The 288,358-nt window shown below is 42.3% G+C and overlaps 1 protein-coding gene across 2 annotated transcripts; it reads left to right on the top strand.

The window, feature by feature from the left end:
- The first annotated feature begins 95,457 nt into the window (after nt 1–95,457).
- On the top strand, nt 95,458–247,939 carry LOC126234448 (sialin-like). 2 transcript variants are annotated; one of them, XM_049943143.1, is made up of 9 exons: nt 95,458–95,501; nt 128,949–129,172; nt 148,264–148,497; nt 160,963–161,050; nt 169,462–169,682; nt 175,363–175,515; nt 189,158–189,290; nt 191,279–191,520; nt 247,710–247,939. In XM_049943143.1, exons 1-9 carry the CDS (start codon nt 95,495–95,497, stop codon nt 247,872–247,874), a joined length of 1,467 nt encoding a protein of 488 aa, XP_049799100.1. In that variant the 5' UTR covers nt 95,458–95,494; the 3' UTR covers nt 247,875–247,939. The 2 variants fall into 2 exon arrangements, with proteins under 2 accessions (XP_049799100.1, XP_049799101.1); XM_049943144.1 differs by lacking the exon at nt 148,264–148,497.
- Nucleotides 247,940–288,358: the final 40,419 nt, after the last annotated feature.

Genomic DNA, 288,358 nt, shown 5'->3' with positions numbered 1-288,358 from the left:
ATTTTAATTACTTGTAATTAGCTGTATATTCACTGGTAGATATTTCCAGTTAGTAAGATAATTTAATTATTGTTTGTTACTCCTATTCTGTCTGTATCTCTTATATGTATTCTGCTTTGTGCAGTACACACCACTGTCATCTCTCATCACACACCACCTTTTTTATATTTTGTCTATATATCCTGTATGTATTCTGCTATGTGAGTTATGTACCACTACTGTCATCTCTCATCATATACCATCTTAACATAATTTTCAAATTGACTTTTCCTGTATCATGATGTGCTTTGCTGTACAAATTGTATGATCTACAGGATCATAAATCAAATCAAATCAAATTATCTAAAAAGCTAAAACAGGCCATACAAATCACACCACCTTGGATAGTAATAAATTATATATTAACTATTTATTTGTGACATTTAATTTTTAAAATACTATAACTATGTCTAATACTACAAAACTACAATAAACCCTTAATCAGTTATCCAACTACTAATACTACTGTAAGCACTACAGAATTTGTTCTATGTTTGTTCATTTATTTTGGTGCATTTAACTTGTAGCTGGTTGTTTCCACTACTGGTTCCATCCTCATACTTCAGTGGTCAACAGTCATTGTCTGCTCGATTTCCTGGGCATTGGGCAGCATGTCAGTAGCATTTCCACTATAACAAGTAATTTCACCCATCACTGTTATGCCTTAAAGTCCACACTTCCATGATCATTTGCATCAATGCAAAGTAGATTCTTGGGACACTATATCATTCAGTGGTCTCTGATTTCAGTTACCTTCTCTCCAACTGCAGAGTATGTTTTTTATCCTGGAGAGCAGCATGCTGACTTATTGCTGCATGCCTCATGAAGTCATCCTTGGCTTTCCTGGATACTGGATGTGCCATGTTGACTTGCTCCTCAGTGCTATTTTCAAAGTCAACATCCTTAATGGCTGACATCCATTACCCACTGTATCTTCCTAGAGCATGCAGTCCCACAATGTGTGCCCACATTGCCATAGGTGGAGCTATCTCTCATCTGTTTCTGATTCTGTACAGATATCCTGATGTTAAGGAGAAATTCATATGTATTTGGGTTGAAGTGTCTCATTCATTTTGCCACAGTTGCAATATGTGATCCTTAATTGCCTTTTCCGAATAGGCCTCAGTTCCTATTGCCTTTCTTTAACATGTAAAATTTTCCTAATTTCCAAAATTTACTAACAAACCATCATTCAGGGTAGTGCAGTAGGCAGCTGTTAATCTTAATAGCACTCAACACTGAAATCTTCGCACTTACAAGGGTGGCTTCACTTGCTGAAATCTATGAATGCAAACACTTGCACCATATTGGTAATATGTATTGTTGATATACTCTGATTGTTTTCAAGGAAAGCCGAAATTGCCTATTTGCAGTAGTTATAATTTTATTCATCACATTTGTACCTTTTCTGCCTGCTTACTCTGTGTGATGTGCAAAGCATAATGGGAATAGCTTAAAAAGCATCTTCAAGTTTTTATGTGCCTACAGGATGCTGATGTCATGGTGAACAAAGATACGTGTGTTTACAGCCAGGTCATAGTGAAATTCCTAGGCTTTGAGGTGTGGGAGGAATGACTCACACTGACTGCGGAACGATTTACAGCCATTCAGAATGTTCCCAGACTGAAAACATTCAAAAACCTTTGAAGATTCCTCAGGTTGCTAATTATTGTTGCTGGCACTTAACCATGGCTGCAAAATTGCTGCCACCATTAACAAAGCCACTCAAAGGTAAACACATAGCAAGATCAAAAAAGGTACCTTGAAATCCATAACAGGTTACAGTGCTTCAGAAAATGAAGGGATGTGCTGCATATGTGTCCTGCTGGCTGCTGCCACACCTGCAGTTTCAGGTGCCATTGGCTCTCACAAATGACACAAGTCAGCTGGCTGTGGGCACGGTACTCTAGCAATTTACTGAGGGCACCTGGCAACCTTTAGTCTTTTTTCCCAGCCATAATCTTCACAAGGATTTAAAGTCACTTAGTCTTGTACAAAAAGGTGTGCATTATTCAGGAACACACATTTTCAATAACTTGCCAGCAGCCATAAAAAGCTTAACAACCAATGAAATTCAGTTTAAGAGAAGCCTAAAGGATTTATTGGTGGCCAACTCCTTCTACTCCATTGATGAATTTCTTAGTAAAACCAACTGATTTGTATATAAGTACAACATAACTTCTGCACAATTTCAGTGCAGTAATGTGTTCATTGAAAATTTGTGTGTGTGTGTTAGTATAATCTAACTTCTGCACCATTTCAGTGCAGTAATGTGTTCATTGTAAATAAGTATTACAGTAGTTGTATTACCTTATAAATAAATAAAAAACTTTTTTATTTTAAATTCAGTGCATTAGTATTTGTAAAATGACTCTTAGTGTTCATTAAAAAATGACGATCATTCCACTTGGGACCTGTGGAATGGTACATTAGCTTATTTGTTTTAGTTGTAAATATTTGTCATGTATTGTTGTTTTTCTGACATGTTCCACATCCTGGAGACCTCCTCACTACAGATCAATTGGAATGAAATTAAATCTAATCTAAAAACCCACAGATGCGTAGAGGTCTTGGAGTACTACTGTCATGGAGTTTTACGCAGCATACGCAGCAGTCCAACACTTCAGGGATTCAATCGTAGGAAGAGCCTTCACAATTTAATTTACATTGACCACAAGCCAATCACTGCTCTAGTCAAGAAAGATCACCTAATGGCTTGGTCATCTTGATTAGACATGCAGATTTCATATCACACACACCTAAGCATCTGGTTTGAACCTGAAGCAAGTAAAGACACATCAGGTAGTTTAAGCTTGTGGTGCGATGTCACATAGGCATGACACGAGTTTTCATACCCAAGCTTTCTTAGCACATCAATTTTGAAGCATTCCTCAGCCTTGCGTATCAGGGGCTCTGCTGCTGGCTTAAGAGATGGCATGGCCTGGAATCAATAAAGATGCCATAAATTGGCACAGCAGTGTAACCACTGCCAGAGATGTAAAATGGGCAGGCTTATGTCTGAATCAACAAGACCAATTGTGACTCCAACAGCATGTTTTGGAAACATTCATGTTGTTTTGGTTGGGGCGCTATCCTCCAATATCTGATTCATTATTTAATCTGAATTTTGGATTATTATCTCGTCCACTGTAGACTTCAACAGTGGTGAGCACACTATTCAGTGGGTGGATTGCAAGGTTCAGCACACCCCAAACAATAACAAACAATAACTATTGACAGGGCTGACAATCTGAAGCCACAATACCGGTATTCCAGGTGGCTGCAACCACACTCTCCCATCCAGCAATGGGATAGTGGAAAGATTCCACTGCATCCTGAAGGTGACACTCATGGGTAATGAGGTTACATGGGCAGAGGTTTGACCAGTGGTGGTGTTATGATAGTGGTCAGCCTTCATGGAAGACATAGAATGTACGATGGCACAATTGGTTTATGGTGAAGCTTTATGACTTCCTGCCAAAGTGATCTCAGACAAGATGGCAAATATCCATCAACGAAGTTGAGTTCGGAATTTGGCAGACAGTTCTGTGAGACGGGCCTTCTTTGATCAACTGTTCCCAAGCCTCATGGAGAATCCATCTTTGTCCACAGGAAGCTGTCCATCTCATCACACATGTGGCTTCAGGATAAGTCTGTTCTGTCCCCATTATAGCCTCCTTACACAGGACCATTCGAAGTGGTGCATTGGGGGCCACACACATTTAAGGTTTGCTCAGACGGACAAGAGGTGGTGGTGTCTATCGAATGGCTTAAACCATCTCATCTGAACATGAAGGTAGGGGACACACTGGCTGCTGCCTCCATGCCTCAGGTACGAGTTTTTCTGGCAGTCTGCACACAACCGAAGTTGATGCGGGCAACAGCAGCTTGAACATCAGGCCCAGAACTCCACGGCGAGATACACAGGAATTTCCACTGATGAAGATGTGAGCTACGTGCATAATCAAACAGCAGCACCCATACATTTCTGGAGCTCCATGTCTTTTTGTTTTTTATACAAAAAAAAAAGGGAGGAGGGAAGTAGTGTATTGGCTAGTACTCAACAAATGACAAGTGACTGCAACAGTGAAGTGTGATATATCTTTTATATAGTTTTCTGCGTATTGTTTTATGGCACCTTTTGTACTGCAGAACAAAATCATATTGTATGTGTTTGTGATTATTAAAGGAGTGTTCGTTATAACTGCTCGTGCCCACTTACTGCATCCATTTATCCAAGGAGCATTCACACAAGATCACAATAAATTTACAAAATTAGGTCTATAATTTATCATCTGAATAAAAAATATCTTTCAATTGCAATGAGTGAGCACTTGATAACTGATAACCAAATTTGTGCAAACAAAGCATGCATCACATGAAGATGTGGCTGGCTGGCTCTGAGCACTATGGGACTTAACAGCTATGGTCATCAGTCCCCTAGAACTTAGAACTAATTAAACCTACCTAACCTAAGGACAGCACACAACACCCAGCCATCACGAGGCAGAGAAAATCCCTGACCCCGCCGGGAATCGAACCCGGGAACCCGGGCGTGGGAAGCGAGAACGCTACCGCACGACCACGGGATGCGGGCGAAGATGTATATGAAAGACAAACAACATAAATGGGCATATACACTTTTCATTTTATGTGGAGAAATGGGGTTTGCACATAAAATTGAAATCTACAGTGGACAAGATAATAATCCAAAATTCAGATTAAATAATGAATCAGATATTGGAGGATCTGGAAATGTTGTGATGTGCCTCATAATGAAAATATCAACAGACAAGAACTACAGGATCTACTCTGGCTGGTATTATATCTCTGTAGATTTAGCTGCCTACCTGTTCAAGCTCGAGATTCAGTGTGTAGGAATGATTCAAAAGAATAGATGGATGAATCCTTATGATACTCTGTTGGACGCTACTTTACCCAATCTGAAGGAAATGTTCAGAATTATGTAAGTCATATTCTGGATGTATCCAACAAACTGCAGAACACGGGCAAACCGGTTGATGATGGACTAATTGCACTTATTGTCCTAGGAGGTTTACCAAAAGTTTGCCTGCCATTCTGAATGGGTATACATTCTCATACAACGGACGAAAATTTCCCTTCAAGGAACATCAAAGCAAAGCTCCTAAATGGAAGTGTGGAAGAGTACCTCAGATTGGACAAAGGTGGTTGTGATACTGCTTTACTCACAAAATGTTGTAAGAAATCACAGCAGGGTTCCTCAAAAGACAAATAAAAAAAAATAAAATGTACCAATTTCTGGAATTATGATCATTTCAAGTCTGACCCAGATGCAAGAATTATCAATCAGATGCAATTATCTTTTCTGATGAAGTTTTAATACCTTTTGTGACCCAAGTATTCTGTTTATTGTTAGTGATAGTCTTTGTTTTCTCTGGGAAATGGCAATCAAAGTAATATTCAAAAATCTGAAGAAAATTGTTTTATTTTTCTTTTGTGGTTGCAGAAGTAAATACAGTTTGCCAGTCTTCTTTCTTTAAGTTGAATACAAAGTAATTTATGTTACTGTCACTATAACTTCTACACTTAATAACAGTTTTCCTGTTGGGAGTACATTGAGTGGTGGATTAAAATGTATTGTTAGTGCACTGTGATCTGAAAAACCAAGATCTACAATTTTTACAGTGCAGTGTTAGTAGGAACCTTATCAAGACAACTGTTTAATCTCGTTGGACATATAACTTTAATATCTAAGTTGAATGACACCATTAAATTTACTAATTGTGACTTTTGAGCAGATTTTTCAGGGAAATCAATGTTGAGATATTCACATAATATTATAATTTTTTAGTTATTGTGGCATGTTTTTTCTAGCAGTAGTGAAAAGTTTCTGAGAAAGACAGAAAAGTTACCACTAGGTGATCTATATACACACATTATATACATATTTAGGTTGGCATGTACTACCCCAGCTGTTTCAATGTCTTTGTCTAAGGAATACACTTCACAGGGATGGAAAGGTTCAAGAGATCGAGGCAGCGGCGGCGGAAGCGGACCCAGAAAACCACTACACAGAACCCTGGCAGGAGAAGGGCCCTAGACGCAAACCAAGAAAAATGACACAGACAAGCGAGCAACCAAAATCGCTAATCAACGGAAAGGTGCTGTTGCCTATACCAAGTAGCACATCTCAGGCTAGCAACAATAACACGAAACAAAACACAAACACGGCTGTGGCGAATAACAACAATGTACACAAAGCCGCAGCTGTGCCCACACAACACAAGACTGGTTTCCCCCCAGTCGTTATACAAAACTACGGGAACCTTAGTGCCCTTAACACTGCATTCGCGGAAAGGAACATTAACAGCACATTACACGCAAAGTACTCGGGGGATAGGGCCTCACTGTACGTTGCCACAGACAACGAATACAAAGATCTTCTGACCTTCCTCAAAGATCGGAGGATCGAACACTATACGTACAGAACGCTGGACGAAAGAACCCAGCAGTACGCGATCAATGGAGTGGATCCCAGTACCCCTAACGAGACAGTACAGGCGGCGCTCTGTTATCTGGGATTCGATTGCAAAAGTGCCTACCGGATGACAGGGTTCAGCACACACGCACCGCTACCACACTACATGGCTGAGTTAGCCGACACGGCTGATTCCCGCGCCATCCTGCAGATAAAGAGGTTTCTGCGGATGGGCGTACGTGTAGAACACTACGAACCACCCAACGTCCCCCAACAATGTAACAACTGCCAGCAGTTCGGCCACTCGGCCCTCCGCTGCGGCCTGCAACTCGTTGCCGTGGATGTGCTGGCAATCATAAATCCAACACATGTACACAAACACAGCCAAACCAACGACGCTGTGCCAACTGCAGTGGGCCCCATGCGGTCAATTTCAGGCAGTGCAGTCCATACAAACAGGTGCTGAAGCGTAAGCAAGACAAGCACAGGGTACAGCACGATATCCCACGTCCAAGGCCAGCGCCGAACCCAGTTAGGAACGGCGTAACGTTTGCCACGGTTGCACGCCCTGGCGGAACGGCACAGGCCGCGCAACCTCAGCGCCCTTCACACGCACGCGAAACAACCGCTGCAACAGCTACACAACAGCCACAGACAACACCAGAAAAACAACAAGCATCAGTGCCTACGCCTATGCCCCCAAACAACACAACCCCACTCCCAGAAGTCACGTGCTGCGAAGAAACGCACACTATACAGGAAAACGCACCCACACAAGAACCCCCAGAACCCCAAGCGCAGAGGAAGAATAGACGCACACGTAAGCACAGGGAGGGGAACACCAAATCACCACAACGGGTCATCCAGCAACAACAGACCAATAAAACACAGGTAAACAGGTAACACAGGCGCCACAAAGCATAAACACAAATGCCACTCCTAACAACACACCAATACCCGCACAAGCGGCCGCTAACTCTACAACAGCACCTCAGGCTGCCACACCCAACACCAACACATCACCTGGAGGAATATTGGAAACACTATTCCCTCGACACACGACCGTTCAAATCCTTACCAAGGTGCTGACGGCCGTCACTACACTCATCACCCAGCTCATGAGTGCCGAACCCGGGCAATACAGGGCTGTCATACACACTGCCATCACGACACTTTTTCACACTCTTACATGAATAACATAACACACCCAGCCCGTAACGCAAACCCACACACGCTATCACAGATCCTGCTCTGGAATGCAAACTCGATCTACAACAAAACGGCAGAATTTGATGCGTTTATGGAGCGCAAGGGAATCCTTGTCGCACTACTGAGCGAGACTAAGCTTAAACGGCACAAACAATTAAGCTTTCCTGGCTACTGCGTCTATCGTACCGACCGACCGTGCGACGCCGTGGCAGGTGGAACTGCAATCGCCATACACAAAGACATTGAGCACACAAACATAGAGCTCCCTGAAGTGGAAAAAAATCGAAGCCACGGCCGTCAGGGTCAAGTTCAACGGAGCCTACACTACACTGATGATCTGCCCTCAAACCACCCCTGTAATACTATACATTGAGGAAACACTGCAGCACATGGAACAACGCAGGATGTTGGACTACGGGCGTGCGAATTGGACATTGTTCAAGGAAACGCTCGATAGCCACATCCCACCCGTACACGAAATTAACGAAACAGCACAAATTGACGAGGCAGTAGAAACCCTCACTAACGCCGTCCAGGACGCAATGGTGGGCACCATACCTGATCGCACCTCACAACAACGCAGTGCGGCCCTGCCCCAGGAAATCCTGGGCCTAATCTCAATGAGGAATTGCCTCAGGAGACAATGGCAGCGTACCAGGCGTCAGTACTTCAAACGGCGCATTAACAGGCTACAGGGCATCATACACGACAAAATAAAAAACATGGAACACAACAGTGGAACCAAAAACTCGAAGGGCTGGACACCGCGCGACATGGCGTGTGGCAACTAGCCAGACATTTCACCAGGGAGAAAATGTACACCCCGACGCTCCAAGGGCCTGACGGACCTGCATTCTCAGCGGAGGAGAAAGCAGAACTAATGGCCCGCACACTTGCAGCGTCATTCACACCGAACCTGGCACCATCAGATCTAGTGTTCACACTTGCTACTGACCAGGAGGTTGCACGCATTTTAGCCCAACCACCGTGCGACGACATTCAACATGCTAGTACAGCCAAAGTCTCCTAGGCTATAATCCATTCCGCTGCTAGGAAAGCCCCTGGTCATGATGACATTCAAAACCGTGTCCTCCAGGAGTTCACGGATAAAGCCACTGAATACCTAACACACATAACGAATATGCCTCGTGATGACTGGGTGTTGTGTGATGTCCTTAGGTTAGTTAGGTTTAAGTAGTTCTAAGTTCTAGGGGACTGATGACCATAGATGTTAAGTCCCATAGTGCTCAGAACCATTTGAACCATTTTTTTTGAACATAACGAATACCATACTAAAACTCCAACACTTCCCCTCCTTTCGGAAGACGGCCAAGGTCCTGATGTTCAGGAAGCCGGGGAAAGACCACAGCCTCCCACAAAATTACCAACCCATCAGTATTCTGAGCTCGCTCAGCAAGTTTGTTGAGAAGGTCATTCTCAAACGCATCACTAGGCACTGCATAACAAATGACATCCTGAGACCGGAGCAATTCGGCTTCAGGAAGCACCACTCCACAACACAACAACTCTTACAGGTCGTTGAACGTATAACACATGGCTTCAACACAAACAAACCAACAAGGGCGGTGTTCCTGGACATCGAAAAGGCTTTCGACCGTCTATGGCACAACGGCCTCATTCGCAAACTCAGCGACGCGGGGTTCCCCGACGGGCTGGTGCGTCTCATACACTCATACCTCACAGACAGGAGTTTCAACTCTGATGTGCAGGGAAAACAATCAACACGACACGGTATACACGCGGGAGTACCCCAGGGAAGCATCCTAGGGCCCCTACTGTTTAACCTCTACATAAACGATCTCCCAACCACACACAACATAACGATGGCAATCTACGCGGATGACACAGCCATCCTCGCGCAAGATTGGAAACCATCAACATTACGTCACGCTTACAGACCGCACTCAGAGTGGCTGAGCCTTGGTTAGAGAAATGACGTGTTAGAGTAAACGTCGACAAGTGCGAAGCCGTTCTGTTCACTAGAAGACCGAAGCAACTGCGCCAACACCGATACTGTAGGCCAACAATTCTACATGCACGCCCAATACGTTTCCGCGAGAAAGTCAAATACCTCAGTGTCTGGCTGGACCGGAAATTACTCTGGGGGGACCACATACAACACATGACCAACCGAGCAAGCGCGAAGCTCAAACAGCTCTACCCTATGCTCAACAGGCGTAGCACACTGAACAGAAGGGTGCTGAGGTCCATGTACATGACACTTATTCGACCCCTGATGACGTACTCAGCCCCTGTCTGGGGATACGCTGCGCCCACACGCCTGAGCCGTCTGCAGATCATACAAAACAAAGTACTCAAAATCATAAGCAATGCTCCACGATACACACGCATCGCGGACCTTCACCGGGAATACCGACTTGAGACTCTCACGGAGGTAATCCACAAACTCACCATAAGATTATACAAAAACCCCAGACATTCGCAGAACCTGTTTATTCTGAATCTGGGGACTACGGCCACAACCATAGATAGAAATATAAAAGACCAAAAGACATACTTGTAAGGACCTTTCTATGGTCAAATACACACAAACACAACGGTACAGATGAGCCACCATTACTGGATATCCAGTTGGAACACACTTGCCGAATAACTGGCACTACGCAGGGAAGCCGTACCGTACACTACATGCAAACAAGCTCCACACACTCCCCCCACAGTGAGATGATCTATGGCCGATCTCCCACTAATATATAATGATCCTGATTGTTCCAGGAATGATGGACCGTGTTATGCGTAGTCTAACCCAGACGAGACATCACAGCCCAGCATCCTGTGATCCACCTATTAGATAACCAACATGTTGACGGAGGTGACAGTATAACTTTTGGTTTGGTTGCCACGTTGGTGCGGGCGTGGAGGGGCCCCATCTCTATAAATCCCAGTCATGTCGCGTGGCATTTTGCGCGGTACCATTTGAACCTGTGAAGTTACAAAAAAGCGCGCTGCGCTGCGCTGCGCCGCGCCACACGCGCTATACGCGTCTCAATTTGCGCCTAGCGTGATTTCTCTACGCCTTGACTCATGGCTACGGCGCGATCTCACCATATACTGCAGGTGACGGTTCATGTTGCTGTAGAATCGGTCACTGGACAAATCAACGACCCTTCCCAGCAACTAAGTCCAAATTTCCCCGAAATGTTAATTGCCCAGTGCGTCAGCTGAGCGTCGACATAGGTAGAATTAGGCTCTGGAGCTTGATCTTGATATGTGTTGAGATTTCCCATCTGATTTCCAATCGAATATGGAGTAAGAGGAAACCTCGAATTACTGCGTTTTCCGTCTCTCACAGTTTTTGAGTGCCCGGCTCCTAAACTTCCGCGCAGATATCGATCACACTGCTCATCACGAAAAACTTGTTTCCTTTCCCTGACTGTTTAACCAATGGCTTGAGTCCTACCATACTCTGCCGGCCGCTGTGGCCGAGCGGTTCTAGGCGCTTCAGTCCAGAACCGCGCTGCTGCTACGGTCGCAGGTTCGAATTCTGCCTCGGGCTGGATGTGTGTGATGACCTTAGGTTAGTTAGGTTTAAGTAGTTATAAGTCTAGGGGACTGATGGCCTCAGATGTTAAGTCCCAAAGTGGTTAGATCCATTTGAACCTACCATACTCTACCGAAAAAACTCGCGTCACTCTCTTTGTCTCTTTCTTTGGTCAATGGTGTGCCCTGTGTCGTCACCGTCTGTTGTGTCTTTCTGACGTAATAGCGGCAGTTTCCACATTAATAAACATCATTTTTTTTTTAAAAGAGTGCTTGGTGGTCTCCCACAATTTCAGAGGCCCAGTAACAAGCACTGCTTCCCATCACAGAGATATTTATCTTTAGTTTTCTGCGATTGTCTGGGGAAATGGCCAGCTTTTGACATTTCGCATCCAAAGGTGTGTTCCAGACAAAGAGGGCTAGTTCTCACTTCATTTCCTGGTCGTACCCGTTTTTTAGCCAGGTATATCTCTAAGGGAGATGTTATCTGCACTTCTAGGCAATGACCTGAGTTCCTAGGGCGCCTCTGCTCCGCAACAGCCACTGACCTCTCAGACCATACCCAGCGCCCTTTCCAAGAACTTATCCGTGGAGTGCGACTTTCTTAGGCTTCCGACGGTGCACGCCGCTACTCATCGCTTCGTGGCGCTGCTACATTGTATGCAAATGTGAAGAAAGTGAACAGCAAGACTGCATCGGTTACCTAGTGTCAATCATTAGTCCCGTGATGAATCAATTTTATTGATATAAATTTAATACTTCAATTAAATGGGAATTTCATTACTAATTTACATACATGGAAATACTGTTTCCGAAAAACTGTCCTATCAGCCTCTCCTAAGCAATGCAAACTTTGATTTACGTAGGATGAATCAAGAATCATACACTTCCCAGTCACGATAAACAATATGCCAGCGACTGAAATGAGGAGAGCAAGACGAACTTCTGTTCACTGCAATAGTTTTCTAAGTGTTAAAAGTAATGTAATATTACAATGGAGATATTGTGAAGTTTGTTCTGTAACTAGCTAGCTGAAACATTATTTGTTTTTGCTGTGAGAAAAAAAAAATATATGAAAGAAATTGACATGAAGATGTTTATTTAAATATATTTTTGCATCGATATTTTAAAAATGGGCTGGTATTTGATTTACGTATCGTTGAAATAAATCTCAGACTCTTATATCCATATTCGAAGTACTAGTGCATCCAGAAGTTATTTCTCCAATGAGTTGCACAAGCGAACATTACTAAGTTTTTATTCTTTTGTGCATTCCGAAAAATTTGCATTTTTGAGTATCTATACATTTTCTGTTCAGCTATTAACGCCATTAAAATGAAATGTGATATGTGCACTTAAGATATGAAGCAAAACTGGTCTTCATACAGCCCTGAGTTATCTAATGATATCTACTTCATTGCAGTTCCGTGAAATGTATGAATGGAAGAATGAATTACATGAAGTAAGCAATATGCGCCAAACGGAAACCCGAAACCATCTGAAGCAAAAAATGTTAGAAAGATTTAGAACTGCTCGTGAGAGGGTATACGACTGGGCCCTCCAAATTGCATCTGACATGAACATTGTTCATTTCCAGGCTACGTCGACCTGGCTACCCGGCTTCGAGAAATTGTACAGAATAGGAAGTCGCAAAATCACCAAATATACGTCACGTAAACGTGTAGAAAAAATTGTTCAAATGGCTCTAAGCACTATGGGACTTACCGTCTGAGGTCATCAGTCCCCTAGACTTAGAACTACTTAAACCTAACTAACCTAAGGACAGCACACACATCCATGCCCGAGGCAGGATTCGAACCTGCGACCGTAGCAGAAGCGCGGTTCCGGACTGAAGCGCCTAGAACCGCTCGGCCACAGAAGCCGGAGTAAACGTCTAGAGCAGCTGCCAGTGATAGACGATGCTATAGAGAAATTCATAGCTGGCGTAATGATGAAACTTGCTGTTATCCCCGCAACTGCTGTTTATAACGCTGATCAGTCAGGTTCCGTGAAAGAACTGCGCGCACACAGCACTTTTTCGGGGTGAGAAAAAGACGGTATCGGTTGCCCTATCATGAATGCAATGACACATTCGTATACGACTCGTATACGATGCCAGTGATGAGTGGTTTACTGTTTCCGCAGCCGTATATCTATCTTCAAGAACCGCAAGGCACATTAGGACCAAAAACAAAAAATGGACTGTTTATTTGCAAAAATCTTCTAATCTACGAATCAAAATCTGAAAAAATGGGAAAGACAATTTTCAACATTTCGTTCGAAACGTATTCCTACCAGCTGCGAAAACTAATTCATTGCTTCGATTGGATTCAACGTTTGGATATAGCGACGCCTCTGTTTTCGTGGAGGACGACGAAAAATCTGTAGATGTAATGTGGATTCCGCCTGGAACTACTAGTGCGATTCAACGTCTCGATAAAGAATTTTTTGGACAGTGGAAAGCATTTTTCAGGTAATTATCAGCCAACATAATTTCCGATACCTCTCTCTCATTTCAGGTTTATCAGCGGAACAGTAAAATTCTTAAGCTCCAACCAGTCATATGTGCAGTACCACTTTTTTTCGCCACGCTTTACGAATTTGGTCAAGCATGCCTGGTATGTAGCGCAATACGCAGAACAACGGCCGGGACCATTTCTAACTCCATCCAAGTTCTGACTAAATAAAACTAGTTGCTACTGCGAAGTGCCTGACTGCATCAATTTTTCCTTTGTCCGGTGTGCCTGGTGTAAGAATAATGTTTGTTTTTGTCATTCAATAGACACTTCACATTTTTGTCACGACTACAGGCAATAAACAAAGAACTATTTCACTGATAGTCAAATGTACAGCATTCAAACGCTATTATAAGGAATAGCCTACAGGAATTGTTATAAATTGTAGTACAGCAAGACACACTTTGTTTCAACAAATTAAGTCCTCATTGATGGAAGTCGTCTACGACATCAAACACTGCCATGATTTTATTTTCTCTGCTAGCCACTTTTATCAGAAGTACATGTGCAACACTTGATCTGTCGATATGAAGTTATTCAAAAAATGTTTGTATAGTTTGGCCAGGTTTTCACCGGAGCAAATAAGCAAGAGCAAAAGAGAATTCTGTCCGGTGTACCCTGTACTGGACGCCACTGCAGCTACTTAACGTGTCCCTAACCTTCCCCAGTTACCTAATCGGAAAATGGAGACCTGCAGTTAAACGTGGAATCCGAATCATATGTCTTTCGTGGCTACACCAACATCTGGGAGAAGCGAATGCTTGGTTAAAAACCATAGTGCAAAAGTTGTGGTCTGAACGGAATTTGATCCCGCGGTCTCTGGATCATGAAGTGTGCGCTTTGCCAGAAGACAATTTTTGTTTTAGAAAAAAAAAATCAAAAAAGAATATGACCACTAGACCTTACACGCGTAGTGGAAACGCTAGCTGTGTCACCTCTTGAGATGATCCTTGATGTCGGTAATTAACGTTCTGTTTATAAATTTCTCCTGAATGGTAATGAGAATCCAGTGAAAAATCGTAGCCGACATACAAGGAAAATTTTGGACCACTGCTAAGGAGACATGGAGATGCAATTCCGTGTAAAGTGGGCGATCTCCACGCATGTCCCGCTTCCATACAGATTGAGACACTTAAATTCTTCCTTCCCTGGGCCATTTTGCATACTCCGTCAAGAACAGTGTGCTCGCTATGCAAAATAATCCCCACTGAGTTGCAAAGTTTCTCATTGTGGCTCTAACAAGAGAGAGTTGTATCCTGTATGCCGAACATTATCTCCAAAAACTAAAAACTAATAACACAGTGGTCATAGGCAATGTTCGCTACCCATTTCTCTTCCTTTCCCTCTGTATAAACTATTCTACCCATATACAAGCGAATGGTAGTGAATTTTCTGCAAATGCTTATTCACACGTGTTCGCTTTCATTCGCTCCATTTCAAACCAGGCTTCAGTTGCTTAAAATTGGTGACCGTGAACTCCGGGTAATTCCGCTACGCGGTGCTGTGTGAGTGATTCGCCGAGTCGCGCGCTAGGCGGGCAGGGCTGTACAGACCGCTGTTCTACGTTGTTCTTCGTGGGGCAAAAATACGTAACTTCAATATTTTTTACAAAATACTTGCAGTGCCTCTCAGCAGCTAAAATTTTGGCAGTGCATTTTTCTTTACCTTCTTCCTGTGTAAAAAGTTTCAGGGTAGGTTTCTACATGTCTTATTGGACTATTCCCTTGCTAGAGAAGTCCGTAATTATACATCAGCAGCTGCTAACAATAGTTTGTGGTTCCAACTTTACGGCAAAAAAATACTTGACAGAGGAGAAATTAGAGCGGACGCTTTTAAAGGTGCTTGCGGAAGAAGACGACAAAATGGTTCAAATGGCTCTGAGCACTATGCGACTTAACTTCTGAGGTCATTAGTCACCTAGAACTTAGAACTAATTAAACCTAACTAACCCAAGGACATCACACACATCCATGCACGAGGCAGGACCCGAACCTGCGACCGCAGCGGTCACGCGGTTCCAGACTGAAGCGCCTTCAACCGCACGGCCACACCGGCCGGCGAAGAAGAAGACGACAGCGGAGATATTGTTTATTTGTTTTCTGAGGAGATGAAGTAATATTATCCAGTGTTCATGATAGTGACTTTATCTAGTGTTCTTGAGAGTGGCTCTGAAATTAAGTGTGATTGAAAGATTAACTTTCTTTGATACCGAAAATGATATATTTGTTGGTAGGTACAAACAAACAAAATGGATAAAAACTTATATGCGTAAAAAGACATTCCCTGTACCCGCAAAAGATATCGTCAACGTTTTTCCAGGCCTTTAAATGATTGCACGAGGCATTGTAGAGGAAACTGGTATGATGTATGAAACATTTTACAAATGTATACATTCACAGAAAAAGACAAGAAGGAAATTATTCTGAAGGTAGGGATGTTAAGTTGACAGATCGAAATGAAATTTGTGCGGTATTAGGCACTTTTCATTTGACTGGCCTCAGAGCTGGAAATCAAATACATTGGAACTTTGGTCAGATGACGGAGCATGAATGATTGTTTTGCGATCCTGTCTGAATTACGATAGATCTTTGTTGTTTCTTAGATGTATTAGTTTTGGTCATAAAGAAACTAGGGACATGAGACGTGTAACAGTCAGATTAGCAGCAATTGGGAGCTTTCTGGATGCGTTTGTCAAAACACTGCATGAGTAGTTACAGTCTTAGAGAATTTGTTACTACTGACGAGAAGCTAGAAGCATTCAGAGGTCGCTGTAGTTTCATATGCTACAGTCTCAACAATACAATTCAGTCCCAACAAACCAGCTAAATACGGCATCACAGTATTTGCTCTGTGTGGTGCCATTCTACACTGGTCTGTAGGAGGTATATTGTAGCAAAGAGCCAGAAGGACCATTTTGTGTTTCTAATAGGTCATTTGACATTGTCTTTAGACTAATCGAGCGATAAAAGACACAAACAGAAATCTGACAGTGGATAATGGGTATAATAACTATCCGCTGGTTATCTCTCTGCTGAAAAACGAAATCACTTATTTAGGAACCTTAAGAAAGGATAAAAAAGAAATCCGCCTGTGTTTTTATCCAATAGAACGGTTCTGCAGTTTTTGGATACCAGAAATACATTATTATGGTATCGTATGTGCTTAAACGTAACAAACCTGTTGAACTCATTTCCACAATGAACAATGAAGAAGCAGCAGATGAGGCCACTAAGAAATCTCACATTATTCTAGATTATAATTAGACAAAGGGGGGGGTTGCAACTGTCGACCAAATGTGCAATATGAATTCAGTAACACGAATGACAGGAACATTATCAATGGACATAGAGTACGCATTGTTGAACATTGCTGGTATAAATGCGCAGGTGCTTTTTCAAGCAAATGAGAAGAACGAGAAACATCCACGTCGAATTTTTATAAAGAACCTTTCTTTTCAAATCGTGAAACTACATCTTATCGAAAGTTCAAGAGACGTATATACGAGAGCAACCAACGTAGAAAAAAGATAGATGTGAGATTTGTGGAAGGGCAAAGAATAAAATGTAGCTCTTGTAATGATTTTGTTTTTTCTCAAAAATTATTCTCAAACAATAGTTCTCTGCGAAACTGCAAGGTCAAAAACAATTAATTTGCAATCAAAGTAACCCAGTGTAACAAGTTATCTTTTATAACATGTACGAAACCATGGTCAAGCATAAGCTTATATGCTACTTGTAACCACTGTATGATGTTATACAAATTTCTGTCATAATTGATAAAGCAGTAGCAATAAACAGCCAATCATCCACAAAAATACAGTTCCCATCGGCTGAGGGAAGGAAATCGGCCGTGCCGTTTCAAAGGAACCGTCCCGACATCTGCCTGAAGCGATTTTAAGGAAATGAGGTAAAACCTAAATCAGGGTGGCCGGACGCGTGTTTTCACAGTTGTCCTCCCAAGTGCGAGTCCAATGTGCTAACCACTACGCCACCTCGTTCGTTACGGGGTATGGGCGCCCTTTAGCGAACGTAATATACCTCGCACTTGCTCTTGTAAAATTAAAGAACATGCCCGCACTAGGGTTAATGCAACTACTACCCCATGATCATATTCGTCTGCGCATCGGTGTGATCCACAAACAGGGTGTCACCAACCCTTCAGGGTCGAAACTAGACAAATGCTACAAGACCTGAAACAGACTGCTTGAGATATGGAACTAAAAAGTGAACATCTCGTTTTTAATTGACACAACCAGCTTACACTTTAAAACAACAGCGTGAACTCAAGAGAATTATTCGGGATGACCATTTTCCACGTGGGCGGCTGTTTATTGCTAAATATGCTCCCATACGTTCGAAAATCGCGTGTTAAATTTCTGTTGCGCGTGCAGTTCTTTCGTCTCTCTTTACTAGTTCTCTGCGTTTCGAATTACACAGTTTGTCGTGAATTTCTATGAACGGCGGTAAATTTCTTCCAATTAAGATGGCGCCTGTTGCGACAGTTTTCTCTGAAGATTTGTTCGACTATCTAGTTACTGCATCTTACTGCACCGTACATTAAGTGCACGGTTCCTGGTCAACCAGCGAGTAATACTCCATCTTCACCAAGTCCTCAAACATTTACTAAACGTGGAAACAGACGACTAGGTGCAGTCTGTTCAGGGAGTGCAGCCAACGTAGATTAAACAGCTGTTTTGAAAAACTAGTGACCCACCCTGGCTAGTACTAAAGCCGTCCTCACACAGGACGAGGCAGCTAACGTTGACGTGGCCGCGGAAGGGACATCCGACCTCACGAGAGACAGCGACTTTGCACTGACCACCAACACTCTGAAATAACGTACTTCATCGCTTAGGATTAAACATCGAGATTCGTTTCGTAATTTCATTTGAATGGAAGAGGAGATCTGCTCGTCATCACTGAAAAAGATATCGACCGGCAAGATGCTAACATGAGCCAGTCCATTTTACAGAGAGTTTCATAGCAAAAGCTTCCTGTGTATAACCTGTTTACTTTCAGACATAGACTGGCAGTCACGGTAAGATATCTGACCTCAGGGGAAACATTTCAGTTGTTGCCTTTTGCAACAAGAATCCCAGCGAATAAATTATTTATAATAAATAACATCGACCTTTGACATAATACTTCTATTAGATGAATTAGAAAGACCCACAGTGTTTCAGAAAACAACACGTTATCGAGAGATCCTCAATCTGCTGATGCTTTGAAAGCTTATATTCATACCACATACTCTGTGAGACAAAAATCTACCAAATACGCAAGCAAAGCAAATATTTGTGTAACGGAAAATCGTCTGTTTGCTAGCGGTGTTTTTCACAGCAAGCCTGAGCAACGCCAGTATGTGGTGGAATGTCCCATTTTCCACACGCAGGCTTGAATCAGTCGCAGCAAACCATCGATGATATCATTACGCCGAGCCTGCTCCGAATTGTCCCACTTCTTCAACAGTGATTCTGCGTAAGACGTGCAGAGTACATGGTCGTAGTCCAAACATAGCACGTTTCAGTCGAAACCACGCATGTTCGACTGGCTTCAAGACTGGAGAACGGGCAGGATATTCCATTCTGTTGATCCTAGCTTTCTGAAAGAACATGTTCATGAGAACAGCATGACCAACACACGAGTTATTATTCATCAACATGAAACTGTCACCTAAATGTTGGCGACAGAGTCCCATTTTTGGTGGTAGAATCTCGTCCGTGTACCGTAGAGCAGTCAGACCCTAAACAACTACGAACCGCATAAATCACTTCACCACGATTTTGTTGCACATGCGGGAAAAATACTGGAGGCACTCGATATTACCGTGTTGCTTCCAAACACGTTGTTTGTTGTTATCAGGCTACGAACAAATCCGGGTTTCGTCGATAAACAACACCCGACCCCGATCCTGGGGCGCCTAGTCGGCATGATTTTTTGTCCATCTGTACCGGAGTCCATGGTGTCGCAGTATAAGACGTGGTCGTTGCCATGGTCGTCGGGAATGGAGATTCGCACAATGCAATCGTTTCCTAACAGTTTGATGGGGTACATGACGTCTCATAGCTTCTTCGATCGTTAAGTTCAGTGAGCCGACGGTTCATTTGACTCAAAACATCCACATCTACGTGATTACTCTGCTATTCACAATAAAGTGCCTGGCAGAGGGTTCAATGAACCACCTTCGTGCTGTCTCTCTACCGTTCCACTCTCGAACGGCACGCGGGAAAAACGAGCACTTAAATTTTTCCGTGCGAGCCCTGATTTCTCTTATTTTATCGTGATGATCATTTCTGCCTATATAGGTAGGTGCCAACAGAATGTTTTCGCAATCGGAGGAGAAAACTGGTGATTGAAATTTCATGAGAAGATCCCGTCGCAACGAAAAACGCCTTTGTTTTAATGATTGCCACTCCACATATCATGTTTGTGACACTATCTCTCCTATTTCGCGATAATACAAAACGAGCTGCCGTATATATCGATCATTCTGTGGAGCTGACGAACTCTCTGTCAATGCAACCGATTCCATGTCCGACTACATCACTTTGATTCCATTGCACACTTCGAGCGACTTCTGTGCATAGCGTGGTGATGCGGATCAGATCATTGGTTACTATTGTCCTTCGGATTATGATGGATAATCACTCTTCTGTTACGCATACGTCTATAATGCATCCTCACTACTGATTTACTTTCAACTGAAATGCTACAGGGTGATTCAAAAAGAATACCACAACTTTAGGAATTTATAACTCTGCAACGACAAAAGGCAGAGCTAAGCACTATCTGTCGGCGAATTAAGGGAGCTATAAAGTTTCATTTAGTTGTACATTTGTTCGCTTGAGGCGCTGGTGACTAGGCGTCAGCGTCAGTTGATGCTAAGATGGCGACCGCTCAACAGAAAGCTTTTTGTGTTATTGAGTACGGCAGAAATGAATCGACGACAGTTGTTCAGCGTGCATTTCGAACGAAGTATGGTGTTAAACCTCCTGATAGGTGGTGTATTAAACGTTGGTATAAACAGTTTACAGAGAGTGGGTTTTTGTGCAAAGGGAAAAGTTCTGGACGGCCGAGAACGAGTGATGAAAATGTAGCACGCATCCAGCAAGCATTTGTTCGCAGCCCAGGAAAACCGACTCGCAGAGCTAGCAGAGAGCTGCAAATTCCACAATCAACTGTATGGAGAGTCCTACGAAAAAGGTTAGTTATGAAACCTTATCGTCTGAAATTGGTTCAAGCACTGTCTGCAGCTGATAAGATTAAAAGAATCGATTTCTGTGATTTTATCCTTGCTCAAATGGAAACAGATGAATCTTTCGTTTCAAAGATTGTGTTTAGTGATGAAGCAACTTTCCACACTAACGGGAAAGTCAACTACCCGAGGCGATGGATCGGCCACCAGGCAGCCCGTGACAGAGCACTTCATCACTGGCCTCCAAGAAGCCCTGATCTTACCCCCTGCGATTTTTTCTTATTGGGTATGTTAAGGATATGGTGTTTCGGCCACCTCTCCCAGCCACCATTGATGATTTGAAACGAGAAATAACAGCAGCTATCCAAACTGTTACGCTTGATATGCTACAGAGAGTGTGGAACGAGTTGGAGTATCGGGTTGATATTGCTCGAGTGTCTGGAGAGGGCCATATTGAACATCTCTGAACTTGTTTTTGAGTGAAAAAAAAAACCTTTTTAAATACTCTTTGTAATGATGTATAACAGAAGGTTATATTATGTTTCTTTCATTAAATACACATTTTTAAAGTTGTGGTATTCTTTTTGAATCACCCTGTATAATCCATTGTAGTGCGGCGGCCTATCCGTAGATAGAACTCGTGGAGTCAGTAAGGATGATTTGTCTAATAATTACCAAATGATTTCGTTCAGTGGTGTTGCATTGCTTAGTGTTGTTAAGAGATTTGCTAAAAGTATCTTCTACATTTTCCCTTAATGTAGTGTACTTTAACTGGAATACTTCAACAACTGAAAATGTAAATATCACTTTACTGGATATTAATAACTGGTTCTCTAGAAATTGGCGATTAATGAATCTGCATAAACACAATACGTGCAGTTGTGTACCCTAATTGTCCTGACCACACCATTAGTAATAATGCATGAGAGTCTATCAACAAATGAAACAGAATAGTCTCAGTTCTTACATGTCACATGTTATGGATCTAAAACTAACTTCTGCGTAACGGATAATATCACTTGTGGAGATGAAAATGTTGAAAATTTTACTTAATTTTCTTGTTTTCATTCACTAACGTCTTATGCCATCCTACTCCAGGGCTACTCGAGTTGAGGGAAAAAAGATGTTTATTGCACACAGGCGTGTAAAAATATATGGCGCCCATTCCTGAACCTCTTGTAGACAGCTCTTTAAACAATTGTGCACACTGACAATAGCATCACAGTACATTTACACCCTAGTGAAGTACGTCGTCAGCAACCAGCCATAGTTCGAAAGCAGCAGGATAAATCATGCCGAGTACACTAACACTCAGTCTTGGTGTAGTACAGAAAGGAGTGAGGTATTCAGCCATAAAAATATTCCACAACCGACCATGTAATGTAAAGAATTTAACAGACTCTAAAATTAACTTCAAACTCAAATTGAAATCATATTTGATTGACAACTTCTATTCCACAAAAGAAATTTTGAGTATTAATTTTGGGAGAGCGAAGGAGAGTAGATAGTTGAAAATACTTCTCTTTTTCAGAAACAATAGGTGATAGGAAAACATTTAAAATTTAGCGCTAAAAATAAATATGAAGGGAATCAGTTTATAAGGTAAGTGTGTACATAATGAACAATATCGAGAAAACAATAAAAAATATTACACCAGCGTTGTGTGTGTTTTCATTCATAATAATAAACAAGACACTGAAAGCACTAGCATGAATGTGGGTTAGAGGATGATCATAACAGTTTTAGGCTAGGTAGTCGCTATGTGAATAAATACTGCAATACAAATTCGAAAAACAACAGCTAATAAATTAAAGAATAACATAACTTCACAAATGACAAAAAATATTTTAGAGAATTTAATGATGTGTTATCTGTGGGCCATAATGACAACAAATGGGTATCCAGAAAAATCACCGAAACAGAATCTACGGAACAAACCAAAAATTGCTATAAATGAAGAGGCAAAAAGAACAAAAAGAAATGCGATAATGGTGCCCATTACCATCCACTTTTCTAAAAACGGATCAGCATCCAGAAATGATAGAAAATAATAAAAGATGGCATTTACATCAACAGACAGGCTATTTTACTACAACATGCTGAAAACTTCAGGATACTGCAGGAGACTGATGATGACTTTCAAAGATCAATTCAGCATTAAATCTACTATTTTAGACTTGCAGAATGAAATCTCTAGAACTAAAGTAAGTTCACCACTTTCCATACTAGTGGCTCCCGACCTTTCTGAGACCATTACTTCTGAGTCCAATCAGATATTAATATTGCCTACTAGCCATCCGTCCCTCCCCCTGGTCCACCATCATCAACATTAGTAGTGCCCAACTTAACTTTAGAATGAAAAAGAAATTTCTTTGCAGGAAACGACGAAAGATGACTGATACTTATTTTTTGTAGATGTTTCACTAAACCACGAAGTAACGAGTTAATGAGACAATTGGTACTGCTTATTTCTAACGTCTTTTATTTATAAAATGATGAAGCAATCTCAGTGCGTCGCGAATGCTACCACAATTTCTTCTCAGAAAAGAAAGCTAACAACCCACAATGAAAGTGGAGACTTGCTACAAAACATGTTTCCTCTGCTCCACTCCTCTCCATAGTGACACGTGTTTCCTGCACCAATATTTAAAACCAACCAACTCTAAATGTGTGCACTATACTTACTTCTGAACTGGCAGAAATTGGAAAACTTCAGGCTACTAATGCTTTGTGCCTGAGCACGGTCAATAATAATAATAATAATACCATGTAGGCCCTACAGCAATGTAGTAGCGATTGCATGGTTACTACCGTGTTCTGCTGACAGTTCGTTTCTCTGTTGCGAAATGAATAATGAAGCCATTTCTGATCCATTAGAGGAAATACCGAAAACTCGGAGAAACATATTCATGAGGTATTTGAGCACTGTGAAGTATGTGTCTCACTTTCAATGTCACAGTTGCATGCTACAAAGTTCAAAGTGTGAGGAAGATGTTGTTCATACATTTCGTTTCACAACATGTAACGTCCACCTCATTGTGTCTCGCATTAAAGCCAGTATCCGAAAAATAATTTAATTATTAGTAACTGATGTAATCAGTGTTGCAGTCTTTCGAAATAGTGATAATTGTAATGATCTGCTAAAAACAGTTTAGCTTTGTGACTGAAACACAGTCGAATCCTTTTGCTTTTACCCCTCAGAAAATTTCATTTTATCACTGATGTGACAATTACCCACAGCTTGGGAACCATTGTTCTATAGGGAAACATTGTTATGAATTGTGTGAATTACATATAAAATATATGCATGGGGCACAGTACATTCAGTTTGAAAAAAGACCGGATATAAGAGTGAACTTTCGCAAAACAATAGCTGTCTCAAAGATACTATATAATAGTGAGAGTTAAGAAGATGAGTACTATCTTACAAAATTGAGACAAGACATTTTAAGAGTGAGTAGGATATACAGTAGAGATGAGAGGGAAATAACGAATAGATTTGGAGGCGGTAGAGTGCGTTGCGTATGCAGTGTTGAGAAATGAATGAACAACGTAGCTCACGTTTTTTTTACCTTCTGCAATAAATTATTTGCATCAGTGTATAAACAAGACAGTATTGAACACTAAATATTAACACACTGGCCTTGTATTTGGTAGGATCAGAGCTCTTATCACAATCCGGCCATCCTTATTTAAGTTTTTCGTGGCTTTCTCAAACGACTGCAGAAAATGCTGGAATGGTTCTTACTACAAAGCTACTGCTAACTACTTGTCCCGTACTTGTCAGGTTCGAGCTATAAATATTTAAATGCCTCTATATATGAATTATTTTTTGATTTTAAACTGTACATGTCCAACATCCTTGTAAAAGTAATTCGCGGATGATTAAAACTTCCTGCTACCACTACTATTACCGCAGTTACTACTATATAATATTCGTAAATACCAAGATCGAGGAATACTACAGAAACACCTTCATCGCATGGAAAAAGTGGAAGAATCCATATCCCCGTAAATGTCTTAAGATAATTTACAAGGTGGAACAAGCGATCTGGGACGCCCAACGAAGAGGTGGCGCGAAACGTCGACGTAAATTTCGAGCTGTTCTTTTTGTTGTAAGCAATTCTAAGGCATTGTGGATGTTGTCAGTAATGCATCTAGTCTTCTCTTTTAGTTCCTTGTCGCACACGCGTGGACTTACTCTTTGCAGACGTTTGCAAGCGAATATAATTTCCGCTGGTCATAAAATACAATTTTCGTATTTGCTATACTTGTAATTTGTAATGACTGTGGTAAGTTTAAAAAAAATATTGAATAAGTTACTCTCGATAAGTGATGCATTTATCTCATCCTTTCATAATTTCTGCCTTATTTTTACCCTGTAAGCAGAGTGAGTCATGTGAAAGTAATAGTACTAATAGCAAATGAATTTACGCTTTGGGAGTACTCACCTGTTTCACTGAAGGATTTCACGAGATGTTTCATACTGTTTTTTTGTAAAGCGATTTACGTTATGATCAAATTTGCACTACTTTAACACTAGCAGGTTTGGATACTGCATTTCAGTATCGTTATTGATAAATTACTTTTAAATTACGTCTAATGACGTAGCAACTATTGTTGGATTTATCAGTTTCGTGAATCGGCACCGTAGCTTTACATTTTGTAGTCATGGACGTTACTCTAGAATATTTCGGCGCATCTTTATTTTCTCTTGTACTCCAGACTGCGCAGAACGTCGATATTTCATCGCAGCTCTCATGGTCCGTGAAGGCTGTGTGATTTCTTGAGTGGTGTTGTTATCGCTTAATTACTTTTGCGTAGTGAGTGACTTGCAGGTGAAAGTGTTTTGAGTGGGCGCAAACAGTGCAAGGTTTACCTGCTGTTGGCTGGCATTCTCACTAGCACAACAATAAGGAAACTGATGCGGTGCAAGTCTGCAAGAGAATGGGCTTTCGAAATGCAGTACAAAAGACGCTGCGGATGTTACAAATGCTAAATATGCCTTTGCTGATTATGTTACGGACTTGTGTTCGGAACTGCTAAAACAAGCGGAAACAAGCGCTAAGAGCGACATATTTCCATCGTGTAATATGTCTTATAGTAGTAGCGTCAGTGATAGCACACCACGTGCAACAGAAGAAAGAACGTTTCAACAACCGTAAGATTTATAGAATCAGCATAGAGACTTCCAAAACGCGTTTATTACGTAAGCAGAGTGCTGACCAGTGTACATTTAGAGATCAAGCTGTTTGTAATGTTTCAGATAAAGCCAGTTCACACATTTTCGTAACGCCATTACAGGGGGGAAATGCTTGTCTGGAAAACATGTGTATAAAATTGCGAGCACGTAAAGAAGATCCTCGAAGTCAGTTGTCATCTGACAAAATGTACTGGTGTCTTACTGCGCAAATGACAGAAACGCGTTTGCTTCTGCGTTGCGCTTTTTTTTCCCGCGGAGACTTACCAACAATCGCTGTTCCCCGAGCCATTTGCGCCTGGAACAGGAAAATGCGAAGGTGACGGTGGTACACAAAAAACCAGTTTTCTGTACACGTGTTTGCTGGCAGCCTAAGTTACAGTATCCTCCATTATAAGCTTGCGATTTGTCATAGATTTTCGCATTCCCTTTTAAAGAATATTGTCATTTTTTTAAAACTAAGAACCTTATTTTTATGAACTACTTGCATCCGTTAACGTCGAGGCTGGTAAGTTATGGTCTTGTTCACAGTACATCAGTTCCAGCTTTCTATAGGATATTTTACGATCCAAAAAATAAGATAATGCACCTCGTCTCAGCTGCTTTTATCATTTCTTCTTTTGACAGTTCCTGTGAAAAATCTGGAAATAGCACTGATGTTCTTAAATTCTAGAAAGAACTCCTAATGGTCGGGGAATGAGAAGAGGTGACAAAGCCCTTCGTTGCCTGTAATTGTTTTTCGCATGTTGTTTGAAAATTCTTTTTTGGTTCTTCATTGCGCCTCGGGAACACAGTCGCAAGTAGTCAAAAATGTGGAAACACGTATCAAGAGGTTGCAACATTCACAAACAACGGCTACAGAAGCAGCTCGTCTGCCACAGACCTTCTCACCTCTCCCTTTGTCAAACGGTGACGTAACGACAGAACGAGCGTACGAATACATACATAAAAAAAGTAACTTCGTGCTATTCAGTCCGGTAACAAACTTCTTATACAGAGGGAGACCAAACAATATCTCAGAATCGTTTAAGTACAAGCAGTATTGTGTTTGCTTTGAGTAGCGCAATGCGTGCTGTAAGTTGAAAATAATTATTGTGATAAATTATTTTGTAAGGAAATGTGATACAGCTCGGCATACTGTTGTATGCCTTTTCTGATTCCACTTGACGCAAATCAACATCGTTCAACATTGATGCAGTAAGTCGGATCGGCCGGGATAGTTTGTTACTTAGGCTTTCACAACAGTTTTTGCAGAATAAATTTTGGCTCAAGGTGATCATCTTACCGATTGTTAGTGTTGTGGTCTTCAGGCCGAAGACTGATTTCCTGCTGTGCTCCACGCTAGTCTACCGTGCGCAAGTCTCTTCAGAACTGTATTCATGTCTAGGTCTCCTTGTTTAATGGTTATGAACTGTAATTTCCGTCGTTCGCTGCAAAAGTGAAAGTGAAGATAACCTCATGATACGCCTTCTTTGTGAAACCTGTGATATGGCATTAGTAAGTCCAACCAATGATATTTAATACTACCGTCATTCAACTTGTTACAATATCAGTGTACTAATTTTATGTTACTAACAGGAGATCAAAAACAGGAGTAAATGCAGTCGTCATACTGTAATCACAACAATGTTTGCACACCGCTAAAATAGTTTCTCGCTAATAGTATAAAACAGTACAGCTAAATTGCAGAAGGTAAAAAACGTGAGCTACATTGTTCATTCATTTCTCAACTCTGCATACGCAACGCACTCTACCATCTCCAGATCTATTCGTTATTTCCCTGTCATCTCTACTGTATCCCCTACTCGCTCTTAAAATGTCTTGTCTCAATTTTATCACTGATTTGGTAATTACCCAGAGCCTGGGAACCATTGTTCTATAGGGAAACATTGTTATGAAATGTGTTGTGCGAATTACATATAAAATATATGCATGGGGTGGAATACTGCAGAATGATGTCTTTTCAAACCATCGGTTCACTTCTACCGCTGTTTGCCGCCTTTGACGATGCAGTTATACAAGATTGAAATGTATCAAGATTTTTATGTCTTAGTGTTTCGAAATGTATGTAGACAAAAAATTGTTGTTAGAGCCACAACGACTCATCGAAAATACATCTCGCGGAGGCCGGAGTAGATTTACAAAGCTTGGTGGTTATTGACTTCCACGACGAATATTTCATCCGGAAAAACAGAAGTTGCTTGCCTGCCTGAAATGAAAGTAATTTTGTTTTCTGGACGGCTCTCGTTATTCTCATTCCACCTCGGTAACACGATCGCAAGTACCTGTAAGTGTGGAAACACGTATCAGCGATTGCAACATACACAGTCAATGGCATACAAAAGCAGTTCGGTAACACTCATCTCACAAGATATTTTCAAAAACTGATGTTATTTTGACGTTACACGCAACATCGACAACTGTAAGAATTGCTATCGACTTTATGACAAGCATGACAAGAAAGAATATAAATAGTATTGCTCGTCGTTTCAGTCGTAGCAATTATTAATGCTGCCGTCTTACGACCATGCCTAACCACACACTCGGAAACGCCACATATTCGGAAATAAAAAGCCAAATATTGGTGAGAAGGGAGAATATGAATTTTATTCATGCTCATTTCAGTCGCAGCAATTAAAGCTGTTCTCTTAGGTTCATGGCTAACCACACACTCACAAATAGCCAAACATTTATTTCATTCTCCGATCTATAATCAATAGGAAATGTAAATAACATCGAATACCACGGAACACACTTGTATTATATTCAAAAGAGAATCCCAGAACGCGTTAACATAGCTAAGACGAGAAAACTGTAACATGTAGTGGGATATGAACCTAACCCCACAATAATTCATAGTTATATACATTATCTGTCTACATGTACTTCTACATGGATACCCCGAAAATCACACGTAAGTGCCTGGCAGAGGGTTCATCGAATCACCTTTACAATAATTCTGTGTTATTTCACTCTCGAGCAGCGCGAGGAAAAAACGAACACTTATATCTTTCCGTGCTACCTCTGATTTCCCGTATTTTATTACGATGATCTTTTCTCCCAATTCAGGTCGGCGGAAAAAAAAAATCGCATTCGGAGGAGAAAGTGGGCGACTGAAATTTAGTGAAATGTTCCCTCGGCAACGAAAAACGCCTTTGTTTTAATGAGTGCCGCTCCAATTCACGTATCATGTCTGTGACTATCTCCCCTATATCGCAATAATACAAAACGTGCTACTCTTCTTTGAACTTTCTCGATGTACTCCGTTAATACTACACTCCTGGAAATGGAAAAAAGAACACATTGACACCGGTGTGTCAGACCCACCATACTTGCTCCGGACACTGCGAGAGGGCTGTACAAGCAATGATCACACGCACGGCACAGCGGACACACCAGGAACCGCGGTGTTGGCCGTCGAATGGCGCTAGCTGCGCAGCATTTGTGCACCGCCGCCGTCAGTGTCAGCCAGTTTGCCGTGGCATACGGAGCTCCATCGCAGTCTTTAACACTGGTAGCATGCCGCGACAGCGTGGACGTGAACCGTATGTGCAGTTGACGGACTTTGAGCGAGGGCGTATAGTGGGCATGCGGGAGGCCGGGTGGACGTACCGCCGAATTGCTCAACACGTGGGGCGTGAGGTCTCCACAGTACATCGATGTTGTCGCCAGTGGTCGGCGGAAGGTGCACGTGCCCGTCGACCTGGGACCGGACCGCAGCGACGCACGGATGCACGCCAAGACCGTAGGATCCTACGCAGTGCCATAAGGGACCGCACCGCCACTTCCCAGCAAATTAGGGACACTGTTGCTCCTGGGGTATCGGCGAGGACCATTCGCAACCGTCTCCATGAAGCTGGGCTACGGTCCCGCACACCGTTAGGCCGTCTTCCGCTCACGCCCCAACATCGTGCAGCCCGCCTCCAGTGGTGTCGCGACAGGCGTGAATGGAGGGACGAATGGAGACGTGTCGTCTTCAGCGATGAGAGTCGCTTCTGCCTTGGTGCCAATGATGGTCGTATGCGTGTTTGGCGCCGTGCAGGTGAGCGCCACAATCAGGACAGGGCCGTACACCACTGGTGATCGTCGAGGGGACACTGAATAGTGCACGGTACATCCAAACCGTCATCGAACCCATCGTTCTACCATTCCTAGACCGGCAAGGGAACTTGCGGTTCCAACAGGACAATTCACGTCCGCATGTATCCTGTGCCACCCAACGTGCTGTAGAAGGTGTAAGTCAACTACCCTGGCCAGCAAGATCTCCGGATCTGTCCCCCATTGAGCATGTTTGGGACTGGATGAAGCGTCGTCTCACGCGGTCTGCACGTCCAGCACGAACGCTGGTCCAACTGAGGCGCCAGGTGGAAATGGCATGGCAAGCCGTTCCACAGGACTACATCCAGCATCTCTACGATCGTCTCCATGGGAGAATAGCAGCCTGCATTGCTGCGAAAGGTGGATATACACTGTACTAGTGCCGACATTGTGCATGCTCTGTTGCCTGTGTCTATGTGCCTGTGGTTCTGTCAGTGTGATCATGTGATGTATCTGACCCCAGGAATGTGTCAATAAAGTTTCCCCTTCCTGGGACAATGAATTCACGGTGTTCTTATTTCAATTTCCAGGAGTGTATATGGTAAGAATCCCAGATTGCGCAGCAATACTCCAAAAGAGGACGGACAAGCGTAGTCTATGCAGTCTCTTTAGTAGATCTGTTACATTTTCCAAGTATTCTACCAATAAAACGCAGTCTTTGGTTTGCTTTCCCCATATTTTCTGTGTGTTCTTTCAGTTTAAGTTATTCGTAATTGTAATTCCTAGGTATTTAGTCGAATTAGCGGCCTTTAAATTTGACTGGTTTATCGTGTAACCGAAGTTTAAAGAATTCCTTTTAGCACTCATGTGGATGACCTCACACTTTTCGTTATTTAGGGTCAACTGCCAATTTTCGCACCATTCAGATATTTTTCTAAATCGTTCTGCAATTTGTTTTAATCAACTGATAAACGATAGACGATAAACGGCAGCATCATTTACAAACAACCTAGGACGGCTGTTCAGATTGCCTCCTAAATCGTTTATATGGATAAGGAGCAGCAAAGAGCCTGGGAACGTAAGAAATCACTTCTGTTTTAATCGATGAGTTTCCGTCAGTTACTACGAACTGTGACCTCTCTGACAGGAAATCACGAATCCAGTAACGTAACTGAGACGATATTCCACAAGCACTCAATTTGACCACAAGCCGCTTGTGTGGTGTAGTGTCAAAGGCCTCTTGGAAATCTAGAAATACGTAATAACATGAAATCCCTTGTCAGTAGCATTCAACATTTCGTGTGCATAAAGAGCTAGATATGATTCACAAAAACGATGTTTTCTAAATCAGTGCTGAGTGTGTGTCCATAGCCCGTTCTCTTCGAGGTAATTCATAATGTACGAACACAATAATGTTTCAAAATCCTGCTGCATATCGACGTTATTAATATGGGCCCGTAATTTAGTGCATTACTCCTACTACATTTACTGAATATTGGTGTGACCTGTGCAACTTTTCAGTCTTTTGGTACGGATCCTTCGTCGAGGGAGCGGCTGTATATGATGGCTAAGTACGAAGGTATTGAAAAAAAAGAAGAAGAAGAAGATGGTTCAAATGCCTCTAAGCACTATCGGACTTAACATCTGAGGTCATCAGTCCCCTAGACTTAGAACTACTTAACCAAACAAACCTAAGGACATCACACATATCCATGCCCGAGGCAGGATTTGAACCTACGACCGTAGCAGCTGCGCGGTTCCGGACTGAAAGAGCTATTGCATCAGAATACTCTGAAAGGAGTATGCCTGAAAGAAATTTACTTGTTCTAAGACAACTTGTTGCAAGAAAACAATATCACTATCATTTGTTTTAAGAAATTTCCCCAAAATGTTCATCATCTTTTCGTTTCTAATCCTACAAATATTTAACGCCATAAAAGTGAGTTCTCTTCTGTTTTCCATGCAGCTGGATAGTTAATATTTTCTAACTTCTTCACGCGTTTTTTTTTCTTTTTTTTTTGTTAGGATTCGGGTTGTTCGCTTTCCGTATCAATCTTTCCTGTGGTTTTGTGTTGTGCTTTCTCCTCTTCATTCGTCATTTTATGGCCTATCACGGTAAGGTTTGGTCTGACCTTCACCTTTGACGATTTTACTGACTATGGTGTTTCAGTGACTTACGGTAGCCGGTGTTTTTCTCTGCATCGCTAGCAGGGTGCTCAGCTGGTTCGTCAGTGACAGTGAGAATACTTTTCAAAGCGTGTTTCGCTTTGCTTTCTTGCTTATTGTTTTCATTTTTACTTACAGCTGTTGAAATCCTGTCAGACGTTGCTGCATTGTAGCCTGTTGAGTTCCGTCGTCTGTCAATTGTTGTTTACTTTCTTGTGGGGGTAGGGAGTTGGGGGATGTCACGTTTTATGAACATCTGCACTGATCTTAAGGCATTATAACACTGAATGTTGTACCTACTGGACCATCTTTCTTATTCGGTGTTTAACCCGGCCGTATTATGAAAAAAAAAGAACTGTGCTAAATCATTATTTCCTAGTTCCGGGAGAAGATTCAGAATTGTAACAGTTTTCAGTTCATGTTTGCATTAGATATGTCAGTGATTCTAACGGAATCATCACGTTTGCAGAGTTCAACCTCTACCTGAGTTTTCATTAAAATATTGTCCAGCAAAACAACATTAAACAACTTAACAAACACTATCAATCTGCGTGAAATCAGAGTAATTTGCAAGAATAATTGCGTATAGTTCGGACGGGCCCCTAACGATATATATCGAACGTCGACTAAACGACTCACGAATTATGGTGAACGTTTAGTGCGTTGCCGGGGGACATAGTTTATCGTTTGCGGTTGTGAATAACGATGAATGAAAGCGTTACAGTTTCGAGTGCGTATAGTCTCACACGCAAAGTCTAGTCTCTCTGTTATGTAATGTGGAAAATTGTGTGAAATTTTGTTAGGACTTCGGGTTGCTTCCAAATGAGAATGGCAGGAATAGTATAGGATGTCATGGCCTTAACTCCGTGAAATTTCGCAAAAAAGGTGCGGCCGCTGATTTTCTTTTACAATTGTACTGTGCCCAGTGCACAAGAGAACATCTTTAAGAACACATGGTTTGACAGTTCCAAGTTACCGTTGAGAGGAGCGTAATTTTAATTTCTTGTTGAATGAGAGATTACACGTTAGAAGCGGCAGCTTCTGAAACACAATTGTCGACGAACAAGGTGTGCGACTACAGCAATTTTCTGAGAAGTCTGTTACGACACAGTCACGAACGAGATTGTTCCAGTGGGTGGAAACAGATGAATTGCATATAGCTACTAGGAAATACCAGAGAGGACGACCGTTGAAAAATGTAGTTGAACGTTATTTTGTCGAAAGACGACATGTTGAGAAACGTGGCTGTTGTACTTAAGGTTTATAATTTATATAAAAAACAGCTACCAGCCACATGTATGGTTTAAAAAGGTTTATTATCTTCAGACCATGACCGGTTTCGGATTTTCCTTTACAAATCCATCTTCAGATGGCAGATTACAAGCATTCTTAGTTGGACCTAGTTTTGTTTGTGTTATTCGTTTGCTGCACTGGGAAAGAAAAGAAATATTTTGTTGTCATATCGGTAATGGTATTTTTACGAAAGATTTACTTCTTTTACAAGATCTAATTGCTCATGAGATGGTTTTTATAAACATTAGTAAACTTGCAGGTTAGTGTACTTACGAGCTGTGTAGTTCTGCCTGACGAAATATTCGTGCGTTTATGTTTTCGAACGCAAGCTTCATACACTTTTCAATATGCACTATGTGAGTGCTATTCCAGTCAATGGGCGTCATTTTTAACCTCATCATTTTAATTAAGGTTTATAATTTATATAAAAAACAGCTACCAGCCACATGTATGGTTTAAAAAGGTTTATTATCTTCAGACATGATGAGGTTAAAAGTGACGCCCATTGACTGGAATAGCACTCACATTGTGCATATTGAAAAGTGTATGAAGCTTGCGTTCGAAAACATAAACGCACGAATATTTCGTCAGGCAGAACTACACAGCTCGTAAGTACACTAACCTGCAAGTTTACTAATGTTTATAAAAACCATCTCATGAGCAATTAGATCTTGTAAAAGAAGTAAATCTTTCGTAAAAATACCATTACCGATATGACAACAAAATATTTCTTTTCTTTCCCAGTGCAGCAAACGAATAACACAAACAAAACTAGGTCCAACTAAGAATGCTTGTAATCTGCCATCTGAAGATGGATTTGTAAAGGAAAATCCGAAACCGGTCATGGTCTGAAGATAATAAACCTTTTTAAACCATACATGTGGCTGGTAGCTGTTTTTTATATAAATTATAAACCTTGTAGTTGAACGTGTTTGGGTATTTGGCGGCACTGAAAGAGAATATCGCAAGTTCATGTTTATTCAAGGGGAAAATAAAGCTTAAGCCCTCTGATAAAGCACTTTATGGAGCCAGACACGAAAGTGATAGCAGATGGCTTTGTGTTACACAACACATTAAAGAAAATAGGATTTCAAGATGAATTAGTGAATCATTTTGTTGAGTTTGTGTCATCGGACGATTCGTCTTTCCATACACAGAATGCCGAACGCTTGTGGAAACACGTGAAATCGTCGATAAAAAGAGAGGGGTAAAAATTGACCCTCCAGATGCTCTCCCGATATTTCTGACTAATATAGCAAGAGTGCATCCGGGATATGGGGAAAAAAGAGGAATAGTACGAGGGTAATCCCAAAAGTAAGGTCTCCATAAGTACAGAACTCTGTTTGTGTGGCAGTTGGTCACACTGATATAAAGAGTGCTTCACGCGCTGTGTGTAAACATGCGCACACCGCGCTGAGGAGCTCAGTCTTGGCTTGGCAGCCGTTGAGAAGTGAGCTCCCGTTGGATGTTACCGCCAAGTGCGAATTGCGCGCAGTTATTCGATTTTTGAACGCAAAGGGCACTGCGCGGATTGAAATCCATCGCCAATTGACGGAAGTGTATGGTGAGTCGTGCATGGATGTCAAAAATGTTCGTAAGTAATGTAGAGAGTTTGCAGCTGGTCGGACCGAGATTCACGACGAACAAGGGAGCGGGAGACCATCAATTTCTGAGGAGACAGTGTTGAAGGTTGAGCAAAGTATGCGTGAAGATCGGCGGATCACCTTGGATGATCTCTGGATGTCGGTTCCTGATGTTTCCCGAAGCACCGCTCACAGAATTTTAACGGAAACATTGAACTACCGGAAGGTGTGCGCAAGGCGGGTGCCACGCATGCTGACTGAGGAACACATGCGACAACGAGTTGATGCTTCCCGCGCATTTCTGCACTGCCTTGCAGCCGAACAGGACAACTTTGTGGACTCAATTGTCACGGGTGACGAAACCTGGGCATACCACTTTACACCTGAGATCAAGCAACAATCACGCCAGTAGCGGCATCCTTCTTCGCCAAAGCCACGGTGCTGGCGGCGAGTTGGTATGACATGAGCATACAAAAACAGCTACAGCGTCTACAAAAATGCATCGACAGAAATGGTGATAATGTCGAAAAATAGCTAAATGTTCAAGCTCTAAACTGATGTAAACCATTGTAGAAATAAACAGGTCTATGTACTTATAAAAAAATAGGGGACCTTACTTTTGGGTTACCCTCGTACATGAAGAAGACGTGGCTGACGAGTAAAGTAATGTTACTACTTCCATTTGAAATTAATTGTAACTTGGTAAACGTCCGTCTTTTGTTGATGCTCTAGTGAACGCTGTAAACAGGATCCATAACTCCCGCCACCAGAGTCGTGTAGTCGAGACAGAATCGCATGTTCGATATATGAGGGTCGTTCAATAAGTAATGTCCCACGTTTTTTTCTTTAGTGCATATTTATTGTTAAGAGTCAGAATTTGGTGACAATATACATCAACATGTCTTGTCCATGTCCTATGTTTCTACGTAGACTCCACCACGTTCTATGGCCGTACGCCAACGTTGTGGAAGAGCATGTATTCCCTGCTGGTGAAAGCTCTTTCCCTATAGGCGTTGCCATGTTTTCACTGCATGACTGACATTCCCGTCATCTTTAAAGTGTGTTCCCCGTAGAGAATCTTTAAGCGGCTCAAAGAGATGGAAGTCCGAGGGTGACAGGTCTAGACTGTAGGGTGGATGAAGCAATGATGTCCAACCCAATTTGGCGATGTGTTTCCGGGTTCTCAGACGTGTGTGTGGGCGTGCATTATCGTGTTGGAGAAAGATTTCTGCTGGATTCTTGTCCTATTGAACACGTCGGAAACGTTTCTTGAGTTTATTCAGTGCCTTCACGTATGCCGCTGAATCGATGGTTGACCCTCGTGGGATCACATCCACGAGAATGACGTCATCACAATCCCAGAAGACTGTCACCATGACTACTCCAGCAGAGGGCGTTGTCTTGAATTTCTTCGCCGGCCGGAGTGGTCGAGCGGTTCTTGGTGCTACAGTCTGGAACCGCGCGACCGCTACGGTCGTAGGTTCGAATCCTGCCTCGGGCATGGATGTGTGTGATGTCCTTAGGTCAGTTTCTTCTTTTGAGGTGAATGAGGATGATGCCACTCCATGAACTGCCTTTTTATTTTCGGCGCAAAGTGGTGCATCCAGCATTCGTCCCTATTAACGATCCGTGACAGAAAGACCTCTTTGTCGGCTCAAAACGCTCAAACAGTTCAGATAAAATTGCCTTTCTTTGAACCTTGTGGTCCGCTGTGAGCATTCGTGGAACCCATCGTGAGCACCTCTTTGAATATCCGAGAGTCTCGATCATTGCAGGCGCACTTTCAATGCTGACCGACAAGTAGAGCCAATTGTCAAGTTGTGATGCGCCGGTCGGCACGAATAATGGCATCCGCACGATTCAGCATGTTTGGAGCAGTGGCTGTGACAGGACGTCCCGAGCGTGGCTGATCACGGAGCTCTGTTTCAGCATTTCCTGAGGCTGTATGTAACTTTCTTTATCCATCGCCCAACTGTACTCCTTTCAACTGCAGCATCGCCATACACTGCACACAAACGTTTATGGATGTTCACCACGGAATCTTTTTCTATACACAAGAATTCAATAACAGCACGCTGCTTGTAACTTGAGTCGTACGTAGACGCCATTTTGACGCTGAACTACGGCTCTGCCATCTACCAGAACGGTTCGAATTTTCACCGGCGTACAGAATAAACTTCAAACGTGAAGCACCGTCAAGGACGTTTGTCTATGTATATTAATGGCTTTTTTTTTTAAAAAAAAGGTGTGGGGCATTACTTGTTGAACGACCATCGTATATCGTTAGGGGCCAGCGTGTTTGATTGGCAGTCATTCTTGGAAATTACCAAATTCAGTGTTATCTCCTGAAATATCAAAGTTATCATATAACAAATCATGGATTTCCCAAGCGGGAGGTTGAACATGACGAGCACTCTTGTTAAACGAAGACCTTAATGCATTTTTTCTGAGGGATTCAGAAGACATGGTGAACGTGTAGGAAGCGGAAAACCCGCTTCTTCGGCGAACTCAAAGGAAACTTGATTAGTAAGATGTAACACCTACAAGACCGGAAATTTTACCAGATCCACTATGAATGCTCGATGACAGGTCCACAAAGTCCCACCACGAAGCACCTGATGGATGCAAAGACGGCCACCATTCGCAGCACAAACGGCCGCTAAGCACGACGTATAAATGGAAGTCTTCGATGCGACTCTGTTTTAGCGAGTGACGGCTGCCGCAACAACACGGAAATTATTTGTCGTCTGCTGCTTTGTCCAGACGTGTTTCACGTCAGACAACACTGTTTAGAGCCGAACTGTTAATAACTAATCTATATTCCTTAATATTTTCGAGAGCAATCGAGAAATAAAGTTATTATAGATGCTATCCAGAGATGACAGCAGTTACGCTAACGCTTAGTCATGTGGTTTAAAAGTCCTGCCTTTGCTTTTATAGTATTCTGAAGGCTTATATCGTTGATGCATTATTAACAGACATTTTACGATATTGGTGACGTGTTTATGATAAATTTTGAATGCGTCGTTGCTTTGAAATGGCATAATACAAAGCGTCTAAATATGTCAAAACCAATATGGCGCCTGTCGCATCGATTGTCGATATTGCATGTGACATCAAATTTACGGCACGTTTGCAGGAACTCTTTTGAGATTATTGTAACGCAAATACCTCCTCTGCCACAGACCACTACAGCTCTCCCTATGTCAAACGATGACGTAAAGCCCGGTCCACACGCAACGATCTGTCTGCGCAGATGTCTGTACATGCAAAAGATCGCTGCAAATGTGGCGTGTTCACACGACACAATCCCCAATCTACTACCCGCCCGCCATCTGTCGGTGTAGAAAAGAAATATCAGTGGCAAGCGACTATGCTCCCCGTAAACGTCAAAAATGTAATTCAGTTATTTTGAAATATAGAAATGAAGGAAGTTCTGTTGTGGTCTGTGTTCGCAACTTGTGTTGCAAAAAACATTCAGACCAATCGCAGGAAACAGAGAAAGCGCTCAAAATGGTGTAGACAGTGGCTGCTAAAGCGAAAGCAGTTTAATGGCTGTAGCTAATGCAAATTATGAATTTGTGTACTGTGATGTGGGAACAAATGGGAGAGTTTCAAATGGAGGGGTTCTGCAGAACACTAAATTTTACGAACTTCTTGTTAATAATAGTTTAAAAATTCCTCAACCTCAACGTACTGCAAATTCACAGGAAACAGGCCTAATGGAGTATGTTTTTGTTGGTGATGATGCCTTCGCAATTCGCAAAGATTTAATGAAGCCATATCGTCAAGAAAAATTATCAGAGGAAGAAAGAATCTTTAATTACCGCCTCTCTAGGGCACGCAGAGTTGTTGAAAGTACGTTTGGAATATTGGCATCAATGTTCTGTATTTTCCATACAACCATAAACTTGAAGCTAGAGAATATTGACACTGTGGTATTAACTTGCTGCGTTTTACACACCTTTTTGCGCAGAAGAAACCCGCAATTTTACACACCATATGAGTCACTGGATCGCGAAAATATCAACGAATGTTCTCTTGAACTGGTCGAAAGATGTGACGAAGAAATTATGCACGCCCTGCAAAGTGGAAGGAGTGAACAAATTTTTGAAAGCGCAAAAACTGTTAGAAATAGATATAAACATTATTTCAGTACTACTGGAGCTATTCCATGGCAGGATGGATTTGTATCGTAATAAACTTTGTTTTGTAAAACATGGACAAGTATATTCATGTTTCTTTTTATAACAGCAGTTAATTTTCTATTATGTTTGCACACAAATATATTCTTTTCAATAAACTTTTGATAAACGTATGTGAAATATATTGGTTTACATTACCTCGTGTTCTATTTCCTCGCACATTGACACTCCAATTTCATCTTCAATTGCACTCCTGCTTGGCCTTTGCATTTCTTGATCAGCAAGAAAGCCAAGCAGTTCAAAATACCATAACGTTGGCTGGTATACTTGATCTACTCCTACACCAGATCTTCTAGATTTCTGAACTTTGGATAACTCTTTTCGGTAAACAGTTCGCAACGAATTTATTTTTTATTACTGTTTCTCTGTTTGCCGAGGCGTCAATTAGAGCAATGTATGCTGCTGTCTTTTTGTCTCGGTCACTATATTCGGCCGGCCGGTGTGTCCGTGCGGTCTGGCGCTTCAGTCTGGAACCGCGTGACCGCTCCGGTCGCAGGTTCGAATCCTGCCTCGGATGTGTGTGCTGTCCTTAGGTTAGTTAGGTTTAAGTAGTTCTAAGTTCTAGGGGACTGATGACCACAGCAGTTAAGTCCCATAGTGCTCAGAGCCATTTGAACCATTTGCACCACTATATTCTTTACTTTTAATCTTCCACAAACATGGGTGGTTTCTATATATTTCAATGAATTCACTTACAAACTCTCGAGAACACTGACGAGTATCAGCCATTTTAATGCCCTGTGCGCACAAATACAAACACTAGACTGAGCAAACAGCTGTTTCGCGCCAGATTTGCGGCGATCTCCTGTCCACACGCTCCAACTTGTCTGCGCAGATGTGGTTTGAACCCACAGATTTGAGAGGTTTCGCTCAAACCTCCAACTCCAACTTCCAGGTTTGCTCACACCTCAGGTTGGTGCAAATCTTCTGTCCACACGCAACGATCTGTCTGCGCAGATGTGATGTGCGCAGACATTTGCGCAGACAGATCGTTGTGTGCGGACGGGCCTTAACGACAGAGCAACCACCTGACCACATATACAAAAATATCAAATCTTTAAAATAAAAGAAAATAACGCGAAAAGACGTTTCGTGCAATTCAGGCCACTCACAAACTTTTAATACAAAGGAAAAATAAACAATATTTCAGTATCTTAGGAATAAGCGGTATTATTTTTGCTTTCGCTAATGTAATGCGTGTGGTACAGATGATCATGTATGCATCAAACTTTGAGACTAACCACTACTGCTTTGCTACAAGCAGTTTCAATTACTTTACTGTCATGTTTAAATACATAGCCATACAGGAATGGCGATTGTTTTATTTTTTTACGAAATAATAACACGTATATATTAGAAGGGCTGCTTTGATGTTACTTTTCAAATCCACGTACCGTTAGAGTAGGTAGGTAACTGCATTTGCCGCACGCAGCCGGGTAAAAACGTGGCGACCGTTCAAGGAATTGCCAGTCTGTTATGTTGGACCAATCTGAGTGTGACAGATTTTTATTGCTCCAGTTACTGGGCACAATCCACAAGTTGTTAACAGAGAGCAATTTTTTAAAAATCTGGATTGAATTCACACATAAATCACGTTAATACTGTTAGGAGGTACCAAATTAAATGGAAGATTGCATGGAGAAAACGGAGCAAGGTATATTTATCTGAACATCTCCCGTATTCAAAGTTAATGATACAAAATCACAAATTATAATCAAACGGGAAATTAAAGTAAGTAGCAAGATGCTCAGAGTATGGAGCAGACTAACGCAAACTGTGGAACTTACATTTCCAGAAAATCAGTAAAGCGTACACCTATCAGCAACAGACTGAGGCTGGGAGATGAACTGTGTAGTGACCAGAAGTAAGAAACTTAGTTCTCTTCCTTCAGCTGTCTACTTCCAAAAAACTGTACATGGAGAGGGCGGCACAGTGCTGTTGCCAATGTGATGGACGAGAATATCCCTTAATTCATGGGAAAACGGGGAAACGGCAGAAACTTCCCACTGTTACCATACAAAATGCTTTTTAACAGACACGAGGGTGGTACTGGCCTATAGCAGTGCCTACACGGTTCGTCAGTTTCTTCGCACCAAGCGTGGTGTTGGTGACTCAATTCAATTGGGCGACCAACATTTTGGAGCAAAAATAATCGTGCTTCCCATGCTGGCGGGGTGGCGTCGTGGGCTCTTAGCCTTTGATGTTTATTCAGAAACGGTAAAAATCTCATAATTATTCACTAGGGACAGCAGTGACACCACAGCATCCTCTGCCCTCAGCTAGGCCATGTGCCACCTCTGCCCACAGAAGCATGAAGCAGGCCACAGACTCACTTCCACAAAAACTGCCCGTCTCCCTGTTGAACTCGCCTCCCTTAATGATATTCTCTGACTGCCTTCCTTCAACGAGAACCTAAGACAACACTGGGTGTGCACCTTCCAAGCATGAAAAATGTAGAGCCTTCCTCCAAAGCCCACACGTACAGCACTGTGTTCTCAGCAGAGAAACAGTAAGAGTAAAATTCGTTGATCAGCAGAGCTCAGGGACTTCGAAGGTGAACTAGTCATTGAACGTCACCTGAGTATAAATCCATCAGCCTTCTAAAGCTGCCTAAGTCGACAGTTGGTGATGTGATTGTGAATTGGAAATGTGAAGGAACAACGATAACTAAACGAAGACCTTATGTACTGACTAACAGGGACTGTTGAGCGCTGCGGAGGGGTGTTGTAGAAACTCACATGAAATCAGCAGAAAGAATCACTCGTGAGTTTCACAGTGCTACCAACAGTCCAGCTAACATAATGACTATATGTGGTTGGTTCAAATGGCTCTGAGCACTATGGGACTCAACTGCTAAGGTCATTAGTCCCCTAGAACTTAGAACTAGTTAAACCTAACTAACCTAAGGACATCACAAACATCCATGCCCGAGGCAGGATTCGAACCTGCGACCGTAGCGGTCTTGCGGTTCCAGACTGCAGCGCCTTTAACCGCACGGCCACTTCGGCCGGCTGACTATATGTGAAGAGTTAGAAAGAATGGTCATGTAGTTCCTCATAAGGCACACATTTTTATAGTCAGCGCTAAGCAGTGCTTGAGATGGTGTAAAGAGAGACGACACTGGGCAGTGAATGACTAGAAATGCATGATTTGGAGCGATGTGTCACGCTACACCCTGTGACATTCCGATGGAAGGGCTTGGCTTTGGCGAATGCTTGGAGAACGTTACCTGCCATCATTGTAGTGCCAACAGTGAAGTATGGAGGAGGTGGTGTTATGGTATTGGAGTCTTTTTCATGGTTAGGGTGTGCTCCCCCATAGCGCTCAAGAAAACGCTAATTGCGGAAGGATATAGACACATGTTACAGCATTGTTCAGAGATGATGATTGTATCAGCTTGACAATGCACCCTGCCGTGAAGCAGCATATATGAGCCAATGGTCTGCGGATAATAACATTCCTGGAATGGACTGGCCTTCCCAGAGCCCCGATCTGAACGCAATGAACCACCTTTGAGATGAATAAGAACGTTGACTACGCTCCAGACCCCAGCTCTCATTTCGGCAGTTGAGCAAGTGTGGGCTGCGATTACTCCACATACATTCAGACAGCTCATTGAAAGTGTCCCCAGCAAAGCCGTCATAGATGCAAAGTGTGGACCCCTGCTGTGTTAATGTCCGTTAATTGGTGTCCGGATACTTTTGATGAGATATTCTCATTTGCTAATATTCATGTTATTTTCCCGTAGGATCTTACTTTCAAACTACAGTAAATTCGTTCGAGGAGAGCCACTACCTCAGAGTGGGAAGCACAGGAAGAAGAGACATCTGAAATCTTGTCGAAGATCTCACTCCATCATTTAGCTAGAGCGGTTCACGGATACAAGAGGGAAACAAAATTAACACATTCGAAGTGGGATTTGAGTGTGTCTACTCACGTGCTGAACGCTTTGTCACGTTTCATAATTTGTCGATTGTCAATCAGATACGCAACCGATGATAAAGAGGGTGTTACGATAATCTCACAATCAGACAACCGCTTCAAAGATTACACGATTATATCTTTAATTCGCTGCCGACAATAAGAAGATATGTCGCTTATCAAAAGGAGCTACCAGTGTACAGAGTAATCTGTCCATCTGCGTCAGAGATGTCACAAGTCTTTATCGATTTCTCACTCTAAGGTTAAGAATGCAGGATGTGATTTGCACATGGAAACAGCAACGGTTTGGATAACTTTTCGGATCTTTTATTCACAATAATGAGCTAATATCCGAAAGTCTCCTTTGTCTTCAGCGACTCTCGAATCCTTTTCTTTTCATGTAATCCACGAACCTAAAACTCGATTATTGACGTATTGACTGTTGCCTTTTGTATCAAGATCTTCAGCCGACGTTTATTTAATGATTTTTCTAACGTTTTCCCAGCACGAGTGGCTGTAATTCTGAATGATTCGCCGACATTGCTGGTGGCGGACTGCAGTCGAGCCCGAGGTCAGAGTTTATGTGTATTCTCCCTGATAACGTCTGTGGGAGGTGTTTCCATGGTCAATATCGCTGTAGCTCCTCTACTGTTTCCTGCAACGGTCGTTCGTTGCTACATGGGGTACCGCGATCTATTTATACTGAGGCTTTCTTCTTTCTTGTTTAATCTATACTTACGGATTTCAAATGGTTCTCTGAAGAAACGGGCATGGTAGCTCCTCTCCACAAGGAGAACTAGCGTTCTCCTCGGTTCTTCGCGTGATACCACGATCGTACTCAGTGTATCACGTGAAGAAACTAGGAGCCACCAGCGCCAGTCATGTGAGAACTAAAAAATCTGAGGATGGCTTTAACATAAGCCGAGACCGGTAATATTAAACAAATGTCACTTGAATTTCATCTGCTGTCTTAATCAAAGTTAGCATAAGATCGCTGCACTCCACAGACAATGTTCTGTAACTTTATGAGAACTTGCGAGTCGGCGAATTTTAGTGATTGGTCTCACACCGCGTGTTCCACCTCTCTACTTCAGCCACACATGGGAACGACTCGCGGCATTTCACTGAGAAGCTGAAGAAACTAAAACTTACTACGATATCCGGAAGGCGTCCTCATGGATAGTCTGCTTAGTAGTTAATTGCCAATTTTTTTAAATGGGGTATTTCGAAAGACAGGCGCTGGTCTTGGCACCCTACAGACCTAAACGCAGGTACAGGTACGTCGACGAAACTTCCGTCATGTGGAGCCATAGTGAGGAACAGCTCTGTGATTTCCTCAGGCACCTGAACAGTCTCCACGCCAATATTAAATTTTTGCTATGGAGGTAGAGGGATGATGAGAATCTGGGCCGTCTATCATGGTACTCGACCGCTATCTGCCACAAACATACTTCTGCTTCTAAGGCAATGGAGAGAGCCGTGTTCTACGATGGCGGTAACTTTCAAGTTGCGGCTGCTCACGGAGAGACACGTCCTACATCTTCAGACAACTGGATACTACCGACAGCCGGAGATCCGATCTCCGTGCTTTTATTATTTCAGGCGACACAGCACAGTATGTTTCCGCGAGAGGCGAAGAGGTGCCACGATGCCAACACTACATGGTGAGGAGACACGAACGGTGCCTGTTGCCTTAGAACGACGAAGCGATCTTGATCATTTGAAGTTAAGGTTGTCGGGTCTGTTTGGGCGCCAATTCTTTGGATTTGTGGCCCCTCTGGTCACATTTCAGAGCAACGGCGCCCCAGCTTTTAAGAAAACTCTCCATCTTGAGAGATTTTAATATAAACTTAATTGCGAACATGAAAAATGTTTAGCCCCTCCACCCGATACTCAGCCATGGAGGCATGAGTTGGTGGCGTTTATTAGCCGCATAAAATTAGATTTGATACTCAATTGACTAGTTTACTTAGTGAGCTTTTTAATTGCGCAACTAATAGGTCCGTGCTCAGTAACAATGAACTCGTCATCATCTCAGCGTGATGAATCTATAATCGATTTTCTAGATTAATTGTACGTCGCTGTCTCTCTCTCTTTCTGTTTTCTGGTACTATAAGGGCATTCGGGTAGCTTCGCTACATACTGTGTCTTTACAAAAAAAGTCTTTGGTTTTTATCCTTACAGTTTAACACTGTGTGTGCTTACTGGGACAAGAACCTAAGGTATGCTCTTACCGTCAGAAATGATCAGATACAAATTCATAACTTGTGTTCACAACTTCAGTTCTAGCAATGCCTCTTTTTTTTTCAAATAGTATAGAGCTCTGCTTTATACACTGAAGCGCCAAAGAAACTGGTGCAGGCATGTGCATACAAATACAGAGATATGTAAAGAGGCAGAATACGGCGCTGCGGTCGGAAACACCTATATAAGACAACAAGTGTCTGGCGCAGTTCCTTGATCAGTTACTGCTGCTACAATGGCAGGTTAACAAGATTTAAGTGTTTGAACGTGGTGTTATATCGGGGTACGAGCGATGGGACACAGCTTCTCCGAGGTAACGATGAAGTGGGGATTTTCCCGTACAACCATTCTACGAGTGTACCGTGAGTACCAGGAATCAGGTAAAACATCAAATCTCCGACATCAATGCAGCCGGAAAAAGGTACTGCAAGAACGGGACCAACGACGACTGAAGAGAATCATTCAACGTGTCAGAAGTGCAACTCTTCTGCAGATTGCTGCAGATTTAAATACTGGGCCATCAACAAGTGTCAGCGTGCGAAACATTCTAGGAAACATCATCGATATGGGCTTTCGGAACAGAAGGCCCATTCGTGTACCCTTCATGACTGCATGACACAAAGCTTTACGCCTCGCCTGGGCCGTCAACACCGACAGTGCACTGTTGATAACTCGAAACAAATTGCTTGGTCGGACGAGTCTCGTTTCAAATTGTATCGAGCGGATGGACGTGCACGGGTATGGAGACAACATCATGAATCCATGGACCCTGCATGTCAGCAGGGGACTGTTCAAGCTAGTGCAGGCTCTGTAATGGTGTGGGGTGTGTGTAGTTGGAGTGATATGGGACTCCTGATACGTCTAGATACATCTCTGACAGCTGACACTTACGTAAGCATCCTGGCTGATCACCTGCATCCATTCATGTCCATTGTGCAGTCCGGCGGACTTGGGCAATTCCAGCAGGACAATGCGACACCCTACACATTCAGAATTGCTACAGAGTGGCTCCAAGAAGACTCTTCTGAGTTTAAACACCTCCGCTGACCAGCAAACTCCCCAGACATGAACATTATTGAGCATATCTGGGATGCCTTGAAACGTGCTGTTCAAGGGAGGTCTCCACCCCCTCGTACTGTTACGGATTTACGGACAGACATGCAGGATTCATCGTGTCAGTTTCCTGCAGCACTGCTTTAGACGTTAGTCGAGTCCATGACAAGTCGTGTCGCGGCACTTCTGCGTGCTCACCGGGGCCCTACGCGATATTAGGCACGTGTACCAGTTTATTTGGCCCTCCAGCACTTCTGTGGTACACACATTTTTAGCCCTTCAGAAAGTTTCCCGATGGCATTCACACAGCTGATGGACGTTTCCGTGCGAGATTGCTGATTCAGGGGGGCGACTCGATAGTCCAGTCGATAATGGCATTATTATTTGCCAAGGGCTGAGGTTTGGGTTCGAGTCCAAGTCTGATACCTGGTTTTAATCTATCGGGAAATTTATTTTCGCTACGTGTCACTAAATGATGATATGTGGAACTGTTCATAGTGATCCATCAGTCGATGAATACGTTAAGTAGGCCCTTGATTCTAACGTGCTTCTTATCAGCACCGGTGTTTAGAATCACTATTACATTCGTTTCGCCCACTTTGTATAACAATTTTCGACTGCATAAATGTTCATCACAGTTACTTATACGATACACAACACTTGATATTTCACTGACAGGTCGGCGATGGACACCGCTATTCCTCCAACAATAACACCATGCTAGGGAAGCAGTGCGGATGTCCTCCCTATCATGCAGCTCAACACTGAATTTAATGTTAGCACTAAGAATTTAAAATCTTTTATTGTTTCTAGTGCTTCAAGGCCATAGGAAGGGTAGCTGTGACACATACAGTTCTTCTTACAAAGAAATACAGAAGTAATAAGTACACCAGACCAGTAAAAATCTGCAGTAGGGATACAGTTTGATACGTCGTGCTTGCATTGTGTCGCGGTGTAATGATCCAGGAAAATAGTATGTACTCTGAAACTCTTCAAGCTCAACAACCTTCTTGAAGAGAATAATGGCCAATGTCAGTAAGTTGACTAGTTCAGCTCACTTTGTGTGTGTTCAGGTGATTTAAGCCTACCCTACATTTCTGAAATTACAGTTTGTACAAAGTAATGATGTGCCCACCGAAATATATTTAATGAACAGCTCTTTAATGAACAGATAATCTCAGAAATTTCTGACTGGAGAAGCTGGAATGTACATTGTCATGGCGAATTTTTCTTTCCTGGTGATTAATTTTCTTTTCAAGTCTTATTTTACAAGGCAGTACATGAACTTTGTTTCCCTGCCTTCTTTAGAACTGGGATTATTCCATTCCTCATGGACTCTGAGAGTATTTCGCCCGTCTCATTTATCTTACACATCAGGTGAAATAGTTTTCTCACGTCTGGCGTATCCAAAGCTCTCAATAATTCTGTGGGAATGTCGTCTATTCGAGAGGCCTTGTTGCTACTTAGATGTTTCACTGCTCTGTGTAATTCTTTTCTTAGTATCGTATCTTCTGACTCATCTCCTTTTTACATATTCCTTCGATCTTTGAGGTTTCCTCTCTTTGCTTAGTACTCGTTTGTTACCCAAGCTCTTGATATTCATACAACTGCTTCTCTTTCCTCCAAAGCTTTCCTTATTTTTTCTGTAGGCGTTATCTATCTTTCCCCTGGTTATGCGTGTCCTTTTATTCTTGCATTTATTCTTTGCCATTCCTGCTCAGCCATTTTGCATCTCCTGGCAATCCCATTTTTTGGACGTGTGTATTCCCTTTTGCCCAGGGTCTCAATGTTAACCTTAAGCTTCACCTACAAAAATTCTGTCTATCCAATGAGAAACGTTATACTTTTCGTGGTGGGGCAATGTTTTTAACGTTTGCAATGTAACAGACGCGAAAAAGTCTCATGCTAAAACTTGCAGCTGGTGTGGCACTTTTAGTGTTATTGTTCTGGAGGGCTCTATCTTTTAACATGGGCTGGGGGGTGGTCCTGGCGGTTGGATGGCGACGTGGGTGTCCGTCCCTTATTGTCAGGCCTATTAGTTTAACACTGTTCTGCTCTCGGCTTCTGTTCTCGTTTCTCCCCTCGGAACTGCGTCTGTTTCACGGTGGGAAGGTATGACATGCATTTAGGCATTCTTGTGTTAGTCTGTGGTATTCCATTTGCTCACTCGTTAATCGTATTACTTTAGTTAATTTAATGTCACGATTTATTCGGAGCTATGTGACATACTGCTGGATTTGCTTATCATTTCAGGGTTTTCATGGAAGGTGTTGGATTTGCCTGACACCTTACATATCACCATCCGTCGAACTTAATTTTTGCAGTGAAGTTAGGCAATGATTGAATCGTTGTCTAAGTCAGTCAAAAATTATTCCTTTATCTAAATTTTGTTGCCTACTGTTCAGCCATGTTATTCTGGTTCTATGCTAGTTTGTATTACTAATTTATATTTTTATATTCTTCCACATTATTCTCAAAAATATGTTTATATTGACAAGAGAAGAATATTTTTATGCTTTTATTATTATTAATTTTTAATTATTTTCTTTCTTTATTTAAGTGTGAGGTTTGTTTTTTAAGAAGTTTGTTTTTTAAGAAGTTTGTTATCGAAAGTGAGGAGTCTTTCACATCGATTTTCTTAGAAATATATTTTTATAAATGTAGTAATTAAGTAAAATATATTCCTAACACATTTTCTAAATATCATGTACAAGTAAAATGTTTTTGTTTCTAGACACTCATTTCAACATTGTTACACTAACAAATATTTATTTCCAAGAGTTGCTTTGACAAAGAAATATACATACACAAGTATTGAGATATTATCCTAACAAATGGTACAAATGTTTAAAAAAAGGAAAAACATCCAACAAGATAATTTTTTATTCTTTGTTTTTATAAGGAGAAAATAAGTAAAATATAGTTATTCTTTTAGTTTTATGAGGAGAATATAAGTGGCATATAGTTTTAGTGTTTATTATGCCTTACTTTTGTTCTTTATATACTGTCCATTTCAGAACTAAGGACTTATTTTTATCGATAGTCTATTTTTTACTTAAGTCCATAGTCAATGACTTATTTTGTAGTTTATTAGCTGTCTGTTGTGCTTAACTTATTTAGTTTTTCACACGTCTCTTTTGTACAATTCCTTCATCACATTCTTTGATTTCACACATTCACACAATACTATGAATGTTGAAGCATGAGGTTGGCGAATGTTTTTGCACGAAGGTGATGGACTTGAGCGAGATGGCTGTGGGCAAGTATTTGATGTATAGCTTTGTTCGTCGTTCCTTGTTGGCTTTGCAACTGTGTTGTGTAGGTCCCATAATGGAATGGAGCTGTGAGTGCAGAATTTCGTAGTTTACTGGCTTTGTATGGGTGAAAGTCATCGTTATGTGTCGCTGAAAGCGGTCTTTTTCGTTGTAATACTTTGCAGACGACTAGTTTACAATAGGATAGGGATTTGGGAAGGTATGTCGTCTGTTCTTCACCCATCTTCTTTCTTGGTCTCAATCTTGCGAATCTTCAACTTCTGTTCTTCCTGCTTTTTCTTTGCTTCTTACTTGATTCTTGGTTCTTCTCTGGGCAGGATATGGGAATATTTATTGATAACTAGTCGCTTTGAAGTTCTCCTCTTAGTAACAGTTTGATAAATTGTTTGGATATGTCATTTCTACTTTGTGGACGTTTTCTTCAGTTTCGTGCATCAGCGTGCTGTTTAATAGCAGTAGTGTGACTTTTACACATATTTTTTGCCAGTGGTGGCTTGCCCAAGCAGTCTTCTCGTCAGGCCGTTTTTTGCTCGCTCTGTTGAGTCGGGGCATTCCGGGGCCCTCTTGACCTTCCGTGTTCTGTCCCAGCAGGGTTCCGCCACTCTGTGGTTCCACTTAACAGCAGATTTACTGCCCACTTCGGCTACAAGGGCCCTCTGTTGGTCTCGCTGTCCTTTCCCTTCTCTCGACGCTTCTGCCTTGTAGGAATTGTGTCTTGCTAATTGCGTCCTTTTCTTTCTTGATACTTTTCGCGTTGCAACTTGTGGGTCGTTGCATCTGGTCCTTGCTGGAGTTTTTACAATGGTTCTTACAAAAAGTTTTACTTATAATCATCTAACATATGTCTAGTACCTACATTGTTTTACACCTTCTTAAAAAGCTTTACAAATTTCGGCACCCTTTCCATGTTACAATTCTAAGATATTTTGAGTCTTAACTTCTACAAGAATCCTCAAATTCGTTTTTCATTTTTGTGTAGTGTCATGGTGTATAGCATTTTAGTATTTCATGCTGTTAGTCTATCTACGCTTTATCCCTTCACCTTAATCTATGGTACTATTGGTGTTATTTTTGTTTTTGTTTTTATTGAAACTACTTTCTTTTCCCCACCTTCCTCTCTCTTCATTCTTCTTTCTCCTGACGATCTTATCTGCAACATAAACTTGAAATATTGTGCTAATTATTTACCAGTAATAAATTTAATCTTCAAACTATTTGATATGGCTCACATGGTGAAGTCCTAAGGTTTTGCCTGTTTTACTTCAAACTTGTACTGAAAGTGTTTAATACTGCCAGTCTTAGGTAAAAATACCTCTGCTTTATCTCGTAAAATACCCTCTAATTCTCTTTTACTGTGTTCCAAAATACCTTGAACTTCTTTCAGTTTTTCGTCGATTTCTTTATGGACTTCTAACATGAGTTGAGGCGATTCCCCCTTTTGTGCATACCATTCTAATTCTTCATCCTCTTTATCTTGCATCATTCTTAATTGTTTGTTTATAACTGGTATTTCTTCTAATTTTAGCTTTTACTCAAAGAGAAGTGTGACATTCCCAAATGTTATGCTACCTTTCCCCATATCTATTATCGCTCGTCTCTCACTTCAAAAATCTGCACCTATAATCAAATCTACAGTTAGTTTAGGTATAGTCACGAAGTTGGCTTCGATCTTTTGACCTTGGCACGAAAGAGTTAACCTTGTTTGTCTCGTAACTTCCGCAGCATTGTTTCTAATAGGACCTCTTACTTTAATCTTGCGTGTTTTCAGAACTGGCAATTCCTCATTGGCATTACACTGCATGAATAAATTTTCTGAGATCGCGGTCAGTTCACTTCCGCTATCAATTACAATATTGACTAGGATATGCTTTACCATGGCCATCACAATTGGTTAAATTTGAAAGGGTTGGTTCTGTTCTTCTTCTTCTTCTTGCATCAACGAAGCCTCCACTGAATCATACATGAGTCTTTTCAGGAATTTCCCTTGTGAATTCGAACTTTCTGTAGGATAAGCTTCGACTGCTACTTCTCTCTTTTTTATTTCCTCTTCTCTATTTCTTCCTTCATTTACGCTTTCTTTAACATCCTCTACTTTTTCCTCATCCTCGTCTATCTTCTCCTTCTTCGACGCTACTTCCACATAATCGCATTTAAATGCTCTAATTATCGCTTCATAACTTCCTTCATTATACACGTAGGGTTGTGTGCCCATTAGAAACTTATTTTCAACTTCTGTCGACTGCGCATTATCTTCATTGAATTCGCATTCCCTGGTTTCCATCTCAAATAGCTCTGCAGTACTCATTACTTCGTGCTTTCCTCCTACATTCGTTGTGCATGCCTCTGGTAATTCATCTTCCTCGTCCGTATTCTCCCAATTAATTTCGTCCCAACATGATATTGTTATTTTCCTGTCTTCGTTTTCATCTGGTCCCTGCAGTTTTGTTTCTTCCTTCTTCTCTTCTCGTGATAAGGTATTTACTTCTCTGTTCAAGGTGCTGCAATTATCCTGGGTCGGTGCGTCATTCTCTTTGGCATGGCTGCTTAGCTGTCAATTCGAACGTTTTTCGGGGTTTGGTGGTCTTACCTCCACCTCTTCTATCTGTATTCTCTTTTCTTGTTCAGCTTGTTGATAGTGGTTTCTTTGTTGATAATTTGTCGGTCTATTGGTTCTCCAGTACCCGTTCCGGTTGCCGTTATTCCCTCTGTAATAGTTGTTGCCGTTCTTGGGTGAATTATATTTATTGCCGTATTCTCTTCTAAATCCATAACCGTTTTTTTGTTGAAATCTGTTGTCGTTTCTTGGTGCGAAGTTATCACGTGGTTCGTAATTATTGTTTCTCCCTACTGTGTCTTGTGGATTCCACTGCTTTTTGCTTTCGTTTTCACGTGCGCTTCGTCTTTTTCTTGCGTCATCTTCCGAAAATATAAACTCTAGTTCCCTTAGAATTCCTTTAAATGCTTCGACATCAGTGCCTCCGCGACCTATTAATGATTGCTGGTATTTCAATGGTAACTTCATCGTGCATAATTTAGTCAACTCTCCGTCACTGTATGGTACATCTAAGCATTGATTTTTCTTTGCCATTACTTGGAAAAATTTCACGGGACTCTTCTCTCCTGAATTCTCAAAATATGGGTTCTGTAATAATTCGTACTTCACTCTGTTCTGTGCTTCGCTGGATCAATATCGCGAGACAAACTTCTCTCTGAAATCTTCGTACGATCGGCATGTTGCTGCAACATTCTGCATGGTTTCTGCGACTGTTCCTGACATGTGTGCACATATAAAGTCTAATTGGTGTGCTAGCGTCCAGTGTTCTGGTAATCCTACTCGAAATTGATGAATAAAAGTTCGTGGATGTAATGAGTTTCCTTCTCGAAAGTGTTGAAATTTTCTGACTGTGAGGAAATGATCGTCGTCGTACTTCGTCGTGGTTCCATATGAAATTCGCGATTCTTCGCCACTTTTGTTTCTGATCATTTCTCCCGTCTTTCTTTCCGGTTGTGGTAGATCCATTGGATATTGTCCACTGTAACTTTCGCCTACCCTTGCGTGGTATCGTTGGAGTGGTACGCAATAATTTTCTTCCATCGCTTGTGAACGTGTAGCTGAATGCATTGCACTGTACTCTTCACGACCTGGCTTTCCATTGTCACATATTGGTTTGGTATCTTGTCTGGCTAACCTTGCCACTTCATTGCACGATCCAGACTGTCTTGAAACATACATTTGTGGTTCTGCATGTGTTTGTGGTGCCGTTTGTTCATCAAGAATTTCGAAACGTGTTTGTTGCTGTGCAGGCTGTTTGATTTCACGTATGTTACTTTCCGCCTGTGATTGGAATCGGAAATGCGTAATATCTTCGTTAATTGCTTGTTTTTCCGGTGCTCTTACAGACTCAGTGCTTGTTCGATCTTGTTCACTACACTCTTCAATAGTTTGCAACAACTCTGTTCGCAATTTCTGAAATTGTTGCTTCGTTTGCACTTCTATTTTGACTATGCGATTATCATATCTTTTCAGCGCTGCTTTTGTGATACGTTTGTGTAACACACTGTTTTCAACAATTTCACACGCTGTACCTGCTGCGTTACGTTTATCTGTTTCTCTAGTTTCTTGACTTCTATCTGGGTGATGTTACGTGATGTCTTGATCTCGTCCTGAGTGTCATTACGCAATGCTTGTACGTCCACTTGTACCTTGTCAATGTCTGTTCTCAATTGATTGTGACCTGTTATTAAGTTTCCTATCACTTCTCGAGATTCTTTTGCCTCGTCTTCAATATGACTTAGGTGTAACTGAATTTTTTTGTTTCGTTCTTTAATCTCACGCATTTGTCTCGTGGTTTCTGCATTCTGAATTAGAATTTGGATCGCTATTTCTTTATTTTGCCTTGTCATGATTTCCGTAATTTGTTGTAATAATTCTGCCAGATTGATGGGTCCTATTGCGTTTTCTTCCGATGTCCTACGCTCTGTGTTTTCGCCCAAGTGTTGGTTTGCAACCGATTGCATTGAACTGTGCGGTGACACGTTTCTGCTCGAATTCCTTGTACTCTGTGGTGAGAGAGCTCTGATTACTTGTACTATGGGTCCTACGTATTCAAGACGCAAGTTAGAATCCTCATCGACTGTCTCTCTACTTTTCTGCTCCTCTGTCGTATGCTGACTTACGTTTTCTATGCCTTGACGTACATTATCCTCGTTTTGGTGCGTTATATGTCCTATTTCGAGATACTGCATCGTCTGTCCTCTATTATCTGTCCATCTTCATGCTGGGTCTCTACCTCAATTCGGTCAAGGTCTCGATCAGCCATTGCTAATCTTTCCGAGTACCTTATTTTCTGTTTTAAAAGCAATTCACGCGCCCTACTTCGAGTCAACATGCGCTCATACGATCTCACGCGTTTCATAAACTTTTTGCACACACGACTTGACAATCCATTCACTTACTTGTTGGGTCCGAACCAACTTGTTAACGATGTATCCGCCACCTGTGCGCTTGCATTGGAGAGAAAACTTAATTCTAACATTATTAAAATTCATAACTTAATTATGCTATTGTCTCTGCTAGAATGTCTCACTTTCTATTGAATACTTTCTTACTATCTATCGCTGCAGCTACTGTTCTCAACTATTTCTGCCTTTCAAAAAAAATTTAATTACAAAAAATTTTTAACAGGATATTTTTCTGACCTAGTTGGGCATGTGGTCGACCTTCAATCATGGTATTTTACCATCCTGGCAGGGACGCCATTCTCTAACATTCTGCGTAGTGTCTGTTTGTTCTAAGTCGTGTCTCCCTACCACTTTCGCGCAACGACGCTCTGAGCGTGTTTTTTAGGGAATTGACTAGTTTGAACCTGGGACCTGTTGCTGGTAAGGAGACGCCAGACCACACATGACATGTAGAGTTCAGAAGAGTTCAGTGAGACTAGCGATGATATAACCAAATACTTAATGATTTCAGCGTCAGCTCGACTGCACTCCCTGTAAAAGAATCTTAATACTAACTAAATTTAGTGGAAGGGGTTCAAGGCTTTCCTATTTTTAGTTAGCTGGTAAAATAACGTCGAAAAAGCAGTTAAGTTTACCACTAGAAATTTTATTCTACTCACAAAACATTGTTTATAAATTGCACTATTGATAAAAGGAAATGTTTTAATACAGGATGATAAAAACCAACTGCGTTCAACAAAAATGTGAACGAATATTCCCTGAATGGGTTTCCAAGTTCTACAATGGATCGAAGGATGACCTATGCCATATCACATCTATAATCTAGGTTTAAATTAAGTTTCACAAAAGAGAAAACTATCAAAATGGTCTACAGTGACCCTCAATTATCTTTAATTACTTATCTAACTTGTCGTAAATTACAGTGGCTTATGTGGCTTCTCAATAATTATATTACAGAAAAATCATTGCATTTCAGATTTTTACTTCAAGTAGCAAATGTGAACACCATGAGATTTAATTGACGATCGACACTAGTATTACGTAAAAAGGGGGTGTAACAGATGAGACTTCTGCAGTTCTGAGTGAAGCTTTATGCGCTGTTATGCTGCATCGCGTGCATTCATTACCTTGTTGTTGGTTAGGCAGCGTCAGGGGGCAGCGGGTGGCACAGTTCCATACAGCTCGCCATCTCGGAAGCAACTCTCCTAACTTCTCCTTACTACAATTTACCGAAGTTGGTTTAAAAAAAGCTATGTGGCTTTGTTTTCAACTGACCAATCTGGGTCTCAATGTTAACCTTAAGCGCCTACAAAAATTCTGTCTATCCAATGAGAAACGTTATACTTTTTGTGGTGGGGCAATGTTTTTAACGTTTGCAACGTAACAGACGCGAAAAAGTCTCACGCTAAAACTTGCAGCTGGTGTGGCCCTTTTAGTGTTATTGTAAGATCTATACTGTTCTTCTGGAGGGCTCTATCTTTTAACATGGGCTGGGGGGTGGTCCTGGCGGTTGGATGGCGACGTGGGTGTCCGTCCCTTATCATAGGGCCTTCTAGCTTAACACTGTTCTGCTCTCGGCTTCTGTTCTCGTTTCTCCCCTCGGAACAGCATCTGTTTCACGGTGGGAAGGTATGACATGCATTTAGGCATTCTTGTGTTAATCTGGGGTATTCCATTTACTCACTCGTTAATCGTATTACTTTAGTTAATTTAATGCCACGATTTATTCGGAGCTATGTGACATACTGCTGGATTTGCTTATCATTTCAGGGTTTTCATGGAATGTGTTGGATTTACCTGACAACTTACACTGCAAACAGCTGAAAGCAAGGGGAAACTACAGCCGTAATTTTTCCGGAGGGCATGCAGCTTTACTGTATGGTTAAATGATGATGGCGTCCTCTTGGGTAAAATATTCCGGAGGTAAAATAGTCCCCCATTTCGATCTCCGGGTGGGGACTACTCAAGGGGACGTCGTTATCAGGAGAAAGAAAACTGGCGTTCTACGGATCGGAGCGTGGAATGTCAGAACCCCTAAATCGGGCAGGTAGGTTAGAAAATTTGAAAAGGGAAATGGATTGGTTAAAGTTAGATATAGTAGGAATTAGTGAAGTTCGGTGTCAGGAGGAAAAAGACTTCTGGTTAGGTGAACACAGGGTTATAAATACATAATCAAATAGGGGTAATACAGAAGTAGGTTTAATAATGAATAAAAAAATAGGAATGTGAGTAAGCTACTATAAACAGCATAGTGAACGTATTATTGTGGCCAAGACAGACACGAAGCCCATGCCTACTACAGTAGTACAAGTTTATATGCCAACTAGCTCTGCAGATGACGAAGAAATTGAAGAAATGTATGATGAGATAAAAGAAATTATTCAGGTAGTGAAGGGAGACGAAAATTTAATAGTCATGGGTGACTGGAATTCGAGAGTAGGAAAAAGCAGAGAAAGAAACATAGTAGGGGAATATGGATTGGGGGTAAGAAATGAAAGAGGAAGCCGTCTGGTAGAATTTTGCCCAGAGCATAACTTAATCATAGCTAACACTTGGTTCAAAAATCATAAAAGAAGGTTGTATACATGGAAGAATCCTGGACATACTAAAAGGTATCAGATAGATTATATAATTGTAAGACAGAAATTTAGGAACCAGGTTTTAAACTGTAAGACATTTCCAGGGGCAGATGTTGACTCTGACCACAATCTATTGGTTATGAACTGTAGATTAAAACTGAAGAAATTGCAATAAGGTGGGAATTTAAGGAGATGGGATCTGGATAAACTGACTAAATCAGAGGTTGTACTGAGTTTCAGGCAGAGTATAAGGGAACAATTGACAGGAATGGGGGAAAGAAATACAGTAGAAGAAGAATGCGTAGCTCTGAGGGATGAAGTAGTGAAGGCACCAGAGGATCAAGTAGGTAAAAAGGCGAGGTCTAGTAGAAATCCTTGGGTAACAGTAGAAATATTGAATTTAATTGATGAAAGGAGAAAATATAAAAATGCAGTAAATGAAGCAGGCAAAAAGAACTACAAACGTCTCAAAAATGAGATTGACAGGAAGTGCAAAATGGCTAAGCAGGCATGGCTAGAGGACAAATGTAAGGATGTAGAGGCTTATCTCACTAGTGGTAAGATAGATACTGCCTACAGGAAAATTAGAGAGACCTTTGGAGAAAAGAGAACCACTTGTATGAATATCAAGAGCTCAGGTGGAAACACAGTCCTAAGCAAAGAAGGGAAAGCAGAAAGGTGGAAGGAGTATATAGAGGGTCTATACAAGGGCGATGTACTTGTGGACAATATTATGGAAATGGAAGAGGATGTAGATGAAGATGAAATGGGAGATACGATAGTGCATGAAGAGTTTGACAGAGCACTGAAGGCCCCGGGAGTAGATAACATTCCATTAGAACTACTGACGGCCTTGGGAGAGCCTGTCCTGACAAAACTGTACCATCTGGTGAGCAAGATGTACGAGACAGGCGAAATACCCTCAGACTTCAAGAAGAATATAATAATTCCAATCCCAAAGAAAGCAGGTGTTGACAGATGTGAAAATTACCGAACTATCAGTTTAATAAGTCACAGCTGCAAAATACTAATGCGAATTCTTTACAGACGAATGGAAAAACTGGTAGAAGCCGACCTTGGGGAAGATCAGTTTGGATTCCGTTGAAATGTTGGAACACGTGAGGCAATACTGACCCTACGACTTATCTTAGAAGAAAGATTAAGGAAAGGCAAACCTACGTTTCTAGCATTTGTAGACTTAGAGAAAGCTTTTGACAATGTTGACTGAAATACTCTCTTTCAAATTCTAAAGGTGGCAGGGGTAAAATACAGGGAGCGAAAGGCTATTTACAATTTGTACAGAAACCAGATGGCAGTTATAAGAGTCGAGGGGTATGAAAGGGAAGCAGTGGTTGGGAAGGGAGTGAGACAGGGTTGTAGCCTCTCCACGATGTTATTCATTCTGTATATTGAGCAAGCAGTAAAGGGAGCAAAAGAAAAATTCGGAGTAGGTATTAAAATCTAGGGAGAAGAAGTAAAAACTTTGAGGTTCGCCGATGACATTCTAATTCTGTCAGAGACAGCAAAGGACTTGGAAGAGCAGTTGAACGGAATGGACAGTGTCTTGAAACGAGGATATAAGATGAACATCAACCAAATCAAAACGAGGATAATGGAATGTAGCCGAATTAAGTCGGGTGATGCTGAGGGAATTAGATTAGGAAATGAGACACTTTTAGTAGTAAAGGAGTTTTGCTATTTGGGGAGCAAAATAACTGATGATGGTCGAAGCAGAGAAGATATAAAATGTAGACTGGCAATGGCAAAGAATGCGGTTCTGAAGAAGAGAAATTTGTTAACATCGAGTATAGATTTAAGTGTCAGGAAGTCGTTTCTGAAAGTATTTGTATGGAGTGTAGCCATGTATGGAAGTGAAACATGGACGATAAATAGTTTGGACAAGAAGAGAATAGAAGCTTTCGAAATGTGGTGCTACAGAAGAATGTTGAAAATTAGGTGGGTATATCACGTAACTAATGAGGAGGTATTGAATAGGATTGGGGAGAAGAGAAGTTTGTGGCACAACTTCACTAGAAGAAAGGATCGGTTGGTAGGACATGTTCTGAGGCATCAAGGGATCACAATTTTAGCATTGGAGGGCAGCGTGGAGGGTAAAAATCGTAGAGGGAAACCAAGAGATGATTACACTAAGCAGATTAGAAGGATGTAGGTTGCAGTAGGTACTGGGAGATGAAGAAGCTTGCACAGGATAGAGTAGCATGGAGAGCTGCATCAAACCAGTCCCAGGACTGAAGACCACAACAACAACAACATGGACCGAAGATCTTTCCTTGTGCTATGTCACAGAAGAGATTTACATTCCTTTTTCAAAATTTGAGATACGGTGATAAAATTACCAGGGATTCGAGATAGGCTAATGGTAAATCTGTGCTGCGTTTTGGAAAATATGGGATGCTTTTGTGTGTCATTGTTTCCAGTATTATAGTCCTTCAGAGTGTTTGACGGTGGATGAATTGTTACCGAGTTTCCGTGGTTGGTGTTCCTTCAGAATGTTAATACCATCAAAACCTGATAAGTATGGTCTAAAAATAGTTTCATTGTGTGACGCCAGAGCGTTCTGTTTCATTTCAGGCATCCCATGTATTGGGAAAGAGCAAACGAACGAGAAGGATGATTTATCCATGCCGACTCAATATGTTCTTAGACTTACTGACGCAGTGACAGGGAGCAATCGAAATGTGATATCTGATAACTGGTTCACTTCATATGAGTTGGCAGAGAGAACTTAACGCTAGTCAGTACACTATGTAAAAGCAAGCGTGAGATACTACTATCCATGTTGTCAACGGTCCCAGCTGGCACTGCAAAGTCCTATAAAGACAACAAAATGTTAGTTTCTTTCACCCCTAAAAAAAAAAAGTTATCCTCATGCCAACAGTGCACCACAGTCGAACAATAAGTGGTGAGTCAAGCAAGCCAGAGATTGTTGAATTCTGTAACCTAACAAAAGGTGGAGTAGACTTGTTGGACCAACTTTGCGAAGACGAGACTACCAAACGGAAAACCGGAAGGTGGTCATTGAGATACTTCTTCGGACTGTTAGGCACCACAGCTGTGAACAATTTCGTTTTATTCAAATGTAATACTAACCAAGATTCATTACCAGTTCGTGCACGGGCCACGTTCCTAAGAAATCTCGAGCTGGATTTGACCAAACCCGTGATGGAAAAAAGGATGCCCAACCAAGTACGAATTTCGGGTGCTCTTGGTTCGACAATTGCCAAGATGCTAGAAAAAAAATAGGAACAATACACTGTCACACACAACCAGAATTTGTAGAGAGAACGAAGAAGATGTAACGTGTGTGATCCTTCGAAAGACAGAAAGGGAAATGAATTTTGTGTCAAATGCAATTCACGCGTATGGTGTGAGCGTGAAACAGTATTGTGTGTTAGGTGTGTGACTGATGATTCTATTAACGAAACAGATATATGATATTTCTTTTTGTTTCTCGAAACATTTATTTTTTTTCTATATTATTTCGAGTTCTGTCAAAAAAGACAGGAACTGTGTTTCATTTTGTGTAGGTGCTTTGATTTGGATTTGACGGCCACCAAAGGCTAGCGGTTATATGTTATGTCTACAAAAAGGGTTTTATCAATTTAACATACTATCAGTAAACTTTATTATTCAATAGCAATGCTTATCATGTACCTACGCCCACACAAACCTCACTGCACAGGGAGCGGGTCGGATCTGACCCGACCGTTCCGTCTGTTTCGTCTCCAACCACCACATGGTTTGACGATTAAGAATTTATCGGCAGAGGAACGTGACTTCTCCTACCCTAGTGTTACCATCTGCTTTCCTGCGGCTGTAAACACAAGGTGTCATCTCTCCACTGTCTTATAGTCCACGTAACATATTTAATGGGTGGGGGAATCAATGAACACCATGGAGAGAAGGAAGAGCCGTTCTTTTAGCGGTCATAATGGAAATGGCTCTCCTCCAAGGGCGTTATATATTCCTGACATTGCGCCAGAATGGCGGCGATCTGCGGTATAATAAACTTAGAAGAAAAACTTCAAAAATCCAAGACCGCTAGAAAAGTACTATTTTATTTGGTTTCAGTAATACTACATTACCACATTCGGCTCTGCAGTGGATAGAACTAAGCTGACAGGGTAATAGGTTTACAAATCAAGTATAACAATTATCAAAATTAATTGCCCATACACTCGAAAAACTAACATAACTTATGTTTATGCATTTAACTTGATCTGTTTAGGGCAGTCAGGTCGTCTCCTACATCGGAGCTGGGTCGCACACATATAGTACCTTTTTTACATCTCAGTTACCTAAGAAATAACAATTTCAGAATGTCATCTAGTATTAAAATGATTTGAGTGTCTGAAGTGGGAATGAGAGTAAAAACAAAATTCAATACAAATTCACACTATCTCCTCCATCTGTGCCATGTTCCTGTCACATCATGAATATGCATGTGAAGATCATGAAAATCTCTAGATATCGGCATGTCAAATTTAAAATAAGCAATATGTACTAACATAAGGGTAGTGCGCCGAATGCAAGTGCTCACACGACAGTTGACTACAATCTGAGATTCAGAGTAAACACAACTATTCCATATGCTTTGCATATAAATAATGGTTTCTCGAAAGCTCTTTTTTAGTTAGAATATTACCAAGTACTTGGTATTGTATATTCACTCCTTTGATCCAAACAAAGCAATTCCAGATTGTATTACCACAGGGCCACCTGGAGGGCTTATGGAATAGTCGTTGCGTTTACTCTGAGTTTCAGACTGTATTCTGCATTGCGTGAGCAAGAGCATTTGTATTCGGCTCACTGTCCTTATATTTGTACAAACTGTTTATTTTGAATTTCACATACCGATACCCAGTGATTTTCATGGTCTTCACATGCATGCTCATGATGAGACACGATACATGGATCAGATCATATGAATTTGCAGAGCATAAGGTATATTTCTTTTTCAAGTGTATGGTACATGTCCCTTTCTATCAAAATGCTCGTCGATACACAGAAAGTAAATATCCTACTTTGAACTAAGTATTATAGTGTTGTCTACATTTATATAATTCCGTAAGGGCAGAAACATATTAGCAGCTAAATGTTACGTATCTTGTTATGGATGTTTCATTGTATAAGTTATCTGTTACTGTTTATGGTTCCCAATTAAAAGGTCCAAAGTTTTTTGTTTCACTAAAAGCCGATGGAATATTATTGGTTGTCGACATCATCAGTATTTATTCAAGAATTCTTGACACTTTCTACACCACCACTTGTTAAGCTAATGCATTGAGCAACATTTCAACACAATATAAAGAACTTGACAGTTAAGAGTGACCAGTCTCGAATACAATTGAGAGTATTATGGTGCTTTGGCGCCTAAAATTTCTGTAAGTATTATGTACATAGCTTCCAGATCCTTCTAGAACAGTATGTAGTTCAAATGAATTTAGATTGTCTTAACTGAAATTACTTTTCAGGTATAGTGTTGTTTGGAAATAATTATTTCTGTAAATATTTATGCTTCTCACAAATAATAACTGAGATCGAAAATATTGACAACGTAAAAAGTATCAGCTTCCTGTTTTTCTATAATTGTCGACCGAATTATGGATAATAAAATTAGAAATATTAAAAATGGAAACAGAAATTTTGTTTATTTGAAGAGTAAAGTATAATAATATGGGTTTCACTATAACGTGGTTTTTGACTCATTTAAGTTAACATTGTGATTACTAATTTTCATAGTTAAGACCTGTATTGCTAAATGCATCGATATGATAAAAATATATTACGAAAAAAATAGTGTTTTAGTGATCAAATATGTGCAAAATTATTTTTAGATGTGGATTATACGATGTAAGTATAAAATTTAACCTAAATTACGCCGGAATTTATACGAAATCGAACATTTCGAAGAACGAAAGTTCTTAGGAGGTAAAATCGTTACAGTGGACAATTAATTTTGTACACTGTTATAGATGACTTGGCTGTCACATTGGTTCTATCCATTGCAGATCATGAGATGGTTACGTAGTCTTACTGAAAACGGAGATCGAAATAAACGCTTTACTAGTGATCTTGGCGCTGTGTGTAAATAAGGCTCCCGTGACTGGTTGTCTGACAACGAAGGAATGCAGCGCTGGTTGACGCATTGCTGTGTCACGGCTTGTTACGAGAGCGTTGCCGCACGTTGACGTAACGTGTGGCGCTTTCTGCATGTGGGCCATGTTTTCAGTTGCGTGCCCTCGGTACGGTAATTGGAATACCGTGTCCCGAATGTCCTTGAGGTCGCGGCTGTGCACTAACAGGTAATAAAGAAGCAACTCCTACCCTACAGACTTCTATCGGTGACATGGTTTATGTGGCTTTAAGTACGCTTGAATCACACAGCTGTCATCTACACAGTTCGCTCAAGCTCAACAGTGCCGTTCCTAATGGTACTTCACTGCGGTATTGTAGGGATTGAAAGGTAAAAGAGCGGGTGCTGAAGTAAATATGCTATTTGAACGAAGGCTTCCGGTCTTTACCGATTTCTGCCGTAAGAGGGCTGGAGTGAGTCGCAACGGTGCAGACAGCAAGCAAAAAAGGTGAAGGGGATATATGTTCCTTTGAACTATGTAATTCTCTTCATTTCTACCTGCATCCAGTACTTTTGCTGCTCCCATGTTTCGACTGGCACAATCTGCTGTGTAAGTAAAAAAAAAATCCAAAATTAAGTTTTCTGTGGTGAGTAACAGTACTGCAGGAGTTGTGCTTATAGACGGCCATAATCTGTTAATCTAAGTCAGTGGGCGCAAATTCTTTTGCTCCAGAGCCAATACTGACGTCATGAGGCGGCACCTCGGGCCACATATATACCGATGTTGTTATTAATTGGTGACCTACATAAACTGGTATGTTATGAGTTCCCAACAGACTAGCTGTAGAAGGGAGCGAAAAGTTAGGCAACGGCCCCCAAGTACTGAACGTTAAAAGCTGGCACCATTCAGAACAGTTCGTGTCGACTGTTCCTTGTTTCAGTCCGCAGCCACCTTAGGCTATACAGTTGTGACACTCTATTTGCCTGACGAAGCAGTGCTGTGTGGTCTGTGTGAATGGATCATTGATTAATAACATAATTGTACTCATACTTATCAAAATTTACACCATAGCAGCTGATCGGTACAATTCGTGCAAACCTTTGAGTTGTCCCCGCTGGAAGAGCAATAATAAAACATTCCCCCTCTCACATCCTCTAACCAGCCGTGCGGCGATACTTACCCCTCTTCCCCTTTTGGTAAGCTGCCATCTGTAGGTAGCTCACGGCTGAATTCATCAACGTGAATTAAAATTAAGCTCATCTTAAAATATTACTTCCTCTGTATTTTCTTTATTACTGAGTAGGAAAACTATGTCTTAAGAGCCTCTTAATATTAGTTGTCGTTTCAAAGTTAGGCTGTTAGTTGCTAGATGCATACTATTTCGGTGCAAGATCATAGAAAATTAAGAACACAAGATTTACAAACAAAATACCTTTACTGGCATTCAGAATAACCGCCTTTAGCTGGAGCACATTTATGACGCCGGTTGTAAAGCTACTGGAAACTGTCAGCAAACGCTTCTTGTGGCGTCCCTTGAAGCACATTTGTCACTCGTAGCTGGATATCCGCAGCACCTGTGTGCTCAGCTTTCTCGCTGAACGCAATGCGACTGTCCATAACACCGCCCTTATTCTGCAGACTTCTTTTTCTTTCTGCTCTTAAAGGCTTATGCTTCGCTGAAATTTCGATTGACTTCGGTGTTTCGAGCGATTCCACAAGAAGCGTTTGCCGAGAGTTTCCAAGAGTTTAATACGCGGTGCTGGAAGGGTGATGTAGCTAATGGTGATTACTTTGAAGGCCAGTAAAAGTATTTTGTTTGTAACTCTTGTTTCCTTGATTTTGCGAGACCATTCACCAAGCTTTTCAGACGCACCTGATAAAATACCCCTGACAACCGTGGGCAGCGCGAATAATTGAATCAGGCCGCATGCAGATTGGCGGCGACCACTGATTTAAGATGAATCCTCGAAAACACAAACGTATGCTCTACCATTGTTCTTCAGCTTCACTGCTCATGCGTTTTCTGTCGAAAGGCCACTTCGGGCAGGCCTTGCTTATGCGTTATGTATTTTGTTGTTCTAGCGCGATTGAAATTGTGACAAGCGCTAAGCATCAAATTTTCTTCGCTAAACGCCGTGATACACGTTTAAGCCATGTTGTTTTGCATAGGATCTGATAGGACACTCTGTTTCGTTTTGCTTTCTCGCCAGAGGATGGGGCCTGCACAGAGAACCAGCTCCTTGGAGTTAAAGAACTCGTGTTCACAAGACACGGCTGTTAAATTCTGCGATGCCGCGTTCTTGGATCCGGCGCTCTTTCCAGAATTACTTCACATTTTCTGATTAGGCCTACGCAATGCAAACATAATGATTATTAATATGACCATCTGTCAAAAGCCTGAATAACCACTTTTTGCAGCACGGACGTGCAGGAAGAGAGTCACTGAGGTTGTGTCAGGCACCAACAGGGATGTGGAGCCACGCCGACTTCAATGGCGTGGTCAGCTGCGCTAGGCTGAGGATGCATCGCATAAGCAGCCCGATCGAGGTGGCCCCATAGATCTCTAGACTGGATTTAAATCCGGGAGTTTGGTGGTCAGGGATGTACTGTAAACTCATCCTAGTGCTCTTCGAACTAGGCATGTACCCTGAAAGGTGTGTGACACTTTGCATTGTACTGCTACTAGGTGCCATCGTCCCAAGGAAAAACAAACTACATGTAGGGGTGGACATAGTCCCCAAGGATAGATGCATACTTGCGTTCGCCCACTATGCTTTCCAGAACGACGAGATCACACTGGGAATGCCAAAAGTAGTTCCCCAAACTACAGGGTGTCCCACTCAAACTTCCCTGATTTCAAAGACCCAGGATAAAAAAAACCACAGTAGATACGACAATGAAAAATGCACCACATTGTAGAGCATCTCAAAGAATTCATTTATTTATCATCAATACACCTCTACACGTGAACCATTTGTGACACGAAGAGTATCGAGTCTATATTCAATTTATTGCCAAGTTCTTTGTAGCATTTCCTCTGATATTGTTGCAATCGCATTAGTGATACTATGTAGCAACGTAGTATTATCGTCCACTTCGGTCGCATACACGCTGTTCTTCACGATTCCCCACATGAAGAAATGAACCGGTGTAATGTCGGGTGAACATGGTGGCCAGCAATGGGTCCTCCGCGTCCGATCCAACGAAGTCTTGTATCTGAGGGTACACAAACTGCTGCAACATGTCCAGATACTCTGACTGATTCATTGTTTGTTCTGCAAAGAAGAATGGTCCAACAATCCTGTCGTGCTTTAGCCCGCACCAAACGTTTAGTTTAGGGCTATCACGAACATACTGGCATCCATATCAGCACACTGCAGCATATCTGCAGCAAATTGTTGTCAGCGTGGTTTGTCGTTCGGCGTCAGATGTTTCAGAATTTGCACTTTGTAAGCACACATACGAAGACTCTGGTTAACTACAAGATGCAATGTTGATCGAGGTACATCAAGTTGTCTCGATGCTTGACGAGTTGACTTACGTTGGCTTCTGAGAAACGTTTGTCTGATGTCCTCCACTCTCTCTTCTGAAAATCCGTAACGTGCACCGCCAGAATGTTTCAGAACACTTCCTGTTGCCAGAAACTTCTATACCATACCTTAGTTGTTTTCACATCAGCTCGATCACATTCATACACACGACGATAATTTCTTTGCACAGTAATCGTCGATTTCGTTTCTGCCAACCACACTACTGCTTACGCGCGCTGCTGTGGAGTCGCCATTTTCACTTCATGCGACCATGTTGCACTCTGGCGATGATACTTGGCACTTGTCCGCAGCTCGTGGTCGTGCGGTAGCGTTCTCGCTTCCCGCGCCCGGGTTCGATTCCCGGCGGGGTCAGGGATTTTCTCTGCCTCGTGATGACTGGGTGTTGTGTGCTGTCCTTAGGTTAGTTAGGTTTAAGTAGTTCTAAGCTCTAGGGGACTGATGACCATAGATGTTAAGTCCCATAGTGCTCAGAGCCATTTGAACTTGGCACTTCTAACGCGGGAATATAAATTCTTTGAGATACTCTACAATGTGGTGCATTTTTCACTGTCGTATCTACTGTGGTTTTTCTCTCCTGGGTCCTTGAAATCAGGAAGGTTTGAGTGGGACACCCTGTATAGCGTTCCCTCCTCCCACCTGGACCATTCCGACGATTGTTGCAGGGGCGTACACGCTAATGGTCTTCTGTCCGTTGAAGTATAAAACGTGATTCATGTGAGAACGCAACCTCTCACCACTCAGTTGTCGTCCAGTTTCGTTACTGGTGTATACATACCAGCCTTCGTCGTCGATGGACAGCAGTCAGCATGTGTGCATGAACAAGGTGCCCGCTGTGGAGGCCCCTATGCAGCAACGTTAGTTGAACGTTCGTTGAGGAGACACTGTTGGTTCATCTGGGTGGTCAGTTGCTCAACGGTTGCACGTCTGTTCTCCCGTAGACAACTCTGCAACCGTCGTTCATCTGTATTGAGTCTGGCTTCAGCCGCCGGAGACTGTGGTCATATGTGTATGAGTTGCCATTGCGTGCGCGTGTGTGTTTGTGTATCTGTTGTCTATTTTTGACAAAGGCCTTGTTGGCCGAAAGCTTACTTTATGACAGTCTTTTTGTTGTGCCTATCTGCAACTCAGCATCTGCGCTATATGCTGAGTAGCAACCATCCTTTTTATAATATTGTTACTTTCCATTCATTTATACATAATTAAATGGAATTATTTACGAATAGTTTTTGTATATCATTTTTTTTCTCTTAATCATAAGGAAGGTGACAAAAATGTCTCTTCTCTTCATGCAAAATTCCAGAAAACTTTTGCGGAATTACCTTGCGACGATGATGATTAAGATGATGTGTGATGTTTCTCTGAGCTTGAACGTGATACGATTGAAGGAAGTGAATAGGATACAGTACTTTTTCAGATATTACTGTCACTTTTGGTGTAGAAACGGTTACTGTGAATAATGGCTACCGTTTCCTGATCTCTACCATAAAACCAAATGAAACAAGTAGCCGTTTAGCCAAAGGACCCTGCTAAAAATACATAAATAAATAAAAACAGTATTATTATCACATTATTTCGTGGAAACCCAGTGCTCAGATTTGAAAAGTTGGGCCCAACTGTAAAACAAGTCTAGCACAAAACTACATCTCTTTGTTTTTTCGCCGTAGCTGCCAGTTTTGTACGTTATATTGTATACTAGCTTAGCGCCCGCTGCTTCGCTCGCGTAGACTGAATAGACCGCACCCGTTTTTTTTTTCTTTTTCTTTAATCGCATTTTTACGTTGTTCACAAACTGCAACACTTTCTAAATTTTTCACGCTAATTAAGGCCCTAGAAGCATGGTCTTTTACGAATGCACTTCTAACCGGAATGTGATTCTCATAGCTGGACTCCAAGGTTTTTGTTACACTTTAGCTTTCTTGTGGTCGTATGTTCTTAGAAACTTTCGTCCCCTAACACATATTTATTTATATATAATTGAGAAGTGATATATAAATTTTCATAGATTTAGCTTCAAAAATGTTTTAATCACGAAATAATTTCATAAAACTTTTCATTCCTTATCTCACTGCCTTAGGGGATTGAAGTTCCAAAAGCACCGAAACACGTATTTTTTATTTCTAACCTAGAAGACATACCAATTTTCAGAGATGTAGCTTTAAAAATGTTTTAGTAGTTCTTTAATAATGATTTATTTTCAAAAAACTTTCACCCACTATTTTACCCCCTTAATGGTCGAATTTCCAAAACTGCTGGAACACGTGTGTGTTTATTTCTGATCGAGAAACCAAATACCATTTTCCTAGTTCTAGCTTTAAACTACCATAATAGCGACATATATCCAAAAGGCTTTCATCCCCTATTTCATCCCCTGAGGAGTGGAATTTCGAAAAATCCTCTCTTGAACTACGCCTATAGTATAAGATCAACACCTTCTCCATATTTAAAGTTTCTGTTAGCGGTTTGGGCTGGGCGATGATGAGGCAGTGAATCAGTCTGGTCCTATTTCACCCCCTGAGGAGTTGAATTTCCAAGAACGGTGAAACGCGATTTTTTTTAAATTTCTAACCGAGAGACCAAATACGAATTTCCAAGGATTTAGCTGTAAAAATGCTTGCCTAATGAAATATTTCCATAAAAATTTTCATCAACTATATCACACCCATAGGAGTCGAATTTCCGAAAACAGTGGAGCACGTATTATTTTGTTTGTAACCAAGAAGTGAAACACTAGTTTTCATAGTGTTGGTTTTAAAAATGCTTCAGTAGTTCTTTAATAATGATTTACTTTCAAAAAAACTTTAACCCTTTATTTTACCCCCACTGGTTAAATTTTAAATTCTCAAAAATGGTGAAACATGTATTTATTTTTGACTGAGAAATCATATGCCAGTTTCCTTAGGTCTAGTTTCAAAATTGCCTTAATAGTGACACATTCTCAATAAAAACTTTTCATCCCCTATTTCACCCCCTTAGACATGGAATTTCAAAACATCCGTTCATAAACGGCACCTGCAGTATAAGATGAACACCCTCGATAAATTTCAAGTTTCTGTGCTTAACGGATTCGGCTGGACTATGAAGAGTCAGTCAGTCAGTCAGAGCATCGCCTTTTATGTACGTAGACTGTAAAAATCAGACATTGAAATTACAAGGAAATAGAATATGTGTTGATCATTTATTGTAGTTGTAACGTCAGATAGCGGTGTCATATTAAGTACGTGAATATAAGATGAATTTCTGATCATAATAGGAAAAACGTACATGAAGGAATATCCGCTACAGAAAATTTGGCGATTGATGAGTAATGCATTAAATTTTAGGCACGTTACTCATTTAAGCAGTATTTGCCTAAATATCCAAAGAAATTTTGAATAAGAGGGGGTTGCTACAGTAGAATACAGAAATTTCTATTTGCAAATATTTAAGGTATATACAGGAGTGCATTTGATGGTTAATTTAGGCAGTCAGTTCGTCTTTCAAGTGTCCTTAAACATTCAGTTAATCGTGTAAAAGACTCGGGAAGCGAAATTTTTAAACGTCCGCGCGTTAAACTCCCGTGTCATTTATAATATGAACGCCAGAAAAAAGACACAAGGAAGAGTTTGGTAATAGCCATACATTCCATATTATTAGAGAGAACGAAGTTGTTTCAGATGAGGAAAGTCATCAACTCTGCAGCTGTAGGAAGACCAACAAAAACATGAGGAGAAAAGAACCGGTCTAACTGTTAACGGCGTAACGACAAGCGCCGGCACGACTGTCAGGAACGGAAGAGCAGAGAGGGCTGTGAGACAATAGTACGCTGACTAGGATGACACCAAGACAGGAGCGGCCTCTATACGAAGAGAATACAAGCGCCGCACTACCTAGCCGCGGGACATCTCCGGCGGTACTCCGCAAGGATACCGCCCTTCAGCAGCAGCGGTCCAGCCGGCAGCAGCGGTCAAGCCAGCAGCAGCGGTCCAGCCAGCCAGCCCTCCAGCAGCAGCAGCAGTCCAGCCAGCCAGCCCTCCAGCAGCAGTAGCAGCAGCAGCTGCGGCATTGCTGCCAGCCATCGCCAGCGCCAGCACCAGCAGCGTGGGACTCTGGTCTTCATCCGTCTTTGTCTTCGTCTTCATCTTCATCCGTCTTCGTCTGTCCCCAGTTTTTTCCTTTCCTTTTCGTCCTGTGAATTTTTGTTTATCCCTGTCGTCATGTCAGCCCCCACCACCACCACTACCACCACAGCCATAGTTTATACTTCCCCCTCCGCCGCCACAACCACCATTACATGGTGCGCCCAGTCACACCCCCCCTCTTTCCATCCCTCCTCTTCTCCCTCTCCCTCCGCCCTCGCTCTTTGTCGCCCCCTCTCCAGCTTCTTCCTCCCACTCCTCTCCCTCTGATACTTTCCCCCCACTCCCCCAGCCTGTCACTGCAGCTCCAGCTAGGGTGGTGGCCCGTCGGGCCACTGCCCATGCCCAACTCTCCCCATCGCCTTCGCCATCACCGCCACCACCGCCGCCGTCGCCGTCGCCTTCCCCGTCACCATCTCTGGCGCCGACTGCTGCGTCCACGCCGGGACCTGCCCCTTCCCGCCACCTCCCTATAGCTCCCGTCCCTCATGTCACCACCCACCCTTCTGCCGCTGTTAAACGCCCTAGTGGCACCACCACCACCTCTGATCCCAAAAAGGCCCCGCCCCGTCCTCCTTCCCCCCCAGGATGCCATGGATGTCTCCCCACCTGGCCCTGCTCCCTCCGCCTCCTCCTCCTCCTCCCCTCTTTATACAAATACCTCCTCTCCCATCCCGATCCTTCCCTTCTCGAGGTCTGGAATCTCTCCCTCCTCCTCCGCCGACACGTCCCTGGTGCCCCCATCTCTCTCCTCACTTCCAGATGGGATTCTGTTCTCATCTCCTCCCCCAGCCCAACCCTCCATACTGACATCCTCTCCCGCCTCCCCATCACCCATTTTGGCCCCAACGCCTCCCTCATCCCTGCTCCTTCTCCATCTCCTACCCGCCATCCCAAACCCCTGTGTCGCCTGCCAACCCTCACCGCCGTGATCACTCAGCTCAGTCTGTCGATCACGGAGGAGGAGGTGTTGGCGGAGCTCAAGGCGCATCCCATGCTGGAGGTGCGGGCGGTCCGCCGCATTTTCAACTCGGCCAGCCCCACTCGCCTTATGCGGGTTTTCTCTGAGGACACCCCCTCCATTGACCGTCTCCTGAAGGAGGGTGCCCTCCTCTTCAACCAGCGCTATAAGGTCGACCCCTCCCATTCCCCTCCTCAATCCCTGCACTGCCAGAGGTGTCTGCGCTATAACGCACACCCAACAGCCAAGTGCCGTGAGGCCCCCACCTGCCCGCATTGTAGGCAAGTGCACTTCCTCCGGCAGTGTCCTAACCTTCAATCCCCTCCCTCCTGTAATACCTGCAATCTCCCCCTTCCCACCTACTCCCAAACGTGTAAAGCCCGACCCCCTCCGACCACTCTTGAACTCACCGTCCCTGTCCGTCCTCTGGACGCCCCCACCCCTCCTGGCAATTCCCTTCGTCCCCCCCCCACCGCTGAGGACATCATCAAGTTCCTCACCATTGTCCTACAAAACGTCCACCCTTTCCAGTGCCCTCACACCCTCCAACAGGTCTCCCTCGTCGCCTGTTCCATTTTCCTCTTAAAAATGTATGCCATCTACTCCAACAACCAGGCCCATTTTACCATCTCCCGTCTTGACACCCTTGTCTAAATCCCTGTCATGGCACGACAGCTCCGTATCCTTTTCAACAACATCCGCTCCCTTCCCACTAACAAGAACCTCTTCCTGCACACCCTTGCCACCCACTGCGTGGATGCCTTCCTCCTCAATGAAACTTTCCTCCAACCCCACCACACCATCCACACGTCGCCCTACCTCCTTCACCGCTCCAATAATCCCCTCCCGATTGCGCGTGGTGGAGTTGTCAATGGTCACCACCGCCAGATCCCAGTTCGGCTCCAACCTCTCCTTCCCAACCCCACCGAACACCTGATCCTTCGTCTCTTCTTCCCCGGCCTTACCATCACCTGCGCCACCATCTATGTCCGCCCTAACGTCCCTATTCCCTTCGACTTCCTCTCCCACATTGACCGTACCTTCTCCTCCTACGTGATCGCCGCTGACCTCAACATCCATATTTGTTCTGCCGCCAAGTTACGGCGGTGGCATCGGTTCCTCTCCTCCCTTCAAGGTGACCTCATCCCCGTCCCCCAGCACACCCGTCCCGAATCCAACTCCACTCCCGATTTTATCCCTTCCTCCCCTAACCTCCTTGGCCACATAACGGTGGATGTCCTGGAGCCTATTGGTAGCGACCATCTCCCTGTCCTCCTCACCGTTTTAGACAGTCGTCGCCCCCGCCCCGACCCTTGTAATGACCCTCCCCCAAAGTACATCCATGACTATTCCCGTGCCAACTGGAATGCCTACCGGGATACCCTCTCCACCCAGGTCGATAGCCACCCCTTCACCTACCACCACCCTGATGATGTAACCCATGCCACCTCCTTTCTCCAGCAGACCTTGTCTGAGGCCGTGAAGGCCCACATCCCTACTGTCGCCATCCACCCCCACCGTCCTACCTTACCCCCACAGGCCGTCCTCCTCATCCATGAATCCCGCCGTCTCTACCATGCCTTCCTCCACACGTGTGACCCGGACACACTCCGACGCAACCGGCAACTCCAGCGACACATTCGAAATTTGCTCGCGGCTAAGAAATGCCAGGACTGGCGACAGACATGCACCTGTTTAAATGCTACCCTACCTATAAACCTCGTTCAAGTTCTGGTCAGCCTTCCGTCGCCTTACTGGAACTAAACCCTCCCCATACTATCCTCTTCTCCATGCTGATCACCCCTTCCCTGACACCCTTAGTAAGGCCAATCACTTTGCCTCTTACCTCTCCGATGTCTTTTCCATCCCTGATGATCCCCAGTTCGATTACTCCCTCTTCCTGGATGTCCGCGATCGTACTGACACCTCTGTCCCTCCCCTCGCACCTGGTTTCCAGTATTTGGACAACATTGCACACATGGAACTCAATGCCCCTATCACTCCACAGGATCTCATTGCTACACTCTGCACGAAATGCAACACCACTCCTGGTCACGATCGTGTCACCTACCGTCACCTTCGTGAAGCTCCTTCTCTTTCCTCTCCACCTTGGCCAGGCTCTACAATGTAGTCCTGTCCACTGGTTACTACCCCGACCTGTGGAAAACCTCCCGTATCCTGATGTTCCTTAAACCTGGTAAACCTCCGTCTGCCATCTCCTCCTACCGTCCCATCGGCCTTACCTCGGTCTTCAGCAAGGTCCTGGAATCTATCCTCACCCGCCGCATCCACCAGCATCTCCGCCAGCACCGCCTCCTTCCCATTACCCAGTGTGGCTTTCGGCCATCCTTCTCTTCCGACGACCTTCTCCTTCACCTCACTCAACTCCTTTCCGAACAGCTTAATTCCCGTCGCTCCGCAATCTTACTCTCCCTGGACCTTGAACATGCTTATGACCGCGTATGGCATTCTGGTCTCCTCTTCAAACTCCAAACCTTCGCCCTTCCCATTAACTACGTCCGTCTGATCAGCTCCTTTCTCTCCCACCGTCCTTCCTACATCACCATCCATAACACGGATTCCTACACCTTTTTTCCCTCCACCGGTGTGCCCCAAGGCTCCGTCCTCTCTCCCCTTCTGTACCTTTTATATACGGCGGACATGCCGCCGCCGTCACCCCGCCCCCCCCCGTCCACCTCCTCCAGTTTGCCGATGACACCGCCTTCCTTGCCTTTGCCTCCACCCTGCAGCGCTCCCAACACCTTCTCCAATCCCATCTTGACCGGTTCACCGCTTGGTGCAGCCAGTGGTTGCTCAAGGTCAATCCCACCAAAACCCAGGCGATCATTGTAGGCAAAACCACCACTTCCTTCCGCCTCCTTGATTTCTATCTCACCATCTATGGCCGTCCTATCGCCCTCACCCCCACCCTTAAGTACCTTGGCGTCACCCTCGACCGTCAACTCTCCTGGACCCCCCATCTCCGGACAATCCAAGCCAAGGCACGCTCCCGACTCCGTCTCCTCAAGCTCCTTTCCGGCTGTACGTGGGGTCTGGACCCCTCCACCATACTCCACACCTATAAATCCCTCATCTGCCCTATCCTTTGTTACGCCCATCCAGCCTGGATCTCCGCCCCCCCTACCTTTTATAAATCCCTTCAAATCCTTGAATGCCATGCTCTCCGCCTCGCCTACCGCATCTGTCTCCCCTCCCCCACGCGGATCCTCTACGATCTCATTCCGTTCCCCCACCTCCTCCTTTTCCTTGAAAGGATACGGATCCTGTACACCTCCCGCAAACTCAGTCCTCCTCACCCACTTGTCTCGCCCATCCTCTCCCGCCCCCACCCGCTGCCACGCCTGTATTCCCACGTCCCACCCGGTCTCCTTCTCTCCACCCTCCTTACCCTCTCCCAAGGTGGCTTCCGCCAGCTCCCCCTCCCTGATGATGTCCTCCTCACCTCCATCTACCCCTCCTATCAACTTTGATCCTCCCCCCCCCCACTTCCTGTGTCCTTTCCTTTAGGCACCCTCCCTCCCTTCCCCTCCCTTCTCTTTCCTTTTCCCCCCATCCCCCCTCCTCCACCCCTCTTCCCCCGGGCTTCCCCTCCCCCTTCCTCCCTTCCCCCTATCTCCCCTATCCATGGCATCTCTGCTCTCCCCTCTCCCTCTCCCACCCCCCACCCCCCCTCCTTTTCTCTCTTGGCAGGTCCCCGGACTCGTACACGCTCAGTGGACTTTCGCGCGCCGGAGATCATCGCCATCAGTGTCTCATGTGTGTGCCTTCGTTTTGTGTTTAGTGTTCTTTCGTCGTCACGCCTCCACTGTTCACGTGTGCCGTCGCAGTCGTCTGTGTTATGTGCACCGTGTCAACAAGTGTTAGTGTTTTTTCTCGTCCAGCGTGAACGGCTTCATGTTTATTGTTTTTTGTATCTACATTTTTTGCCCGCCGTTTTTATTGTATTGTCTGTGTCACCTACAGGTCATATTATTGTACCACTTAAGGCTGAAGAGCAGCGTAATATGCTGCTGACAGCCCGCCTGTATGAGGTGATTAAAATTACAATTAAAAAAAAAAGAAATAGCCGCGGGAGGAGTAGAAGACAAGCCTTCATACAAACGCTACAGAAGTGACTTATGAACTGTATTGTTCTGCTTGCCTTGAATTTTTATATACCGATGGACATTGATTAACTGCATGACGCCATCTGCTTGTTACACACCTTTGTGAATATGCAAAGTATTGTCAATTTAACTTACTGTAATAAACTCCGTTAATATGATTTGATTGAATTGTTGTCTACCAATCCAAGAAAACAGTTTCCTAGGCACCCTATATTAGACAATAGGCAGGATACAAAAATTGAGGACAAGGATTCAAAAAAAAAAAAAAAAAAAAGAACCGCGCCTCGTGGCCACGGAATTTTCTTTTGTGTTTTTCTTCCGCCTTAATTCTCTCTTGTCTCTGTTTTGTAGGGGTGTAGGGGTGTTTACTTGCTTTAACAGTCTCTTATCATGTTTTTGCTAATCAGTGCATTTGGGTGGGCGTTGCAGAAATTTTCTTTGCTTTGGTACTTATTTTTCTTGCTTGCCTTTTCTGTTTCTTGCATTTGTCTCTTCCAAAATGCCCACCCCACCTATCCCACCCCCTGCTCAGGCGCTACAACTGCCAGCGTTAGATGCAACACAGCTAATGCAGATGTTTCAGTTTCAGAACCACCAAATATCCTCGCTGCTAATCACAGAACAGCAGCTCCTGGTGAACCAAACTACTAATGCAGCACAAGCAACACCTACTGCAGCTCCAAGTGCTATACCGCCTTTTCGCCAGTTTCCTGAACAAGAAGAGAAATGGCTCAAGTGATTGCAACAGTTCGAAGCCCACGTAATTGCTTACAACATACCAAGTAGTGCGAAACTTCCCTATCTATTGTCCACGGTAGGCAGTGCAGTGTTTAGACTCATCCAAAAACAATTCCCTAATGCCACTCCGAGTGAACTTTCGTGGATCAGGTTGTACATTCGCTAACTATTGTGACCAACAAGAAAATGTGTAACAGATTTGCAGGGTATGGCGAGGAAATGCATATTCAGATGTGCTTGTGGTGCTTTATATTCAGATGCTATGTTGTGTGATGCAATCATGTACAATGTAACTGATGTCAAACTCAGAGAACAGATTTTGAAACAGTATGATCCATCATTTCAGCAAATAGTGCAAATACTAGATCAGTACGCCGGCCGGAGTGGCCGTGCGGTTCTAGCCGCTACAGTCTGGAACCGAGCGACCGCTACGGTCGCAGGTTCGAATCCTGCCTCGGGCATGGATGTGTGTGATGTCCTTAGGTTAGTTAGGTTTAATTAGTTCTAAGTTCTAGGCGACTGATGACCTCAGAAGTTAAGTCGCATAGTGCTCAGAGCCATTTGAACCATTTTCTAGATCAGTACAATTCAGGTGCCCTGTCGGCCGATAAATGTGAGCAGCCAGCAATTTGTTGGGCTGAGTTCCTTGTTTGCGACTGGCTCATTCGGCTGCGGCAGCTTGTGCTCGCCACGCCACATAAACAACTCTCCATGCCACGTAAGCAGCTCGCTAAACAGGCGGCTACACAGATGAACAGAATTAAGTCATGCCCTCGGTGTTATTCATGGCACAATCGCCAAGACTGCCCCTCCCAACATGAACATAGGTATTCTTGTGGCAAGAAAGCACATGTTCAATCCGTATGTTTACAACGGAACAAACATAAGAATTCGGCCCACTCCTAAAAATCTAGTTATAAGGCCCATGACACTAATGCAGTATATTCGAAGTCTGCAACAGGCATTAGCAAAACTAACAAGCAAGCAGTTTCTTCAGTGCTACGCCAGTCCAACAAACTTTTTGTTCATTTACTTCTTTGTGGGAAACATGTGAAATTTCAGTTGGACACGGGTGCCTCTATTACAGTGTCATACATATGAAATGTTAGGCTCCCCATGCCTGTCTAAAACTAGCATGCACCTGATGGCTTATAATTGACAAGACATTCCCATTCTCGGAAAATGTGTCTCTCGCATATGCGAACAGTGACTTTTATGATGCTACAATCATGGGATTGTGAGAACATATTTGGTCTTGATTCATTTGATTTGTTTGGCTTTGAAATTCAAGACAACGTGTTGTCAGTGACTGCATTCAATGCAAAAGACAGTGTAGCTTGCTGAAAGAATTCCTGGAACTCTTTTCTGAAGATTTAGGCAAGACTAACAATTTTGTTGCACATGTTACTCTAAATGGCAATGCTCAGCCAAAATTTTTCCATGCCAGAACTGTCCCACTACATTAGGGGACAAAGTCACTGCTGAACTTGAAAACTATTTCGACGATACTGTAGCAGCAGGTTGAACACCTGAAGATCATATTGCAGATTTGCGTGCTTTGTTTTGTGTGTTATCTGATGCAGGACTAAAGTGTAGACTGGACAAGTGTGATTTTTTTTAAAAACCTGAGGCGCAGTATCTTCGTCATGTCATAAATAGTCAAGGTGTACATCCTCGTCAGTCGCATTTGTTAGCCATACGAGAATTGCCAGTTCCTCGCAATGTCACAGCATTGCAGTCACTTTTAGGGAAAATGAACTATTATATTCGGTTCAGACCGAATGCTGCACAAATCGCAGCTCCATTGCATCACTTGCGTCGCAAGAATATCCCCTTTGTTTGGACAGATGAGCGCCAAGTAGCTTTTCAAAAACTTAAAGATGCATTGTCCAATGATCGATGTTTAGTTCACTTTGATCCTGACAAACCAGTTGTATTGCAAGTTGACTCTTCCTCTTACGGAATCGGTGCAGTACTTTCACACAGAATTTGTGATAAAGACAGGGCTATTGCTTTCGCATCAAAAGTGTTGTCCAAAGACCTGTGTAACTGTTCACAAAATGAGAAAGAGGCTTTGGCTATTGTGTATGGTGTCACCAAATTCCAACACTATTTGTATGGCAGAAAATTGTACTTAGTAACGGATCACAAGCCTTTGCAGTCCTTGTTTCATACGACGAAACCGGTTCCTGTACGAACTGCGCAAAAATTGTAAATATGGGCTTTGTTGTTGTCTCAATATCAGTTCGAGATTGTGTAATGCGGCCCAGTTTCACGTCTTCCAATTGGCCGTGATACAGACTTTGAAGCTTCTGCTGCATCTTGTTGTCACACCAATACTCAGGATTCTGAATTGCTTCGATCTTTTCCACTGAACTATAGAAAAATTGCAAAGGCCACGGAAGCTATTCAGAATTGAACGTTTCGCTAACATACATTCGCACATCTTGGCCTCATTCCTTGCACAGCATAATGAACTCTGTTGTGCGCCGATACTTTGCATGTCAGCATAGCCGCGTTATACAGAAAGGTGTGATTCTGATTCAGAATGACAGTAGACAGTCACATGTGTTCATCCCTAAAGCTTTGCAAAAGGAAGTGCTGCAGTTACCAAGGACACTGGAGGATTGTTCGTACGAAACAGTTAGAGCGTCGACGCTGTACTTCACAGGGTATGGACTAGAGATAGCCCGCATCTCGTGGTCGTGCGGTAGCGTTCTCGCTTCCCACGCCCGGGTTCCCGGGTTCGATTCCCGGCGGGGTTAGGGATTTTCTCTGCCTCGTGATGGCTGGGTGTTGTGTGATGTCCTTAGGTTAGTTAGGTTTAAGTAGTTCTAAGTTCTAGGGGACTGATGACCATAGATGTTAAGTCCCATAGTGCTCAGAGCCATTTGAACCATTTTTGGACTAGAGATGGGCCGTACGCGAACTAACGGGTCCAAAGGATCGGTTCATCAAGATGAACGGAACGAGTGATGAACGAATTCTAAGGAACGGTCTTTCATAGTTCACTTCGGTCGCGGCTTTCTACTTGTAGTTCCCGGGAAAGGGAAACGGTCGGTCTCGTTCCCGCAACGGCACGTCGGCCGGTCTCGTTCCTGCCTCGGTCCCGTTGGCATCTGTCTCGGTCTTGCTCGGCCGGACTCGTCCTTCTCCGCGTGGTCATTCGTTGCAGTTCCACTGCCGACTGCTCATAGTTCAGCATAGAGTTGTTTGTTTCGTTCGCTGCGAACGCCCATTCTAGATCTGTTTCAAACCTTTTTTGAACTCTGAACTTCTGGTTCTTTTCGTATTCAATTCAACGTCCATGACCGGTAATTAAAATGTATTTTATAATTATGTAAATTTCATAAAATTACGTGGTATGTAATACATACATCTTTTCAGATAACAAGATGGCATATCAGCTTACTTCACTATTTCGATAAACAGCAGAAGAAATATTTGTAAAAAGGCAAGATTTTTTTGTCATTACACATGCAAAGGAAACCGGCACGCACGACTGGCCATTTTCCGTCTTTTTTTGATCCAAGGTAAAAGAGCATGTTCATTGTTATGGAAATGGCTCTGAGCACTATGGGACTCAACTGCTGAGGTCATAAGTCCCCTAGAACTTAGAACTACTTAAACCTAACTAACGTAAGGACAACACACACATCCATGCCCGAGGCAGGATTTGAACCTGCGACCGTAGCGGTCGTGCGGTTCCAGACTGTAGCGCCAGAACCGCTCGGCCACCAGCGGCCGGCATTGTTATCGAAAGCATACCGACTTAAACCAAATGCAGTCCGCATGATAACTTCTATAATATTATTTCAGTGGTACAGGGTGGCGCACAAAAAATCGGCCCAGGGAACTAGACTGCTCATTGTCGCTTGCCAATCGCCATCTATTGTTTCGAAGTTGTTTGCATGAGCTTATTTGTCATTTCTTCACTGCCTAATTATTACATGTTTATTTATTCTGCTCGTAGCGGTCAACAAATCCTGCGTAATTGGTGAGCAATCTGTACTCGGGGCCGGATTTTCGTGCGCCACCTTATATTATTTCACTGCGATCAGCCACATAACGCTGTAGTTGGCTACACGAGATGTTTTGCAGAATCACGAAAATTACAAGTGTGTGAGTATTCTGTTATGAATAGAAGCTCTGTACTCCAGAGGAGAGGCAAGTGCCCCCTCTTAGCGCCTTCCATCTTCAGTCACCTATGCTACTAATTTTCAACTTTTCCTAAGGACCATATACCAAGCACAATGAACGATGAACGAGCAAAAATGAACGGTTCCCAAAAAAGAGCGATCACAAATGAACTAGTCCCAAGGATGAACGACTTTGCCCATCTCTAGTACGGTGACGTCAAGTTGTCGCTGCATTCTGTTGACAAGTTGTTTGAAGATCCTTCCAGAGGTTAGGAAGGCCGTGTCATCAGCCTACATACTGGCGGTGACGTATTGAATGGTGGGAATGTCGTTAATATACAAATTAAACGGGCATGGTGGTATCACCGCTCCCTGTGAGATGCCAGCTGGGACAGTTTTCAGTGATGACTTCTTCCCATCTATTTGTACAAACTGACGCCCGTCCTGCAGAAAGCTATCAATCAGCTTGATGTAACAATTGGGGAGACGGGTTTGGTCGATACGTTTGAACATAAGCTTGTCAGGTATGCCTTTTCGATATCTAGGAAAACTCCAACTGTGGAGCTTCGTCTGTTCAGGTTGAATTGTATGGCTTCTGTGATCCGAAGCAGCTGAAGTTCCGCCGATAACTGTGGATGGAAGCCAAACTGTTCTTGGCAGATGATGTTATTTTCTTCCAGATAGTCTTTGAGACGCTGTAGCAGCACTTTTTCCAATATTTTGCCGAGTGTGTAGCTTTCTGGCAACGTGGGATTTTTTCATCTTTTGGAAATAGGAATCGTCTTCACCATCTTCCAGTCTGCAGGGAAGTAGCGCTTGAGTAAGCAGCTGATGAGTTAAAAGAACGAAGGCCTTAAGATCGGCGTTGATCAGAGTCCTTGTCAGGCGCCGAGTTGTTCGCCTTCCTGATGAGTTTTTCATCTTCAGCCGGAGTGCTAAGAACAGGACTCTGTTGTGTGCGGAGTTGGCGAAAGTTGGCGATTGGCTGTCAGATACGGTCCTCTTCCCTTGCGTCCTCTGCATCCTGTGGAGGCGGAGCTGTCATGTGGTGTTCATATACATCGGCATAGACAAGGGTTATTCAGAAAGTAAGGAACGATCGGTCGCGAAACGGAAACCACAGTGAGAATCCGATGAAGTTTTGCACAGGTGTGTTGGGCAGTGTCTTTAGTATGCCCGTCGACCGCGTTACGTCGTTCTTTTTAGTTCTGAGCACACAGGGAGTACATAAAGATACCTATAACAATAGTGCCTCCCGCCAAGTACGAGGGGCTAGTGAGAAATTTCGCCTGAAGCTATGCAGCCAATATTACATAACTGTAGTGGGTTTTCTTCTTCAAAACAATCCTCAGCTGCATTCTGCAGGGGCAATGAAGATGCTCCTGCATCTTTTTCAATTGGAAATGTTTGATTACCCACAATACAGACCATAATTGTCTCCCTCTGAGTTTCATCTCTGCTCACATGAACCGCTGTCTATGGAAACAAGATTTTGGCACAGACAGTGAGCTGTAGGCCAGCGTAGAGAATTGGTGGAAAGCACTGGCGACTGCCTTCTATAACGAGGGTGTTGGAAAGTTGGTACAATACTACGACAAAACGTCGAAGTCGGATCGGCGACTATGGAGATAAGTAGCTGGAAGTTATAGCTAACTGTTGCAAATAAGTTTTGATTTTGACTGTGGTTTCCATTTCACGGCCTATCGTTCCTTACTTCCGAATAGCCCTCGTAATTCAGCTTGGCCAAGCGAGTCGTATGAGAGACGGCCAGGTCCGCGTATTGATGGTCTCGAATGGCGTAGTGCCCTGACAAGTTGCAACTCTTTTCTAGTCTGGAGGAACATTTCGTCTGTGTTTGTTTCTCAGGTGTCTTGACGCCATTCTTCAGCTTAGCAACGTAGCTTCCGGGACAAACGATGCATCAGCCATCTATTTTCATGATGTCTGTATCGTTACCATCGTTTTCTGTGCTTATTCCGGCGATGCTTGATTTCGTTGAGATGAAGGAATGTTTTAAATTGACGCTCTCGACGAAAGATATCAGTTGCTGCATTTCTTGTTGCCCGTTGGATTTTAGCTGTCATGGTTGCCTCAGCGATGTCAATTTCTGGAACTGTAGAGACTGCTTGGGTCGGTCGGACGTTATTGTTAAGATATGTCGAAAAGAGATCACAGTTAACAGCTTTGGAGCTTGGAGGTGGTATTGGGAGTATGCCATTCTCGAGATGTCTGAGAACTGGTAGATGATCAGATGACAGGTCCTGGATGTTCTTGAGCTGTAGATTTGCAGCGATATTTTTAACAATCGCTATATCGAGAAAGTCAGCCTCCTGGACGGCCAAATCAGGGATACGTGTCAGCTCCCGTAGCCCATAGATGGTGACTTGGTCATTCTCTACATCGTAGAGCAGCTGTCCCTTTCGGATGGCCCTCCTTGAATGCCAAGCCCCCATGTTTGGAGTTAAGGTCTCCTCACAGCAAGACCTTACTGAATCGGCCAAAGACGGCATGGAGATCTCTGGCCACCAACTGTTTCTTGGGGCTAATATATGCCACCACCAGAGTTATGTATTCTATCGCCGTGAAGATTGTAGCCGTTGTGGCTCCCAGTGATTCCTGTGACGGTAGATCCTCCTGATGACGTCGTATGGTGTTTTTGACGAATATTGCAGTTCTGCCACCTCGTTGTCCAATCCGGTCGATCCTATAACCATGCATGATACGTAATTTGAAACTAGCCATCTCTCGCACTGGTTAGCACACTGGACTCGCATTCGGGAGGACGACGGTTCAATCCCGTCTCCGGCCATCCTGATTTAGGTTTTCCGTGATTTCCCTAAATCGTTTCAGGCAAATGCCGGGATGGTTCCTTTGAAAGGGCACGGCCGATTTCCTTTCCAATCCTTCCCTAACCCGAGCTTGCGCTCCGTCTCTAATGACCTCGTTGTCGACGGGACGTTAAACACTAACCACCACCACCATCTCTGTCAGGTGCGTTTCCGATATCAGAACTATACACAACCTGTGCCGAGTAACAAATTAGTTCCGTTCAGTTTGTTTACATCTTTTCCGTTGTCATTCCAAATGCAGTTTCGAAGGTTTCTTGTTCTGCTGCCATTCCTTAAGGAGCAGTGAACGCTTTGATTATTCCCTCCACCAGCATGAGGATTGCTGCCAGTTTTTGTTGAAGTTACATAAGTAGGACTGCGAGGTCTGTCAAGGTGCGTAGGGTGGCTGTAGAGCTGGAAACAGATGTTGCAAGTTTGTCTCCTAGGCGACAGTATGTCTGCATAGGATCGTGAAATCCGATCATCTCGGAGTCCTCTGTAAGGTAAGCTGACATTTGGGGCTGTCCGGATGGCTGTTTTGCTGGTGCCTGACAGCCCATCCTGCTGGTCGTCGCTGGCGTTGTCGATTGGTGGACGATCTTCACCGTCGGTTTGTTGGCCTGCTGTTGCGGCTGAACTTTTTATTTCCGTAGGAGTGCCTGGTATTTTTCGCAGCCGCGCCATGAGGCGCAGTGGTCTTTATCACAGTTAGCACATTTTGCTTTGGAGGTGCAGCGCAGGCTGCAGTCCTTGGTTCGATGGTCTCCACCGCATTTTACGCAGTGGGGTGGCAGCCAGCAATAATTTGCCATATGCTCGAAGCGTTGACAGTTTTTGCACTGTGTTGGCCCATTCTTGGACCGATAATCTTCAATGCGCAGTCTCGTGAAGATAAGATAACGGATTTCGTAGTTTTTATGGTTGTTTTTTGCCTTAGGAAGGCTGACACAGTAGGTGGACAGCCTAAGTCACCATGATTTGATCTCTTTTCTCCTTTTATACTGATGTACCCTGGCGTGGGGGAATCCTTTTTCACTTAATGTTCATGGAGTTGACGTTCTGTGACCTGTGATCACCACCTTAAGTTGTAAGGTGGCATCATTTTGAGCGACATCACAACTACCACTCCAGAAGTATAAACATCGAGACAGGAAACCATTAACGATACTGACATCGACTAGGGATCTTAATTTGTAGCAGAATATCTGCACGTTGGGCGATAGTGAAGCGGACGGAGACGGGAGGCTGGCAGGAGAACGGGAAAGACACAAGCGTGAGGCTGGCAGGAGAACGGGAAAGACACAAGCGTGGCAGGTAGGCCTGAGAGCTGAAGACAACAGCGCCCGTAAGCTACTCTGGAAACCCCAGGCGGGTGGACCGCGGCTTAGCGGGAGCCACGTGGCCGAGGACAAGGAGAAGACACGGGGGCTCGCTCACAAAACGCGTGGCGACGTGTAGGTGGTTTTCCCAACGGCCGGAGCGGAAGGTTCTGGAACAGTCTGGAAGCTTCTAGAAGCTTCAGCGGGTGCAAAAATGAGATTGGTCGGCGCTCGGAAACGAAAGCCTTCCAGCAACATGATTGGCCACACACATTAAAAGGGGGAACAAAAAAGAACAGGAGCTACGAAAAAGCGTAGCGACTGAGAAAGACTTGTTCCTGGAGCGTCGAGGAGAGAGGTTGGTCCTGGCGAGGTGTGCGACCTCGTTACTGGGACAGAGTACTTGTAGCGAGAGCCTGAGGATCGTCTGGTGTTCCACAGCAGCCGTGGAGGTGCCCACGGAAGCTTTTGGTGAAGTAGAATTTATGTTATCTCTCTGAGCCGAGAACCTTTGCAGCGATAAGCGTCAGATCACTGTAGTGGTCGTGTGAGGGAAGTAAAGTAAATTGCTGATCATGTGTCTTTTTCGTTCTATGCTGAGGCTTCACGTTGCTAGTGGCGAGTGGAGTTCTAAATATAATTGCAATTGCCATAGCTGATATCAGTATTCCGCGCTTGAATTAACGACCGCGATTATATATCACAGGACAGTGTGTGGGGCGGCTGGTGGAAATGAAGGTTGCTGTTATTTAATGTTTGGTTTGTAATGTAGAAACACTGCGGTTCCCGGCCGTTTAACCATATGTGGGGCGGCGGGTGGAATTAATTGTTATATAAATGTTCCTATTAATTATGCTGTCTTTTGCCGTTCTCAACACTGGCTCTCTAACTACAATTTTGGCAACCAGAAAGTGATTAGCAAATCGTGAAGCCTGTAATTAGAATTCCTAGTGCCCACTTCATCTGAGAAATACACTTATAGCTACAGCTTATAGCTCTGAGGAATTAGGAGATTGTCTGGGATTCATAATCAAAAACGATCGTGAAAAAACGTTCGCTATATTCTGAAAGTCACAGATTGAAAAAAAAAGAATCCACACAATCTGGCTAACAGAGCAGTTTAGAGTCTAATGCGCTAATGCAACTATAACTGTCCAAATTAAATGTTTAAGTGAATGCTCGCCATAATTTGATGGTAATGTTCATCAAACGCCACGCTAAATAATGGTAGAATGTCTGTCCCGCGGCGGCACGTGAAAATACGACATACGCAAACTGAAGATAGATCATTAAAGTCATCCCAGAATTAACACTTCACTCGAAAATGATTTCATGGTTACGCGTAACCCGAGTAACTTAATACGGCATCCGAGGCTGTTTATAGCAATGATACCGACGCGACGCGACTCCCGACACAGATGGTGTGCTATTCAGCGTCTGGAGAGAACTGGGGCCTTGCTTCCTTGCGCAGCGTTCTTATATATAAAGCCGCGGTGTGGACGGTAAGGGAACGCCTGATCAAATCGGCTCTCCCAACTAGCCGCTGGGCTAGTAATGCACCACTTTAAGTTATTGAATAAATCATCGCTTCCTTTGCTGATGGCCGATGAAGCTCTCAATTTAAATGTGCAATCAGCACGCAGGTAAGTAATCATAATAAAAGTCTGACGTGGCTAAGTAAAATATTTTGGGCGAGAGAATTAATTTAATTACACTACACGCAGTAGACGAGCTCTGAACTTGCCCTTTGGAGATACGCTATCGTTATAGTTTTATAGTTATTCAATTGAAACTTCTCACATGTTTATGATTATAGCGGATCTCCCTTCTACTTAAATTTAAACATCCTAGCCTTATTTATTAGCCTACCTAATCTATCTTCCTTCCTTAATTTTTAAGACAAAAAAACCAGAAAATGATGAATTTCAACTAAAATCTTAATTTGTGAGATCCAAAGTACTGTTTCTATTAAATTATTATGAAAAAGGAATCTAAATATAAATTTTTAAGTCTCTAGCTCTTTTCTGTTGCGCCAATGATTTTTACAGAAAAACGTCCAAATTTCGAAAATGGTTAAAGTTATTGAACTGATATTCAACACATATTGATTTAGTATTACTCCTGATATGCTAGAAACGTTTCAGGTAATTTACTTGATTTTTAAAGTATTGCGCAACATTTATGACGTCAAAGCTAGTTACAGCGGACTAGGCTGGCACACAGTGGAAAGACTGATGAGAATTTTATACGGCGTGAGTAGGCTGCTTCCCTACATCACCCTCTACTTAAATTTTTTTTGAATGTTAATGAACGTGAAAAAAAATTAATTACAAAAAGGGAAGCAAGAGTACAGCTTAACTCCCTATGAAAATTAAAATTGAAATGGAAACATAGAAATATTAAAAGAAAACTGATTACCTACTTTAATTATTTAAAATTGCTGGCATGTTCACTGCCTTAAGCAGCATTATCCCTCAAAATTTAAGCAAAATCAATGAAACACTTTGGCATACATATTGCCTTAGACAAAAAAACACATAAAAATATGTAAAATTATGAAAATCTTAAATCCATTAAATACATTTTTACATACACAAATTCAAAGAAAATAATACAGTTATTCATAATACATAAACAGATGATTATATCTTAGCAGTCTTGACAATTTCAGTTTTACACACATAGTTGTAGCCGCTTTGGCTGGCGTTCTACACTTCCATTCACAAGGGTAGAGGAGGGGAAGTTGCTATGGTGTGCGTCCTTCACGTTCACTCTAATTTACACGGGGAAAGGGGAGGGGTCACTGTGAGTTGTGTCCAAGTCACTCCACGCTTTCACGCAGCTACCAGGCTGCCATTATCTGGTTTGTCCTGTAGAACAAACAAAAAGAGTGCCTCAGACTCTGTTCACTTAATATCTAAGGGTGGGTCACAATGAAATGGGGATATATATACATTTTATCTTTCAATATGTTACTGGAACAAAGTTAACAGAACTTTTTCAATTTTACTCTCGCAGTTCCTTAACTGTCATAAAATCGGTAAACAAATGGCTCAAAACGCCGTTAGTCACGTACTAGAGAAAATTTATGCTCAACGCATACAATCATAAATCCTATTTAATCTCAATTTATTATTTCTGGGCTGGAACACTGACCATTCCTGTTGTAGGCTGTCCAAGAAAGACGACAGCAACGACAGTGTTAAACGTTAATTTTTGTACACTCAGCTGACAGTGTCAGGGGATTAGTGCTTTAATGTGAAGAGGCTTTCTCACTGTGACGTGACGTGTTTTCATTAGGCATATTGCGGATGTTATAAACTCTTACAATGTCTCGTGGCAGAAAAAAGTGCCTCGAAGGCAGTCAGTATAGGAAAAAGGTGAGCTTTAATAGAAAATGTAAAAACGAAACTGAAATTTTCATTAGACACATTATTTCAACTTGAAGAAAATTTTGATCAAGATGAGCCATGCGAATACAAAACTGTTCCAGTTCAGTCTATTGGCTGCACATGTCACACTCAAATAATCAGTTATGTAGTTGATTCTGATCCCGCAAAATGGCTCGACAAAATAGACTATTTTCTTGGGACAACTTAGTCGCAGAGATCTCCCAGAAAAAAATAATTGAATTTTAGAGGAATCCTAAGGATCATTACAATGTCGCTTCTAAAAATTACAATTACAATTTTTTTATTCAAAAAGTGCAGGACTGGTTTTCTGTTTATGCTACTTTCGAACATTAAAATAATACTTACTTGAGATGGTTACATTAACTGGCGTTACATTTCCGAGACATTGGCTAGCCACGGTAGGTTCCAAGTGCACTTATAATAAATAGCACAAAAAGTGGCTGGAGCTCTTCAGAAGATTATATGGCAATAATGTCGATGCAGGAACTCTGCAGATATTAAATGCGGAAATCCAGCATTGGAAAAGTGCATTCTGTTGCCTTACAGCAATTATGAACTATTTGGAAGGCAATGTCTTCCTTAAGAAGATTTCCGACAAACTTTTTACTCTCAACAGTGTGTATTTCTTAAAGCTGGTTTAATTATTTTAAAAATTTGATTGAGTTTTAGGTGGACAAATAAGGAGAATATCTCGTGGTGAAAATATGTTCGTCACTGTCCGGAAAAAAATTCAAAAGAAACAATTTACATTCTCTATCAAGAAATTATAAATAAAATATTGTCTTTATTGAAAGCTGCTAAAAACTATAGTATAGTTTTTGACTGTATACCACATATTTCTGGTGTTGAGCTGATGGCAGTAACACAGTATTCCGTTAATATGAATTCTACTGATGTTGATACGTGTGATATAAATACAGGGTGTCCATAAGTAAAGTTCCAGTTTCAAAACATTGTAGAACGAGAACACTGCCCAGAATGACGTCAAATTTGAACAGCACATTATTCACACAGGGGGAAACGGCATGGAACAAAAAACAATCAACTAAAATTTGACCAATAGCTGGCACTGTAAGCGTCACAATATGCACACCAAACAGACGCACGGCAGACGGCTGTTCCTGAGTTTGCGTCTGAGACGCCCAACGTGACTGTCTCCACGAAGGATCGTGCGCTGCTGGAAAGCTCTTTTTCAAGAACGTGACTGTGCGCCAGTAGCCCTGCAGAAGTTGCGGACAGGCAAGGCTCAAGGGTATGAAAAGCATTGTTCCGGTGTCTGCTAAGAGCCTGGAGAAAATGGTTAAAAATTCTAAAAGACACGTTCTTTTTAAGTGCAGTGTGTCAGATGGAGGAAAGCAGTCGGAGATGTGGCCACAGCATTCCAGGAGGAGTTGAGCGGTGATGTGCTAACCTGCAGTGCTGGGGGAATTGCTCGAATGTTGGATACAGCTGCGAGCACGGTGCATAAAATCGTACGAAACATCCTGCATTCTATCCATACAAAGTCATTCATTTTCAGGAGTTGCTCCTGCTGACCTGCCAGCAAGACAAACGTTCGCACTGTAATTTCGTGCTCTCATGGAAGTCGACAATGAATGGCCATGGAACATTTCTTGGCCAAACGAGACTCATTTCCATCTCTAAGGGACATGTCAGTACGTAGATATGCAGAATACGGACAACGGAAAACCCGCACGCACATCAAACGGTGCCACTTTATTCTGCAAAGGTGACTGGCTGTGTGATGCGGATTGACGGCATTGTTTATCGCAGGACAACATTTTTTCGAAGAGTTCTGTTACATGTACGTCACTGGTAAACGCTATGACAGTTTTTCCGTACCGGCGTCATTCCAATCCTTCAACGGCGTGGATCGGTAGGCAGGATCATTTTTATGCAAGATGGCAGTCCTGCTCACATTGCACAGCCAGTGAAGCGGGTGCTGCATTTCGGAAAATGCTAGCATTATCAGCCGTCATTTCCCTACAGCCTGGACATCCGGACCACCTGATTCTAATCGGTGTGACTTCTGGCTGTGGGGTTATCTGAATGATGCTGTATTCAGCTACGAACCTAGCCAAACTGAAGGCATGCATTGCCAACGCAATCTGAACGTGACCCCTGAGACACTCTGATCTGTTGTGGAACGTGCTTCTCGATTTAAACTTGTGGGAGAAAACGGCAGACAACACGTTGAACATGTCTAGAGCCAGTCTCACGACAATTAGAAACCGATGTCATTTTGCTTTTCTTGCCGTTTTTCGTCGCAGTACAATTAAAAACTGATTTTTACCCATCCGATGTGGTACGACATTGCCGTGGTGGATGGGTTAACCAAACTAACAGTACCACAACCGTTGGCTGCCGAACAGCCACAGCCGTCGTATTACAACTAATCTATCAGTTGTAGCAGACCACATTTACGCTGAGACGCTTACAGTGCCACCTATTGGTAAAAGCTCGTTAAATGTTTTTGTTTCCTATGACGTTCCCCTCTGCGTCAATAATGTGCTTTTCAAATTTGATGCATCAAACTGGTTATTTAATTATGGACACACTGTATTAATAAACACTTTCTTGGCTTTGTATCTGTAAGAGATACATCTGCCCCCGGGCTTACAGAGGTAGTCTTAAAACAGCTAGAGGAAATGACAGTACCTATGGAGGACACGAGGGGGCCAAGGGCATGATAACGGTTCATGAAAGGCAAGAACTTACGAAAGCAAAAATGGAGTTTAGGTTTACTTCCTAAGCCATTTTATGTTCCCTCCAGTAATCATTCCCTAAATCTAGTTGTAAATGATGCTGCAAACGTATCAAGATGAACCGTTTTATTCTTTTGTTTGGTGAGAAAAATTTGTTTCTGTTTTAGCACGTACTCCAAGCTGGGCAGTCGTGAATGGTCGGTGAAGCTGCTGAGCATAAGAAGATGGGACAGTAGGACTGCCGCAGTCGCCTCTCTTAAATATCACACAGGTCTATGATCCATTGGTTGAAATAACCGACGACGAAAATAACGGACAGAATGGCTACACATGAGGCTGGCATTTTTACAAACCTTATCCGTGATTTTACGTTTCTTTGTTCAGTGGTGACATCGTACGATGTTTCAGTATTACCAGAGATATATCGAAAGCTACTGACTTAGTCTGAAAAACAACAGAGAATTTCACAAACTGCAGTGAGGACCTCAAATTCCAAGATTGCCTACTACACGGTAAGGAACTGGCAACTCGACTCGATACAGGAAACCCAACTGTAGGTAGCAGAACGTAGATACGAAAGAGACTGAACAAGAGGCTGAGAGAATTGAAAATTCAGAAATGCAGCGCAAAATGTATTTTTCTTTAAAGTACTGGCTGTTTAAATAAAGTGCTCTCAATGCGAGATTTCAACAGCTTAGAAGGCACATGGAGCTTTTCGATTTTTTAGCTACATTAGTCGTAAGTGACGTTCTAAGTGACAGTTTCCAAACTGCGCGACTGTTTTAGTCATTGACACGCTAAGGGCATAGCGTTATCGATTTTGAAGATGGACTTAAAATAGTCTCAGTGTTGGTAAAACTTGGTAGTACAACACCTGAAGCTTTGAAACTCATAACTTGGTTTTGCAACCAACGTAAGTTACCCTTAAGTATTTTGCTAATATAGCCGGTGACAGTGGTAAGTGAAGAAAGAGGTTTAAACTGATTAAAACGTATCTGAAATCAACAATGGGCCAGGCTCGGCTGTGTGTCAACTGAGCATGAACTAACTGTATAGATTTCAAAGAAGTCATATAGGAGTCTTTTGATGCCAAAGCAAGAAAAATATCTGCAATATAAGGCAAACATATGCTTGTCATTAATTTTAGTTTTGGGTTATTTAAGTAGGTCGTGCTGTTTGTTTTATGAAAATGGAAGGAGTTGATGAGAAGAGAGGGAAGGGAGGGGGCGGGGGTTGCGCTTAAATTTTTCACATGGGGCGGCAAAATTACTGAAACAGGAACTGACAGTTCCATCATATGTGACTTTTTTGAGAGCCTTAGAATGTTTGTGCGTGTTTTATTCAGCTTTTAACCATAGTTGGTCGATCCTTCTGAAAAACATTGGAGTTAAAGTTACAAGACTTTCAGATATACGATGGACTGCTGTAAAGTCTGTGTTTCAGTGTTTTAAAAAGATTATCGATGCCACTGAGGAACTTTCTGATACTTCGGAAACACAGAAATTACAGGCAGAGTCTACAGGGCCGTGACTGAGCTTCCGAATTCGATATAATCTGATCAAGAATGCAAATTTTCCTTAGGGTAGTTATGATTTTTGTGGCGACTGTGATGGACCACTTCTGTAGATGTTGGCACCGAAGGTCGGGGGTTGTCGTGAAGCAAATACAGCGTATGGTGTTTAGATCTGGCATAAAATTGATTTTTTTGTTCTCTTATTTGATTTGGTTGTACACACCATGGATGCAATACCGATTTTGCAGACACTGAGTTACATCTCACAATTCTTTTTAAAAAATCAAGATAAAGAGAGACAGAGAGAGGTTGTATACTGACATGCAGGGCATGAATCAGCTGATAACAGATTATAGTAACATATCATAGCATTTGGCAAGAATATAATACTTGCAGACTACAGAGGGAATAAGGTAAAGACTGGTACAAATACTCCAATTTGTTCTGGAATGAAATTGCAACTTAATGTTCTGGTTATACGATGCCTTCCATACACCGAATGAGTGTTAAACGATACATTGTTATGTTAACCTTACCTGATAGTGTGTAAATTTGTACAGAATCATTCCCTGAAACACAATCCCAGTCTGATACTCAAGCCACAAAGAAAGAAATGTGATTCAAACGATGTCCACAAAGTGACTTTCTACTCCGCACTGTATGTACGAGCGGCGTTCTATATGATGCAACACATTTTGTTCCTCGGTCGATTTCGATTGAAAAATGCAGAATGTACTGTGGGACATCGTGGAATATTCCTGCTTCTGCCCCTATAGTTTCCATAGGTGGCCGCGCTGTACGTAGTCTTCAAAATGGCGTCTGTAACGAAGGTGGGTTCCAAGCAGAGAACTGCCGTTTAATTTCTTTTGGTGGAAAATCAGAGCATTGGAGATATTCATAGGCGCTTGCAGAAATCTACGGAGATCTGGCACTAAACAAAAGCACGGTGAGTCGTTGGGCGAGGCGTCCGTCGTCATCATCATCATCATCAAGGTCACGCAAACCTGTCCGATCTTCCGCGTCCCCCACCACACACTTGTGACTCTTACAATGTTGTAACGTGTGGACACTCTCAGTCGAGGTGATCGACGGATCACAATCAAACGCCTCGCTGCTCAACTAGACGTCTCTGTTATTAGTGCTGACACTCTCATCCACCAGTTGTGCCTCATCCACCCTACAGCCCAGATGTCGCACCTTCCGACTTCCATCTGTATGACCCAATGAAGGATGCACTCCACGAGAAGCACGACATGGATGACAGGAAGATTACTGATGCAGCAAGACGTTGGCTCCGATGTCTACTAGTAGCGTGGCACCATGCGGGCATACAGGCCCTCCTAGTAAAGTGGCGTAAGGGCGTCGGATTGAAGTGAGATTGTGTTGAAAAATAGGGGTTTTTGGCCAAAAGAGCGGGGAGTAATATGGTGTACTGGAATCCTGAAAAAAAAACCAACCTGCTTTCAGAAAATAAGTGTTACATTACTTATTGAATGCTCCTCGTAGTAATGAAAGACACGGAAAGAAACAATACAGGATTGAGGTAATTACAGCCACGCCAGTAACAGAAGATGCGATCTCACTGGCATACATCACGGGTGAGAAATCCACGTAAGAACGCGATTTGTATTATATAGGCAGGGTGCAGCATTTATATGAGCGAATGGGGTGGCGCAATGGGTAGCACACTGAACCCGCATTCAGGAGGACGGTAGTTCAAGTCTCCGTCCAGCCTTTCAGTTTTAGGTCTGCCGTGATATCGCTAAATCACTCCATGCAAATTCCGCCGTGGTTCCTATGAAAGGACACAGCCGATTCCCTTCCACATCCTTGAAAACAATTCGGCGGCGCGGGATTAGCCGAGCGGTCTAGGGGCGCTTCAGTCATGGACTGTGCGGCTGGTCCCGGAGGTGGTCCCTCGGGCATGGGTGTGTGTGTTTTTCCTTAGGATAATTTAGGTTAAGTAGTGTGTAAGCTTAGGGACTGATGACCTTAGCAGTTAAGCCTGTAAGATTTCTTACACATTTGAACATTTTTTGAAAACAATTCGTGCTTGTGCTCCGCACCTACTGCCATAATTGTCTTCATTCTTTTTTCTCTCTCTTTTGGAATTTGCTTGGGGATCACAGTCTACTGTCAGTACGCAAAAGACCTTCAAATTAATTAATGATGAAACGCTATTACTAGGTTACATCATGTATTAAAATGTGTCCTCTCTAAGTTGTGTCACTGAAAAAAGGTCGGGGACACCATTAAAAGAGCTGGCGAAAAATCTGGATTCTACCGTTCATAGAATCCAAGTGGTTAAAGGAACCTTTTACATTTCTATGCGATCCATTTGTGATAGCTACGTGGCGTTACTGTTTCTCTACAAAAATCCGCTATAGTCTAAGCTATTGTCGCCTTGTTGAGCTTATTAGCGGCTTAGAGTCACCTTGACAACACAGCCTTATTAAGCGATAAGATAGCCGACGGGTTGTCAGGCAGTCTTAAGACGGGAAAGTGGCGTGCGGTGCGCTGTGGCAGCTATGAAGCGTGAGTATAACCTAACAAAATAGGTTACTAGTTAAGTAGAAGCGCATGCTGTAAATAGTGATCATGATGGATGCTGTCAGCTTTTAGAATTACAGAATATTCAGTACACTATTATCCTTTCATTATTTTCCAATAACAGCCTTCACCAATTTAATACAGTGCTGTGAATGACTGCTGGAGCGATAATAACGTCTTCGGATAGATAACAGCCAGATGTGTTATATTTCTCGTCAAAACTTTTCAGCGATACACATCAATGCTCTTTGTGCCCATCTACTTACCTTCCTCAACAGGGTACTTAAAAAGTCGAAAACCATTAGCTGTGGAGAATCTTGAAACTGGCGAAGTTTGCAGGTGAAATGATGGGTGATCTGTCCGTCGGATGTAGACATTAAGATTGGATGCTCTAGATGCTATACGAGAGAAGTAGTTTACTTGTGGCATCGAGTTTCCTCCTCTTCTTCTTCCCTTTCTTTGTGTACTTATCCAAAATAACAAATACATAACACTACAGATCAAAAAAACTCATTACCGTTATCCATACTATGGAGATATCCCCTTGGGGGTTTTAACGGACAGCGGGGGAAGTAACGGAAGTGCAGGACAGAATTGTCGGATTTGCAGCGCGTATTGTATAAATTCGAAGTCAAAATAGTCCAACACTCAGGGAATGAGCGTAGAGAAGTGATGCAGAAATCCTGCAATGGGCCATGTACATGACTCTGTTGCGTGCTGGTAGAGTGTGACATTGGGTTTGCCTTGTTATGGATGAAGGGAAGGGAGATGATAGAACACGGGTGCACATAGCCTAAACAGCACTTCAAATGGTTCAAATGGCTCTGAGCACTATGGGACTTAATATCTGAGGTCATCAGTCCCCTAGAACTTAGAACTACTTAAACCTAACTAACCTAAGGACATCACACACATCCATGCCCGAGGCAGGATTCGAACCTGCGACCGTAGCGGTCGCGTGGTTCCAGCCTGAAGCGCCTAGAACCGCTCGGCCACACCTGCCGGCACTAAACAGCACTAAGAGGATCGCTGAGCTTAACGTTCATATCCGACGGGCGGATCACATCAATAACGTCAAACCACCTCACTTTATGAGACATTACGCAGATGTTTGGAGTTTAATCCAGAACATTGGCGGTAAGACTGGTGATCAGGAACTTCGCATAAACACCTCTCCGTCCCTCACCGGCTCTACGCTGGCAGTGACAATTTTCCGCCACGTGGATTCGAAGAGGCTTACGTCCGCGTCGAGTGCCATGGCGCAGGCGTATGCTAGCGACGTCGGCTACGGAGGCGGATGCGAATTATATGGGACTTACAATAAGGAGGACCTAATTCTCCTACAGGACTTTTCGGGAGTAGACAGATGTGCGTCAGTCGACAATGATATGGACCATTCTGAAGTAAAACTTCATACAAACACATGCACTGTCCTCAATGGCATTCGACACTTAATACAATTGTTTCAAACTGTCGGCGTTCGCTACGTTGGCACCTGAATGTACACACAACTGGCGCATCCGCACACTGCCACCACAAAAGCGTGGACTGATACGTCTTATCGCTCTGGATTGGATGAGTTAGAATAGTTGGAACAACGTAACAGCGTAGCTTCGTAAACTTTCCCGGCGTAGTAACTGATGACATTAGTGTTGGGTCTTCAGCCGGAAGATAACCTCATTTGACACAATATTTCGGCGGTCCAGCCGGTCGACATCTTCAGGTGAGTAAGCCGTCGTAGCAACTCGCCGGAACCGAAATCAAACACACCGCCGCGGCTCCGTTATACACGACCTGTAGGCCCACGGCGCGTGCGTGAAGGTAACAGCCTTCTAGAGCAAGGCACAACCGCGCATCGGCGGTGAAAACTCGTGCAAACAATAAATCGAAATCAAACACTATTGACAGTTTTTGATGACCGAAACAGAGACCGTTGTTTTTTTAATGTCAAACAAAACAGGGTTTCAACTCTTACTTAAAGGATACTCCTTATCTTTGTTTATAATATTTTGTCAGGTAGTCGGATTTCAATAGCCTCTTTCAGTACATAGTCCTAATAATGCGACTCAGGGCCAACCGCTTGTCTCATAACACTTTATGTCCTTCAGTAAGACAATGTTCGCCAACTGTAGATTTTTCTGGCTGAAATAAACGTGTGTGGCGATTTTGCTCCAGGTATCGATCCTGGACCGCACAAATCGTTTGTGTAATATAGGCTTTCTGCAATGCCAGAGAATTTTGTAAACATTGGGCTTCCTCAAACCCAAATCATCCTTCACTGAGCCCAGCAGAGCTCTAGTTTTAGCTGGCGAACGGAATACACTTTTGATAACAAATATCTTTAAAATTCTTCCTATTTTTGAAGGTACACTTCCCGTGAAAGGTAGGACTGCCACCAAATTGCTTGTGTCTTCTGTTGGTTACTGCAATGATCCAATCTGCAGAGCACGACGGATCTGATTTTCGGTATAACCATTCTGCTTGAACACAGCTTTTAGGTGATCCAGTTCTTGTATCAAACTATCTGGTTCTGAGATTGCATAAGCTCTTTTTACCAATAAACATAGGATCCCATTGCGTTGTCTCCATCACATAAAAGCGCTTGTATGTGATGCTCGAGACACTTAACGTTTATAATGTCATCTCTTTTGGGCGCCTATGTGCTACTTACGATAATTTTGTAAGGCCTGCGTGTTATAGGTAACTATTAATATCACCATTGTTTGCCTTGACGTTGTAACCTGTATGTGTCCTAAGATCCGATGATGGCGGCTTTAGTTTCGCCGAAACGTAATCATGGAATAAAAAGAATTCCTGCGATCTTGGCTACCAGTTTATTGTTTTATTACATTTGTTTTCGAGACTATTTGCCGTTCCAGTTAAAAGCACTCCTGTGCATGTGCTGACTGGCCTGCTAAGTACATTTCCGTTTTAAAGACAAATCATTATCCGTGAAATCTGTGATTTCCTCAAGCCGAGTTTCCACGTCTCCAAAATGAGGTTGCAAAAGTGCTACAATATTTCTATCAACATATGTCTGCTACAGACAATTTTTCGATTATGAAACTAAATAATTCATGATTAAGTGACTGCGCAAATGAGTGAAATTGTCTGCATCTGACCATATGTTGACTATTTGTATCACATAAAAATTATCTTATTGTTTCAGTGTCAAAAATAATCAAATAACAATGAAAATTTGTTTTGTTTGTGATATATACTGTTAATAAATGTGAAATATAAAACCAAGTCGCACGCAGTGCAACTGCACTGCCATTTAAATGTGGCGTGTTCACTGTTTCCCCATTTTCCCCCTCCTGGCGCTCCGAGGGCGTGCGGTGGCAGTAAGGGATATGTGCATTGAGGTCAAGCACTATGGCACTCGTGCCAGGACTTGGATAGCGAGCCGAATTCTTGGCCGCCCTAATATGATAGGATATCTGTGCGATTACACAAAGATCAAGTGAAACAATTTGTTCTCCTTCTAGCAGCAGTTCACCATAGGTAGCTGCAGCAGCCAACGCTACCAAGACATTGGGAGAAATGCAAGTCGTTACCATTTTTTCAAGAAGGGTCATGCAGTAGATGCAATCACAGAACTATGCCGATGACGTCAGTATGTTGTCGAATTATGGAAAATATTTAATGCTCCTGCATTACGAAGTTTTTTGGGGACCAAAAACCACCAATATGTAAATCAATGAGGAGCTTGCAAACTCAAGTTAACACAATGTTCCTTGACTTCCGCAGGACAGTCAATACAGTTCTACTCTTTCAGCTAGGAAAAAATATGTTACCAACTAGCAGACTAGATTTTTGGCTAGGTTCAGGACTTCCAGGCAGACAGAGCTCAACACATGCTTCTTAATGGGCCGAAATCGACAGGAGCCAGAGTAATCATTCTGCCACCGAAACAAGTCACAAATGGGGAAATCCACTGGCATAAGAGACTTTGAGAGAGGGAAGATTGTTATGGCCCTGTGCTTGGCATCCAGAAAACTACGAAACTGGTTCGAGTGATATTGTCATGAGCTACAAGAAAAGTTGCTGAACAACAGTGAAACCATGAGTAGGTGACAAGATGTTGGACGTCCACACTTCGTCACAGAACATATTATGGAGGACGTTAATCTAGCGTTCCATGGGACCTGTGGTGGTAATCGGCGGCCCCATGACAGCCCTGGACAGTATGAACATTATTAGGGACCACCTGCATCCCTTCACGTCTGATACCTTCCCAGACGGCGGTGGCACCATCCGGCAGGATAACCGTCCATGTCACAAGGCGAGAATCAGGAAAGGCCACTTCCATCAGCAAGAGCATTGCTCGCTCATGAGTTTACCAACAGATAGTAGTTTGAGAAGCACGGTAGTGAACTCGTGTTGATGTGTTGCCACCAAATTCCCCTGAAATTAACCTGATGAGACACATCTGGAACACTTTCAGGCTCCAGCTTCTCGCCCACAAATCAGAGGCCCGTAATTCACTGAAATTACGTGACCTGCGCAAAGTCATCTGTGCCACATACTTCTAGAAGCCTACCAAGTATTTTTCGAATCCATGCCTCTGCTGTATTGCGTACCAAACGTGCTTATTAAGCAAGAGTATGTAGTGGAACAAAGTTAAGAACAATTAGAATTTTGAGACACTATTATATTTCTGAATTAAGCATACTGGAAACAATGAACGACGATACTACAGCCTGTTCACAAATGGTGAACTACATCTACATCTACTCTGGAAGCCACCTTTCTGTCTGTTGCAGAGATCACCTATGATAACAGTATCATTTTCCCCTCACCCATGTTATATTTGCGAACGAGCTTTCATTTCTCATCTTCTCGTTGTTGTCTTCTTTCGAGTCGTGTGTGGGAGGGAGTAATACATCACCCGACATTTAGTCACATAGACTCTTGGAATTTTAATGGTAAACCTGTCTAATGTACAACGCCTCTCTTGTAGCGACTGCCTCTAGTATTTGTTGGGTATATCCTTAAGGCTCTCGTGGTTTTTGAACGTATCCGTCACGAAACACGCCGCTCTTCATTGGAACTTCTCCATTGCTTATGTTAATATAAACTGGTAACGGTTCCAGACTGACGAGCAAAAATCAAGAATAGACCTAACGACTGTTTCAAAGCCAGTTCTTTTAAATCTTCTTGAATTCTTAATCCCTCGTTTTTCTTTCCTTTTCTTCCAGTATTCCTTCACTGTTTCACTGTTTTTCTTCTGCTCTGTCTTCTGGCCATTTAGTGCCACTTTTCTTTTCCCTCCTATCTTGGAATCCTTCCAATTTTAAATATTTTTCCATAAAAATCTCTCTGTCCACTACTTCTTCTCCTCTTATGCTATTGTTTTCCAAGTCTCTCCTAACATAAGAAATCCAGGATTCTGTTAATTTCTCTTCTCTAAAATATTTGAAGCTTTTCTTGGAGTGTCTATTGTCATCCATTCTGCATATACACCCAAAAATAGTAACCTCCTCTTCTGTATTGTTCGTGGTGTAATGGTGCGCCCCAAAATCGCCAATAAGGATTTTAATGGAAGGACTGGACCCCAGGGTTTTGGATCGTCATTCACCATTTGTTGCACACGAAATGATTTATTCATAAAAAGTTTCAGAATTACTTTAACAACAACCCCTTTGTGAGCAAGAGATCAGTAAGCAACACTTCATATGACATGAAACAATTAACTACAACTTTTACAATTAACGAAGGATCGAACGAATAATGAATTCCCAAAATTTATTTACAGTAGTTAACAAGCCTCAAAGAGCGGCAACCATACTATTATCTTCTAATAACTTTCGGGTGTGCCACCGGATCCCGTCGACATTCTGTGACATTTCGGACCAAAGACGTCCGGCCATTTTCAGATGAGTAGAAAACAGAAAACTACCAGTTGCATTCACGGTATTTATACCGAATCTCGTCCATGCGAAATGTGTTGGTGTCTTTCGGCAGCTACGTCAGGTGGTGTTATGCGCGGGACAGCCGACTTATGTGTGCTGTCCTCGGTGGTGGAACTGAGAAATGATGTGATCATTGAGTATCGAACAACCTCGTCGATTCAGCTGTGACTGGACAGTTAAAATTATCCAGTCACAGCGGAATTGAGGGGGAGTCACTGTGAAATCGACGGGGTCTTTCGATACTCAATGATGAGATCATCTCTCGGTTCTACTACCGAGGGCAGCACACACAGCTCGGCTGTCCCGCGCATGTCATCACCTGCCGCATACGCCGAAAAGACGCCAGCACATTTCGCATGCGCAAGATGCGGCAAAAATACCGTGAAAACAACTGGGCTCTTCAGTAGTTGTCTTTTCACCTGAAGATGGCCAGACGTCTCTGGGCCGAAACAGCGTGACAATGTCGACGGCATCTGGCTGCACACCCGAAAATTATTAGAAGAAGAAATACGCAAGGAAAACTTCTGAAGTTACGTACTCATAATAATTTACCCGCAGAAAGATCAAGATTACTTAAATAAAGGGCGAGACCTCTCTCCAGGAAAATTAGGGGATCACAACTACTGTTTATTAAAATAATTTTAACAATACGTGATAATTGCTATTAGCGGGGAAAAGAGACCATCATATTCTTAGTGAATACCGCAGGTGAATTCTTTATGCTCACCAACATTTTCAGGAAAGAGTTTACATATGAACATTTTTTCTTTTAGAACTGTAAAAATACAAAAGCAGTAAAAAATTACCAGTCTCAATATACAACCCGAAGAGAAAGTCATATGCAGAATTAAAACCCTGTTAATGACTGCTTGGAGGGCACAAGCTTTTACAGCAAACACTCCAGAATTGTGTCAAACACTTCGGGGAGCAGTACGAGACGAATACAACTTATATGGTATACGAATTCCGTGCACGAAGTCGGCTCCGATAACACCATCGCTCACAACGGTAGACAAGTGCCTCGCTAAGCACAACCGCTCGTCGGCCGCCGGAGGGACAAACTGTGTACCGATAGTCTACGGGCGTGCGAAATAATTATCACAAGCCCCAAACATGCTCGAACACTAACGCCCGCGCACAGCAGTAAAAGGCCCACAACCAGTCGAGTTTAGCATAAATATAGAACACGCATCAGTAAATATTAAATTACGAATTCCACAACAGCGTGCACGCCAAATCAAATTAACAGAACTAAGCTCAAAACACCGCAAGGAACCCCTGTGCGGCGACACAATTTCAACCGAGTGAACAAAATATAAATTAAGAACACATGTGGAGCGGCAGCCAAATCAAGTGTATAAAAAATATATATCTTAAAATGTTCAGTTAAAACCATATCTAAATTGTCATAAAACTAGTTCATCAAATATCCAGTTATAAATCTTTGCCGGCCGCGATGGTCTAGCGGTTCTGGCGCTGCAGTCCGGAACCGCGGGACTGCTACGGTCGCAGGTTCGAATCCTGCCTCGGGCATGGGTGTGTGTCATGTCCTTAGGTTAGTTAGGTTTAAGTATTTCTAAGTTCTAGGGGACTTATGACCTAAGATGTTGAGTCCCATAGTGCTCAGAGCCATTTGAACCATTTTATAAATCTTTCTTGCAGTCATTCCTTATCCGGTGGAGAGGCAACACTCAAAACTCTCCAGAAAATATCTGACGGAATAACAAGGCTGTCGAATACGACCTCTGCTATGCAATACACAGTGCTGCCTGGAACAGACCAAACGCCAGTACCGATAGAGGACAAAATAACAAATACCTTCAATGTTCACAGGTTCTCAAGGGAACAGTGTCAGTGAAACTATCATATTCTGTTACGGAAAACTTGAAATACCGATCCGCGAAATAAATTATGAATTCAGAGTTCAGGATCAAACAGCAAATTGCACTTAAAACAACTTCAGGGTAAACACACCTGCAGATATAGACGCCAGAAAACATGCTCAAATAAAACAACGTAAGCATAGTAAAATCACCTTAAAGGCTTAAAACATTTCCAGGGCCCACGTTTGACAGCACAATTTCTCCAACTGGTAAATAAATGAACCAGGTTCAGACAGCAACAACCGTCACCGACCCCCAAGCGCCTGCGCTCCTCGGCTTGTCCACAACACGCCGCAAGAACTGCTGACGCTGGCCTCATCCACGACCACTTTGCGAGGCACTGGCTAAGCTCGTTCCGTCCTCACCTCTCTCCAGTGACCCTTTTTGTTCCCGCCATAGCGCCACCTCGCACTCGAGTCGCAACCTACGATCAAAGACAAAACAGTGGACAAGGGTCCATTCCCAGAGAGCCACCACGTCCCATCTGGTACGTTCTTTATGTTCTGATAAATTTCATCGTTACTTCTTAATATTCAAGATGCTGCATTTTTCTGAAGATCTGACATTTTCCGCATAATTCTTCTCTCTAATGCTGATAATAATTTATCAAGCTTAAAATTAATGGTAGACATTCACTAGAATACAAGCACTCTGGTTTTATTACTGTGTTCTAATGCTTTAAGTCTTTTTGGTAAGCAATTTTTGTTGTAAGCGTTCTTTGTTACACCATACGCTTTTTCCATCTTGTGTATGCACTGCTGCATCTCTCCTGCTTTCAGCAAACGTGACAAAATGATCCCCAAGTGCTAGGCAGATTATTGCAAAACCTTTGTTTCTTCTCCCTAGCACGAGTGGCGATACTTCGGATAGTTTCAGTTTTTCATTCTAAATTCTTACAGTTTTCTCCATGAAAAGCCACTTCTTTCATAGACAAGTTACATTTCCTTAAGACTCTTCTAATTAATGTCGCCCTGGAATCTACTTTTCCCAGATCAGCAGTGTAATCGAATGAAAAAGGATCTCTTTTTCCCGTTTATGGGCAATACGTTAATTTGCTCTAAGGGTGAACTCCCAGCGCGTGTGCTTATCGTCGATCCTCTGCAGGTATCCCTGTATTTCACTACAGTCTTACATTCTATATCTATATCTAAATCTAGATAGACATATTCCGCAAGTCACTGCACAGTGCATCTTACACGACAGGCGAAGTATCAAAGTTTTGACAACGCTGTGCTGTTGACTATTTGCAGCAACATGGAGACTGTACCATAGGAGAAATCATTTTCTATGTTGGTATTTCAGCCAGGTCAATTCATTGTTCAAGTGCAAGTGCGTTCCGTCGTCGATTCATCAAGAAGCCGCCTCTGCACAAGCAGATTTATGACCGGCATTCAAAATTTTTGGAAGTTGGTTGCATATACAAGGAACGAGCACTGGTCGGCCACGCACGTCTGATGTAAGTGTCGAGTGTATCTGAGACGCGTTCTGGTCGAGCGGTTCTAGGCGCGCTGCTGCTACGGTCGCAGGTTCGAATCCTGCCTCGGGCATGGATGTGTGTGATGTCCTTAGATTAGTTAGGTTTAAGCAGTTCTAAGTCTAGGGGACTGATGACCTCAGATGTTAAGTCTCATAGTGCTTAGAGCCATTTGAATTTTGAGAACTTCAGCTTCCTGAAACAACAGTGTGACGAGTCCTGAAACGACGCCCAAATATGAAGCCTTACAAGTTGCAGCTACTGCAGGAGTAACGTCCCGGCAAAGATAAAAGGAGGAATGAATTTTGCATTTCATTTTTTCAGGATTTTTTTTCCAATGACTTATCTTTTCTGACGAATGGACGTTTCATCTGTCGGTTGAAGTAAACCACCATAAAGTAAGAATTTGGTGGTTATAATATCCTGGTGTCGTAGTCGAACATAACACAGACTCACAGAAACTTAATGTTTTTTGTACCGTTTCTATTCACAAAGTTTATGGACCTTTCTTTTTTGCGGAGGAAACTGTGACACGAATGTCATACCTGGACATGCCGCAAAATTGGTTATGTTCTCAACTTCACGAAGATTCCAGTGGTTTCATTTTTATGCGTGGCGTCTCCCCGCCTCACTTTCACCTTGAGGTGCGGCGTTATCTTAACACAACCATTGCACAAAGTTGGATTGGAAGAGGTGGACCACAAGATTATGTTCTTTGCTTTTGGCCTCCCAGGTCACCAGACCTCACATCATGCGATTTTTTTCTGTGAGGGTACATAAAAGATGCAGTTTTTGTCCCACCTATCGCAGCTACTCTTCAAGAGCTAAAACATCGATTTGTTGAAACTGTCGATTCAATAAAGATGGATACGTTGATTCGCGTGTAGAATGAAATGGACTACCGTTTCAACATTTCTCGAACAACTCATGGTGCTCATCTTGAGAGCATGGTATAGTGCCTGTGCGAACATAAAACCTTGAATCTCCCTCTATCCGGTTCTATACTGCAGTGTCTGTGTTATTCTGAATTACGATGCGAAGTTCCTTAGGACATGTGCGCATGCATGCGTGATATTTATCCGTCGGCACCGGGCAAACGACTTTCAAGTAAAATGTCTCACCTGTACGGGAATATACATAATGGATGTACGAGTACAAGTTGTAGACGCATGGTTGACGACATTTGTGGCAGGCTGTGACTCGTGCACGTATAGCCAAATGGTAAGACGACCGCTCGCGATAAAATGGAAATTCGGGTTCGAGTCCCGGTCCGGCACAAATTTCCATTGTCGTCATTCCGTTCTGCAGCTGATGGTTGTCCATATTCGCAATTGCGAGTACATATGATGTACTTCCTCTGTCCAGTGACATGCGCAACGTGTTTTTATGTCACAGATTGTCTGTAATGATCAACTGAAATGTGTTTCAAAATGGCTCTGAGCACTATGGGACTTAACTGCTGAGGTCATCAGTCCCCTAGAACTTAGAACTACTTAAACATAACTAACCTAAGGACATCACACACATCCATGCTCGAGGCAGGATTCGAACCTGCGACCTTAGCGGTCGCGCGGTTCCAGACTGTAGCGCCTAGAAACGCTCGGCCACTCCGGCCGGCCTTCCTGTTTCAATCACCCTGTACTGTGGTACCAGCATAACAGCGGCACATTCTTCTTAAAGAAAGTGCTTCCTTATCTACCACATAGGGTTTCGCGACATTAACGTCGTTTTACTTTCAACGATACCCTCTTAAGTTCCCTGAGAATTTCCATTATGTTTTCATATGGGCCGCCCTGACCTCAGGATCTTAGTCATCCGGTTCTGAATTAGACTGCCACATAACATTGTAAATTTAATAAAAGTTCATCCGATTACACGTATTTTTCCCATTACATCAATTGTAATATAAATAGTAAAGAAAATGACTGTGTTAAAAATAAAAAAAACTGACGAACGGGATTCGATCCAGCGATTACGTGGCTTGAACGCTACCCACTCGGCTGCCGCCGCTTCCTGGTAAAAACGGCCACGCACAGGTATATATTTGACGACCGAAATTATCTTGCGATTTTCTCAATAACGATTGAGAAGTACGCGCTACTGCTTACACATTTTGTTGTCCTAATGGAGTACTAAGAGTATACGAAGTTTGAAGTAAATCTGCGTTCCAAACGTCGTGGCCTCCCCTTGTTAGCTGTTGTTGCCTTCGTTGTAGATGTCCACAATTACTGAGCGTGCAGTCCAGTAATTGTCGTAATCCTACTGATCCTCTTGATCGTAGCCGCCCGTTCGTGGATGCTACAGGAATGCACGATGTTCGTAAAATCCTCTCAATTAGCGTGTCTACGTGCGGCGACGCAGGTAAAATATGCTTCATTCAATTAACACGTGATACACCATCCAGTCACATTAATGTGACCACCTGTCAAAAGCCTGAATACCCACCTTCTGCAGCGCGGACCGCTGCAAGATGTGCAAGAAGAGAGGAGGTGAGGTTCTGGAAGGGACGTGGAGTCACACTGACTCCAGTACCATGGCCAACTACGCTGTTTCTCGGTTGAGGATACACGGAGCGAACATCCCAACCGAGGTGGTCCCACAGATTCCCGATTGGGTTTAGATCTGGGAAGTTTGGTGGTCGAGGGGGTATGGTAAACTTATTCTGGAGCTCTTTGACGACGCACGTGCACTGTGAGCTGTGTGACACGTTGCACCGTCCCACTTGCAGATGCCACGTGGCAGGCAGAAACAAATCTCATGTTCGGGTGGATATGTTCCCCAGAGATAGATGCGTATTTGTATTGGCTCATCGTGCCTTCAAGAACCATGACATCACCCAGGGAATGACACGAAAACATTCCCCAGACCATAGCGCTCCCTCCCCCGGCCTATACTCGTTGAAATGCTGTGTGTATTTGTTCTTGCAATAACAACTGAGGTTTTTGGCTGACAAGTAAACTGTCTCTTGCCTGCTAATGTCACATATTGGAGAAAAAGCTAAGCGATGCACAGAAAATCACAGTTAGGATAACGACACATTCCCTCAGTCACTAACCAAACACAAAGTTATACCTAATCTGAGAACAGTGCGCACTAATTGTTTTATCCCTGGCACTTGCAAAAATATTACAAAGTATGAAAATGTACAGTCTTTTTACATGGCACAGAAGTATATCCACAAAAAAGATTTACATAAAAATATATAAGAAATTACATAAAACATGCCATACACACGAATGCAATTTGTAGATAATCACGAAAATTCAAACAGTCGGAATGAACTGTTCATAATAAAGTAAAGGATATGACGTACTGAACGAGGAAAGAAATCACATAACATACAAATAAGAAACCTAAAAATTAAGAAGCAGAGCAGTGTAATAAAAACAAATTCATGTGTGTTTTCAAGAAGTCGAAAACATATTAGAAATTGGCATCTTTACATTTAAGCCATGAAAACCAAAAAAATATAACTATCACTAGAGACATATATTCTTTGTACCAAAATTATCATTACTTTAAAATTTCAGATGTCTGCTTTGGATTTATGCTCGTGTGATTAGGGAAGTGAAAAGGGAGCTGTCATAGTCATATGTCAACAAGTCATGTTCACCCAAAATTGTTAAACATCCCCACGCATGCATCAAATACGCATTTCATCATCCCTACTTCAAAAACTCCTCAAATAGTTTCCATTCTTCAACTAATTCTCGAGAACTAACATCCAAAATTTCTTATTCATCACTTGCATTTTTCTAAAGTTTTATCTTTCAATCACATAACTCCACAGTACTCTAATTATACCTCAAATATTGCTCAAACTACATATCTAAACTTCAGGATACCCACATTATTAAAACCATAAACTCAAACCCTTCTTTCTCAACTGTGCACTTCTCAAATCATCACCTAATGTAAAACCATATTCTTTTATACACTCCTGGAAATGGAAAAAAGAACACATTGACACCGGTGTGTCAGACCCACCATACTTGCTCCGGACACTGCGAGAGGGCTGTACAAGCAATGATCACACGCACGGCACAGCGGACACACCAGGACCCGCGGTGTTGGCCGTCGAATGGCGCTAGCTGCGCAGCATTTGTGCACCGCCGCCGTCAGTGTCAGCCAGTTTGCCGTGGCATACGGAGCTCCATCGCAGTCTTTAACACTGGTAGCATGCCGCGACAGCGTGGACGTGAACCGTATGTGCAGTTGACGGACTTTGAGCGAGGGCGTATAGTGGGCATGCGGGAGGCCGGGTGGACGTACCGCCGAATTGCTCAACACGTGGGGCGTGAGGTCTCCACAGTACATCGATGTTGTCGCCAGTGGTCGGCGGAAGGTTCACGTGCCCGTCGACCTGGGACCGGACCGCAGCGACGCACGGATGCACGCCAAGACCGTAGGATCCTACGCAGTGCCGTAGGGGACCGCACCGCCACTTCCCAGCAAATTAGGGACACTGTTGCTCCTGGGGTATCGGCGAGGACCATTCGCAACCGTCTCCATGAAGCTGGGCTACGGTCCCGCACACCGTTAGGCCGTCTTCCGCTCACGCCCCAACATCGTGCAGCCCGCCTCCAGTGGTGTCGCGACAGGCGTGAATGGAGGGACGAATGGAGACGTGTCGTCTTCAGCGATGAGAGTCGCTTCTGCCTTGGTGCCAATGATGGTCGTATGCGTGTTTGGCGCCGTGCAGGTGAGCGCCACAATCAGGACTGCATACGACCGAGGCACACAGGGCCAACACCCGGCATCATGGTGTGGGGAGCGATCTCCTACACTGGCCGTACACCACTGGTGATCGTCGAGGGGACACTGAATAGTGCACGGTACATCCAAACCGTCATCGAACCCATCGTTCTACCATTCCTAGACCGGCAAGGGAACGCGCTGTTCCAACAGGACAATGCACGTCCGCATGTATCCCGTGCCACCCAACGTGTTCTAGAAGGTGTAAGTCAACTAACCTTGCCAGCAAGATCTCCGGATCTGTCCCCCATTGAGCATGTTTGGGACTGGATGAAGCGTCGTCTCACGCGGTCTGCACGTCCAGCACGAACGCTGGTCCAACTGAGGCGCCAGGTGGAAATGGCATGGCAAGCCGTTCCACAGGACTACATCCAGCATCTCTACGATCGTCTCCATGGGAGAATAGCAGCCTGCATTGCTGCGAAAGGTGGATATACACTGTACTAGTGCCGACATTGTGCATGCTCTGTTGCCTGTGTCTATGTGCCTGTGGTTCTGTCAGTGTGATCATGTGATGTATCTGACCCCAGGAATGTGTCAATAAAGTTTCCCCTTCCTGGGGCAATGAATTCACGGTGTTCTTATTTCAATTTCCAGGAGTGTAAAACCTTTCATCTCACAACATTACTTCAGATCATTTCTTTAACTCTTATTTTCTCAACCATGATTAACCATCATCTTAATATATACCTCTGGTAACGTATTGCTAACTCATGAGTTTCTACCTTATATCTATTACTTAAAGTATGGGGATCACGCTAAATTCAGAGTAGATAAAAAAGAAAAAATGCAAAGCATTTAACTACAAGCAAAAGAAGCGCCAAGCAAACTACAGGGTGCTTATGATTCAAATTTCCTTATTTAACATGTTATAACACAGAAACTAATTACTGTACAAGTACCAAACTTGGTAGTATTAATATCCAGAGTATGGGGTGCATGATTTCCATGAGTCACAGCACCACTCTCCAGTTCCACCCATGACCACGCCGTGATCAATCATCGTGATTCATAGTCTCACAAGTCCGGCCAGTTGCAGTGCACTTGTTGAAGTGTCAACATGAGCTTGGACAAAAAGAGCAGCGTATTATGGGTGAAACTCTATTATCAAAACAACAGAAATGCTGCAGCTGCACCTCGAGAATAGCGCCGGTTGAAAGGATTACAGAATGGTCCTCTTTCTCCATCAGTTATATTGTGCAAGATGAAGAAGTTCGAATAAAGTGGAGAACTGGGCGTCGCTCTGGGAAGAGGCCGACAGCGGGTCGCACCACAGGTGGTTGATGAATTCGATGTTGCTATGGCAGACAACGTTGCGCGCAATACCCAATCGTCAGGCAGTGTGCGTGCTATGTCACGACAGTTGAACATCCCATGGTCGACTGTATGGAAGGCGCTTCAAACCATTCTCAAATGGTATCTGTACAAAATCCATACTGTACAGCAGCTTGCATCACAGGATGCACAACGACTCTCCACTTTCTCTTAAGGATCAAAGTTGATGAGGGCTGGCCCTGGACCATCCTATTGGCAGATGAAGCTCATTTTTCTCTGACAGGTGAGGTGAACACACAAAATGGCCAAGTGTGGGGATCTTCACTTCCAGTTATTGTGCTTGAATCTCCGCTGTATGGTGAACGTGTCACTGTATGATGTGGCTTCACGGCTACGTTCAACATTGGCCCATTCTTTTCTGAACTGGTTGGCGATCAAAGACCAAAGACGTGCAGTGTGACTGGCCAGCGTGAAGGTACGTTTACACTGGGATACATGTATCGCGACATGTATGAGCGACATGTCAATTTGACATGTCGCGATACATCACCTCATACAAAAATTCACGGAACTTGTATGCGGACCCTCGAGCTCATACATCTCGCGTATACATTTTGTATATCGCTTTCTGGCCATATACGCGACATGTATGAGCGACATTTGAAGAACTCGCGCATGCGCAGTACTATCATTTCCTGTCGTCTTGTCGACTGCCGCTTATTTCGACGATTAGTGCATGCGTAGTACCAGGCTCTTTGGCGGCTGTTTGAGTTTTGAAGGTGCCGACTGTCGTTTCGACGTTAATGTATCTGCATAGAATACCAAAAAGTGCCATATGCAACATTATTCTTCGTGTTTGCGAGGCCTTTGTGCAAGTTTTATCCTAAGAAGTGAAGGTAAAAGTTTTATATATATATCAGAGTATGTAATACATTATATAATTTTTTCATGCATCTGGCTCGTATATCAATGTTTTGCTATTATTCCGGCGGCCTCGCGTGATAATGTTGACAACGGATGCCGACAATCGTGTGTGAGACGTTGGCATTAGCAATCGCGCGACAATGCAAATGTTTTGTCATGAAATCTTCGTTTTACGAGGAATCCCCAGTGGCTCTCTGGTGGAATCGCTTCCCGAAAGTTTGTGTTGGTTTTGGACACAAGAGGAGCCACAAGTGATAACAAACCGCGGAAATCCACCATACTCATTCCAACATAATTTCTAAAATATGCGCCATCCTCTAGCGTTAATTCGCGAGAAACACTCTGTGCCACCATCTACGCTTCCTCCGCCTTTCTTCCTATCATCTTCCAAAAGAGCAAGTGTATCAGCACACAAAAATGTGAAATCTTCCAAATCGTCGTCGGAAGCTATCGCACAGTGATACATATCAACCAGTGTAAACGCACGCTCATACATGTATGAGGTTGATACTTGTCAACTCATACAAGTCGCGATACATGTCGCAAAGTCGCATATACATGTATCTCATACATGTGCCGATACAAATCGCAGTGTAAACGCACCTTTACTGCGATATGCTTCACCAGCATGTGATACCCACCCTATAGGATGATACCCACCCTATAGGAGAGAGACGCACTGAACTCTACAGTTTTCATGCAAGATGGGACGCCACCCCACATCGCTCGTCAAGTAAATCTGCTTCTCCGAAACACAGTTGGAAACAATCGAATCATTAGTCGATAGTTTCTAAATGCTTGGCCTGCACAGTCACCTGATGTCACTTCCTGTGATTTCTGGTTGAGGGTTTACCTGAAGGACAAGGTTTACGAGGTGAACATTCACACATGTTCTGATCTGATGCGCACCATATCAAGAGCGATGGTCAGCATACCTACAGACATGCTACGTTCTACTGTGCAGAAACCAATCCTGCGCTTCCAGACTCTTGTGGACACTTATGGGCGCCATACTGAGCCCCTTTCGTAGCACTTATGGCACCGGTATGTACTAGTATGAATGTAATGGTATGATGTACCGTAGCAGTCGCACATTAAAAGCGTTTCAGTTGAATTGATTCTGCATTACTTCTCTTCCCCAAGCCCTTGTCATTAATGATACCAAGTTTGGTAGTAATACATTAATTAGTTTCCGTGCCACCACGTTTTAAATAGGGAAAGTTTAATTACAACCACCTTCTATACAACATAACATCTTAAAGAAATTTCATCACTAATGCAATTACACACAAATAAGGATCGAAAACACAAAATCATAGAAAAGTAAGTTGTTATAGCACATACAGCAGTATATCACATCCAAGCAAAAATTGGTTTAACCAGTGCAGAATGTATTGCATACCAACATGAATCAATCTGCCTGTAAGGTGAAGAAAGATGACATTGAAACCTAAAAAAAACATAACTATAGGGTTATCTACACTAGCTTAGCTGTGGAGATGGGTGTACTGTGGTACTGCTTATACTAAAAATGTATTATTTAGTAAGTTAAAAATGTTTGCTGAAAAGGACTGTTAGTAGTTATAAGAATTTTGCTCTTTTCTTTTCTTTGTGATAATTTCCATTCTCAAGGTTTTCGAGTAAGTGTCTCCCAATGATCTTTCAGAATGTAAACATTATTCAGTAAAATTCCTCATCATGAACTTCCAAGACGTCTGGTGAACAGAAAAGGTTAAAGTTTTTTAAGTTTACAAAAGTATCTAAGGAATATTTGCTGCTGTCATGCACACAGGATATTTATAAGAAATGTGGTACTGCTGGTCAGTAAAAACAACTAAGTGCCAAACCGTATTCAATCTAACATTTCACTAACTCATATATCAAGTCTTTCAGGTGTTCAAGCAAAAATTTTCATGCAGAGTGAGTACATCAAACGGTTCAAATGGCTCTGAGTACTATGGGACTTAACTTCTGAGGTCATCAGTCCCCTAGAACTTAGAACTACTTAAACCTAACTAACCTAAGGACATCACACACATCCATGCCCGAGGCAGGATTCGAACCTGCGACCGTAGCGGTCGCGCGGTTCCAGACTGTAGCGCCTAGAACCGCTCGGCCACTCTGGCCAGCAGTGAGTAAATCATTTCATATTATTCAAGTATAGCTAGCAGTTCATATGACATCAACACTTACTCATTCCCTAGCTTGCAACCTACTAAATGTACCACACTTCCTTCCACATGTGTCAACAGAAAACAGAATCCCCAACCAATCCGTATTCACATTACCTCAAATACCACCAACATACATCATCAGGCTACATATCATAAACTTCATCACAGTGTCATCAAAACATAGAACCAAAGGCTTTAATGCACAAGTAACCTCATATCTCATGAAACTTCATTACTGTTCCGATACAGTGCTTATTCTCTGCTTAGTTTTCATAAATTGGCAGATAAGAAAAGCTACATTGTTAGCTGCTTACGAAGAAAATCATTTACAGTACCACTTCCACTCTTCTCAAAACTAAGAAACTTGAACAATGTTTACTGTTGTTACCTTACATATTTTATAGAATTGTATGCAACACTTTCAATATACTTGTTTACCACATACCAACTTAGTAGAAAACAAAATTTCATTGCATGCCTAATGAGGTACATAACATTCCATACGTATCACTGTCTACAGCATTATGTATCACCAACATAATATTTACTCAACAAATCGCTTTATGTGAGATACATGGCGCATTCGTTTGGATTTTCGTGTGTGTAGTGTTTCAACTTTGATTACATTCTTGTGCACAATTCTTTTGATTCTGTAGGGTCTATTGTAGAGAAGGAAGAATTTCTGGCTGAGAGTCTTACCTTTACAAGATATCGGAAGAGATCTGATCAACACTTTTTGTCCGACATGGGATTTTATGACTTGTGGCTTCATAATATGAGATTTCCTGCGTTTTTCAGCCGTATTTGCAATACTTGTTAAGGATAGTTGTATGATATCTTTGACCCATAATTTTCTGTATGAATTCTTTAATTTTGTCTGGTGGCTACTGGTTCTGTAACACTAAGATTGGTGGCAAAGAAGATGAGTCTGCACAACTTGTTAATCTCTTTCATTATAAGTTCTGATGCGTCTGAATGTGGAGAATGTAATTAAATAAATATTGGCCCCATCTTTTATAACATTAATTTACATAGCCAGACATTGTGTTGAAACTGAGGACTGTTATCTGACATGTTCTTGTCAACATATCTTACATGGTGTAAAAGTTCTTAATGAAAGCTTTGGGCACTGTTTTAGCTGTAGCCTTACGAAAACGGGTGATACAAATTCAGACGTCAACTCCACTGCGACGAAAATGTAAGAAAAAACGTTTCTGGATCTGACTAGCGGTCCCAGTAAATCTAAGCCTGGTAATTGTTTTAGCTTGGATGGTATGATTGGAAACAGTGGGGAACTGTGTGAGATGTTAGAAGGTTTGGCTTTCTGACAGAGTTTACACTTTGCAGGCGCTATTCATAGTCTTTTCTCAATGTTTTTAAAATAGCATGTGGTCCATAATTTATGGAACACTTCCATAATCCGAAATGCGTGTATCTTAAGTGCGAGTACCATATCAACTTCTTGACAAATTCCTCTGGAATACACATCACCCAGAGTGGACCATTTACAGTGCTACATTTAAAGAGTATACTGTTTCTGACCAAATAAACTGTCTGATAGCTGCATTTCTCGTGGCTTCCCATTTTTCTTTAACATCATTCCAAATGGAATCTTTATTTTGTTCCTCTGCTATGTCGAGTAATGAATTTGAGATAAAATTTTCGAAAGCTACTTTTTGTAGAGAATGCAAGCTAAAATTAGAGTCCTGTAAAGTATCTGTGTTGTTATCAGCTAAACCAATTGGGGTGCAAGATAAAACATGAACAATGATGTTGTCTTTTCCTGGAATGTAAAACATAGCGAGATTATTTTCTTACAAGGACAATGATTCCATTCTCAATGTGCTCTTGGAAAAGATGAGCTCTGAGTCCTATTTTGGAAGAATCTGTAGATAACCAGAAATCTTTTGAGAGGTCAAGATGACCTAAGATAGGTGTAGTGAGCAGTGCCTCTTTCAGTGTACTGAACTCTAATTGTGCTTGATCATTTCAGTGTCCAAAGGTGTTTTTTGCCTATAAAACAGCATGATGTTGGTGTAGTCAAAATTTTCAATTTAAAAATCTATGGTAAAAATTTACTACCCCTAAAAAGTGTCTGACATTTCTTTTAGTTGTAGGTTATCGGATTGCTCTGATTGCTTCTAGTTTTTCAGGGTCACGTGCAATATCATCTGGTGAAATGATATGGCCTAAAAATTTTACACTTGTCTTAATGAAATGTGATTTTTCTAAGTTTACCGTCAAACCAGAATCTTAAAAAAATGTCCAACAGGTTTTCTAAGATTTTGTTATCTGTTGACCAACTTGGTTCTGCTATCAAAATATCATCGATGTATGTGGTGATGTCCCTTTAGATGGTCTAGAAGAATAATGTTTAGTCCATGAATAAATGCTGCTGATGAAATATTTAAACCAAAAGACAATTTACGGAACTAGTAAAATGTTGCAAAGCATACAAAGGCTGTGTATTTCCTGCAGTCAGGATGTAACTCTATTTGCCAAAAACTGGAGTATAAATCTGCAGAAGACAATACTTTTATGCCATAGAAATTTTGTAACAATTCATCAAGTGTATGGGGTCTATCTGTTTCCAAAAGAATGATACAACTGACCTGACATGAGTCCAGGACCAATCTAATTTAACCAACTCTTTTTTTAACAATTGCAATCAACAGATGGCTCAATAACACAGTTTTCTAACATCGACTGTAACTCAGCCTACGCCTTTTCTCGGTAATGAACCGGTATCACATAAGATCTTACACAGAATTTCTTGTGCTCTCTATCCTGAAACTGGTATTGAAATCCCCTGATGGAGCCGCATCTATGTGTAGTCGCTACTACACATACTCGTAAAATTTCGCTAAGTTCTTTACTGATTTGTTCATCACAATTCTCTGTTTACTCGATCTTCCGCTTGATTGGTGTACATAAATTGATTACCCGATCGTAACTGTCGTTGTTTATACAACGATAAGCTGTATTACTGTCAACAGAATCGGATGAGCATCATTATACAGGAAACATAGGCGGATGATCTCTTCTTCTTGTGAACTTAACCAATATTCAAATTTTAAAACGACATGTTGACCCAAAATTGTTAGATTAATTTCTGCATCATTAAAGTTCATTATCGCTTTTTATTGATTAAAGAAACTGACACCTAAAGTTATTTGAGTAGAGAGCAACGGCACAGTGAGAAAGTTCATACAAAATTATACCCCTGATAAGTAGATTCCAGAAAGGTCTCCTGTTCAACATCAGCAGTTTTTCTCGAAATGGCACCTTGAATGTAATTTCCTCTAGAGGTAGTGTTGGGAAAAGTGTTGTTTTTGTGCATTTATAATACGAGGTGCATTCAAGTTCTAAGGTCTCCGATTTTTTTTCTAATTAACTACTCACCCGAAATCGATGAAACTGACGTTACTTCTCGACGTAATCGCCCTGCAGACGTACACATTTTTCACAACGCTGACGCCATGATTCCATGACAGCGGCGAAGGCTTCTTTAGGAGTCTGTTTTGACCACTGGAAAATCGCTGAGGCAATAGCAGCATGGCTGCTGAATATGCGGCCACGGAGAGTGTCTTTCATTGTTGGAAAAAGCCAAAAGTCACTAGGAGCCAGGTCAGGTGAGTAGGGAGCATGAGGAATCACTTCAAAGTTGTTATCACGAAGAAACTGTTGCGTAACGTTAGCTCGATGTGCGGGTGCGTTGTCGTGGTAAAACAGCACATGCGCAGCCCTTCCCGGACGTTTTTGTTGCAGTGCAGAAAGGAATTTGTTCTTCAAAACATTTTCGTAGGATGCACCTGTTACCATAGTGCCCTTTGGAACGCAATGGGTAAGGATTACGCCCTCGCTCTCCCAGAACATGGACACCATCATTTTTTCAGCACTGGCGGTTACCCGAAATTTTTTTGGTGGCAGTGAATCTGTGTGCATCCATTGAGCTGACTGGTGCTTTGTTTCTGGATTGAAAAATGGCATCCACGTCTCATCCATTGTCACAACCGACGAAAAGAAAGTCCCATTCATGCTGTCGTTGCGCATCAACATTGCTTGGCAACATGCCACACGGGCAGCCATGTGGTCGTCCGTCAGCATTCGTGGCACCCACCTGGATGACACTTTTCGCATTTTCAGGTCGTCATGCAGGATTGTGTGCACAGAACCCACAGAAATGCCAACTCTGGAGGCGATCTGTTCAACAGTCATTCGGCGATCCCCCAAAACAATTCTCTCCACTTTCTCGATCATGTCGTCAGACCGGCTTGTGCGAGCCCGAGGTTGTTTCGGTTTGTTGTCACACGATGTTCTGCCTTCTTTAAACTGTTGCACCCACGAACGCACTTTCGACACATCCATAACTCCATCACAACATGTCTCCTTCAACTGTCGATGAATTTCAATTGGTTTCACACCACGCAAATTCAGAAAACGAATGATTGCACGCTGTTCAAGTAAGGAAATCGTCGCCATTTTAAGTATTTAAAACAGTTCTCATTCTCGCCGCTGGCGGTAAAATTCCATCTGCCGTACGGTGCTGCCATCTCTGGGACGTATTGACAATGAACGCGGCCTCATTTTAAAACCTTGCGCATGTTTCTATCTCTTTCCAGTCTGGAGAAAAAAAATCGGAGGCCTTAGAACTTGAATGCACCTCGTATGCTGACTCTCTGATAACTGATATTGCGTTACCTGAGTCCTTGCGGTAAAATTATTATTAGCAATGCAAATGTTAATTACAGGCTGTGCAGTTTGTTTTGGTCCAATTTCGTTTTCCTGGAGCAGAATGCGCTAATATCGTCGAACAGTTATGGCAGCAGAGTCTTCTGTTTACTGTCTTCTGTTGCCAGGACCTGAAGTCATTGTTTATTCTCTTTACCCTGTCGCTGACTGTCATTGGGTGTCGGTGATCTAACTTCGACTATCTCTACCTGCCGTTGTGGTGACGATCTCTCAGATTTCTACTACATAGACTTGGTTTGCTGACTGTTATTTCTTGTTGCCTGTACTTTCATGGTTATGCCATGTGTTGTTTTGACCCGCCTGATTACACTGTTGATTGAATGAATGTCTGTCATTATTATTGTGGTTGTTACTATATTTATGACTGTTTCCAAAACGATGTTTACTTCTGGAATAATAATTCGAATCGTGGCTTCCGAAATTGCGCCTGTTTTTGTAGTTGTTTTGGTGCCAGACCTGCGTGTCTTAAGGATGATATCTGTGATCACGTCTGTGATTTTTTTTACCATGAAATTAATTATATGATCTACCGTTGTTCCTGTTTTCAAGTAGTGATTATGAGCAATCGTAATTATCAACCTTGTGATCAGCTGATTTTCCTGTTAGAGCACGAGCACTGTCTAATTACAACTCTTGCAAATGGTTCAAATATTTTTCTAATTTGTCCTTACACCTGCTTGCCAAGACTATTTGACGTAAATGGGTAGGTATTTTCGTGAGGCAAATTCTAATTAACTCAGGTGGGCCGAGCAGATGGCACAGATGTTGGTTTCGCCGTACCAAGTCCTCCAAATAGTGTACTGAACTTGAGAATTCTGATTGTTCAAAGTTGTTCAACATGATTATACTGTGTCTGATTCTACCCTGCTTTGATGTAGACCAGTATGAAGTTAAAAATGCCTTCTGATTGACAATCTCTTATAAGCATTCTGACTGATGATTCATTTTCTAGGTATCCACACATAAATTCTAGCTTGTGTTCAAGGGCCAATCTGTTGGTAATGCATAGATAAATTGATCAAGCCGCGCCCCAGGATGAACTCTTGTACAGTGAGGATGTGTTTATAATCGAATGTATCTTTGCGCCTTGGCGCATCGTTTTCACGGTTGCGCAAAGTCAACTCAACTCTCTGTCAAGTCTTGACATGTGAAACTGTTCACGTTGGCAATCTCCCAAACGCCGTAAGTTACTATTGTTGTCTAGGTTTTCATAGCATGGACCTGTGTCTGCGAATAACTCTTGTCTACGGTATTGTTCAGTTTTTCTTCAGTACGCGAAAGTTATGACTGTATTGTTGCAATGTCATTCTTTTGTTGTTTATTGATTTTTATCTGATTTTCCTTGAAATGTTTCAAACATTGGTATTCGACTGTGTTCGCGAATTGCACAGGCACTGTGTCATCGGTTAGCAGACATATTTGTCAATTTTGGGCGTAGTTAATCTATTTGTTCGGAGATGTTACTTATTTGTTCTTTCTATACTTCTGATCGTAAGTGTAAGGTTTTTAATTTTTTAGTAGTTTATTTGACATTTTCTTGTAATAATGCGGTGTGCTCTTAGACCTCGGTAACTATTTCGTTGGGATCTCAGTAATTTTAGCCATATTTCTCCGTGGTCAGTTATTTGTGTGTTTTTAGTTTGTTCAATGTCGGTTTCTAAAACTTGTTATTGGTAAGTAATACTGTCAAACATTGGTTGAAAATCTTTCCTTATTTATTCCCTGAGTTCGCCTGACAAGCTTTGCATCTTTTCTTGTGTCTGTTTACACTGCTCATTGTCCTTGTCACTGTTTGATCTGTTCTCTTGTTCATTCTTGTCGCAGACAACCTGCGACTGTTTCAGCTGCGCCAGAAGCATTTGAAACATCAATGTCACGTTTTGAACTGAATTCGTATTGTCCGACATCGTGACATAGTCCGATCTACGAAACTAACGATGCAAAACTTGAATCTGTGTTATTCAACTGCATATCCGTATCTGTGTTCTTCACTGTTTGCGTATCGGTTTGCATACCATAGATTGCCGACCTATCGCCTAGCGATTCTTGTTCAGTCTGACAATTATCGTTCCGGAATTTTATTCTATTTTAGGTGTACTTGGCGTAATCAGATCACGTTCCGTGTCGGTTACTATATAGATGCTAAACAGTAACTGTTCGTTATTAAATGGGTTAAATGACATGCTTTCGCTGTGTTGCGTCGGGTTCTGTTGTAGTACGTGACTGCGCTAAGCGCGTCTGGCAGTCATTGTTGTAACAAATTGAGATGGACACCCGTTACCAAAAAATTGTAATACGATTTATCGCTCAGAATAAATTTCTAAAAAACGCAGCAACTGAAAACGTGACGTAACTATTGCCTAACAGTAGTCAAATTGAAACTTCCTGGCAGCAACACTATGAAGCACACATTGCTCACTGACCCATTAAAAATGTATTCCAGTAGTCAAATTTTTACACGTAATGGAACTTCGTTGCACGTACCGAATATCTGTCACACGTAATGAATATTCGATACACGCCAATAACATGAAAATATAGAAAATTTCATACGTAAAAATTACACAAAACATAGCTGTAGGGAAATAAACATGAAATTATTAGTACATAAAACATGCGCTGAGCTTTGAGCCGTAGCAAAAAGGAGAAAAAAAATTATCTGTGTGCTTTCCAAAAGAGCCAGTCGACAGCCCGAAGCAGTGTCAGACAACTGGACGTTATTTGCTCTGACCCGATCGTTCGTTCGTTCATGAGCATTAAAATGTTGCCTGCTTTCTACTCAAATTTGAATGTACTGTCCTATGTTATAAAAAGGTTGAACTGATATTAGCCTACTACTGCAAACAGCGTGTCTCAGTGCACACATTTACATAAAGACAAAACTAACTGGCGTTCACTGTGCTGGAAATTAAATCAAAACTGTTACTAAAAAACCACTACCAAAATCAAACTTTGCGCTGCCCAGATAAACTGCAACACTGAAATTACATAGCAACACTATGAAGCACACACTGCTCACTGACCCATTAAAAATCTGTATTACAAAAGAAATGCTTAGAATTTGCGCAATATAAACGTGAGGTGACAAACGAAAGAACCAACAAAATTACAGCAGAATCAGCATTAACAGCACAGTATGAAGAAATCGTGCCAGCTAAAATATGCTAAGTAAAGTTAAACTACTGGGAGAAAGATTGGGATGATTTTTCCACAAAAAATTTCTTACTTGAAATGAAAATACTAGTCCATTCATTATAATGACACATTAAACTTATTTCACAAGAACATGAAACTCACAGAAAACCAAAATCTTTACTTTCTTTATAAAAGTCTTGCAAGGCAACGATTTAACGATTATGCAAATTGAAATGAATTAAACTGAAATGACCTAAACGGAGGTGGGAACGTGGACTGTTCTGTTCCAAGAATTGCTAACATTATCAGTACGCACCAACAAAAAAATTATTACCTTAAAACATATCCATAATGCAAATCCATTTTTTAGGTTCCATAAATGTTGCGTCTGCAAGTCCTTCCATTAGATTAATAATTCCTAACCACGTTTTTCAGCAAAATTCCTCCTCCAATAACCATTACGCTACAAGTTCTGCCAGCGTACTCTATGCTTGACGCTCTACAAATGAGCCAAAGATACACTAAGTTCAGAGATACTACGGTCACAGTCGTAAATCGACTATTTCAAAGATGTCACACGCGACTGCTTCGCTCTCGTAACATGAAATTTCCACTTTCTCCGCTCGGGAACTGGGTGTTGTTTTGTCCTTATCATGATTTCATCCTCATAACCGGCGCCCAAGTGGCCCAATGTGGCGTCGACTGCAATAAGACTTGCACTTCGCGGCCAAGCTTCCCCAGATGGGGCCTCCTGGCCAACGATGCAATACGCTCATTTCATTTCCACTCATTCTGAAACTATCCGCAAATAAAAGTCCAGTCCACCAATATATGTCCACCTTTCACGCGCTACTCAACGGCATTTGAATATACAATGCCACATAGGACACCGCCTCTATGCTACGAGGGTAGGACAGGCCAGCATTTCATAACTTCTAATTGGAAACCCCATTCGCAACGTTGTATTCCTCCGACATATCGAACAGGGGACTACTCTACACGTCACCGTGGGTGTATAACGAACTACGACGTATCAGGCAGTGCACTGCGACCCGCGCTCAGGTACCATCCAAACGTAGAACAGGTAAGGGCTCTAAACATAACAATACTTGCGCAGTGTTTATTGCCTGCACACCTATCTGTCATTTAAAGAACGGACGTGCAAGTGGACAATGAATTGCAACCACAGAAGAAAAACTTGAAATGACATTGATTTAAAGAAAATGCTGGAGAAATGTTGAGGCTGCTGTTGCCTTGTATGTCGGGCATTTTCCATACATAGCACGCTATCGTTCCTTTTTTTACAAGGTTGTGAACGCCTTTTTGTCTGATGGCAGCGATTCCGGTATGTCCGTAGATAGTACTGCCACAATCCTGCATCGTCATAAGTATCATCCATACCAAGAGTCACTGTATCAAGAACTTCATGGCGCCAATCTCCATAACCACAGGCGAAACGAAGAATATGCTTCAGACAAAACGTTTGTAGATTTTGCGGTGGAATCGTAATCTACATTAAAAAGGGAGGTTCCCCTTAGAGATTTCAAAGTTGTCGCGCGCTACCCACACACGCGGTGGCGTGGCGGGTCGAGTGTGGTATCATTGGAAGTCCCCCCTCCGAGACAAACTAATTGAAATTATAACTTTTTTGATCCGATGTGCATTTTTCGCGACATATCAGTGTCTTCAATTACAATTAGCACCCTAGCGCTGCCACCTGCCGTATGTGAGTGGCTATTGCACGTTTACGCTGAACATAGGCGGTGCTCACATTAATGTGACTGTGCCGTGTATATCCAACGTCATAACATTTGTTAGCCGCTAATAGCCATAGTTCTGAACTTACGGTTTGCCGTTCGTTCACCACTCCGTACCACATCCCATAATAAGAAAGTACATTAATATATTTGTAGTTTGTTTTGACAATACGCCATACACACAAACAGTAAGTACTGTGCACAGTTATCACCGTACATTCACATTAATTATACAGTGATTAAATATTAATACGTTGAATAACATTTTACGATGGGAAATGGCATTACTATATTTTCGGTTTAATATTCACGATACCCACTAAACATTCCGTGCTATCTACAATAAAAAGTACATCCGTATAGTATTTACACGGCTTGGTGATCTGCCATCATAGTGCCGAGTGGTAGTTGCGTATGAGAAAAGGAAGTAACGCGTATGATCATTAGTTTCTTGTCCACGGTACAGGACGAAAATCATAAAAACGTACCATCGATCAAACGATTATTTATCATCTGCCATGAACACAGTATGATTGTACTCAAGCACACAACAATCACCTTCTGTCTTCGCTCCAGACTACTTGGTGTTTTTCTCTGTCGACCTATCGGTATATTTCTTCAACTCAACACATCCCTCTCAGAACTACATTTCCAAAATTCCGTGTATATCGATTTAAAATTTTATTCAAAATTAGCATTTCACGGGCTTCTGTTCACGGAAAATAATTTTGGATAACATGTTAATATACGCGGGAACACACAGCATCAGAAAAAATAAAAATAACAGTTTCGTTAGTAGCAAAATTATGACGTAAACGGAAACAAAATTACCTAAAGAAATAAACTTCCAAAACTCATCTTAAAATAAATCTTCCATTGTACCTATAACAGTAAGCAGAAAACAAGGGTAAAAGGAAGTACAGGAAAAATGAAAAAATCTATATCGTACTGTGGTATGTGTTATGGACAGTCAACAAACACCAGACTGGTTATTAAAAATCCATAATCTCTGCAACAATTTCAATGGGAAAAGATAACCTAAAACTTTGCAAATAATGGGTAGAGTTGTTGCCGTAAACTCTGTCGCAACACATGAACTAAATGTAAACGGAAAAGCGCTATAAATCTAGGACAGCAGTCACTGTGAACAACACCAGTGTCATTCCTTGACGAGCGCTGATGGCTACGATACCTCACTCGACTCGAAAGCGAGGTCAGCGTCGTTAACGTCGTTATAGACAGATCAGTGGACATCTTAGGCAAAAGTTCGGAAAAGGCAACGTCCATAGCATGACGGAGGAAACATCCCGGTGGTCGTCTGAAACAATTTACGGGAACAGCGTAAGACATGCATCAGTACGACCAGACAGGGCTATGTTCCCCGTTATTTGTAATGATACGAATGTATCGTGTGGTAGCAAGACAGTGTTATTTATTTGTGGATATAGCTTTATGTTAGTCAACAATGTGAGCGAGAGAGATAGCAGAAACAGTATGGTGCACGTTTGGCGACTCGTGGCTTATGAATTGCGTATCGGGACGGTTTCCTTCTTGGAATAGGAAGTAGGAGCGAGCTCGTTACGTTGAAACTCGGCGGAGAAGAGAATGGTCGCCAAGCCTTGTGTAAAATCAGCCTTACCAGGAAACTTTCAGACACAAATTCATCTGTCACTCCTGAGGAAGAAGCTTGTTACAATACCAGTTGGTTTGACAGCACGGAAAAAGCTGCTACAGGTTATGCTCTGAAGCTAACTGCCAAAAAAAGGCCTACGCTTTTGGTGTTGGAACAAGAGGGAGCTTATATAGACGGGCAGTATTAATGAGGAGACGTGTCATACAAAGACTGGACAAAAATATGGAAATACCAAAAACTCGTTGCTATGGTTAATATGATGTAGAAACTCGCTGGTAAAGCATCCTCCAGTCGTCTCGGAATGGATAAATACAGGTCCTGTATGGTTATCAAGGCAATCTTATACCGTTATCCCTGCAAAACAGTGGAAATTTCAGATAACGAGGATGGAGGTGGATGATGATCACACACTCTTCTCTCAAAAGTGGGCCACAAAGGCTCAATAATATCGTGATATGATGATCGTGGTATCGAGAGGAGATGTGACATCTCATATTCGTGCTCACAAAACCAGTCCTGGACGATGAACGGGGGCCTGGTCTTCTTCAGACACAGCATCACCATTTTACCATGGAGGGACCTGATCGTTCAAAACAGTCACATAATTCTTGGCAGCAATGCGACGCCGCAGAGTAATAATGGGGCCCATGGAATATCACTATATGGCTACCCATATCATCAGCCAGAAGTTGTAAACAGTCTGAAACGCAACTCATCCGACCAAATGACGTTCTTCTATTGCTCCATCGTCCAGGTTTTATGGCTTCTGCCTCACATTTTCTGGTTGTGGGCAATTGTTTCATCGATTAGTGGTTTTTGAATTACAGCTCGCTCTGCAATCGCCTGTTTATCGAGGTCCCTTCGCGTTGGTTGGGTGCTGACAGTGTTCACGAGTGCGACATTCAGTTCTGCAGCGAATTTTGCGGTTGTCGTCCTCTTATTTTTTTCATAAACCTGATAAATGAACGTCTGTCACAGTCGCTCAAAGGACACTTTAGTTCTCGTTGTGACTTAGTGAAAGGTCTTCTTCCGCTTTTCCTGCATGCGGTATAAATCTTCGATACGGTACATCTTGAAACATCAGCCGGACGATGTGACCGAGCGGTTCTAGGTGCTTCAGTCCGGAACCGCGCTGCTACTACAGTCGCAGGTTCGAATCCTGCCTCGGGCATGGATGTGTGTGATGTCCTTAGGTTGGTTAGGTTTAAGTAGTTCTAAGTCTAGGGGACTGATGACCTCAGATGTCAAGTCCCATAGTGCTTAGAGCCATTTTTTTTTTTTTAACATCAAACACATCGGCGACCGTGGTTACGTAAGCAGCGACCATACGAAGAGCAACAACTTAACCACATTCGAATTCACTTGGCTCCGAATAATGCTCCCATAGCACCACAGACATTGCTCTGTCGACGACTGACACAACGTATTGAGGACATCTCACAGGTGCCGTTCGTGGTCATTTACAACAGCCCACCTGCAGGCGTGGATAGCGGCTGAATTTATGTTCAAGCGTGCACTTCTACCGGTCGTCCACTCCCTGCACATCCTTCTCCTAAAAGGATGAGCCTCTGCTTCCGACGCCTTGTCCGTTGTCCACGCACTATGACGTAATTGTCGCCGTAGCAGACCATGTGTCAGCATCAAGGTACACTCCCCGCGCCTAGCAAGAATCTGGCACAGTTGTTTCTTTTATTTCTCCCACGCTCGACGGCATGCGGTGAGCTCCTCTCATCACAGCTTGTGCTCTGAAAGCTGTAGTATGTTAAGTTACGTAGCGTTCACATACTTCGTTCCATGGAAAATATTTAAAAAAATGTTGACCATGTACAGCTACGTGTTCACCACAAAATTGTTATGTTCTTCAGTTTGCAGGTTCCTCTCCTTCAGAGAACATAAAGGCGCTAGCGTATTAAGACTTCTTGTTAGAAATACGCATGAAAGTTGTAATTCAACTGTTGATTATCGCGTTGCCTAGACAATTAGCGATTTTGCATAATAGAGGGCTCACCTCGACACACTGGATATTTGCGCAGCCAATCAAATTGAAATTAAATGATTTTAAATTTGTAAGTATTTTCAGTTATGAGTAGATGAATTGTTTTCATTTGCTTTTCAGCAGAGTTAACACTATTCTTTAAAAGCACTCACATCAGATGAAACCATATTCCGTCGAGTATTTCAGCGATCAGAGATGCTGGTACCACTGGTAGTATTGTGATGATATTCATCATTACAGTCATTTCCCTCTTCAAAGTCAGCAATCGTCGTATCAAATAACTATGACGCTATAATGACAATGTTTCTCATATCTATTTACTTTCAGAAATATTGATAGCTCCTGTAATATTTTATCTTCACAGCTACTTCAAGTTGATTTATTTACCACCAGATTGTACAGACAATGCCGTATTTAAGAATAACTAACGTGAATACGTAGATGTGTACTGTAGGGTGACGAAATATAAACCGATAACAGCATTAACCTCAACAAAGCATTTGTTCGAATTTATTTTATTATCGCTAATAGAAGTCGCAGAAGATGTGACGTGGCTTCGGGCTTTTAGATGCGGCAGATGGCCGTCACCAGGTGAAGATTTAATCCGATGACGTGAAATTCTCGTGCCAAGCGAAGAACAACCGTCGGCTCAAGCACGATGTCTGCGTCACTCATTTGTTAGAAGATCCAACTGGTCTACTAAAGGGACTACCTTGACTATGCTTGTCTGCCCTCTTCTGGAACATTAATGCTCTGTACGGGATCTGCATCAGAAAGTATTGACGGAGGACATCAAGAAATTTCAGGAAGGGCAGTTAGTTTTTATTGCTGGAAAATAGAGGAGATAGTATCACATATATGATACGCAAGTTGGGGTAGCAATCGTTAGAGCAAAGACTTTTTCGTTATGGCAGGATATTTTCACGAAATTTCAATCACTAACTTACTCCGAATGCGAAAATATTTTGATGGTGCCCACCTACATAGAAATAAATAGAGTAAAAAACAAGAGAAATCAGAGTTCACGCGGAAAAAGTGTTCGTTTTTTCGCGAGCGCTCATGGAGAATGGAACGGTAGAGAAGTAGCTTGAAGGTGGTTCGATGAACTCTCTACCAGGTATTTCATTGTGAATTACAGCCGAAAAAATCCACATTGGTTCAACCTAAATTCTGTGTCAATACAAATTCATTGAGAATGTGTATGATTTTTGCACGCTTCTTGTGTTCTTAAATTCCTTAGTATGAACAACCAAAATAATTGCTTGTTGCACCCCATCTTACATATCTGGAATTAATTCACGGTCTCAGGACCGCTGTTCATCCTGCAACAAGGATCGAACCAATGCCTTCTCATCAAGGAGCATTTAGTGAGTACTGTTGCGATTAATGTGAGCGCTTACGCTTTCAGAGGGCTCATCGAGTAACATTAATCTGACAGCCGCATTACATTCATTTATTTAAACTAGCCACATAGGCACATTTAGTCGGAGTACACAACCAGCCATTAGGCACCCCACTACCGTCGTATCCAGGTCAAATACCTCAGACGGTATTATTCTTTAATAGCTTTAAAAACTGACGCTACCATCTAGAACTTTACTCGTTCACCACAGAAGCGACAAACTATCACGTATTTGATAATTTTTATAAAACCTGCAAAATCGTTTATGATAAAGTTCATCCGTCTTGTTATTCACAATAATTGATTACTCATACTGCCCTATATACTGAACTGAATTGTATTCATCTTTGTTTACAGAAATTTTTCAATGTGTCCCTGCAAGATATATTCTTGCCATAATGGGATTCTGCGCCATTTCTCTCCAGTTCACCATGAAAGCCAATCTTTCTGTAGCCATTGTTGCAATGGTGAAAACGGACGAAAATGCCAATGAAGAGAAGTTTTTGCTAATGGAAAGTAACTCCACTGCCCTGGAAGGAACATGTCCAGGAGGTGGGGATACGGAAGACTCACAAAGTCAAGTAGGTAACACGTTAAGACTATGTTGGTACGTTTTATATTAGCTTACTGTCGATGTTTTTGCTCTGGAATTAATTCGCCAGGAAATTATCACTGACGAAATGATTCATATGGAGTAACCATGTTTTAGCTTAAAACTGTCTTTTTCAGTTGATGGTTGAAAGGTAAACATGTTTCAAAAAAAACTGGAAAATCCAAACCAAGACATCCCTGTAGCTCTTCCGTAGGTGCTGCCCTGAGTCGCAAACCAACTGTACCTCGTCTTTCACGTTCTCCAATTATTTCTTATTGTTAGATTTAATTGCTTTTTCCTAATGGAAACGCACAGATTGACCTGATTCCCCTATTCACAATAGCTTCCCGTAATGAAACAGCTGTTTGTATCGAGTACTTGCTATATTCCTGTGATAGCGTCATTTCAGCGTTATCAGATCTTGATATTCTTACCCAAAATTAAACCTGATGTACAGGCTGTGTCCAAAACAAGTGAATTTATTTAGCTGTTTTACATTGAAAATACTGGATTTAATTTCCATTATGAGTGAAAGTCTGTGTCTGCGCGTCGCACACTAAGAGTTTTCTTAAGCATCAAGTGTTATACCTCTATGTAAGTGGAACCTGACTTCGTACACTTAACAATAACGTTTGGGCTGCCAGCTTTTACTGAGTGCCGTGATATCTTTCGTATACGGGAAATAATGCAACTTAGATAACAATGATAACGATATTTGTTTACACTAGAGGATATCTTATTGCATACGGAATGTCATGAGATGTCAGATATCAAAAGTGTCCCTCGAAATCGCAGCGCTTCACATTGTCCTTTGATGAACTGTTGTTGGTTACGTAGTCGAAAAGTCTCCAGAAGAAAGAAACACACTTCCACTTGTTAGATCACTTTAGTATTTGAAGTTTTCATTCCTTTTCTACAGAAGAAACAGCCACAAGGCAGTTTATGTATCCAGTTACCTATTGCCATTTCTAGACTCCAGCAAAGGGGCCTAAGTTCCAGGCGTTTTTTAACGACAAACTTCAGCAACTTTAACTGCTGTTTATATAGATGTGCAAGATCTTCAGGCTGCTGTCAATCCGAGTAAACTCTTCTGTGTTGTTGGATTACTTCATTTTGATATTTTTCGCCATCTGAATTCCATATGACAAAGATTTCAGCAATTACGTTGGAACAGAGTTTGCTGAGAAGGAGCAGAAAAACAAAATCATGCGGTCTAATGACATATAATAGTGGGTCGAGTAAACAGCGTGAGAAAGCGGTGGCGGGGGAGGATTAATATCTTCCATGTGGAAAGAGGTCTTTCACATAATTCAAAATTACTGCGATCCCTCATGTATGAAAAACTGTAACATTTGAAACGAGACTTTTTCATGGAAAATACGATAATTCCTACCAATTTTGTGTAGACCTTGATTTATAAAACGTACTGTCACATAAAAGAAAGTTACTCTCTGCTCTTTCGGTACAATTAACTCTCGACTACACTGTTCACATAATGACTTCAGGGAACAAACTGAAAATCATTTGCATCCCAACTGTGGTGTGTAGTTGTAGTGTTATCAGTGACTGTGAGAAAGCTGTTGATTGCTGGATTTCTAACTAAAATAGAGTTTTTTATGTTCTCCAAAAAAAATTTATATAATGGGTGGTCTTGTTTTTGCGAATAATGTTTCTTGAAATGTGAACCTCAAATACACTAACAGTCATTATATGTGTTAATGGAAGCTTGTAATAGAAACAGAAGGAGGTCCCATGACTTTTCACTAAGTAATTAATGAACTTATTTTCATACCTTAGGACGATTATTCCATTGTCACAGTTTCATGGAACATTAGCTAATCATAATAATATGAATTGAATAATAACAACCCTGCGTAAGATGATAATTTCAAATTACTAAAACTGAACATGGAAAGTACTCGACGAAGGCAACACGTACGGTCTGTTGTTAAAAAGCTTGCCGATATTTCTCCAAAACGATTTGAGAAAACCACATAGAACACGTATCTAAATGAAACGCAAAGAGGACGTCAGTTAATGGCTCCAGACGTTTGTGAACGGAACTTGAAACAGTTATTCTAACATCCTGAGACTTTTACTTAACATTATCTGTTACTAATTTTTCAACCAACAGAGGAAATTGATGTTCATTCCATAATGAGTTACATTCTGCGTAGATTGATTACATTCAGAAATATTTAAATTTTTCCCGTCCTTACATTGTTCCCTGTGCAAGGACCGCGGTATACGTAAAAACGTTTGCTCGTCTCGAATCTGGCCTTTATTTTTATACACAGATGCGCTTTATGACTCAGCATGGACGATAATATCCTGAACGCTGTTTGAGTATTGAATAATTTCTTTGGTACGTGTTTTCGTATTATATTGTTTGTATATTCTTTTCAGCCGCCTCAGGAATTCTTGACGAACTTTTCAAATCCGTGGAAGAAGAAAACGAATGATGATTGAATGTAAATTAAACGTACTTGAACCACCCTCGTTGTGGTGATGGTATTCTACTGTTGTGTCTAGTGGAGATAAACTTCAATAATGATTGGACTTAATAGAATAAGTTCGAAAGTAGGACTGAAACAAAGTCACAGCGAAATGAAAATATTGCTACTATGTGCAATACTTCACACTGAGCTCGCAAATCAGTATGAAAATGGAATTGAAATAGGCGGGACATGTGAGTAGACAGATGAATGAAACCAAGGAATTCTTTGCTAGATTTCAAGAGAAAACAAACAATCCGGAATGACGATTTATTGGAAAGCAAGTAGGCGACATTCGAAATCATTGAGGATCAACGTGGTCGCGTATAGCGGATAGGCTGGAAAAACCTAAAGTAGGCCTTTATCCGGTCGCAACTGCCAGATAGATTATGATCACAAGGTTTATATCACTGACTCACACTCATCATCAAGTCAGACCACAGTGGCATATTCAATATTGTGGTTGCGGTATTGTAATATGAACATGAATCGTGAAGAGAATGAATGATAAGTTATATTATCCAGAACAAATTGAAAAAATGGTTGTGTGGTAAACGCGAAATTATGGCCGAGGGATATCATGAAAAAAGAAAGAACATCGTTACAAATCTTCACAGCAGATCTAGTCACAAGATATGATACTATTACAAAATCGTAGAGGAATATTATCGATTCTTCTGTGGTACAGTGGTCCATAAAGGTTGGCTTATTTGTGAAATGAGATGAATATTCGTATTACAGGTTTGGATTGCGCTCTCTCAAATAGAATTTCGGTTTTAGTATTAATGACTTTTATGGTGACTTTCTTTTTAGTCATTTTTGCAAAGCCCCCAAGGAATAATGGCTCTCGGAATTAAAACGATTAAAATGTTATTACGTAACTTACGGTCGCCGGACAAGGAAACATCAGACTTCAGTATCTGAAAGATGCAAATTGCTGGTCTGAAAGGGCACATATTATAATACGAGACCGCTAATAAAATGTTAGTTAACGGCTATTACCCTTCATCAATTATTTTCGTGCTGATTCCTGCGAAATATTACTGTACAAATTGTTTATGCCATAAGCAATTAGGTTCGGTATACTGTCATGTTAAATAAAACACCGATATTTTTGATGACTTACTTTGTCAACTAAATAACTACATAGCGTCTGGTAGATTACGCTAAGACGTTCCTCTCAAAACTCTAACACACAGAATAGAAGAAAAATAATTGAAAGTTTTTGTCTTTTGTTTTAGAAATAAAAATTATTTGAAATATTACCTCTCACACCTATCACATGTATATTTAGTAATTCTTTGCCGCTACTCGGCATATTTTTTCCATACAGAATTTTTCGCTAAAAGATCTATTACATCCAGGACTTATCTTCGAGTTCTGTTCCTACAGATCCCCGTCGTGCCGGAGACTTTGTAGATCGAGGACATGTTTGCATGATCTTTGATTCTGAATCTGGTGGGGCGTGCGTGGGACAATCTCGGAGGACGTTTTGTACAGAGGATTGTACGGGATTTTCACGCCGGATAAAGAGAGGAATAATACAGCATACCGACAGCCTCAAGAAAAGAGTGCAAACGAAAATCTTGCACTGCAGTTCACGATGGGCATATTCTTTATTGATCAATGAACACTAGGGTGGCCCTTTTTTGAAACTTTTAAAAGTTTATCTCCTACACCTTTATCAATAAAACAGCTGCTAGACAAACCACGGTGACCATAAAGAACTGAAAGTTTCATACAGAAAGTAATTTTTTAGTCATTTGATTTGCGATCGGCTGCAGACACTAGTAACCAAAAGTAATTCCATTTTTTTGTCATTTAACTGTCATATCATTTTTATTTCCAGCGGCATGTGAATTTGCTATTGCTAGGTTAATATGATAAAATACGGAATGCCTTTCATGTGGATTATGTTACACAGATTTCATAAACATTATTAGACAAAGCAATACTGTTCTTATTAGACTTACACTATTATTAGTATTGTTTGAAACATTTATTTGACTGTGTCTGTATTTTTATAACTTTATGAGTTTAAATTGTTTGTCTTGTAACCAAATGTGAAGTTGTGTTCGATTCATGATTTTTTAGTTATTGTCTCAAACAAATCGTATTGATGAAGCGAAAGGACTTTTGTGAAGTGTTCTTCTTAGCCTTATAAAATACCATCTACTTTTCTGTTGGTCCATCACACAGACCATGGAAACATTTTTGTGTATTTCTTGTTGGCTGCGTTACCAACCGAATTATTTAGCACGCAACTTTCGGAATTCGGGGAGCTACACTGGTCCCGGATCGAATCGATCCTGCGGCTTAACGACGAGGGCCGTTGTGCTGGCTTTGACGGATTACTTAGCAGGCCATTCGAATCTCCCCAGAACGAAGCACAATCATAGGTTTCGATCACTGGTTTGTTCTTCATATCACAATTTCGAAACATGCCACTCAGCATAGTGAATAAAGCGGCAGCAGTTGTAGCTTGGCTAACATTATGAAAACAAGGAAAATGTTCTTGAATGTCGCAGTTGGAATCAACTAATCTCACAATAAAAGAGCATGGTGACTTAAAGAGTTTTAAATGGCTGTGACATTTCCGTGATTGATGGAATTTTCTTTCTCGTCATTAACTCTGAAAGCTACCTCTTGCTTGCGCAAAAGACTTGTGACGTCAGGTAGAATTTTCATGGTGTCCTGTTAGCTTTCACGGTGTTGTGTCTGATTTTCATCAGTTTATGATGTTGATTATGTAGATTTGAAATACCAAACACTTGTGTGTGTACACAAAATAAAAATGATATGTATAAGAAGCATGGCGCCCTAAACCTCTAAACAGATTCTTCAGATCGATAAAATCCTCAGCATACCATACAGTTTTTCTTGTGCTTAAGAGCAAACATTGCCAGTAGAATAATTTGTCTTTTGCAGGGCTAGCACATAACCACTTGTGCTGCTCATACCATGAAGTTTGGAATAGATGTGTTTTGAACTTATCTTTCTGAAGAAGGTGTTATTACGATGGCTGAATGCCCTTTCTTAAAAATTCCATGTCGTTCAGTTTCACATCTCCTTGAAAATGAAAGATCCTACAAGGAAGTAATGACATCCTCACTCAGAAGCGACACATCAGGATGGGCTTCATCCATATTCATTGCACACGGGACAACTAACGTAAGACAAACCTAGAGAGATAGCACCACGGCCAGCTGGCCTCGTATGGCAAGGAGGCGCATGACAACACAATTTAGGCAGCCTGTACATCGTCTACTGTTTCTAGAAATGACGTAACGGTTACCATAGCAACCGAGCGTTTACAGGTTCGTGTCCAGCCTTCTCGCCACATGCTCCGCGCCTACGTCTGTCTTAGATTAGGGCTAAGTTTTTGCACTTTCACTTGCTCCCTGGTGCTGGTGGTTTAGCAGAAAAAACACAAGCACTCGCTGAGAAAACTACATAAAGGAGGCTCTGAGCACTATGGGACTTAACTTCTGAGGTCATCAGTCCCCTAGATCTTAGAACTACTTAAACCTAACTAATCTAAGGACATCACACACATCCATGCCCGAGGCAGGATTCGAACCTGCGACCGTAGCAGCCGCGTGGTTCCGGACTGAAGCGCCTAGCACCGCTCGGCCACAACGGCCGGCAAGATGCACTACAGATACCATCTAAAAGAAAGTATTGAAATGACTCCATTCTTAAATACTGTGAACGGATGTTAACCCACGAAAGAAGAACTTTTTGCAGAAGCGTAATTAGAAACAGTGATCAAAAACTTTCCAGGAAACAGAAGTCCAGGTACGGAGGGGATCCCATCCAAATTTTACTAGTAATATTGGCATACAATAATTCTTCGAAATCACAGAAGGTAAGATCGAAAACAGAAAGCTATATACGGCTACATATCCAGGAATAATACGACTTGCGCTGTAACACCCAATAACGAGCGGAATATTCGATTTATGTCCAGTCACGTTACTTTGCACAAATTACAAGATAATACGTAACAAACATTCACCCAGTGAAACCGAAGTTATTGGATCATGCCAGACATGTAGCGCTCCAGGTATAAATGTCCATAATGGAATAGGCGCACTGCGAGACTGCGTTTTACTCGCCCACAGAAGTCAGGTAATACTGGCTTCCTCTATGTTGATTTAGACTGTGCGTTTGACAAAGTGCACCAGTGGTTCTTGAGAGAAGTGATTCTTCGCTTTCGTTTATCGGAATCAATAATACACACAACCTTATCAGTGTGTGCAGAAATGATTTAAAAGATTATTATGGACGGTTACGTGCCGAAAGGACTTCTAGTGCAAAGATCTGCCAGAGACGGGAGTCCGTCGCCCATGATCAGTTAATAACATCCTTAGAGCCATTAATACGTACGCTGCATAGCCATACTGAAAGTAAAAAGTTTCGTAACGTCAACTTTACAGTCAATGCATACCCAGAGGTCTTAACCGTAATAATGAAATATAACACTGATACGGTGCAAACCATATTTTGAAAACTTACCGGTTGCACGTGGAGCAGCTATCAACGTGAGGAAAAGCATATTACTATGGTTAAGAATAACATACACGTAGGCACTAAGGCCCTCGAGGTCTGGGATGAAATGAAAATACTTGGAATTCGATTTAGAAAACGAATCGATGAGTTCCTGAACGAGAATACAAAACAAATGGCGCAGATAATAAGAGGAACCTTGATACACTGCTAGTAAAAGCAACGAAACATAAAAATTACATAATGAATGCTGTTATCCTACGCGCTGTCCAAAGCATGGTACATAACTTACATACTTGCACTGAAAAATGACGTTATTACCGGAACAAAAATGTAGGTAGGGTGTTTACTATGGAGAGGGATGCTCTTCCGTCTGTCCAAAGAACAGTTAACGCTCCCAATGAATGAAGGGCGGGGTGAGGGGGGGATGGGAATCGGTAGACTTCCTAGTACAAATCAAGAGCACTCCTTGTGAAAAACATATTTCGTATACTCACAGGCCCTGAGGACAGAACTAAACTTTTCAAGGAAGCATGGAGCATCTCTGGAGAAACTGAGCCACTCACGCCGATACCAAGGGATATTTCCACCTGCATTAAATATGTTCAGTAGGTTGTAGAGAAAACGATAACAGGAAGTAATCAAAGTACAAAGTGTATTAGCGAAATTTTATCGTCGGGTAAGCGAGTCAAAGCGCACATTCAATTTACACACTGCGCATTCAATTTAAACTACTAGAAGACCAGACAGAATAATGTCTATAACCGGTGCATACATCGGACGTACGTTCAGACACATGCACCTTTTTAACGATCTTTTACCCATCGCAAAGAGACGGCACAGGTTCCACCTAGAGCAAAACCAGTACTGTCAACATACTGCCCTAAGAGAGACACCGCCAGACACAAATTAGGTGGATGCTCGAAAACTAGGGATGTTTCCAAATGGACAAAGCAGTAATGCGCAAATACGCTACAAGCCCAGCCACTGGACCTATCGAACAACAACCTGAGGTATACTTAGATATTCGACCCCGTCCGTGCGCGAAAGTGAGAACATTATGATGGTTAATTTGTAATTACATATCGTATGTAATAAGACGAAGTGAAACAATATCATCTACGAAAAGAAAGATGGGAAATACAAATGCGAAACTGTGAGCGAAATGTAAACCATCCACGTACGTCGTCAAATAGACCCAAGAAAAATGACAAATATCGGCTGTACTCGTAATATTCTAAGAAAACCTTTATTCAGCTAATTTGTAAAATGAGAGAGTTTCATCTTTAATACATATGTAAAGCTCATTTGACCACAAAAGGCATTTTAAGTTAACAACCTAAAACATAATAACCGGGATTATACAGGCACTAGATAAGTGAGGTATCATTTAGAGTTTCCATTCTAAGTAATGTTTTCATCAGTTTCACTAATTCTTCCAACAACAAGTGTAGCTATAAACCTCAACTTGTCAAGAGAATGTTAATTTTACACTGTCTTTTCTTTGACTTTATTCCTGCTTTAGAAGGAGGGGAGAGAAAAATATTTTAATTTATTCGCTGAGGCGAAGGGATATTTTAGTTCAGTTTAAGAGACAGTTATATAACTAATAAGAAGGATTTTAATTTTATCAGTATGAAAAGAATGAGGTCTAGGGGGAGCGTCCTTGGGTATCAATAAAACATTCTGGGTTCCGGGTTCGATTCAAAAACAAAAAAAAGCAGCTAAGCGTTTTTGTAGGCATGACTTTGGTTTGTAGCTGTCTCAGAAAGACATTACATCTGCAGTCCTTGAAAGGATTCGAATGACGACGAAGCATAAATGTTTATGATCAAGGTGTGCTGGACCTTGTCCTTAAAATGTGATCAGTCTGCTCAATAACTACTTTACTGAAAGAAAAAAAGGAGAATTTAAATAGGCGTGGTATGTTGGCATTTCCATCTCTTTCAGTTGTATATGGCTATTTCTGTGAGTAGTATACGTAAGAGCCAAATGGCTTGTCGTCTATGTGTTTCCTTCATTCTGAACTGATGTGTACCGTACACGAGTTGACAAATCGTTATCAGAAATTGGAATCTAATGCCGTGTACGTGGTTCATAAGTGTGAACCATGTTACAAAGAATCTGTTACTAATAAACAGTTATAAAAACTAAATTGGTCAGCGCGTCAGGCTGCCATGCGCGGGCACGGATTCAGCTCTCGGCACTGTCAGGTACTATTCCTTGGTGGGAGGACTGGAATGGGATCCACCCAATCTCGTTATGCTGAGGAACCACGTGGATGAGAAGCAGCTGTTTCAAGATCTGGAAAGTCGACATCGGCCGGTTAACAGTTTTGCAGACTCCAAGACGCCACGTACTGCTCCCAAATGAGCGCATATGGCGTAAGATGGCAAGCATCGCACAGTCCCGGGCATTGATCGCGACGTTAAATTTTCTTCTTTTCCTCTTCGAGGTGTTTACTGGGCACTTAGTAGTTGCCCTATTGAGCAAAAATTTTGCATGGGCTGCTTTTTGTTAACTGGAATAGGATTAAGGGGCGTCACCAACAAAATCATACCTTCAAACAATTATCTTTATCTGAGGGTCATTCTAGTGAATAGGCGCAGAACAGACACAATTTTCCACGACTTACATCAGCGCTCCGATAGTTCAGACTCTCTGATGGAGGACGTAGAAATAGGCATAATGTGTTCTCAGTGTGAGTCATCCATGTTTCTTTGCAAGTGTTCACCCAGTCACATTTCTCTGTGTAATTCTTTCAACTTTCCTCTAATATTAATTCAGTTGTTATTGTCAGTCTCAGAATACCTGCCTACTTTTTCGCTGTCTTAAAGGATGTGAGCTAGCTTAAATGTGCGGATGAGCGTCACTGAGGTTGGGAGAAAGTTTGTGTATTTTTCGTAAGATTTACTCTTCCTAGTATTATGACATTCTAACCACATTCGTCCCTATTTGTGAGGACACTGATAACCTCGCCGCTGAGCACCCGTAAACTAGGAACATAAACCTAGTAACCCCAGTTCGGTACTATAGACAGTACTCTTTCGCAATGATCCCTTACCTAGCTTGCATTAATCGCGAATCTGTCGCCCAGCGCAAAGTAGCAAGTGTCTGTTAAACAGCAAAGGTGACTCCTGCGCACATGAAGGGTAAAAGAACGGTTCCGAAAAATTACAGGCAATTAGTAACATCGGTTTACTGCAGAATTCTTGGGCGTATTCTAACGAATATCATGAATTTCCTTGAAACAGAAAAGCTTCTGTCCGCAATCTTCTCGAATTTAGAAAGCATCGTTCGAGCGAAACACAGCTTGCCCTTTTCTCGCACGATATCCTGCGGACCATTGATGAAGGAGAATATGTAGATTCCATGTTTTTACATACCCACAAAGTATTCCACACGGTGCCCAGTTGCAGACTGCTAACGGAGGTTCTCAGATATGTGACTGGCTCTAAGACTCCTCAGTCCTCCTAGTGCCACTGGGGTCAATATGACCCCATAAGCACAGTGGGAATATACAGGAGTGTTTAAAAATTAGTTACACAAAAATAGCCTTATTTGGAAAAAGGTAAGTAAATTAAAGAAATCTTTGATACAGCACTGAGCACAGTATATCTTCAAGTTTTATTCACAAACATTCAACGTGGCTACCTTCTACAACAGTGTCGAAGCTGTTCAATTGCTGCGTCAGAGACTGCTGGCTGCCCCTGACAGGGTGTCCTGTGTGACACTTACGTCAGTTTCGGTGAAACGATTTAATAGTCAAAAACCATCTGCCTTTGCGGTGGTGGCTTGGGATATTTAGTTTTGAATTGTCTCTGAACTGTAGTAACGGATTTGGATTCATGAAACCACAAGCAACACTGTGCAATTACTTCGCCGTTATACGACTCCATCGTGACTATTGGAATAACTCATTCGCAAATGCCACCTAGCGGGAACTTCAGGAACTAAAAGCGTTGCTTGGGAATAAAACTTGAAGGAATACTGCATTCAGTGCTTTATTAAACATTTCTGTAAGTTAAGTACCCTTTACACAATTAAAAGTTATTTTTATGTAACTCATTCATAAACTCTCTGTTTATCACCCTTGTTTTCGAAACTATTATTTTCACATTTACATTTATTCATGTTTTTTTTTTTCACTGGATACCAATGGAGTCAATATAACCCCAACTTAAATTGCTTGTTTCTTGAATGTAACATCTATGAAAATCGAATGATAATTATTTTGTAGAACAGGTGTTATACGAAAGACCTGCAACAAGGAAAATATTATTTACAGCTTATTGTTGTACCTATTCTTAAGGTTTCTTGCATCAGCTGTTGTACCCTTCCTAGTATGGCTGGGGTCAATATTAACTCATAAGTACATTGGAAAATCGTATCCCACTTGTTTTCAAGGCTATTTTTTCTATAACATAAGACTTTCTCTCTCTGACTCAATTGTATCAAATGATGTTTTGCTCAGTTTTATACCTACAACACATTTATTCATAGATTTTTTCACCGAGTGCCACTGGGGTTAATATGACCCCAGCCGAAATTATTTTTGAAAATAGAATCATTTTTGCTACACAGAAAGCTGGAATGCATGTTTTAATGTTGCTTCATTAAAATACTGCCAAGATTTCCTTTGTAAATTACATGGGATCAATGAGTCAAAAAAAATCCTGGTAGTAGTGGCGTTAAATAATAGAAGCCATCGTCAGAAGTGCCTGAGGAAAGTGTGATAGGTCCGTATTTGTTCTCTTACACATAAACGATAACGGATGGACTGAACAGAACTCTGTGACTGCTTATTGATGAAGATTTGATGTACAGGGTCAGTGCCATCATTGGGTGTCTGTAGGAGAGTACTGGGTGACAGACAGAATATTTATTTGGTGTGATGGCAGTTTACACTCAATAGCAGTTCACTTTAAATGTTGACAAATGTAAGGTAATACTGATGAGTAGAAAAACAGTCCTGTAACGTTCGAATACTATATTAGTGGTATGCTGCCTGATACAATCACGCCGATTAAATATCTAGGCGTAGCCTTGCAAAGTAATATCAAATGGAACGAGCATATAGGGTCGTCAGCAGGGAAGGCGAATGGTCGATTTACGCCTGTTGGCAGAATTCTTGGGAAATGTGGTTTATATTAAAAGGAGATCGGGTATGAAATACTATTGCGACCCTATCTTGAGTAGTGTTTGAGTGTTTGGGATCCCCAACAGTTCGGATTAAAGGAAGACATCGAGCAGTTCAGAGGTGTTCTGTTCGTTTTGTTCCAACAGACGAGTATTACGGAGATGCATTGTGAAATCAAATGGGAACCACCGAAAGGAAGGCGAGAGCACCAGCATTTACAGTTGACTGCAAAATGAATCTACTGTCACCGACGTACATTTCACATAAGGGCCACGAAGAGAAGAAAAGAGAAATTAGGGCTTGTGCGGAGGCTTATAGGCAGTAATCCTCTCTCGCTGCATTTGTGAGTGGTACTGGAAAGGAAATGACTGGTATTGGTAGAAGATACCCTCCATCATGCACCGTGTGGTGGTGTCTTTTGGAGCATGTATGTAAATGTACGAGGTCTGGAGCTTTAAAAGGGCAACTATTTGTTTACAACTTATTCGAAACAGGTACTGTTTCAAAGTTTTACCCTCCATCAAAATAGTGACGAGCATTACGTATAACTCGTTATCAGCGACGCGGAAGTCGTGCGAGCAGCGTCAGTCGTGTTGATATTTCAAATAGAGCGGTCTATCGCCCGACAAATCTCTGTAATAGTTCTGAAGCGAATGCAATGAAATCCTTCCTTCAAGAATCAAGTTCAAGTCACAAGGGCTTAAGTCCGGGGTGTGTAGTGGGTGATATAGCACTTGTCCGTGCCATCGAAAGTACATTATTTCGGACTACAGACTGCGACCAGCGTGAGAAAAAAGCGGCGATACTTTCTGCTGGACGCGCCTATTATTTTGCAGAACAATGCTCGGGTGCGGATGGCGCAATTGGTACTGACTTGTTCGATCGGTGGGGCCGTACCTCACATCGCACACGCCAGACTGAAGTCCTTGTGACTTTAACTTTCTTTCGAAGTTTCTCGCATTCGCTTCAGAACTGTCTCAGAGATCCGTTGAGCAATAGGCAACTTCACTCGAACTATCAACACAACTGACGATGCCAAGGGTATCCTGCGAGTTCCACGTTGCTGGCGACAGATTATACATCGTATTGGTGACTGTTCTGTAGGAAAGTAAAACTTTGAAACACATATCAGTTTTTTAAAAGTTGTAAATAAATAGTTGCCATTATCAAAGTTCCAACCCTCGTACATACCGGTATCTCTCCGTTTCTTGTTGCCCCATGTCCACTGATGTTGCGAAATAGCACTTGCATTCTGCTAACGAAATCATTCTAGATGATCATATTCTTTTTATGTTTAAGTGACCTCGTTAGGAAGAACAGTAGCATAATATGTCGTAGTGTTGCTTCCAACTGTCGATCGTTTTACCGGGTGGCTTTGAAATTGAAGTTCAGCTATTCATAGTTGTCCAGCGTGAGCTGCAATTATCGCATGGCAGCGAAACTTAGTAGATATGCTAATGCCTTTGTTTAGGCGGAACTGATTTGCGCTGAAAAAAAATAGTTCGAAATTTGGGCACAAGGTGCAAATCTGGCGATGCGAATGTAAGAAAGACCTATATAAATGTTTCTATAGGTAATGGATAAGGAACAGGACATGAGCAGAAAAAGGTCAAAAAAAAAAATGAGGAAGGCATAAAGTTGATTTTTTTTTTTTTACTAACCACTGCTCACACAATTTGTGCAATATGAGCACCGGCAGTGTCGACGAGATGATGCATCAATTCAACGGCGTGACCAACAGTTGCTCGTTGCTGTTCCAATGGAATCTGAACAACGTGTCCCTGTGTACTGTCCTTCAGATCAGAAAGAGACCGAACATGTCCCTGGTAAACACGTTCTTTTAGATATCCCCAGAGCCAAAAGTCACATGGATACAGGTCAGATGATCTTGCAGGCCATGCATCTGGAAAACCTCTGGAGATAGCACGCTCATGGAAGGTTGCATTAAGCATTTCTTTCACTGGGCTAGCAACTTGAGGCGTTGCCCCATCTTGTATGAAACAGTAGTTTCTACACAGCTTCATTCTTCCAAAGCTGGAATCACATGCCGTACAAGGAGGTCTCGATAACTTGTCAACGTCATGTTACACCTGACAGACCCTTTGAATGTGTTTTCTTAAGAGAAGAACAGACCGAGAATAAAGTTGCATGTGAATCCACACCACACAGTCACATACGGTGAGTGCAGTGGCTTTTAGTGCACATCACGCGATTTAACAGTACCTCCAAATTCTGTGTATTCACTGCAGTCTGTGTTGTGAAAGATGCCTCGTCGCTCCACAGAATATTGTTAGTTAGTTAGTTACGTGTTCCATTGATCAATCTCACGGAACCGTTACGATGTGGAACCTGTCAAATGCATAAGAAATGCACACATGAATCAAGGTCGTTTTTTTAAAAGCTTAAAATTTTTAATACCTACTCCATTTCATTAAATGGCGCAAAACTCAAATATTACACTTATAGATTTATTTACTCCTATTCAAGAATTCATCTATGGTTTAGAAGGAGTGGTCAAGGACATACGATTTCAGTATGTTTTTGAAACTATTACTTCTGAGCAGAATATTTTAAACCCCTTCTGTGCTAAAGATTGATTAAGTTGAGGATAGTGCAAGTCTTCCCATCTTCTGATATTATAATCATTGTTTTTGAACTATTCCATGTCGTTGAGAACAAATATAATTACGGAGTAAATGTACTGTGAGGCTGTTGTAGGAATGCCTAACCTTTTAAAAAGATGCCTACAAGATGTGCGACTATGAGCTCCACACATTATTCTAACCACTTCCTTTTGAGCAGTGAATACTTTTTGCCTAAGTATTGAGTTACCCCAAAATATTATTCTGTATGACATCAGAGGCTGAAAGTATGCAAAGTATGTTAGCTTGCTAATTTCTATATCCTCAAAATTAGCAATTACTCTGATTGCAAAAGTTGTTGAATCTAGTCGCTTTAGTTTAGGAGATCCAAAATAGGAATTTCCAATTCAGACTCTCATCTATATGTACACCCAAAAACTTAGTATGCTCTACCCTGGGTACTGACTTCTGTTGATGCGTTATATTTATTGAAGGAACTATACTTCTTGCAGTAGAAAATTGGATGTAATGTGTTTTTTCAAAGATCAGAGCAAGCCCATTTGCAGAAAACCAATCAATAACTTTGACAAAGATATTATTTGTATCATTATCTATTGGAGTTTCTTTTACTGGATTAATAATGATAATAATAATCATCAGCAAACATTGCCAGTTTAGCTTCTTGTTTCAGATAAGAAGGGAGGTCATTCACATATATCACGAACAGAAGGGAACCCATGGTCAAACCCTGCGGAACACCTAATGTAATTTCACCCCTGTTAGATGAAGTGATAAACTTCCTTAAACCACATAAAGAAACTTTTTGCTTCCTGTTCTGTAGATATGACTTAAACCACTCATATGCTGTTCCATTTATACTGTAGAATTGTAATTTCTGTAACATAATCAAATGCTTTGGATATGTGACAGAAAATTCCTAGTGGTGACATTTTTCTGTTTGAAGACTCTGTTATGTGGGCAGTGAAATTGTATATTGTTGTTCCACTAGAACAACATTTCTAAAATTCAAACTGTGGTTTACTATATTACTCATAACTGTTGAGATGGGTAACCACTCTTGAGTACACTACTTTCTCGATGATTTTTGAAGATGCGGTAAGCAAGGATACTAGCTGGAAATTATTGACATCTGTGGTGTCCCCTTTTTTATAGAGAGGCTCGACAATAGCATATTTAAACCTGTCTGGGGAAATATCTTGAGTTAGCAATGTATCACAGATGTGACACAGAACATCAGCTGTAACAAGTACATGTTGTTTTAATATCTTGTTAGAGATGTCATCTACTCCAATAGAACATTTATTTTTCTAAGATTTAATGGCTTTCCTTATTTCACAAGAGGTTGTTAGGTGAAAATTAATCTGACAAGGATTTCTCAAAACTGACTCCTCCAGGTACTGCTTGGCTCTTTCTTTTGGACTGTTCTCACCAATTTTTTCACCTACACTTAAGAAATGGTTGTTAAATACATTAGCTACTTGTTTACTTTTGGTTAAGATGGTATCATTCTCTTTAATAATCATACTACCTACTTCAATGGCTATTTTTCCTGTCTCTCTTCTAACACCATTCCATACCGATTAGATTTTGTTGCCAGAGTTGTTAAGTTCATCTCTAAGATACATATTTTTTGATTTTTCAGTATGTTAGAATAATTTTTATAGTCTGGTTCTTCACTAATTCTTGCTGTCTCATACAATTTTCTTTTTCTTTCTGAAGACACTTTAATACATGGAGTAATCCAAGGTGTCTTCGAAAACTGTTTGGTCTTACATTTAGTAATTTTTTTGGGGCAACAATGTTCAAAAAGGGATATAAATTTATCAAGTAATATGTTGCATTTAACATTAGCATTTGGCTCATTATATACATGTCCTCAATTAAAATTCCTTAAACATTTGTTCCGAAGTGCGCTATAGATACTGGGTTGACCAGCCTTACACTTTTACTTACTGGTTTCTGAACTGTATACCCTGCTATGTTTTTTAAGTTAATCAATTGTGCATCGTGGTCTGATAATCAATATATTACAGAGAAAGCATATGTTGGTTTTACATCCTCTTACTGTACAAAAACATTACCCATTAGAGTGCTACTGTCTTGAGCTATATGTGTAGGGAAGTTGATCATTGATTCTAAGTTATATGTCATTAATAACACTTCTGGTTCACTTTTATTATCATAATTGCTTGGAAAGTTTATTAATAACTTCTTCTTTTTGCCTGACAGCCAGCATAGTAGGGAGTCAAACTTTTTTGTGAATAGCTCCCAATCTCCTAATGGGGATGTGTACCCTGTTGCTGATATCAACACTACATTATCGAGCTGCAGTTTACAAGCACAAACTTCAAAGTGCAGATCTACACAAAATTTGGTTACTTCTATAGTTTTGTACTTATACCCTTGTTTTGTGTAAATGGCGACTCTTCCTGTATCGATGCTAGATCTGCAAGTGTAAGATGCTAGATTATACCAATTTATACTGACACTTTCCATCCCCACAGTTACATGGTGTTCAGACAGACAAAGTATATCAATTTCATTCTTATTTTTGAGATCATCTAAACACACTAACAGCTCATTCACTTTATTTTTTATTTCCCTGATATTTTGATGAAGTAAATTCATACTATCCTTTGCTTTACCCCTATTTATTGTACATGAAGCTTCTTTTATTCTATTTTTATTGATTTTTGTCTGTCTGGAGTTTGGTTTTAATCTAAAAAACCTGTCTGCCTGGTCCCATTAACCACAAGGATCATCCTTTGTGTAACTGTAGCCCACCTTACAGTATCTGTTAGTAGAGAAGGCTAACTCTTCTTTCCCCTTCCTATCCCGTAAGTGCAGGCCATGTGAAGTGTATCCCAATCTACGAATAGCAACAACTGGAACAACACTTATGTGAGATTTTGCCGGTATCTGGAGCATCCTGTTCAGCTCAGTGTAAACGTGCCTTACAGTAGTGTTTACTCAGGGCTGATCATGGCGCTGTAAGACCTCTACAAACCCCACATTTGTGTGCCCGGTTTCTGCTCCTATTTTGTCCAGGTTACTCCTAATAGTATATCTTGGATTCATAGCTAGACTGTTTCCTGCTTCCTCAACTATAATTACCTGATCTGCCTTTTCAAAGTCCCTGCATAGCTGACCTAAGTTCCCTGTCACCTGGCTAGTTTCACAAAACTAGTGGCCTGGTACCCTGCACCTAATTTCTCCTGAAACTGCTGGCCTACATCACTCCAATGGATGCTACCTAGAAGCAGAATTCTTCTTTTCCTACTCTTATTTGATCCCGACCTGTCTTTTTTCTTTAAGCTAATATTTTGCTTCGACCTACATTCAGCTACATCGGGATGAGGCCTTTCTTCCATTACTTCAGAGAGCATGCCAAACTGATTTACTAACTGAATTTGTAAAGTTTCTTTAACAGTTTCCCTTTTTCGCCCTTTGCTTGCTCCCTTTTCCTGGCACCCCGTCTCTTTTTCCTCCCGTAGCCTACGTAATTCCAAATTCACGTTTTCTAATTCAGCCTTAAGGGCACAAATTTTTGACTCCTGTTCAACAATTTTTCTGTTCTTTATACATAATCTACATTGCCATGGAAGAGCCTCATTAACTACCCACGTTTCCTCGTCGCTACATTCGCCTCAATGAGACCATAACCTACAGTCTTCACAGAACCCCCCCCCCCTCCCCTTTCAGATTTCTACAGTAACCACCACATTTGTCACACATTATTTATAGAAAAATTTATGCAAAAATATACGCAAAATTTACAAGAAAGCAGAGAATAACTTGGTAGAAGAGCTCTGAAGTTTCGTAGCCTGTACTAATACGTAACTAAACGCTAATGTAAACGAACTTTTTATCTTACTTTCGAAAGTTTTAACTAACTACCTAAACTCTATATGTCAGACACGAATTAATTAGACTTTGAACCGCTAAGTCGTGTCAAAATAATAAAGATCTGCACTCGCTCGAAATTTACGCCTAATATGTTAACAAAACTAACGATTATTGGCCTTTAAAAAATACTTTCTTTTCGACCTAAATGCTCACATAAAAGCGAAATCCTCAATAGGTAGCCAAGCGAAGAAGTAAATGCACTAGTCTAAAATGTAATATTAACAAAATTAATTGAATACCAATCACTCAACTGAACGAGAGCTTCGTGGACGTGCGTCTGCCAGAGATATTAGACCCACTGCACGGCCACATGCCATTAACTTCGCTGTCACACGATAATTACAGCCGACAGTAGCTGCACTTTGATTACAACTACCTGGTACTTTGCGGATTTCCTTTGGAGCTGCCTCTGATTCCTGTGACGCAGGAGGGCGAGTTCGCGTGGGACGAGACGATGCAGGGCTACGTGCTGTCGTCGTACTACTACGGCTACGTGGCGATGCAGCTGCCGGGCGGCTACCTGGCGGAGCGGTACGGCGGCCGCTACGTGTGCGGGCCCGGCGTCTTCCTCAGCGGCGTCCTCACGCTGCTCAGCCCGCTGGCCGCGCGCGCAGACGCCTACCTCTTCATGGCCGTGAGGGTGCTCGCCGGCGCCGCCTCGGTCAGCACACTCCTCTCCTCTCACTCTATAAGTCACACAAAACGCGAGCACACCGGACAGCAAATTATTCACTCCCAGGAGACATCACTTTATTACCGTGTATCTCACCTCATCTAGAATTGAAAACAGCCTCCGTAAGTTTCTCCACAACTTTCTCCAGGTATGCTTCGCTTGCCTGACAAAAAACTTAAAGGAGAAAACTAAAGGGCAGGAGCAAACGAAATGCAACTTCAACTGTTGAGAGGGTATGCGCTGTAATTTTTGTGATTACAATATAGAGTCAGATTTAGAAAAACTTAGATAGTATGAGCCTACTTACCAACGTGACGTTGCACTCCCTCTGTCCTGGACGCACGCACTGACTCGCTTCGGAAGGGTGTCATAAGGCCGTTGTATCCTCTCCTGGAGCAAGCTGGCCAACAACTGTTGTAACTGGTCCTTCATTCCCTTGGTACTGACATTGGGACAGAGGTGTCGTTCGAGCTGGTCCCATACTCGTTCTATTGACCATACACCTAAAGATACTACTAGCCACAGTAGTACCTCAACTCCACGCAGTCATTTCTTAGAGACAAGTCCCACGTATGGATTACCGTTGTCGTGCTGGAAAATGGCACCACCATATTGTCACATTAGAAATGACACATGACGATGGAGGATGTCCGTGACGTACCGTTGTGTCGTCAGAGTTCCCTCAATCATTACCATCTGTCATCTGAACTTATATCCAATGGCTTCTCACACCATGACGTCAGAAGTAACATCTCTCTGCCACTCCGGAACATTGGAAGAATGGCGCCTCACCCCATGTCGCCAACTTTGGTCACCTGCGGTCGTTCTGAACTGGACACAATGCGACTTCATTCATTAGCACGCCATGCTCCTCAGTCTCGGCTCCACTACCAACGCAGCCGGTTGTGTTACGGTGTTGACAGCAGCCTGCGGATGGAATAGGAACTCCCTAGCGCAGCTGTTTCTAGTCTCTGAGCAATGATGTGGGCTGACACAGAAAGCTGCAAACGATCGATTACTTTTTATATAAACTATAGGAGGTGGAGGGGGGGGGAGAAAGGAAAGGGAAATACTATTAATATTAGCTGAATGAGGACTTAGTGCAGCATCAGCGGCAACAAGCGAAAATGTGTCCCGGAACGGGATTCGAACATGGAATCTCCTGCTTACTAGGCACTTGCGTTAACCACTGCGCCATCCACACACAGTGTTTATCGCAAATGCGCGTCCGCAGCTCAAGTGACGAGCGTTGCTGCCTCTGGATCACGGGGTCCCGGGTTCGATTCTCGGCCGGGTTGGGGATTTTTCTCTGCCCGGAGACTGGGTGTTTGTGTTGCCCTCATCGTTTCACCATCATCACCATCATTCGTGACAGTGGCTAGATTGGATTGGGTAAAAAAATTGGACTGTGTAAAAACTGGGACTTTGCACTGGCGCTGATGACCGCCCAGTTGAGCGCCCCACAAACCAAACGTCATCGTCGCAAAATGCGCGGACTATCTCGGCACCTTCCGGCCGCTGTGGCCGAGCGGTTCTAGGCGTTTCAGTCAGTCCCATAGTGCTCAGAGCCATTCGAACCATTTGAACTTACGTCACCGACGGAGGCTCACATAACCGGTTAGTACCAATCCTAAGCCATATATAGCGCCCCAAAGAGTTGTAAACGTTTTCATCTGTTTCCAAAACTGAAAGAGCGCCTTCCTGCACTTCGCTTTGGTAGTGATGAAGGGGTGGAAGCTGAGATGAGGCTGTGGTTCCGTCAACAAATTCAGACATTCTACAGCGACGGTATCAACAAACTGGTTGCTTGTTGGCAGAAATGTGTTCGTCGCAAGGATGGCAATGTGCAGAAATAAATATGTGAACATGAATAATAAATATGTAGAATGTTAAAAACGTTTCTTTTAACCAAAAACCTTTAGAGTTTTCACATAAAATATTCGGAGGCATTACTTTTCAGCATGTCCTCCTACATTTCATACTGTAGCTTAATTGCTTAAGGAATAACACGAAATTTGTTTTTCTGTCGGCAGCTGCATTATATACAGATTATAGATGGAAATATCGGTTTAACTGAGCCATCAAGTATGACAAGGCAAATTAGTTCAGTAACGCATTTATTTATTACGTATAGTAAGGCTAATCTGTCACTGCTGCAGTTATTTTAGAATCGGTAGGTTAACAGTAACGGGTACTTCGCACCTAGGACAGGTAGAGCAGATGAAAGCGTTATAACAGCGAATGAATTAGATGCTGTAACATAATTATAATGTAACGAAGTGAAATGATTAGCAGTTATGATTACGTTAATGCAGGAAATGTGACGCAGCAGTACGATCTATTTTCGGTAGGATCTGGGTTTAGATACTAGTGAAGCGTTACCACTGTTTCCATAAATAACTTTAGGTAAATCCAACAATTGTTACTACGATTACAACCTACTATCATACATTATGATTGGACATTTACAGCCAAAGATATCCCAACAGAATTTGGAGAGCATAAGTGCGGATAAACATCGTTTGTTTATGTTATGCAAGAACATAATGAAACACGTAACCCAAAAAGAAACTGTTTTTTTACAATGGCATGTTCGACACATCCGTTCTCTTATTTTAGAGCGATACGTTCAGAATCTGCCGCTTTCTGTTCTGATTCCAATGGAAAAAATACTTTTAAATGGTGAAAGATCACTGACATGCATTACTAGCCGTCTTGTGTTTTCATTTGACTTCACAGACACCAAAGAATCACTCTTGCTACGAACGTTTCGCTATATTTTGATACTACTATAAGAACTGACGGACAAAAATTTTGTCACCCTTTTTCTCTGATGGGAGAAGTCGTAATCGAATGCCATATCTCAGCTGAGAAACATAAAAAATTCGCATTTTGAATGCAAACTGGGATTCTACTCTCGTCTGTTTTTAGTAATAGAGGAAATTATTCCATCGTCTTTCTTAGGTAGTAATTACTAAAAGTGTGCATTATTTTAAAATCTCTATCGTGACACCATAATCATGTCAATGCAATGTCTAGTAAGTGCAATTTGGGCATCCAGCCAGATTAGATTCAGTGACTGATTTTCGACTCATGATGTTTCGACGACTACCCTCGTCGTTTTTATTGCTGATTTGAACACTAACTTCAGATGTTGTCTGTCTGGTTGTCAACCATACAGAGACATCTGTTTGCCTTAAGCTTCACTGGAACCCACAAATTCTAGTTTTTGGAGAAGTTCGTGGATATTTTTATGACAAAAATAAAGTTCTGACAGCAATAACGTAGATCAAGAACCTGAGATACAGCTTCAGTTTATTTTTCTGCTAGCAGAATGCGTTCTAGAATGGTACCGAAATGCCCGCCCGATTGGCCATGCGGTCATACGCACGGCTTTCCGGGCGGGAAGGAGCGCCTGGTCCCCGGCACGAATCCGCCCGGTGGATTTGTGTCGAGGTCCGGTGAACCGGCCAGTCTGTGGATGGTTTTTAGGCGGTTTTCCATCTGCCTCGGCGAATGCGGGCTGGTTCCTCTTATTCCGCCTCAGTTACACTACGTCGGCGACTGCTGTGCAAACAAGTTCTCCACGTACGCGTACACCACCATTACTCTACCACGCAAACTTAGGGGTTACACTCGTCTGGTGTGAGACGTTCCCTGGGGGGTCTACCGGGGGCCGAACCGCACAGTAACTCTGGGTTCGGTGTGGGGCGGCGAAGGGGTGAAGTGGACTGCGGTAGTCGTCGTGGGGTTGTGGACCACTGCGGCTGCGGCGGGGACGTAGCCTCTCCGTCGTTTCTAGGTCCCCGGTTAACGTACAATACAATACAAAACATACAATGATACCGAGATAATACGTTAGTTATAAAACCCCCATCTTCTTTCTTCATCATCATCATCATCTTCTTCTTATTCTTCTTCTGCCAATCCAGGCTTAAGCTTTACGGCCTGTACCGGCCACACCATGTCTTGCTAGAGTTTCTCACAGTCCCTTTTCCAAAGGCATTATATTCCATCGCTTGTCGAGGAATTCTGTGAAGTGAAATATGCAGTACCTACTCTTTCCAGTCCTTCGTTGGATTACTTTTCCATTTAATGCCTTTACTCCCAGGTCTTTTCTTATGTCTTCTCTCGTGCAGCTTTTCACAGACCTAAGAAACTTAATTTCTGATGTTCCAAACTGTCGTAAATCTTTTAATCTTAATGTTCAACTTTCTGCTCCATACAACACTATGAGTAGTGCCATAACTTACAGAATTTCATTTGGGTTTCTCTCGTGTTTTACCTCTTCTTGTTCCTTTTATCACGCCACATATATATTAATAGGCGTTAATTTTCTTATTTTTGTCTTCCTCTTCATCAAAAGTTATCCTATCCCAGATACTGGAAATGGGACATCTTTCCTAAAAAGATAGTTTTTGTTTTTGTTGTTGATATCTTCAGATTATAATTTAAACTTAGACTATGTAATCTGTTTATCTCTCTGCGCTGCTTCTTCACAAGTATCACCAGTTTCTCTGCTAACTCCCACGACAACAGACTCGTAAGTTCATGTAGCACGAGTTACTTTCTTAAATTGTGGGCGAGTTGCTATACTACATCATTTATTTTACTGTAATGTTTTGCTGATGTTTGTGGACGAGTTATTATACGTTATTTACTTTTCTATGCTTTTTTGATGTTTCTTGTTATTTTCTTTTAATGTCGTTTATTCTATTGTACCTTGTCGGGGATTTTCTCCGCTCAGGGACTGGGTGTTGTGTTGTCTTCATCATCATTTCTTCCCCATCCGGCGCGCATGTCGCCCAATGTGGCGTCGAATGTAGTGAGACCAGCACCACGGCGGCCGGACCTGCCCCGCAAGGGGCCTCCCGGCCAATGACGCCAAACACTCATTTCCATTACCACTCAGCACACACAGATTCACTGGAGCTGCATGTTGGACACGTCCTTGGCGTCCCTCATAGATAGGTACTGCACGACAGGCAGATACATTTTTGCAAACGGTTCATATTTTAGTAAATCAATCTTAACTTGACGAATTCCGTTGGAAATAGGCAAGAGAAATTCTTTATCCCATCTCTCTTCTTAAACAGAAATTACTCGTCCATATTCCCTTAAAACTGCCTTGCATGATCACAAGGGATTTCAAATGGGAGCTTAAATACTTTAACAGTGAACAAACCTAGGCCAAAAAGTTACCTGAATCTTACCTATACTTCCATTAACATGCATAAATTTCATAATATCTCCTGTCTCGTCAATAACATGGTAGCAAGTTTCACATAAGCAACAGTAGCGAATAGCGAAAAGTTGTGACTATCATAACAGGCTGGAAAGGACCTCGATTGGCTGTTCGTTTTCTTTTTTGAGGATGATGGTATCTTTCCCTGGTTACTTTGTACGCTGTTTTTTTTAAATTGCCTCTTATGCATTAATCAGATGACAAAATAATTTCTAGGCTAAACAGTTTACTGTCCGTAAATCCATACACTAATAAGGTCCAAATGAACTTGACACGCTCTTCTGAACTACCATCAGTAATAAATAGAGTGCTGGATGCTGCAGAAAAACTCTGTAATCCCAGTGAATTCAAGTGAAATATTACAAAGTGTCGTGACAGACGACGCGAAAAAATTTGTCACCGAAAACGATCGCGACCTGATCACCACTCAAACCACCATAGATGTTGCTTCAACCTCGTTGCAAACTGTGAGAGCGAACAAAATGGCCGCCACACTGTTAAGGATTAGAATACCGTTATCCCCACCGCAGAAACACCCAGCGTCTACGTCACTTCGTGACTTCGTACTGTCACCAGCCTGATACACAATTTTTTACTCATAAACGTTACTAAAAATCTGAATGTGCCATTGGCTGCTTGCTAAAATTCACTTAGCTTTACGTGCAGTAGTTCGGCAAAAGTACTTCAAAGTGCCTCTTCTTGAAATAAACGAAATCTTCAAATAACGAACATTAAAAAAACAATGTGAACAACGTCAATTTACAGTCCACAATATAAACTCAGCGAAACAACTGTGCAATAGCCCAATACTCAACTACAAATTCGGCAAACTTTCCTTGCTTCCTGTAGTGTACAGTTCATTGTCAACAAGACCGCTGGTAATTAGGTTTCAATCGAAACAAAATTTCCACTGAGCTACCGAACAACTGCAGCAGACATGGCTCCCTCATTGCCATACTGATGGCTAAGACAGACAATTCGCAACATAAAAGAAGAGATAAGTTGCAATATCTGCTTGGAAGGAACTTCCGGACTCGAAATTATAAATTTCAAAAATGGTTCAAATAGTTCTGAGCACTATGGGACTTAACTTCTGAGGTCATCAGTCCCCTAGAACTTAGAACTACTTAAACCTAACTAACCTAAGGACATCACACACATCCATTCCCGAGGCAGGAGTCGAACCTGCGACCGTAGCGGTCGCGCGGTTCCAGACTGAAGCGCCTAGAACCGCTCGGTCACTGCGGCCGGCCTATAAATTTCAAAACTCGAAGTCGCCCATTAGATCAAAATTATTCAGATCACTTAATCGCAAAAAAAGAAAACATCAGATGAGTCTTAATCACTACAGGAAATAAAAAGAGATCACACAGTTGCCAAAAATATTACAGGATGTTGCCACGTCCCAGGGTAGTGTCAAGGAGAATGCGGAGCTGTTCCTTGAGTATCTCGTACTTGCATTTCGAAGACACGCACCAGGTAGGCACCGAATTGTCTATAAATAGGGGTCAGAGCTAGAAAGTATATACGAATAATATGCAGATTTACCCATCACAACATGAACAACATAAATCAAGAACAGAGGGAGTAATTTGGGTGGCCTTCCTCTGCAGCAGCTGTCATAATTATTCTTGTTTTCTGTCTTGAGCATGTTGTTATTGTGGTCTTCAGTCCGAAGACTGGTTTGATGCAGCTGTCCATGCTACTCCATCCTGTGCAAGCCTCTTCGTCTCCGAATAACAACTGCAACCTACATACTTCTGAATCTGCTAACGGTATTCATCTCGTGGTCTTCCTTTACCCCGCACACTTCCCTCCAATACTAAACTGGTGGTCCCTTGATGTCTCAGAATGTGTCATTTCAACCGATCCCTTCTTTTGGTCAAACTGAGTCACGAACTTCTTTTCTCCCCAGCTCTGTTCAGCAGCTCAATATTAGTTACTCTCTCTACTCTTTTAATCTTCAGCTTTATTTTTTAGAGCAAAATCTCAAAAGCTTCTATTCTTTTCCTGTCTGAATTGTTTATCGTCAAAGTTTCATTTCCTTACGTGGCTAAACTCTACCTTCAGAAAGGACCCCCGAACACTTAAATGCCGAGCCCAGTGGCGCAGTGGTTAGCACACTGGACTCGCATTCGGCCATCCTGATCAAAGTTTTCTGTGACTTCCATAAATCACTTCAGGCAAATGCCAGGATGGTTCCTTTGAAGGGCATGGCCGACTTCCTTCCCGACCCCTAAACCAACCAACCAACCAACACTTAAAATATATTTACGGTGTTAGCAAATTTCTCTTCTTGAGAAAGCTTTTCTTGTCATCGCCAGCCTATATTTTATACCCTCGCTACTTCGGCCATCACCAGTTATTTTGCTGCCCAAACAGCCAAACTCATCTGTAACTATAAGTGTCTCGTTTTCTAATCTGATTGCCTCAACATCACCTGTTTTAATTCTACTACATTCAGTTATCATTGTTTGGCTTTTGTTCTGTTCAACTGCTCTTCCAAGTCCTTTTCTGTCTGACAGAATTACGATGTCATCGGTAAACTTCAGCGGCTTTTCTTCTGCCTGAGCTTTAATTCCTACTCCATATTTTTCTTTGGTTTCCTTTACTGTTTGCTCAGTGTACAGATTGAATAATCTTGGGATAGGCTACAACCCTATCTCATTCCCTTCTCAACCACTTCTTCCATTTCATGCCCCGCGACTCTTATAACTACTGTCTGGTTTCTGAACAAATTGTAAACAGCATTTCGACCCCTGCTACCATCAAAATTTCCAAGAGTATATTCTCGTCGCATTGTCGAAAGCTTTACACAAAGTCTAAAAATGCTATGAACGTAGGTTTGCCTTTCCTTAACCTCTCTTCCAAGAGAAATCGTAGGGTCATTATCGCCTCGTGTGTTCCTACATTTCTCCGGAATCCAAATTGATCTTCCCTGAGTTTACCTTCTACCAGTTTTGCCATTCTTCTTCAAAAAATTCGTGTCAGTATTTTGCAGTAATACCTCATTAATACGATAGTTCGGTAATATTCACACCAGTCACAACCCACTTTCTTTGGAACTGGAATTATTACGTTTTTCTTGAAGTCTGAGGGTATTTCGCCTGTCGTCTTATTCACACCACAAACAATTTTAAGATGTCCTTCTCGTCCAGCGAAGCCAAGTGAAGAACGATGGCCGTCGCCGTTGTTCAGAAGCTCATTTAAACATGTTCTCTCACTACAAACTGGAATGAGGTTGGATTAGATTAGACCATGACAAAAACGGATGCTGCAGCAAATACAAACTTATACTCGATATTTGGTTTTCGTGTAATTATTGAAAAATAAGGGATAAAATACTCATTATCGGTTTGCAAACCGATGGCTTCTAGAGATTCCTTTGTTACTATACAGTTCTCTGTTTGTTTTCCTGCTGTACATGTTTATAAAAGTAACGGGACAAAACTATGCTAGTTTTAGGTGTAAAACTTGAATCTCATTACAAATAAGTACCCCACTCATACAGTTATAATTGGTGGAGACTTCAATCTACCCTCGATTTGTTGGCGAAAATACATGTTCAAAGCCGGTGGTAGACAGAAAACATCTTCCGAAATTGTACTAAATGCTTTCTCTGAGAATTACTTTGAACAATTAGTTCATGAGCCAACACGAATTGTAAATGATTGCGAAAACACACTTGCCCTCTTAGCAACAAATAATTCTGATCTAATAGAGAGCGTCATGACGGATACAAGGATTAGTGAACACAAGGTCATTCTAGCGAGGCTCAAAACCATATCGACCAAAACCAATGAAAATAATCGCAAAATATATATATTTAAAACAGCAGCATCTCAAGTGTTATTGCTGTTTCCATTCACTGAAACTATGATGACATGGATGTAGAGAAGAATGTGTCAGCAATGACGAGCTAAAAACGCTGTGTGAAAAATAAAATCGCGGAACAGTTAGTTAATCCGTTTACACTGTGCACGTCATTGCATACCAGGCGCACATCACGAAGAATGTTGTTGTTCCTGGTTGTGATGCTCATGCATGACTATTTTCTTTCCTCGTTTTATGGTGGGATAAGTGCCCCTTTTGTGAAACCGTCTTTGAATAAAATTCATCTTTTGTTAACTTCTAAACACGGTCCAGTTGGCATTTCACTTGTTGTTTCCTTGAAGGTGCAGTAGCGAAACCTGGGAGTCGGCAGTATGTTGGTAGTACTGTTTCTATTTGCTTGTTATGCTATGTAACAGACAGTAAACCTTTGCAATTCAGTATAAGAAAAGAGAGCGGATCACGCGAATTCTATCCCTGACTGCACATCCTTTATTGTCTCCGACTGGGGAAAACGATGCTCGATATTTCCTGGTTCCTGGTGTATTTTGTAACCTTATCATTGTGTTACCAGAATGTCTCTTAGAACTATTACTGCGCCTCAAATCGTTTTGTTGATCTCTTATGAAAAAGTATACGTTCGCGTTTCACTCATTATCAGGAACAGAAAGCTTATTTTTGGAATGAGCAGAGTTTCACACCTGTTTTTTCCATTAAAAAGACACCAAGGCCAATCGCAAGCAGTGAGATAGAAATATGTGATTGTCCGTGAAAGTAAACCAGTCGAATCTCTTGCAAACTATTATTTCGAAGAGGATTGGAACATAATAACAGACAGAAATAAAGCAGCGGGGACAATCACTACAATAGATCTACGTGTTGTGTTGTGAAGTTTTCATGTCCTGTCATGAAATGAAATAGCCTACGCGGCAGAAAGAAAACCGCCAGTAGCCTTAACCGAGAAGAAAATGTAGATTCCATCTGAAATAACAACAATGAGAAATTAAATCAACATAGTAATATAAATCGAAGCAGAGTTCGTGATTAAAGGCCTACCATCTTTGTAGCTTTATCGTTTCACGCATCGATGGTCAAGTAATGTTAGAATAGATAATAACAACGTGAGTACTGATAATCTTCCTCGTCCTTCAATATCAGCTTATCGATCTCATGATGAATAAAAGCACTCCATCGCAAGAGCTTTGCTAGTATCGGCATGACAACATACAATCACGTGATGAGCTGTTCTTTCCTTGAGGTAACCATTAGATGCACTTTTTCGCATTAACGCCTCATAAATTGGAAGCTCCAGTTCAAGTATGACGTTAAATGCCTCCAAGTGTTGAGAGACAACTGGGACACTACCGTAAAAAAATTCAACTAAGATGAAGTTTTTCACACTTCCCGCTAATGACACAGACAAAATTTATTAAAATCTATTGGAAGATTTCATAACTTTAAATTTTAAGCATACGGAATATAAATAAATAACAGTATAACATACTTAAAGAGGGAACTTCGAGAGTTTTACAAAAAACTTCAATGCGTTCTATAGAAACTGGACGTGTAGTATAACAGATATATAGGTGCAAGTTACATGACCCAGAAGACTTCTCAAACAATTCTTGTGGAGTGTTCTCAGTATCTTTCGAAATTCGGCGTGTCATTTCTGACAGCGTCACTGAAAGTTGATGGGTGTTCGCCTCACCCCAGGCAGAATTCCACAGTATCCACGCACTGAGAGATTCGATGAATGGAGAGGTCATTCACAGAAAATGTTATCTGCGGACGATGGATGACCATTCCTGGCAGTGGCCGAGCGGTTCTAGACGCTTCAGTCTGGAACCGCGCGACCGCTACGGTCGCAGGTTCGAATCCTGCCTCGGGCATGGATGTGTGTGATGTCATTAAATTAGTTAGGTTTAAGTAGTTCTAAGTTCTAGGAGACTGATGACCTCAGATGTTAAGTCCCATAGTGCTCAGATGCAGAAATGTCTACACCTGCACAACATGTAATTTAGCTCATCAAAGAGTGGAAAAAGGCACAGACTGTGCTAGACACGTTGCAGGAGAGCTAAGCCGCGCGGGGTAGCCGCGCGGTCTGGGGCGTCTTGTCATGGTCCGAGCGGCTCCCCCGTCGGAGGTCCGAGTCCTCCCTCAGGCATGGGTATGTGTGTCGTCCTTAGCATAAGTTAGTTTAAGTTAGGTTAAGTAGTGTGTAAGCTTAGGGACCGATCACCTCAGCAGTTTGGTCCCATAAGCCCTTACCACAAATTTCCAAAATTTCCAGATAAGCGGCCACTATTTCGCTCCTACAGATTTGGCAACCACCCAAATGACCTGTTTTCTCCACCTCTCTATAGGCTGCGGTATCATGCTGCCGAAGTTAAAACAGTTTCTTTACGACAAGGCAATTAATGTCCTTATGAAGCCTTCCAATAACAGTCGTCATCATTACCTGCAGTTGTGCAGTTGCGCCTTGAGAATGGCAGAGAATGGCAGGGTGTGCTCCTCTCGAAATATCGGCGGTGGTCGACGACGTCACCCGGCAGCAAACCCGCAAGTTATTTGTTACTGATTTGTTTGACTGATGGGGCTGCTAAGTGCTATACCATCTACTGCACTTCCCTGACTTAAGCCCTCGTAACTTCAACTCGATTTCTAAACTGAAGGAAGCACTTCACGGCATTCGCTTCAGAACTGCTACAAATTCGTCTGGCAGTAGACCGCGCCGCCCGAACTGTCAACACAACAGGCACTGCTACGAATGTCCTACGACTTCCACATCGCTTTTAACGGGTTTTACACAATGCTGGTTCTAGGCGCTTCAGTCCGGAGCCGCGCGACTGCTACGGTCGCAGGTTCGAATCCTGCCTCGGGCATGGATGTGTGTGATGTCCTTAGGTTAGTTAGGTTTCGTAGTTCTACGTTCTAGAGGACTGATGGCCTCAGATGTTAAGTCCCATAGTGCTCAGAGCCATTTGAACCATTTTGAATAATTCCAGTGACTACTTTGAAAGGTAGTAAAACTTTGAAACATGCACCGGTATCTATTTTGTACGAGCTGAAAATAATTAGTTGGCCACTATTAAAGTTCCAACCCTGGTAATTAAGCGAAACACTGAATAATGTCAAATAGAGAGGAAAAATACCATACATGTTTTTTCAGACGGTTCAGTAATGACGTAAGGGTTGAATAAGATTATTAGACGACATATTTTGGAACTGGTTTACAATTACGGTAAGCTTTCATCTATTATTGGTACGTACACATTTATTTACATTAGTGCTGAGAGTACATTATACCTCGAAGTTTTGAAAAAGTTATTCGTTAAAAACAATCGAGCAAGCATTTGAATTCTGTTTCCTTTTTTCAGGGTGTTGTTATTCCGTCTCTCCAGGCTATGGTATCCAAGTGGTTTCATCCCAAGGAGAGGTCGAAATTCTCAGGATTTTTATTTTCAGGTATTAATATTAAGCTAAGATATTTATATAGCGATAGTTTCCACTCGCTTTTTCAAGCTGTAGCACTCCTCACGTTTCCTATGACTATAATTTCTTTTGTAATTTATGACAAGTTTTCTGCAGTTCAAATAGTAGTTACTTGTAAATACGGTTCTATACATTTCCAGTTCTAACAACTTTCAGTCCTACTCGCGATATTGACAAATGGCAACGCCACTGTTTATCTTTCACAGTGACGCATATTTCGCGGATAATGTCTAATTATCACGAAGTTATCTAGATAAACTCTTCGCTGTAACGAGCTCCTGGCGCCTGCGTTACGGACGCGCGTCACTGTTGGACGACATCAAGGTCGCAACCCATTTCTTCCGGCAGAAGACAAGAGAGGGTGGCGGGCAGGGGGAGGGGCGGAAGAACGTTCCTGGAGGAAAAAAAAAAAAAAAAACGTCCATAAGTGTTCGAGTCAATGTGCAGCGCTCTCTCATCAATACCACAACCCATACAAAAGGAAAGATAATTGAAATCCCTGATTAAAAAAAAAGTGGAGCGTGCAGAGCGGGAGGAAGAAATGAAATTAAACATCATAGGTTGAGAGGAAACATTATGTTATTTCAGGGACTACAAAATGAAACCAGATTTGCAAACAACTTTGTAATGTGGGCTCACTTATCGGTATGAACCTGGACCCCTCTGACATGGATGTATGCAATGATAAGGTTGGAAAGGATACCACAAAGCCGTTGTATCCTTTCCTGAGGCAAGCTGGCCCACAACTGTTGTAGCTGGTCCTTGATATCTTTGGACACTGGCACTGGATCAGAGTAAACGTCCGAGCTGGTCCCGTACATGTTCTGTGGGGGGTAGATAGCACCTTGGAAGTGCCACAACAGTTCATTGAAATACGTGTCATGAAAAATGGCATCACGGTACTAGCACAGGAGCGAAACGTACGAGGGCACAGGATGTCAGTGACGTACCGTTGTGCCGTCAGATTTCCCTCAATCACTACTAACCGTGTTAACTGGAATACTCTCTTTCAAATTCTGAAGGTGGCAGGGATAAAGTACAGGGAGCGAAAGGCTATTTACAATTTGTACAGAAACCAGATGGCAGTTATAAGAGTCGAGGGGCATGAAAGGGAAGCAGTGGTTGGGAAAGGAGTGAGACAGGGTTGTAGCCTCTCCCCGATGTTATTCAATCTGTATATTGAGCAAGCAGTAAAGGAAACAAAAGATAAATTCGGAGTAGGTATTAAAATTCATGGAGAATAAGCAAAAACTTTGAGGTTTGCCGACGACATTGTAATTCTGTCAGAGACAGCAAAGGACTTGGAAGAGCAATTGAACGGAATGGACAGTGCCTTGAAAGGAGGATATAATATGAACATCAACAAAAGCAAAACGAGGATAATGGAATGTAGTCAAATTAAATTGGGTGATGCTGAGGGAATTAGATTAGGAAATGAGACACTTAAAGTAGTAAAGGAGTTTTGCTATTTAGGGAGTAAAATAACTGATGATGGTCGAAGTAGAGAGGATGTAAAATGTAGACTGGCAATGGCAAGGAAATCGTTTCTGAAGAAGAGAAAGTTGTTAACATCGGGTATAGATTTAAGTGTCAGGAAGTCGTTTCTGAAAGTATTTGTATGGAGTGTAGCCATGTATGGAAGTGAAACATGGACGATAACTAGTTTGGACAAGAAGAGAATAGAAGCTTTCGAAATGTGGTGCTACAGAAGAATGCTGAAGATAAGGTGGGTAGATCACGTAACTAATGAGGAGGTATTGAATAGGATTGGGGAGAAGAGAAGTTTGTGGCACAACTTGACTAGAAGAAGGGATCGGTTGGTAGGACATGTTTTGAGGCATCAAGGGATCACAAATTTAGCATTGGAGGGCACTGTGGAGGGTAAAAATCGTAGAGGGAGACCAAGAGATGAATACACTAAGCAGATTCAGAAGGATGTAGGTTGCAGTAGGTACTGGGAGATGAAGAAGATTGCACAGGATAGAGTAGCATGGAGAGCTGCATCAAACCAGTCTCAGGACTGAAGACCACAACAACAACAACTACTAACCGTGACCTGAAGTCATACTCTATGGCTCCCTGTACCACGAGGCCAGAAGTAACATTACTGTGCCACCCGAAAACACTGGAAGAATGGGATCTCTCCTTCCTGTGACGACTCCATCCCATATGCAGCCGTTTGTGTCGTGATGTTAACGGCAGCCTACGTACGGGGCGATAATTTCCTAATACGGCTACTGTTAGTCTCCGTCCAACGGTGCGGGATGGCAGAAGACTTTGCAGAGGGTACTTTACTTGTTGGAGATGACATTCGGATATGTGAAGGGGTTACGACGTGCTTGGCGCACAATACAGCGATCCTCCCTTGTGGTGGTCAGACTTGGTCGATCGGAAGCCTGACGACCAATATGAGCGCCCTCACGTTCCCATGTAATCCACCGTTGGGCTGTGTCACACCAGAATGCTTCACAATTCCGAATATTGCACGATTCACCCAGCCGGCCAAATGGAGACCCTCAATAAGATCCCTGTCAAACTCCATCAGGTACTAATAACGCTGTCTCGCACGAGCACACGGTTTATGCGTGTGATCACTCAATATCTGACGCTGTTCACGACCTTATATAACCTATCAGGCCCGGTAAGAACACTAAATATGAACAACACTAATTCACTCTTGCGGGCGTTCTAAGTGTCACAGAGAATTGCAACTCTAATCATTTACATACCCGCCGATGGTGTGTACGTGTACGAAGTTACATTCACAACCGGCCGTACGCAGTAGTTAGACAATGGACTCGCATTCGGGAGGACGACGGTTCAATCCCGCGTCCGGCCATCCTGATTTAGGTTTTCCGTGATTTCCCTAAGTCGCTCCAGGCAAATGCCGGGATGGTTCCTTTCAAAGGGCACGGCCGACTTCCTTCCCCGTCCTTCCCCAATCCGATGAGACCGATGACCTCGCTGTCTGGTCTCCTTCCCCGAAACAACCAACCAACAACCGGCCGTGTGTTCTGGGTGCTTGACATTTTTTCAGACACTGTACCAAATCTCATATTCAGTATAATTGTCCCATAGGAACGCTTTGAGCTTGTTAATTGTGAAGTTCACACCTGTATTAAAGTAGGCCCATAGCGAAAGCTGCAAAACCTATAAAAATGAGGGATTTTTGACGGCAACTTCATGCATCTAATGAGAGAAGTGAGAGCGATATAAATGTCAATAAGGAAAAGTGAAGCACAAATAGACACGAGAGGAATGGGAGTGACACCTAAAGGAAAGAAAATGTTATCATAATGAGCACTTCTTTCCTTCATAGTAACATACACGCTGGTGACAAAAGTCAAAGGATACCTCGGGATATCGTGTCGGACCTACTTTTGCCCGGCGTAGTGCAGCAGCTCGTCGTGGCACGGACTCGTTAAGTCGTTGGAAGTCCCCTTCAGAAATATTGAGCCATGCTGCCTCTACAGCCATACATAATTGCGACAGTGTTAGCGGTGCACGAATTGATCTCTCTATTATGTCTCATAAATGCTCCATGGAATTCATGCCGGGCGATGTGGGTGGCCAGAACCAGTCGCTCGAATAGTGCAGAATGTTCTTCAAACTAATCGCAAACAATTGTGCCCCGTAACATGGCGCATTTCTGTCCATAAAAAATCCATCATTGTTTCGAAAAATGAATCATATGACTGCAGATAGTCTCATAGGATCATATGGACGAGAGGGTTCAGTCTATTCCATGTAGACACAGTCCACATCATTATGGAGCCACCATCAGCTTGCACTGTGCCTTCTTGACAAGTTGGGTCCATGGCTTCGTAGGGTCTACGCCACACTCGAAACCTATCATCAGCTCTTACCAACTCATCTGACCAGGCCGCGGGCTTCCAATGGTCTAGGGTTACGAGCTGAGGAGGTGCGTCGCAGGCAGTTTCGTGCTGTCGGCAGAGGCACTCGTGTCGGTCGTCTGCTGCCATAGCCCATTACAGTAAAATTTCGCCGCACTGTCTTAACGAAAAAAGTCTGTAGTACACTTTTGTAGAAATGGTGAAAACATTGAGGGACCCACCTTAGTAGCTTTTGTGAATCTTTATGCGCTTCTGCAGGCTGTGACTCCGACACTTTTTCGCACAGCACAAAATTCTTCAGGCCAGGCTGCCCCTCTTTTTCGCCGCTGTACGAGGTGCGGCTAGAAAAAAACCGGACTGATGCTGGAAAAAACATTTATTTACAATTATTTACAATTTCATGTTATCTCCTTCAATGTACTCTCCTCCTCGGTCTCTACACCGCTCCATACGAATTTTCCACTGTTCATAGCAATGCTGCAGATCATTTTCGGTAAGTCCATACATTACTTCCGTCGCTTTTTCTTTTACTGCTTCAACAGTCTCAAATCTAGTTCCTTTCAAAGCTGACTTGACTTTAGGGAAAAGAAAAAAGTCACAGGGGGCCAAATCAGGTGAGTAGGGTGGATGATCTAAGATGGGAATGTTGTGTTTTGCCAAAAACGTCTTCACTGACAACGCACTGTGAGCTGGGGCATTGTCTTGGTGAAGGATCCATGACTTTTTTCTCCACAAATCGTTCCGTTTTCTCCGTACTCGCTCACGTAGGGTAGCCAGGACGCTAATGTAGTAATGCTGATTCACTGTTTGTCCCTTTGGTACCCAATCAATGTGCACAATCCCTTTGATGTCAAAAAAAAAAAAAAAAAAAAAAAAAACAATCATCATTGCCTTGAATTTCGATTTTGACATTCGTGCTTTTTTTTGTCGTGGAGAACCAGGAGTTTTCCAATGCATCGATTGGCGTTTAGTTTCGGGATCGTAAGTAAAAAATCACGATTCATCGCAAGTAATAACATTTTCTAAGAAGGTGGGATCACTTTCAATGTTTTCCAGGATGTCAGAACAAATCATTCTTCGGCGTTCCTTCTGTTCAATTGTGAGACACTTTGGAACCATTTTTGAACACACTTTGTTCATGTTGAAACTTTCATGAAGAATCTGCCTAACACTTTCCTTGTCAACTCCTGTTAACTCAGACACTGCTCTGATTGTTAAACGGCGATCTTGTCGAACAAGTTTACCGATTTTTTCAATGTTTGCATCAGTTTTTGCTGACAATGGTCTGCCAGTGCGAGTGTCATCACTGGTGTCTTCGCGGCCATCTTTAAATCGTTTAAACCACTCAAACACTTGTGTTCGCGATAAACAATCTTCGCCGTACACTTGTTGTAACATTACAAACGTTTCACTTGCAGATTTTCCTAGTTTGAAACAAAATTTGATGTTAACACGCTGTTCTTTCTGTACACTCAACATTTTCCGACGCACAGACAAAACGTCAACTACTTAAAACAGACGCCACGGGCAGACTGAGTGCAGGAGGCAGATGAAACTCGAGCAGTAGGCGGAGCGAGAGTCACGTGACAGGCCACGCGACTTTCAGCCTTATTGCATTCGTTTTATTGTTTCACCAGTACTAGTCCGGTTTTTTTCTAGCCACACCTCGTACATCAGTATCTTGAAGCGCACGATCGGATGTTTTTTAATGGAACACAGAACTTCAATTCTCTGCTCGAACTTGTAAATGCACAATTTGCCTAACCACAAAGTTTTCTGGTAATACACTTTTGGTTGGCCGTCTAACTAAAGGCGATGGCTTGAAAAGATTTGCAAAGTCTTTGAAATCTGCCATTTGCATATCATATACTTCGATCAGTTCCTTGAAGCGGCATTGGCGTACAAACTGTTACCAGTCCCAAGGTGTCGCAGTTAAGGTATTTGAGCTCAGTGTACTTCTGACTCGTTCAAGAACAGCATGGACACCAACTACGATAAAAATTTATGACTGATCACTTTAAGATTAGGAACAGACTTCATAGCCGGCCGGGATGGCCAAGCGGTTAAAGGCGCTACAGTCTGGAACCGCGCGACCGCTACGGTCGCAGGTTCGAATCCTGCCTCGGGCATGGATGTGTGTGATGTCCTTAGGTTAGTTAGGTTTAAGTCGTTCTAAGTTCTAGGGGACTGATGACCTTAGAAGTTAAGTCCCATAGTGCTCGGAGCCATTTGAACCATTTTGAACAGACTTCATAATCCAAAAATATGACACAATGGGGAAGTTACGATTCGGACCTCCACAGCTGTCAGTTCGTATAGTAAGTTCCTCAGTTTGAATTTCAGACACGTTAGCCAGGACTCACTTCAGCAAACAAGATGGCACTTCTTTGGGTCCACAGCCTGCAGCTATTTCATCCACATGCAACAATGGGATTTCTACTCTGACACATGAAGGATTCTCACATTATATGTCCAGAGATTTCTTAGATAAAACACACTATATGTAGTAAGGTGTGGTGTCGGCAAACATTTCTGAAGATCGAACATGACAACCTTTCCTTTAATCCAGATTATTTAGATCGATTTTTGTCAAAGGTCTTGTTCTTGTGTGTTATTTTACTGAGAAGTGGGCATCATAATCTTATTTAATATGGATTGCTTCATCTCTTATATCATTCTTTAGGTTCATCTGAAATTTGTCACTGTCATCACAGGTATCTCTAGCATTTTCCTTGACACCTAAGTTAAACTTGGTCTTAAAATATCATGGTAAAGCCACTGCTTTGTAGTAAACTCTTGCTTCACTTGTTTTCCCTTGCAGTTCTCTAAGTAAAAAGAATACATTTTTGATATATTGAGATGGCTACGAAGATACCTGATTTCTCTCGGCTGTAGGGACTAACGCTATTGGGGAACCTTGTGATGTGCATTCTGACACCGTTCCTTATTTCTTCGGCTAACTTATTTGGTGGAACCTTCTTTTCTCTCCGATCTGGTTCAACAATTCCATCAGTAGAGTTTCTGACCAAACTGTGGTGACATACACTTCCGAAATACTCGAAGTATTTAACAAAAATGTTTTGCAAACTTGAAGTCTTTGGCCTTGAAAGGGAACTTCACCACCGGAATCGTTTGACTCACTACGACTGCATTCGATCTCCTCATCGTGTATTTCATAGTTGCGTGTCTTACCAATGTCGTCATCATCTGAGCTGACCATATGGTAGGACCCTATACACCTATACTCGGCTACCACCTATGAAAAAGGCGGAGACTTCAAAACATAAGGAAGCAACCAAATTAATACGACTTAAAATGATTAAAATCATCATTAGTACAATTGAAATGGCATTAAGTGTGTTAGCAACATATGGATTCCATCAATAATGTTGTCATAAGAAACCACAACATCCAGTCCATTTGCTGTGTCATTTTCCTAAGTAAATAAGTAAAATAGCATTATTATAGGAAACGTAATCAATTTTGCTGAATGCAAATGTCACACTATGAGTAATAGAGGCGTAACTTTGATTGATCGTATGATGTGTCAGTTCCGCATATTCCAGCCAGTCATTTTCGTCAGAAGGAAGAGCAGCTTCTGTAATTGTGTTACGATATTAATATGGTCTACTGACGGTAAAGCATCCAGATCATTGGTCTCCTAAATCGGGGAACGTGCCACAAAATGGTTCAAATGGCTCTGAGCCCTATGGGACTTAACATCTGAGATCATCAGTCCCCTAGAACTTAGAACTATTTAAACCTAACTAACCTAAGGACATCACACACATCCATGCCCGAGGCAGGATTCGAACCTGCTACCGTAGTGGTCGCGCGGTTCCAGCCTGAAGCGCCTAGAACCGCTCGGCCACAGCGGCCTCCGAGTATGCCACAAGGGCTTGTTACTTTCCATTATAACGAATAATAGCCTACAATCTGCAATAGTTACGCATACTGACTGAAAGTTCTCGGTTTATGATGGAGATTGTAGAATAGAATATTAATTCTCGAGGTACCGGAAGTACTTATACATTTGCTTACATGTACTAATTTCAGCGCTAGTTCCACGATGCTTTCACTTCTGCCAGTAACAGAATCCATTTTATTCTTCTAGTCGGTCACGCCGGCCAATGTGGCCGAGCGGTTCTAGGCGCTTCAGTCTGGAACTGCGTTACCGCTACTGTCACAGGTTCGAATCCTGCCTCGGGCATGGATGTGTCCTTAGGTTAGTTAGGTTTAAGTAGTTCTAAGTTCTAGGGGACTGATGACCTCAGGTGTTAAGTCCCATAGTGCTCAGAGCCATCTGAACCAAACGTACACACACAACAGTTCACCCCAAAGAAGATACAACATAAACAAGCCACATGCTATGAAAACCTCAAAATCGTCATTCTTGCACTTGCGATAGTTTACCTCAGGCGTCAAGAGTTATTGTCCTACTGTCACCTTAGATCCGCATCACAGTTCATGCTGTTGATCAAAAGCCCAGGTATATCTCGAGATTTCCAGTATGCGTGTTCTCTTGTTCAGGGATTTACGCCGGCAGTCTGATAGCTATGGCAGTTTCCGGCGTGCTGGTGGAAGCAGGAGGGTGGCCGATGGCGTTCTACTTCTTCGGCGCCGTCGCTGTCGCTTGGTTCGTGCCATGGCTGTACCTCATTTATAGCACCCCAGACGACCACCCACGCATATCGTTGCAGGAGAAAGAGTACATAAAGGCCGGTTTTGGGCAGCAGGTTAACGACAAGCAGGTGAGTGAACTTATGATTGTTTTGTTATTCCTTTAGCATTGTGGAGGTACACGCCTTTAACTTGTTTCGAAGTGAGGTAGGTCTGTGCGCCCAGGGAAAGAAATAGGGAAAGACTGAATTACATTTTATTTCGATACGCTGTGACATTTAATCGTCATTAATTCCATACCTTCCACTTATCAAGGGTTATCTCTTGAAGCGTTCACGTGTATGCTACCTATCTTATCATCTAGGAGAATCCAATACATTTTCAGTTTAGCGGCTACAACAAAGAAAACTGATAGTTGTTATTGAAACTCGTGCGCAAATTGGTATAATGGATGAGGAAACGTTTGAAAGATCATTGTGGCTCATTGACTGATATAATGAAATATATATCTATACTGCCGACAGGCTCTCAACGTATATTATGCGTGCTGTTAATGGAGACTATACGTAGTGATGGTAATGGCGGTGATGATGGAGATGATGAAGAGACTAATATTTAATAATAACGTATATATGGAAATTGGTATACAAAACCTAACGCGATAGTTGGACCGTTCTTTACTTTGTGACATAGGTAATTGTGGAGAAGGGGCCACTGGCCCATCTAAAGTAGATATCCGTCTATAAACCACTCAACTTTTTTGTTGAACCCATATTTACGATGTTCGTGATTTCGAGTCATTCTCTTAATAAGTAGAAGGGGAAGAACCCTACGTCGAGGTTGAAACGAAAAAGAAAGCTAGAGTTCTTGCAATAAATACGTGTAGCGAAATACTACAAAGCACACCCAGCGCAAAAAGTTTCTTTGGCTACAGTTTGCTTAAAAAAGGATAAGACGTATACGCTTCGAGAACCCAACACATTAGCGAGTGGCCAGGAACAAGACAGTTCTAAAGATGGTGACGTCGGCAGAGGAGTCGTACAATAGCGGACAGTGACAGTAAATATATGAGTGGAAAGGAACACAGAGGCAGCTCTCAGAAATAGCACAGAATAAAGAAAACGGAGAACAAGAGATGTTATTAGAGGAAGAACACCAAAGAAGAAAAGCTGAGACGTTTGGCGTAGTGTACAGCATGAATGGGATCGAAAGGACTCTTAGGACTCTGGGGCCCAGTTGATTTAAAGGCTTCGCGTCGAACATACTGGCTCGATATTTAAAAACCTATAAAATTTTACACTTTACATGAAAGAAAATATATTGACTGCCCGCAAAGATCTGTCCGCAGGTAATGTTTATCCGGTTTAATTTTGCACTATCGTTGCAAATGGGCGTTATCTTCGGAGAAAGGAGAGCTGCAATGAAGAATTTAATCCACTAGGACTTGGTGTATTATTGTACCCGAGGCACGTTAGGGTCTCGCATCACTAGGCACTTCCTTCTTCCTCCCCCACATTCCGTATCTTCTGTTCTGGTAACATGTAAGCTTACTATAAATGTCAGTGAGTATGAGAACATATTATCGTGTATAAGTTCATTGCCTGCTACAGAAGGGATACGGTTTATGAAGATGAGCGACGTATGACCAAACCGGCCACTTTTGAACACCTATTACGGTGATAGTGTCCATGTCACTTTTATTCACAGACAGAAACTCGTTTTTCGCTATGTCCACCGAAACTATGCCCCAACTAGTATCTTTTAGTCGCTTTCTCACATTTTATTTGATTTATGGTTTCACTGCAACACGTCCATATGATGTCAGGTTATTCAGTACTAGCAGAACAGACTGTAGGCTAGCCTTTGCCTCCTTGAGGAACAGAATATTTGTTGTTTATGTTAGAATGGATAAATATCTCTGTAGTCAAAAGGATTTGTTAACATTAGTGGACGCAAGGTGTGTGACGGCAGTTTATACACCATAATCTGTTTAAGAGCAGCTTTAATGTGTTTACCTAACGTATGTGTCAAGATGGGGCAAAGGAATTATTTTTGTGAATTCCAAGGCGGCTTAACTGTAAGGCTCCAGACCTTTCATCGTTCCTGCAGAGAACTTCCGTACGAGTTATATATTTCTGGGGCCCCTGCAGGTCACGTAATTGTTAAATCGAGACGTAAGGAAAGCACTACACCCGATCACTGGATCACGTCGCCCTTAGATGGGCCTGGAGAGGACGCTGAGGGTGCTTGACGGAGAATATTTTTTGTATATGTTGTAACATCATTGGAATTGCATGGAGGCTCTGTAATTATATGTAGTTGTTTTTCTTCTCTGCGATCGGACCAACATTTACAGCCAATGCTACAACGAATAAGTATGGTCATGAAAACGCTTTGAACAGTAATTCGCTTCCCAAAATGTGTCGACAGTTTGAAATGAGACCCTAAGGGTATTAGTCATGTATTTAGCGTTATAACTGCCCTGTCTATAGAGTAAAGGAAGTTTCGTCATGGGTGGAAGAAAGTGGGTTTGGTGGACTGGCTCGCTCAAAGATGCAGCGCGAACCTCAACTTTAGGATAACTGAAGTAACGGCTACTGCCAAACCAATACGCCTGAACACAGACGACAACTAGGGAAAAAAAATCTTTCCATTGTTAAAAACAGTTTATAAATTCACTTATAGGGATGTTCTTTATTACGTCCAGCGATTTTTGTTTTACCTCCTCCACAGTGGCAAAACGCTTTCCTTTCATCTCTCTATTGAGTCTGGGAAACAAAAAGAAACCACAGGGGGCTGGACCCGGTCAGTGGGGGGTTGGGGCGGAAAATCGGTGTCATGCTGTTTTTGGTCAAAAACTGCTTTACAGAGAGGGCAGTGTGGGCCGGCGTGTTGTCATGATGGAAGAACCAGTGGCCTGTGCGCCAGAGATCTGCCCTTTTCTTCAGGATACTCTTCCTCAGTCTTTTCAAAACCTCCAAGTGGAGCTCCTGGTTGACAGTTTACCCGGGGGAACGAACTCTGAATGCACACCAACTCTGAAATTAAAAAAAAAAAACAAAGGAGCTTTATGTTGACGTTTGACTTGACTTGCCGAGCTTTTTGGGACGAGGAGAGCCACTTGTCTTCCACTGGCTTGATTGCTGCTTTATCTCGGAGTCGTATCCATAGCACCACGATTCACCAACAGTAATCACCTTGGAAAAAAATTCAGGTCCTCTTTGAGCTGATTTTGAAACTCAAAACATGCCTGGAGTCGATGCTCCCTTTGCTCGTCTGTGGGAAGGCGAGGGACAACTTTGGCTGCAGCCCTTCTCATGTGCAAATCTTCAGATAAAATCGTCTGAATTTAACTCCATGATATTCCACACACCTCATAGAGTTGATCAACGTTTCGGCGACGGTCTTTACGAACGAGGGCAATGATTTCGTCGACGTTTTCGTCACTTCTTGACGTTGAGGGGCGTCCTGAACGGGGTAGGTCTTCAATTGACATTTCTCCATTTTTTTAAACGTGAAAACCACTGGTAGACTTTGGTTTTTCTTAAGGCAGCATTCCCATAAGCAGTCTTAAGCATTGCAGTAGTTTCCGCGGCCGATTTCCCCGACAGGGAACTTCTTTGTTGCTGAACAGCTGTTTATCAAACGTCCCCGAAGTTATGCCACTAGAAGCATACGCTGGACAGACATCAAGAGGAAGGCGACACTAATGCCTGATTGCCTACTGTCGTTTATCATTCCTGGATCTTACGAAAGTGCAGCTGGTCACTAACGTCTTATTTTCTCCTCGTCTTTCAGGCCAGCCTCCAAAATGATAAATCAGACTTTGTATTTGAATCCTCTGAGCGCATCAAAAGAAGTGACCTGTTCTGTTTATAGCTCGGATTGGAGTAAACCATAGAAAATAAACCTTCAGCTATCTACAACCAAGGTGTTTTACTATATACAGCGCGAAGTAACTCTTCCAAATATTTTAGCTAAATAGTTATTGGGTGACCTGCAACTTTACACAGAGCATGAACTGTGATGCCACCAGGCATCTTGGCATACGATGAAAGAATGAAACAAATGGATATAACTTGAAGCCGTAATAAATGTATGAGCGTAGCAAAATTTTAATCAAAAATACGATATTGCAGTGCCTGTGTTATTCCGAATCACGATGCAAAATTCCTTCACACATGCCTGCATGGTCGAAGGAACAGTCACTGCGGCGACTACAGCTGTTAAGAAATACGTGAAACGCATTCGCAGGTGCGAATACGTTTCATGTACAGTCAAATGCGCTGCAGTTTCTCTTGGCTGAATTAGCAGATGTCATTGACCTAGAGTAGGGACCCCGTAAAAACGTAGGTCGCTTCAAGCAAAAAAGTGGGAAGAGGCGACGTGAAAATTAAAAGAAAACAAAATGTGTTCTGAACTATCAGAGGACAATGTCGGAACTGCCATTCTTACTTTTTGTTACAAAAGATATCAGACGACAATTTTTGCGACAGTGGGAGAGATCAGAAACTGACGAAGCAATCAAAGTTGTCTTCTGCTGTTACAGGTTTGGGTCACTGCGAATCATCAACACCGCATCGATGGTGCGCTCTTACTCATGAGTTCCTGTAGAATATTTTGCAATTTCTCAAGAAGAGCAATCTTGTCTTGAAAAGTCACGAGAGATCCTGCCATGTGAATCTCAAACGTCTATAGTAAACTTCCAGTGAACAGAGCATGTTAGCCGTAAAATTAGGTCTACGTCGATCTCAGTAGCGACGTCTAGAATTCGAGTGACACTCTCATTTTGTTGTATGTATGTACGTATGAGAGCAAGAACTGAAATCCATTACAATTATGGATCTGAGAAGAACACTCTGCATTCTACAGAACAAAAGTTGGTGTTTAACGTCCAATCGGCATCGAGGTACAAAAGTTCGGAGGACATCATCAATAAGTCTTCAATCCTCCGATGAAACGTTCCGGGAATGGTGGAAGTGTCTATGTGTGCTAGCGCTGATTCCTGCCTACATCATCGCTATATTTGAATATGTCTCGCAAAAATGTTGGCTACCACGCTTTCCCCAGAAGTAAAAGTTGTGTTTATTTGGCCGAACACGAGACCGTGATTCGTCAGAAAATGAAGCACGAGTCTGCGACCCATTCGACGTGCTCCAGTTTTACAATTACATATGTTACTGCATAGCGGGGTCACGTTGTTATTAGCATTACAAACAGTGTCCTAATTGTAGGTGTACATGTCACCTTTGAGAAAACGATTGGGAACAGTACAGGCTAATGTTATCGGTCCTGTCGAGGTTTTTAGTATGTGTTATAGCTGGGATGCCTGCCTTTCATTCGGCACTCCTGGAAGAATTCGCTGTTGGAAAGGAATTTCGCCGTCTTCATTTGCTCTCTGGAACACTCAAGCGAAATTCGCCATCTCTCACTTGTATCAATATTTGCTAATATCAGAGTGAACACTATAAATGACCGCCAACTACTCTTGCTAGTTTAATACTTGTCCACGTCTCACTTACCAGTAACGTTTATGAGTGATGTGTATACTGTCTTTTTGCTGTTATCATAGGACTTCACGCTCAGCGTCTCTCACGGTGCTATCCAGGGCGAGCAGGCTGCCGACATCGTGTTTCCGTATATTCCTTGATATTTGGTACCCCAAAGTACTCTAGACATTCCATTCGAACCAAGAATTATCATGATATACTGACTGGTATCCTTTTCAACCAGTGTATATGTAATGATGCTTATGGAAACTGGAATCTTGGAATATTTTCCTGTGCATAATGCCAAGTTGATGTTTTTCAGGAAAAGTTGCCCGTCCCGTGGGTGAAGATTCTGACTTCTGCACCAGTGTGGGCAGGAATAGTGTTCCACTCTGGGACTGCATGGGTACTGTACACTATGCTTTCTGATCTTCCGACTTACCTCAAGTTCATACTTCACTTCGGCGTTCAAGACGTAAGTGTGGAATACTATTATATCAGTCTTACTTTACAAACGTATTAGTCGAAGAGTTTGTTACTGCGAATATAGCTTACTGTTGCATTTTTTCACTGGTGAAGAAAAATGGTTTACATTGTTTTTTACAGTTGCGTCGATGCAATCATTTCTCTCATAGCACATGGACTGCGGAAAGTACATCACAGCCCCGACGTATGCACTAATTAAAACGCGATGCACTTAATCGCTCAAGTCACCGAAAGAAGAACAATAATCTGAACTGTGTAACATACAAATGATACAAGTTCGCTTTACCTCTCATCTACTATCGATTTTTGAGATTTCTGTAATATTACCATCCTGTACAATGTGGTCATAAACAGTCTGAATAGCTTGTAAGGATATTGCAGGGGACATTTTGCTGAGAACCAATTGTTAAGACAGAATTCAATTTGTCGCACCGTTTTCGAGTTACCATTGCAGTTAGCCAACGAGGTCGTCTTGCGAGTAAATTCAAGCAGTTGCTCAAATGGCTCTGAGCATTATGGGAGTTAACATCTGAGGTCATCAGTCTCCTAGAACTTAGAACTACTTAAACCTAACTAACCTAAGGACATCACACACATCCATGCCCGAGGCAGGATTCGAACCTGCGACCGTAATGGTCGCGCGGTTCCAGATTGAAGCGCCTAGAACAGCTCGGCCATAGCTGCCGGCCAAGCACTTGCACGCGCTAAAATGCTGTAATGCACAGACATCTGTGGATCTGTGACTCTTTCAGATGCTCATTACTACTTAAAATGGGTCTGTTCGAAAGTGATAAATCTAAGCTAGGAGAGCAAAAACTACGTGTGTTCGGTCTGAGGAAACCACACGAAGAACACGGATGACGACACTGTCTGTGTCAGGTTGCTTGAATTTGCTCTCGCAACCGCCTCATTAGCTAATTTCAATGCTAAATATCTCGGAAACGCTGCAACGTGTCAAATTTTGTTCTTAACAATCATTTCTCAGAACAACCTCCTCTGCAACACCCTTACATGATTTTCAGATTGTTTCTAACCGTTCTGTACAGAAAAGTGATACAATGAAACGTCAAACGAACACGTTCTAACTAGGAAGGCAATGAGAATTTTTGAATACTGCCCACCCAGATAACACGCAAGAGCAATCTCATTGGTTGCCTACATTCAGAGGCAGTGATGTCACAGCCCAGTTCCTCCCTATTAGTGACGTCATCACTTTCATCAGTAATTTCATCATCTTTATCAATGACATCATCAACCAATGCCACATTTCCCCCTGCCCTCCCCTCTCCTCTCCAACCAATCGAAATCCAAGATGACAGAAGTAGCTCAATTGTGCATTGTACTCGTCCCCTTCTCCAGCCAACCGCATCCTAGCATTAAAATGAAATAGTCAATAAAAATCCAAGAGGGAGGATTTAACCCAGTTGTCTTGACAAGAAAAAAAAATCCAAGATGATGGGATAGGCACAGATTGGTTTGTTGCCCCTCAAGTCAGAGCCTAGTATTTTAGCCTCTATTAAAATCAAACAGCTAGTTACTATGTAGTATTATAGCAGCCATTGAAATGAAACAGCCCATCACAGGATAGCCATCTTGGCTGTGCTCATAAGTATCTGAATGACCTGACTTATTTGTGCAAAAAATACGTTTGCAATATTTTCCCATCTAAAATACATTAGCAAAACACACACACACACACACACACACACACACACACACACACTTTATAAATACACAGCCTCCACCTAAACTGCGCGGAACAGAGTACAAAAAAGTTTTTTATGGTGTGTCTTGTCGGTCACATCCGTAGGTTTTACTGGAAATTATATGGCACTCACTATTGAATATAAGAACAATTATAAAGCATACGAATCATAAATAGTTCAAAACCATTTTTCACTGATGCAATGTAATCAACAAATGAGAAATTTGTAGTTGCTGAAGATGAGTTTTACTTTGAATATTATTCCACAGAACTTAAAAATGCGAAATGATATAAACTGTTGCTTTATGCCTCTTTTGCTTGTTGTCAAAAACAGAGGACAACACTTGTGAACATCCAGTGAGCGATTATTGTACCAAGCATGGGTTAAGACACAACAAGATCTCAAATCGTATTTTTCGTCATGTATGAAGCTTATCATGTGTCACAATGTTCGTTACAAATCTAAAATACCTACAAAAATACCTCAGAAATGCAAAAAAGTGGTACATATTCGTCAAATTTGTTCTGAAACGTGATTCTGAACTGCGCCCCAATGATATTTCCATGCGTTAATACAAACAACAAAGTGACAGTCTGCATTACTGGAAAAATGTAATTACCTAGGCCTATTCTTAGTGTACGCCACAATGCACCATAAAATTATAAACAGTTCCACTTCTATGAATGTCACGGTGGTATCTAATTATTGAAAGCGTGTTAAGGTTTCAATATGATGCCGTGTACTGTCCTCACGTAATGTGTTTCAGTAATGTTTCACCACTCATTTACGAGGGTTGATGACGAAGTATCACTGGAAAAATATAATTGATGATATTGAATGGCAATTATTGATTTTTGATAATTATGATTGGGCCTAGTCGAAGTTAAGTACAAAACGAACTGTTGCAATACCTACAAATTGGAACGATAGAGCTAAGTCTCTCTAAAACATTTACCAATCGTAACTGTGACTCTCTAAAATTGTAATCAACTAATGAATGATACCAACATTTAATAACAATATGCAGTGTAAAAACCACATTCAGGCATCCACCCACCCTCCCACACACACAAACACACACATACACACAAACACACACACACACATATCATAGCCAAACACCATATTAGAAAGTAATTAAGGTGTTTTTCTTACTATGTATCACTTAAACTACAAAACGCGAGGACAGCAACTGCTTGGTTTACACACAGGAAATGATCAAAGACTGTGCCAGAGTTATATCACCTGCAAAGAAGATAACAGAATCGATGTGCCCAAAGTAAAATGTGTGACAAAACTGTATATCATTTACCGAACACAGAAAAAAAACTTGTAAGTTACTTATCGTAATATGCAAGTACAATTATAGAGCTGTTAAATGCGCGTTTTGCACCGAAATAAAATTCTAAAATTCTAAAATTCCAGGCACGAAACAAAATTTGCAATCACAATGGGTCATCAAGTTAAATACTTTCACATCTAAATTGTCTGTATTATTTGTTGAAACAGATACAGCTTGAATATTTGCACTACTATCAAAAACGAAATTAAATGTGCGAATGACATTTGTGACCAGAATCCTCTGCCTGATGCAGGTCTTTTTAGTTGACGCTACTTCGGCGGCTTGCACATCGAGCATGATGAGGACAACACACACACAAACACACACACACACGCACACACCCAGTCCCGAGCAGAGAAAATCCCCAACTGAGCCGGGAATCGAACCCGGGGTCCTGAGATTGAGTCATCAACGCTAACCACAAGCTGCTGACACTACTGATTAGAGCTGTTAGATCAAGCAGGACTTATTAACGATAAAAGTTTGAGTGCTGTACCACACTCTGCAAGCACAATGGACCTCTAAATCATAGTTTTACACATCTAAATCGTCTATATTACTTATTAAAATAAACAGAGCTCGCTTAATCACGTTACTGAATTATAGATTAATAGATGCCATGGTTCGATGTATGTACCACACATTAAATTCATCTAAATGCGTAAAAATCGGGTGCAAAACACGCACACGAGGACGAACAGCCTCAATGACAACTTCCTATGCTCCCAAAAAGCAGTTCATCCACACATCTGGTGGTGCATAGCAACACTATTAGAACGCGTTTTTTTGCTTCGACAGAAACCTCTAGGGAAGGTGGAACTGTTTTCCTCATAATCTCACTCAGTCTTGGATCAATGACTGAATAAAGTAAGTTCACCGTTATTTATTTAAGCACTTCATGACTCTAGCTAACATTTAATGTTCTCGTATGCAAATTACCATTGAGTTTTTCACTTTGTTTTACACAACTGTAAGCAGTAATTACTGGTTATTGAAGTTCCTTTATTTCAATGTAATATGAATTACTGCCTACTGTCATTAAAGTCAGCAAGAAAACTAACTGCTCTGCCACATCATTCAGATCGATATCTGCTGGCGAATTGTTGGAGACCATCTTCCAGTCAAGAAATTCATCATCTTTCTCATTGTAAGCATTCTTTCCTTCTTCTCCATCTTCTGCTTTTACAGAGACATTGTGTTTAACATCTTCGTGTTGCTCTGTCTTATAGAATCTCCATAGCAGCTGAGAAACGGTTTGATACGTATGCTTCTTGGATTTCATCCTCCCCTCTGACGAAATCGGCTAGATTTTTTTGCCTCCGACATTAGGCCCTGTTGGATTAGGGTCTGAAATTGCGTCCCTTCCCTTATCTGTAGGAGAGATACCTTAGCTTATAAGCATTGATTGCCTTCAGAATTTTACCACAGTTTTCAAGATCTCGTGTGTCTCTGTTTAGGAGATTTAATTTTAAATAATAGATTATATAATCCTCTCGTTCCTGGATAGCTTGTATTGTTAATTATTAAATCATCTCCATCAATATCGACCAGTGAATTACCAACTATCCACACTTTTGGTATAGGTTGAAATCCGATGCCTTACACTGTATCACACATTTCGGTTGTTGGTTCAACGAAAAGTGATGTTGCAAGTTTACCCCCTCCCTTTCGTGACTTTTCTTCATCTCCATCGGCATCGTCCATCCTGTATTCTTCTTCTTCCTCTTCTCCACTTCCAAAATCTCGACCTCCTGCTTTCATAAGCACATTATTTTCTTTGGCTCCATTATTTTTGTCTTCGTCCATCTACTTTTGGAACTGCTGTCCCAATATCTGTAGCGTTTCAGTAATAGGACTAAATACATTTTAAAGTACAGAGTTAGCTTCGGATTGCCTTTTGTGCAGTAATGCCAATTTCCTGCGGATATTTCGTCGAGATTTCAACGTTTGACTTTTAAAGGTAATCTTTTGTCGAATGTATTTGAGTGGCATGTTGACTGCAGTGGTAAATCAACAACTGAACCGATTACAAGTAATCACTGCTGACGATTAATGGATGATGTAAAACACAAATATTGTTATCAAAAATGGAATGGCGTAATTCACATAGTCTATTTAACGGATTGGAACGGAATGAATCAGAATAAAACAAGTAGAAACATACCGGATTAGATCACCAATAATAAAACGTAACGAGGCAGAACACACGGGGCGCTTAAGATTGTCGCCAACAATAAATGGAATGGGCCACTGTTTAAGAAAAATGAAATGAGTGACCATTTAAAAAAAATAAAACAGGTAACCATTTAAGGAAAAGGAACTGGTCGCTAGAATGGTCGAAACACACAGACAATTTAAAGAAATGGAACGGATTACCATTTAAAAAATAGCCAAGCTAGTTACCATTTAAAAAATGAAACAAGTGGGAACACAAAGGCCATTTATAAAATGGAATGGACTGCCATTTAAAAAACGGACTGGGTCATTGTTGAAAAAAACAGAATGGGCCAGAATATACAGATCATTTGAAAAAAAAAACTGTATTGTCTCTTTAACTTTCACCTGTGTGCACATATCATCGAAAGAGAATGATGTACAATACATCCACATCTGTCTCATCATCCTAATCAGTAAACTTGCTCGCTGATTTATACGCCTCAGTAAATTTTATCTCTCTCTGTGTAAAGTGGCAGCAACATTATAATAGACTCCAAGACAACGGCACACCAAGGAGGGAGCCGCCCGCTGTGGCCGAGCGGTTCTAGATGCTTCAGTCCGGAACCACGCGGCTGCTACGGTCGCAGGTTCGAATCCTGCCTCGGGCATGGATGTGTGCGATGTCCTTAGGTTAGTTAGGTTTAAGTAGTTCTAAGTCCAGGGGACTGATGACCTCATATGTTAAGTCCCATAGTGCTCAGAGCCATTTCAAGCATTTGGACCAAGGAGGGATTATCCATACGGGTCGGAAATCGGTAGATATAATGCCCATGTATAGACCAACAAATAATTATAGTTTCTGAAAAGTTTATGGTTTATTCAAGAGAAAGACGTTCACAAATTGAGCGAGTCAGTAATGTATTGGTCCACCTCTTCCCCTTATGCAAACAGTTATTTGACATGACACGGACTGATAGAGCTATTGGATGTCCTCCTGAGGGATATCGTGCCAAATTCTGTCCAATTGGCACGTTATATCGTCAAATCCAGAGATGGCTGGAGGGCCTGCCCCTAATGCTTCAAACATTCTCAATTAGGGAGAGTTCTGGCGACCTTGCTGGAGGAGGCAGCGTTTGGCAAGCACGAAAACAAGCAGGAGAAACTCTCGCAGTATATGGGCGGACATTATCTTGCTGAAATATAAGCCCAGGATGGCTTGCCATCAAGGGCAACAAAACAGGGCGTAGAATATCGTCGATGAACCACTGTGCTGTAAGGGAGCCCTGGATGGCAACTAAAGGAGCCCTGCTATGAAAAGAAGTGGTACCCCAGATCACCATTCATGGTTGTCGGGCCGTATGTCGGGCGACAGTCATATTGGTATACCACCGCTGTCTGTGGCGTCTCCAGATACGTATTCGGCTGGGATTCATATTGAGTAGAGTTGTCTTCATTGCTGAGTCCTACTTCGAACTGAGTACCGATGACCAGCAAAGACGTATCTGGAGATGTCCTGGACAGCCGTGTAATAGTAACCTGACTGTCGCCCGCCATCGGCTCGATAACCAGGACTGATAGTATGGGAAGCCAGTTTATTTCATAGTAGGACCCCTTTGGTTGTCATCCGCGGCAACCATACAGCACAATGGCACGTCGACAATATTCTACATCACGTTTTGTTACCCTTCATGGCAAGTCATCCTAGTCTTACATTTCAGCAAGTTAATGCCCATCCGCATATAGCGAGTGTTTCTACTGCTTGTCTTCGTGCTTACCAAATCCTACATAGGCCAGCAACGTCGCTGGATCTCCCCCCACCCATTAAGAACGTTTGGAGCATTGTGGGCAGTGCCGTCGGACCATCTCGGGATTTTCAGAATCTAACGCGCCAATTGGATACAAAACAAAATTTGGCACGAAATCCCTCACGAGACAACCAACAACTCTACCAATAAGTGCCAAGCCGAATAACGGCTTGCATAAGGGCCGGAGGTGGACCAATAGATTACCGACTTGCTCATTTAGTGAACCTCTTTCACCTGAACAAATCATCAAATTTTTTTGAAGCTGTAATTATTTGTTTGTTTATACATGTAAATTACATCTACCAATTTCCGTCCCATTCGGGTAATTCCTTCGTGGCGCGTCTTTTTTTGCCTTAGAGTATGTACTATACACTGAAGAGCCAAGGAAAATGGTAACCTGCCTATTATCGTGTAGGGCCCCCGCGAGCTCTCAGAAGTGCCGCAACACGACTTGGTATGGTCTCAATTAATGTCTGAAGTAGTTCTGGAGCGAACTGACACCACGAATCCTGCAGAGCCGTCCATAAACCCGTAAGAGGGGATGGAGATTTCTTCCGTACAGCGAGTTGCAAGGCATCCCAAATATGCTCAATAATGTTAATGTCTGGGGAGTTGGATGGCCAGCGGAAGTGTTTAATCTCGGATGAGTGTTCCTGGAGCCACTCTCTAGCAATTATGGACGTGTGGGGTGTCGCATTGTCCTGCTGGAATTGCCTAAGTCCGTCCGAACGCACAATGGAAATGAACGACTACAGATGGCCAGACAGGATGCTTACGTAAGTGTCATCTGTCAGAGTCTTATCCAGACGTATCAGGGGTTCTATATCGCTCCAACTGCACACGCCCACACCGTTACAGAGCCTCTACCAGCTTGAACAGTCTCCTGCTGACATGCAGGGTCCATGGATTCATGAGGTTGTCTCCATATCCATACACGTCCATCCGGTTGATACAATTTGAAACGAGACTCGTCCGACCAGACAACATGCTTCCAGTTATCAACAGTGCAATGCCGGTATTGACGGTCTCAGACGAGACGTAAAGCTTTGTGTCGTGCAGTCATCAAGGGTATACAAGTGGGCCTTCGGCTCCGAAAGCCCATATTGATGATGTTTCGCTGAATAGTTCGCACGCTGACATTTGTTGATGGCCCAGCACTGAAATCTGTAGTAATTTGCGGTAGGGTTGCACTTCTGTCACGTTGAACGATTCTCTTCGGTCGTTGTTGGTCCCGTTCTTGCAGGATCTTTTTCGGGCGCGGCGATGCCGGAGATTTGAAGTTTTACCTTATTCCTGATATTCACGATACACTCGTGAAATGGTCGTACAGGAAAATCCCCTCTTCATCGCTACCTCGAAGATGCTGTGTCCCATCGCTCGTGTGTCAATTATAACACTACGTTCAAACTCATTTAATCTTGATAACCTGCAATTGTAGCAGCAGTAACCGATCTAACAACAGCGTCAGACACTTGTTGTCTTATGTACGTGTTGCCGACCGCAGTGCCGTGTTATGCCTGTTCACATATATCTGTATTTGAATACACATGCCTATACCAGTTTCTTTGGTGCTTCACTTTAGATGGAATGGAACGAATACAGTTTTCCGTCAGTAGCTGACACCAATTACACTGTGGGCATAAATCTTGGGTTCGTAAGTCTCAGCTTGCTTTTGTCTGTTGTAAAAATTTTCAGCTTGCCAGATCACGTCTTAATTTGCTTAGTCAGCATCATAATTAGACTTGCAAACATCTGAGGATGCTTATTGCCGCAATCTCCTAGCATTTGATATTTTGCCTAGTCGTGATTTAGTCATCTGGAGTATAACGACAGTCAGCTTCTCAATTGACCCCATCCTCAGTGGTATCTGTGAGGGGGGGGGGGGGGCGATTAATGGCAGTCATCCACATCACTGCTATAACGTGACCATGTGACTTGTCGGAAACAGTCACTTAGGACATCCTAAGTGATGTAAGGGAGGCCAAGCTAAGATGTCTACATAATCTTATCCAGGGTAATTGTAGTCACTATATGGAGCTGTATCAACTATTGCTTCTTTGCCTGCTTAGCACTGTCTCTGTAATAAGACAGACGTTTTCTACTGGAAGATAAAACACCCCATCAAGAAGACTCTATAATGTTTGCCTGACTCTGAGAGCATAGTAACCTTCGTTTCTTAACTATGTGAATGTGTGGTACTACTTTCCAGTATGCTATTTCATCAATCAAATATTTCCACCATCTTGGATTTTTTAAATTTTCTGCTAGAACAGCTATGGTAGATTCACCATCTTGGATTTTGGTTGACTGTTTCATTTTAATATTAGGCTGTGAGTGGTTGGAGAGGGAAGGTGCTACAAAGCCCAACTGGGCTAGTTTGGCCATCTCGATAATTTTCCATTAACACAATTAGGTTAATTCTGCCATTTTGGATGTCGATTGATTGGAGAGGAGAGGAAAGGGAAAAATGCAAAGTGGCTTGATGATGTCGTTGACAAAGATGATGTCACTGGTAAAATTTATTACATCACTGATAAGGAGGGTCTGACTCATGATATCATTGCCCTGTATTTAGGCAAGCGGTGAAGCTCTTCTCAGGTGTTAGTCATATGGTTAATGGTCCAGACTCTTCACTGCCTTTCTACTGATGTATAATGTTCTTCTCAGTATACTAGAGTTCTGGAATGAAATTTGAGCTTCAACCGGTAAAGTTTAGTATCTAGCTCTAATAAGTGAAGCCAAAGGCCTTTCTGCAGAGGTAACACCAGTTCCCGTCATATCACCTAGGTTAAGCGCTGTTGGGCTTGTCTAGCACTTGGATGGGTCACCGTCCCCGTCTGCCGGGTGCTGTTGGCGAGCGTGGTGCACTCAGCCCTTGTGAAGCCAATTGAGAAGTAGCGGCTCTGGTCACTAAAACTGACAACGGCTGGGAGAGCGGCGTGCTGACCACATGCCCCTCCATATCAGCATCCAGTGACATCTAAAGGCAGAGGATGACACGGCGGTCGGTCGGTGCCGTTGGGCCTTACGAGACATGTTCGGACGGGAGTTTCTAATAACTAAAATAATAATTTTAAATACTGAATTTGCATTTTGGTATTAATTTTGTGGTTTACTCAGTCTGTTCATGAAGTATATTCCCTTGAAGTGACTAACATTCCTTGTTCCAGATTCGTCAACGTCACACTCTAGAGTAGCGTTACTTAGTAGAAAAACACAGCTATTCGTATGAAGGATAGAGATATGATCCTGACATCTCTTCATCTGAAGTAACGTAGTAAAAACTTAAAGAAGGTAGTGTCAACATCCTACGCAAACTGATAATTATTATCTTTTAAAGAGGTGTCAGGCCTTTTAGAAGCACCTATTTATGAAACACTTCGGTTATTGAGAATGTTAAGTGGTTAGCACATTAGTGAATTACGATCAAGCTACTCAAAGACTTCATGTACTGTTGCGGGGAAAAAAAAAGAAACTGAGTGACCGGCTACTAAAGCAATCAAATAGCAAATCACTGCAGCGGTGGTAACTAGGGTTCACACACTAGAGGAAGTCTGTTAGAAAAGGCATAACGATGTTCTTACGTGACCGCCAAAGGATTCGACTCATCGTCTTGCTTACTGTAATTCAATCTATAAAAGCCGACAGACAGCGTGAGAAATTCGTTCTGAGCCATTTAGAACCAAGGGAGTAAACGGTTGTGAAATAGGGTGTTTATTGCACAACATCCCAGTCTACAAACTGCACGAAGAGCACGTTGAACGGTCTATTTTCTCTACAACGTTTGTTATGCTATTTCGAACCACAAGTTCAGCACCAATTTCTTCCTTTTCACTAATCTGAAGGAGAACAGAGGGTGAATGCTGCTGTGTACGACTAGTCAAGGGGGTTAGGCCCAGGAACGTGTAACATGAAACACAAAATGTTGATGGCCCGCCTCGCCAGATGCCTGGAAAACAATGGGCTTTATGTGAAAAAATTACCATATATCTGAGCAATATTGAAAGTAAGTTTTAAGAATAAATATGCATTTTTATACGAGTACGTCTGAAAAAAAGCTGTAATTTCAATTTCGAAGTACGAATCGTTATTTCATCAATGTACACTTAGGAAGTTCGCCTCGTTAGCTGTGTGATCGTAGCGTCTAGCTGCCATGTCCGGGTTCGCTTCCCGCTAGGGTCGGAGATCTCCGCTGTTCGTTGACTGGGTGTGGTGTCGCCCTCATCATCACTTCATAACCATCGACACGCAAGTCGCCCAGTGTGTCGTCAACTGAAAAGACTTGTTTCTTGACGGCTGAACTTCTCCAGTTGGGGAATGAATATCTTAAATCATTTCATTTCATAGACAGGAATTTCTGACATCAGGAAGGAAAAATTACCCATACCTAGAGAAGACATAAAAACGTTTGGGTTATCCACGACAACAAGTCGATAACATCAAATATTGCATGTTTTCAGATCACGCTACATTGAGTAATGTGCTCAGGGGATTCGGCATGGAAAGCATCGATTTAAACCTGCCACCATTTGCCTGTCGAAATTATAGAAACTCTTTTAGTTTCGGTGATGGACGATGCGAAATAAGCTTTGATGAAACTTGTGCAAATATCGGGAAATGAAAAGAAAACGTTGTAATGGACAATAAAAGTCGACTACTATTTGTCGCCGAAATCATTGGAATTCAGTGGCTTTCGAATGTAGAATATCTGAAATAGGCTAAGACTGAAAAACGAAAGAAAAATAACTACTTTCAAGTTGGTTTTCTAGGTATAGGATAATACCAGGGCTTCTTAAAACTTCGTAAAACTCCTGTATTTCCAGGTAATAGTCTAGACGTTCCCAGCTGAGTAATGCTGTAATGGCAGTTAGTAGGGGCATGGTGCGTAGTGTTGTTGGAATTATGTGACTTGTGTTAAATGACCAGTGCAGAATTCCAACTACGCAAAGATCGATCGCAACGTCAACCGTAGAAAAGGCCATGCGACTGCTTGACCACACTGTAAGACTTCAGGAGAGGTAGAAAAGAAAATCGAAAAACAGGAACTGAGCTACGGAAGAAGGAAACGAAGCAGACTGCGCAAAAGAAATATATAACAAAATGTTTAAGGAAAATGGAAACAACGGACCAAATATGACCTCTATCGAAAGAAGAGAAAGATGGCGAAACTTTCCTCATTAGGGACAAACAACAAGGTACCAATCGGGAATGCTACACAGTTTCTGAATCAGGTAGACTGTAAACATAAGGAACTCAGAATCTACTTTTATAAATTAACAATTGCAACCACTCTTGATCCGCTTTAACCAAGTCCTGTGGATTGGATTCACTATAACCTAATCAGATGACTACTAGGCATCCTTTCAGATGAAATTCGAAATTGAAACTTCCTGGCAGATTAAAACTGTGTGCCGGACCGAGACTCGAAATCGGGACCTTTACCTTTCGCAGACAAGTGATCTACCAACTGAGCTACCCAAGCACGACTCACCACCCGTCCTCACAATTTTACTTCCGCCACCGTGAGTCGCGCTTGGGTAGCTCAGTTGGTAGAGCACTTGCCTGTGAATGGCAAAGGTCCCGAGTTCGAGTCTCGGTCCGGCACACAGTTTTAATCTTCCAGGAAGTTTCAAAACCAGCACACACTCCGCGGAAGAGTGAAAAATTCGCTCAGGAAATTCGAAATCGCTATACTTGTGGACTCCAGAGAGAGCTCTACAAACGACAGCAGTCCAGTACTTTGTTGTACGTTCCTCTCATGATGATTAATGCTCACTACCGATAGCAGCTGATACATGTTACGTTTCTACGATCCCACAGCAATCATTGCAGCCTTACATTTTCAGATCGCTTACAGTGTCACCCTTCCTTATTAAATATGTGAAAGTAAATAGTGATATGACCTTGGATCTGAGCAGAAACTCATCTCAGTGATTTTATTTTGCAGAATAGAACAATACAAAGCAGTCTCAACTAAGTTCTGGAGTATCTAGAAACTAGTAATCAATATCTCATTGACAGTTGAATAGAAAAACCATTCCTGGAGACATTTATGCTTCGAGGTATGTTAATATACCTACTCACATAACATACACTTCTTGCATTATTTCAAACTTGGGGAACGATTCGAAAAATGTCATTGCACGTTTAGATTCCATAAGCGTCTATGTGCATGTGAATATGGTTTGAAAACTGACGGCACTGTCTTTTAAATACATGTAATTTCCCGCTTGTAGCTTCAGTTTGCATCGTCCACTAGGAAATTTATGTGTTTGGTTGATTTGGGGAAGGAACCAAAGACCTAGGTCATCGGTCCCATCGGGTGAGGAAAGGATGAGGGAGAAAGTCGGTCGTGCCCTTTCAAAGGAACCATCCCGGCATTTGCCTGAAGCGATTTAGGGAAATCACGGAGAACCTGAATCAAGGTGGCCGGAGGCGGGTTTGAACCGTCATCGTCCCGAATGCGAGTCCAGTGTGCTAACCACTGCGCCACCCCTCTCGGTGAAATTTGTGTGCGAATATGCTTTCAAACTGATGTCACTGTCTTTTTAACGCATACAGTTCTCCACATGCAGGTTCAGCTCGCATCATCCACTAAGAAATGTTACCTCTATGTTTCAGAGCGGACTCATCTCATCGCTGACGTATCTGTTTTCCTGGATCAGTGGCGTTGCATTTGGATGGTTGTCGCAGACGTTGCGAGCCAAAGGCATTCTCTCACATCTCACGTGCTACCGGCTCTTCAATGGAATAAGTAAACATTTATGTAGTCTGTATGGAGTCAAATTTTCAAACGTGTGTATGACGACCTTTTTATATGAAGACAGCTGTTACAACGCTATACTTACCTACTTCCGGCCATTGTGGCCGAGCGGTTCTAGGCGCTTCAGTATGGAACCTCGCGACCGTTGCGGTCGCAGGTTCGAATCCTGCCTCGGGCATGGATGTGTGTGATGTCCTGAGGTTCGTTATGTTTCAGTAGTTCTAAGTTCTAGGGGACTGATGACCTCAGATGTTAAGTCCCATAGTGCTCAGAGCCATTTAAACCATTATTAAACTTACCGACTTTTCCTGCTGGCGAAAATAATTTATAAAACACGTTGTGTAAAACGAAAATTCCATCGTCTCCAGTAACTTACGTTTCTGTCCAAATCTGTATGTGCTATAATTTTTGGCATGACATAGTTCCAAAAAGATTTATGACAGACAAAGTCTTATGTGCAGTAACTTTTCATATAATTTGTTTTAAATTACATCACGTATCTACACATCCTGCCCACATTTATTTAAATATATGATATATATAATATATGATATATATATGAGGCATCAAGGGATCACCAATTTAGTATTGGAGGGCAGCGTGGAGGGTAAAAATCGTAGAGGGACACCAAGAGATGAATACACTAAGCAGATTCAGAAGGATGTAGGTTGCACAGGATAGAGTAGCATGGAGAGCTGCATCAAACCAGTCTCAGGACTGAAGACCACAACAACAACAACATGATAGTGGCTATATGAGACATCATTATGTATATTTTATATGAGGGCTATTCGGAAAATAAGGTCTGATCGGGCATGAAATGGAAAATACAGTAAAAATCCGCTGAAGCTTTGCAGAGATGCGTTGGGCAATGTCTCTAACATACCTGTCTATTGCGTCATGTCGCTTTTTTCAGTTCTGAGCGCACAGTGAGCACATAAAGACTCCTAGAAAATAGTGTCTCCGGCAAGTATGAGTGGCTGGTGAAAGATTTCGCCTGATTTCTTGCAGCCCACGTATCATAACCGTCATTTGTTTCCTTCCTTATGAAAATTCTCGGCCGCACTCTGCAGGGGCAGTGAAGGCGTCCCTGCGGCGTTTTCGATGGGAAGTGTTTGATCACGCACCGTGAAGGCCGTAGTAGGCTCCCCTGAATTTCAACTCTGCTCACATGAGCCGCTGGCTATGAAGACGACATTTTGGCATAGAAAACTAGCTGTAGACCAGCGCAGAGAATTGTGGAAAGCACAGGCGGTTGCCTTCTGCGACGAGGATATTGGAAAGTTGGTACAACGCTGCGACAAATGTCTAAGTCTGATCCGCTGTGTAGAGAAGTAGCTGGAAAGTCTAGCAAACTGTTACAAATAAAACATTTTTGATTTTCGCGGTGGTTTCCGTTTCGTGACCGATCGGACCTTACTTTCCGAACAGCCCTAGTAGTATGTAAACAATAACGCATATCTGTCATGTTTTATTCTCGGTAAGATTTGTTTGAATGAGCGCAATGGGACAGCTTATTATGGGTTTTCCTTTTATTAACTTGTTCAGACTACAGCTGGAAACATGAATAGATAAGAAACTAAGCTTTTTGGATCAACTATTTTTTTAATTTTTGTCGTTAAAGAGCTCAGTGAAAGTTGCAAACGTATCCGTTACTAACTCGTTGTTTTAACTAAACTGCTCTCCGTTTATTTTCTGTCTTAAACAAGGTTTATGCTGCTGCGACATGAAGATATCAGATGTACATAGATTTGTGAAAAAGGATGGGCATGTCATTTGGCAAATGTATGCTGAGCATATGCGATTGGCACTGATTAGCGATAATAGCATTACCTGATTCCTGTGTAGTACGTAGATGTTTCCTGAAGAAGAATTTACAATCCTATAATAAGGCATTACTGTAGCTGTGTAGCGTATCACAGTTTGGCTTAAGTAAAACGGTGATGCTGCACCGGCCAACGAGCTCCTTTTGGTTTCAGCTAGCGTCGGTGCAGCTGCGTGCCTGGTGGCGATAACCCTGGTCGAGTGCCAGACTCAGGTGATCGTGGTCCTCCTCGTGCTGGTGCTGGTGGCCAACAGCGGTCTCTACGGAGGCAGCTACCTCAACCACGTCGACCTGGCTCGGAACTTTGCTGGAACGATTGCTGGCATTTTGCACTTACTCATGAATTCCACCGGGATTTTCACGCCACTTGTCATCGGAGCTCTGACGAAAGGAAACGTGAGTATTTGTACTAATCTGTGGTCTTGCATACGAAAAGCGACCCCTTGTGAGCAACTGAATTGTAAGTGAAGTGAATGACGTGTGACTAGGGCCTCCCGTCGGGTAGGCCGTTCGCCGGGTGCAAGTCTTTCGAATTGACGCCACTTCGGCAACTTGCGCGTCGATGGGGATGAAATAATGATGATTAGGACAACAGGACACACAGTCCCTGAGCGGAGAAAATCTCCGACCCAACCGGAAATCGAACCCGGGCCCTTAGGATTGACATTCTGTCGCGCTGACCAATCAGCTTCCGGGGACGGACAATTGTAAGTGGTATCGTACTCTTTGGCGTGCCCTTGAGTTATTCTCGTTTTAAAGCAATTTACGCCTCTGTACCTTAGAATAACGTGGTGATTTTTCTTAAACTGTCATAGAATCCTCTAAATTTTGTTATTGGTCCTGTTTAAACTGTGGACAGACCTAACGTGCATTCACCATGTGGTCTCTATGTCCCAGCTCCTCGCAACAGCTACGGGTGAGACGAGACTGTTTCTTTGAAGAAACTTGCTTTTTGTTGCCTAAGGTTTCCTTCTCTTTCCCTTGTATGGCTTCACTGTAGTGATTTTCACATTCGACGTGGTTGATGAGGAAGCGTTAGGTCGTGGAACAATGCATCTATGGCAGTGGTACGAGATATCTGAAATTACTCTCGTAATACTGTCATAGAGCTGTCGGGATACTGTTTTGTTATATTGTCCTGCACGAAATAACTGTTGGCCTGGTAGTCCTTAGGAGGAAAAAAAAAAAGACCGTAATATGCCCTTCACATTCCTGTCAGGAATGCTTGGTTGCAAAAAATCTGTTAAATAATTCGTGCTGCACTAATTTCACATCTCGGTGCTAGTTTCGGATCGGAAGCAGAAGATCTTAGTGTAACTGACGAGTATTTTCACTACTCGAACGTCGAGTGTCCTGCCAGTTCACATACCCCAATAAATACAGCCACACTTCAGAAAAAAGAGCGTTTCAGGATCAACCTCTCTGTCAAAAACAGACTGCAATAAGTAGCTGCAGTAATGATGTCGACCAACAATATCTGAATGTGTGAGTCTACGCACTCAAGTTATTAGACTGCATAGCTGTGTGAGCAGACGCTACAACAACGGGAAGTTACAAAGATTTTATCTGACTCTTTCAGCTGAAACCGATAAGACGTTCACTGTAGTTAGAGGCTCGAATTGCTGTTTCAGACAGTACCGCAATCTTATAATATAATTAAAACCATTTTATGTCCACCAACTTTTCAACGAGCATTTAACGAAGAACGTGCAGGAAACCATGTCGTGTTGGTAAATATTCTTGTGCCAAATAACATCGTTTGACCCCCACTGCATTTTCTTCAGGCTGAATGGAAACTTTATTTCACACTGATTTTCTAACACGGATTTTGGGTATGACTATTGGCTCGATTGGTCGTAAGCATTTATCGAAAAATGTGCTTGTACCATGAGATAATCTGGTGAAATGCTTCCATCTACCTTCAGAAAAAATGACAAATCGCTCGGAGTTTCTAAAGCGCTAGAGACACTACGGATCTGCGACATAAATTTTGTACAAGCAAAAGATTACGGTGGACGCAAATGCTGATATCATTTGGAGCGTGTCTCCTCTTGATGTCGTAGTATATGATTTGAATGTGTAGAGCTCGTAGGAACTTCTCTGAAGGAAACATCCGATATCGATTACCTGGTTCTCTTATAAGAGTATTGCGCACCAATATACACATAACATCGGACGCTGTACAATGAACTACTACAGATTTAGCATTGCTTGTGAGCCATAGACACCTTGGAGATGACATCCTCAGGGTCCTACCATCTGACGACATGAACGAATCAGACGGATTTTTCAAGTAAAGTAGGAAGTAGTTCAGCAATTGCATATACAAGGCACAAATTTCTGTATTAATGCGTTGTCACATAATAATAATAATAATTCAACTGCATGACCCAGAAAAAATTCCTATGGATGCATTCCTTCGCTTTTGAAGAGATGAAGAAATGAAAGAGGTGATAATTGGGTTGTAAGGTTAATGGGGAAGTACTCGATTTTTTATTTCGAAAGTGCTTTACTTGGCAGTCCCTCCTTTGGTCGCTTCCTTCGACTTTCTCCGAGGCTTAGAAAGACATATTTCAGCATCCCAAAGTGTCATCTTCAAATGTAATTCTGGTGATGTGCCTTTAATTTGCTGGACCAGCATCGCCGGGGAATATCGGGTGCAACATGACCCCTTGGACCTTGTCACTTTTGTACAGTTATGTTTCATCATGAAAGCCTGTGATGTCGAATATCGATTTTGACTGGAAGCTGTAAAATCGTATCACGTAATAATCCACTGAACAAACACTGAGGCTTCTGTTCCTGGGCAAGGCTCTGTAGTAATCGCTTGGAAAACATCTTGGTAAGAAACCTCTGTTGTGAGTTCTTACAGACAACTTTCGATTCATCTCGCAATAGTACACTGTATAGCTGCAGCGTATGTCCTCTTCAATAATTCCGCAGACTCAAGATGCTCATTCTTTCGTAGCAGCTACTGACAGACATCTAGATCCACATTAATTTTCAAGACAATTTCATGTAGGAATTTAAAGTGTTTATGAAAGAGATGGCGAAATCAGTATACTGGGGTGACACATCACATTTCTACCATGACTTAAGTCAGCAGTGAACGGTCACTTGAATGCCTTGTAATGTATCAGAGTCGCAAAAGGTCGCTGTCAGCTGGCAGCACTGTTACCAGCTTTCAAATGCGAAGCACTGCAGGCGAAAATAGTAGTCTTCTATACAGCTGAGATAACAATGAGGCGAGTGGATTTCTAGACTGGCCAGAACCTCAGGTTAGTTTTGCAGATATTTTTGACGGATCGGGTCTGCCGATCTCAGGTCGTCGTTTTTCACTAATGTGCAGGCCTCACCTGTCGGATCTAGTTTCTCAGCTATATCCGGAGACCGGGTCCCTTCCTGTGTAGGATAAATCAGTGGATTTTTGTGGTTTATTCGCAGACTCAGGACTGCAGTGCCTGCTCGACATGCCAGAGGCCACAGACGATAGAGTTCAGTAGTTGTGACTCTGCCTCGCCGAAAGTACGATGTACAGTGCGACGTTTTTTACTGCACTGGATTTTGAAACTCGTTTACATCATCGAAAGGATGTTAATGTGGAAACTAGTAGGAAGAAAACTGAGGCAGCCGCCGCGGACTCGTACACTATGTACTCATAGATTTCTCGGAATAACAATTGTGCAAAAAACAATGGAATGACGAAAGACAAAACTGAAGACATATGGGTCTGCTTCAGAATCGTGTGTGTTCCTCTGATAATCGTGAAGACGACCAAGAGATGAATACACTAAGCAGGTTCAGAAGGATGTAGGTTGCAGTAGTTACTCGGAGATGAAGAAGCTTGCACAGGCTACAGCTGCATCAAACCAGTCTCTGGACTGAAGACCACAACAAACGACAACAACACAGTTATGGGTAATACAATAATGAACACATTACAAGCAATTTCTTGTTGGCACTCACCATCGTGTTGGTTTATACAGCTCTTCTCCCCTCCCCTTTTTTGGATTCTTTGAGAGGCCTGGACCTTCTACATCTACACGATTACTCTGCAATTCACATTTAAGTGCTTGGAAGAGGGTTCATCGAACCACAATCATACTATCTCCCTACCATTCCACTCCCGAACAGCGCGCGGGAAAAATGAACATCTAAACCTTTCTCTTCGAGCTCTGATTTCTCTTATTTTATTTTGATGATCATTCCTACCTATGTAGGTTGGGCTCAACAAAATATTTTCGCATTCGGAAGAGAAAGTTGGTGACTGAAATTTCGTAAATAGATCTCGCCGCGACGAAAAAGTCTTTGCTTTAATGACTTCCATCCCAACTCGCGTATCATATCTGCCACACTCTCTCCCCTATTACGTGATAATACAAAACGAGCTGCCCTTTTTTGCACCCTTTCGATGTCCTCCGTCAATCCCACCTGGTAAGGATCCCACACCGTGCAGCAATATTCTAACAGAGGACGAACGAGTGTAGTGTAAGCTGTCTCTTTAGTGGACTTGTTGCATCTTCTAAGTGTCCTGCCAATGAAACGCAACCTTTGGCTCGCCTTCCCCACAATATTATCTATGTGGTCTTTACAACTAAAGTTGTTCGTAATTTTTGCACCCAGCCTTGAGAATTGTACTATTTATCGAGTAATCCAATTCCAACGGATTTCTTTTGGAACCCATGTGGATCACCTCACACTTTTCGTTATTTAGCGTCAACTGCCACCTGCCACCTGCCACACCATACAGCAATCTTTTCTAAATCGCTTTGCAACTGATACTGGTCTTCGGATGACCTTACTAGACGGTAAATTACAGCATCATCTGCGAACAACCTAAGAGAACTGCTCAGATTGTCACCCAGGTCATTTATATAGATCAGGAACAGCAGAGGTCCCAGGACGCTCCCCTGGGGAACACCTGATACCACTTCAGTTTTATTCGATGATTTGCCGTCTATTACTTTCTCAGCTCTTTTCCGATACGCAATATCAAATCTTGTAGCTTAGATTTAATAAATATAGGTCTACAGCTCGAATAACGTCTAGAAAAGTTTCAATCATCTCATTGTACTCCCTGTTCTTCACATTCTTGTTCGTGTAAAGAACCAACTAAATCTTGCTGTCACATGAAAACCACAGGAGAACTCATTGACTTTCTTCGCAGAAATCCAGTCGTGCGTTCCAAGCAGGGAGGGTGGGATCGTTAGTTCCGAGAACTACAGGAAACGGCCTGAAGGTCGTGTTCCCACGCGTGCACAGGCAGCATCTGAGGGATTCTCACAATCTTCCAGCTATTGACAGCTCTCCGTAGCCAACAGTGTTCTTGATTGAAATGGGTGACGAAGATTTTGTCCGGCGACCTGCATTTAGGAATTTTGCGAAGACCTTACAGGGCATGTATAACTGAAAAAAATTGAGAAATGTTTTAGAAATGATAGCTGACTTTTATGTAGTTTTTGGCGCTGATTTCAGAAATGATATTTTTTCCTATCATGTAAGGTTTGTCTACAAAAAGGGATAAAACTTTGAAAAAAACCTAAAAATGCCATTTTTATATGAGTATTATTTATGTACGATGTTATTAAACCACCTTAAACATAGTTAAACTCAAACACAGAGTAAGAATACTTGATTAAGCTTTATTACAACACTATTACAAGTATTTCTAGCAACGTTTCCTTTTTCCTTCTAAACTTTTTTTTGTACTTTTCCTGCTGTGGAGTAGAGGATTTTCTCTTTCTAACATTCAACAGTAGTCAGCCACCTTTTTCTTGTCCCAGCGTCCTTGATATCTTTGTTCCATTTCTTTTACGTCTTGATGGAATCGTTATTCTTGTTTTTCACTGACAGCTCCAAGATTTCACGAAAAGTTGTCCAGGTGATAATGAAGGAAATTAACACTCATGTTGCAGCCCAACAGTTCGTAGTTTGTTAACAGATCGGCAACAACATTCTCGTAGTTTGAGTCTTTTTTACTTCCTAGAAAATTGGGTTACAACTTATTTAAAAGATTTCCATGCTTTCCTTTCCTGGTTTTCCATTTTCAACTCGAATTTTTCATCCTTCATAAGTTTTCTTGTATCAGGCCCAACAAATACCCCTTCTCTAAATTTTGCGTCGGAGAGGCCAGGGAATTGCTCACAAAGATGTCTAAAATAGTCTCCTTCTTTAGGCAATGGTTCGACAAATTATTTCATCAGTCCCAAGCTAATGTGAAGTGGCATACGTAAAATCTTTTTAGGATCCACTAAACTATTCTTTTTAATGTTCTTAACTGCAGGAAAAAAAAAATTTCTTACTGACCATTCTGTTTTAACATAATGTTGTTTACAGTCAAGGCTATCCCATTCACAGAGGAAGCAGGGGAAGTTTGTGCAGCCACCCTGTTGGCCTGGTAGCATAGAGATCACTTTCACATCCCCACAGACGGTCCACACACGATCAGAGTACTTAAGCTTTTTAAGGACCAATTCAAGGTTTTCATAACATCCTTTCAATTTAACTGAATGTCCTACCGGTAAAGATGGATATTGATTGCTATTGTGCAGAATAACAGCTTTCAGGCATCATTTGGAGGAATCAATGAAAAGTCTCCATTCACCAGATTCAAATTTGATATTGAATGTCTCCAACAACCCAGGAACATTAGTACAAAAATGAGGCCAGTAACCCTTTTTTTCTCAACTTCGACCCTAAAAACTCGGCTGAATCCTTTGGAAAGCCTAAGTCTCTGACCAAATCATTTAGTTCCGACTGCGTGAAGAATTCTGGCTCATCGTTGGGGGGGGGGGGGGGGGGGGCTCATAATTACAATCATTTTCGTCTTCATCACTGGCTTGAGACAACTGATCAACATCATCCAAAATGTTTTCAACTGTAGCTGGAGGACAAGGTACAGGTAAATGAAGCCCATGAGGAACAGGGCGCATAGCTGAAGGAACGTTCAGATACAAAATCTCCTTTTTGTTTTTCAAATTAAAACCTTGCGCACAGTCTTCACTGTGATTTTTTGGCTCTCTTCAAATCGTAGGTATTGCGAAACGAAATGATTTCTTCTTACCTTGTAACCATTGTCTCAGTCCTTCTACACACACAGAACACACTTTGTGAGGAGCCTATGATTGACTTGACCGGCCAGTTTCATACCAAAACAGGGAAAGTACACCTTTTTAGCAAAATCAGAAATGTTTCTCTGTTGTTTTTTAACAGTATAAGTCCACAAATATAGCAGAAAGAATCAAGAGAGTTCACAAACCTGTAGAAGCCATTATAAACACAAAACTAAATTTCACTTCAACGAAGAAACAAATGAAGTGTGCTCAGCAGAGTGGTTACATCCGCACAGACAGTAGCTTCACCTTATAGTGGAGAGCAGACGGTAGGTGAAGGAGGAAGGAAAAAGAGTAGAAGGGGTATACACACAGATAGCCTACTGGCAGAAAATCCGGTATGAACCGGATTCTACTAATTTTGCCATACAATTATTTTAAGAAAAGAATGGCTGCCTCATGTTGGCAACCTAAATTTAGACTGATTACATTTGAAGGTTAACTTATTAGGCTAAATATATTATATTTTTAAGATATTATTTAACTTTTTACTGAAAAGTGGTAGTTGTACATATGTTAAAACATCTTAAAAGTAAAAATTCAATGTGTGATTTGTCAATAAATAAAGGGTGATGGAATTTTTTCACTATCTTTTCTGTATTCAGCACAACAAATATCACAAGAGTCACTGTAAAAATTTGAAAGAATTTTTTTCATTGCAGACATAATTTATCTCTTAAATATATAAAAAGTATTCACATTAGCGGTTTCGGCATAAAACTGCCATCTTAAGCGGTGTTTAATCCGCAAAAAGTCTTGTGCAGACAAACAAATATAGTTAGGCACTTTGAAGAACGCAGTCACTTATGATTTGAATGAATTTACTTCTTGTCACATGATAAAAGATTGAAATTCCAATAACATTCAACGTTTTTATATATGAATATGGAAGAGGGGAGAGGTCAAGTACAAGGGGAGGGGAAAAACTTATTTTATGTAAAACTGGTATTTTTAATAGACGATGTCATGAATGTAAATTAAAGTTAAATTTTCTAAAATGTTTTTAGAAGTGCAATGAAAAATAAAAAAAATTGCAAACACATGGAAACGTCAAATACTGTCATATCTTAGGATCATATAAAATGTGTAGGATTTGCAAGTTTAATTTGACATTCATAACCAAATTCTTAAAACTTTTACTCATAAAAACACTTAAACATGTATAACTAAATGATTAACAGAACCATAATTAAATACATTTTACATAAACTGTATCATTAGTGAAGAAAATAAGCACAAAGTATGACTAGATATATTTAAAAAAAGACAATATTTTTAAAATTAATGTATCATTTTAATGAAGAATAATTAAATTGTAATAGGTAATGGTCGATGATATCTGATTAAATGTATTAAGAAATCAGTTTTCTGATTTACATATTACCTACAGGTGAAGACAATATATTTATAACTCTAATTCTTACTCCATCAGATTCACAGTAAGGGTTATTTTGTACATATATTTGGTGAAAATTGCTAGGGATTGTTCAGTGTTTCAGTCTAATGAGTTACCTTAATTAAAGCAAGATGTCATCCCCACAAAAATACTTTCTACAGCTGGCCACAGAAACTCGAAAGGTTGTCTTATGGGGAAATTTATAGGGAAAGACTATAGTGTTTTATATTATTTATGAAGACCTTACTCAATACGGAGGTTTCTCTTCTAGATAACAGCTCCCTCAGAACTTATTATAATGTGTATTATTTATGTGCTAGAGAAAAAAATAAGTGGTTCTCGAAAATGTTTCTCCAGGTAGTTCGATTTTGCGTATCCTCTTCTTTTGCACCAAATCTTCTCATTACCATATACACATTATGAAGCCAGATGCTCATCGACCATTCTGTTGATCTTCTTCGCTTAGTTTCCCACCACAGTTCTGGTATTCTTGCTGCCTCGAGTCTTCGAACTGGGAGAAGGAATATGTGATGTAATGGGTCGAAGATAATTACAGTGATACAGACACTAAGACTATACACTACCTAAAAGTAAGTATTATTTAGCAGTTTCATAGATTACAAGAAAACATTACTTATTCTCCAGATAAAGCGAATTTATACTAATGTAGAATACCGATACAATGAAATTATTTCAGCAGCCAGCTTCTTTTAATTTCCAATAAAGTCATCCACTGGAGCCTAGCAGTTACCAAAAAACTGCACCGCCGATAATTTTCCAAGTATTACTAAATACACGCAAGCAGTTCCAAAATCAGTGGTAATGATAGAGTCCTCTCTCCAGGCTGCTTTTACAAAGGCTGAATTCGCATCCATGCGAAATATTTAGTTTTTCTGCTGAGGCCATATCTGTACTTGCTGGTTAACATTATACACAGAATCACACAGCAACAGATATTTTGATTATAACGTACTGCAGGAGCTTGCTCCGAGATGTGCAGTTCATGCCAGAATGCAACTACACGCTACCGTCTCTAAAACATAGGTTAGCGCTTGGGAGTCCCTTGTCCAATGCCTCACTAACGGGACTTCCTCTAGCGAAGAATTCGGGAGCAACCTGTAGAGACGCGAGAGAGGGAACGGAATTTTTCCACGGTGGAAACTTAATTACCGTAGCTATGAAGATGATTCATCCCTAGACCCGGGTTTGTGCAATTTGTGGTAGAAAACGTCATTATCATTAATGTCAATGCTAAACGAATTATGAAGCACTGTAAAACAACCAGCACTGCCAACTCTCTGAAGTATAAACCATATTACAAAGTTTTTATTGTAACGTTCTTTATCGATTTCTTTAGAATACATTAAATGAATGCCTGAAATGGGAACGCGTACAAAACTGGAGTTATCGTGTAACATGTTGTAACTGCAAGTGGTGTGCTTACTCTGTGTTATTGTTAGCAAAAACTTTATACGAACTGATTGGGCAATGCAAGTCCCAGTACCAATAAAGAAATACAGTCAACTGCAAAATACATTCAACTTCTTAGTTACTCAATCCTCTCGTCTTGTTCAAAACTGATAACTTTGATCCCTTTGCACATAACAAATAAATAAAACTGTCTTACCTCTAAAGCAGCAACGGTGGATCGCGATATATTCCGGGTCTCTCATGAAGAAGAATAAAATATACTAACTACAAGCTCATTAGTGTGCAATGCTGGCCGGAATACTTTGAAATATGCATTAAATTCTTTTGGCCGATAAATGAAAACATTTAAGACAAATTCAACTTCTTTGCAAAACATATGACCTGGACAGGGAGGCGGTAGTGATTTGTGTGAATTACTAACACTGACTTTTTCAATAGTGAAATCGTATTCGAAGTTAAGTTTGGCTTTCCAAAACAACTGACAACTTAAATTACGTAACTCAGAAAAATTAAAACCTTTTTACTAATTGAGTCACAAACAACTTTATATACCAACTAGCTCTGCAGATGATGAAGAAATTGCTGAAATGTATGATGAGATAAAAGAAATTATTCAGGTAGTGAAGGGAGACGAAAATTTAATAGTCATGGGTGACTGGAATTCGACAGTAGGAAAAGGAAGAGAAGGAAAAGTAGTAGGAGAATATGGATTAGAGCTAAGAAATGAAAGAGGAAGCCGGGTGGTAGAATTTTGCACAGAGCATAATTTAATCATAGCTAACACTGTTCAAGAATCATAAAAGAAGGTTGTATACATGGAAGAACCCTGGAGATACTAGAAGGTTTCAGATAGATTATATAAAGACAGAGATTTAGGAACCAGGTTTTAAATTGTAAGGCATTTCCAGGGGCAGATGTGGACTCGGACCACAATCTATTGGTTATGAACTGTCGATTAAAACTGAAGAAACTTCAAAAAGGCGGGAATTTAAGGAGATGGGACCTGGATAAACTGACTAAACCAGAGGTTGTACAGAGTTTCAGGGAGAGCATAAGGGAACAATTGACAGGAATGGTGGAAAGAAATACAGTAGAAGAAGAATGGGTAGCTTTGAGGGATGAAATAGTGAAGGCACCAGAGGATAAAGTAGGTAAAAAGACGAGGGCTAATAGAAATGCTTGGGTAACAGAAGATATGCTAAATTTAATTGATGAAAGGAGAAAATACAAAAATACAGTAAATGAAGCAGGCAAAAAGGAATACAAACGTCTCAAAAATGAGATCGACAGGAAGTGCAAAATGACTAAGCAGGGATGGCTAGAGGACAAATGTAAGGATGTAGAGGCTTATCTCACTAGGGGTAAGATAGATACTGCCTACAGGAAAATTAAAGAGAACTTTGGAGAAAAGAGAACCACTTGCATGAATATTAAGAGCTCAGATGGAAACCCAGTTTTAAGCAAAGAAGGGAAAGCAACAAGGTGGAAGGAATATATAGAGGGTCTATACAGGGGCGATGTTCTTGAGGACAATATTATGGAAACGGAAGAGGATGTAGATAAATATGAAATGGGAGATATGATAATGCGGGAAGAGTTTGACAGAGCGGTAAAGACCTAAGTCGAAACAAGGCTCCGGGAGTAGACAACATTCCATTAGAACTACTGACAGCCTTGGGAGAGCCAGTCCTGACAAAACTCTACCATCTGGTGAGCAAAATGTATGAGACAGGCGAAATACCCTCAGGCTTCAAGAAGAATATAATAATTCCAATCCCAAAGAAAGCAGGTGTTGACAGATGTGAAAATTACCGAACTATCAGTTTAATAAATCACAGCTGCAAAATACTAACGCGAATTCTTTAAAGACGAATGGAAAACCTGGTAACTGCCAACCTCGGGGAAGATCAGTTTGGATTCCGTAGAAATGTTGGAACACGTGAGGCAATACTGACCCTACGACTTGTCTTAGAAGAAAGATTAAGTAAAGGCATACCTACGTTTCTAGCATTTGTAGAATTAGAGAAAGCTTTTGACGATGTTGACTGGAATACTCTCTTTCAAATTCTGAAGGTGGCAGGGGTAAAATACAGGGAGCGAAAGGCTATTTACAACTTGTACAGAAAGCAGATAGCAGTTATAAGAGTCGAGGGACATGAAAGGGAAGCAGTGGTTGGGAAGGGAGTGAGATACGGTTGTAGCCTCTCCCCGATGTTATTCAATCTGTATAATGAGCAAGCAGTAAAGGAAACAAAAGAAAAGTTGGGAGTAGGTATTAAAATCCAAGGAGAAGGAATAAAAACTTTGAGGTTTGCCGATGACATTGTAATTCTGTCAGAGACAGCAAAGGACTTGGAAGAGCAGTTGAACGGAATGGACAGTGTCTTAAAACGAGGGTATAAGATGAACATCAACAAAAGCAAAACGAGGATAATGGAATGTAGTCGAATTGATTCGGGTGATGCTGAGGGAATTAGATTAGGAAATGAGACACTTAAAGTAGTAAAGGAGTTTTGCTATTTCGGGAGCAAAATAACTGGCATTGGAAAGGAAAGCGTTTCTGAAGAAGGGAAATTTGTTAACATCGAGTATTGATTTAAGTGTCAGGAAGTCGTTTCTGAAAGTATTTGTTTGGAGTGTAGCCATGTATGGAAGTGAAACATGGACGATAAATAGTTTAGACAAGAAGAGAATAGAAGCTTCCGAAATGTGGTGCTACAGAAGAATGCTGAAGATTAGATGGGTAGATCACATAACTAATGGGGAGGTATTGAATAGAATTGGGGAGAAGAGGAGTTTGTGGCACAACTTGACTAGAAGAAGGGATCGGTTGGTAGGACATGTTCTGAGGCATCAAGGGATCACCAATTTAGTACTGGAGGGCAGCGTGGAGGGTAAAAATCGTAGAGGGAGACCAAGAGATGAATACACTAAGCAGATTCAGAAGGATGTATGTTGCAGTAGGTACTGGGAGATGAAGAAGCTTGCATGAAGAAGCTGCATCAAACCAGTCTCAGGACTGAAGACCACAACAACAACAACATTCTAACCCTTGGTGGCTTCACAGAGCACACCACAAAAACTGCCTACTTCATCCTCTTTCGCTCACAGACAGCTATCCACTGCTGCGCACCAAGCGCTCTCTTGCTCCAACACTACAATCTCAGACAAGATGAAGTATCTTTGGCTTTGCGCTCGTGCACACTCAGCGATCCTCCTTATAGAGCCCATCAGAGACATGCATCGTTTATAATGTTATACATTCATTTTAGTTTACATTAGTATCATTACAATATTCGCGTGCCACATGTAAATGTACCCCAGTAGACTCCTGTATTTAAGACCGAGAAAGGGACTGGGAGTGTAAAGAACAGTGGCAAGGTCGAGGCGTCTTAAGGCTCGAATAAAATAAGTTTAAGATTACAAAAATGTCCAATTTCTCTGTGCAGATCGCTTTTCTTTGTTTTTAAATTACGTATTTCGCAACAGTTGCCCGTCTTTGTTACAGTTACGGAGTACGTTGTATGAGGTTATCAAGTGAAAACGATTTCTCTGCCTCGTGATGGCTGGGTGTTGTGTGATGTCCTTAGGTTAGTTAGGTTTAAGTAGTTCTAAGTTCTAGGGGACTGATGACCATAGATGTTAAGTCCCATAGTGCTCAGAGCCATTTGAACCATTTGAACCAAGTGAAAACGAAATATCCACCATAACGGGGCCACGGAAAGGTTCCATTCAAAATGAGATATCACATGTGTTAAGACATTTATCCCACTGGAAGACGAGTCGATTAGTTCCTGTTTTGTATAATACGGTTGGTCATTGGATCCTCAATCACACCCACTCTGCACTTGCTCGTCCGGTTGAAACCGACTTTGATGTATGTCTTTCTCCAGGTCACTAAAGATACGAAAATCACATGGTGAACGATTTGGGCTGTACTTAAGATACTACAGTGTGTCCCAACCAAATCGCTGAAGCGTAGCGTTTATCTGATTGGCAACAGGGGGGAACATTTTTATCGTTCAACAGGAAGATGTCGTCCGACAGCACTCCTGGGCGTTTTGACTTTATGGTACATCGCAGTTTCTGCAAAGTGTCTTCATAGTGCTGCATATTGATTGTAGTTTTACGCTCGAGGGTCTAGACAAGCAGAGGACCCCTGCAGTGGAAGAAGTACGCCATCATGACGTTATGTGGTGCCACCATTTTGGCTCCGAGGGCAAACGCCAAAGCTTACAGTGGAAACAATCCACATCTCCCCGCCAAAGAAATCCAAAGCTGTTCACACAAGCTCTAGTAAGGTCACGATAACTTTCTTCGACTGCAAAGGCCGTCTTTTCGTCAAGTTCCTCGAACGTGGAACCACGATAGTCCACAGTACTATGAAGACAGTGCAAAAACTACAGCGTGCCATAAAGTCAAAATGTCCAGGAATGCTGTCGGACAGAATCATCCTGTTGCACAATAATGCCCACTCCCACGCTACCAATCAGATGAAGGCTGCGCTTCTGCGATTTGATTGCGAAACACTGCAACATCCTCCATACAGCCCGGATCGCTAACTGTATTTTTTTCACACCTTTGGCGTCATATGCGTGAACGTCAGTTTCAGTCGGACGACGAAGAGCAAGAGTGGGTGTGGTTGTGGATCCGTCAGCGGCCGACCGCGGCCTACGAAACGGGAATTAATCGTCTCGTCTTCAAGTGCATAAATGTCTTAACCCGTGTGGTGATTACTTTAGAATGGAACCATTTCATGATGCCGTTGTGGTGAGTGGTTTTCATTCGACTGCGCCTTGTAGATACAGAGCTCCAAATTCACTGTCATAACCGTTATGTCAGTGAACTAGCAGTTCTAAATCGACAAGTTACTTCGCAACTGTAATAGATGCCCTTAAGATAGGAAACTGTCTTGAAAGTGGTTATTTGAAAGTAGAGGACAGTGATCTCCAGACGGAAATTGAATATTGTCGTACATATTAAGATAGCATACACTCCCTAATGACGGACATGGCTTGTTTTCATAAACTTTGTGATTGACAGACCGTAGTGGCAAGTGTCAGTATTACCGGCGTGCAACCAGCGACTCTTCTACAAACTTGTACAGCAAACATATGGCGCTTGCGAAAGGTCTACAATGGGTAGGCAGATGGTTACTACAATTCGGCTCATTGAAAAGTTAATCACAAAGTCATTTGAATCGAAGTGTAGGGCTTATGAGAGAGCTGACCGACAGCCATCTGGCGCTAGTATCACAAAAGCACTTCCACTGTCTTCGAAATGAGCGCAACCTCCTTTGAAAGCTCTAGCTGTGATGTCCCAGCCAGTAACGTAGGATCACGACGAGGGCGTCAGCGCTTCGCGCTTCTTCCCTATGGTTGTACTACTTCTGCTGCCGTTTGGACTAGCGGCACGTTTTGCACGTGAGTCGGCTTTCATCATGCTCCAGCCACAATGGCCGCGTACTATAATGATCACATGGCACTTGCAGTTGGCGTGACCCTGTGTAGAGATTCTGACTGAGACCCACTACCACTTGTCCCTCAGTAACGATCGCATACCTCTTATTGTTAGATGATACTGCCGTGAATGCAGTCTGGTATCTACCATTGTTCATCGCAGTAACGTTCAAACTTCAGTGTGATGATGTGGTGCAATTTATTGCTTTTTATTTCAGCATGTGCTGGTCCTAACCCACTTCAGATTTTCGTGTGATCTTAGACTACTAACATGGAGGTTGTACACACAATGGAAAGTCCACGTTTGAATATCAACAATATTATGAAAAGGACAGATTGCTACTCACGTAAAGATGACATGTTGAGCTGCAGACAGGCAGTGGCGGCTTGTGCAAAATTTCACCAGTGGGCTGCAATGTTGGGACCATAGCCTTTTGGCCGGCCGCGGTGGCCGAGCGGTTCTAGGCGCTCAGTCCGGAACCGCGCGACTGCTACGGTCGCAGGTTCGAATCCTGCCTCGGGCATGGATGTGTGTGCTGTCCTTAGGTTAGTTAGGTTTAAGTAGTTCTAAGTTCTAGGGGACTGACGACCACAGATGTTAAGTCCCATAGTGCTCAGAGCCATTTGAACCATAGCCTTTTGACTTATAAGGGTAGTAGCCATACCTAAATTGAATACATTAATTTTATGTATATGAATTGAACTGTTTAAACATATTTCAATTTTATAATTAACAGTTTAACACAGTGAGTAATAAAATAAAATAAAAGAAAATACTGATGGACCCAGTCATAATCGACTCCCAGCGCCATTGCGAGACTTGTTGCTCGAAATTTTCTCATACTCTATGTGTTTAGAGAGCATTTTGCCCCTTCCTATGGCCCCCTATGGCGAAATATTCCAGGAACCTGCTTCTATTCACAAGTTGGAGCCAAATCAGTGATCTTCATCCCACGGTCTCCTTCTAGCAGATCATCTGCAGAAAACACTTTCATACTAAATGCAGGTGGTGGCATTTTCCACTTTCGCTTTATTAATTTTATTTATTCAGCCTCTCAGGTGATTCTGTGGTGTAATACCTTTGCAAGTCAAGCTGACAAACCAACAAGACAGCATTCGTGAACCAAAACAAATAGAAAACACAAACTTAAAGGCATAACACCTTTGTAAATGTGAAGCTGTAAAGACAGCAAGACAGTATTTCTGAGCCAAAACAAAAAGAAAACCCAAATTTAAAGATGCAGTCATTTCAAAATGTAAGGTATAGTTTTATATTGCAGAACCACAAAATCGCTTGAGAATGGCCTAGAAGACGGAAACTAGTCACGAAATAAATAAAATTAATACAGAAAAAGTGGAAAATGCCATGTTCTTTGAACGAATTCATCGTTGTACTACCCACTATAAAAAAACCCTTTCATACTAAATTTGCTCCTGTACTTGCTTTTTACTTGCCTTTTTTACAAGCATCTCTAATCTTCTAACTTACAAGGGTAGTAATAGTAACCAAATTGGATATATTAATTTTCAGCACATAAATTGAACTGTTTAAATACACTGAAGCGCCAAAGAAACTGACACAGGCATGCTTATTCAAATACAGAGATATGTAAACAGGCAGAATACAGCGCTGCGGTCGGCAACGTCTATCTAAGACAAAAAGTGCCTGGCGCTGTTGTTAGATCGTTTCCTGGTGCTAGAATGGCAGATTATCAAGATTTAAGTGAGTTTGAACGTGGTGCTATAGTCGCCGCATGAGCGATGGGACACAGGATCTCCGAGATAGCGATGAAGTGGGGATTTTCCCGTACGACCATTTCACAAGTGTACTGTGAATATCAGCAATCCGATATAATATCAAATCTCCGACATCGCTGCAGCCGGAAAAAGATCCTGCAAGAACGGAACCAACGACGACTGAAGAGAATCGTTCAACGAGACAGAAGTGCAGCCCTTCCGCAAACTGCTGCAGATTTCAGTGCTGGGCGATCAACAAGTGTCAGCGGGCGAACCATTCAACGAAACATAATCGATATGGGTTTTCGGAACCGAAGACCCACCCGTGTACCCTTGATGACTGCACGACACAAAGCTTTACGCCTCGCTTGGACCCGTCAACACCGACATTGGACTGTTGATGACTGTAAACATGTTGCCTGGTCGAGCGAGTCTCGTTCCAAATTGTATCGACCGGATGGGCGTGTACGTTTATGGAGGCAACTTTATGAATCAATGGACGCTGCATGTCAGAAGGGGACTGTTCAAGCAGGTGGAGGCTCTGTAACGGTGTGGTGTGTGTAGTCGGAGTGATATGAGACCCCTGATCTGGCTAGATACGACTCTGACAGGTGACACTTAAGTAAGCATCCTGTTTGATCACCTGTGTCCGTTCATGTCCATTGCGCATAACGATGGACTTGGGCAATTCCAGCAGAACAATTCGACACTCTGTAACCTCCCCCTCACTTATCGACCTTAATGACAGTGAAAATTAAACCGTGTGTACCTAATGGAAATTTGGGAAAACCAATCGTCACCGAAGTTAATCTGTCAGTAAAGAGGGAGGAAAGGGTCACATCTAAATGAAAGGAAAAATGCAAATGATATTGGTGGAAATTAATTTTGAGAAAAGGGTAAAATTAATAAAGGAAGTAAATGTGCGGCCGTTACGTTAACAATTAACTAGCAGTAATTAGATATTTGAGATTTGGGGGAAATTACGGTCGCCAGTCCTATGGACAATTACTATAGTAACTGAAAAAGAAAGGTTATTACACATATAATTAGCACTAGAAGTGTGGCAACTGAAGGTTGACACGTGTAGTGTGAAAACTGAAAGTTTGCCAGAAGTAATAAATTTCGCTACACTCTGACTTAATTTAGCAAAAGAATTAATAAAACCGGAAAATTGAAAGTTAATTTATTGACTGAAATTAATAGTGAGCTTTGTTTCTGAAGCACATCGAAATTCAGTAAAATACGGTTAGTCTTGGGCTACCTCAACAATCATTTCAAAAGCTGCTTGAATCTATGCAATTTTGAAATAAGAGATTTAACTTTGAGCTTGAATTAAATGATTCTGAACAATTAACAATAATAAAATTTAGTACGTACCAAGCTGAGCTGCAGTCACAGGTAAGCTAAAATATGCTAACAAAACTCGCACTCTTAATTTGTGCTCATGTAATCTAAATATTGTAGCCAGCTATGAATAATTTAACTGAACTTTGAAATTAAGGCAGTGAAATTGAATTATATTATTTTAATGCTGGCGTTTGAATTTCAACGACACTCGGGTTCATTTCGGAAGAGGAAGGGACCCTGCTTGGCAATTCAATTGGGACAATGAGCAACAAAGGTTCATGCTAAGTTGCTGCAATTTTGTGATTTGAACAGTTTTAAAAACTGAGGTCTGCCATACAGTTATAAAACTTTACGTGCTTCCAGTCTTCCTTGTTGGTTGATTGAAGGTTTGAAGCCGTCGATCGAGGAGGTGGCGACAGTCACTCATTGTCGGCCGTCGCTGTTGCAGAAGCTGGATGTTGGCGCGCCTCCTTCTCGACACGGTCACCAGGCGAAACGGGCTCTTGATGTGCGCCAGCTAATGCTTCCCGTCCGCGACACCGTGTCAGTCGAGCGCAATTACATGCTGCCCAACCCCGAAATCGCGGCAACCCGCGGGAGCGTAACACAATACACCTGCTCCACTGCACTACTCCAGCCAGACTCCGCTCTGCCCGCGCTCCACGCGACAGAGTTAACACTCTCAAAGATCGTAAACACTTTGGTTCTCCACACGACCTATCGATGTAATCGTTCGATAGCATAGTTTTCCCTAGGCAAGACCCAGCGTAAAAATACAAATAATATTTACAAAACAACCAATTATACATCGACATAAATGCATAAATATATATATATAAATAGTAAAACAATTACAATATATAAAGGCACAGAAATGTCATATCTTGAGGTAACAAAACAAGGAAAAAAATTGTAGTACAATAGATGGAAATAGGAGGATATGTATTTCCGGCGTTACATGTGCCCCACATTGTCTGAGGATGTTCGTGTAACCTAAACACTCAGAAAATGTCCCAAAAAAGAATCAGCGGAAATGCATATGCTCAAAACATTAACAAAATTCAGCATTCGTCTAATTAAGCATAAATCAATTTTTAGACCATAATAATTGAGTGGAGACACTCCTAATCTTATTCCACTCTCTCATCTTGCACAAAATAAAACAGGTTGACAACATATTAAAATTCATAGAAAACATAGAAAATGGTTTAGCTATTCTAAAATCGTCAAAATTCCTAACAGTATCAAGAAATGGAATTCTATTTACAAAATTAACCAAAGTACATGGTCATGAAAACAGGTATATCAAAATACGCAAATTAATAATTAAGTACATAGAATACACATTTTTATGTAACCTTTTCATAATTAATATTCTCGACATGAGAGTCCACTTAACGCTAAACAAGAAAATAATATTCAGCAGATCGACAAAAACATAAATATTGGCAGCAGAATTCTTTCACATCAGCTGTCCGGGAAGAAAAACAACTCCGCCTTCCGTACCCGCAAGTACAAAGAATGCCGACAGCGGCACAAGAGCCGACAGCGGCTCCGCCTCGCCAGTACTGCTGCGCCCGCCTGTGCGGCACGCTTGATCTCACTCGATTGTGTAACGGCATTTCGAGAACGTCCGTTTCACTGAATTCTTTCGGTAAAACTCATTCCCGAGTAATCTCAAGGAGTCCATTAACACTATCACAGCGGATAACTCAACACTGTCCATCATCACACGCATGTACTAGCCTGAAACTTAAAACAGCGTCTAAGTACATCGGCAATGACTAGTAAATCACATATTTGTGGAATCTTACAACTAGTTACAAAATCATATTTACATTCCTTAATCTACTGTGACTCAGCTGAAAACTTAAACTAGCAGCTTGGATTTTTCAATTGATTAATCATCAGTTACTCTTAATCGTTTAATCAAAATTAATTACTTATTAATTACAACTTCTTTAATGACCTCTTGGTCAGGCAAAAGCATGGCAATCTAGCAAATCCTTAAATCTTACACTCTATATTTACATACTGTACAAATCACCCATTCTGTGGCATTAATCAATCCTTGGTAGGTACAATTTCAAGTCTACAATGTTCCGTATACCTAATAGTTTTCCAGAGCTTGGATACTCTAAGCAATAAGCATTTGTGTGAGGTATACCAATGACTTTATATGGTCCATTATAAACAAACTTAAATTTAGAGATTTCATTGTCTATCTCGCTCGATTTCTCATGAGCTTTTACAACTACTAAGTCTCCGATTGCAAACTTAGCAAAACGCGCATTAGCGTCATGACGACGTATGCGAGCATCGGGTTTTAGCTTCATTATTTCTCGCAAACGATCTTTTTTCACACCAATACTAATGTCAATCCGTGGAGGGAATCTGATTATCTCTTCCACTAAACTTTTACTTCTGTCATCTAACAGGATTTCCTCTGGAGAAAATCCTGTAGATTCATGTCTCAAGGTGTTCAGAATTCTCTCAAATTCTGCTACATATTTGCCCCATGCCCTATGGTTGTGATGGCAATAGGCACGGAAAAGTCTACCTAGCTCGCGCATATACCTCTTAGCGGGATTTCCAGCCGGACAGTAAGCTGAAATATGGATTACTTCGACCCCATTACTTGCCATGCCTTCATTCCACAACTTAGAAGTAAATTGTGCCCCATTGTCTGATAGAATCGCCTTGGGCTTACCAATGTGAACAAAATAATCGTTTACAAGCTTGCTATAGACCGCTTTGGCTGTAGCTTTCCTAATCGGGTATAGTTTGATGAACTTGGAAAAAGCTTCTAGCACTACTAAAATGTCGGCAAAGTTTCCTGATGACTTGGGCAAAGGTCCGTACAAGACCACGAACAGTACTTCAAAGGTGTCGTTAGGCTTTATACTTTGCATGGGACCACGACTCGTACAGTTGGTAACCTTCACCTTTTGACATAAATCGCAAGTTTTCACTCTGTCAGTAACGCGTTTTAACATGTTGTTAAAATGTACTACTTCACTCAGCTTTTCCGTACGTTTCTTTGGTCCACAGTGACCATACGCCAAATGGTAGTAGTCTATTACTTCCGTGACGTATTTGGTGGGCCAGCATACCCGCCAAATATTACTATCTTCACCCTTACATATGTACAAGATATGATCTTATATCTTGTAATACTTTCTTAATTTCTCACCTTCTGGACTCCTTTCGTCATATCGGGTTTTCACCATATTTAAACAACTGTTCTCGTTCTGATGACGTAGATTCTTACAGATGTTCACTATTAATTTATGTCCCTCAACTTCTTTAAAATAGTATAATTTGACCACTCCATCTGCCCGATCTTTCAGTACATCTTGATTAGACTCGGGCAACCGCGATAGCGCATCCGCTACGCAATTGTCGGTCCCTTTTACGTAACAGATGTCATAGTTAAATTGCTGTAAATACAGCGACCACCTAGTCAGTCTTTCGTGAAGTAGTTTACAATCCTTCAGATAAGTGAGCGCCTTATGGTCCTTACGGTCCCATAGGTAACCCTTGAACTTCTTGAATCCCCAGATAGCGAGACACTCTTTCTCAAAAATCGTGTAGTTTCGCTCACTTTTTGATAAAGTTCGACTCGCGAACGCTATCGTCCGGTGTTCCTTATCCTCTCCTTTACCAACTTCTTGGAACAGCTCTACCCCCACCCCGTAATTCGACGAATCCGTTCCCAGATGGAAGGGTAGCGATAAATCAGGATGAAATAGTATGTTAGAACTTAACAACTCGTCTTTTAATCTCTCGAAAGCGGCCTGACACCCGTCAGTCCACACAAACGGAACATTTTTGCGTAAGAGGTTATTCAAATTTTCATTATTAAACACTTGTCCTTTTACAAATTTACGGCAAAATCCTGTGAGCCCTAGAAAACTTTTTAACTGTTTCCTAGACTTGGGTGGAGGACAATTCCTTATTGCCTCTAGTTTCTCTGGGTCCTTCGTAATACCAGCAGTGGTAATTACATGCCCTAAAAATTTCAGTTCCTGCTTCACAAATTCGCATTTCTTTAGCTTTAGAGTCATTCCGCCACGGCGCAATGCTCTAAAAAACTTCATCTAACAGGTCACAATGGTCATGCCAAGTGGCATTGGCCAACAATAGGTCGTCAACATATACAGTTAATCTTGAACTCAAAGCCGGTCCTAGCACTTTATCTATGGCCCTGATGAATACGGGCACAGATATATTAAGTCCAAACGGCAGTACTCTATACTGATAACACCTGCCCGCAAACAAGAAGGCTGTGTATGGCCTAGATTCTTCTTCGAGTTCTATTTGCTAGTAACTAGCCGTCAGATCGAGACTAGTCATGAACTTAACGTCATGAAAACCTTGCGAAATCTCCTCCATACTCTCTGGTCTGTCTGCTTCGCGTTGAACGACCCTATTCAACGTGCGTGCGTCAATCACAATACGCACACTACCATCCCGTTTTGCTACAGTGACCAAACCGTTATTGTATGGACTCGTACTTCTCTCAATCACTCCCCATTCGATCATCTTATCTATCTCCCGTTGCACTGCTTCCTTTTTGGACAGCGGTATAGCATACGGTCTCACGAAGAATGGTTCGTGCGGAATTACATGCAACTTGCATTTATATCCTTCCACAAGTCCTGGTTTGTCTGAAAACACACTCTTATTCCTCATTATCACTTCATACAGGCCTCGTCTTTGTTCGTGTGTTACGTTTGACACACCGTCTACAATACTTTCCAATTCACTTTCTACACTATTGTCAATGCCGAGATTCCTCACATTACAGTAGTTCAAATTCATACCTACGTCAATGGCATCTGGCCAGTTAACAATGTGTATAGGCTGGTACTGCCTATGCACACCATCTTCTGCCTCGTCAAAACTAACTACTATTGTTTTATCTTGTGACGTACATGTCAAAGTTTTGCTCTCGCAATTAATCACTGCACTGTACTTCAATAGCCAGTCTAACCCGGTAATAACTTCCGTAGTTAAGTCTGGTACGACGACAAACTCTTGTTCAAATCGTGCCCCACATATCTCGAAGTTGACAAAACTCTGTTTTGTGACCGGTTTACTGGCCTTCCCAGTAGCACCGATAATTTTCACTCCTGTTACTGGCTTAACTACAATACCAGGTCTGTCTTTCAGTAACTGAAATATTTTCCCAGATACAGCACTCAATTCTGCACCGGTGTCAATCAACACGTTTAGTTGTAGGCCGTGCATATTAACAGACACTACTATCTGTCTACACTTATCCTCGACTGTTTCTTTATTTTCCCACAGTAAATCCTCGTCTATATCCAGGTCATTCCAGAAAAAACCATCCGCCTTTGATCCTAAATCCGGCTTATCTGGCGGCTTTTTCAGCCTCTGTTCACATACAGTTTTAATTTCAACACGTTTGTCCTCAGGCTTAGTCTGTAGCTTCGCCTCCAATACCGAAACCTTTTCCTGTAATTCGTCATCTAGTGAGTGTAGCTTTGCTATCAATTCACTAATTGTCACCTTCGTTGATTCCTCTTTGGCCAGATTGATCTCATCTGCCAATCTACCTGGAGGAATATGCCCAGTAGCATCTGAAACTACTTCCTCTGGATCTGCGCAACCCACACTGCTACCGTCTGACCGTATAACGTCAGCTCTAACCTCATACACGCTGTAATCTACGTGCTTTTCTACCAATCGTGTCCGGCTATCGCTAAAATTTTCGTAATCCTCCTCCTTAATACTCTCGCAATGTTTAAACTGGAGGTTTGCGTCGGATGGGTCGGCTACTTCTACCACTATAATTTTCGGTAAGGTCTGCCGGTTAGCGCCAGAACTTTCCGTTACTACTTCAACATCCAACTCCCGCAGGACGAAACACGACGAATCTTGCTCGTGCTCCCCATTAACATCAACTATTTCTGGTAAAGTCTGCCGGTTAGGGCCAGAAGTTTCTATCACTTCACAAACACTATCTTCCTGCGGGACGAGACGCGGCAAATCCTGCCCGCGCTCCCCATAAACACTTCTCCCGTACAGGCCCCTATAATCTCTTAGTTCGTCGTATAAGCGACCGAACTGCCTTAACCAGACCTCATCCCTCTCTGCATCCCCTCGCTCGATGACGGACGTGTTATCCGACATCTGATCTTCTCTCAACAATTGCGAATCATTCTTAAACTCAATCTCCAGTTCCGCTGTGAGTGTTACAGCTGCTACTTTATAATCGATTTCCGGTACACTACTTTAATTGTTCTCACTGACAGTGAATGTATTTTCTACTGCCGTGTCTACAGCTGATCTACGACTTGTGGGCGCACTCCTTTCTCTTAACACTGGCACACTCTCCCACCGGTGAATATTCCATACGGAATTTTCATAACGACGACACCTGGGTTTTCTCCTGTTATTGGGCCGCCAAAATTTCTCCACGCCCGGTCGGCCCCTCACCGGCGCGGCTAATGGTTTCCCTGTCTCGTCCCAGCAGATACGCTCCCCAGATACTGCTGAGGCGGCTGGTCACACCCTCTGGCGTTATTACTATCCTGTGAAGCCCGTATCACGTTAGTATGATACTGGTTTCCGTCATTCCTGTTATTATTTGCATTGTAACGATTGTCATTACGGCCCAAACAATTATTGTTATTGCTGCTAAGGTTGCGGTATGCATTATTCCCATAGTTACCGTTGTTGTGGTTGCTGTGGTACCCGTTGTTGTTACCACGGCCTCTACCACTGTCGCGATTATTGCGCCAATTGTCCTCGTCCTCAACTCTTTCCATGAATTCATTGATTGTCCTGTAATTGTTTCCTACGTAGCGTTTTGTATCATCTGGAAGCTTCTTGTAGAGTTCCCAGACTATTTCGGATTCCGTGCGGCGATCGCGCAAAACTTGCGGATCCAGCCCTCACAAAACTCCTTCATCGAGGCGCGCGAATTCCCATCGAAAGGCCTCGATACGACAAATTCGCGCCAGACACTTTGTTGTTTTTGCTCTGACCAGTATTCAGCCAGAAATAAATTTTTAAACTCGTCAAAAGTCAGGTTAGTAATGTTGAGGTTTAAGCCCCAACGCTTGGCATCACCAGCCAACACGTCAATAACCGCATTAATTTTTCTCTCATTAGTCCATGATCTGGGTAAAACTCTTTCACAATTTTTAATGAAATCCTTCGCGTGTATACCGCCTTTTTTTCAAGGGGTCGAACCGTTCCTCTTTCGTCAACAATTCCGAACTATGTGCACATATTGGCACATAGCTCTGTTTTTCGTCAAGTTTCTTTTCTGATTCCGACACTCTCGTAATTACTTGGCAAGTGGTTGTCGCAAGCGTTTCCACTTCCCTCTTTTTCTCTTCGCAGGTATTAGCCTGCTTCCTCACTTTGGTATCGACTTCGGATACTAAAGCCTTTAAAGTTTCCACCTTCTGTTGATCCTGTTTTTTCACTAATTTAATTTGTACCGTCACCTTATTCTCGATGATCGGAGCAACCGCTTCTCCTACACTTTTCTCGATTCTGCTAATTTCGGAATCAAAACGAGTATTTATGCTCGCAATTTCCGCCTGAACTCCTATCATTTCCAGTTTAAGATTACCGATTTCGGTATTAATTACAACAATATCTTGTTTCATTTTATCAACTTTTGTGTTAACAACTCCAACATTGTTGTTAACAACATTAATAGCTTTCTTCTGATTGTCTAGCTTCCGTTCAATTTTTTCATACTGAGCTTCTTGCTTGGCAGACTGAGCTTCTTGCTTGGCAGACTGAGCTTCTTGCTTGGCAGCCTGAGCTTTAATTTCTGCCGATTGACTCTTGATTTCATTAATCAAAACATTCAATAAATCAGTTAAATTCCCGGAAACTACCGGTTTTACTTGTGTAGCTAGTTCCTCTGTATATGTTCCCTCGTATTCGTCATCAAGGGGTACAGATTTGATTTTCGCTTCCGATTCCGAAACATTTTCTAAAGTTTGGAATTCCATTTCTGCTCTTTGTTGCGTTTCGGCGGTCGCGTATTTCATGCTAGCCGCCTGCCCCTGAACAATGGGTTCCGCGGTGCGTATTTCCCACTGTTCAACCGATTGTTCCGTATCCAAGTCTACCAAATTTTGGTAATTGTTGCCTTCACTCATTTTAATAACTTTCAATATAAATGCCAAATCTCAAATATAATTAGGATTACTCCCACTACTTATTCTCGCTGACGTAACGGCCAGTTCGTAACCAGTACTTTGTTACGAGATTTGCACAATGCAAAATTCGTGTCCAGAACAACCTCAGATTTGAAGATTGTCCTGTCACCAGGGCGCCACGTGTAACCTCCCCCTCACTTATCGACCTTAATGACAGTGAAAAATAAAACCGCGTCTACCTAATGGAAATTAGGGAAAACCAATCGTCACCGAAGTTAATCTGTAGGTAAAGAGGAAAATGCAAATGGAATTGGTGGAAATTAATTTTGAGAAAAGGGTAAAATTAATAAAGGAAGTAAATGTGCGGCCGTTACGTTAACAATTAACTAGCAGTAATTAGATATTTGAGATTTGGGGGAAATTACGGTCGCCAGTCCTATGGACAATTACTATAGTAACTGAAAAAGAAAGGTTATTACACATATAATTAGCACTAGAAGTGTGGCAACTGGAGGTTGACACGTGTAGTGTGAAAACTGAAAGTTTGTCGGAAGTAATAAATATCGCTACACTCTGACTTAATTTAGCAAAAGAATTAATAAAACCGGAAAATTGTAAGTTAATTTAGTGACTGAAATTAATAGTGAGATTTGTTTCTGAAGCACTATGAAATTCAATAAAATAAGGTTAGTCTTGGGCTACCTCAACAATCATTTCAAAAGCTACTTGGATCTACGCAATTTTGAAATAAGAGATTTAACTTTGAACTTGAATTAAATGATTCTGAACAATTAACAATAGTAAAATTTAGTACGTACCAAGCTGAGCTGCAGTCACCGGTAAGCTAAAATATGCTAACAAAACTCGCACTCTTAATTTGTGCTTGTGTAATCTAAATATTGTAGCCAGCTATGAATACTTTAACTGAACTTTGAAATTAAAGCAGTGAAATGGAATAGTATTGCTTTAATGCTGGCGTTTGAGTTTTAACGACACTCGGGTTCATTCCGGAAAAGGAAGGGACCCTGCTTGGTAATGCAATTGGGACAATGAGCAACAAATGTTCATGCTAAGTTGCTGTAATTATAGTTACGAAAATGGAACAGTTTGAAAAGCTGAGGTCTGCCATACAGTTCTAAAACTTTACGTGCTTCCAGTCTTCCTTGTCGGTTGATTGAAGGTTTGAAGCCGTCTATCGAGGAGGTGGTGACAGTCACTCATTGTCGGCCGTCGCTGTTGCAGAAGCTGGATGTTGGCGCGCCTCCTTCTCGACACGGTCACCAGGCGAAACGGGCTCTTGATGTGCGCCAGCTAATGCTTCCCGTCCGCGACACCGTGTCAGAAACTATCATAGCAAGTCGAGCGCAATTACTTGCTGCCCAACCCCGAAAGCGCGGCAACCCGCGGGAGCGTAACACAATACACCTGCTCCACTGCACTACTCCAGCCAGACTCCGCTCTGCCCGCGCTCCACGCGACAGAGTTAACACTCTCAAAGATCGTAAACACTTTGGTTCTCCACACGACCTATCGATGTAATCGTTCGATAGCATAGTTTTCCCTAGGCAAGACCCAGCGTAAAAGTACAAATAATATTTACAAAACAACCAATTATACATCGACATAAATGCATAAATATATATATATATATACAAATAGTAAAACAATTACAATATATAAAGGCACAGAAATGTCATATCTTGAGGTAACAAAACAAGGAAAAAAATTGTAGTACAATAGATGGAAATGGGAGGATATGTATTTCTGGCGTTACAACCCCACAAGTCCAGAACTGCTACAGAGTGGCTCCAGGAACGCTGTTCTGAGTTTAAACACTTCCGCTGGCCGCGAAGCTCCCCAGACATGAACATTATTGAGCACATTGACGTGCTGTTCAGAAGAGATCTCCATCTCTTCGTACTCTTATGGATTTATGGGCAGCCCTGCAGGATTGATGATGTTAATTCCCTCCATCCCTGCTTCAGGCATTAGTCGAGGCCATGTCGCGTCGTGTTGTGGCACTTCTGCGTGCTTACGGGGGCCCTACATTATATTAAGCAGGTGTACCAGTTTCGTTTGCTCTTCAGTGTATAAAAAGAATAATAAAAACTTGTAACAGTTCCAGAATGAGATTTTCACTCTGCAGCGGAGTGAGCGCTGATATGAAACTCCCTGGCAGATTAAAACTGTGTGCCCGACCGATACTCGAACTTGGGACTTTGCCTTTCGCGGACAAGTGCTCTACCATCTGAGCTACCGAAGCACGACTCACGCCCGGTCCTCACAGCTTTACTTCTGCCAGTATCTCGTCTCCTACCTTCAGTGACAGTTATATCTATCCAAATTTGGATGAAGATTAAATGGAAATTAATGTGTCGCTCCTATCTGTTAAACTACTTTTTGACGTGTCCACAGCAGCGACTCAGGAAATATATTGTTTCACTCGTATTAGGAGTCGTATACACTGAAGAGACTTCTTATTTGACTGTCGCCAATTGCTTGCGACACACCACAGGAAATTCCCAAATTTAAGTATTGTCATATATCTTAGTGTAATAAATTCATTAATACGATTTGCTTGTACTGTTGTCTAGCGATCCGAGAAAGCAGGTTTCCTAGGCAGGACACAACAGAACTCTTAAGAATTTACTCTCTCCTGTAGTTCAACGATAACTGACAACTATTTAATCCTGTAATCCTCGAACAGTGGACGGAAGTTCATGACTAAAACCCAGAAGTCCACACATTCATTAGCGGTGCAAAAGGAGATGAGACGGACAACCGTCTTGGATTCCACAAGTATGGTATAAAATGGAACTACTCTACCGGTATCACTGTTAATGCTCAACGTAAGTATGGTTATGCTGCGCCGAGCTGTGCGTTGCAGGCGTACTAGAATCACTTCGCGAAGACGGATTCGTGAACACCTTTAGGCACTCCGAGGTGCGGCAGCCTCTTACCGAGCAGCTACGCTAAGTTTGTCAGGATAACACGGCGTCCTAGCTCGAGTTCGGTGCGGGCACTTTCACGGCCTACCCCGATCTGCATCAATCACGGCGCTCACTTATACCCCACCTATTCCTCTCCGCTAAAAGGTGCCAGTCACCAATCGCAAAATCACGATCCACTGTCGTCCAATCATAAGGACTCCCTGTAACAGAGAAATCTGCCAAAAATAGCGCATTTTTTTCAGGCTCCACTGACAACGTGAAACTCTTCCCTACTACCAAACAGTGTTCCAATCTGACGTCACACATCTTTACGCCAAGTGCAACTTCTCCCGCCAATTTCCATAGCCTTGCAACTGAGGTCGACAGATTCAAAGAGAACCGCTGTGAGGCTAGAGTTTGTTTCCTGTGGCCCTCGCTTTCTACAAGCGGGAAATGCTTATCATCAAAAGGAGTCAGAAAACATGGAAAGGTGCCCCCGACTCCCACACACGGCGCCGTGCTGCCCTCCGAGTGGATATTAGCTGCATTCAATCGTGTGTCAGGACAATGCCTGCCGCCCCTGTAGGTTCTGGGGCGACCTCACTTCCGAGAATCTTACGCCACCGCAGTCCGCGGTCCCGTCCACTAGTCACCGACCTGCTTGACTAAATACACTCCTGGAAATGGAAAAAAGAACACATTGACACCGGTGTGTCAGACCCACCATACTTGCTCCGGACACTGCGAGAGGGCTGTACAAGCAATGATCACACGCACGGCACAGCGGACACACCAGGAACCGCGGTGTTGGCCGTCGAATGGCGCTAGCTGCGCAGCGTTTGTGCACCGCCGCCGTCAGTGTCAGCCAGTTTGCCGTGGCATACGGAGCTCCATCGCAGTCTTTAACACTGGTAGCATGCCGCGACAGCGTGGACGTGAACCGTATGTGCAGTTGACGGACTTTGAGCGAGGGCGTATAGTGGGCATGCGGGAGGCCGGGTGGACGTACCGCCGAATTGCTCAACACGTGGGGCGTGAGGTCTCCACAGTACATCGATGTTGTCGCCAGTGGTCGGCGGAAGGTGCACGTGCCCGTCGACCTGGGACCGGACCGCAGCGACGCACGGATGCACGCCAAGACCGTAGGATCCTACGCAGTGCCGTAGGGGACCGCACCGCCACTTCCCAGCAAATTAGGGACACTGCTGCTCCTGGGGTATCGGCGAGGACCATTCGCAACCGTCTCCATGAAGCTGGGCTACGGTCCCGCACACCGTTAGGCCGTCTTCCGCTCACGCCCCAACATCGTGCAGCCCGCCTCCAGTGGTGTCGCGACAGGCGTGAATGGAGGGACGAATGGAGACGTGTCGTCTTCAGCGATGAGAGTCGCTTCTGCCTTGGTGCCAATGATGGTCGTATGCGTGTTTGGCGCCGTGCAGGTGAGCGCCACAATCAGGACTGCATACGACCGAGGCACACAGGGCCAACACCCGGCATCGTGGTGTGGGGAGCGATCTCCTACACTGGCCGTACACCACTGGTGATCGTCGAGGGGACACTGAATAGTGCACGGTACATCCAAACCGTCATCGAACCCATCGTTCTACCATTCCTAGGCCGGCAAGGGAACTTGCTGTTCCAACAGGACAACGCACGTCCGCATGTATCCTGTGCCACCCAACGTGCTCTAGAAGGTGTAAGTCAACTACCCTGGCCAGCAAGATCTCCGGATCTGTCCCCCATTGAGCATGTTTGGGACTGGATGAAGCATCGTCTCACGCGGTCTGCACGTCCAGCACGAACGCTGGTCCAACTGAGGCGCCAGGTGGAAATGGCATGGCAAGCCTTTCCACAGGACTACATCCAGCATCTCTACGATCGTCTCCATGGGAGAATAGCAGCCTGCATTGCTGCGAAAGGTGGATATACACTGTACTAGTGCCGACATTGTGCATGCTCTGTTGCCTGTGTCTATGTGCCTGTGGTTCTGTCAGTGTGATCATGTGATGTATCTGACCCCAGGAATGTGTCAATAAAGTTTCCCCTTCCTGGGACAATGAATTCACGGTGTTCTTATTTCAATTTCCAGGAGTGTACATCCAAACACATCTGATGGAGTATCATGTGGTATTTCGTTTTCGTTACTGTAGCTTGAGGATTTCTATGTGCACTGGAATTGTAGACATTCATGAGCAAACAAACAAAACATATATACTTAACGAAATTTTTTGTGATGTGATAACTAAAACTTTATGGGCACCTCTCCTATTTGCGGGAGTTACCGTCTTCCGTATTAGCGATATTTTGTCAGAAAAAAACCACTCCGTCTTCAGGAAACAAGTGGTCCATCGGGACCATTCGACCGCCGTGTCCTCCTCAGATGCAGGATGTGGATAGGAAGGGCACGTGGTCAGCACACCGCTGTCCCGGTACTATTCGGTGGAGTAGCTCCTCTATTAGCATCGCGAGGCTGAGTGCACCCCGAATAATAGCAACACTGCAGGGCGGCCTGGATGGTCAACCATCCAAGTGCCGGCCACGCCCGACAGCGCGTAACTGCTGTGATCTGACGGGAACCGGCGTATCCACTACGGCAAGGCCGTTGCCATATTTTGTCAGAGGTAAAGTTGAATTAACTGCCACAAGAAAGTTCATCTGTGACCCTCACATTAGGACAACGCTCCTTATTTAAAGGACAGAAAAAAAAGAGAAGAACGTAGAAAAAAAGCAAGTCAACTGTTCACTATTTCAAAAGTAATCGCCATAGCTGTTAACACATTTATCCCTGTATGAAACAAGATGGTCAGTGCCTTCATGGAAAAATGTTTTCGGTTGCCTACGGAACCGTGATAGTACCCAGGCGCGTTCCTCTTCGTCCGAAGCAAATCGATGGCCGCGAATGTCTTTCTTCAGGGCTCCAAAAATGTGGAAATCACGTGAGCAGTGATAGGGATTATATGGAGGATGTGGAAGGGCTTCCCAGCGAAGCTTCTGTAGCGTAGTCGAAACAATACGGACGCCATTTCCGGGAAAGTCTCGATGAACATTTTCTTTGACTACAAGGGCCTGCTGCTGATCCATTTTCTCGAATGCGGCGCCACAATTAACGCACAACGGTGCGTGGGCACTCTGCAAGCACTGAAGCGCGCTATCAAGTCCAAACACCCAGCTATGTCGACGGACGGCATCATTCTGCTGCAGGGAAATGCCCGCCCACATCGTGTCAAGGTTGTTTCGAGTATGCTGCAGAAGTTTCGCTGGGGAATCCTTACACATCATCCATACAATCCCAACAACTTCTCATGCGATTTACATATTTTTAGAGCCTGGAAAAAGACGTTCGTGGCAGTCCATTTCCTACGGGCGAAGAGGTGCACTCTTGGGTTCAATAATGGTGCCGCAAACACTTCACCCTCAAGGCGCTGACCGGTTTCTCTCACAGTGGGATAAATGCATTACCAGATACGGCGACTGATTTTGAAACAATTAACAGTTTTTTTCTATATGAATCGTTTTCATTTGACGGCCCGTCATACATGACCATTGGCACCATAAAACGGTAAGCGAGTAAAGTGGCGCAGTGGTAAGGCACTGGACTCGCATTGTGGAGGAAGTGGTTCGGATCTGTATGGCTACACTGATCTAGGATTTCCGTGAAATCGCTGAAGACAAATAATGCCGGGATGGTTCCCCTGGAAAGGACAAGAAGGACTTCCTTCTCCTGTTCGAGCTTCATCTCCATGTCTAATGATCTCGTTGTCGACGGGACGTTGAACCAGAGTCCTCATTTCGTCTTTCAGGAAGCGATAGGTTTAAGTAATATCGAAATTCAAATGCGAGCATCTTCAAGCAGAAGAAGTAAGTAATATGTCTGGTGCAGCATTCTTTAGATGTGACGCGACGCTCCGTCACGTACAAATGGTTTTCTTTGTAAGAGTGGACGTTCATCTTATCGATTAAGAAAACCCAATACGCGTAAGCCTTGATAAGTCTTGTCACGACATATACACGTGAGAGATATAGCCAACGGAACTGGCGGTATTGGGTAACTATAACCTAGGTAAGGGATTCTACACATTCTCACATGGTATGTACTGACCATTCTGAGCTGGTATAACATTGGGCAACTTCTAGTACGAACACCAACAGCAGTTCGTCATGGTGTGGATTCTGAAGATGATGATGTTGAAGATGTTGGTTTTCGGGTGCTCAGCGGCATAGTTTGGCCTTGCTAAATGTGAAGTTGTGGAATTTTTTGAATTGAGCAAACGAGACTTTCTTTACAAAAAATAAGTTACTGTGATTGTATGCCAAGGGAATATATTAGTGACTTTTCCAAAAAAGTGTGACAACGTCAACTTCTGGTAGGCCGCGAACGGCTGCCCTTTCGAACAAAATGTAAGGGAACAGGCACTCTACTGCCGGTAACACCAATGCAAGCATCGCCCGTATCAGTAATGTTAAAAATTATACTGAACGAGCGAAGATAAAGCGCTTTAAAGGTAGTTCTTAAGTAACTAAATTTATTCATAATTTGAACTAAACATGTTAAAACGAACACTGAGGGTGCGTGGCATTACGCACGCTCAAGCACGTATCCTCTCAATTAAATAAAATTATGCCAGTTCTAACACATATTCCTGCTTCTTGAAATTTGAACAGCTGGATAGAAATATTAAAGCTTTTCGCCATGTGTATGTAACTGAACGTCCACAATCACAAAAAGGTATAAGGAGTCAAGCACTCAAGCATTAAAATATGTGCCCTTACAACTTAGGGAGGGGCCATGATTGCCCCTAAAACTGTGCTTCACTCTTCCAGTCGGCGATATATTTCTTGCTACCGGCTGCGGGGAGTCGATGTCAGGTGTCCTTGCACAAGTCACATAAGTCATGTAAACAGTGAGCTAGCAAGGGCCACTCTACGGCAAGTGAGGTATGCTAAATCAGGTTAATACCCCACGAATTTGGAAACCAATCCGAGACACGCGTAGTTTTCTGCCTAGAGGAATGCATATCTATGAAAATGACAGCAGCGAATGAATGCAAACCGTCAGTGGTGAAAGCCTACGTAAATGCTCTTCACGTCAGTGTGCAAGAGTTGGTCGGGCGCACCTTTTACCGGTACTAGCGACAAAGTATCTTGTTCCACTCGGATATGAAGGAAGCAGAAGTGACTGTTTATTTTACACAATAATGCTAATTTCTCCCGCATTCTCATGATTCTTGTACGAAAAATATTATAGCGGCGATAGAGATACTGTACTCTCAACCTCGAACAGGTAGGTTTTACTCTAGAAGTGTAGAGTGAAACACTCCACAAAAAATTTGTCAAGTTTTGTACATTTATTACTTTAAACGGCACAAAATGCAAAAATAGTTACATTAGTAAACACTGTAAGACCATAAAAGTGCGACACACCACAAAGGAATTATCCAAATTGGACGAAAATTGGTAGATGTGATATCCAGCTACACAAATGATTACAGCTGCAGAAAAATTTTATGATTTATTCGAGAGAAATAGCTTTACAAACTGAGCAAGTCAATAACGTATCGGTCCACCTCTGACCCTTATGCAAGAAGTTATTAGGCTTGGCACTGATTCAAAGAATTGTTGGAAGTCCTCCTGAAGGATACGGCGCACAATTCGACACAAGTGGTGCGTTAGACCGTCAAAATACCGATATGGTTACAGGGTCGTGTCCAGAATGCTCCAAACGTTCTTCATAGGGGAGAGCTACGGCCACTTTGCTGCCAAAGACAGGGTTTGCCAAGCACGGAGACAAGCAGTAGAAACTCTCGCCGTGTTTACTATGAAGAACAATAAAACGGGGCGTAGAATATCATCGACATACCGCTGTGCTGTAAGGGTGGCGCAGGACGACTAAAGAGTCCTGTTATGAAATGAAATGCCGCTCGAGACCATCACTGCTGGGTGTCGGACTGTATGGCGGGTGATAATCAGGCTGGTATGCCACCTCTGTCTGGGGCGTCTCCAGAAGTGTCTTCGGCCTGGAATCTCACTGACTGGAGTGTAATTGTCTTCAATGATGAGTTCTGCTTAGAACTGAGCCCCGATGACTACCGAAGACATGTCTGGAGATGTCCCGGACAGTGGTGGGTACCAAGCTGACTGTCGCCCAACATACGACCGACAGCCAGGAGTGATGGTCTGGGATAACATTTCTTTTCGTAGCAGGACCGCTTTGGTTGCCATCTGCCGCAACCGTATAGAACAGGGGTACGTCGACGATATTCTGCGCCACGTTTTGTTGCCCTTCTCAGCAAGCCATCCTGGGCTTACATTTCAGAAAGATCATGCCCGCCCGCATGAGGCGAGGGTTTCGGCAGCTTATCTTCCGGCTTGCCAAACCCTATCTTAATCAGCAAGATCCAAGATCTCTCCCCAACTGAAAACGTTTGGATCATTGTTTTCAGGGCTCTCCAATCAGCTAGGGATTTTGATGACCTAATGCGTCAATTGGACAGAATTTGGCACGATATCCCTCAGGAGGACATGCAACAACTCATTCAATGCTAAGCCGAATAACTGCTTGCATTAGGACCACATGTGGACCAACGCGTTATTGACTTACTCAATTTATGAAACTCTTTCTCTTGAATAAATCAGCCAATTTTTCTGGAATTGTAATGATATGTTTGCCTGCTCATGTACATCACATGTACAGATTTCCATCCCATTCGGAGAAGTCCTTCGTGATAGGCCAAAAAAAATTTCTTTTAGGAGAGTGCACTATGGGAGGTGTGAGCCTGATGCTTTATTAGCAGATTTTTAGTATTTGGTTTCAATTTTTATGTATTTGTACAAGGTACGTCAGTTTCTCGACATTCCGCTTCAACGGTGGATAGGGCGCACGGGACCTCGAGACATTGTTATGCATTCTTGGTCTCCAAGACCGCCAGACATGACTCCACCCCTTCTTTTCTTGTGGGGATATGGGGAGAAAACTGTGTTCAGCTCCCCTTTACCTAGTGACATGCAAGAAGTGAACAACGGAGTAACAACTGCCATCACGTACATCGAGTAAAGTTTATGACGAATTTAGCTACCGTCTAGATATTGTTCGTGCTGTTGCTGGTGGACGCAAAGAGCATTTTTAAGAGCATACCTAAAACTTCACGATTTTACGTGTATTTTGCAATTCGCCCCATGTTTGTAGTATGTTTTTATCAATAAATATACAGTTTGGAAATAAAATCATTCTTTTTACAACACCCTCCATCGTCTCCTGATGCAAGCTGGCCCACGGCTGTTGTAAGTGGTCCCTGATATCCTGGATGCTGGCACTGGGTAAGAGTTAACGTCCGAACTGGTCCTACACAGAGGAGAAAATCCTGCCACTCGACATGTTTTAAAAGAATAAAACGAAAGGTACGCCATAAAGAAAAAATACATTCAGTGGTTGCACACACAGTGCATGTGTTAATGAATTATTGATATAGCAGCTACTGCCACCATGTACACTAATGGTAGTTTGACTAACATTAGATCGGAACCACTGGAGAACTGAAGATCGGAGACGATTTAATATATTACGTGGGTCAAAGCTCTTTAAGTAAGTCACAATTACAATGTTTAAACAGATACATTTCTGGAAATGTTTTCAGTACAGCGCTTACTATCTGTCTAGACCACATCACACCAATCGCAGCCATATTTCCGCCATGCACATTCTTCTCAACTTCGGACGGTATCTCTGTTTTTCCACCGGTGACCGAATGGCACCATTAAATCGACATGGGTATGTAACATTGACTACTTGCAAGAATCTAAATAAAAATCCGCCACAGCTAGACATCACCGTAACAAGATTTTTGAATAACAGATTTAATTTCTTCAACATTCATGCTTTTATAGATGTTTCACAAGAATCTTTGGCTGTGAATCATATGCATAGGAACATAAACCTCTAACTATTTTATTGACGTACACTCGTATTTATTAATATCTTGGAACTTGTGGCTGGTTTCATTTCCAAGAGAATCCAGTTTCAGCCAGTATTGCAAATATTTTTGTGCGATTAAAATAAGTTGCGACTTTTGACAATTTGTCCCGGTTGAGGTGACGGGATGATAAGCCTGTTTTCCTTCCCGCACCATTATGAATTTGGTAGATGTAGCGCACCATGTTGCCACCCTACCAGTAAACAACAGCATGTGCTATCAAGTATCCGTTGCTTGTGCGTTCGTCTCGTCTGGTTGCGAAGCGCAGTGTTTTTCAGAGAATTGTAGGTTTTGTGCTCGTCAACTGTCGCTGCGAACTAGCGTTTTTTGTATTGCCGTGTTTTATTAACAGTGTGATACGTCTCAAGAGGAGGTCTCGCATGTAAGCGGTCGCCTGAGAACACGTTCGCCTGCTTCAAACATATCGAAGGTTGTAAGGAAAATTCCAATCCACGGACCAGATCATGAGTTAGCATATCGTCGAGAGAAATTGCTTAATGACCTGCAGATGCTGTTACCTGCATGGCGTGACGAGCGTTTCATTCAGCGACAACCTGTGGCTTTACGAGACAGTGACAATAGACTGGATGTACCTCAAAGCTCAAAGAACAATAAAAGCAGCGTTAGGAATGGGAAGGTGGCGGGGTAGCCGTCCTTCACGTTACCTCGGGTCGTGGCCTTATTTCAAACTGTTTATAGCAGTTTTATTGCAGAAAGAAAAGTGACAATCCTGAGGAAATGAATGCCACATATTTCACGGAATATTTTTTTCAATTTGCTGCTACAAAATGTTTCCCCCAAATCAACGATAGCAATAAACGAAACGCCATATCACTCCTTTGTTAAAGCTCCGACAATGCAGGGGGGGGGGGGGGGGGACCAGATATTTTTCTCAGGACACGGGATTGGACCTGGTATGAATAAGGCTGAAGCACTGTAACTTACTGAACGGTTCAACCCAAAAAGACCACGCTACCAGGTCGACGGACAGACGGTGAGAGGACATAGTCTCATCAGGCTTTCCCCATTACACTGCTAAACTTGGGTGGACTAGGGAAAAGTTACGTGCCGGGAAACAAGACATTCTGTCTCAGTGAGGTGTATATGCTGGCTTGGCTCTGAGCACTAAGGGACTTAACATTGGAGGTCATCAGTCCCCTAGAACTTAGAACTACTTAAACCTAACTAACATAAGGACATCACACACATCCATGCCCGAGGCAAGATTCGAACCTGCGACCGTAGCGGTCACGCGGTTCCAGACTGAAGCGCCTAGAACCGCTCGGTCACTTCGGCCGGCTGTATATGCTGACTAAAGAAGCTATTTTGAATGCTACCCCACAGGACTGATCTTGAGTTGTGGGTGATATCAAGGAGGTAGCCGAAATATAGCGGATCTGTGAAGGATCGCCAGCCGCGGTGGCCGAGCGGTTGTAGGCGCTACAGTCTGGAACCGCGCGACCGCTACGGTCGCAGGTTCGAATCCTGCCTCGGGCATGGGTGTGTGTGATCTCCTTAGGTTAGTTAGGTTTAAGTAGTTCTAAGTTCTAGGGGACTGATGACCTCAGAAGTAAGTCCCATAGTGCTCAGAGGCATTTTTATGAAGGATCGCTATAGAAGCAAATCTAAGAAACGGCGATTTGTCAGATCACGTTCCGAACCTGCGGATAATGGTGATGATTCTTCCCTTGGTGCCGCAATACTTCGACGTTAATCGTATGTACAAAATGTTCACTTACGTAAATGCTCTGTTCGGCGTTGTCACTTATTACTTACTATAATGATACATATTTCACAGACGCAGCTGTAAATAGTAAAATATCAACCGCAATATGCAAAATGTAACGATGTTTTAAAAAAGTTTTACCGTTTTACTTTTCCGATATTGTTATCACAGACATATGAAAATTGACACAGGCCGAAACCGTCCTCTACTGCAATGTAATACATGATGCAATAATGGTCATCTTGTGTAAAGAATTTGACAGCCTACGATGGACATTCGAAATGGTCTTAGTTTTAGCATTCAGATGTTTATTGCTTGACTGGCACCCAGTTAACGACTGCACGCGTGGAGCGTGGAGCGTGCTGGCGACAAAGCTCACCACCACAGGTTGCGTGCAGAAGTGTGGAGAGTCTCTGGTTACTTCAATCGCACTATAAGAATACAGTATGTGAATGGCAGCTTTCAGTCGTAAAGTTGTTTCACAGGATGTACGTCCCATCAGATCTTGTCGTATTCTTCCGCGAAGACCTACAATGGCCTAGTTTCCCTGACTGCCTGTCTACACTTGCTCCTGAAATACACTACTGGCCATTAAAATTGCAACACCACGAAGATGACATGCTACAGACGCGAAATTTAACCGACAGGAAGAAGATGCTGTGATATGCAACTGATTAGCTTTTCAGAGCATTCACACAAGGTTGGCGCCGGTGGCGACACCTAAAACGTGCTGACATGAGGGACTTTGATAAAGGTCGGATTGTAGCCTATCGCGATTGCGGTATATCGTATCGCGACATTGCTGCTCGCGTTGCTCGAGATCCAATGACTGTGAGCAGTATATGGAATCGATGGGTTCAGGACGATAATACGGAACGCCGTGCTGGATCACAACGGCCTCGTATCACTAGCAGTCGATATGACAGGCATCTTATCCGCATGGCTGTAACGGATCGTGCAGCCACGTCTCGATCCCTGAGCCAACAGATGGGGACGTTTGCAAGACAACAAACATCTGCACGAACAGTTCGACGACGCTTGCAGCAGCATAGACTATCAGCTCGGAGACCATGGCTGCGATTACCCTTGACGCTGCTTCACAGGCAGGAGCGCCTGCGATGGTGTACTCAACGACGAACCTGTGTGCACGAATGGCAAAACGTCATTTTTTCGGATGAATCCAGGTTCCGTTTACAGCATCATGATGGTCACATCCGTGTTTGGCGACATCGCGGTGAACGCACATTGGATGCGTGTATTCGTCATCGCCATACTGGCGTATCAACCGGCGTGATGGTATGGGGTGTCATTGGTTACACGTCTCGGTCACCTCTTGTTCGCATTGATCACACTTTGAACAGTGGACGTTACATTTCAGATGTGTTACGACCCGTGGCTCTACCCTTCATTCGAGCCCTGCGAAACCCTACATTTCAGCAGGATAATGCACGACCGCATGTTGCAGGTCCTTTACGGGCGTTTCTGGATTCAGAAAATGTTCGACTGCTGCCCTGGCCAGCACATTCTCCAGATCTCTCACCAATTGAAAACGTCTGGTCAATGGTGGCCGAGCAACTGGCTCGTCACAATACGCCAGTCACTACTCTTGATGAATTGTGGTATCGTGTTGAAGCTGCATGGGCAGCTGTACCTGTACACGCCATCCAAGCTCTGTTTGACTCAATGTCCAGGCGTATCAAGGCCGTTATTACGGCCAGAGGTGGTTGTTCTAGGTACTGATTTCTCAGGATCTATGCGGCCAAATTGCGTGAAAATGTAATCATATGTCAGATCTAGTAGAATATATTTGTCCAATGAATACCCGTTTATCATCTGCATTTCTTCTTGGTGTAGCAATTTTAATGGCCAGTAGTGTAGCTACTTTACTGATAAAAATCCATGATAATGCAGCATCTTCAGGTATGTCCATAGCAATCTAGACCTAGACTGCCCTGCAGTTCACAACTAAGTGACTGGCAGAGGTTCTTCGAAACACCTTCAAGCTATTTTTTCCACTGTTCCATTCACGAATAGCGCGCGGGAAAAAGAGCACTTAAATATTCTTGCGCGAGCTCTTATTTCTCCTATTTTATTACAATAATCATTTCTCCCTATGCCTTATGTAGACTGGCGCCAGCACAATATTTTCACACCTGGAGGAGAAATTTGATGATTGAAATTTCATGAGAAGATCCTGTCGCAACGAAGAACGCCTTTGATCTAATAATTGCCAACCCAATTCACGTATCATACCCGTGACACTTTCTCCTCTGCTTCACAATAATGTAAAATGAGTTGCTTTACTTTGAAGGTTTTCGATGTCTTCCGTCAATCCTATGTGGTAAGGATCCCACAGCAGACAGCAATACTCCAAAGGAGGACGGACAGGCATAGTGTAGGCAGTTTCTTTAGTAAACTTCTTGCATCTTTTAAGTGTTCTACCAATAAATCACATCTTTGGTTTGCTTTCACCATAATATTATCGACGCGGTCATTCCCACAGAAGTCCCAAAGTATTTAGATGAATTAACATCCTTTAGATCTGTGTGAGTTATTGTGTATCCAGAATTTAGCAGATGCATTTTAGTATTCATGTGGATCACGTTACACTTTTCAGTAATAGCTACTTTGCACATGAAAGCCCAAGCTGATGCGGACATCCACAGTAGTAGTTACTTTAGGGACAAAAAGCCACACTGATGTGGATATCTGCAGGTATATCCACAGTAACAGCTACTTCGCGGATAAAAGCCCATGCCGATGTGGACAGCCTTGGGTATATGTGGGAATATGTGTAAAAATGGTTACTTTATGGTTAAAACTACAATGTGTGACCTTCCCTCGAAATCTCGTCGGAATTTTCCACGTGCAGTATCACCTGAAGTGAGTTCAGCACTACAGATTCCTTGATGCTCAAAAAAATTGGGGGGCACAATGCACTCATCTTTTTTGCTGATGATCTCGTTGAAGTCGAAGATATGTATTGTGTATATCGAGGTTCATTGTAGCAACTCTGAAGCAATTTTAGATAAATATTTTGTTAAATGAATCGAAGTAAACCACTGAAGGCTGTCATTTTCATTAAAGTATATTCTTCATTGTTAACGTTACATATTGTTCCACCTATGTTCCATACACATTATACTTCGAACATTAACACTAACATTGCAGAATACTTTCACACACCAGAATGAACTAATACACCTGTCTTATAATACACCTGACAAACGACTCCAATACTCAGTTTCTCCGTGCCAAGTGTAGCGCACCCTTTCCAATGTCCGTACAATTTTTGTATATTAATTTATTTACGGAGATCACTGGTAGTTATTTAAAAGCAGACTAAATATCAAACAGATGTTGGGAACTTTAAACTAATATAACAACTTCTGTGTAACGATCACATTCTACATAAATATAATTTAGCATTCCTGTTTCCAATAGGCCGAGTAATTTGCTGAGGCTAGTTGTTGCTAATACTCTTAATGGAATCATTAGAAGTGAATGTTGTCTTTTTTCTGAACATGATTTTTCAACTTTAAATACTGTTTTGACGCTACAAAATTCCAAAAGTTAAGATAGTCACTGTATTTATGTGAATTAAGTGTGTTTCGAAAATTCAACTTTAGATGCAGCTTACGTATTTAGTACTTGAATTTTATCCAAGTTCAATAGTTCTGACCTGATCGAAAAAGCATTGTATTTACTCTGTCTACTGAGCTTTTCACTGAGCTATAAATTATCGAAAGGCGATAAAGTTTTATAAGTACGTAAATTGCGATTCTAAGTGTTTCATCAGATTGTGTATCAATTTGTATTCCTTATGAAATTGGTTGACTTTTCGGTTTGATATTTTTTTTTATTTGCTATTTTCTTTTGGTCTGTTATCTATATACAAGAACAGACCGAGTGTTGCACGTGAAGTGGCATGAATATAGAAAGTAATATTTTGATGCAATTTCAAATGTGTTAGTATAACTTAGCATTCTAGCGTTTAAGGAAAAAATCTGCATAGTATGTTTGTATAAAAAGAATAATAATAATATTATTAATGAGAAAAGAATAAAAAATAAATGTCCACATATTATCATTTGGCCATCTGGCTCACATATATATATTCATTCGGAATCCAGAAACGCGCTACTGGTCTGCTACATTTTGTAGCAGTGGTAGGTCGCAAATTTTGTACTTTAAAATTCTTAGCAACACTACTATACAACATTACACTACATAGCACTATAATGCACTACACTATTATACTTGGTATCAGAACCAAAGTGAGTTCTTATTTGCCTGTTCTGGCGTGTTCTCGGCGTGCTGACGTACAAAGCAAGATTCACAGGATCTGTGCTGTTGTACCACCAGAGGTGTAGAGATTGGGTGATGGCTGTCAGGGTTTCAGGAAATCCTTCCTGCTCCTCGCTGAGGCTCATGTCCTCACTGCTTCTGGAAGGTTGCTGTAGGTGGATGTTCTGCCCTGGCGCGTCTCGTTCCCATGATGTATGGGCTCTTCTTGGTTGCCATGTAGGCTTGCAGTTCATAAGTTGATATTTTAACTCTCAGCGAGTTCGGCTTATGCCACAGTTCCTCATTTCGTATTATATTATAGATTGTTGTATTACCAAAGACGTTCCTGCCCTGATCTGTAACATCTTGTCTAATGGCACATTCCCTGACGATGTGATCTTGGGTGACAATTGCTTCACATTCCCAAGTGTAGTTGTAGGTTCTCCTCCCTGGCCGCTTGGGATTAGCCAAGCGGTCTAAGGCGCTGCAGTCATGGACTGTGCGGCTGGTCCCGACGGAGGTTCGAGTCCTCCCAGGGGCGTGGGTGTGTGTGTGTTTGACCTTAGGATAAGTTAGGTTAAGTAGTGTGTAAGCTTAGGGACTGATGACCTTAGCAGTTAAGTCCCATAAGATTTCACACACATTCTCTTCCCTGTTTCCGCACTGTCCTACATTTCTTGCCATTCTCTAACAATGCTTGCCTTTATTCATTATTCGATGTGGCTCTAGTGCCTAGTATGTCCTTCGCCTTACCTTATTCGCCCTTATTGGGCCAATATTGTGCACCTCTGTTCCTTACCGCTAGGTCTAGAGGTAGCGAGCTTAGTGTCAGCAACAGCGCCTCAGTCGTTTTCCAGCGCAGGAGTACACTCCTCTATGCTCACCCCAGAGCCTGTGCTATTCTTACCTTTCTGGCTCTCGACGTTCGACCAGTGGCCCACAATCGCTGGTAAAATGGCGTTGTGGTAGGTTCTTATTGCATTTAGTGACAGCCGGAAACTGCTTTGGCCAATGGTTGTTTCGTTCAGGATCATAATGCACGTCTGGCAGTCGACTTCCACGTGTGCATGAAAGTTTTGCTTTTCTTCAATGTCAACTGTAAGGTACCTATATAAGTCTTTTCTTTTCACAGGCTGGTCATTTATTCCGATTGTGGGGTTTCTCGTTTTTGATAAATTTCTTTCAGTAACATATAAGCTGTTTTGTCTGCTGCTGTCGTTAGTTTGTTTTCTACACACCAGTTACTTAGTTTTTAAGAACTACTCTACTATTTTCCTTCAATTTAGCCTTTGTGTTGCCTGTTGCTGTAATTACCAGGTCGTCCGCAGGCATTGCAGCCTCTAGCGTTTGCAGAACTCTGAACCACAGACCGGACCTTGTGGGCAGCCTTTCACAGTTTTATTTCCAGGACATTCTAGTTGCACCTACCTGTCTGTGCAATAATCCCGTACACTGTTATAGAGACACCTCGGACAGTCTATCCGTTCCAGTCTTTTGAACAGGGCAGGCCACCACGAATTATCAAATGCCCCAGCTATACCAATCATTATGCTCATAACATACTGAGGTGTCCACAATATTCCTTGCATAATTTATCGCATCCTCGCTGGATTTCTCTTTCCTGTAACCGTACTGCACGGGATTCGTGCCTACTGCCCGTCAGTGTCAGTCAGCAGCACGTGAGAATCTCCTGTACTTTGGCTACAGCATTTACCAAAGCAACCGGCCCGTCAGGTTTCGGTCCTCTAGGGTCTTTGTCTTCCCCTTCTTTTAGTATAATGGTATTCGTAATTTTCCAAATTATGGGCAATCGTCCCTGAAAAAAACATTCGTTTAATAACACTGTCATATGTGGTACAATTTGGTCTACTAGCTGATGCAACACTTCTGCCATTATTCTGTCAGGCCTTGATGCTTCATCAAATCCGCTTGTTTGCTACGGTTGTATCTTAAATTCTGCCTTTAAAAGTTCCCAACCGCCATAAGTAGATTGTATATTCACTGGAGCTGGTTGTTAGCGTCTAAATCATAATCTGCGTTTATAATTGTGAGGTAAATGAGATGATATTGTCGTCGTTGGAAAGTAGCTGTGTTGAGAGGCTTATTCATGACATGAAGGCCAAGTTCTTGTATAGTGTCCTGAAGACAGAGTCCTCTTTCATCCTTTACTCTGCTATGTCACAATGTTGATATCACGTTTGCGTCCATTAATAAAATGTGTCTGTCGTGTCGATCCAGTATTGTTGCTGTTTTTAAGTTGTCTGTACGTGGTTGTATCCCCTGACTGTATTGAAATTATTGATTAGTTATGTACAATTTTCCCAAGGCAGTCATTATTTCTGTTTTCACCATGTGTTCATCATAGAGCTGATGTGCTTTTGTCACTGTTATGTCTTTATCTGGCATCACAATGGCTGCTGTTGGATGAAGACCTGATGTTATGGTCGATCTTTGCTGCAACTGGCATGTGCAGTGATACCCCATTTCTGCATTACGGCGTCTGCATACATCGCATGTGTAGGTCCAACTCCTCTAAGACTTTCCAGAGTTCTTGCATCACCATGACACTGGGCATTGCATTTATATGGCCTATTTTAATCATTTGCCTCTATCTCACTGCGACTGGAGTGCGAGTTGATTGCATACGAAGGTTCAAATGGCTCTGAGCACTATGGGACTTAACTTCTGAGGTCATCAGTCCCCTAGAACTTAGAACTACTTAAATCTAACTAACCTAAGGACATCATACACATCCATGCCCGAGGCAGGATTAGAACCTGCGACCGTAGCGGTCGCGCGGTTCCAGACTGTAGCGCCTAGAACCACTCGGCCACCCCAGCCTGCATACGAAGGCTATGGGAACCTAGTGAACAAATATCTATGGGGCTATTCTGTAATCATACACAGTTCGGCTATGTGTCATCACTAACTGCCTGTACAGATGCTTAATATCAAGTCTCTTCTGCCTCCTCTTAAAGATGACGGCAAGTACGGTCCGCAGTTCCTTTGTACACAGATTAAAACATGTTTTGCATCAACCCGGTTCCCAGAACTCCTGAAGATAAACGCTGACTGCAGATATTGCATCACAGCCACTCTCCCTTTCACTGTTCAGAGATGTGACTAAACCCGCCCAGAGGTGTAAACAACCATGCACGAGCAGCGCCTATTAGACGAAGGGGGTCCGACAGCCGATCAGTTCCAGTCATTGCACCAGGAAGGAGGTACACGGCTCGTGTTGTCTGTAGTTCAACCATGCCTAGACGGTCAATACCGCGGTTCGATCGCTTCCGCATTGTTACTTTGTGCCAGGAAGGGCTCTCAACAAGGGAAGTGTCCAGACGTCTCTGGGTGAACCAAAGCGATGTTGTTCTGACATGGCGGGGATACAGAGAGACGGAAACTGTCGATGACATGCCTCGTTCACGCCACCCAAGGGCTACAACTGCAGTGGATGACCGCTACCTACGGATTGTGGCCGGAGGAACCCTGACAGCAACGCCACCATGTTGAATAATGCTTTTCGTGCAGCCACAGGACGTCGTGTTACGAATCAAACTGTGCGCAATAGGCTGCATGATGCGCAACTTCACTACCGACGTCCATGGCGAGGTCCATCTTGCAGCCACGACACCATGCAGCGCGGTACAGATAGGCCCAATAACATGCCGAATGGACCGCTCAGGATTGGCATAACGTTCTCTTCACCGATGAGTGTCCCATATGCTTTCAACCAGACAATCGTCGGAGACGTGTTTGGAGGCAACCCGGTCAGGCTGAACGCCTTAGATACAATGTCAAGCGAGTGCAGCAACGTGGAGGTTCCCTGCTGTTTTGGGGTGACACTATGTGGAGCCGACGTACGCCGCTGGTGGTCATGGAAGGGGTCGTAACGGCTGTACGATACGTGAATGCCATCTTCAGACCGGTAGTGCAACCATATCGGTAGTACATTGGCGAGGCATTCGTCTTCATGGACGACAACTCGCATCGACAATTCGCAACCCCATCGTGCACATATTCTGAATGACTCCCTTCAGGATGACATCATCTCTCGACTATAGTGGCCAGCATGTTCTCCAGACATGAAACCTATCGAACATGACTGGGATAGATTGAAAATGGCTGTTTGTGGACCAAGTGACCCACCAACAACTCTGAGGGATATACGCCGAATTGCCGTTGAGGAGTAGGACAATCTGGACCAACAGTGCCTTGATGAAGTTGTGCCTCGACAAATACAGACATGCATCAATGCAAGAGGACGTGCTACTGGCTATTAGAGGTACCGGTGTGTACAGCAATCTGGACCACCTCCTCTGAAGGTCTCGCTGTATGGTGGTACAACATGCAATGTGTGGTTTTCATGAGCAACAAATAGAGCGGAAATGATGTTTATGTTGATCTCTGTTCCAATATTCTGTACAGGTTCCGGAACTCTCGGAACCGAGGTGATGGAAAACTTTTTTTGATGTGTATATTTGTAGGCAGTTTGTTGATACTGAGCTAAATATGATCAACTTCCTCCGTGACAAGAAAATTATGGTTCACACTTTTGGATCAATGTGCTTAACAAGGTGCCTTATTGCTATGGTTAACACACGTAAATGCTCTAATTTAGCAAGTCTTATTGCGTTTTCACGCATTTCGTACATAGACCGCGGGTCCATTTTTCATGTCATGTCTTTCATGTTGCCATCTGTAGCTTCTTCTATGATCTGTGTATTTTTATAATCTTCCTCCATTATATGTTGCGTACTACCACACTTCGCTGCTATAACATGTTGCGTGCTGTCACGCCTTGCTTACATTGCACTTTCAACTTTTTCTGGATGTCCTTTAAGGCTTCCCTGTCTAGAGGTAGGCATTTGTCCGTTCCTTGTTTCGTTTCTTCTTAGCCATTGCCGTAAACTCCATTCCTTCTCTTCATTATTCGTGTTATTGGCCTTCTTATTGTCCATCTCATTATCGGCCTTGCCTGTAAGATAAGTCACGTTTTCGGTTTGTGCCGCTGTGTCTCTTCTCGTTATATCCTTCACACTGGACCAGAACATTTTCGAACTTTCTGCATCTCGCTTTCTTTTCCACGCAGGTTTTCGTTTCTTACAAAGATGACAGGTAATTTTATAGTCCGTTCTATCAGTGGGCTCGGGTTTAATAGGTTTCTTTCTGTACAGTGTATCATCTTATCCAACTGTTGACCTGATATTTGCCGCATTTTATTTACTATGTAGTACTGCAATTACTGACTGCAATGTGGTCCTTCACAGCAGTTGATCGAATACAATGCACATTCCTTTTTGTGTAAACAACTGTGCTCTGACTTTTGGATTTACGTGCAGCACATAATACACTGTAAACTTCTCCCATGGACCTGTTTTAAGCGTTTTGTTTGTTCTAAGAACTGCTCCGTGTCTGAGGTTCCCTCCAAGTTCTGTTCGTAGAGTGACTCAGTTCACTGCCTGGCATGGTTACTGGGTCATCGTATACTATCACTTTCGGCCTGCATTTCCTAGATGCTTCGCATTTAATTTCTTTATTTAGGCCCGAATTCTGTTTCAGTTTCGTGATTTCCTCTTCTGTTTCAGTTATGACTACACTGCGAATTTTGTTTCGGCTTGCCTGTTTTCACTTCCGTCTCATTTTCAGTTGTGACTGTACTGTTTGCTGTCTTTATTTTTAAAGCTTATCTTTTCTTTCTTCTGATGAATTAGCTCTTGCCGGCCGCGGTGGTCTCGCGGTTCTAGGCGCTCAGTCCGGAACCGCGCGACTGCTACGGTCGCAGGTTCGAATCCTGCCTCGGGCATGGATGTGTGTGATGTCCTTAGGTTAGTTAGGTTTAAGTAGTTCTAAGTTCTAGGGGACTGATGACCACAGATGTTAAGTCCCATACTGCTCAGAGACATTTTTTTTTGTTTTTGTTTGAATTAGCTCTTTCAGTCGGGTCTGTATTTCCTTTCCGTCTTTGTTGTCCTTGGATCAGATAAATTGTGTGATACCTTGCTTGGCTTACGTGATCTTAATAACTGATTTTCTGGTGGCCGATCCCGGCGGAGTTTCGAGTCCTCCCTCGGGCATAGGTGTGTGTGTTTGTCCTTAGGATAATTTAGGTTAAGTAGTGTGTAAGCTTAGGGACTGATGACCTTAGCAGTTAAGTCCCATAAGATTTCACACAGATTTGAACATTTTTGTGGTGGCCGTCTGAACGACTAGAGCAGTGGTGTCACACTAGCGAACGAACGGATCGTCTAGTTTTTGTTTTCTTGCCTAAGCCTGGCATATATTTTTCTAATTGTTCTATACGTCCAGGCAGTTTTGCGTGTGATACTGCCCAATGAGTGAGTTGTTATTTCAGTTCTGGCACTTTTGCGGCAGTACTCTTTGTAGTTACGTGGGACAGTGTCACTGAGATACTGAAAGAAGTGAACTAGCAGACTCTCGAAAAAGACGGTAAACTATCCCGAGAAAGTCTATTAACGAAGTTGCAAGAACCGGCTTTAAATGATTATTCTAGGGATATATTACAACCCCTACGTATCGCTGACAATGGGATCGTGAGGATAACATTAGAATAATTACTGCACGCACAGATGCATTCAATCATTCTTCTCGCGCCTCATACTCGAATGTAAACCCTAATAACTGGTGCAATGGGACGTTCCCTCTGCCATGCACCGCACGGTGGTTTGCAGAGTATAGACGTAGATGTAGATTCCTTATTAACATATTATAGTATGCTTCACGGTAAATGATAACAGCCAAACAGCTGCAGGATAAAGATTTACTAAAATTCTTGGCCACGGTTTCGGTATATCTAAATATACCTTCATCAGAAGTAAAATACACCTGAACAGGAAGACACCTACATTAGCAAAAACGTTGCATCAGAACTGAGAAAGAAAAAAACACTATGGCTAAAGTAACTGTAAAATTACCAGAGTATTACAAGGACAATAACTTTTAGTCACTTACTAAAATCACATCCTGCAGTGGAGATACATAAAACAATTGCGCCAAAGGCGTCGTCAGTAGTTAAAACATCATCTCCATGTATACAACATAATAATGGACAGAGGGTTGATGCAAACACAGCATAGCAACATTACCTCGGCTGTGAACTAGCGTGAAGAGGGTGTGAAAGCCCTAGGGCAGACAGTTTCACCGAGAGAGGGCAGTTGTGGTATGCGCGAGACACTCGCGCACATTAATCAATCTGGTAATGAAGACAGAAGGTTTGAATTAGGACAACTTTTAATAATTTTGATGTGCATGTGTATGTATCCGTGGCTTTTAATGTGCGCGAGTGTCTCGCGCATACCACAAGTGCCCTCTCTCGGTGAAACTGTCTGCCCTAGGGCTTTCACACCCTCTTCACGCTAGTTCGCAGGCGAGGTAATGATGCTGTGCTGTGTTTGCATCAACCCTCTGTCCATAATTATGTTGTATACATGGAGATGATGTTTTAACTACTGACGACGCCTTTGGCACAGTTGTTTTATGTATCACCACTGCAATATGTGATTTTAGTAAGTGACTAAAATTTTTTGTGCTTGTAATACTCTGGTAATTTTACAGTTACTTTAGCTGTAGTGTTTTTTTCTTTCTGAGTTCCGATGCAAAATTTTTGTTAATCAAGGTGTCTTCCTGTTCAGGTGTATTTTACTTTTGATGAAGGTATATTTAGATATACCGAAACCGTTGTCAAGAATTTTAATAAATCTTTATCCAGCAACTGTTTGTCTGTTATCATTTACCGTGAAGAATGTTAACAGTTGCTGTTTCAGCCATGTTTAAAATCTTGCATTATAGTATGTTCTCAAGTTCGTCTGATTCTACATTACCTGTTCCTGAGTGCTCGGAAGTTTTTGTGGAGCACTTTGTTGCACTCTCTGTGTCCCTTTTCGCCTCATCGACGTTTCATAATGCATGGATGAAATACCTGGGCCCCGCTACGTTGGTACTCACGTACATGTAGAGACGCCGTTGTTGCTGACACCTCTTCCGTCTCCACAGTCGCCGACGTCACACGCCTCCACCGAAGCTAGTACCGATGCCACGGGTGGTCGGTGCTGCGACAGCTGCAGCCGGTGTTACTGCTGCTGACGTCAGCTGCGCCCCACTTGGCCTGAACGCTGATGTTGACGCTTCGCAATTCGACGCTGCGCGGCGCGACGCGGCCCGGGCCGCGGAGAACGACTGTTACACGCAGACCAATATACGAAGAGTGTTTATACGCCTCTTACTATCACATTAATGGTTCAAATGGCTCTGAGCATTATGGGACTTAACATCTGAGGTCATCAGTCCCCGGCCGCCGGTGTGGCCGTGCGGTTCTAGGCGCTTCAGTCTGGAACCGCGTGACCGCTACTGCCGCAGGTTCGAATCCTGCCTCGGCATGGATGTGTGTGATGTCCTTAGGTTGGTTAAGTTTAAGTGGTTCTAAGTTCTAGGGGACTGATGACCACAGATGTTAAGTCCCATAGTGCTCAGAGCCATTTCATCAGTCCCCTAGAACTTCGAACTACTTAAACCTAACTAACCTAAGGATATCACACACATCCACGCCCGAGGCAGGATTTGAACCTGCGACTGTAGCGGTCGCGCGTTTCCAGACTGAAGCGCCTAGAACCGCTCGGTCACAACGGCCAGCATCACAGTAATGTCCGCACGTTTCACACTCACTAACAGCGGAATTGATGCCGTTGCATGCACTCGCTAACCGAACGTAAACGTTAGTGCATTCCGTTTTCCACCGTAAATCCGGTTTTTTACGAGATGTGGTCATTACTGAAGTAAAGTAAGTGAATAAAATCGTATAGTATGAATGATCACTGTGACGATAGAAGTTAGTTTTGTGAAAATTTGTTAAAATAATACAGTGTAAGCTTTCGCTGCTGCTACTTACATCACTTACAATTTGTACATCACGTACAATTTCCAGCCTAATAGGCCGTGGTCGATGTATAAATTTTTTTCCTAACGTTTCCTCTCCGACTGCGGGAGACATCTTCAGAGAAAAAGTGACGACAATTTAAAAGAAATACACATGGGCCAAGATGATACCGTTTTTAATTTTGATGTGTCATTATTTACCATGATCCCAGTGAACGAAGCTATCTCATGCAGAGCGGATATTTTTCCAGCAGATATTCTGTACTGACTCAGACACTGTCTCACTACGATCTATTTTCAATACAATAATCATTTTTATGAACAGACTGACAAGGTGGCTATGGGCACTCCTCTTAGCGCAGCTGTGGCCAATTTGTTTATGGGGAACTTTGAACAACGGGCGTTGCAGACTGCCAGTAAAAGACCAGCCACGTGATATCGCCATGTCGATGATACTTTTCGTAGTATGAACGCTCGGTGCAGAGGAATTGGATGCCTTCCTAACACATCTCAAAAGTTTCAATCCAAAAATGCAATTTACTACGGAGACGTAGATAATGGCCAACTGACTTTCTCGAATGTGTCTGTTATCAAGCGAGAGCTCGGGACGTTGTGCCTAGGGTATACAGAAAAGCCATGCATACTGACCGTTACCTGCACAAAGATTCTACCCACCACTCCAGACAGAAAAGACATGTGATTAAAACCATGGTGAATAGGGAACACAAAATTTTTGAACCGATTTATTTCAAAGATGAGCTTGAACATCTACGGTCGACAGTCAAGAACAATCGTCGTTCTAACAAGGAGATAAATCGGGTACTTCTCCCTAGGGAGAGAATTTGAATCGACGAGGAACTACGGTCGCCCAAAGGGAAAGTACTCCTCCCGTTCATCAATTTGATTACAGGTCGCAGTGGGGAAATGTCGACCAAGTATGGTTTGGAAACTAACTTCAGATCCACCAGGGAGATAAAAGAATGTTTAAGAATGGCAAAAGATATACGACATCCCTTGTCTACACTGGGTGTGTATAAAATTCCTTGTAGTTGTGGACTGGTTTATATAGGTACCACAAAAACACATGGAATTGCCACCTGGGACATACGAATAAATCGGCAGTAGCGGAACATCTTTACCAAGCGGGTGATTATGAAATAAAATTCGCTGAGACGAGTATCATATCGAAAACATCGCATTATCAGTGCGTAGAGAGGGCTATTGAGATTTATAAACACTGCAATAACTTTAACAGAAAAGAGGAAGATGTTAAATTAGATAAAATTTGGATGTCAACATTGCAACGTTAGAATGACGATCGACTACTTTCAGTCGAGAATGTTGCCACTACCATAGATAATCCCGTAGCTGACGTCACGCGATGGACTGTGGTGCTCTCTACACTCCCCATATATTCGGCGCTCCCCCGAGTTCTTGTTGGAGTTCGCCATTTTATTTCTGAAGATGCCCTCTCCAGCCGGAAAGGAAATATTAGGGGAAAATTTTATACACCGATCACGGCCTATCATCCCGGAAGTTGTAAGTGGTGTTTAAAATATTTTTTTTTTCATATTGTTGGAGTCGAAAGGTTAAGTGTAGATGACTACTCCAGTATGTGTGTGTAGTATAGTGTCGTGTCCGTGTTGGGAACCATGAGAGAAGGGAGACAGTGAAACCCAGTCCCTGCACATAGCCTGCACCAACGAGCCCGGGAAGCTTATCGTTCCCATCCGAGAGACGTTTCACCATCGAAAATGTCGCGTGCTCTCACTTCACGAGACAAGGCGGACAGGTTTGGAATTTAGTCCAGGACATTTGCGCAAAGACTTTACGTAACCATCCCCGATGCTCCCTCTGCCGTAAAGAGAGAGGCAAAATTGTCAACATCACGCGGCACACCCAGAGGGCCACATATCCCTGTACTGTACTGGCCCGCCTGACGGAGCTTACCTTCGAAGGTCCGACGCGAACCGGAGTATCCAGTTCGGCAGGGCCGTTGACAGTAAATGAAGTATTAGTCACAGTTAAATTACTTCTCAAGAGTGCGAAAACGTCATAAGCGGCCACTTAGGACGCCAATCTGAGATGGGCTCCGGGCGTGCCGAGTGTAACCATGTAACATTTGCATACAAGACGAGTTTTCAAGATTTTTATGGCTGGGGGAGGGGGAGGAGGGGCCAAGAGGTTGAAGAGGTGCGTTCCGGCACCTAAAATTTGGAAATTAAGCACTTCCAATAAACAATTCTACCAAATGTTATTTCTACCTAGCAACATTTCCATCACGAGAACTTCTACCACATACATCATCTATCACTACATCTACCACTTTTACACTCTATCAGTAACAGTCCCACAATTAAAATGACTACCAAATCGTAAACCATCTGACACAAAACTTTACCGGAACTATTCTATACCGCTAAACATCTTCACAGAAAGACTTACCTTAAGATAACTTTACCATACTCTGACATCTCGGAAACACAACTCTACAGTACCAGAATTTAAACCTGCAAGAAAAATCAAACTCCAGAATGAAATTTTCACTCTGCAAGTGCTCTACCAGATAGAGCACTTGCCCGTGGAAGGCAATGGTCCCGAGTTCGAGTCTCGGTCCGGCACACAGTTTTAATCTGCCAGTAAGTTTCATATCATCGCACACTCAGCTGCAGAGTGAAAATCTCGTTCTGAAAACATCCCCCAGGCTGTGACAAAGCCATGTCTCCGCAATATCCTTGCTTCCAGGAGTGCTAGTTCTGCAAGGTTCGCAGGAGAGCTTCTGTGAAGTTTGGAAGGTAGGAGACGAGGTACTGGCGGAAGTAAAGCTGTGAGGACGGGTCGTGAGCCGTGCTTGGGTAACTCAGATGGTAGAGCACTTTCCAGCGAAAGGCAATGGTCCCGATTTCGTGTCTCGGTTCAAATGGTTCAAATGGCTCTGAGCACTATGGGACTTAACATCTGTGGTCATCAGTCCCCTAGAACATAGAACTACTTAAACCTAACTAACCTAAGGACATCACACACATCCATGCCCGAGGCAGGATTCGAACCTGCGACCGTAGCGGTCTTGCGGTTCCAGACTGAAGCGCCCAGAACCGCACGGCCACACCGGCCGGCCTCGTGTCTCGGTCCGGCACACAGTTTTAATCTGCCAGGAAGCTTCAAAATCAAACTCTTTTATCAGTAATCTGTGTATCACGAGATGAAAAGTCGGAGCAGCCTGTATGTGCCAGAAGCTGTTTCACCAGTTGAATATTCTTATCAAGAAAACTGAAAAACCATACCGGTCACACCTGTAATAAGCTTCATATGCAGATTTCCAATTCTGCAGTAGAAGAAAAATTGCAGTTTCAGAAGTTATGTAAAGCAGTGTGAAGAAGGTATATAAAAGTACGCCACAGAGTGGAGAAAATAAAAATAAAAAACTGTCAATAAGATATAATTACGTGTCCTTTGAGCTTTGTTTCTTGTCTCCCTTAAAACTATATAATCACTGTTCTTCTGCTCGAAAAGATTTAACTTGATCCCAATGACATTATTTCGTAAGCTAAATATCCGTGCAAACAAATTTATTTTTAACGCAATAATGTTTTAGGTTTTATGGTATAATTTCATGTTCTACACAATCGAAGGTCTTGTCAAGCTCACGAAAAGTATGAACAGGGTATTTTTTGTATAATTTTTTCATAAGTAAGTTTCTGGAGATCGTATATTGCTTCCGTTGTAGAGAATCATCAACGAAAGTAAAACTGGGCAGCTGTCAAAAGGTTATTATTAGAAAAAAATATTCTTATAAGATGTCTTCTCAAAAAGTAGAAATTACTTGCTTATTTCCATTTTTGTAAGTGGGTGTTACTACTGTACATCTCAGTTATATGTCACTATCGACTTCTGCTTTAAACATTAGATGTGCGCTTATGCAGGAATGTCATAGGTTTTAGAGAGATATGCTTATAGGACTACGCCATACTTAAGCGCTATGGTTTGTAAGTCAAATCTTCAAGCCTCTGGTTGCTTCCTGTCATTACTGCTATTACTACTAATATTCTTTCCACAATAAATATTTCGTAAATACTAGTGCAGCTTCTTAGCCACTCGTTATGTACGTACATTGCAATGTTAACACAGAATTTGTTTTTTGTTAACAGCAAACTCTGGCGCAGTGGAACATAGCCTTCTACATCGCAGCGGGCGTAACGTGTGGCTGCTTCGTTTTTTACCTGATTTTCGGTTCAGTGGAAGAGCAGAGTTGGAACAGACCTCCTGAGAAATCTAAAGATCCTGAAAAATCATCCCCAGCTCAAGAAACGTAGCAATACTTCTAAATTTCACTCTTGCTTCATCTGTCTAATTAACTGAATTTAATTCTTCTATCTACAGCTGCCTTTCTTGTATGTTTATATTTTTTTGACAAATAAATAACTACTTTTGTACTTTCTTATCACCAGTTTCCAATTTTAAATTCACTACAAGTTAATTAGTGATCATTGCAAAGTTTCAAACATCCCTGATATAGCAAACATTTGATTGTGGTAACGTGTCTCAGTAGAATAAGGCATAAGTCACTGAAAAATTTAGTTACTAGTACGGCAGTGCTAAATGTAATGGTTGCGACACGTGGAAAAGAGCACAGGTCACACCCGTCTACAAGAAGTGTAGCAGAAATGATCCACAGAACTACCGTCCAGTATTCTTGACATCAATATTTTGTAGAATCTTAGAACATATTCTGAGCTCAAACTTAATGAGGTGTTTTGACAGAATGACCTCAATGGCAACCAGCGTAGAGACCTGAAACATTGATTACGTGAAACCGAACTCGCACTTTTCTGACATGAAATACTGAAAGCTTTAGGTCCAGGCAGACAGGTAGACGCATTATTTCATAAGCATTTGGGTCAGTATCACACCTACGCTTGTTGTCAAAAGTACGGTCATATGGGGGTATCAAGTGAAATTTGTGGCTGGACTGAGAACTTTTAAGTAGGGAGGTCGTATTATGTTATCTTGGACGGAGAATCATCGTCATGTAGGAGTAACTTCAGCTGTGACCCAGGGAAGTTCTGGGATCATTGCTGTTCATGTTGTATATTAATGACCTTGCAGACAATAGTAACAGTACTCTAAGACTTTTTGCAGATGATGCAGTTATCTGTGATGAAGTACTGTCTGAAAGAAGCTGCATAAAATTCTATCAGATCTCTGTAAGATTTCAAAGTCGTGCATATATTAGCAATTTGCTTTAAATGTGCAGTGACTATAATATCAATGAGACACAGCGAACTCATGCAAGGACGTGGGTGTAACACTTTGTAGGGATACGAATTGGAATGATCATATAGGCTCAGTTGTGGGTAAGGTAGGTGGCAGACTTCAGTTTGTTGGTAGAATACTGGGTAAGTGCATTCAGTCTACAAATGAGATTGCTTACAAACCAGACGTGCGACCCATCCTAGAACATTGCTCAAGTGTGTGGGACCCGTACCAGATAGGACTACCAGCGGATATTGAATGTATACAGAGAAGGGCAGCACGAATGGTCACAGGTTTGTTTGACCTGTGGGAGAGTGTCACAGAGATACTGAAGGAATGGAACTGGAAGACTCTTGAAGATAGACGCAAACCATCCCGAGAAAGTCTATTAACAAAGTTTCAACAACCGGCTTTAAACGATGACTAAGAGTATACTACAACCCCATACATATCGCTCACAAAGTGATCGCGAGGGTAAGATTAGAATACTTGCTTCACGCACAGACGCATTCAAACAATCATTCTTTCCGCGCTCCATACGTGAATTGAACGGGAGGACTCCTAATAATTAGTACCTGCCATGCAGCTCACGGTGGTGTGCAGGGTATAGACGTAAATGTAGGTGTAGATGCTGATGTAGATCAGTACATTATTCACGTCACGGCGCAGTCTGTAGGTCACATTGTCGTCAGGTTCCTGGCGTACCACTGCAATTTGAACCCCATTGAACTTATTTGGAGCTAAGTTAAAGGACACGTCGCAAGAAATACCAGACGAGCTCAAATTAATGCTCGAAACTCTATCGCACATCACCGCCGAACGTTAGTGGGATGCAGAACGACACGTAATAAAAAAAGAAGACAAAATGTGGCACTTGTATGGTTTCATAGATTGTGTTATTTATCGGCTACTCATCAGTTCTGATTCACATTCAGATTCAGACACAGAATTAGCAAAGTTCAGAGGTTGTCACATGACTGAGGTGAGTAATACCGTCAGTGGCTTCAATATTTCACATAGAAAAATCTCTGCAATATGCTCTTAAAATCACGCATTGCTCTGACAGATAAATTATACTGCGTTTATGCAACTGTTTTCGATGCTCTTTTTCTAAGCTAAAATATTGTTTCCACCTGGTCCCTTGAGAAGCGTATTATGAGTATTACTGTATATTTATTCACCCCTTTTATAATTTAAATGGGCTTTTGAAGTTCTATTATTTATCTACTTTTCGTAGTTTTTATTATCTGCAAGTTTAATGTGTCGTCTAATTTTCTTCTAAATGTTTTATTTTAATGCTTTTCACGTTAATGGTTTCAGCGTTCCAACATTTTCAAATACCTGTCTTTGAGAAATGTTAAAATAAATCAATTGGAAACAGATTAAATGAAACATTATTAACATTCGCTAGTGGGAAGTCGAACATAAACAAATAAGGTTCCTCATAATTACCTGCAATTGTTCACATCACTGCGAACCTGATGGATTGGTTTCGCTGATTAAATGCGCCCGTAAAGCATCGTGACTGGCTTATCTTCGCTGAGCAATGTGGGCGAGCTACGCTGCCGCATTTTGATAAAGGTCGGATTGTAGCCTATCGCGATTGCGGTTTATCGTATCGCGGCATTGCTGCATCGCGTTGGCCGAAATCCAATGACTGTTAGCAGAATATGGAATCGGTGGGTTCAGGACGGTAATACGGAACGCCGTGCTGGATCCCAGCGGCCTCGTATCACCAGCAGTCGAGATGACAGGCATCTTATCCGCACGGCTGTAACGGATCGTGCAGCCACGTCTCGATCCCTGAGCCAACAGATGGGGACGTCTGCAAGACAACAACCATCTGCACCAACAGCTCGACGACGTTTGCAGCAGCATGGACTATCAGCTCGGAGACCATGGCTGCGGTTACCCTTGACGCTGCATCACAGACAGGAGCGCCTGCGATGGTGTACTCAACGACGAACCTGTGTGCACGAATGGCAAAACGTCATTTTTTCGGATGAATCCAGGTTCTGTTTACAGCATCATGATGGTCACATCCGTGTTTGGCGACATCGCGGTGAACGCACATTGGATGCGTGTATTCGTCATCGCCATACTGGCGTATCACCCGGCGTGATGGCACGGGGTGTCATTGGTTACACGTCTCGGTCACCTCTTGTTTGCATTGATCACACTTTGAACAGTGGACGTTACATTTCACATGTGTTACGACCCGTGGCTCTACCCATCATTCGATCCATGCGAAACCCTACATTTCAGCAGGATACTGCACAGCCGCATGTTGCAGGTCCTGTACGGGCGTTTCTGGATACGGAAAATGTTCGACTGCTGCCCTGGCCAGCACATTCTGCAGATCTCTCACCAACTGAAAACGTGTGGTCAATGGTGGCCGAGCAACTGGCTCGTCACAATACGCCAGTCACTACTCATGTTGAACTGTGGTATCGTGTTGAAGCTGCATGGGCAGCTTTACCTGTGCACGTCATCCAAGCTCTGTTTGACTCAATGCCCAGGCGTATCAAGGCCATTATTACGGCGAGAGGTGGTTGTTCTGCGTACTGATTTCTCAGGATCTATGCACCGAAATTGCGTGAAAATGTAATCAGATGTCAGTTCTAGTATAATATATTTGTCCAATGAATACCCGTTTATCATCTGCATTTCTTCTTGGTGTAGCAATTTTAATGACCAGTAGCGTACGTAATTAAAGTTTTGCCCGCATCTCGTGGTCGTGCGGTAGCGTTCTCGCTTCCCACGCCCGGGTTCCCGGGTTCGATTCCCGGCGGGGTCAGGGATTTTCTCTGCCTCGTGATGGCTGGGTGTTGTGTGCTGTCCTTAGGTTAGTTAGGTTTAAGTAGTTCTAAGTTCTAGGGGACTGATGACCATAGATGTTAAGTCCCATAGTGCTCAGAGCCATTTTTTTTTTTTTTAAGTTTTGCAGAACTCTCAGCGTGCGAGTCCTTTTCGCACTTATCTCATCCTTTTTCCGTTGTTTCCGTTATTTCTCCCACAACTGCAAACTACGAGTCCGGTTTGGTAGTAAATTGCATGGGCCTTCATTAATGAACCTTGGCGCCTCGTGTATTTTCCTCGATAACCTGCATGTCGGTCAAGACAGAGATCCTTCTCAAGGCCGCAATAACGGTTAGTTGAGTAGCCTGGGACACCAGTATCTGGCTTTCTTTCTTCAGGTTTATTTCGCTACCTGTAATGCATTGCATTGTTTCAGTTATAAAGCCATTTGATGTTAGAAGACATAGCCACACTGTTGAGTAGCGATTAGTGGCGCGAGTGCGGGTGTACGAACGTCCACAGAGAGAGTAAACAAAGACAAAGACAATGAGTACGTTTGGACATCACAAGGCCCCGCATCGTAAAGCAACCCACATTGATCCGGACAATCGTGATTTTTTTTTTTTTTTTTTTTCAAGCAGTGCGAAAGGCAGGCCGCAAGATGGACGGAAGCAAATGCAAGAGCGACAGTGTGCACCATGTGCAGCGTTTACTCGTCCAATAGCGCAGACTTCAATGAAATCCATTCACAGAAGAACAGCTAGCCCTCAAGCACCACAGCTGACAATATACACTGCGCAGCAAAATTAAAAGACCACATTTTAGAAAACCTGTAATTGATTTCCATTGCGACGTGCAAGTTTGATTGGCTCAAAGGTGCCTACAATTTTGCTCTGGGTTGTGCAAAAGCGTGGCACCCTGTGACGTCATCCTAGGGCTCAACGATGCTTCAAACAGCAAGGCAACTGGCATCGGAAGGGCCGGGGGACCAAGTGGGTACCTGCCTGCACGCGTCTCTGCTACCTCACAGGTTTTCCCTGTAAAGGCAAATTTTTGAAATTCTCAACAAAAACGGGCGAGTGCCATCGAGGATAGTGCTGAACTTGTCGTCACAAGAAGAGATATTTCAAATCGATGATTCACTGTATCACAGAACTTCGCTAAGTCAGTCTTCCACAGAGAAATAATTAACAAACCATTGATATATTGCAGTCAGCAACGAGTACAACCGTAATATTATGGATAACTTTATCAACAACCCGATGAATCTAAATTTCCACTAGGTCTGTTACCTGCTAATACTAGATTCATCAAAACCCCTTTTATAGGCACTCTAACGCATGACCTTGAAAAGCTATTTAGAAAATACTGTGCGGACATCCCCTCTTCTTTGACAAATAAAGTCCAAAAGCTGTGCATCCATAATGAACTACCTAACTAACACAAATACGTTGACCCCTGGTTTACAGAGTTGACTATGTAGACTGTGAAGCTTCATATGTGGACCAGACTGGTAGGAAATTTCGAACAAGATTTAGCGAATATGTAATTAACAAGAAACGACAGATTAAGCAGCATTTGGCTTTTACTGAGCACATAAAATAGCCACCGGCTCCCAACGTTGAAGAATTTAGGTGTACTCCATGCCGCCCGCAAAGGAAAAAAAATCTGAATCTCTTAGAGGAAATGGAAATTCTTAAGCCCTCCGGTGCGGTGTGATTGATGAATTGGTCAGTAGAAACAAGTTTCATTATGATACCTACTGCACTAACCCATCAATGGTTCTTTATTGTGAATGTGACTCAACATTATTCAGTCCTTTAGCTTCTAATTGGTGTTTTATGTTCTGATTTGTTATGTTTTACTCTCATTTTAATTTTTATTGTTAGTCCCGTTTCAATAATTTCATATTTCATGGAAGTCATTTTCCCCTTACATAGCTTTACTGTCGGGTAAAAATCGCAGAGGGAGACCAAGAGGCCGGCCAGAGTGGCCGAGCGGTTAAAGGCGCTACAGTCTGGAACCGCACGACCGCTACGGTCGCAGGTTCGAATCCTGCCTCGGGCATGGATGTGTGTGATGTCCTTAGGTTAGTTAGGTTTAAGTAGTTCTAAGTTCTGGGGGACTTATGACCACAGCAGTTGAGTCCCATAGTGCTCAGAGCCATTTGAGACCAAGAGATGAATACACTATGCAGATTCAGAAGGATGTAGGTTGCAGTAGGTACTGGGAGATGAAGAATCTTGCACAAGATAGAGTAGCATGGAGAGCTGCATCAAACCAGTCTCTGGACTGAAGACCACAACAACAGCTTGTGTCTTTTCAGTTATTGTATCACTATATCAGCACTAATTTAAATTTAAAAATTTTACTGTTTACTCAACAGGACCAGCCATACTTCTGAGGATGTCCAACGTAGTATTGGACGAAACGTTAGGAATAGAAGTATTCCATGGACCACGACCATATAACCCGGAAGAATTATCAACAAACATAACATATCTCCATCTCGCCTCCAATGAACTCCCGCTTAACACCACTGAAGTCATAAATGGCGGTGGCTTGGGGTCAGTGTAATGCTTGCTACGGGGCGTCTGGCATAGAGCTGTCCTTGAAGTAACCAATTTGCAACAGTTCGTTGTGTCACTATGATGCCAGTTGCTGCTCAATTTGCTGCTGCAGACGCAGTACTATGCGCCGAAACCGATGGTGTTCCCTCTCGGTAGCCTCATCTTTCTACAATATCGCTAATGGTACATCCAACTTCTCATAGCCGTATTACCCGACCTCGTTCTGACTCAGTGATGTGATGATAAAGGCTTTTTTGTCGCCTTAAAGGCATTTTTGACTAAAACATACTCACCACGACCAGCCTCAAAGGTAACTAACACTCACGACAATTATAGCGTGTATTGAAAACAAATCTCCTTTGCGTCCTCATAGTGGCGCTACTATTGCCACTCTTATGCGACTGGCCCGAAATTGGAATACACATCATTTTTCAGATGTAGAAACACGCCAACCCACTTTAGTTTATGTCGCACAACTCCCTCTTGGTGTTGCGACTTTTTCCCGTCAGGGTATTTTTGTTGATTTGTCATAGTTCCTCTTTGCAGAAGATATTGTAACTATACACTGGAATTTTGTTCCCGGTTTCACGTCCCTTAATCTTTCATATGTCCAATGACGACAGGACGATATTTCCTTATAATTTTTAATGACATATACTGGCATTAAAGAACGGATGTTGGCTCACCACATTACTTCTTACGTAAGTTCACAGTTATTGTTTTGTAGAGACTGGATGCCCAGCCCCCCGTTTTTAATGTACCTATGCCTCACAATGTTATTTTACACCTCTGGTTAATCTGTAGATGTCCGATACAGACGAAACGCAAAAAGTAGGTGAAACAATTTGCAACCAAGACTGTCTTATTTCAAGATACTGATAACATGTTATCGTGTCATGACGTAGGCGTAACCCTCTCATGTCATAAAAATCCAGTACTTATGTCCTAGTCCTGGTGGTTCTGTGTGTCAACGGGTATAAAACCATTCTAAAATCATTGTTTCCTTGCCATTAAATGAACTTTCCATCGGTGCTTGGCAGAACATGACCACGATATAAAATAGGAAACACTTTCCTATCGTTGTGTAGGGTTATCATTTACTTGGTCACGAACCAGCTTTTTTGGCTCCTTAGGTCATCCTCAGGTGAAAACTGAATGTGGACAACACATGTAACACGAACATCTACATCTACATCCTCACTCCGCAAGTCACCTTACGCTCTGTGGCGGAGGGTACTTTCTCTACCACTGTCGCTGCCCCCTTTCCCTGTTCCAGTCGCATATGGTTCGCAGGAGGAACAATTGTTGCAAAGCCTCCATGTGGGCTCCAATCTCTCTCGTTTTATCGTGATGGACTTTTCACGAGATATACATAGGAAAAAGCAATATGTTGATTGAACCTTCTAGGAACGTCCGCTCTCGCAACTTTAACAGTAGACCACCACACCGTGGTGCAGAACGCGTCTCTTACAGCGTCTACCGCTGGAGTTGGCTGAGCCTCTGAGTGACGCTTTCGTGCTTACTAAATGAAACTTTAGCGAAACGTGCTGCTCTTCTTTGGATTTTCTACATTTCCTCTATGAGCCCTTTCTCGTACGGATACCATACTGACGACCACTATTCAGGATGAAGTTCAATTTGCACGGATGTTAAGTATACAGAAGATACAAAAGATATAATAAATGATGACGTACATAATGTCTACGAAGCAAAGTATTACATTTTTATGTCACGCAGAAATAGTTACATTTTACTAAAAATGAAAGATAAAGTTTTTTAGGTGGATATCGTTATATTTAACAACAGATTGAAAGAAGTCTGTGTCAGCACCGTTTTCTGTAACTGTCATTTGCAATATCTACCTTGTTCTGAATTAGACTGGCAGACTAGTTTTCTGCTACTTTTTTCATCTTTCTATGATGGGAGAAAGATTGCGCAGGGATCCATTTTAATTACTATTATATTTAGAGTTTCACATCAGAACTGTTTTACATTTTTTCCCTAATCCTGTCCGCCTCCATAGCTGAGCGGTCAGCGCTGCAGAATGCCAAGCGAGGGGTCCAGGTTCGATTCCCGGATGGATTTCATCCGCCGCGTTTCTGTGTATTGTGTTATCTGTATCACTATTTCATCCTCATCGACATACAAGTCGCCGAAGTGACGTCAGCTACAAATACTTACACAAGGCAGCCAGACTCCCCGTAGGTGGGGCTCCCTGCCTAGCGATACGCATTGTTATTAGTTAATATCCGTATGTGCACATGTACCAGCAGTGATCAGGATAATTTTTTCGTGCTTCACTTTGAAGAGTCTTGGGAAATTTCGTTGAATCTTGTTCAAACGTGATTTTTGGCCGGATGTGGCTCATCAAAACCAGTCGATGAACTGATACTTTCTGGCAGATTAAGACTGTCTGGAGGACCGGAACTGGAACTGGGATCTTTGCCCTTCGTGCGAAAGTGCTCTACCAACTGAACTACCTGAGCACGACTCACAATTCGTACCCACAGCTTAACTTCCACCAGTACCTCATCTTCTACCTTCCGAACTCCGCAGAAGTTCTTGTGCGAAACTTGCGGGACTAGCAATCTGAAATAAAGGATACTGCGGGAACCTGGCCGATCCACAGCCGGTGAATGTTACTGGAATGAATTTTCGATTTGCATTGGAAGTAAAGCTATAAGGACGGCTCGTGTGTCGTGCTCAAATAGCTCAGATGGTAGAGCACCTCCCTGCAAAAGGTAAAGGTCCTTGTTGCGAGTCCTGGTCTGCCACACAGTGTTAATTATCCAGGAAGTTTAATATCAGCACACACTCCGCCCTAGAGTGGAAATTCATTCTATAGATGAACTACTTGTACACAGTCAGTTCCACAAGAAAGTATACGCCGTTATTTGTATGAAATAAAAGATACTATTATAAATACATAATTACCTGAAGACACATGTTATTACTAATTGCACAATTACCAAATAGTTAATCCAATCACCACCATTATCTATTATAGCTTGGCACCTTAGCCCTCTCTCCGACAAATCACACACGTTTCCAACATCTAAATATCGCAACGAATGTCTTCGAATTTTTAGAATTTTAGCAGCATCTCCATATGAAAGCCTCGGTCCCTTTGGATGATTTACAAGGAACACCGGCTCATGGCGCTTCAGATATTTTGCACCCCTTTTAAACTGTAACAGACAGAACAAAACATTCAAATCTCACGCTGTTTATCTGTACGCTGTGCAAAAGCGAACTGATTACAGATTCGAAACCACTACCAGAGATGTCGCTGCGGACTTTACATTTAAAATTATGGCGTACACTTTCTTGTGGAACTTGCTGTACGTAATTAAGCTTGTATGGAACCCTCAGGATGCGAGTCCTACTTGCATCTGTCTAGCTTTTTATTTCAAAATGACCGGTTTCGTGCAATGTCGCCAATAATCAGACCGACCTGTTAAACAATAAAAATAAATCACCGCTGTAATTTATGGAAACCCGTCATTTTGAAATTAAAAAAAAAAACAACGATCAACAGACAGATAATAAGCCTAATGTATTTTTAATTGCTTTGATGTGCAAATGGACATCCTAGTCCACACTCCAAATTAATTTGATTCCTTGTCTCTTTTTCCTGTTGCAGTAGTCGAACATCTACTTCCATTACTGCAAGTGGTGAGGAGAGAATTAACATTCTTAAGAGTATTTCCAATAGCAACGGATACTCGCCACCAATTTAAAAGTTAAAACTGTTCTGCTTTCTCAAACTCTGTTCTCAATGTGTTATCTTCTCATAGTTCAAGAACTTGCACCGTACCTTCAATTTCGCCATCTCAAAATATTCCTCATTTACTGACAATGGTCTTAGAGCACGGGAATTTGCGTGTCGATTTTTAAAATCCCGAAAATAAGTTGCTAACACAGTATGTTACTGATGAGAAGTGCTGACAGCTACAACTGGGTGGACAGCAAAATAAATTAACGCGAGAATGAAAAAGACTTTTAGTCCTTTTAATAAACGTAGCAGGCTTTCAAAACTAAGCTTGTATTATTACTGTTTGAGGATTCCCAACACAATATCTGCTTTGAAGACTCAAGGGCGCTGAATGCTACTGTAAAAGTTGGGTAATATTTCCAATAGCTGCTCATCTTCAGGTGCAAGTGTGGCTCGTTGTTGCCGCTCGCCAATTTATGGACTGGTTCGTTAGAAAAGCACGGTAGCCAGTGGACGGTGCTACATCGTCATCGTAGAGGACGCTGACACCCAGAACCCCTGCCAGAGGAACGGGCCACGGACTCTGCACTCACGGCAAGAGAAACCAGGCCGCAATTCGCGGATCCTAGATTGTGCATGCACGCAGGGTGTTAGAGCCTGACTTAGCAGTCCTGGCTTCGATTCCCTGTGTTACCTCGTTGCTTTCGTTTGTTTGCGGCTGACGATCCCTTAGTCAGTAGCTTGCAGCCAGGTTTCTCGGGCAGGGGATCAGGGTATCAGCATCCTTTATGACGAAGTTATAGCCCCACACTTTGGTGGAGCAATGTCGTAAGTAGTAGGGCAAAGTGGGCTTCACTCCGTTCTGCACCGCTGCCAAATTTATTCAAGAGGGTGGATCAAGGTGGAGGACAAAGATGTGGCAATATCACAGTGACGTCATGGCGGGAAGCTCAAATTTTGGCAGGAAAGTAGGTCAATTGGACAACCTCCATTAACCTAACCCCCTCCCCTCCACACTGCCATCTGGAAATTGACAGGAAAAGTACACAGTCAGTACTGGGCTGTTAGATAGGATGGGCATAAGTCTTTTTTATGTTGATTGCTCCCCTCCCCTCCCCATCACGAAAGTGATGTGAAAAGGTCTCAGTCTGTCCTGGGCTGCTGGATAGGATGGACATAAGTATGCACTGCTTATTTAAACAATTTTAGTTGTCATAGGCAGTAGCTCCATACAGTGTGCTCACCAGGAGGTCTGAGTTCAGCTGACCTAGTTCACTACACAGCCACCAGTGGGCGCTATCGTCCCTCCCCCTGACCCTCCCATGACGTAATCCAAGATGGCGGTCTGGGGAAAAAGTGACGGGAATAGGACTCAGTCTGTGCCTAGCTATTCAACTGGGAGGACAGTCGTAATTGTTTACTGTGTTCAATGGACAAAATGTCTGTGCTGGAGAAGGAGGAGCATATTAGCATCTGAGGGCTGTATCAGTAGCAATGATATTTGGTGAAGACGAATACATTTCATGAATTAATGAAGATGACGCTAAGTTACACTTCGCAACTCATGCTGATAAATGAGTGTGCTGTAACTGTAGATCATTCGACAAAAGTCCAATCAGTCAGTCTTCTGAAGTGCAAGAGGCAACATGTGCACCCCAGAGTCTACGCACCCCACTGGAGAAAGGCAACACGCCTGCTTATGGCACAGCCAGGGAGCGCGCTGGCTTTGGCATGGTCACGTGGTAGCTGCTAAGCACTTACCGCCAAATTGGAAACATCCGTGGCCTTCCTCCTTCCCATCCCCAACCCACTGATACCCTTAATCTTTGACCACGCACTGCTTCAGGAGTTATTACATCTGGTGTTGTGGAATATTGTCACATAAATAACTTGAAGATATCACAGGAAGTAAATGTACCACTGCACAAAGACAGAGAGAGAAAGAGAGGAAGAGACAGAGCCTTGCAGATGACGAGAGAATATTCAAACAATTACACATTTTATTCTGAGGAATACCACCACTGACACACTTGAACACAGACTCTAAAAGAAAAATGTCGCGACACAGTTGAGCTATCGTCCCAGAGACACTTTGAAAGGTATGTGCTAAGGTCTGATCAGGTAGCTCCAGAAAATAAAGTCGGTAGTTGCCAACCGCAAGGTGGAACGAGTATAATATCTTTGAGTAGGAGGATCTTTGATGGTTAAAAGAGCCAGTCGAGCACAGCAAAAAACCGGGGAGTCGCAGGTACGTGCCCGGAGGAAACAAACATGTGCAGACAGCTTTAAGGCAGGAGTCGCAGCTGGGTGCTCGGAGGAAGCAGACGTGTGGTGACAGAGTTAAGGTAGGTCGCGCTCGCTGCCCCTGACCAAACTTTAGAACGTAAATGAGAGAACCATATATATATATAATGATTTCAAAATGGTTTTTGTTAGATAATGTTCAGAGTTAGGATTTGTATGTCCAAGGTTCGACACAGTAAGCGTTTTGTAAAATTTTTTGTAAGAGTTATTCGTGTTACAAAAATGTTGGAAATGGTGGGTTTTGTGTATGACTTAAAATTTTAACAATATATATATTGAGATCAACATTGTGTTTAAATCTAACAGCCTGAATCATAATCCACATCCTTTGCTTGTATTGAATATGAAAATGAGTAGTAAAGTAAAGTTACCCACCAATGAAAGAATGTAAAGAAGATGAGGTTTCTATGCAATATATAAGTGCAGTTCATAGTTTGAAATCGATTTTGGTATAACTAACGTTATCAGAGCAAAGTTATTTCAAATAACTAATTTTATGCCATTGTGCAACTAGCATTATTCAAGTCAAGATATAATTTCATTAAGTAAACATCAGGGCCAAAAGTTAATTTTCCAGTACCATCTTAATGTCATTTCACAAATGGCTTTATTTTCTTAAACTTGATTGCTGAGTCAAATACATGCTGAATTTCTGGCAAAATGGAGGAGTGCAAGAAACAAGATCACAGATGTAGTCAGATGCAGGTTTGTTGAATAATTAATTTAGAACAATCTTATCAATCATACTTTCACTTAAGTATCATTGACAAGATTGTTCTAAATTTCACTTGAAATAAACTTTAAGCCCAGATGTTTACTTAATGAAATTATATCTTGACTTCAACAATGCTAGTTGCGCAATAGCAAAATTAGTTATTTGTAAGAACTTTGCTCTGATAACGTTAGTTATACCAAAATCGATTTCAAACTATGAACTGCACACACACACACACACACACACACACACACATATATATATATATATATATATATATATATATATATATATATATATATTGCATAGAAACCTCATTTTCCTTACGTTCTTTCATTGGTGGGTAACTTTACTTTACTACTCATTTTCATATTCAATACAAGCAAAGGATGTGGATTATGATTCAGGCTGTTAGATTTAAACACAATGTTGATCTTGATATATATATTGTCAAAATTTTAAGTCATACACAAAACCCACCATTTCCAACATTTTTGTATCACGAATAGCTCTTACAAAAAATATTACAAAATGCTTACCGTGTCGAACCTTGGACATACAAATCCTAACTCTGAACATTATCTAACAAAAAAAATTTGAAATCATATATGTGGTTCTCTCATTTACGTGCTAAAGTTTGGTCAGGGGCAGCGAGCGCGACCTACCTTAACGCTGTCACCACACGTCTACTTCCTCCGGCACCTAGCTGCGACTCCTCCCTCAAAGCTGTCTGCACACGTCTATTTCCTCTGGGCACCTACCTGCGACTCCTCGGTTTTTTACTGCGCTCGCCCGGCTTTCTTAACCATCAAAGATCCTCCTACTCAAAGATATTATACTCGTTCTACCTTGTGGTTGGCAACTACCGACTTTATTTTCTGGAGCTACCCTGCTCAGACCTTAGCACATATCATCAACTTCGTGCGCTTTTGTGGGAAGTAAACTTATTTTCAAGTGGGAGCTACCTCAGGAGTTACTAAATCCAGTTGAATATGTCTCAAAAATAAATCACCAGATTGGCTTCCCAATAAATTGTCATGCTATAAAGAAATATGTTAAGGTGGGCTGTTGCTCAGCTGGCGTAATAAATGATAAAGAGCATAAGTTATTATTGGACAAATGGGCTCATTAGTCTGTGGTGAGACTAGACCTCTTGGGAAAGAGGAGACTGAACCCTCCACATTATAAATTACGTGGGGTAGAAAACAATGGTGGCGAATCGCGAGGTTTAATGGTACTGGAGTTGCAGGTGAGAACAAACTGAATCAAAGAAAGACAGAAGTTTAGACCCACGTTGGTACCAATAACGCACAGTCACAAGATTCTCCTTTCAGGAGGGAAGAGCCAATCAAACTGCATAGACAGTCATTAAGAACGGGTTCACATGATTAAGTGCTCCAGGGCACAGGGCTATTGCTTTGGGTAAATGTAGGTACAGACCTACCGACTAATATCTTATATTTAGTTTATAGCCATTAGTACACAATGATGAGTTAGTTGTATCACAGTGTTTTATATGGAGAAGTATTGTATACATATACAGAAAGTCGATGGGGAACATGTGGTTCCTATCAGTGTGGATAATTTTGGCACTAATGAAGTGACTCTGGTTGTGGGCATTTCAAAACAATATGAAATGAGATGGTGTGATGAATGAAATGAGGTGATGTTGGTGGCCCTCAACTACACACCCTCTGATTCCGAGTTGAAATATTAAAAGTTTTGGCTGGTTTCGTTGTCTAGGGGCAGGGATATGTAGTTGCCACATTACAGGTTAAATACTGCTGAGTCTACAGTATACAATAAGAATCCACACGTGAATAGAATGGTCGAAGGTTTCTATCATTCGGCAATTGCGAATTATGAATGTAACATATAAATTTATAAACGATAGATTGGAATGAAATAAAATGTGCTGGTACTATCTTAACGACTTTAAATGATGAGTACGATAATAGAAGTACTTTTGAGAATGCAGTATATTTCTGCAAAACACTTATTGGTGTCGATGGTCCAGCAATTAAATAAAATATAAGTTGAATTACAGGGAAACAATAGATTCCTACTTCACGTAATTAGTTATGAACAACAACATAGCTCATGAGATATTCAGTTCTTAACGCGTACTACGTCTTCACTGCAGAAGCCACAGAAATCTCATTAGTTCACAAGTCGGCACTCAGAAGTATTTCTATCTCCCGCGATCATGCACAAATCACTCCACACTCTCTAAGTCTTTCCTGCGACCATACGTCACACCTCCACGTGTCCAGTACTGTACTGTCCTAGACTCTCCCATGTCCTCTCCCAAATTATTCTCCCACTTCCATCCAGTCTCCCCATTCACGAACGTTGTGATTGGCTAGAGCGCTCCCACTATGTCTTCAGGCCAACGCACATTCACAAACATAATGAAACACATTCGAAATACTGAATTTACATTTAAATGACTTGAAATTAAATAAATATTCCTACGGCTGGACCATAAACACGTTCTGACATACATCATTAAATACATAAACAAATTAAATAAACATATATCAAAAGAACAGCAAGCAAAAGTAGGTCAGTAGCCTAATGTCTCTGTGCTTTCTAAAACACAGTAAATATTTGACCAATTTCGTAATGAATAGTATATATCGGATATAAACAAAGATATAGATGAATAAATATATTTATAAGCATGCTGCTACCGTTTCTTCATGTAACTGTGGAGTACTTACGGCCTGACGCGATTGATAGTAATCTGCCACTTTGACCTCCAATAACTCATGTACTATTCAAGTTAAATGCCAGTAATTTATACCAATTTAGGTTTACACTTATAGCTTTCTAAAGACAGATCGATCGAGAAAATCGGACGAAGCGTTTAGATTTTGGAAATTAGTTGCTGGGTGTTACTTGTATAATTTACAGTCAGATACCAAACTTCAAACTAATAAAGATATTGAAAATCTGATTACACCATCAAAATCGTCATGCAAATAATGGTAATGTATATGTTTCTTTTTCAGGTATCACGATTCATCTGGCTACTATTAATTTCTATATGAACTGTGAAATGTCTGCCATTATGGTTTCACAAAGTCCGCCATCGTTGGCACTCCCAGCATGTCTCTTCCATCGACACAGTGTCACAATGGAATTCCCAGCCATGCGGCTGGACCATGCGCTGGGGCCCCGGCTGGCCGAGCGGCCCGTGCGGCCAAACTCCGAACTTGGAATATATTCAGGGCGTCACAATTCGCCCGTTACCTCACACACCCCCACTTATTAACATTCTGGCTTCCCAGAATGTTCAGAAGTAGCACCCTTCAGTTCATACTAGTACACATAAACAAATTACAAAGAACAGAATTAAACGATTAAAACGCCAGACCAATAGTGTTTACAAGATTTTTGTAGTGGTGTGGGAGCAGCATGAATTTCGAAATAAACTTAAACTAACACAAATTATGAACGAAACAGCATATTAAATAAATGCCTGCATTTCAGTTATGCATACACATTTTTTTTTTTATTTGGACAAGAAATAAAGTTTTTTTTAATATACTTTCACTATTATGGATGCAGTTGAATATCAACAGATCAATAACGACAAAATAAATGGAAATCGTGCTTTACTTTAACCTCGGGCAGTTTTGCGACTGCTTCATAAAAGCAAAGTAGCTAAATTTCAGCCAAAATCTTTTATTAGCCGTAACTCCGTAATTAAACATTTGGGGACCTATGTCCATATGAACTTTTTTCTTTAGTTTTATTTGTAGAGTAACATATAAAAATATTTGCATATCTTCATGAATCACCCTGTATATACACTAGCTGTTACCCTCAGCTCCCCTCGCATGTCAGTAGTTTTGTTAGGATGAGTATTGGTGAGTAAGCAAGCTAGCAATTTACAAATATCTGTCTATATACTGGTGTAGATACGTACGTATAAAAAATGTTTGTAGTGCTGGTATGTAGGTATATAATGAATATGCTTTTGTTATTTTGGTGTTTGTCAAATCTGAAAGCATGCATTATATTTTCTTATTATATTTAAAAGATGCTTCGATCCATTACATTTGTACAAGTGTTCCTCTGGCTCACCTAGTACTGGATGTGAGATTTTTCCACCAGAGCAGCACGCACCAAACGTTTCTTCCTTTCATTTCAGTGCACTATAATTCCGATCTTTTTGATGCGTCCCCCTAAGAGACTAATTTATGATTAACATAGTCAATTAATAGATCATAATCAAACGCAGCCTCACCAAAAGCCTAGCATGTTCCACATGTAGAGGTACGACGCGTCTCTGCTCTTCGTATAGCCTTTAAATGTTGCCGTCGGTGAGATTCTTCAGGCGTCTCGGAAGCTGTACGAGACGCGTGACGCTTGGCGTCTGAAATGCAACGGACTTGTGACTGTTCTGTCTCTGTAGCTCTTAAGGTGGCCTGACGTTCTGCGTCCAAGTTCCGGTGGACGTGAGAGTGCTCCGAGATTTGTTGGATTTGAGTAGCATCCGCAGCTCGTGCTTTCTTAGAATCCAGTATGTGCTAAATCAGACTTACGTTGATGAGGTTTTAAATGTGCTTCTGGGGCTAACCGTCGGATTTTATCGTTGTTCCGCAAAAGCAATCCAGCTCTGCCAAGTGGTATGGCAGCTTAACACTTTACCGTCCGTACGTCTCGTATAAATTTATTCGCTTGGCGCCGGAAGCGCTAATTCGGATGACGGCTTGTCGCCGGCCACTTGCCACCTTTCCGTTGGTGACAAGCTTCAAAGAAATTGACTTTTGCGTGGTTTGATTTTTCGGAAATCCTCTATTTTGCCATGTCGTTCCACAAACTCGAATTTTCTTTTCGAGTAACTACTCTGCAAGTTCTACACCGTTATAATAATTATCCATGCAGAGGTGGTGCCACTTTCCACCAGAAGGTGTCAATAGTTCCATCACTGTTTTTCCAAAAGGCTGTCCAGCGCCGGAATATATCTTGAATGAGAAAATGTATCCCGTACTCGAATCGCACAGCATCCGAATGACTATACCGTATTTCACAATTTTTGACGGATTGTACACTTTAAAATTTAACCGTCCACGTCACGGTATCATTCCTTCATCAACTGAGATGTTTTGACTTAGATTAAACGTTTCTTTAAACTTTTTGGAAAAATAATCAATTACGAATTGCACTTTCACAAGCCGGTCGGCATTTTCCAGTTTATTGTTGCTGCCGGAAAAAATGTAAAAATGATAATATTTGTCTGAATCGGTTGCGGGACATCGTTTCGCGAAATATCGGTGTGTCTATCAACGAATTCGTTGACCAGTAATCATCGATTCTTGCTTTTTTTTACAATTCCCATAAGGATAGCAAGCCCAAACCATTTTCTAAGTTCGGGTCCCGTAACGTCAACAAATTTGGCATTTTTTTAAAATCCAGTTTCCTCCTATTGCTTTTATGACTGTAGTACTGGTTCAAATGGCTCTAAGCACTATGGGACTTGACATCTGAGGTCATCAGTCCCCTAGAACTTAGAACTACTTAAATCTAACTAACCTAAGGACATCACACACATCCATGCCTTAGGCAGGATTCGAACCTACGACCGTAGCGGTCGCGCGGTTCCAGGTTCCTAGAACCGCTCGGTCACAGCGGCCGGCCGACTGTAGTACTTGTTGGTTTCGGTGTTAATATATTCAAATAGATCGTTCACATTATATAATTCTACGATATCCGCGAAGCTCACTGTATCTTTGGGAAATATGTTTGGACCCGGGGATCCTTCAAATTTATTATTGGTCCTCGGTAAATCAAAGTTTGACCACTGTGCACTGTCTTCTTCGTCTGATTCGGCCGAATCAGATGGCAACCGTAGCGTTCGCCGAATTCTTGTTGGACGTATTTCACTATCTTCCTACGATTCCGCTTCACTTTCATTTTTTTGATATCCAGTGTCGTCTTCCTAATCGGGAAAGTCGTCTGGAACGTCAGACAAGACGTCACACATTCATCATAAATAATCCTATTGTCTCTTTCGTCCGCCATGATGAAAGGGCGCAAGTACGAAAAAAAAAAACCCTTGTTGACGCGTGTAACTTATTGTTACCTGAACAAAACACCAACAGAATGCAAAAGATACTAAAGTGCTGTCGCTGGCCGCTGCCCACGACACCACTGTGGTGTCGCCGGTCACTGAGTGATACTATGCAGATGACACCAACGTGGTGTCGCCAGCAGTTGAGCCTATGATCTTCCTCAGGCTTCCAGCTACGTCCCCACCAAATTTCGTCGGAATCTGTTCAGTGGTGGAGACGTGAAAACGTAAACAGTCAGTTGCTTTCGCATTTCGGAATATTGGTAATAGTGCGGAAGTATGGATTAAACACACTGAGAATTGAATAAGCATTCCATTAATTACGTTGAATCATGTTACGTAGAACGTATCAACTAACAAACGCATTTTCACAAATATGATAAAGTTCAAAAGTCAAAGAGTAAATAGATTTTCCAAAGAATAAATATTTTTTTCTTAATTTCCGTAATATTCTTCAAGTCATTAATATGTTGTACAACACACTTTGTAAAGCAGCCTATTTTCTTCTCAGGGTTCAAGCTATCTCATATCAGATTTTATGGATATCGGTTCAGCGGTTTAGTCGTGAATACGTAACAGACGGCGTTACTTTCGCCTTGTAATATTAGTATGGAAGTATGGATTAAGCACTCTGAGGATTGTATAAGCATTGTACGCTAGATGTTACCCGCTTCTGCGACCGTGTATCAGCAAAATGAATAATTGGGAGCTTTGTGCAAGACTTTTTATCTAATGGCACTTCGGCCACTTGCACGTCGATGACGATAAAATTATAATGACAATGCACACATCCAGACGCGAGCGAAAATTATCCCATTGAACTAAGAATCGAACACAGGATCCCCTGACTGTAGGTCTATAACTAACCACGCAACTACGATCTGTTTCGTAAATCAATATGCTGCTTACAAGTTATAAGAGACCCACGACTCTCAGAGCGGCTAAAATGCGACGGGCTTGTGATTGCTATTCGTATGGAAGTATGGGCTAAACATGTAGAAGATTACATAAGCACTGTGTTCATTGGACTGAATCATATGGTGTATAACAAGTCAAACAATAAAAGAATTTTCAGAAATATGATAAAGTTCAATAGTCAACGAGAAAATAGTTTTTTAAAAAGTAATTGTTGTTCAATATATAGCGTTACATTCTTCAGGCCAGTAAATATGTTGTTATGTACACTTTCTTAAGTACCGTATGTTCTTCCTCAGCGTTCAAGCCATCAGCGTAACATACGTAGTTACTTTCGCGTTTATGACGTTAGTACGGATTAAAGTGTTGGTGAAGAGTATGGTACCTCGAAACCCACCCACCGTTAGTCATCGATTTTCGGCATTTGGTGACTGTATTCTACTGTTCTGTATTGAACTGGGGACCTAGGAACGACGGAGAGGCTTCGTCCCCTCCATAGCCATCAGTGGTTGACAACCCCACAACAGGCTACAGCAGTCCACTCACCCCACCGCCGCCCCACACCGAACCCTGGGTTATTGTGCGGTTCGGCCCCCAGTGGACCCTCCCCGGGAACGTCTCACACCAGACGAGTGTAACCCCAAATGTTTGCGTAGTAGAGTAATGATGGTGTAACGTACGTGGAGACAGTGTTTGCGCAGCAATCGCCGACATAGTGTAACTGAGGCGGAATAAGGGGAACTAGCCCGATTCGCCGAGGCAGATGGAAAACCGCCTTAAAAACCTTCGACAGACTGGCCGGCACACCGGACCTCGACACTAATCCGCTGGGCGGATTCGTGCCGGGGACCGGCACGCCTTCCCGCCCGGAAAGCAGTGCGTTAGGCCACACGACTAACCGGGTGGGCGCATTTGGTGATACTTTTGCTTCCCCCACAGTGCACCATAGTGGTTGTGCGATGGCAGCTTTTGTCGCTGTGGAAATATAAGTGTTTGAATCGGTCGTCATCATATTGTGGTGGTTACCAGGACATATGTTTCTTTTGCATCAAAGTACTCTGACGGAAAAAAATCGTAAGACCAAGAAATAATTAACGTAGAAAATACAGCTGTCTAGACAACATATTTAAGTTATAACATGGCAAGATCACAGGTTAATGTAAGTGCAAGGTAAGCCATTGGTACATTGACAACCAGTGTAACAGCCAGAATGTTGAATGTGCCGGCCGGGTATGTGGGCGAGCGTTATGTTGTTGGAAAACATTCCCAGGAGTGCTGTTCATGCCGGCCGCTGTGGCCGAGCAGTTCTAGGCACTACAGTCTGGAACCGCGCGTCCGCTACGGTCGCAGGTTCGAATCCTGCCTCGGACATGGATGCGTGTGATGTCCTTAGGTTAGTTAGGTTTAAGTAGTTCTAAGTTCTAGGGGACTGATGACCTCAGAAACTAAGTCCCATAATGCTCAGAGCCATTTGAACCAATGTTGAATGTAAACATGGGAACGTGCAGGCTTTGTGTTTTACAGGTGCCGGGTGTCAGTTTTTGTGATGGAGTTCCACGGCTGTTGCCGTTGGTTGATGGACGGATAATACTGGTTGTGGATGACGCTGGAGTTGTCGTCCAATGATGTACCATATACTCGACTAAGTTATCGAGCAGGCCAAGGCAATATGTCGACACTCTGTGGAGGATTCGGGGTTACTGCAGCGGTATGTTGACAAACTTTACCCAAATACAAAACACCATCTGATATGCTGTTCATGAATGGCAGCTCAACAGGTCGAATCACCGGATCAGAAATTTGCGTTCAGGATGCGTGAAATTACCACAAGAGTGCTCCTGATGTCATACGAAATCGCACCCCAGACCATAACTCAAGTTGTAGATCCGGTATGTCCAGCATGCAGACAGCTTGGTTGCAGGCCCTCAACTGGCCTCCTTCTAACCAACACACGGCCATCATTGTCACCGAGGGAGAACCAGATTTCATAACACAATGCAGCAGACCCCACCCTCCAGTGAGCTCTTGCTTGATACCATTGAAGTCGCAAATGACGGTGCTTTGGAGTCAGTGGAATGCACGCTACAGGGCGTCTGGCGCGGATCTGTACTTGAAGTAATTGATTTGTAACGGTACGTTATGCCATTGTGGTACCTACTGCTTCTGTAATTGCTGCTGCAGACGCAGTACGATGCTCGAAAGCCTTACACCGAACACGATGGTCTACCCTCTCGATAGTGCCACGTGGCCGTCCGGAGGTCGGTTTCCTTGCGACTGTACACTCTTACGACGACCGCTACCAGCAATGACGTACAGTGGACGCATCCCTGACAAGTCTTTCTGGAATATCGCTTGAGGTGTTGTTAATGGAATCTTTGTTGCCTTAAAGGCATTCTTGATTAACATCACCTCACCCTGTCCAGTCTCAAAGACAACTAACCATCACGTCCGGTGCAATGTATATTTAAAGCAAACCTGATTTGCATGCTCATAGTGGCGCTACTAGTGCCGCTCTCACGCGACTGGTGTGAAAATTGAACAGACATCATCTTTCAGATGCAGAAAAACGTCTACCGGCTTTCGTTTATGTTGTACAATTCCTTCTCAGTGCTGCGATTTTTTTCCGACAGTGTCTTTCAAGAGAAATAATCTGAAAAATTCGATATTGTTTTATAATGTTCTCGAGCTTTTACTAATATTCTGGAATCTTAACAAATATTTTTGAATGTTCTAAAATATCCTCGAATGTTCTGGAAACTTGGAAAATGCGCGTATGGCATTGATCCACACTCCAGCAAAATCATCTTAACCGTTAAGCTGTCCAGCGCAGTAAAGATAGACGAAGAACTCATTTACTATGCCCGCTTACATGGAGAAATCATGTAACCAAGAATGTTCGTGTGGGCTAGCAATTTTAGCAGCAAAAAATATCAGCGAGTACAAAATATGACACCACGATGCAAAAAAGTATTTAAATCTGTTGGTTCAACGACGAACTAAGACGAAACCTTAAACTTCCCAACAGATTTCCTAAATTCGCTTGATGTTCCTGGTAAGCCCTCGATAGAAAAGCTTCTAAACATCATAAATACGGAAGTACTAACCAGTAAAAAAAAGACAAGTTAGTATGCATAACATGAATCCTCATTTCCACTAACTTACCACTAAGCTTTAAAGGCTCCTAAGGGCAAACGTTCCAACGTAGCAGAGTGAATTTGACAAAAAAAAAAAAAAAATTCTCGCATACGTAACGTGTTTGCTTGTTGGACAGCCACAAAACTTATTCGGCTTTGCACCCAAAAACAAAACACAAAATACAGTTTACAACAATGTACTTTGAATAAGTTAGATGCTGCACAAATGGAATGATTAATTGTATATTTTTTCGCAGTTCAGAAAAAAATGGAGGAAAAGATACAGAAAAGCGGGTCGTTTTCAGCGGCTGTATTACATTATTTACCGCGCGACCGCTAGGGTCGCAGGTTCGAATCCTGCCTCGGGCATGGATGTGTGTGATGTCCTTAGGTTAGTTAGGTTTAAGTAGTTCTAAGGTCTAGCGGACTGATGATCTCAAAAGTTAAGTAAGTCCCATAGTGCTCAGAGCCATTTGAACCATTTATTACATTATTTAAACACTTGTAGGAGACAACAAAGAATTGTACGAATCCCTCTGTCGCACTTGGCGAAAATCTACGTATCTGGTAAGTCCTAGTTCACTTTATGTATGTTCGCTTTACTTGCCACAAATATTTCCTAGCGCTGCCTGATTCGGGAGCTGAGCCATTTTTCCACACTCAGAAACGTGCTGCCTGTTAACGCTAGGACTTGTCATTGTTCATAAACCATGCGTTGATGTGACAGCATGGGTTTATCCGCTTAGATATTATCATCAGTCTCTGATAACGTTAAGATTAAAGAGAATTATATCCCGACGCGTATCGCTCCTGTAGCAACTACGCTAAATATACTACTGTCATAAGCGCTTAAGAGGGATCAAGGTAGCATGCCCTTAATTTGCCAATAGCTTGTGACGTTCTTCTACTGCTGCTTTTTATTTACCTGGGAAATTGTAGTTCTCGTTTTCCAGGAATATGTTACAGTTCTTGAGCCTTTACGAACGTCTGTGAATGACTGTTACCTTCGTTTCGGCATTTCCTCATACACCCTAAGACAATAAACGACACACTACGAAGGAATTGTCAGAATGTGACAGAAATTGGTAGATGTGATGCACATTTACAGGTAGACAAAATATTACAATTTCAGGAGAATTCTATGTTTTATTCAAGAGAATGAGCGTCACAAATTGAACAAGTCAATAACGCTTTGGTCCACCTCTAGCCGTTATAGAAGCAGTTATTCGACTTGGCGTTGATTGACAGAGTTGTTCGACGTTGTCCTGACGAATATCGTGCCAAATTCTATCCAATTGGCGCGTTGTACCTTCAAAATTCCGAGCTGATAAGAGAGCCCTGCTCATTATGCTGCACACGTTCTCAATTGGGGACAGGTGCGGCCACCTTGATGGCCCATGTAGTCTTCGGCAATCACGAAGACAAGCAGTAGAAACTATAGCCGCGTGCGGGCGGGCATTTTCTTGATGAAATGTAAGCATAGGATGGCTTTCCATGAAGAGCAACAGAACGGGGCGTAGAACATTGTCGACGTACCGCTGTGCTGTAAGGCTGCCAGAAATGACAACCAAAGGAAGGAAAATAAATGGCATCCCAGAGCATCACTCCTGGTTGTCGGGCCATACGGCGATTGATATCCAGGTTGGTATTCCACCACCGATAGGGGCGGCTCAGTTCGGAGTGGACTCATCACTGAGGACAATTCTCCTTCAGTCAATGAGATTCCAGTCCGAAGACGCGTCCAGAGACGCCCCAGACAGCGGTTGGGAAACAACCTGACTGTCGCCCTCCATTACGTCCGACATCCGGCAGTTATAGTCTGAGATGGCATTTCTTTTCATAGCAGGGCCCCCGTGGTTGTCATCGGCGGGATCTGTACAGTACATCTACATCTACATTTCTACATTTATACTCCGCAAGCCACCCAACGGTGTGTGGCGGAGGGCACTTTACGTGCCACTGTCATTACCTCCCTTTCCTGTTCCAGTCGCGTATGGTTCGCGGGAAGAACGACTGTCTGAAAGCCTCCGTGTGCGCTCTAAGCTCTCTAATTTTACATTCGTGATCTCCTCGGGAGGTATAAGTAGGGGGAAGCAATATATACGATACCTCATCCAGAAACGCACCCTCTAGAAACCTGGCGAGCAAGCTACACCGCGATGCAGAGCGCCTCTCTTGCAGAGTCTGCCACATGAGTTTGTTAAACATCTCCGTAACGCTATCACGGTTACCAAATAACCCTGTGACGAAACGCGCCGCTCTTCTTTGGATCTTCTCTATCTCCTCCGTCAACCCGATCTGGTACGGATCCCACACTGATGAGCAATACTCAAGTATAGGTCGAACGAGTGTTTTGTAAGCCACCTCCTTTGTTGATTACATTTTCTAAGGACTCTCCCGATGAATCTCAACCTGGTACCCGCCTTACCAACAATTAATTTTATATGATCATTCCACTTCAAATCGTTCCGCACGCATACTTCCAGATATTTTACAGAAGTAACTGCTACCAGTGTTTGTTCCGCTATCATATAATCATACAATAAAGGATCCTTCTTTCTATGTATTCGCAATACATTACATTTGTCTATGTTAAGGGACAGTTGCCACTCCCTGCACCAAGTGCCTATCCGCTGCAGATCTTCCTGCATTTCGCTACAATTTTCTAATGCTGCAACTTCTCTGTATACTACAGCATCATCCGCGAAAAGCCGCATGGAACTTCCGACACTATCTACTAGTACACAGGTACGACGACGATACTCCATGCCCTGTTACGTTGCCCTTCATGGTAGTCATCCTGGGCTTACATTTCAGAATGATAATGCTCGTCTGGATAGGACGAGAGTTCCACTGCTTGTATTCTTGCTTGTCAGATCGTATCTTGGCCACCAAAGAAGTGGATCTAGCCGCAACTGAGAACGTGTGGAGCATTATTGGTAGCGCCCTTCTATTAGGTCGGAATTTTGACGGTCTAATACACCAGTTGTATAGAATTTAGCACGATATCACTCAGGAGGACATCTAACAACTCCATCAACAAATGCCAGGCCGTCCGCCCCATTAGCTCAACGGTCAGCGCGTTGGAATGCCACCCATGGTGGCCCAGGTTCGATTCCCGGCTGGGGTGGGAGATTTTCTCCCCTCAGGGACTAGGTGTTGTGCTGTCCTCATTATCATCTCATCCCCATTGTCGACGCGCAAGTCGCCCAATGTGCGTCGCAATCAATAAGACTTGCACTTGGCGGCCGAACTTCCCTCCTAGGAGCTCCCGGCCACTGACTTCATACGATCATTTTCCCAATGCCAAGCTGAATGGCTGCTTGCATAAAGGGCCAGAGGTGGGTCAGTGCTTTAGTGATGTGCTGAGTTTGTGATGTTCTTTCTCTTAAATAAATCATCCAGGTCTTCTGAAACCGTAATCATTTGTTTGTCTGTACATGTACATCACACCTACCGATTTCCGTCCCATTCTGGAGGATTCTTAGTGCATCCTTTTTTTTAATCTTAGAGTGTTTTTGAACTGCTGTTCATCACCAAAGTTTAACTTTCAGACTGCAAGAATGGGAGGTTACTAGTTTCAAAGTGGTACCTTTTCATTCATACCATCCCCCTCTAAGCATCTGTATTACTAAACACTTAAAACGATCATACAGTCTCTTTTTCAGGTAGTCTGCCTAACGGCTTCCAGGGACAGCAAAAATTTGATTTTTAATATTTAATCTAATTATTCAACGAATTTAATAATGTAAAAGGCTCACATAACCTACTCGTGAAGAAATATCCTCTTACGTTAAAAGTTTAACACAATAAGTCAGACGTTAAAGGCAGAAACTGTGTATGTGACTTAAGGCAGCGCAACTAAAGGCATTCGAACTACCCATCCTATATTCATCCAGTATTTGAAAATGACAGCGCTTGGCGACCTCCCATAAACTTCACACGTACTTTCAAACTTTTCTGGAACTCCTTCTCACTGACACCATCCACATAGTAATGAAAGGAGAAAAGTTTATCTCTCACGACGTTTTTGCTGTCAATGCAGTGAAGGTTTTGCATCGGACAGTCGTTTTAATTTATTACATTTTTATTACTAACTCTATTTGCAACACAATTCGCATACAATGTCCATAGATATCTCTAAATTCAATAATACATAATTGTACGACACATAGTTCAGGAATGCGAGATCATAAACATTTAGAAGCGCGAAAGACTAGATTTTCTTTAAATAGGGCGCTAATTACCCACACTGCACTTATCAAGTACTTCATAATGAGACCAATTATCGATTTCCAACAAATTTGAAACACAAAATGAAACGTTTTCAGAACTTCTTCTCACTTACAGCCACACCAAATAAAGAAATCAGTTTACTGCTTACTAAATTTTAAATATTAAGCGCATTAACTCATTTGTTATCCGACGTTTGATGCTATATTATAAATAGGAGTTCGATTCTTTAAAGAATCTGGCCTGAGTGGGCTCATTGGTCTAGAATGACATGACAAGCCTGTTCTTCATATCCTTCTTTTTCACATATCACCAGAACATTATACTCGTGTAAATGAAGTTTGAATGCCACTCTTGGCCTGAGTTAGCTTTCGGAAATTCGGTCACAGGATTGTAGAACTTTTCTGCCATTGTCGGACTTTCCGAGATGATGAGTTTAATGGTTGTAGTAGAACTGAGATACTGATATCTGCTGATTGGTACTTCGTGTCCCACTTTCATTATCCTGCTTTCTTGTCCCATATCCTAGTAGTGTACTGGACGAAACACTATCAGCAAACGTCCTTAGGAGCTTTAGTTTCTTTGACTTGCCCGACATTTCTATTTCATAAAATGTGTGAAAGAAAAAGTGATGTTTTGCTTCATTCCTCTTGAAATGTCCACACTCGGTGCTTTAATCGTAAACATCTCAGTGATGTGTAATGACCCTATTGTGGCGTCTATCACTGGAGTTTGATCAAATGAATCGGTGAGGAAACGTGCAGCTCTTGTTTGGATCTTCTCTACCAGCACTCAGGCAGTACTTGAGCAGTAATCAAGAATCGGTTGAACGAAAGTTTAGTAGCCTACCTCTTTCGTGGCTAGTTTATACTTAAGTCGAATTCTTCCAATGAATCTGGCTGTGCACACTCGCCTGGTTGGTGGGGCGATGTGCACAGCGATGCCCTTTCAGTTCTCGCAAGAACATATTAACTAATACGACTCTTCTCGAGCTCTCCACTTGGAGAATAACCAAGACTCTCAGCATATTCAACGCTAACCTATTTAGAACCCATTGTGATGAAAGTGACCGTAAAATAAATCTCTCTCCAGGCCCCTAGAAGCGTTAAGCACTTCGTGTATCAACACAACATTTCAGAGAAAGAGCCCTTTCTTGTCTACAAATTACATATATCGAATTACTACTCCCTTCTCTGTGAAGAACATTGCCTGCCTCCGAAATTAAAGTCTGTCAACCAAGCTTCTACGTACAGCAATTATTTCTCCCACACTCAAAACATTACTTTTAGTTGTCCTATCCACTAACTGCACCTGCGTAAAGAAATAACGTAAAGATTGCAGTCTCCCTTCCTTCGAATTTTTCAGACTGTTCGACCAATGAGAGAGCGTTCTACAAGAGCCTCAGGTCTTTACTAGTATTCATATTATTATTATTATTATGTGCTTATGGTCCCTGTCGGATCACGGATTACATTTATCATTCGCTATTGTAATAGCCCATGTAGCTTTCGTTCTTTCGCTATGTGCTTTCTTTCTTTCTTCTGACCACTTGGCCACTGATATTTTAGGGACTTCATTGCCTGGCTTTACTACCCATCTATTTATCTTCTGACGGTAAAGTTTCCTGTCTAGTATGTCCGATGTTCCTATCTGTGACTTTTCCAAGTCATATTTGACTTCTTCTATCCATGGAATGGCCGGCCGGTGTGGCCGAGCGGTTCTAGGCGCTTCAGTCTGGAACCGCGCGACCGCTACGGTCGCAGGTTCGAATCCTGTCTCGGGCATGGTCGTGTGTGATGTCCTTAGGTTAGTTAGGTTTAAGTAGTTCTAAGTTCTAGGGGACTGATAACTTCAGATGGTAAGTCCCATAGTGCTCAGAGCCATTTGAACCATTTATGTTCTTCAGTTTTGCAGTGTACGTCAAAATCTGGTGAGTTAGCCTTGAAGATGGGAGTCTATGGATGGGTCCATAGAATTTCAGCCTTCGTTTCCTGATATCTGCGGCAAGGGTGGACAGTTCTTCTGTTGCTTTGCGCGATTTGAGTCTATACCCCTTGCTGTTTTATCTAGTCGCAGCATTTTCCTCATGATCCTTCTTTTCTCCTGCAAGATGTTCTCGAGATCGCCTTTTCTATTAAGTACCAAGGTTTCGCTCGCGTACAACACTTCAGGTTTAATCACTGCATTATAATGTTTGATCTTTGCATGAATGGACATACATTTCTTGTTGTAGATTTCACGCGTTCTCCCATATGCTCGTTTGAGCTTTTGTAACCAAACTTTCAGTGCTTCCTTTTCCAACCCCATCGGTTCTATGATCTCACCGAGATATTTGAAGTGTGAAACTCGTTTGATCTGCCCGTATTTTGTGTTCAATTCCTGAATGTAGAATTTTGTGCAGATAACTTGGTCTTCTCGAATGAAATTTGAAGTCCAGTTTTCTCAGAGCATTCCTTCAGGACTTCAATATATTTGATCGCTGTATTTTCGTAGGCTGCTAGTATCGCTGGGTCGTCTGCAAGAGCTGAACAACTGGAGTTGATGTCATCATTCTTTCGTCCGAGTTGAATGGGTTTCCAGTGGTCCTGGGTTTGCAGTTCTTTCTCCCATTCTCGGATGACTTTATCCAGAACAAGGTTGAAGAGCAGTGGTGACAATCCATCACCTTGTCGCACACCGGTTTTTATCTCAGAGAGCTCTGACAATTCGTCCATGAATTTCACTTTTGACTTCGTGCCCGTGAGTATTTCTTTGGTGAGTTTTAATGTCTTTCAATCAAGTCCTTGTTCTTCTAAGATGTTAAAGAGGGACTGTCGACCGAGCGAAGCATATGCCTTCTTGAAGTCGACGAACACACAGATGATCGGAGAAATTCGGATTGCTCTATATTTCAATAGCATCTTCAAACTGAAAATTTGTTCAGCACAAGAACGCCCCGTTCGGAAACCGGCTTGATGGTCACCAGTTTTGTCTTCAAGCTTTTCTTGTGTTCTTTGAAGAAAGCACGCGGATAGAATTTTTGTAGGTTACTTCAAGGAGAGAAATCCCTCTGTAGTTATTGACGTCTGTTCTGTCACCTTTCTTGTGTAACGGATAAGAAATCCCTCTGTAGTTATTGACGTCTGTTCTGTCACCTTTCTTGTGTAACGGATAGATAAGTGCACATTTCCATTCTTCCGATACCTTCTCCGTTTTCCAGATGTCTATGATGATTTGTGTGAGCTCCTCAAGTGTATTTGGGCCTATGTTCTTCAGTAGTCCTGCAACTATACCATCTTCTCCAGATGCCCTGTTATTCTTGAGTCTGAAGATGTGTCTATGGATTTCTTCTTTGGTAGGTGCGGAGATTCTGGGTTTACTTGTTCGGGAGTCTCATTCGGCCATCTTGATGTGGGCTCCTGGCAATTGAGTAGCACTGAGAAATATCGAGCCAATTCTCTACAATTATCTCGGTTGGTCAGAGCAAATTTTCCGTCTGGTTTTCGCAAACATAAGTTCTGAGGGGTGTATCCTCGAATCCCCATGCGAACGTCCTGTAAAAGTCTCGAGTATTGTGATCTCGGAAGTCATTTTCTATCGAGTCCAACTGGTCCTTCACGTGCCTCCTCTTTGTTTGTCTCATTATGTTTGAGGGATCCTTTCTGGTCTGAAGGTAATGTTGTTGAGTCTCCAGTGACTTCTTAGAGTTATTTTTCTGGGAGGCAGTCTTTCGTTCTTCCAGTGCTTTCGTAGTCCCACCACGGATGTTTCGTGTTCTTATTCAATGGAACTGCCTCTTTGGCTCTCTTGATTATCTTGTTACGGAATTGATGCCAGGTGCCTTCCTCTTCCTTTTCCCATTCTTCTTCTATGTTGCTGTCTTTGATCTTTTGGTGTGGAATTTTTGAAGATGAGTTTTCTTGTGGTGGATTCTTTTCGGAGTAAATTTCACTTTGATCTGCACTGGATAGTGGTCAGAGTCAATGTTGGCTCCTCTTCGGACTTGCTCGTCATGAATTTCCTTCTGTGAAGGGTGTGTTCCATCTGATATTCTCCGAGAGACTTTATAGGATATCTCCAAGTCTTCTGAATGAGATTTTCACTCTACAGCGGAGTGTCTTCTGTTTTCAAGGATGTTTTCTGAGGGAGATGGACATTATTTTCAGATTGTTCCGTTAGCACACTTCAGTGAGTCTCATTCCATTCTTGTTGGTGAATTTATGGGCCGGGAATTTGCCTACGGTCTTTTGGTATTCCTTTTCTCTGCCAATCTGGGCACTGAAGTCGCCTAGTAACATCCTTGTGTCTTCTTTGAGGACTAATGCCTTATTCTTCTCGAGCTTGTACCAGAACTGCTCTACCTTCTGCAGATCTCTCTTATTTTCAATGTTCGTGGGTGCATGTACATTAATTAGTGTGTGTTTTTTGTTTGCACATTGTATGCGCATTGTCACTTATGTGGGTGACTTCTTTAATCGAATCAACTATGTTCTTGTGAACGACAAATGCCATACCCAGGAGTGGGGTGCCACCTCTTCCTATTCGCTTGCCTGTTTTACTTTTGAAGATACGGTAATTACCATAGTCTAGTGAGTTTTCATCTGTAAAGCGTGTTTCCTGAAGAGCCAGTATCTGTACCTTTTGTCGATGTAATTCTGATGTTAAGATGTGTAGTTTACCTGGTTGACGTAAGGTGTTGATGTTGAAGGTCCCGATGTAAGTGGATCTCTTTGATGGTAGTTTGCCAGACAACTCCGACTTTCTCTGTGATCGTGGTAGCCCAGGTCCTCCAGAATCCGAAGACCCAGTTGCCGCCCGTTGACGGATGGATCGATTACCACCTAGGTAATTCTGTTGTTACTCTCACGAATCATAATTGTTTGGAATCGAAGATTTGTCCAGTGCTTCCACTGGGAGTTTAGGACCAGGGATTGATAGTTTCTGGAACGTAAGGTGTGCAGCCGTACCTTCTAGGTAAACAGATGCTGACCACTTCGTCACTCAATCCAAGTCAGGCGCAAAGTGGACTTGAAATTAGGTTCTTGCACCCTCTCTGCCATTGAGACATATGTCCTCTTCTGCCATTGAAGCCGTTGACCAGTTTATATTCACCTCAGTTGATCCAGAGGCGCTTATTTGGCTAGGCCTTATTCACACCTGTCCTGCATATCTATAGGAGATTCCTCTATCAGCCATTGGGACGCGCCCTGTTGGGGTTGAGGGCCCACATCCCAGTCTCTCAAGTAGGGTTATGTCTAGCTAGTATTCTTATGTAAAGGTACATATAATGCACTGTACACGTGAGTGCTGTGTGCTGTTTTAACTATATATTTCCTTCTCTGCCTTGGAAAATGATGCTTATCCAAGCAGTGTGAGCTGCATAGTCTCTTCTCCCTTGGGATACCTGAGGCAGAAAAACACCTTTGGCCCCCTGTCGAGACCAGAGCTGCATCCATTGCAGCCATGATATTTATCATCCATCCCTACCTTTCGACGTGGGTCTGCAAAGTGGCTTTTTTTTTTCAAAAAAAGTGTTATGTCATGGCTCGTTGCTCCTCTCTGTTCCAGGTCTGCGTTACTGCTGAAATGTATGTACAAGCGAATGGGAAAAGGGATTAATTAGATCAGCCAAACACACTTTCATTATCGTTTGATATCCAACTTAAGTCTGTTACGCCCAAAGTATGACGTGTGCCGTATCATTCGAATCGTCTCGTATGGAAGTTGCCCATGGAACATGGTAAAATGGACGTCACCTTATCTATTGCCACCTTATCTGTTGCCACCTTACACAGCAGTCTATCAATAAAAATTGTGATACTTTCCTCACTAAATATGGTATTTAATACCTGAGAAAACCATTCAACTTAAAAAATTATTTAAAACAGGTGAGATTTTCATTGGATGATACATCATCGAATAACACCAAAAGCACGTAACATATTTTGCCATTTACAATGAAAATAATAGAAACCTTAATCAATATGTTATTTTAAAACACTTTACGTGACAACAAATGTTATAGATGAAAAGTTTGATCAATAGACAAAATTCGATCGGTTATTTGACACAACTGTAAATATAGATAAATGATTGATTTTGGAGTAAACTAACAATAAATCACAAGAGGAAATTATATAATATCATAGATAATTTGTAGTAGACTAGCAACAAATCATAAGACGAAATTATAGATTACTATAGAGAGTTACAATATTAAAAATTGTACATCTGTCAAGGGCAACCAGAAGTAGGCAACCCACATAACCACACTACGTCGTATACCTATGTGCTGCTCGACGCAACCGAACTGCAACTCACAGAGACACACAGGGGTGCCTGACACACTGAGCATTTCAGAGTGCCCCTGAGAGCTACAACACCAAGAATCGTCTCTCAGCTTTTGGCAAGATCAGATTATAGTTTTTTTGGGAATAAATGTACTTTATTTATGATAATGTACAGTCATATCACCAACACGTTTTACAGCTTCAGAAACACCAGATCCTTCAATAATTTCATCCTGATAAATCTTATGATGCACATGGGTCCTCAGTACGAAAGGCATCATACAATAAAAATGAGATGTACCAGTATCCCTATTAAAAATTTCACCAACATTAAAAGAACGGTAAGTAATTACATAATAGTTATTAAAACTTTCAAGGCCACCAATACTTTCAGTACCTCACGGCGAAAAATAGCCACGGTAAGCCATCCAGTACCATGACTAAATTTATCATCCTTGACAAGGGAAGCATTCTACACACTGATCTTGCCAAAAGCCAAGAAGCAGTTCTTGGTTCAAATGGTTCAAATGGCTCTGAGCACTATGGGACTTAACATCTGAGGTCATCAGTCCCCTAGAACTTATAACTACTTAAACCTAACTATCCTAAGTAAATCACACACATCCATGCCCGAGGCAGGATTCGAACCTGCGACCGTAGCAGTCGCGCGGTTCCGGACAGAAGCTCCTAGAACCGCTCGGCCACCGTGGCCGGCGCAGTTCTTGTTGTTGTGCACTATGTGATAAAAAGTATCAGGACACCTGGCTGAAAATGACTTACAAGTTCGTGGTGCCCTCCATCGGTAATGCTGGAATTCAATATGGTGTTGGCGCACCCTTAGTCTTAATGTCAGCTTCCGCTCTCGCGGGCATACGTTCAATCAAGTGTTGGAAGGTTTCTTGGGGAATGGCAGCCTATTCTTCACGGAGTGCTGCACAGAGGAGAGGTATCGATGTCGGTCGGTGAGGCCTGGCACGTAGTTGGCGTTCCAAAACAGCCCAAAGGTGTTCTACAGGATTCAGGTCAGGACTCTGTGCAGGCCAGTCCATTACAGGGATGTTATTGTCGTGTAACCACTCTGCCATAGGCCGTGCATTATGGGCAGGTGCTCGATTGTGTTGAAAGATGCAACCGCCAGCCCCGAATTGCTCCTCAACAGTGGGAAGCAAGAAGGTGCTTAAAACAACAATGTAGGCCTGTGCTGTGATAGTGCTACGCAAAAAACAAAGGGTGCAAGCCCCCTCCATGAAAAACACGACCACATCATAACACCACCGCCTCCCAATTTTACTGTTGGCACTACACACGCTGGCAGATGACGTTCACCAGGCATGCGACATACCCACACCCTGCCATCGGATCGCCACATTGTGTACCGTGATTGGTCACTCCACACAGCGTTTTTCCGCTGTTGAATCGTCCAATGTTTACGCTCCTTACACCAATCGAGGAGTCATTTGGCATTTATCTACGTGACGCGTGGCTTATGAGCAGCCGCCCGACCATGAAATCCAAGTTTTCTCACGTCCCGCCTAACTGTCATTGTACTTGCAACGGATCCTGATGCAGTTTGGAATTCCTGTGCGATGGTCCAGATAGATGTGTGCCTATTACAGATTACGACCCTCTTCAACAGTCGGCGATCTCTGTCAGTCAACAGACGAGGTCGGCTTGTGCGCTTTTGTGCTGTACGTGTCCCTTCACGTTTCCACTTCATTATCACATCGGAATCAGTGGAACTAGGAATGTTTGGAGTGTGGAAATCTCGCTTACAGACGTATGACACAAGTGACACCCAATCACCTGACCGCTTTCGAAGTCCGCGGGTTCCTCGGAGTGCCCCATTCAGCTCTCTCACGATGTCTAATGACTACTGCGGTCGCTAATATGGACTACCTGGCAGTAGGTGGCAGCATAAAATATGAAAGACGTATGTTTTTGGGGGTGTCCGGATAATTTGTATCACATAGTACAGCTCTCAGGTGCACCCTGAAATTCTCTCTGTGTGAGGCACCACTGTGCATCTCTTGTCATTCGCAGCTCGACTGCGTATCGCAACACCGAGCTGTACAGGTGCTGTTTTGAATATTTCCCTTCTAATTTCCTAGAGTTAATTGTTTTTAAGTCTTAGATACAATTAAATTCCATATTCAGTAAGAACTATTATACTTAGGGACAGTGGTTGGCGTCAGTGGAAAGATCAGGAAAAATCCTTTCGAAATTAAAGTGCTGAATAGTATTTATTTTGTGTACATTGGCAATTCTGGTGCAGTTTGTTTACATCACATGACCCAGTTCACTGACCTAAAAATCTAAAATGGCGGCAGCCACGCCCTCTCTTATTTGTCACCCTTCAAGCCACATCCCGTCGACCTTTTCTTCTCCACACCCTCTTTCCAACCAATCACAGTGTAGCATTAAAAAGTGAAAGACCCAGTCATAACATACAGTATGGCGGAAGTAACATAACTGAAGGAATTAAAAACCGTCCCTTCCCTGTCCCCTATGTCCGGCCAATCACAACGAAATATTAAAATGATGTCTAAAAATGATGTCCAGTTACATTATCACACACACACACACACACACTGCGTGAGTACCACCTCCCTTTCTTATCCTCAAATAAGATCCTAGTATTTTTGCTATATTTAGAGCCAGTTACTTTATAGCCCCGTCTTGGCTGTGCTAGAGGATATCGGAATTATTTATTTTAAGAAAAATATGTTAGCAGTACTTCCACAGCTAAAATATATAACACCACCTGAATTCCGTAAAAAATATTGCTGACTGTGTTTTCATTAATGACTGAAAAATCGTTTACGGATTGGCAGGCCAGTCGCATCTGGGGTTTTCTTTGGAAGCTGTATATGATTCGCTATGGAATCGTAGAATTAGTATAAAACACACTGTCCATAAACAGCTGAGGACCAACGTGTGCTTAAACAATGTAATTAACGAATTAGTGCTACATAGATGCTAAGTCTTCCCCCATGAACCATGGACCTTGCCGTTGGTGGGGAGGCTTGCGTGCCTCGGCGATACAGATGGCCATACCGTAGGTGCAACCACAACGAAGGGGTATCTGTTGAGAGGCCAGACAAACATGTGGTTCCTGAAGAGGGGCAGCAGCCTTTTCAGTAGTTGCAGGGGCAACAGTCTGGATGATTGACTGATCTGGCCTTGTAACATTAACCAAAACGGCCTTGCTGTGCTGGTACTGCGAACGGCTGAAAGCAAGGGGAAACTACAGCCGTAATTTTTCCCGAGGACATGCAGCTTTACTGTATGATTAAGTGATGATGGCGTCCTCTTGGGTAAAATATTCCGGAGGTAAAATAGTCCCCCATTCGGATCTCCGGGCGGGGACTACTCAAGAGGACGTCGTTATCAGGAGAAAGAAAACTGGCATTCTACGGATCGGAGCGTGGAATGTCAGATCCCTTAATCGGGCAGGTAGGTTAGAAAATTTAAAAAGGGAAATGGATAGGTTAAAGTTAGATATAGTGGGAATTAGTGAAGTTCGGTGGCAGGAGGAACAAGACTTTTGGTCAGGTGATTACAGGGTTATAAATACAAAATCAAATAGGGGTAATGCAGGAGTAGGTTTAATAATGAATAAAAAAATAGGAGTGCGGGTTAGGTACTACAAACAGCATAGTGAACGCATTATTGTGGCCAAGATAGACACAAAGCCCATGCCTACTACAGTAGTACAAGTTTATATGCCAACTAGCTCTGCAGATGATGAAGAAATTGATGAAATGTATGACGAGATAAAAGAAATTATTCAGGTAGTGAAGGGAGACGAAAATTTAATAGTCATGGGTGACTGGAATTCGTCAGTAGGCAAAGGGAGAGAAGGAAACATAGTAGGTGAATATGGATTGGGGGGAAGAAATGAAAGAGGAAGCCGCCTTGTAGAATTTTGCACAGAGCATAACTTAATCATAGCTAACACTTGGTTCAAGAATCATAAAAGAAGGTTGTATACCTGGAAGAATTCTGGAGATACTAAAAGGTATCAGATAGATTATATAATGGTAAGACAGAGATTTAGGAACCAGGTTTTAAATTGTAAGACATTTCCAGGGGCAGATGTGGATTCTGACCACAATCTATTGGTTATGAACTGCAGATTGAAACTGAAGAAACTGCAAAAAGGTGGGAATTTATGGAGATGGGACCTGGATAAACTGAAAGAACCAGAGGTTGTAGAGAGTTTCAGGGAGAGCATAAGGGAACAATTGACAGGAATGGGGGAAAGAAATACAGTAGAAGAAGAATGGGTAGCTCTGAGGGATGAAGTAGTGAAGGCAGCAGACGATCAAGTAGGTAAAAAGACGAGGGCTAATAGAAATCCTTGGGTAACAGAAGAAATATTGAATTTAATTGATGAAAGGAGAAAATATAAAAATGCAGTAAATGAAGTAGGCAAAAAGGAATACAAACGTCTCAAAAATGAGATCGACAGGAAGTGCAATATGGCAAAGCAGGGATGGCTAGAGGACAAATGTAAGGATGTAGAGGCTTGTCTCGCTAGGGGTAAGATAGATACTGCCTACAGGAAAATTAAAGAGATCTTTGGAGAAAAGAGAACCACTTCTATGAATATCAAGAGCTCAGATGGCAACCCAGTTGTAAGCAAAGAAGGGAAGGCAGAAAGGTGGAAGGAGTATATAGAGGGTTTATACAAGGGCGATGTACTTGAGGACAATATTATGGGAATGGAAGAGGATGTAGATGAAGATGAAATGGGAGATAAGATACTGCGTGAAGAGTTTGACAGAGCACTGAAAGACCTGAGTCGAAACAAGGCCCCGGGAGTAGACAACATTCCATTAGAACTACTGATGGCCTTGGGTGAGCCAGTAATGACAAAACTCTACCATCTGGTGAGCAAGATGTATGAGACAGGCGAAATACCCACAGACTTCAAGAAGAATATAATAATTCCAATCCCAAAGAAAGCAGGTGTTGACAGATGTGAAAATTACCGAACTATCAGTTTAATAAGTCACAGCTGCAAAATACTAACGCGAATTCTTTACAGACGAATGGAAAAACTGTTAGAAGCGGACCTCGGGGATGATCAGTTTGGATTCCGTAGAAATGTTGGAACACGTGAGGCAATACTAACCTTACGACTTACCTTAGAAGAAAGATTAAGAAAAGGCAAACCTACGTTTCTAGCATTTGTAGACTTAGAGAAAGCTTTTGACAACGTTAACTGGAATACTCTCTTTCAATTTCTGAATGTGGCAGGGGTAAAATACAAGGAGCGGAAGGCTATTTACAATTTGTACAGAAACCAGATGGCAGTTATAAGAGTCGAGGGGCATGAAAGGGAAGCAGTGGTTGGGAAAGGAGTGAGACAGGGTTGTAGCCTCTCCCCGATGTTATTCAATCTGTATATTGAGCAAGCAGTAAAGGAAACAAAAGAAAAATTCGGAGTAGGTATTAAAATCCATGGAGAAGAAATAAAAACTTTAAGGTTCGCCGATGACATTCTAATTCTGTCAGAGACAGCAAAGGACTTGGAAGAGCAGATGAACGGAATGGACAGTGTCTTGAAAGGAGGATATAAGATGAACATCAACAAAAGCAAAACGAGGATAATGGAATGTAGTCAAATTAAATCGGGTGATGCTGAGGGAATTAGATTAAGAAATGAGACAATTAAAGTAGTAAAGGAGTTTTGCTATTTAGGGAGTAAAATAACTGATGATGGTCGAAGTAGAGAGGATATAAAATGTAGACTGGCAATGGCAAGGAAAGCGTTTCTGAAGAAGAGAAATTTGTTAACATCGAGTATAGATTTAAGTGTCAGGAAGTCGTTTCTGAAAGTATTTGTTTGGAGTGTAGCCATGTATGGAAGTGAAACATGGACGATAAATAGTTTAGACAAGAAGAGAATAGAAGCTTCCGAAATGTGGTGCTACAGAAGAATGCTGAAGATTAGATGGGTAGATCACGTAACTAATGAGGAGGTATTGAATAGGATTGGGGAGAAGAGAAGTTTGTGGCACAACTTGACTAGAAGAAGGGATCGGTTGGTAGGACATGTTTTGAGGCATCAAGGTATCACAAATTTAGCATTGGAGGGCAGCGTGGAGGGTAAAAATCGTAGAGGGAGACCAAGAGATCAATACACTAAGCAGATTCAGAAGAATGTAGGTTGCAGTAGTTACTGGGAGATGAAGAAGCTTGCACAGGATAGAGTAGCATGGAGAGCTGCATCAAACCAGTCTCAGGACTGAAGACCACAACAACAACAACAGATGCTAAGTAGAGTTTTACTTTAAATATGCCTTGAAACGTCGAAAAATACGAAATAAAATCGACTGCTGGTTTGTGCCCCCGCCCCCTGTTGGCTGTCTTCAGTAACTGATGGCTGCAATGGCAAAAACATTCAAGGCTCGATCGCTGTACCATAATGTAAGATGCAACAGAGAGTCACATTAATTTTTTACCACATCTCCGTTGCTTGTCATATGTCACAATATTCTAAAATGTCAGAAAAAAACGCATCAGCAAGGCAAGAACGCTCAGTTTTTAACCTTGATAGAGTCTGGGGGCAATTTATTACAGTTTTGAACCAATTTTGTTCAGTTTGGTGGAAACTGATACATTTTGGGGGTTACTGATAAAGTCTTTGTGTAATTTGATACACTTTTTGAGATAATTTGATACACTTCTATAGCAAATTGATATAGTTTAGGGGTAATTTGATGCTGTTTGAGTAATTTGTTAAACTTTGAGGTAATTTGATACAGTTAATGTGTGAACTCAACAATTAAAAACATTATCT

This window comes from Schistocerca nitens, chromosome 2 (genome assembly GCF_023898315.1).
Source record: "Schistocerca nitens isolate TAMUIC-IGC-003100 chromosome 2, iqSchNite1.1, whole genome shotgun sequence".
In the NCBI taxonomy this organism is placed as follows: Eukaryota; Metazoa; Arthropoda; class Insecta; order Orthoptera; family Acrididae; genus Schistocerca; species Schistocerca nitens.
Note: the sequence above shows the minus strand (reverse complement) of the source record. Positions and strands in the feature narration are given on the sequence as shown.

Coding starts and splice junctions, on each gene's coding strand:
- LOC126234448 (XM_049943143.1), top strand. Junction 129,173..148,263: donor CGGAAGACTCACAAAGTCAA/GTAGGTAACACG, acceptor CCTGTGACGCAG/GAGGGCGAGTTCGCGTGGGA. Junction 169,683..175,362: donor AGCAGGTTAACGACAAGCAG/GTGAGTGAACTT, acceptor GATGTTTTTCAG/GAAAAGTTGCCCGTCCCGTG.